The 202,759-nt window shown below is 41.7% G+C and overlaps 2 protein-coding genes and 1 long non-coding RNA gene across 4 annotated transcripts; 2 read left to right on the top strand and 1 right to left on the bottom strand.

The window, feature by feature from the left end:
- Nucleotides 1-40,555: 40,555 nt before the first annotated feature.
- Nucleotides 40,556-41,205, bottom strand: LOC310756525. The gene is made up of 2 exons (XR_014544917.1): nucleotides 41,091-41,205; nucleotides 40,556-40,660 (listed from the first exon to the last, which is right to left on the bottom strand). It is a non-coding gene; the product is annotated as an uncharacterized lncRNA (long non-coding RNA).
- PRMT3 (protein arginine methyltransferase 3) lies at nucleotides 40,834-101,485 on the top strand. 2 transcript variants are annotated; one of them, XR_014544456.1, is made up of 17 exons: nucleotides 41,328-41,627; nucleotides 41,716-41,845; nucleotides 43,264-43,346; nucleotides 44,171-44,220; nucleotides 45,256-45,358; nucleotides 45,676-45,829; nucleotides 49,534-49,663; nucleotides 55,402-55,467; nucleotides 59,068-59,189; nucleotides 60,848-60,947; nucleotides 67,557-67,635; nucleotides 76,413-76,600; nucleotides 80,722-80,808; nucleotides 89,372-89,422; nucleotides 89,600-89,687; nucleotides 100,659-101,073; nucleotides 101,104-101,485. XR_014544456.1 is itself a non-coding variant. In XM_083598904.1 (16 exons), exons 1-16 carry the CDS (start codon nucleotides 41,600-41,602, stop codon nucleotides 100,766-100,768), a joined length of 1,569 nt encoding a protein of 522 aa, XP_083455030.1. In that variant the 5' UTR covers nucleotides 40,834-41,599; the 3' UTR covers nucleotides 100,769-101,485. The 2 variants fall into 2 exon arrangements, 1 of the variants encoding a protein (XP_083455030.1); XM_083598904.1 differs by having other exon boundaries at nucleotides 40,834-41,627; nucleotides 100,659-101,485.
- Nucleotides 101,486-109,899: 8,414 nt separating this feature from the next.
- Nucleotides 109,900-201,533, top strand: SLC6A5 (solute carrier family 6 member 5). The gene is made up of 16 exons (XM_083598417.1): nucleotides 109,900-110,087; nucleotides 126,638-127,144; nucleotides 131,712-131,856; nucleotides 135,652-135,783; nucleotides 137,295-137,468; nucleotides 147,498-147,639; nucleotides 149,087-149,219; nucleotides 151,642-151,776; nucleotides 153,130-153,233; nucleotides 170,105-170,229; nucleotides 171,867-171,979; nucleotides 173,915-174,046; nucleotides 174,647-174,746; nucleotides 188,561-188,661; nucleotides 195,321-195,488; nucleotides 197,483-201,533. Exons 1-16 carry the CDS (start codon nucleotides 110,013-110,015, stop codon nucleotides 197,636-197,638), a joined length of 2,442 nt encoding a protein of 813 aa, XP_083454543.1. The 5' UTR covers nucleotides 109,900-110,012; the 3' UTR covers nucleotides 197,639-201,533.
- Nucleotides 201,534-202,759: the final 1,226 nt, after the last annotated feature.

Here is a 202,759-nt window from a genome sequence, read left to right as displayed (position 1 = left end):
GGATGGTTCCCATGTGTACCACCATCTCTCATTGCTTGATTACTCAGTGGTTCTAAGTTGAATGAACTAAAGTATTGGTCTTAAGCTGATATGAAATCTGAATTTGATCTGTGACAACTTTTTAACATATGTCCAGACCCTAGGTGGGCAGTGGGGGTTGGAATAAGGAAAGGGGAGGACGAAGAATATGGTGCTTTCACTCACGGAATAGTTCATATTATTTATTTCATAAAATTTATGCACTTCCTGATTGTAAAACAACAACAACAGTCAAAGCAGTCCAAGACAGAAGTTGAGAAGAGAGAGAGGGAGAGGTTGCATTATCTAGTATTCAGTTATACTATTTCAATATTGAGTGTCATCTTTGATACAAACTTGAGACTATAAATGAAGTGGCAGTGCAAAGCATAAACCCTAGAAGAATAACCACACCTTTCTTACCAGATGGACCTCCTAAACCCACCCCTTCTGTGTCATATTGGAGGTGCATCAATGGGTGCTGATGCCAAGCCTCCATGACTGTGGGACGCTGCTCTCATTAATTCCAGATGTTCACACTCCTGCCTTTGAAGGATCTTCCAGCCACAATGTTGGTAAGGATACATTTTATTTGATTACCTAGATTCAAATCCCCAACCATAGACAGACACTAAGTGACAACTATGTTTCCTACTATTCAGACATGCAAGAGGGTGGGGACATAGGACTGTATTGACTGTACTTTGCCTTAGCTATTGATCCAGAGCCCCACATATATTCCAGTGAGCTTTTAAGCATTAAAAATAAGAAATCCAGTAACTCAAACAGCGTGTAAACCTGCTACCTTCATTAAAATGAGTACAGCTGTCTTAGTAAATGAGAAAGCTCCAGGTATGCATATCGGGTGGATGGATACTTAGGTCTGTAATGTATTGTCAATTATCATAAATATTTTAATGTTATTAGCTACATTTGTAGCTTGTGATGTACATGGTTCTCTGCCTCCACACATATAGTGGGAAAGCATAATCCAGCGTTTGAGGGACATCAAATAAGTGTTTTTATCATTCACGATAGATTTAGGATGATTAGGAGGGAAAATACATTAACAGTTTTCTGTGCTGTGCAAGAAGTCAGCACAGTAATATTAAAAGAAACTTTGCTTTTTAATTTATAAAACCTAAAATAATTTGATAAAGATCAAGTGACAACATTTCTCTTGTTTTCTTTCTGTGTAACTACCCTGTCATCTTCACTGTGCATTAGGAAGACTATTTTGTTTTGTTTTACTGAGATATAAACATACATGAGCACTCTATAATTCCTTTCAAAATTCTTTTCAATCTCCATAAGAATTGCGACTTCTGCAGTCAGATCCAAGTAACATCTGCTCAGAGCAACCAGTCAATATTGTGGAAAAGTTCAAAGAATGAAGATCATTAGTAGTGTCAGCTTTACAAGCAGAAGGTAATGGCGTTAAAGTGAGCAAGGATAATACCCACAAACAGTGGCTTCATTAACCAGTGATTTATCATGATGAAAGACCTGTTTAACCTTTTGATCTCCACATGCTTTCTGATTTTAACAAAAATCCCTATTATTTTGTGTTGTCAAGTGATAATTTGTGGATTGTTAAAGGGTTGTATTGAATTATTCTGAAAGCAATTTATGCACATTTTAATTTGCAATGGGATAATCAGAAAACTATATTGTATATGTATTCGGTAAGTATTATTGATTTTATTTTTTAAAAAAATCTCCTTTTGGCCAGTACAACAAGTGAAACTGGTGTCCAATTAAATTTATCAGTTTGATGAAATTATAAGGGGATATGTTGATAGTGTATACTATTGTAATTGTCAGCCTAGCTTTAAGCGCAAACCCTGAGAACCACATTTAAGTTTTCACCATATAATAGTTCAGCTTTCCTTCTTCCATGCTTAACTATAGTTCAGTTTGATGAGAAGCAACTGCTGCAAGCCTTAGGCCCTAGCACTCCCCCCTGGTCCTCTGGTGCAGTCACAAGGAGGTTTTTGAAATTTTTCCTTCTGGTTTCGATTAACCACAGCTTGTTGCCTCTAGGAAAAGCTGTGATTCATTTTACGTATGGTTCCTTTGAAACAAGCCAGCTTCAAACTATTGGTTATGAAGCTGAGTTGTTTAAACCAACCATTGGTTAACATTAACCAAAGTTTAGGGTTCAGAGCTGCTGAGCACCAACACCCTGCACATTAACCTATCCCTCCTTCCTGACCCCCCCCCATTTCCCCCCATGCTATGGCAGCATGGGCATAGTGAGGCTTTTCAGGGTCTTACACTTGGCGATGTTTCACTCTGACAAAGGACCATAGGGAACATAGGATCCTTCCAGGGCAAGGCATTGTGGGTGAGGTGGCCCTGAAGAGTGCTCGGCTGCTGCTTTGCAACAGCACTAGAAAACACAATCAAATACTACTTAACTACCGTTTACTGTTTCACTACAGTTAAACTTTAAGCAATATTTGCCACAGCAAAGTGGCAGTGACATAGGCACTCTCCAGGGCCAGCCCTTCTAATACGCCTTGCTCCGAGGAAGGATCTCAGAGCCTGGTGTGTGTCACCGAGTTCCACTGGAGCGCTCTGTAGAGGCACTACTGACCATTTTGCTGAAGTGGCAAAGCAGTGGTAGTACTCCTAACACTGCCCTTCCCAGCGGCAAACATCACAGTGTGGCTAATAGACAGACCAACTCTGCAGATGGCACTCTAAACCAGGCATAGGCAAACTCGGCCCTCCAGATGTTTTGGGACTACAACTCCCATCATCCCTGACCACTGGTCCTGTTAGCTAGGGATGATGGGTGTTGTAGTCCCAAAACATCTGGAGGGCCGAGTTTGCCTATGCCTGCTCTAAACTGTGTCTAACCAGAATGGCCATGGCCAACCAGGAAGAGTACAGGACTGCCTGAGGCTTGCTGCGACTTGTTCTCATCACACTAAACTATGATTTAGTGTGGCATCCGAATGTGGCCACTCTTTTCTGTCTTTTCTTTCTCTTCATTTTAAAACAAAATCAAGAAATGATATACGCGAAATGTTAAAAAGCAGGGTTTGTCAGAATGCTAGGATTTTCTTTTCTTGAGACTTACCAGTATCAGAAAGTATAGGTCCTGAACCAAATTCCTCATGAATGACAGCACTGTGTGTTCAGGGAATCAGTCATTTGTTTATGATGTCTCTAAATTGCAATCACTGGTAAATAATGTAAGTAAATATCTACCTAAAAGGGGCTGGCCCCTGAGATTGGCAGACATTATAACATTTCTAAATTAACCAGGTCTGGTATGACTATTTACCTTTGCTCCTTTAGATTTTAAAGTTTTAGCTTCAATTTTTGTCACTTGGTGGTGTTCAGTTTCATTTTGTTTGTTTATGGCAACTGCTCTGGGGGCCCTTGTTATGGCCAACAATCAGTATAAAACTATCTTTATAACAATACCAGATGGCATGATAGAGTAGAGATGTTCACCTGATCTCCGGGACATTGAGTTGCTGCTGTTTATGCTATTGATTGATTGATTTTATTACATTTATACACCACTTTTTCCTCAGTGAAGCTCAGAGTGGTGTATATGGTTCTCTGCTCCATGATTTATCCTGACAACAACTTTGTGAGGTACATTAGGCTGAGAGACAGTGACTGGCCCAGGACACCCACTGAGCTTCATGGCTGAGTGGGCATTTAACCTGGTCTATTGGGAGGGATAAGGCCATGGTGCGGTACAAACACACTAGCAGAGGCAGTCCAGTGCTCTTGCCCATGTGTTTGCACCATGTTGCCCTCCCTGTCTCCATGTCCCTCCCCCTCCCAGAAAGCAGACCATCCGCTCCATGATGCCATCTGCTACTGCTGTAGAAATAACAAAATGAAAAATGGTATCACAAAAATTAATTCAAAACTGGGAAACCGCAGTCTTGCTCTGGATATAATGCACTGTCCAAACATTCACACCATTCTGAACTGAACAGCCTACACATTCTCTTGTCATGGCTGGCTTTTGGAATCTCTGCTTTGCAAACTCACAGGTGATATTTAGGAAGACAAGACGCGCACTCCAGCCATTGGCATGTCGGAACACATTTAATTACTTACGACTAGGTTCCCCCCCACAAAATAACTATAGCTAGCTATACATGTGTCCTGGATATAGATCATGGCGTGTGAGAAGGGGGCTTTAACACTTCCCCACTATTGTTCCAAGAAAAATCCCTTCACCTAAAGGTGTTATTCACCCTGGGAGAGGAACACTAACAGAAGCTTCCCTCCAGGAGTGAATAACAGCTTTAGGTCTTTGGGGGATTTTCAAGACAGGGGGAGAATAAGGACCCTCCCCACACACATGGTTCCAGTCCTGATCAGCTCCCCTTCCCCATGCAACCCAGACACTTGTATTTTCGTATCATCTAACTTGGCCCTGTTTAGGTGCTGTTCTACTGGGCTTCTGGGAGAGATCTTTCCCAACAGCTGGAGGTGCCAGAAATTGAACTTCTAAGCATGTGTTCTATATGATCCCACCAGAAAAGTATCAGCAGTTTTCCAAGCAAAACACTTCCTCCAATTCCTTATCCTTAGCATTCATTGAAAGAGAATAAATGTTATTAGCATGGGTCTGTTTCTTAATCTTCTCTCAGACTACGCCACAGATGTTTGATTGTTGCCTCATTAAAAAAGAAGAATGAAAGAGAACAGGGTTGTAGCTTAAACAAGAATAATACTTCTGTTTGCCCCTTGTCTGTGATGATGTCACTGATGTGCATTGGAATCTGTCTCTCCCATTCATGCCATTTGAAATATTTCAAAATTATATATGTGTGTGTTGTGAGCTGACTACTCAAACAGCACTCTGTGCAGTGTGCTGCTTCATGGTGTATTCACAGAGCCTTTTAATATATTTGGTGAACATCAGCAAGACTACCATCTTCCCTGCATCAACCCTTGATTATTTCATGTACCCTTTTCTTTTTCTTTTCTTCTCTGATTTCCCCTTTCCAATGCTAGAAAACATATCTTGTTGATTAAAAAAAAACAACCAGTGAAGGAGGTTTCCCTTTGCAGCAAGGCTGCTACCATATAATTCTATTGGTTTTTTTTTCATCATATTGAATGGCTCTGCAGAAAAGCACCAGATAATGCTGCAAAGAGATTTTAAATTCATGTACTTTTTTTACTTTTTTAATGCAGCATCAGTAAAACAAGGTTATGAAATAAACAGCAATCTACACACACGTTCAATTCACTCAGTCTGGAGGCCAGCTTTTGCCGCTGCCTCCTCCTTCTCCTTCGCTCTCCCCCCTCCTCTGCAGCCTAACAAAAGCTTCTCCACAAAAGAAATTCTTCCTGGTCTGTAAAACAGTTGTGTAAAACTTGAACTGTAAAAGCCACAGTTGACTGCGTTAATGCAGAACAGTTGGGAGGGTGGGGAAATCAGTGGCAGGTTGGGGCAGGCTACAGCAGTGGTGTCCCTATTCTGCTGAGGGGCTACTTAGTCACACCACCTGCTCCCCCTATTATTTCAAAGGCAAACCAGTCATGGCAATATGGACAGACGGGTGTTTAGCTTCAATACCATAGACACAGGACACCAGACGGTTCGAGGGGAAGTTAAGAAAAGATAAATTAAGTGATCAATAAAGATAAGGGGAGCAGTAAAATGGTAGGGACAGATCAGACAAAACAAGGGGGGGGGACGTGAGTTTAATAATGCAAACAGTAGCTGAATTCAGCTTTCCAAATCCATATTATATTTAACAGAACTATTTCTTTCTACCACTGATTACTTCTGTTCTTCTATAATGATAACTGTGAAGCAAGCGTGGAAACAGACAAATGTGTGATTCTTACCAGACTGCTCAGTTGGCAGGCATAAAGGGGAGAATCGTATGTTTGGAGCCAGCCAGCTTAGCTCCCGAGTCCCAATAAATACAAATGTTTCAGTGTGGAGAAGTGGAGTTGAGGTTTTGATAAAGAAGGGTGTTTGCCTTTAGAGCAACTGAGTTCTCCTAGAACTGACAATGCACCAGTGAACTGCAGAATTTGCAGGCTCCTGAAATTCATCTAATTACGTCCACTGCCTGTATGTGTGCAATGTCAGACCCTCCAAGTGTCCCTATTTTCCAGGGATGTCCCTGATTTGGAGAAGTTGTCCCAGTTTCTGATTTGAACCCAGAATGTTCCACTTTTCCTTAGGACGTCCCTATGTTCATCGGGAAGATGTTAGTGGGTATATGGTAGGATGTCCCTATTTTCATTTGAGAAATGTTGGAGGGTATGGAGTTATTTGACTCCTGAGCCATCTGAAGGCAATCCTGTATAGGAAAGGTTGTTTTTTTAATGTTTAATGTCTTATTATATTTTTATATATGTTGGAAGCTGCCCAGAGTGGCTGCCGCAACCCAGTAAGATGTGTGGGGTATAAACAGTAAAATTATCATTATGGAATGGGACGTCCCTCTTTTCATCACAGAAATGTTGGAGGGTATGCAATATTATGTTTTATAAGTGTATACCTAAAATTATATGAAAGTGCAAGTATCTTAGATGTACTTATAGAAAAGGAAGGGGGTGGACTTTATCTCACACAGGCTATGTATACAGAACAAGAGGAACCTTTTTCATTTCAAGGGCAACCTTCTGGTGGCTGCATGCCAATGGTGGTTGGAGCCCAGAAGCAAAAAGTGGGTGCCGCAATATCTGCAACTCGCATTACATTTGTACAGTAGGCTACATCCCAGACACTTAAAAGCCAGAAATTTCTACACACACAGCTCTCTGTCTAGTTAAGTGACAGGCATTATCACACTTCAAGGACACATTCCAGCCAGGCAAAAACACTCAAGGAGGGGATAGAGCAGGCAGGGAAAGGGGTGGGGTCTGAGGAGAGTCTAGATGGCCACATTTAGGCCCCGGGCCTGACATTCTTTTCCTTTGATGTATAAGGTCTAGACAAGCCTACCCAGATGCTTAGAAAGTTGAAGTAATTTTAACCTGTTTTAGTATTTTAAATTATATATGTTTAAAAGTACTGTTGCAAATTGCTCTTCATTTTATTATTTTATCTACACTGTACTGGATGCTCCCTCAACACTCTATAACAGATTTTGGTTGTGTGTGTGTGTAGGTGGCTGCAGTGGGACGGCAGAATCTACCAAAATCCTCTGCTCTCCTCTTACATTAATGAAGGCATCTGCTGGATCAAGAGCCATTATGTGGCATTGGATTTCGCCAAGAAAACCAGGATAGCTGATTTGCTTGGGCTGAAAAGTATCTTTTTACCTAGAGGATCTATACAGAAACAACTACATTTCTGATAATAAAAGAAGATGTAATACTACGCTCCAGATTAAAATTGCAATTACTAGGTAGAATGCACATTAATAAAGCAGAGGCTTTGTCTAAAGCCACTTTATATTTCTAAGATCCTATTAGACAAAACATTAAATGAGTGGCAGAATGTAATTTCTGTATTTGTCTGAAATAACAGAAAAGCAAGGGTGACATTTAAACAGGTCAGAGTGGATAGAAGAGGGATGGAATTGGAACTGGAATTCTTAGGCTAGAATCTCATTAACGTGTAAGCAAGACAAAATGGGTGTTACAAGAAATTCGTTGTTGTTGTTTATTACCTACCCTTCACTATGAGGTCCAGCTTAATAAAATCTCACTGAAAGCTCTAGGGTTTATTTAAATAAGAGAATGGTTTTGATCTTGAATTTGATCTAGTAAGCAGGAGTTCTAAGTTCTGCTCCTCCCTCACAGAGGAGAAAACCTTTGCCAATTTCTCCTTGCCTCTGCACTTGTTGCATTGTGCAAAAACAAAGAAACAAAAAACACCTGATCCAGAAGGTGGGAGAGAGGAGGGAAATCAACAAAAAATCTCTACCCCTACCCCATCAAATCAAATACATTCCATGACTAGAAGCAACACTTCCATTCATGGAAGGCTAACTTAGCACCCAAGTCATTGTTTGGGACCAGCAGTTAGGAAAGAATTGTAGCTGGGAACACTGCATTGGTTTAAATGCTGATGGTCCTGTCCCAGCATATGATGAAATTATTGTGGAAATGTGTGGAAATCACCTAATTTTCTCACAGCATTTACAACTAGGAGTTGTTTTTTCCCTATGCAAAGTGACTAACCATATTGGGCAGAGCACTCCTCTGGAGATCTTTGGAGAAGAGGGTCCGTGGCAGGTGAACAGCTACCTAAGCCTTGTGTCAGGAACTACTGACCTCTGTTTCATGTGCACAATTGTAGTTTCCCAGGGAAAAGGCTACCCATTGGCTCTTCTGGGGCAGGAGGAGTAGAAGAGGGCATCCTGTTTCAATGGTACTTTGCCTGAGCAACAAGGTCTTCCTGAGCTCTAGTGTATCTTGGGTCATCTCTCTTGGCTCGTCCTCTCATCCTGCCTTCTGGTTTGTCCTCTGTTTGCTCTTCAGACTTCTGATCCCAGCTCCTGACTCACTCCACTTTTAATGCTCTATCTGATGCCAACCGAAGTAAAAGATGGTGGCAGGAGACAACTTTTTATTTTTGCTATACTGTAGTTCTCCCTGCCCTGCAAATTGATCAAAATTGGGGGAAATTAACTAGGCCTGCTGCATGCTGCAATAGTTTTGCTGAGTCCCAGGGGAATGAGAGGGCTTTGGATCCTGTGGTTCCCCCATTATGACACTTCTCATCCCCTGCTGACAGTGGAGTAGCAAGGGTAAAAGAGGCTGGGGTCTCGCTGTATTGAGGAGGCCTCTGGTGGTAGACCTCCTTCTTCAAACACAGTCCTCCTTCTCTGACCATGGAAATGGAATCCTGCAATCCCCTATGGCCCCTAAACCACCCTTCTTGGGGCCTTAGTCCTCTGAAGGACTCAACTGAATGAAGGAAAAAATATTCAAAGGGAAAAGGGAATTTCGTTGGTGTTTTTTCTTATAAGTCACTACCCAACATCTTTGTGAAAAGTATGGTAAGCCTTCAAATGAGTGTTTCCATTTCTAAACTAAAGATGGCACAGCTCAGGAGGTCTATTGAGGAATCCTTACCCTAATTTCAGATGTACCGAAGGATTGGTTATGGTGACTAATTGGAAATGCAGTCTGTATGTATTCTAAGTTAATAATCCTATGCACACTTTCCAAGAGAGGAAGTCCTGAACACACTGCGATTTAGCTCCAAATAAAGATGCAAAGGATTGTGCTGTAAAGCACTGAGGGTTTTTTTCTTACTACTTTACATGTCCTAGGGTTAGGCTTTGCCATAGCTGAATAGCTAAGCTCTGGTGAACCCTGTCTCAAAGTAAGCCCAAAGCAAATTGCACTCTTCACCCCCATGTGATCTATGAACTGGTCTGTTGATTGTCAAGGCCAATTCCTGCAAGCTATTGACAGCTCTGAACTCAATATTCACTTCATCCGCAGAATTTGGATCAATCCCTGCATGCATTCTTCAGCTTATCAATTTACAGAACCCAATTTAGTAATTGCCTGAATAAATCCTCTAGTGTAATAAATCTGAGAAATTGTCATTCATAGCTCAGCAATAAAACTGTTTGCTTTGATGAGATATTATACAATTCTAACTCTGAGTAAGGCATGGTACATTAGCATTAGTACATCAGCTTAATGGGCATGTAGAGTCATAAAATGAATCAAACAAACAACGGGGGCATTAGAATGTGTTAGGGAATTTGCCACAGTGCAGCCATAACATGATTCATTGAGCAGATTTCTTTTAAAGCTTATTAGCGTCTTGGTAGAACAAGGATTTATACAAGTATTTATTTAACTGCCAAGAGGGTGAGAAGCAGTCTTCCAATGTAGCATAATAATTATCACTACAGTGATATTACAACAGAAACAGACAAACTGAGTGATAACACAGCTTAATCTCACATCGGAGTTTATTGTGTCCTTTGTGAGAGGACTTATTAATGTATTGTTGCAGGAATAGCATAGGTCAGTGGCACCAGTCAGCAGCAAGCCTAAAAACTGCTTCCCTGTGGGGTGGAAGGGAATTATATTTTTACACAGCTGCCAATGATGGTGTTTGACTCCCAGCATATTACTACTGAGGAAGGAAAATGTATGGAGAAACTGGCCAATCTGTTCAATGGAATTAGTACCCTACAAGGCAACTATAGTGACATGCTTGGATTTAGGCTTGGATTTTGTGCAGGGTAGCAGCACAAAAATAAACCAACAAAACACCCTAGACTAGGGGTTCCTAAACTGTGGTTCATGGACCACCAGTAGTCCACAAATATCATTCAGGTGGTCCATTGAGTGTATGTGTAGAACACTTATATTCTGAATTAGATGGAATTCAAATTGTAATAACATAAAAGAAAAGAAGCAATAAAAATACAATTAAAAAAACACACAGCATCAAGCACAGCACATTACAATTGCTACAACAGGCAGAAAAATAATTAAGTGGTTTTTCAAGACCCCGGGGCCATTTTCACCTGGTCCAATGGGGGGGGGGAAACGTTTGGGAATCACTTAGAATGAAGAGCTGGCTAGTTCACATGAGGCATTGTTTGGGGCTCACATGCTGATTTTAGGGTTGCCATATGTCAAAAAGTGAAAATCCAGACACAAAAGTTGTTGAGCTTTATTGGCAAAAAAATTGAGGTTTTTGAGCTATTTTTAAGGGAAATTGCCAAAACCGACACTTCTGACATGGATTGTCATACGTCTGGATTATCCCAGATATTTTTGCGATTTTCACCCAGACACTGCTTCTGACTGCAGTATTCCGGCTATGTCCAGGAAATTCTGGACGTATGGCAACCCTAGATTCATACTGTCCCTACAAGGACAAGGCTACAGTACTGTCTCTACTTATATCTGCGGAGGGCATTGAGAAAATTGTGGCTGAGAGAGTCTTCAACATGGCAATCTTCCTCACATAATATGTAGCGATGAGCCAACGGAAAAAAATCTGCATTACAGGATGGGACTAAAGATTCTGAGTGGGTTTTTGTGGACAAATCCATATTAATCCTTAAAAATCCACACATAATCATTTAACATAAATATTAAGGTGGGGAAGCACAAGGTGACCTGGGTTGTGAGTCCAAAGGCTGACTGTCTCTCTTCTTTTTGTTGGTTTTTAAAAGTAATTTCAGCCACCTAAAAGAGGCTAGCCAGTAGTACCACTGCACCCCATAAACTTCCCTGGGAGTGACAGGTCTTGATACTCAAGAAAAAATTTATGTATTCTATTTTCAAGACCTCCTTAAGATTCTCAGGCAAAATCAAACACAAAACACGGTGTCAAATGGCTGCAGCTTCCGGCACCATCTTGTGAGATGTCTGTGAGAACTTGCCAGAACCTGGAAGCTTCACCCACTTCTCCTTGCTTTGGAAGTCATGGCAGGTGGGCAGGGCACACACACACCCCTCCACAGGAGAAATGGCAGCAGAGGCAAGTTATTGTGAGAGCGCCACAAGATCTCATAAGGTCTCACCAAAAGCCGCTGCTGCTCCTCACTTCTCCAGCGGCAGTGACAGCATTGTCTGATACTCCACTGCAGCCCCTATGGACATAGCCTTTCCGTATTCATGACTGGTACAATCCAGACTTGATCGCTGCTGTAGGCTGTCTGTGGATTTGCCCTTCCAACTATTCAGAAACCTCTGGTGGTTCAGAATATGGCAGTCAGATTATTGAGTGTCAGTGACTGCTGGCTAGGACCGGTGGGAGCTCTCACCCACAACATATGGAGGGCAGCACGTTAGGTAACTCTGTGCTAGCTCCTGTTCTAAACACACATATAACCAGGATAAAAGCCATTGAACTCCAGGGGGCGGGGGCGGGTCCAAACCAAAGTATTGGATACTAAACACACAGCTGAGGGCAAACAACACATTTAAAACACATCCAATGCACATTTACAGCACACAACTTCTCCCCAAAAGTTATGATAACTGTAGTTTTTTAAGGATGCTGGGAATTTGTAACTTTCTGAAGGGGAAACTGTGGTTCCCGGGATTCTTTAGGGGAAATCATGTGCTTTAAATGTCTGTTGGATGTGCTTTAAATGTATGGAGTGGGGGGGAAATGAACAAAAGTGAAAGTAGGATAAAGTGTATAAAGTTTAAAACATTTTTCTTGCTTTTTCTTGGGGTTTATTTAATCTTACCTTTAGCTATAAAAGGCAGAAAATGAAGTAGTATTCCTAGTGCAATGCAGTCGTGCTAATTAGAATTATAAAGTACAGAGCAAACTATGTCCACAAGCTTACAGTCAAAATTTTGCTGAAATGTATGCTCTAACTCTTTACATTAAGAACTTTATGTTTAAACTCGGTAAGTTTTGTATATCACAGTACCATAAATAGTCAGATTTGGCTTTGGGTTTTCTGACTGACCAAGTTTTACTACCAACATTACTGGAGTTGTATTGTTGATTGTAAGGGGGAAACAATGTTGTAATTTTTTCAATCATTAAGTCTTACAGCTGTACAAATAGCATAGGAATGTGTATTCTTTTCCCTCTTGGCCTTAAAATTATGCATGCCCAGCAAATGCTCGTAACAATTGCTTCTTAAGTCACTGAAATTTAAAACCATTCAGTTTCCCTGTAAAGAGCTCCCGGCGCCTTTTGATGTGAAACTTGGATAAGCTTAAATGTGGAGAACTAATAAAATAATAAAAAGACCCCAGAGGTGTTTATAGATTTCAATTATCTCTTGCTTTTCTATCCCAGGCCTGGACTAGGTCGGAATGTGTTGCTCTCTCAAGTACTACTTGAGTCTAGGCTGCATTTTTATGCTGGCTGGTTTCACATTCTCCTAGGCTGCTTCTTTGTAGCTGAATCGCCTTAGTGGGGTTAGTGTACAGAGGTGCTAAGGACTCCCCTAGACAAAGCAGGCATGCTTCACAAAAGCAAAGGAGCAAAAGGAAACAAAATTGAATCTCTAGCACCCAGCTCCTGAGCAAACAGACAAAACTAATGGATCCCCTCTTGCTCCTCCCATCCAATTACTGTGATCCAGTAGAGAGAATATGGCAACATCAGTTCACACAAATTCTAATGCTCTTAATCCCTTCCATACATATAAACCTCACATTCACCAACATTACTTCATTACCAAGCCACCCAGGCAGACTGAGTGTCGGAATGGACCCACCAGCTGCAAAAACCTGCCTCCTTCAGGTTTTAATCAGCTAATGAGGGATATGCAAATGACAAGCTTATGGGATTATGGCTTGTCTAACAGCAGTCCTCCCCACAGTGATACAGTACTAATACAGGTGTTAGTAAACTGGTTATTCGGCCCCAACTAATTTAGGTCCATTCATGCTGCGATTGTGCTTGCGGCCTTGTCATTTGTACCAATGTTTGCAGGCCCAGTGGGAGCTCTGTTACTACTGTGGTGGGTCCGACATGAACTCCTGGTTGTCAGATATGATGTTAATAAATCCTATTGGTTTGGTATTTATGATGTTTCTTTATGGCCCCCTGCCTCCTTTGCTTTGCCTGAACCAGTCCATGGGAAATAGCCATGGATCAGCCAAAGGGGAATTTAATTAAATGTTACTTACCATTTATATGGACTTTTCACATACTTCGTTGGGTAAAGGGTGAACCTTAGCAATAACTCATTTAACCTCCATTTTCTCTTGGCCACAAGGAGCCAGTTGTCTGAGAAGGGGAATATAGTTAAAGTGGCAACACTAAGGAGAAGAAATGTAAAGCAGCATTGGGTTAAAGAGGAATAACTAATTTTAAAAATGAGCAGCACTTTTGTAATACAACTTGGGCTGTTGATTTCAATTGCAGAGCACAGCTATCATTCATTTTGTTTCCTTAAAAAAGCTGGTGGCAGTGCTTTATGGCACAGCTGTTTAAAAAACAACAACACTGGGAAATCATTGTGGAAAACACCAAAAAATTAGATGTCAGAGGAAGAAATCTAGAAAGGCATACAATATAGTATGAAAGTATGGACTGTTGTCCTTCAAGTCTCATATATCACAACTTGGACAAAATAGAATGAGGTGAAAGAGGGATGTTTGGTGATCAGTAGGCTAACTGCTTAAGTCTGCAACCTTCAGTGTAAGTCCACTGAAACATTAGCCTGTTGAAATATTTGTTCATTTGCTTATTTTTTAAGATTACTTAAACCCTGCACTTCAACCATAGAGGTCTTTAGAATCAATAAAAATAAAATAAAAGCAATTACAAAAAAGACTTTTCCATCATTAAAAATAAAAGTAGCATCAAGAAAACCAGCACAAATTACAGATTAAACAGAATAACTAAAGAAACAGCAGATATCAAACTAGAAAAGGGTACTCATATTAGTGCAACACATTTTCATATCTGATATTGGAAACAGCTGATAATCCCCTACAAACTGGCAAAAAACTGAGGTAATTTCCTGGTGTATACAATTAATACATGTAACAGTATAGATGACTCTCAGAAGGGTTAGTGTTTGAAATCTATGGTGAGGAGAGGTAAAAACACAAGGGTATGTGAACAAGAAAACTTGTATATTTTATAAAATAGAATACTTGGTCCCTTCAAATGTTAATCACTTAAAGGCCTCCACCATATCACAGGGACAGTGAAGCATCACCTCTATTGCTAACTGAGTGGCTCCTAACTATGTCCCAACCAATGTCCACATGAAGCCTATGTATGTGGACCTCTATCAGAGCCGGAACTCTTTGTTCATAACTGGGAAAATTAGTACTTCACATTATTTTCCAGTGCAGAAAATAATTCCAATGAAAACCATAGAACCTTTGGTTCTGCAGTTGCAGGACACCTCAATACATCCAAATGTTGACTTCGAACGCCGTTGCTGATTTTGTCTCATTGAACTCAAGAGGAATTATTTCCAAGTAGGCATGCATAAGATCGCACCATCAGGCATCTAACTTGCTTAGGTATAGTTGAGAAGAACAATTGTTATTGTTGTAGAAAGTAAAAAGCATGTGTTCTAAGCTACAGTTTAAGCAATGAGTTGAAGCAGCAGAAAGGGAGAGTTACCTTTAGAAAACCTTGAGGTCAAATCAGACAACTAGCATACTTATTGTATGCCTTTCCCTAACAGAATCCCACATGCTGGTATAAAGGGTCAAAGGTTAACTACTGGCTAACTCTGAGGGCAAGGTATTATTCAAAATTAGGTCCTTAAAACATTTGCTGGAGGACTTATCTGTTAGCCTTGTTTGGAGTCAGTATGTTTGCCAACAGGGAAAGTATTTAGAAAGGGTAGGGGATGGGAGGAATTTGTAGAAGAGCATTCTACAGTCTCTTGTCACTGTAACAACTGAAAGGCACCAGTAGTATAGGATCTTCTTCCTAAAAAAACAAACAAAAACCATCACAGCAGTGCAATCCTAGACATGCCAACTCAGAAATGAATTGCATTAGGTTCAATGAAACTTGCTCCCAGGTAAGTTCATATACAGTTGCAGTCTTAAGGAGTAGGATTCCCTGTAAACAAAGTTTTAAAGGAAGTTTTCAGTTCTGCTTAATATTTTCTGGGCTTTAATAAAATAAGGGGTGGAAGGCACCTTCCATTAATAAAATGAGGAACTGAGAAGCAAGACCCAGAGCCGACAGGGATGCTGCACCCTGGCTGTGAAGGGACCATTGCTGCCCAAGAGTCTGAACAACTAAAAGGATGTAGGCAGTAGGATCTTGCCTAATAGCCTTATGCTTGGCTATTAAGCTTGGCTATAGAAGCCAGATCAAGGAAATGGGCTTCCTACCAGTTACCATGAATTGGGCACCCCAGCTGGAGTACTTAACTTTACCCAATTAGCCTTTATGTTTCTTGCATACCTGCAAATGGTAACCAGACTACACTAATTAGCTTTTTTGTAAGCTTATTGTGCAATTTATGCTTTAGTATGCTTTATGCAGCTTAGTCCTGTGCTTTATGCTATGAGCTGGCTATGTGCATTTTGTGCTAATTCCTGCTGTACATGAAAAAAAGTGTGTGAATAAAGCCGAAGACAATTTGCCGCCTGAGGCAAACTATAGAATGCACCCCACTACCCTGCCTCACTCCTTCAAAAAAACAGGGGCTTGTCACATGCACCCAAGCGGATGGGAAGAAAAGTCAGTGGCGTCCTACTGTGCATGCACTTACTTGGCTTATTTATTTGTCGTTTAGGACATGGGTAGGCAAACTAAAGCCTGGTGGCCGGATCCAACCCAATCACCTTCTAAATCCGGCCCGTGGACGGTCTGGAAATCAGCGTGTTTTTGTTAAATTCCTGCTCCATGATTGCAGTCATGGGATTGTTGTCTTTCACATGACGGTATATGTTTTGACTCCACAAAGTGGGAAGTGATGGAGACAGGATGTTTGTGTTACTGTGTTCCCTGAAGTGGGACTATTGTCCTTTGTTCTTTTTCTCTTTGCTGTCTGATGCTAGAGAGAGAGGGAACCATGTTGCAGTGCTCCATGTGTTTTTATATGTAAATAAAGTAGATTAGCCAAAATGCTGAGTTGCTGAGGTCTGTCATGCAAGTTGCGAAGACTCTGTGGATCCCTAAGTGTGCCGGTGTCTGTTGGCATCAGTCGCTGTGATGTTCAGGCTGAAGAAAGCTTTTGAAGCTCCCAAAGGATCAACCAGGGGGGAGAGAACATGCCAGTCATGCATGTGTCTGTGCCAGGGTCCTACTCAAGTGTAGGCTGAGCTCCTAACAGTTTTCACTTGAGTAGAATGTGTCCTTTTATTTAAAATGCATCTCTGGGTTATTTGTGGGGCACAAGAATTCATTCTTTTTTCTCTTTCAAAATATAGTCCTGCCCCCCACAAGGTCTGAGGGACAGTGGACTGACCCCCTGCTGAAAAAGTTTGCTGACCCCTGGTTTAGGAGAATGCACCACCAGCTCCACACACACACACATACACCCATAGCCAAAAATGCCCTCTCAGTTTACTGACCTAAATGCAATGCACCACACAATCGTGAGAAAGGGAGGGCAAGCGAGCACGAAAGCAAGACTAAGACACACAAAGCGAAGCTGTTCACCTCCACTCCATACATTCTGAGCAACAGTAACAGCAAAAAGTGGGGAAACCTGCTTATTCCCCCCTCTTTCTGGAACGTGTCACTTCCTTTAACCCCTAAGGAGAACCAAGACTGCAACCACACATTTACAACTAGGTTTCTCACTGTCCCCCAGTGAGAAGGTCTTACTTCTACATCAGTGTGTGCAGCCAAACCTGGAAGCAAAACTCACTTTCTAAATAAATTCATACAGCACGATTAGCCCTCAGGAACTGCTTAGCCCCACTTCTCTAGCCCATTTGCAAAGAGCGCTGCTTTGTTTTCCTGGCAGAGGCAAAGGTGGTGTATGTGTGTGATGGGGCAGAGAACTGGAGAAGAAACATAAAGGGCAGCCCAAGTGGAATCTCTGCAGCACTCCTCCAAGGTACTGTGGAAAATTAAGAATGTTGCCTCATAGCTGCCTACTCCTGCCATTAGGGAAGAGAGGCAGAACCAAGGGCACTTTGTCAAGGGCTCTCTCAGACCTGGAGCCAGCCCTGACTAGGCCTCAAAAACATCCTCTAGTGCAGCATGAGTAGCTTACTTTCCAAGGAACAAAGGTGAGAAAGCCAGTGTGTGCACGCATTCACTTGTGTGAGCCTAAATGGGGTCTTTGGACTGGAGCCACAGAGTGCCAGTCAGGAATGCTTTTAACGTAACGTTGTAAGCATATGAAAAGTTTTGGAATTCTAACCTAAGCAGTCAGTGAAGTCTCTGAACAGAAGATAATAGGAAGCTTTTAAAAGGCAAACAGGATTCGAGGACTGACTAAACAGAGATAAATTGATCTGATCTTAACAAATAATTTAAGCTTTTCATCCTTCTTCTTTTTGCTATTATATTTTGCTTCCTAGAAAACAACTTCTATGGCACCAAGAGATCCTCTAAAGTACTTATTTCTGAAGAATCAAAACAAAGCTAGAACATAGAAAATGGAGTTTTAAAAAGTACACTTGAGGTTGGGATATACAAACCAATGCGCAAATGTTTCTTACTAGTGAACACTGGGATAGGGTTGTTCATACATAAGTAACATATATTTGCGATCAGTGTTATGTCCTATATTTCACATGAGCAGTACACAGCATAATTAGGAAAGGCCTGTCAAATTTTTGATTTATTGATCTTGCTGTCAGCTGCATGGCAACCATTCCTTACTCCTGATCACATATTAAATTGGTGAATAAACGAAACACTAAGGCTGCAATCTTTTGCTCACTTACATGGAAGTAAGTTGTGTTTAATTTAGGGGGATGTACTTCTGTGTAAACCTGCTTAGGATTGTGCTGTAAGCTTTACTCAGTTTGCTGCTTCCAGAATGTACCTTCTTTTCCCCAAATTTTGAAATAAAATATGTTTAGATTTGCTTTTTAATCTTTTACAGTCATTTTGATGGGTTTAACAACTATAACCAACCATCTTTCAGTCAGGGACGGGAGTGAGAATATAGAATTACACTTGCTCTATTGGGGGGGGGGGGAATCCAAAAATCTCTTTCAAAGTGACACCTCATTATAAAGAAAAGTATAACTATTCAGCCTAATCCTCAGCATCAACACTCAGAAGGAAATCCCAATGAGTTAAATGAAATTTGCTCTGCAGTAAGTGTGCTTATGATTGCAGCCTTACCTAAAAATGACTCCAAAAAATCCACTAGTTCAGGAGCCTCTTTAATTTGCCAAAATGAATAAATCAGGGTGTGTTTGTTTCTGACAGAATCCGATCTCTGCCAATCACCATAAAAACACGAACTGGAGGATTTCTAATATTTTTTCAGTAATGAACAATTCTTCAACCTTTATATACACTGCCTTGTCAAAGCCAAATTACTATGTTAAGTAAGCAAATATATACCCATGTAATATTTTATAGTTTATTAATATCCCATGGTCTCTAGTGCACCTTTGGTCATATATGGAGGAAGATGGGTTTGAAATGAAAGGAAATAAATAAAAAATATCCAAATGGAAATACTGTTGCTCCTCAGAACGAACATTTAAATAACAATTTATGCCATGTGCAGGAGTTGTAAACCGTCTCTCATTTCTCCCCACCTCTCCCCATAAACAAGAAGCTGGAAAATCTCTTCTCCCAATTCCCTTCTCTAAGTCCTAAGCTACTCAAATTGGGCATTTGTGACTACCTTCTAAGAAGATTATCAAGCCAGATGACCTCAAACAGCAGTGGCACCAATTAGCCACCATTCAATATTAATAAACAGTATGATGATAACAAATAAAAAGATTGATTCTTCAGATGCAGGAATCATTTTAATTAATTTAATCCTTGCTGAAATATCAGCTGTGCACAGTGCTGCTTGCCAGCGGGCGCCATTTGTCCCTACCTCTCCCCATCACCTAAAGCCAGCGAATATGATCAGTAGCCAGCACTTAGGGAACAATCAGAAACAGATTGTACTGTCAGGCTTCATTAAAGATCATCATTAGTATTCCAATTTGGAAACAGTCAATCTATCCCAACCTTTTAGCCATTCTTTGGGGTTGCTTTTGTGGAGTTTGGTTCAGCTGCTGAACGTAAAAGGTGGCGGGGGCGGGGAATACCACCAGCCCGAGATTTAGAGAGAAGGATGGATCTCCTTGATGCCTGTCAGTCAAAAGCTTAAAGGTAAAACTCTGGGGATAGAAATATTATGCAAGTGTTTTTTAAACAATATCATGTGCAGCTGCTTGTCACTATGAGAGATTGTATGGGCAATGAAATTTTTCTTAAACAAATCCTTTAATGATTACGTGTGGGAATGGAATTGACATGGGCGATGCTTTCTTTTATTCCACTGCTGAGTTCTTTCAGGGCTGGATTGTCCGAGGTGGGCTGTGTGTATTTCATTTTGGTCTCGCAGCAACTGGCATTTTGAGCAAACTGTGAGAGGGAAAGAGAGAGAGCACAACTTGTGGTCAGAGGCAGTGCATGAAAAATGGGATGGCAAATCCTGATCCAATCGAAAATCTGTGGAGGGTTCTGAAGGTTCGAGTAGCTACATATCAGCCTCAAAATCTTACTGACTTGGAGAGGATCTGCAAAGAGGAGTGGGACAAAATACCTCCTGAGATGTGTGCAAACCTGGTGGCCACCTACAAGAAACGTCTGACCTCTGTAATTGCCAACAAGGGTTTTGCCACCAAGTACTAAGTCATCTTTTGCAAAGGGATCAAATACTTCTTTCACTCATTATAATGCACATCAGTCTCTGACTTTTCTCTTCTGGGTTTCTGGGGGTTTTCCTGTTGTTATTCTGTCTCTCACAGCTACAATAAACCTACCATTAAAATTATGGACTGGTCATTTCTTCGTCAGAGGGCAAAGGGGATCAAATACTTTTCTCCCTCACTGTAACTATTCTCAAGGACAACAATAAATATTAGATGAAAGGTAAATACTGGAAGCAAAGAAGCAATCCTGAGCTGTGTGCACCCCAAATATCTAAATTAAGGTGGCAATGCTAAACATACTTACTTTGAACACAGACTTCTGAGTAAATATCTATAAGATTGTGCTGTAAGGGTAACACTCTGGGAAGCGAATGAAGGTTTGTTTCCTCCATGATTCACAAATTAGACCAGGGCAAGGTGGAGAAAATGTGTTGGATACAAATGGGACAAGTTAGTTATACTTAGATCCCATTGATTTCACTGAAAATTTAGTGCAACTATCTTAGCCTTGATCCAACCCAATATTAAGTATAAACCCACTTTTTATTCTTAAAAAAAGAGAAATGTATATGTATTGGTGGGACTCAGAGAAATACCAGTGGAATAAATTCTGGTGGAAGTGCTATTCTGTGAACTGTTATAGAAGATCTATTGAAAGACTTAGTGCAAGTGTGCATCACAAAATGTTTTGTAAGAGATTGTGCAAGGCCTTGTACTAACAGAAGATTCGAGGGATTTTCTTCCCTCGAATAAGGAACCTGCAGTAATTCAGCAAAGAGTCTTTCTGCTCATGGAAGATATGTTCTGCTTATAGGACAGATAAGGAGTCAACTCATATATAGTCCATATGTAAACACACACACAAGTATGCAAAACATACTTGTCATTACCACTTTACAATTTGATTTTAATATTTTCACTGTTGTGCTAACATTATTGTAAGTCGTCTTGGAATTGTTAACAGAATGCATTTTAAATGATAATGATAATAATAATAATAATAATAATAATAATAATAATAATAATAATAATACAAAGTATATAAGCAGTTTAGGCAGCTTTCTTCTTCTTATTTTTTATCTTTTGCTATTTGCATTGATAACTGACTTTGAATATAAGGAGATCATTGCTTACTGTAGTTTAAAGGCACTTGTGATGAAAATTAACCTGAGTTGGAAAAGTTGTTCTATATTTGAATTCTGGAAGGAGCTCCAGCTCATAGTTGTCAACATTTCCCTTTTTTAAAGGGAAATTCCCTTTAGGATTCCTCACAAGAAAAGGGAAAAGTTGACAGCTATGCTCCAGCTGACGATAGCCAGCTGTAAGGCCAAAGCTGGATAAGGCCTCACTGAAATCTGCAATGATGCCATCTGCAGTAGAAGTAATCTCTCTCTCTGGCTCAATTAAGGAGGTGCATGTCAACACAAATCTGGATTTTGCCTGGTTGCATAGCCTTTGGACCATTACTGTTGGGGAGAACCAAGTATAGGACCTTCTACTTGCTCAACAATTCCAAGCTCTTCTTGATACAGTGGTACCTTGGTTTAATCCATTCCGGAAGTCCATTCTTAAACCAAAGCATTCTTAAACCAAGGCATGCTTTACTATAGCAGTGGGGGACTCAATTTACACTCAACAGGAAGCGGAACATGTTCTGCTTCCAAGGCAAAGTTCACAAACCAAAACACCTGCTTCCGGGTTTGCAGTGTTCTTAATCCAAGTTGTTCATAAACCAAGCTGTTCTTAAACCAAGGTACCACTGTATTTTAATTCTTCTTTGATTTTCTGATGTGGATGGGAATATGTCTGGGTGGTAGGCTCACTGGCTTAACAGTGTCAACAATGTGAAGTTTAAATTGCTTCTGCTTTTTTTTTTTAAGAAAAGGCTTTTCAATTCCTTGACACATTTTCCTTCATGAGTTCAGAGAGTTTGAGTCATCTGTCAACAGTCTGCTTAGGCCAGGGCATTCTGGAATCCTGGTCTGGATAAAGGAATGGATCTGCCATACACATTAGAACAGGGCTGCTCAGCTACAAAAGAGGACTGATTTTCTTCCATTGGCTTCTGTGAAAAACATGCTTGTTTGCAAATAAACATGACTGGGATCAGACTATGTGGCTAATAAACACAATTAGCCACATTGCCTGAACCTAGGTATGTTTATTGCAATTCTTTTTTCTTTCTTCTTTCTTTGGCTATCACTCCTAGCCGAGTAAGATTGTCTTCCATAAACATGGTTTTAACTATGAATCCATGACTGTGGAGGCCAATTCTGGACCCACACGTCCTTCCACAGTGGGGACATTGGTTTCTGGGTAGGAGTTGATCATGGTGTGGATTTACCAAGCGTGCCTTCCTCTTAGCACATTTCTCCCTTGCATTCTGAGTTCGAGTCTCTTCAAAGTCCATGACACCTTAGGTAAAGGCTGTTCTCCAACTGGAGCGCTCAGCCAGCGGTTCCCAGTTGTCGGTATTTATACTACATTTTTTTTAAGATTTGCCTTGAGACAGTCTTTAAACCTCTTTTGTTGACCACCAGCATTACGCTTTCCATTTTTAAGTTCGGAATAAAGTAGTTGCTTTGGAAGACAATAATCAGGCATCCACACTTCATGACCAGTCCAAGGAAGTTGATGTTGAAGAATCATTGCTTCCACACTGATGATCTTTGCTTCTTCCAGTACACTGATATTAGTTTGCCTGTCTTCCCAAGTGATGTGTAAGATTTTTTCAGAGACACTGTTGATGGAATCTTTCGAGAAGTTATTGCAATTAGCCCCACTGGCTTCAATGGTACTTAAGCTGCAGTCCTATGTACACTTACCTGGGATGCACATAAGCTCCACTGAAGTCTCTCTTCCAAGTAAACGTGCATAGAATTGCACTGTTACTTCTTAATATGTTCACATAACTTTGAAGTCAAACTCAGACTACTTCTTCATTACTTGCTGTATGAAAAGGGTTTCATTAGGAGGCAGGAATTCTGCACAGCTACTCAGAAAGTTCATTTAAGTAAAAAAAAGGGGGGATATAAATTTTCCTGTGTGTGAAATTGTGCTTTTCTGCCCTTCTAAGAGACGTTTTAAATTTTTGTTTTTGTAAAAAGCAGCAGGGATGCATTGGGAAGATCAGACAAAAGTTCAGCAGAATATTAGTGAGCTGAAAAGACAATGTAAAGTTTCAAGTCAGTAATTTCAAGACGCCTTATACACAATATTTTTTTCTCTTTAGAAAAGGTTTGTCAGTTTCACTCAATGTAACTAAGACTGATGCCCTAATCCTAAATATGTTTACTCAGAAGTAAGTACCATTGGTTTGGTGGGACTTACTTTTGAGTTGGAGCAATGAAAGCTGTATTCTGAGACTTTTCTGAGAAAGAGTCCTTCCAGTTATAGTTGAAAATATATTTTCTCAGGTTAGAACCGCACTGCCCTCTTGTGCTTCTAATTGGAAATTACAGGCAAACAATACTAAAGTGGGGTGCTACCGTTTAAGAAGCGCAGGACTGCATCTGACTAAATTCTACTCAGAGCTCAGCAGACCCATTAAAATTCAGTAAGTTATGTCCAATAATTTTAGTTGGACTACCATGAGTATGCCTAACGTTGGACACAACCCATGGCTTTGGAGCAGAGGGTGGTTCAAGACTGAAGTTCATTGTTGAATCTGTGCTGCTCATGCAAGCATGTTTCTCATGGCATGCACATGATGACATCATCATCAAAACGTCAGCTTGTTTTTTTTTTAACATATAAATATGCAATAAGTAGAAATAATCAATGGCACTTCCACAGTCACTGCTGGTGAGGAAGCTGATTTTTTGGCCATGGATGCTTTAGTTGAGATTCCTGCATTGCAGGGAGTTGGGCTAGATGACCCTCAGGGTCCCTTCCAACTCTAGAATTCTATGATTCTATGGTGGGCAGTTTGTCATGTATTTAGTAATGTTTTGGTGGGTGGTCTCTATTGCTAAACCCCTACCTGCATTTGCTCCTCACCTGAGCAGAAGATGGCCGTTTCCCCCTCCTAGCAGCTCAAGAAATATGAGCATATCTATTTCCACCAATTCCTGCATGCTGAAGGCATATCAGAATCTCAGCAACCCAGTTTGGAAGAACTGCGCTCTCAAGATTTCCCCACAGTACATGCAAGAGATTACCTTGAAGGTGGTAATTACAGTACGTAGATCAAATTTTTTTTTAAAAAAATAATAATTAGGAAACTTGTGCAAGACCTTTTTATTAATCTTGTGCAAGTCTTATACAAGTAAATATTCCTATTGCACAAGAATTCAGTTTTTAAAAAATAAAAATAGATTTGGATATGTGCATGCGTGCCCAGAATGGAAATAGAGAGAGGGAAGGAAGAATGGCCGAGGAAAAGGACAAAAGAACATAACGCAGATACTTTTCATCAAGTTCTGCCCACTGGTGTTTACAGCAAGCAGTAGAAGATCAACAACTATCTATGACTGGACAAAAAAAGGGGGGATGGGGAGAAGCTAATGTGCCAAATGTGCACACAGAAAAATCAGAGCAGAATGACCATTTGTGTTTTTAGGCCCCCATCTGGAAGCACCCACACAATGCTAAGTTTCTAAGTAGAGAGGTGCTGCGGCTGAAGCCATGCCAGGAATCTTAAATATGATGAAACAGGCTGTGGCACAGGCTTAGATTCTATTCCAGCTACTCATCTCTAGAGTTGAAACAATTCTGGAATTAAGTCCCAGGTTCCTGAACACTGGAACAAATTAAGTCTTTGGGATATCCATCCTTGTAACAGGATCACAATCTTTGGAAAGCAATCTATTTCTATTTGGTCGGGTTTTTGTGGTTGCTGGATGAATCATTCCTAAGTTTCAGAGAACTAAAAAGGACCTTCCTCTTAAATCATGAGCAAGACTCTACAAGAAAAGTATTAGGATCCATGTAATTCAAGAGCTTTATAGGTTATTTGCAACACCTTGAATTCAGACCGGAAGCACATTGGAAGCCAGTACAGTGGTACTTCGGTTTACGAACTTAATCTGTTCCGGAACTCCGTTCTTAAACCAAAACAGTTCTTAGACCAAGGCACGCTTTCCCTAACTGAGGCCTCCAGCCTCTGGTGCCCTTCCACTGTTCAGCTTCTGTTCTTAGGTCAAGGTAAAGTTTGCTAACCGGAACACTACTTCTGGTTTTGTGGAGTTCTTAAACTGACTAATTCGTAAACAGGGCTGTTCTTAAACCGAGGTACCACTGTACAGTTCTTTCAGAGGAGGTTTAGTATGGTACCAACCAGTGACTCCTCTCAAGGACAGAGTAAGGATGGGGAAGAAGTTCGATACACAGGCATTGTCCTGGCCATCCCACTCAGAATGTCTGCCTCTGAAGGATCCCAGCAGCCCTTATTGAAAAAGGTGACACAAGGAGGGAGGAGGTAGAGAAGCTGCTGCTAGTGCTGACACTGCTAATGCGATAGTGAGGCACATGGCCAATGGAGCTCATTTCGTTGAGGGAGCTGAGGTGGTTTCAATCCAGCGCCTCATGGGCCTGGACCTGATTCAGCTTGTTCCTTTCTCCGCTTTTCAACATCACAATGTATCACTATATTGTGGTGTTTGGCTGGTGATACATCGTGATGTTGAAAAACTGGTATTTCCCAGCCCTAGTAAAGGTAAAGGTGACCCCTCACCATTAGGTCCAGTCATGACCGACTCTGGGGTTGCGGCGCTCATCTCGCTTTATTGGCCGAGGGAGCCGGCGTACAGCTTCCAGGTCATGTGGCCAGCATGACTAAGACGCTTCTGGCGAACCAAAGCAGTGCACGGAAATGCTGTTTACCTTCCCGCCAGAGCGGTACCTATTTATCTACTTGCACTTTGACGTGCTTTCAAACTGCTAGGTTGGCAGGAGCAGGGACCGAGCAACGGGAGCTCACCCCATCGCAGGGATTCGAACTGCCGACCTTCTGATCAGCAAGTCCTAGGTTCTGTGGTTTAACCCACAGCACCACCCGTGTCCCCTTTTCCCAGCCCTAGTCCTTTTCAAAATATTATATGACTGTGATCCTATAGACACTAATTTGGATCTTAAGCTGCTTCTGTGTGATGACTAGAATTGGGGGCAACTTCCACTACGTGAGTATCTTATGTCAAATTCCCAACAAAATGGAGCTGGGTGTCGTCTGCATAACAGTGGCACTATGTTACAAAAACAAGTTCAGGTATCTTAGTTTCTTATTTTCCCCAACACAAACACAACTTTTCTGTTAGAGCAATTTTTTAAATGTGAAATCAACATATTAACTTTATTTGACCTATTTATACCTATTGCTGTCCATGGAATGCAGATCAGTTCTGTGTCCAGGGCAGCTGTTTACCAGCTCCACTTGCTACGCTGGCTGAGACCCTACCTGCCCACAGATTGTCTCACCAGAGTGGTGCATGCTCTGGTTATCTCCTGCTTGGACAACTGCAGTGTTCTCTATGTGGGGCTACCTTAGAAGGTGACCCGGAAACTGCAACTAATCCAGAATGAGGCAGCTAGAATGGTGACTGGGAGTGGCCGCCTGGACCATATAACACTGGTCCTAAAGGATATTCATTGGCTCCTAGTGTGTTTTCAAGCACAATTCAAAGTGCTGGTGCTGACCATTAAAGCCCTAAATGACCTCAGTTCAGTATACCTGAAAGAACATCTCCACCACCATGACTCAGCCCAGACACTGAGCTCCTCCAAGGGTCTTCTGTTGGTTCCCTCACTGCAATAAGCGAAGTAACAGGAAACCAAGCAGAGGGCCTTCTCGGTAGTGGCACCCTCCCTGTGGAATGCCCTCCCTTCAGATGTCAAGGAGATAAAGAATTACACAACTTTTAGAAGACATCGGAAGGCAGCCCTGTATTGGGAAGTTTTTAATGTTTGATGCTTTATTATGTTTTATATATTCTGTAAGCCACCCAAAGTGGCTTAGGACACCCAGCCAGATGGGTGGGCTAGAAATAATAAAATTGTTGTTGTTGTTGCTGCTGCTGCTGCTGCTGTTGTTGCTGCTGGTGGTGGTTGGCTTGAAAACCAGTTGTGCCTTGTGCAGCTCTAACTGCTTTGCATTTAACATTTGCCTCAGAGCACAAGGAAGCAGGTGGAAAGAATGGAAAGAGCTGTGCTGTGCAGGGACTGGCCACAAATTGCAGGGAAGTGTGCCTAAAAGAAGCTGCCAGTGGATAAGCTGCATCTCTACTAGAAGTACTCATAGCACTGGATAGATACCCATGTTCCCATAAGACCACAGACTTGAAAAAGGATTATTTAGGCTGCAATTCAAACCTCCCGCTACCCACTGCTAGTGGGGCTTTGTGGAATAGAGGGGTCACCACCACATCTGCAGTCCTGCTGTGAACAGTGGCCAGGGAAGAAAGTTGAGTGCAGTAAGACTGTAGCACCAACCAGGCCTAATGCTGTCACACAACAGCAGTGACACCAGCTTGAGATCCAAAGTACCCTGGGCTCACCCAGCCCTGCCTCCAGAATGCCCCGTGTTTGGGATTTCCACTGTCTACCAAGAAGCTCAGTGGGTGGAAACAGGAGTGCCACACTGATGAGAAGCCAGCCTAGCAGAGAGAGCTGTGTGGAAGGACATCTCCACCCAGTTCAACCCCCCTCCAGTCCAGGACAAGGGGGTTTGGATTTCTCTACCTGGCTGCAATCCAAGACTCACTTGTTTCAGAGAAAGCCCCAATGAAGTCAATGGGAGTTACTTCTGAGCAGACATGTACAGGATTGCACCACTGGCACAAGTATCTGGCCTAAACTAGTTTTGGATTATATCCTGTTTGGTTATACAGCTTCCTGTTACAATGTACATGAGCTCAGGTTTTATGCACTGCTCAACTTTGCCTTAGTGTTTCTCCTTCTAACATTGAAAAAGAACTACGGTAGTAGCCAGGTAATTTGCTGCCCCTGAAAACTGTCCTGAAGTAAGCAACATACGAAATTGCCTCATACTACCCAGCTCATCATGTTTCTAAAAGGTTTTGGACCCTTCCAACCCATTCCAAACCCTACCTGGAGACCTTTTGTTTTCAGAGCATGTGCTCCACCACTGAGCTATGGACCACCCCTGGCCATTGATGATGCCGTCATTCTAAATCTCTTTTTTTTACATAATTTACCCTGTGACATTGAAGAGTTCTGGAGTAATCTCTCATGTTCACCTTGTTCCATTTATTGGTTTGTGCATTGGTTAAGTATAGCCAATATTTGAATATAGTTGATGTTTGAGTTCACTGTTTCTAACTATGTATTTTTTTACACCTGCACATATAAAACTTGTTTTCAAAATGAATCTATAGTATAACAGACTTGCCATTTGCATTAATGGTAAGGATCATTTTGATGCTTCAGACCCCTTTAAGATAAATATGGAACTTTTCTCCTATTAGAAAGCCTTGCAGATAGAATCCTACTGTGCTGGCACTTGAAAAGACGGCGAGTTTGTATCTTTAACAGCAACAATAACAAAAGCCCTCCTTGCATTTGTTAAATCTTTGCTCCCATATCATGATATTCTATCTTCAAAAAGTTACTTTTTCTGGTGCTCATTGGCAAAATGCAGCAATAAAGGGCAGCCTACCTTTCGTATTTGAAGCTTTCCTTTCCAGCTACAATGATCTGGGCATCGCATGGTGAGGAAAGAGAACAGAGGAAATAAACCAGCAGAAATTTAGCATCTTAAAAGAACAAATGTTTATAATCAGTTTGAGTGCTCAGTGGATTTGTGAAATTGTTTGGGATTAACAGGCTATTGATAGCTCATAAAACAATATTTAGCTTTGTCTGGGGAACAGCAGTGGAGAAAGGTGTGGGCACCTTGTCAAACAGGACCCATTGAGGAAGGATGATGGGTTAAGTGTGGGGGTCGACGTGGCAGCGTGGGTGCCCATTCTTCAAGGAGAGCTTGTCAGTTGTTAGTAAGACTAATGAAAAGAAGGACGCCAGCATCTGATGGCTGGGGTAGTATTGATGCAAGTTAGCTGACTAATCAGATTGAAAAAGTCCCATGGTATTTATGTCACTTTAATTTGCCTCAAACAATCAAAGACGACAGCACTCTATTAAGGAAAGCTTGATCCAGAACTAAAACTAAATAAATTAGGGTCTCAGTTTAATCAAATTATCCTTTTACTGGCCTTGGATTAACCCAGAAAGACAGCGTCGGTCTAGGGACTTTTGATTGGCTGGCTAATTTTTAAGAAGCCAATATGAAGAATGAGAGATTTTACACACAACTACTACATATAATACTTCAAACAGTCCCCTCCTTTTTCTTTTAAAAACTGGAAATAATGCATGTGTAAAGAGAATTAGTATTTTTGTAAGGAAGAGAGAGGCTTCAGCTTTTTCTAAAGTATAATTTGCTTGAATTAATTCAATTTAGTTGAATTAAATAAGCTTAAGCTATAGCTTTCCCCACTTTTTGTAAGGAGCTGTTGCTTTCCCATTAAGGCAACAGGAATTCATCAAAGCAATATAAAATGTATCCAGACTGCCACAATCCCAAGACTGTAACAAAAGTCTGGTGAAACTTTCTCTTCTCTTTACAGAAGGCTTTTTTACATTTAAAATGTAGTATGATTAAGAAAACAAAAAGTAACCACAAGAGATCGAAACTAAATGTTGTCAGTGTTTTCATAGTTCCTTTTACTGTAAGTTTTGCTTTAAGATGATCAATTCATTCTGGGTTTTAAGAGCCATGCTTGCTAGATACTACAGTGACAGTGCAATCCTATACATCTCTAGTCAGAACTACGCTCCACTGAGATCCATGGGTCTTACACTCATTTAAATTTATATAGGCTTGCAGTTCAATCCATCATTTATATACAGTTCTCTATCTGAGATATTCTTTCTATGCCCATATGCCTATATAACACACTACAATATTCAGGAGATTGGGAAGAAAAGTCTCAAAGTAGCAATTAAATGTTAGATGTCAATTGCTCCACAGTCAACCCCAGGGCAATGGATAGCACCTATAATTAGACATTAAAACTAACTCAAAATGCTAAAACAAGTTAATAATTGCACACCTCCAAACATATATATTACACCATGAATATGAATTTGGAATAATATAGCAAACAATAAAACATTTGGCACAACTAATCAACTGCAAAAGAAAACCCAATCAATCTACACAAATCAACAGGCAGATAATTAACACTTGTCTTCCCAGCACTACAGGACCAGTATCCACTAGGAACTTGATTATCACTGTTGTAACTAGTGCTGCACTCCCACCCCCAGCAAGTAATGGAAGAAAAATTATTGGCTAGCAGGGGTGAGTGACATTTCAGAATAGGATCCAGGCACCTTCTCCATTCTTCCTTCAACCTCTCCCTTCCCAAAGAGATGGGAGTGCAATGTACTCAAATGCACACAACTATCGTGATTCTCCCATTTCCTCTCTGTGATTAATATGAACTCTGTGCTGGTTTGAAATGTAGGTAAATTCCTAGAATGTAATTGTGTATGGGGTGTTAGGGGAGGGGTAGTACGTCTAGCAGGGGACATGTCATGCTCCTTCTGAGGTAGTTTGCCCGCCTTTGGTCCCCACCCTGCACTCAGCTCTCACCTGTGACTCCTAGAATCTGTCAGCATGCAACAGCGGCCACCCTGAGAACAGCTTTGACTGGTCAGTTAAACCAGGTGAAAGTGTGGAGTTTGGAACTGACAGGGTCAGAACTCCGAAGTGTCCTGTATCTAGGGGGAGGAGGGGGAGTAGAAGGAGGAGCTTGTCGCAGAGCAGTGACTCACAGTGTGTGACGACTTCCAGACTTCCTTTCACTTCTCGCTGAGCAGCAGCTTGGCACAGAAGCTGCGAGTGTGTGCTTTTGGAAGCACGGCTGAGAATGCCTCCAAGTTCCGATGGAGGAGACTGATTTATGGCTTGTAAATAAACGCTTCTAGAGATAAGAACTGAACTGTCTCTGGACTTGATTTATCCCTCATCTCTCACGGACAGGACCGCTGCGACTCTGCTCCCCTGCCAGGTCAGCTTCTGAACAGAGCTGCGCAATGGAAGCGTGACTGGACGCAGGGGTTTGATTTATCCAAAGGTTATGGAAGTATCGCGTTTCCTGATAAGTGTGAGAAGGGAGAAGGCTGCCAGCGACGTGTTGCTGTAATCCTGCCAGGCAAGGGCAGTGGGAGACGCCGGAGAGCGGAGCCAAGAGCCAGAAGGAACGGCTGCTTCAAAGGTCCGGCTTGCTGGCAAACTTGTGAGTACGCTGAAGCCCCGGGGGGGAGAATGGCTGCTGCACAGGAGCAGCAGAGCCAAGAGAGCTACCCCGGTGAGAGGCTGAATGGGGCCAACTGGGAGGCCTGGTCAAGAAGAGCAAGGGGGTGGTTTGTGGCCACAGGGCTCTGGAGTCCAGTCCAGGAGGAGCCGGCCCCACCCATACAAGCTACTGCTCTGCTGAGTGAGAGAGAGCAGAGAGAGCTTTGCCTGCTGAAAGCAAGCGTGGACGCTTTGCTGTTGCCCCACCTGGAGGGCGTTAAATCGGCTGAGGCCGCGTGGCAGGTGCTGAGGAGTTTGTGTGAAAGCTCAGCAGGAGCCAAGGGCCGGGAGAAAGCCGAGGGCCAAGGGAGCAAGCCCCAGGCTGAAGGGAGAGCCAGACCAGAGGGGGCTGTTCCGGGAAGCTTTTGTGGTACCAGAGCTTGCCCACTCTCTTTTAAGTGTGCCAGCCCTTATGGCTGCTGGGTTTGATGTTTTGTTTTCTAACAATGTGTGTTCCTTCTACAGGAATGGGAAGAAGATTCACAGTGTCCAGAGAAGAGGCACGCTCTTTCTGGTCGAGATGCCCATTGAAGATGGGGCTGGTGGGAAAATGGGGCTGGTGGAAAATGGGGCTGGTGGAAAATGGGGCTAGTGGAGAGTCCATTGACGATGCCCAAGGGCAGTGTGCAAATGTCCCACCACACCATGATTGTTTACACTTATGGCATCGCAGGTTTGGGCACGTAGGGTGGTCGTATGTGAGGAAGGCCACAGACAACACTATTGGGTGCAGGTTCAAGGCATGTGACAAATACCTAGATTGTCAAGCCTGTAAGCAATCAAAGGTCACAACATGCTCATACCCCAGGTCTGAGAGGAAAACCAGTAAACCCTTTGAACTTGTGCATGCAGATTTGTCGGGCCCCATGCCGACACCTTCGTTAGCTGGTTCTAAGTGGGTTTTGCTTTTGGTTGATGATTTTACAAAACATGCGTGGCTGTTTGCTCTGAAACAGAAGTCAGAGGCAGCTGCACTGATCAGGGATTGGATCACAGCAGTAGAGCTACGGTTCTCTACCAAAGTAGTTTCCTTTCAGTCCGATCGTGGGGGGGAGTTTACAGGTTCTGCGCTGCAATCGTTCTTCAGGCAGAAGGGTATCAGTCATCGACTGACGGCCCCCCACTCTCCGCAGCAGAATGGGGTTGCAGAGAGGAAGTTTCGCACGCTACAGGAGTCAGCGAATGCTATGCTGGCAGACTCAGGTCTGCCACAGCACTTTTGGGCTGAGAGTTATAGGACAGCATGTTTCCTGCAGAATAGAGTGTTCAATTCCAGTGTAGGAGACACACCATATTTTCTGCTGCATCGGAAAAAGCCCAAAGTACATTTTCTGCGCACTTTTGGGTCCACAGCTTGGGTTCTGATTCCAAAGGCTATGCGCAGAAAAGGTGAGCCAAGATCCAGGAAAATGATCTTTGTAGGCTATGAGCCGGGTTCAAAGGCGTGGCGCTTCGCATACCCTACTGGCAACCAGTCCAAGCTGCTTATTAGCGGCAGTGCTGAGTTTTGCGAGCAGAGTGGGTGGAAGCGGCTTCACGGAAATCCGGATGTTCTGGTAGAATCAGATGAGGAAGAGGAAGAGGGTGAGGCTGAACCTGTTGCTGGTGAGCACAGTCCACAGCCACAGAGTCCAGAGCCGGGATCTCCAAGGGAGAGGCTCCGTATCTCTCCAAAAGGGAGTCCCAGGACCCCTCCGCAGGTCTCTGTCAAGTCTGAGCCAAGGAGTGAACCATCCCCGCCGGCAGAACCAGCTGTTCGCCCTAAACGGCGCAGCAGGTCAGAGGGGGATGATGCTGACATGGAAGATAGGGGGGTTGATCCAGGTGAATCAGGCGCAGTTCCAGAATTCACGCTGAGGAGGTCAGCAAGATCAACCAAAGGGAAGCCACCTGAAAGGTATGAAGCCACAAGTGTCTGGGTTGGTGTGGCTAGGTGTGAACCTGAATCCTTTGAGGATGTTCAGAAGCTGCCTCGGGAAGAAGCCAGCAAATGGCATGAGGCGATGCAGAAGGAAATGAACTCAATGGAGTCTCTAGGAGTGTTCTCACTCACACAGCTGCCGGCTAACCAGCAAGCTGTTGGCTGCAGATGGGTTTACCGTCTTAAACCCACAGAAGCAGGAGAGCCACAGTACAAAGCGAGGTTAGTGGTGCGTGGATTTACACAGAGACGCGGAGTCCACTTCACAGAGGTCTATTCGCCGACTTCAAGGGCGGAGACTTTGAGAATGCTTTTGGCAATAGCAGCACAGAGAGGTTGGAAGGTGAACCATTTTGATGTAGATGTCGCCTACCTGAACTCAGATCTCCAGGAGGAGTTGTACATGCGTCCTCCTCCAGGGTTCGAAGTCAGTGAGCCAGGCATCGTGTGGCGGTTGCACAAATCCATCTATGGATTACGCCAATCTGCCAGGAATTGGAATATGTGCCTACATGAAGCCTTAGAAAAGCTAGGTTTTAAGAGGTCTCTTGCAGACAGTTGTCTTTACGTTAGAGATTCAGGCTTGCAACAGCAAGTGGCACAGGTGTTTGTCGATGACATCTTGCTGATGACAAGGACAAGTGAACAGGTAAAGAAGTTTGCTAAGGAGCTTGGTAAGCGGTTCAAGCTGAAGCAACTTGGAGATGTCAAGTCCTATCTAGGCGTAGAGATCACAAGAGCAAGTGATGGAAGCTTTTTGCTTCGCCAGAAAGGTAAGATTGAACAGTTGCTTGAGAAGTTCAGGATGTCTGATTGTGCAGGTGCCAGATCACCCATGGAGACTGGGTACGTGAAGGAGTGTCAGCAAGTAGAACGCGTGGTGTTCGAAAACACTGAACTCTTTCAGTCAGCTCTGGGTAGTCTGTTGTATCTGTCACAGTGGAGCAGACCAGACATAGCGTTTGCTGTCAATCTGCTCAGTAGAGAGGCTTCAAGTCCTAGTGTGCAGGCCTGGAATGGTGTTAAGCGGGTGCTACGTTACCTGCAAGATACCAAAGACTTTTGCCTCAAGATGTCAGCTGAGGGTGATGTCAAGCTGACTGCCTGGGTGGATTCGGATTGGGCTAACCTTGAGGACCGCAAATCAGTGTCAGGCCTAGTGGTGAAGTTTGGGGACTCAGTGATTGGGTGGAGGTCCCGAAAGCAAAGTCTCATAGCGCTTTCATCTACTGAAGCTGAGTTCAGTGCGCTATCAGAGGTTTGCAGAGAACTGGAGTTCTATGTGTGTTTGGTCGAGGAAATCTGTGAAGAGGATTGTCAGCCTGTTGTGGTGCATGAGGACAATCAACCATGCCTTAAATTAGCTGAGACAGGGCAATTCAAAGCGAGGACCAAACATTTGGACATACGCTTCCGAAATGTGTGTCAGAGCGTTCATGAGGGGCTAGTTGCTCTGAAATACTGTCCCTCAACAAAGAACCTCGCTGATGGTTTCACAAAACCATTGACCTTCCAGAAGCACGAGGAGTTCTGTGAGGGTCTGTGTATGGGGAAAGCATTGTTGGCTATTGTCCCCAGATCCAGGACAAGAGAGGGTGTGGAGTTTGGAACTGACAGGGTCAGAACTCCGAAGTGTCCTGTATCTAGGGGGAGGAGGGGGAGTAGAAGGAGGAGCTTGTCGCAGAGCAGTGACTCACAGTGTGTGACGACTTCCAGACTTCCTTTCACTTCTCGCTGAGCAGCAGCTTGGCACAGAAGCTGCGAGTGTGTGCTTTTGGAAGCACGGCTGAGAATGCCTCCAAGTTCCGATGGAGGAGACTGATTTATGGCTTGTAAATAAACGCTTCTAGAGATAAGAACTGAACTGTCTCTGGACTTGATTTATCCCTCATCTCTCACGGACAGGACCGCTGCGACTCTGCTCCCCTGCCAGGTCAGCTTCTGAACAGAGCTGCGCAATGGAAGCGTGACTGGACGCAGGGGTTTGATTTATCCAAAGAAAGTAGCCGATGGGTCTCAAACCCTTGGTGTGTTAGGGACTTCCCCTGCATGTGAAGACAGGCTCCAGAGGATTGAGAGGATGAGACCAATAGTGGACCCAACAGTCAAGAAGGCGGTTTCTGCACATGCTGTAGAGAGGGAAGTGAGGGGCAGATGGGACTCGTCAACCTGGGAAGGTAGCCCATCTAAGAGAAGGAAAACTCTGATCCTATACCTCTGTTGCTTTCTGGGATATCTTTGAGAGAAGAAAAGGCTACAGAGTAAACCCTACAAAAATCTGGAGTGGACTCCCTAAGATGGTTGGATGGCGTATTGAACACCTCCTTTCTACAACTCCTGAAGCCTAGCTGGTGCCAAACATATTGCTCTGCTTTCCTTTGGACCATACCAGTAAGGTTGAGAGTGGGATCTTAGCAGCCCAGAACCTCCACACTCACTGCCCAGGCTTGCACCCAGGGAGGTCACTTCGGTACTGCTAACACAGTGGTTTGGCTTCACCCCTGGAGATGTACTCCATTGTCTCTTGAGACATAAGGATACTGTCAACAACAAACCCTGTGATGACAATGGCACGATAATCACATTCTTGCATACTTGCAACACAATCCTCAACTGGACAGGCCACCACTGTGGCAGGAAAGTTTATTTTCTAACACAGACATCCGAACCACTAACACCACTATTAAAAACAAAAAAATTTTTTTCCTTCCAGTAGCACCTTAAAGACCAACTAAGTTAGTTCTTGGTATGAGCTTTCGTGTGCATGCACACTTCTTCAGATACACTGAAACAGAAGTTGCCAGATCCTTCTATATAGTGAGAAGGTGGGGAGGGGTATTACTCAGAAGGGTGGTGGGAATGGGTGGTTGGCAGATAGATAGAATGGGTGGTTGGACTATGACAGACCAATACGGCTACCTATCTGTAACCACTATTAAAAACCTAGTTACAGGAACCATCTGTAAGTACTATCCCTGTTTCCTTTGTCTCTCCACAGATAAGCAGATAGGCATTCAATAAACACAGGAGAAAAGATTCTTTCTGCCCACCACCAACGGAGCCTACATAAATACCAAATCAACACATTAACAATAGTGTTATAGAAATCTACAGCTGTTACTTCATTATATGTCATGCAGCTTTCCCAATCACACCCAGAACAAGAAAGTTGCCTACTCCATTCCCTTGTGTTTTCAAAATTCATTCCACTACTGCAGCATCTTTATAAATGTTGATAATTTCACCTGTCTTTTTGTTCTAATTAAGATTTAACACAAATGACCCCTGCTTCTCACCTGTAACTCACCTCAGAAGTCTTTACAATGGGCACTCCAAAGGGATGGACCTCACCGCAGCACATTAAACTAGGGTTAAGAATCTGCATCTTTTCCACAGTTGTACCTCTGGAGCTCTAACAAATAAAAAGGAAAGATACAGGAGTGTGTTCTAAGCTACATTCTCAGTTCATGTGGGGGTAACAATGTGGTCCAGCACTAATTCAGGCTCTACATCCTGGAACTTGACCCAACATTTTCTAGAGTTTCATACATCCTATATTTTAAAGCACTTTTGAAGCACATTGTTTCCTCAAAGAATTATGGGCACTGCAATTAGTTATGGGTTGCTGGGAACTGTAACTCCTTAACCACAGTACCTGGAATTCTTTGAAGGGGGGATGTGTTTTAAAGGAATCTTTGGCAGACAACACATGTGCAAAACAATTTTGAAACCCTGACCAACAGAATTTCCAAACTTCAGTCAGTAAATCTGAGAGGCCAAACAGATAAGTGGACCAAGCCTCAGACAGATCAAAAGCACACCGTCTTACAGCCTGCAAGAGAAAGATACAGTACCTATTCTTATACATACAAACACAAATGACCCTGGGTTTGGGGTTCATTTCTACTTGGTTCTGAGTTAACCGAAGTGTGTTTGCTACACTGTGTTGTCTGATCTACTTTATATTCTTTCTGTACTTTAGTATTTGTTACCAGAACCAGTGATGTCATAGATTCATATCCATCATCTTTGTCTTTCTCAGTAGCTTTTGCTTTGCATGTTGGCTAGATTTTTAACACTTTCTAGTCTTATCAGTAGTGCTTGTCACTTCTATTATATTTGCTTCTTTCCAGGTCCTGAACACTTTCATTTTTTTGTTTCTATTTTCTTTTGCAAAGGCCCTGAAATAAAAAACACAAAATGTGTTTTAATAGTATACGCTTGTGAAAAAGCTAATGGAAAGGCTTGATCCAAATTTAATTTAGAAATAATTAATTCAGCGTGTTTGCTGTTTTCTCAGATTGGAAATGACCCCAACACTTCTTTTGAAAGTGATGCCAAGTTATAACAGAATTGTCTTGAGTTTAAAACTGAGAAGATAAGATTTATCCCAAATAATTGGGGTGTGGACTGTAGGTTAAGGGGACCAGTGTATTAAAAGGGGATCCCAACTGAATCAATGAAAAAAATAAAATAATTGGATAACATTTTTATTATATTATTATACTACCGCAATTTATTTTTTCTGGAAGAGCACTCTCCAGAGTTCACTCAGCCACTGAGCCTATGTTTCAGCAAAAACTAAACCTTGTTCAGAGCAAAGGTTGAAAGGAGTCATTATGATGTGAGGAAGCAAGAATGACTGGCTAAGTTCATTTGAAAAACCTGTAGATGCCAGCCCAAACATAGTGTCACCTCGTGGCCCTTTTGGGAAATGTCAGATTTCCAGGTACTCCTTATTGGTCTGTGATCCGTAGCGGCTGAAAAGCCCTGGCTACAACTCTGCCTACACAACAGCAAGCCTGGGAAGCTCCAAGGGAACAGTCGGAGATAGACTGGCTCCATTTGAGATATCTTAATATGTATATCATTTCCCAGAATGCTTTTAGAACCTTACAGGTCTACCACATATGATAGAAGGTGCCTTCCTTTTGCTTCCATTTCCAGCAGATATTTGCACTTGTCTTATACATTTTTGCAAGCTTACTAGGAGTCAAATACCACCGGTACATCATTTCTATATAATTTTCTTACAGCATACAACATGCTGAGAATTTCACCACCACCCAAGCCTCCATTACCTGGATTGTGCAGCAGTGCCTGGCAGCAATAATGGCAGATTCTGGTGAGATCTTGTGAGATCTCACTGAGCTCTTGCAAGATCTTACAGAGCTCAGGAGATCTTGTGAGATTTCAGGAAGATCTCACAAGACCTTGCTAGCCTAATACTGCTATTAAACCAACTAGATTTAGTAGGATTATGCGTAGGGTTTCCATGTTGGGTTGCAGCTAGCATTGTCGGCAGGGTAAGGTCCTGGCACTTACATGACCTCCCACTACTGACATTGCTGGTGCTGGCAGGGCTGAGTAAGGTTGGCACAGTGCAAACACACCGGTGCAGCCAAACTGGTGCTCATGCCAGTGTGTTCACACCACATCAACCTCACCTCCTTCCTCCTCTACCTTCTTGTAAGCCACAGTGATGTCAACATTAGGAGATATGCTAAGTGCCTCCCCTCACCAAATGCTACTGGTTGTGGGTGGCCTATGATTTTAAAAGATTCTATCTTCTGCCCAAGTAGTGTTTTCAAGTGGCCATTGTAGCTGTGCTTTTAACAGCAGCTCAACATGCAGACATAGGGTGATATTTCAATCACCTTGGCGTTGGAGTCTGGGGAAGAGCCGCTGACAGTCAAGCGGAGCGGAGCCCGTCAGAGCGCTGCAGGCAGCTCTTCCCCGGACTCCAACGCTCGCCCCCGAACTCGCACCAAGCCGCAACAGCAGAAGAGCCCACGGTACTCCAACAGGCATGGCAGCTAACTGTTTTGGTGCCATGCCCAGAGCACTGTGTAATGTTGTGGTGGGATCCGCCATGCGCCGACAGCACCGAAGGCAGCAACAAAACCCGACGAATAGGAGCACACGGATCCTGTCCGGAGATGTTGCCTCTGATGCAGCTTGCATTCCCCATCGTTCTGCACTGGCACCCCACGTTGGATGGCGCTGGGAGCTTGCACTGACAGCGGAAAAGCCAGCAAAGGAACCCGCAGCTTGGTGCATGCAACAGGATGCGTTGCACAGTGCCCACAACATTACACGGCGCTCTGGGTGCTGTGTGCACAGCCGAAACAGTTAACCGCCATGTGGGGGGATGCAGCGGTGGACAGCACGGCAACTGTGCGTGCTGCCCGACATTTTGTCCCCCCCCCCTGCATGGAACCCGCACCCTTTGTACAACCCTGTGCATGGGACGCTGGCACCCCTTTTGGTTGACGCTGTGAGTCCCTGTGTCCCACAACCGTTCTAAAGGTAAACAACTATTTCCTTTTTAAAAAGCCAACAACTTTGGGGTCCCCCCTAAAGAAAGGTCAACAACTCTGGGCAACCTAGGGGTGCCGGGTGGATCTTTGCACCCCAGCGCCACATATGATTAAGACAGTCCTGTGAATGAGCTCAGTAGAAGGCAGTTCTCTCCTCCTGTTCTTTTTAGAATGTCTCCTTCTTTCCTCTTTACAGACTGTAGTTTCAAGGAAGGGACTGGGGCAATGACAAGAAGATCGTCACCTTCACTTGAGTTGACTGTGTGCTATAAGACTGGTCTCATACTGCAGGGTCTTCCATTTTACAGAGTGTACATTCAAGAAGGGGGGGGAGAGAAAGTGCCCTGCTTCAGGAATTCCTTTCCTCTTCTTAGATTACATTTTTGAGGGATGGGCAAGGACAGTGCCATCCTGTTTTGTCCCCCGATATGAATGGGAAGGTGCCGCCCCAACTCAAGCCTACCTTTTTTACATATATAATTATTTTTTATTATTTTACAAATACAGAATTATAACAATCCAAATTACATATCCCTATTTAGAGATTTCTCCAGATCTCTGGACTTCCCACCTTCTCCTCCATGGATCCTATTGTCCACCTTCTCAAGTGCATATTATTTCATAGTCCATATTTTATATCTTTCCATATTATCCATAATATTTGCTACATTACAAGTGTTATTAAAATCCTACTAAGGTTTTCATCTGCTTACAGTAGTCTCCTAGATAAATTATATTTTTTTCTCATTCTTCGTTGAAGTTTTGGTCTTCTTGGTTTCTGAGCCTTCCGGTCAGTTTTGTCATTTTGGCATAGTCCAACAGCTTGGTTTGCCAGGCCTCTCTGGTATGGACTTTTGTCTTCTTTCCATCTCTGGGCTAGTAGCATCTGCATTGCTGTTGTCACATACATGAAGTCTTTTCTGTTCCTTTGGAATAATAATAATTCCTAATAGTTCCTAATAAAAGGCTTCTGGGTTTGTTTGTTTGTTTTTACAAAAGTTATTTTAAACATTTTCTTTCAATTCATTATGTTTCTAGTTTTGCTGTACGCCACAAACCAATCATAAAGCACCAAACAAGTCACACGAACCAGCACTGCAGATTAACACTGATTTATTAACCATAGCTGTCAACGTTTCCCTTTTTTTAAGGGAAATTCCCTTATTTCGAATAGGATTCCTCGCAAGAAAAGGGAAAAGTTGACAGCTATGTTATTAACAGCAACAGAAAACCCTAAGGTATTTGTTTCTGCCACACGGTTTTAAAATGAAGTCGTAGCATATTTATATAGAGTATATAAAGGATTTTGTTTTGTCATGTTTACCAGACGAAAAGCCGACGTCGTTCATTGGACGAGCTCTTTCAAGCCGCTGTTTGCGGTTCAATGTTATTTAACCGCAAGCTAGTTAAAGGCTTGGAGCGGGGAAATCGTTTATTAAACCGCTAAATTTTAGCAATTTATGCGTGAGATTGGCCGCCTCAGGCCTTCAACGGTCATCTCTCTCGTCGTGGACTTAAACCATGGAAACAGCCCCCTCCGCTGCCCGCCTGACTTCATAATCCTCAAGAGTTAGGGATGCAGGGCAGTTTATCGGCTCCTCCCCTCAAATCCCGCCGCGGGTACAAAAACAAAGCAAACACTCGCGCACTTATCAAGTTTGGCTCACTAGGCCCGCCGTAGACTCCCCGTTTCCTCCCTCCCTTCGCACACTCCCCGCCTTCTAGCTGCCGGAAGCGCCAACTCGGAAGTTTGGGTGCTTTCTGTAGCCGCACGTGCTCCAGTCCGCCTCGCAGGGAAGAGGGGCAGAGTTCCAAGGACCCTCCCGGCCGGCCATGAGCTGCCGGGCAGCTGTGGTGATTGGTAGGTTCCTTCTTTCCTCCGTCCGAAGGTTCCGGCGGGGCTGAACCTCCAAGCCCCGCCGCTCATCCCTCTTCTCGTTTCATCGCAGGCGAGATGCAGGCAGGGGATGGTCCGGACAGCGAGCCTTGCTCGTCTGACGACGGCGGCAGCGACGGCGCCTGGGAGGAAGACGACGAGTCGAAGGCGCCCGCGCTGGCCTCGTGCCTCTTCTGCGACAGGTTCGGTTCCATTTGCCTCGTGCCCCCGGGTCGGAGGGGAGTCTCCACCCCGACAAGCCTCTCAGCTCTTGCTTTGATCTCAGCAGTGGCTCCATCAGCTCCCGTCGCCTAGTATATCTGCATCTTTTTCTCATTCCCTTCCCCTGCATTAGTGGAGCCCGCCCGCCCGCAGCAGCAGCTTCCAACAACAGTAATTATATAAAAACAAAAACAAAAAATTTTCCTTCCAGTAGCACCTTAAAGACCAACTAAGTTAGTTCTTGGTATGAGCTTTCGTGTGCATGCACACTTCTTCAGATTCTTCAGATGCATGCACACGGAAGCTCATACCAAGAACTAACTTAGTTGGTCTTTAAGGTGCTACTGGAAGGAAAAAAAAATTTTTGTTTTGACTATGGCAGACCAACACGGCTACCTATCTGTAACAGTAATTATATAGGATGCGGAGCAATCTGCCCTTACACTGACTCGGACCATTGGCCCATCCAGCTTTGTCCGCACTGATTGGCAGCAGCTCTCCAGGGGTTTCGTGCAGGAGTCGTTCCCCCAGCCCTGCCTGGAGATCCATTGGGCGGAATCCGGGATCTTGTGCATGCAAAGCAGGTGCTCTGCCACGGAGCAACATCGCTTGCAAATCCAAATAGTTGTTAAACTGGCAAGCAAGACGACATCTTACAAAATGCCTTCAGCTCCGAAAGATATAATAGATGTCAAAGCATCCTGTTGCATTTTTTTAAGCCCCCCCCCCCCTTTTTAGTAGAGAGGCGCTGGTGCTGTCTAAGTCAGTACAAAAGAATCCAAGGAGTGCAAAGTTCTAAGTTATATAGTTGTTGCTATAATGTGGATGGGAGGCTGAAGTTGTTGGGGATGGTGGGAGGTACACTGCAGTAACATCTGAAGGGGCACAGGTACCTCCATCCCTGATATAAAGGCAAACTGGTCAGCTTCTCTGTTCACTTTCATGGTAACTGCCACCATTATAACTCTCTAATGACTTCCACAAAGTTGGATGGGTTTGTGCAGGGGAATAGCTGTTTAACAGTAAAAATGGGAATAATGATTACTCTGGGAAGGGTTTGTCAAGCAAGAGAGGAGCACAGGCAGCAGCCACCTGCTGAACTGTATTCTTAAATGCCGCTAGTTTCCATCCATCTCTCCTTGCTTTTTTCCTGTTAATTTTTGAAGTTTTTACTGCAATACAATAATATGTTTCCAGTTTCTATTCAACATTTATTATTCACTTTTATACTCCTGGGCGCAATCTACTGATAATTGCCCAAACCACTATCTACTCAGCTAGATTTTTTTTCACTTTTTGGGAGCTTGTAGTTTGTTTTCTATTGCTGTCAAAGTCATATTTTAAAAGCTTAACATAGCATATGAACAATTTCTGCAACATTTGAACTGTGTTTTCCAAGATTTTTCAGTTCAGCTGAAGATGCTTTTTGCCATTGTACATCGGATCATGGGTTCAATATTGGAAATCTGGCTCATAAACACAGTAAGTTTATTTCTGCATTTTGCTGCAAGTTTACATTTTACAAATTGATGAATGGGTCTTAACCTGTGAAATAAAACCCAGATTTCAGAGCACTGGGAAACGATTTTACGTATACTTTAAGTGTCTTTAGTTAAACTGTTTTAAGTGCTTGTATGAATGTCTTATTGTGTTCTGTTTCAGTATGATTTAAATAATTCTATCCAGTGAAGCAGAAGGAGAGAATAAGCGAAGCTGAATAGCATTATTTGAAGCTTCTTAATCTATATAAAAGATTGGTTCATTAGCACTACAGTATAAGTTGCCAAACACAGAAACATGCAAAATCTACCATGTTGGGTGTGACAAGCAAGATGGTTGGTGTTAGACACTCAACAGATCTTGGAGGCTAAAGATAAGCAGTCTACAGTTCCATGTACACGAATGGGTGTGTCATCAAGTATATGTGGATTAGCTCTGTATACATACTGGAACTTTTGAGCCTGAGAGAGATGTCTGGATCTGGACTACAAGAAAATTGCTTAATACTATAGTAAATGGTATCTGTGAGCTATGAAATACCTTTTGTGTGGTGGCAAACTGCCTGCTATTACAACAGAAAGCACTCAAATGTATTGTAAGTGTGAGCCAGTAAGAGAGATGGCATATTCTTGGCAGTCTTCTATAGGGTGATATTAAAAAAAACAGACTAGAGGTCATAATATGGAATAAAATAGTTCAGCAGAAAGAAACAAGCATGTCTGAATTCCAGTGGTAAATAGATTAAAATGTTGACTGACTTTTCAGCTTGACCAAACACGCTACTTGTTTTCCTCTCTCTTTTCTAGAACTCGATTTCTATGGTTACATCAAGCTAGTGAACTTTATTAGGCTGGAAGTAAGTTACCAAGTATTATCTGACTAAAGTTAAGTTATACTATGCTATGTCTCTTCAAGGGGACACGGGTGGCGCTGTGGGTTAAACCACAGAGCCTAGGACTTCCCGATCAGAAGGTTGGCGGTTCAAATCCCCACGATGGGGTGAGCTCCTGTTGCTCGGTCCCTGCTCCTGCCAACCTAGCAGTTCGAAAGCACGGCAAAGTGCAAGTAGATAAATAGGTACCACTCCGGTGGGAAGGTAAACGGTGTTTCTGTGCGCTGCTCTGGTTTGCCAGAAGCGGCTTAGTCATGCTGGCCACATGACCCGGAAGCTGTACGCCGGCTCCCTCAGCCAATAAAGCGAGATGAGCGCCGCAACCCCAGAGTCGTTCACGACTGGACCTAATGGTCAGGGGCCTCTTTACCTTTACCTTTATGTCTCTTCAAAGCCATGCTAGTCAGCATTAGTTTAAAGTTTAGTAATAGGTTTATGAACATAAACATGCAATTGCTATCCATTGTTTTCATTCTTACAATTTGTCTAGTTAAATTTGTACATGTAAAATATATTGAGGCTGCAGATTTGGGTATGGTAAGATGTGCAATTGGGAGAGAGAAAGGTTCTGTTCAGATGTAGAATGTATGGCAAATGTGTATCATATATACTGTTTTTTTGTCATTTTATGCTACTGGTAGGGCTTGAATACAATTTTAAGAACCCTCAAGGACAGCAGATTCTGATGTCAATTTCCACATATCCCCTTATTCCTGCTGTAGGTCTTCCCTCACCAAAATGGGGGGCACCATTTTGGGATCCACTTCAGGTGGGTGCCAAAATGGATTGGGCTGGTCTAGCGTACAAATAGCAAGAAAGATTCAGCATTTTGGAACACAACAGTTACTTGCCCAAGCTTTCAGTTAATACTTGTTAGAGTTAAGGTTTGATACCAGGCTTTTTCATTATTTTCCTTCTGCGGTGACTATATTTTTACAACAATAAGCATAGTTTAAACATGTTAAGAACGTTGTAGAGAATATTCATTTTTTATTTCAGAAACCAACTGTAGAGTATTTTAGTTCTATCAGTACCCCATTTCCTTGGGAGGAAGAGAAATATCTGAAGCCTGTCCTGGAAGATGACCTCTTACTCCAGTTTGGTAGGGTTCTTTTTAATTTTAAATTTGTATTCTTATAGATGATGAAAATGTGCAACTTTATATATTGATGGTTTAAAGGGCAGATATATTCTAGGCCAAGAAAAACCTCTCATATCTTCAGATGAACACAGATGGCATTCTATGTTTAGATTGAGCACCTTAGAGGAAAGATGGGATATAAATAGACTTACAAAATGTAGTAATAAATATAGCCTTATTGGCGTACAGAACAAGCCATGCAGTTATTTGGATCCCAAACACTCAGTAACTCTTAATATTTGCCCACTGTGTGATAAATTCTCTTGGTTCATTTCCAGATATAGAAGATCTCCTTGACTCCACTGACATCTTTTGTTCTAATGGACTAACTGAGACTTCATCTCCCATTGAGCGTTTGAAACATGCAGAGCACAAAGCAGAGCTGGCAGAAGCAGCATTGGCCAGAGCCCAAGAAGATCTTCAAAAAATGAGGTATTGGCCAGAGAGCCTTTTACTCTAGTATCTATTAGACTGAAGCATCTTTTAGTGCTTAGGCCACTAGAAACTCAGCAGGATGATGCTTCATCTGAATGGATTAGAAAGAGGTTAGTACGTTCCTTATGAAATTCAGATATATGTGTTGACAGAGAGACCAAGTCTCCGGCTAAGTTGTTGGGAAGCAGGATTCTGCAAACAAATAATACAGCTGCCATTCCTATTCCACCGTGTAGGGATGTCACAGACGTGGCAGTTCCTGCAGTACTCTTTCTATTTTGAAAGTTAAAAATTCTTTAAATGGGGGATTTGGAAGTAACGTTTGGCGCTTGCTGTTAGAGAAGAAGGCGAGTGAAAGCGCTTGCGCGAAATTAAAAATAAAATCAAATATAAATAAATAAATGGAGGATTTGCACATCATGTTTCCTGAGGTGTTAATGTGGAGGGGAAAGATGCATTTTACTTTATTTTTAGTTTTTAAAAGATCTACCTCTCCTGTTTATCCAAGGAGAGCCAAGACAGCTAAGATAAAGTAGAAGAAATGGAGCAACAGGTATAATCCCTAAAAGCCGATTCAGCAAAATTAACACAAGTAGGGAAATAGATTTTTTGTAGAAAAAGACCAGGCCTTCACCCGCTGCCTGAAGCAGTATAGTGATGGGGCCTGATGGATTTCCTTGGCAAGGTGTTCCATAGGGTAGGAGCCACAACAGTCCCTACCTTTAGCTGGCCTATCAGCCTTGTCTTCCAAGTTTGAGGGATTTGCAGCAGGACCCCAATGACAATTGGAACATGCGGGAAAGAGCATACAGGAGGTAGTTCCCAAGTTGTTAAGGGGTTTAAATATTTAGACCAGTGCTTTTAGCTAAGCCTGTAGAAATGGCATGATAGAATCAAAACACCTAGCTCATGCCAGCATTTTGACTTTTGTGATTTTGCAGTAATTGAGGTGTCCAAACGCTTTTTCAAGAGTAGCCCCGCCGCATAGACTGTCAGAGTTACATGTGTCTAAGCTGCTGGTCACTAGAGCATGAATGAAGGCAAAGCCTGTTTTGTCTGGAAGCACTGTACCTGGCACAGCAGCCAAAGCTTGAAAAAGGACACCCTTAGTAACCAACACCACGTATAACAAATGTGAGATCTGGATTGAGGAATACCTCCCTATCTTCCAACTATGCATACCTGGTCATTCAGAGAAAAAACTTCATGCAGAATTGGCTGTGAACTCAGTCCTGAGTCACACAGTCAACCTACAAATAGTTCTGTTTTGTCTGCATTAAGTTTCAGCTTCTTTGCAGCCTATCCATCCTTCAGAGTTACAGCACAATTCAGCATTTCAGCTCCCTCCCTAGGATCAGATGAAAATGAGAGGGAGAGTTGGGTGTATGTTGAGGACTTTTCAACCCAAATCTCTGGATTTGCAACACCAGGCCTGCCTGACAGATTCCTTACTCTGCTGGCAAGCTGGAGTCCAAGTCAAAATGGATCTGAACAATTTTATCTGCAAAGTTCTTCACAAGCAGATCACAGTGGGCTTCCATGGCTTCTTGTAACTTTCTGAGGACCATGATGTGAAAGGCTCTGCTAGATGGCACTGAGCAACATCAGCCAGGCACCATAAACATAGCTCGTCAGTAATTCAAACAACTTTTGGGAATCATTCATGGGGGGGGGGGAGGCCTTAGGAGTGCCTGCATTAATCTGCGGAGCACAGAAGTGATCAGGCCATCAGCAGAATAGCCAGCTCTGTGAGTTAGAAAATCCCTCAGAGGCATCAGAAATCCCTTTCAATCCATCAGTCTCTAGGGGTTGACCATTTTAATTGGCCTCCCACCTCTGTGGTTAACCAGATTCTAAACCAGCATATCTGCTTTACACCACAGGAAGAACCTGTTTAAAACCATTCTACTTGAAACTCCAAAATCAAGTGTTTTGATGAGGTATTTCCTAGTTAAAGGTGTAGTTGCTGTTCCTACAGTCCATGGTTTCAATTCATAATGCACTGATCACAGCTACTCTAGTCTCTTCTTCAACTTATTGCCCCCTTCTCTTAATTTCTCTTAATGGAGAAATTAATTCTACAAAATAATTACCGTATTTTTTGTTCTATAAGACTCACTTTTTCCCTCCTAAAAAGTAAGGGGAAATGTGTGTGCGTCTTATGGAGCGAATGCAGGCTGCGCAGCTATCACAGAAGCCAGAACAGCAAGAGGGATCGCTGCTTTCACTGCATAGCTATCCCTCTTGCTGTTCTGGCTTCTGAGATTCAGAATATTTTTTTTCTTATTTTCCTCCTCCAAAAACTAGGTGCGTCTTGTGGTCTGGTGCGCCTTATAGAGCGAAAAATACGGTATATTCACCAACACAGAGGAATTGTTGGAGATTTAGAGCTCCACTGGCAGACTTACACATACATAGGGAATATCTGATCATTTAGAAGACATCCCAGAATCTAATCAGGAAAAGTAGTAGATATTTATTATTTCCATAACCTAAAAAAGTGCTATTTAAAACCTTTCATTTTAGGCATTGATTTGGAAGTGGTAGCAGATCTTCTCACTGCTTTCAGATTTGTTCAGCAAATAAATTAGGGGGCAAGGGGAGTATTGCTTCATCAGGTTCAGAATGGCTTTCCAGAATCTGGACTGCTATAGTAATGTCTAAATTAACATATTATAGAAAAATGAGCAATGAAAAACCAAATAAGCATTTGGAGTGATGCACTGTCCATCCCTAAAATGTGGACCTTCTCTCTCTCTACAGAGAGGGAGGTCCAAGGATGGTGAATGAGATTCACTTTTACATGCCTTCACGTGATGGGCATGGAAATGGCCACCATACTGTCATTACTTCTCCAGTGGTGGTGACAGCAAAAAGGTGTTTTGGAGCAGCTCATGGGGGCATTGGGGACCCCCAGCCCTCCCGTGTTCTTTGGATCCAAAGGCCTCAGGCAACATTCTCTTGAGGTGGGGGTATGCCAGTTCAGCCCCCTTGCCATCATCTGCCGTAGCTGCATAAAAGCAGCAGGGCTTTGAATTTGGCACTTTTTCTGCCGCAGATCCTTTGTCCCCTGCTGCTGTAGGATTGCGCTGTTAAAGTGAGTGAGCTCTTCTTCCAGCTGCATACTACATTCACTTTGAAAACATGGTACTTTTTATGGCTGCCTTTCCTTTTTCCATAGCCGATGGCTTGTCCTTGAAAGATCATTTTCTGTTTTATTGCTAATTATTTTCAATTATACGTAATAAGGACATCTTGTACTATACCATTTGGGTAATTGGGGGATCTGTATCCCTGGCTTCTCCACTTGTTTGCCTGCCTTTTAAGAACACCTTCAAAAGTGTGTCCTCCTTGGTATAGTTGTGGCTTTTAAGGTTAACAATAGCATCTACTTTAAATGGCTTGATGTGGAAGGCTTTTTATCTTGAAGGTATCTTGTGAAAATAGCAAGTCAGGATTCCAAATCATGAGTTCTAGGGAATCTGAAATGTGGAAAAATACTGAGGCTAGCATGCAAAGAGAATACAAATTTTGTACGTTGCAGCGTCCTGCACAGCAGCCAGCAGGGGGAGCTTCAGCATGCTTCAGATCCACGATAGCCCCTTGAAACTTACATGCTTTCTTTCTTCACACACCCTCCCTGCATTCCTTTTTATGGTCTCCTTAACGTGTCTCAAGGGTCTGTTCCAAATTGATTACAGACAATTTGCCCAGGATTTCGTGATGAACACAGAAGTCAGAAGTGGCACCATTGCGGACCTAAAAGAGGATGAGGAAGATGGTTACTTCAGCTCATATGGCCACTACGGGATCCATGAAGAGATGATAAAGGTCAGCAAACCAGTAGAAGCATGTCTTTCTCGCTGTAAAGATGGAAGCCATGGGGGTTTGTCCATAAGTACACTGCAGCACAGCTAGCTGCATTTTTAACCCTGACTGTACTTCCTGGTTGTTGCTCTGTTCAAAGCAAAGGTAAAAAATAAAATAAAAAACCCACAATAAAAGCACGAAGGGGGAAACACTACAGAAGAATAAGCACCCAGGCTCAATATGCAAAGGGGCAGGCACAGTCTAGTCTTCCTTTACACTGTCCAGGAAGCCAGTCGTAAAGGTTTGTGGATTCCCTGCAGAGGGATGCAGTGCAGCACCAAAACAATTTGGCCAGGAATGAAAACGGTCAACTCTGTTTATCTCCATAATGGAAGATACTTTGGATATAATTACTTTCGGCTCATTTGGATATGGTAGATCCTGGTGGCTATAAAAGTAGATTGTTGAAACGGAAAGATGAAAGTACTGATGGCCTGAAATGTACTTTGTTCATGAGAACAATCCATAACTTTATCAGAAATGTTTTTGTTCAAGAGATAAAAAAAAACCCTGTGTGTGTGTTATGCTATCCCGTTATCAGAATTTTATTTCGTGAGGGTTTTACAGTAAGATACAGCAACATATCTATTCTATATAATTGTAATATAGAAAAATCCACGTAGGATTAGGCAGCAGGTGAAACTTGTGGGACGTAATCCCCTGAGACCAGTCAAGTACAACATTCCTTGTTTTCCTAGAATGGACATGCAAGGGAATTTTTGGTCCAGCCAGTCAAAACTTCCTCTTCCTCCCGGCCTGGAACATCCTTCTTTGCATGTGACTAGTGGGTAGCTGTGACCTTTCCAGACCGGGTAAAAGGCCAAGGCATGCTGCCAGTCTCTCTCCTCTTTTCCATCTTCCTTTTGTCCTGCAAACTTCCTGGACTGCTAACTGCAGTCATTAGGTCAACCCACATATGGGGTAAACCTCTTTGTATATGCTTGTAACTTTAAGCCTTAAGCCTGCCTTCAGGGATCACACTGCTCTGCCTGATCGTGAGTAAACTTTCTTTTTATTGCTTATGAACAAGACTGTGGTGTCTTTATTCTTTTAGGAGGGATTCAAGGGGTCTTACCAGGAAAATATTAGAATACATTTCGATCTGGACAAGCCAGATTGAATTGCGTATTGTCTTAAGAAACTTGCGCGAGTTTGCAACTAGTTTTCTGCTCTTTAAAGGGGAGTGCACTCTGCTGAGTAAAGGAACTTGCTAGTGCAAGTTAGGAAGGATATTAATAAACAATATATCCTCTCCTGCCACCCTGAAGATTCCCACAAAACTGAAAGCACTTAACATGCTAGGTTCTGTTAAGTCACTGGAACTCTAGATTCTGATCTATGTTATTCTTTGCTCTTATACTACTCAGTTGTTATAATGGAAAATATTCCACCTCTTCCTTCTGGGTCTTGTAGATCCCTGCTTACACAATTCATTTATGTGCAGGGCCTATTGTAGGTTTAGATCTTCAATATATACGAAAAAGATTGGGGGAGTGGAACCTGTCACTTACTAGGTGCTGTTGAACTCAATCTTCCATCACTCCCAGTCAGCATTGCCTGTGGTCAGGGGTGATGAGGAGTGCAGAGCAGCAACATCTGGAGGACCCAGGTTCCCGGCTTATTGTTATTGTAGATCAGGGAATGCTTGAAGGCAATTTAGCATAGGATCAACATTCCAGAAGTCTGAGCTGAGGTTGTCATCTGTATGTGGATGACATGCAGCTCTTTTGCATTTGTCAGTTCCAAGACAGTGGAAGAAGCCCTGATCAGATGTTTTGGGCACCTTGGAGATAGATGGTGGTAAACAAATGTACAAGACAAAGACATCGTGGGTCAAGAAATCTGCTGATCTGGGTGGTAGAACAGAAGTGATCCTGGACAGCGTGTGTTCCTCCTAAAGGGCTAACTTACATAACCTGGAAAGCTATTGGATAGACCACCTACACTCACATACCTGCCCAAGCCTTAAGGCTAGCATCAGAGGCCCCAATATCAGATCTATCGGCGAGAGCTGCTAGGCTGGCCCTGCAACTCTGGAATATCCTTCCTGAGAAACATGTTCAGTACCCTTGCTTGCAAGTCTTTGGAAGAGCTCTGAAGTCCTACAGTGGTACCTCGGGTTAAGAACTTAATTCATTCCGGAGGTCCGTTCTTAACCTTAAACTGTTCTTAACCTGAGGTACCACTTTAGCTAATGGGGCCTCCTGCCACTGCTGCACTGCCGCCGTGCAATTTCTGTTCTCATCCTGAAGCAAAGTTATTAACCTGGGGTACTATTTCTAAGTTAGCGGAGTCTGTAACCTGAAGTGTCTGTAACCTGAGGTACCACTGTATTTATTACAGTCTGCATATAGATAACTTTATGTTGCCATCTTTTAAAAACTGTTCAGTTTGGTGTTGAAGTATTAATCTGTTGGTTTATCTGATAGTTATTTTTGCTACTTCTGTTTTGTTTATTATGTTTTAGTGTTTTGCAATCTTACTGGATTTTAAAAAAAATTGGCTATATATAATACCTCAAGAACCGCCTCTCCCCATATAAACCTGCTTAGACTCTGTGTTCATCCTCTGAGGCCGTTCTTCATGTGCCTCCTCCACGTGAGGTCCAATAACACAGGAACTGGCCTTTTCTGCAGTGCTCCCCATTTTTGGAATGCTGTTCCCAAGGAGGTTCACCTGGTGCTTTCATTATATATCGTTATGTGCCAGGCAAAAATGTTCCTCCTCAACCAGGCCTTTGGCTGATTAATATTCTACAGTCTTTTTACATGTGTGTGGGAAGGGGAAGTTATTGTTTTTGTTTTAATTACTTGTGTTTTTTTCTTGTGAACAACCCTGAGATCTTTTGATAAAATGCAGTATATAAATCTAATAAATAATATGTAAACCGCCTTAGGAAGATGACTTAGCCTGAAAGGCGATTCAAAATATCCATTCTATATAGCCCTTTATATAGCTTCTGAGGACTGAACATAAGACCTTTTTCATGCAAAGCATGTGGTCTGCCATTGAGCTACAGCCTTTCATGTGCAATTAAGGGGTGATTAAGCTCCACATGGTCTCAGATGTGTTAATTTAGATGTGTTAACTCAGTGTTAATTTTATATATATATATGTATCTTGGAGGGGAAAGCAGGATTAAATGTTTATACATGCCTTTTCCATTGTTGGGGAGGGCGGACTTGTTAACACTGGATTTGTCAGACTATCGTTTATATGTTTGAAATGGAAAATACTGCTTATGTTTTAAGCACTTCCCTATTTGTTCTGCACAAGGACCCAGGTTTGCCAGTTTTTTTTTGCTGTTGCAGCATTGCAAATAGTCTGTTTTTCTACTTGAATTTGGGCTTTAACATATATAATGGATTCCCTGTCTTTCCCCCTCCTGCTTTTTACTGTGTAGGAATATTATTCCTACACAGAAGCAGAGAGGGCGCAGTGGTTGATGGTGGGGGGAAAGAGGAGTTAACAGTGCCCCAAAATAAATGACTAGAGGTTTCCTGAGCAGCCGTGCATGTAGTGAAGACAGCAGTTGGAAATCTATTGATTAAGTTCAGGTAGCAAAAAGTAGTGAGGGTGGAAGTCTGAGAGATTCACAGTTGACCGCTCTTGTGACAGACAAAGAGAATTTTAATCTTAGGCAGTCTCACGTAATAGAGTGTCAAAGTAGTGGACGCAAATAAATAAATAGCTCCTAATCCTCAAAAATGAGCATTTAAAGAGACCCAAATGAATCACTTCATTTCAGATGTTTGCAGCAAGCAATACTGAAATGCTCTTTTATTTTATTTTATTTTATTTTATTTATAACTTGCACTTTCCACCCAAGTTGAATCCTCAAGATGTCTTGCAACCAGTGATGCGAAACAATAATTAAACAACAATTTGAAATTGGCAAGGACCATAACTAAGTGGCATAGCTTAGTTGTGGGACTGTTTGCACACAGTACCTGGCTTCTGCAGGTCGGACTGGGAAAATGTCTTGCCCGGTCCTTGGGGAGCTGCTGCCAGGCAGCATAGACTCTTGAACTAGATTGCCTTATACCAGGTCAGGCAACTGGTCAGTTTTCCAGCAATAGTATAAATAGCATGAAGAACACCACAAAGTGCTATAAAATGCACATTCAACCAAGGTTCTTTTTACTTGCTCTCTGCATATGCCCAGTGAGATAGATATCATAGGGCAGCAAGTTCCATAAACCTTGCACTGCTGATGGGAAGGACCTGTCCCACGTTTCCATTCTCTGCATCTCACATGGCACAGAGATGTATAGCATGGCCTTTCCTGATGGCTTCAGCTCTTGACAACACCTGGGTTCATGCAAGAGGTGGTCCTTTTAGATATCTAAAGCTCTGTATAGGGTGTTGGGAACCTGTGGCTCTCCAGATGTTGCGGAACTACAACTTCCATGAGCTCTAGCAACCCTGGCCAATGGTCAGTGATGATGGGAGTTGTAGTTCAGCAACTTTTGGAAGGACAAGAGTTCTCCACACCTGCCATAGAAGATTTGGAACCTAAAGGTTGCTTGTTTTTTCAATATGTTAAAATCTTTATAAACAACCATTTCATGTTGCATTCTCAAATTCTTATTTATAAATTTACAGAAGCTTACAGATATGGTAGTCTAGCTCTAGTTGTTATTTTGCTTTTACAAACTCAAGCTCTGGAATATTGGTTGCTGCAGAGAATTGTACTTTCAGCGTTTTAGCATTGCATCCAGTGCTGCAGTGTCCAATTTGTATGCAAGCAAAGGTTCTTGCCTTTTTTTAGCTGTTCTCTGCGCACTTCATACTCCCTTCTCTTCTTTTTTTGACCGCTGTCATAAGGAGCTAAAAATAAAAACCTTTGCTTGGCTGATTGGTTCTCTAGCCATTTGCAGGAATAGTAAAGCATATGGCTTGCTGGCAGTCTTTCTCCCTGCCTACGCATATTAAAAGGAGTGATGTTAGTTGGTTGCAGAGACAAGCTACATAGCCAGATCACGTACTGATGTACTACATCAATTCAGGTGCGCGAACTGGAAAAACACCAGTATATCTCTAGTCACGCTGAGTGGGCACTGGAGGCTTTTTCTGAGCTTGGCATTTTGTAGAGTGACTTGCGCAGCTTCTGAGATTCACTTGGCTATGTACCTTTCTTGGTTTATATGCATTTGCTGAAAATAAGATTTCTCCTAGAACAGCATGCTTTGCTACCTAGAGCTGACCAGTGGCCTTATTTACAAATAGAAGCAGTATATTACTTTTCTCATTTAATATGACTTCAATCATTCATACCCCAGGTACTAATATTCAATAAGATTTGTGTTGGACTGCACTCAAGAAGCAATGTGCTTGATTCCTGGTACGGTGCTTTAAAAACAGGGGGAAGATATGTATGAACCATACATTAAATATTTCCTTATGAGTAAAAGGGACGGGTTATATCTTGGAAGAACAAAACTTCAGTATTTCATTTATACCCACTAACTTTGCCAATGTTGCCATAACAGGCTAGACATGAATTTGCTACTTCCTGATTATTATTTTTTTAAAAAGGACCGTTAAACATGTCTCTGCTTAGAAAATTCCAAAACTTGGTTTGTTTGTTTTTAAAAAATGGAATACGGTAGGGAACACTGGAAAGGTGACAAAAGCATTTTATTCCACTGTAATAAACTGTAAGTGTGCTCTGAACACATCTTTTTTATTTTAAACAGGATAAAGTACGCACAGAAAGCTATCGTGACTTCATATATCAAAACGCCCACATCTTTAGAGATAAGGTAAGTGGGCCAGCTTTAAAGCTCTTAATGTTCTTGCGGTATGGGACTCTCTGTGGTAATAAAAGCCTCTTGGATTGCTTTCTTTCTAGAATTGGGAGACTGATGCTTTGACAGGGCTTTGATTCAATGTACTTGGGTTCTATTACACAGAGAGTATTATTATACTGCTGGAGGGTGCAGAGCACTGATAAGAGAAATTGCTGATCAGCATTGTCATTGTTCAGTGTGCTGTCTTTGAGTGTTCATTAATTATGATGGCATCGTTTTGTTAAACCTATCCTCGTCTACTGTTCGTTAAGTGGCATCTGAAATAGGCCACATATACACTTATTTACAGTAATTCAAGGTAATTTCTAACCTGTATCTTGCATGATAAAGGCGTCATGGCCATCCCTAAGGAATTGGGTTCTGGAAATAGTTCAGATTCCATTGTTTTCTTGTGACTGATACCCACATAAATTAGGCTTTCCTGGGCAGTGTATAAAAATCTATTGTCGCTGTTATCTGTCTTTGCTGGGGACTGTATTCTGCTGTTATATGGTGCTACCAAGGAACAAGGATAAGTGCATGAAAGAGAAGAATGCTCTAAATACGTGGCACAATCTGTTCCCCCTAAACACATACAGCAGGGACCCACTGCTGGGCCTTTTCCATTGTCTCCTTCATTGGCCCTTGGCAGAGCATATATAATGTCAGTGCATTGTGACGTGCCCTCATTGAAAGGCCTGTCCATATATTCCATACAGATACATGTTGGCACTACACTTCTATGCCCCAGTTAAAATACGTTAAAGAACAGATTTCTGATTTTTTTTTTTATAATGCAAGTTAATTTATTTGGGAACATTTCAACAACATATTTATTCTGCATTCACAGTTTTTGCCTGCCTTGTTAAGCAACCAGAGTCCTTGAATGGGGAGCAGTGTGTTGTCCCCAGTCTTGTGCTTTGCCTCTTTGAGAAGTCCGCTCCTGTCCTCTGCCTTGGAGCTGGAGAGGGAGCAAGGTTCATCCCCATAGTTGTGTGAATTTCTAGGGACCATCTGTGTTTACTTCTCCAACTACAAGCATTTTAATTTTGCCAATGTTGGAAAACTGGCAGAAGGAAGTAAGCAGACCAGTTCCAGCACCCACCCATTCTACTTTATCTGCCACTTCCATAGTTAAAAAAAATATACTGAGTAAGTTTCAAGTGAATTAAGAAACATAGAAGTAGCAGTGCCAGCTATCTTGGGGCTGACCAAAGATGTGAAGAACAGCTTGCCTACCCATTGGTTTAAAGACTGTCCTTTTTTTTTTTGTTGAGAGGGGTTTTTTTGATACCTGTCAGAACAAAAACCTGGAACACCAGTTTCTCTATCAAGACCCTGTTGATGTTTTGTCACTGACCCTACGTAAAAAATCATTAACATTACCATATTTGAGGGTAGCCTTGCATTCAGAAATGTGACGCTAAATGTTCAGGGATTTCATGCATTTAACAGGATGAAATTGAATGTAATTTTGAACCTTTCAACAATGGTCTCCCTTTATTCTCCCCAAAGCCAGTCTTTATATACTTGACTGACAGATGACAAGGTGAAATGGGTTGCTTTACCTTTTACATGGTGATGCATCCAGCTGCAGTATCATTCTCATGATTCTTGATGCAGTGTATCATCAGCTACCATTAGCTGTTGTAAAAAAACAAACATAAAGGATTGAATGAGATACCGTGCTATGCAGTGGTACCTCAGGGTAAGAACTTAATTCGTTCCAGAGGTCCATTCTTAACCTGAAACTGTTCTTAAACTGAAGCACCACTTTAGCTAATGGGACCTCCCGCTGCTGCCACACCGCCAGAGCACGTTTTCTGTTCTCATCCTGAAGCAAAGTTCTTAACCCGAGGTACTATTTCTGGGTTAGTGGAGTCTGTAACCTGAAGCGTATGTAACCTGAGGTACCACTGTATTTATATTTATAATGGAGTGTGTAAAGAACAAAGCAGTATGTAAGCAGGAAGATAAACTAGCCAGACAGTTAAGAGTGCTGCGGTCATAATGCCTAACCTAAATATCTAGGTACTTCTTCAGATCTTTAATCTACACTTGGAAGTTCACTTCTGTAAGCAAACTGCTGCTTTATTCCTAAGCCAAATGATCTTCCTCTCTGATTTTTTGTGATTATTTAAAAAAACAAAAACAAAACACCTCATCATAGTGTTTGCTATTCAGCTTGGAAATCTCTCTGGTGAAAAATCACTGAAGGGTCTATAATGAAAAAAAGCTGACAGGCCTTTAATTACAGACCTGTAAATGGCACCACTGGAATACAGTCAGAGCCCTCCATCAGATGTTGGCAGTCTGAATAATTATCTGGTGGCTGAACACTTGTGTGTCCAGTTATCTGGGCATCTGTCTTGTATCCCCACCCCCCATGCTCACCAGCTCAGCTTATTTTCAAATGAATATAGGTGGGTGTTCTGTAGGAGGAATTCAGTGATGCACTCTTCTAATCGTTTCATCAGCGCAAGCATTTCTCTTTTGCCAGGCAGAACAATCCTCCCTCTCCTACATGTTATTCTGGGGGTTCTTCTGGCTCTCCAGAGCATATTTGGGGGAGGCACATGGGAGGGAGTAAATCCCATTGCACTAGCAGGAGCCCTTACATTGGTTTCTCCTAATGTGCCAGGTTAGTTGAATTTAGGCCTGTGTGTGCACATGCACATACATATGTATGATACACAGACATGTTAACTCAGTATTGGACTACATATTCTACATAGATGGCTTGAATTTGTCATAGGAATGATATGCTTTATTGTACTGTCCCAGTATGTTGGACAAGTAACATTCTTACCTAGCTGCACTGTGGTGCTGGTATTGCTGATTTTGAATGTTTTGGAATTGCAACGAGATTTCAGAGGCACCATAAGTATATTATTTGCCTGAGGGTTGTGTGGGTTCAACCTGTGAGACATTGAGATGTGTTTTTTGAATATTGTTTTATGCCAAGTTGTTCAGATTTCTCAGTATAGCTTGCGACACTCTGCAAAAATTGTTTCAATAGCTGCATGCGACCTGTGTGGCAGGAAGTGAAGAACCTGTAGATGTCTGAATGTTGCTACACTAAAATTCCCATTATCCCTGACTGCTGTCCGTGCTGGTTGGGGCTAATGGGAGTTGGGAGTCGACTTGGAGGAGGACAGCTTCTCTATCTCTGTTATGAGGTGCACAGTGGATGCTCGGGTTGCGAATGTAATCCGGGCGGGAGGCACGTTCGCAACCTGCAGCGCATGTCTACGCGTGCACAGGTCACAATTCGGCGTTTCTGCACATGCGCAAAGGGCAATTTAGCGCTTCTGCGTGAGCGCCAAAACCCAGAAGTAACCCATTCTGGTACTTCCGGGTTCAGCGCGGTGCGCAACCCAAAAACACACAACCTAGAGTATCTGTAATCCAAGGTATGACTGTATTTTTTGCTCTCCTGAGAATTTAATCCATTGTGTTTCTTACTTACTTTTTACTGGAAACTTGCAAACTTTCACAAATAGGTTTTGCGGCTGCATTATAATGGCTTTGTAGCATTGCCACACTAATTCTTTCTTTCTTTTTTTCTGTTAGATTGTCCTGGATGTTGGTTGTGGAACTGGAATCCTTTCCATGTTTGCTGCCAAAGCAGGTGCAAAGAAGGTGATAGGAGTAGACCAGTCTGAAATTATCTATCAAGCTATGGACATCATTAGGTAAGAGAATTTTAGAAACTTGAATTCCCTGCGTTAATATTCTTCACTATGTACGCACCCATTTTTGGGTGCCCATCTGCATTTAAGAGTGTGGCACTTTATATTTTTAAGTAACAGTAGTTGTCCCCTGTACATTGCCTGGCTTACTGGCAAGGGATGCTGTTGCATAGTTCACTTTCTGTACTGTCAGCAAAGCCTTTATTTAAATTCACCACAAAGTCACGGGCAGCAAATTATGGGATCCAGGGACATGGCCCAATGTTTAGGAGCCTCTAGCGCTCACTGTTAATGAGGACAGGAAAACAATATTTGCACCTAAAGTGGCAAAACAGCTGCCTTTCACAACATTGCAATTAGATTTCAACCCTGTTTTTATATTGCTTGTATTCTATACCCACTTTGGGATATTGTAAAGACCTTGGTAAATAAACTCATATCTGGACATCTGATTTGGTGTATTTCTAGCTCTTAAGGTGCAAGATGTAGAAAGTACTACCATTGCAGTTAAGGCAATTAATTTTTTCAGATCCTGCTCAAATTGGCGGGTTTGAGCACGTTACATGATGTGTGCAATACCTCTATCATGGAACTGCAGTTTCTACAAAGCGCAGTTATCTAGGCTTATCCTTTTTCTGAAGTGCTGCAGGCAGCTGTTGCATTAAGAAACTGCCATTTGGACTCATTTTTTATTCCTTCATTACGGAGTACAGGAAGACCTTGCTACACTTTGTATCTGAGATAATTATGAAAATACCTGTCAGCGTGACAGTTTTGGAGTTGTTTGATTTGCATGCCATGGTAGGGGCAAAAGTGGGTTTAAAAGAACTAATCTTATGACAGTGATGAATGATTTCTAGGAGTACCCAGTGAACAGTTGCTCTGAGGTTACATCTGCTGATCGTAAAATTGTTTCATTTGTCTCTAATTCACATTAAAACAATTTGTAAGAGTCTTGTTACATACCTTCAGAGTAGCTGTCACAACCACCCATTTTGAATACATAGTATGCATTCAGACGATCTTATCTTGGCTTAAGTTGAGATATATGAGTGCACCTTCCATGCCCCCATTGAATCACCACGCTTTCCCTATTGTGTTCGTGAGTGAACAAGCCCAGAAGTATTCAATCCATAGTGGGAAACTATGGTTAATGGCTTCAGAGCAAGCCACAATATGAAGCCATTGTTAAATTATTTTCATATCCTGGCTTGTTCCAGGGCTGTTGGCCATGATTTTCTTGTTCAAACTGAGGATTTCCTGGAATGTCTGCCTATGCTGAGAAGTGATTGGCAGTGAAGGTTGGTCAGTCCCCATTGATCAGTAATCGTCACCAGAGGCCAAAGTGTCTTGAGTGCCGCCATGAATGTACTTTAATTTACATGGCGGGCAGAGACTGGGTTCATAGTTCTGCATGTACAGTCCCCCTAGGTGCTGTATCATTGTTCATTTCTGCGATGCCCTATGTCATTGGCTATGTGTAAAATAAATCATTTTGATATCTCACGTAGTAAAAAGTCCATTGCTAAATTCCTGAGCATCATCACTGCCATTTCCCCCCCTCATCATTCTTTTGTGGGTCTGTTAGGGTAATGCTATTGTTGGAGCACTTGTGAATCTTGACTAGAAGGCGTGTAACATTCTTGACATTGTGCTTGCAGACTCAATGGACTGGGAGATACTATTTCTTTGATCAAAGGAAGAATTGAAGAAGTTGATTTGCCCGTTGACAAAGTGGATGTTGTCATATCCGAGTGGATGGTGAGTGCACAAATATGTTCTCTTAGATTTTATCAGCAATACTTGATCTGATTTTAGTGACCTTTGTCACTGTGTGTTTAAATTATATATATTGTCAGATGTTTTGGCATTATGTGTGGGTATGCCAAGGGGAGGGCATTACTGTGGAGGCAGTAATGCTTCTGAATGCCAGGAGGCAAGAGTACTCTTCTGCTCTTTTCCTGCCTGGTCACTGTGAAAATAGGATGCTGGACCAGATAAGCCACTGGCTTCATGCAGCAAAATAGTCTTATGTTCTTAATGAACAGCCAATATTTTAATTGTCTGTTCATACGTGTTCAGCTTCTACTTATACAAATTAGCCTGAGAAACTGATGCAAATTATGCGTGATTTTTTGTGTGTGCAAACAATCCAGGAAGTGTGGCTTTGTGGACCCACACACAAATTCATGTTCTAGAGCTTTCTATTAACATGACATGACAGTGTATCTTTCAAAATGCTGCATTTCCATAATACAACGGGTAATGCAGTATAAAAGGAACACTTGAAACCAGGACAGAAGCGCTGTGATTGGGGTGGGGTGGATACCAAATTGCATCATAGTTGTTCCGTATAACTTTCTTGTTTGAACAGCCTGATAATTATAATTGTGATGGCATATACATCTGGAAAAACTTCTCTGAAATAGAAATAGTCGGTGAGTGTTAGAAAAGAAGTCTTGCTATTTTTATAGATATGTTTGTGCATCAGATCAGCTTCTCTAATGGTATTGCAGCATGGACATTTGAGACTTGCATAAAGCCAAATATCCTTGGGGAAATAGAGAAGACTTGTGGTAGCAGGCAATGTTCTGATCCATTTATTTGAGGAAGATGTTCCTTCAAAACAGTGGAATGAAGTGGTGCATCATAATGAAAAGGTCAGAAGTATTTTTTTGTGGAGGTGTGTGGAGAAGATCTACTTGCTGCCTTCTTCAAACTTAAAAGTGAATGAATGAATAGTCACTTGCCAGCAAATGTATTTATGTTTCTTGGATGGCTAGCAGCCCCGTGATGATAAATATTGTAGGCTGATTCCATTTTTCATACCATACATAATTTATGGAAGTCTAATAAAAACGTACGTGACCTACTTTAAAACCTAACATCTTTTGAAGAAACTGTTGATATACTCCAGTAGAGCTTTCCTGCAGAAATTTAGGGAATAAGGCTGCTTTATGAACATAAGATTCTGTGTTGTAACAACATTGGACTGGAATAGACACCTGCTTATGTATTTTATTATTAACTGTTTCACTTCTGTGCTATTCTAGCTCTTCTGTTTTACTTAAATACTCCCGTTGCACACTTGTACTTGAATATACATCCTTTGTTTGCTGGCAAGATCTCAGTGATTGTGTTCAGATGTACTGCTAAATGTTGGTTTAGCGCTATCCTCCTCTCTAGTTCATGCACTCTCTCTACCCTCAGGGCCAAGAGGAGAAGTTTGGAAGCTTTTGCTATTTTAGCTAACTACAGCCTGTTACCTCCAAACCAGAAAACGTTTAACACTGTGATTGGTCTCATAACCCATGGTTTGAAGCAGGCTTCTTCAGAAATTGACCACAGTTGGTTTTGAACTTTGTTTTCTGGTTTGAAGGAAGCAACAAGCCATAGCTAAGCAAAATCTGAACTTTTCCGAACCGTACTGGCAAGAGTTCAGGAACCTTGAAAGGAGGAAAGACTTACATAGCACTAAACTATGGTATAGATTTTTTTCTATCTTGGTGCTAACAGAGGTACTTTAAATATCTTAAGTTACTTGTACTGTATGTGAGAATCTATACAACATGAACCTTGTTGGATGAAATCCTTTCCACAATTATTTGGGAATTAAAGGTAAAGAGACCCCTGACCATTGGGTCCAGTCGTGGCCAACTCTGGGGTTGCGGCACTCATCTTGCTTTATTGGCCAAGGGAGCCGGTGTACCACTTCCTGGTCATGTGGCCAGCATGACTAAGCCGCTTCTGGCGAACCAGAGCAGCACACGGAAACGCTATTTACCTTCCCGCCGGAGCAGTACCTATTTATCTACTTGCACTTTGACGTGCTTTCGAACTGCTAGGTTGGCAGGAGCAGGGACCGAGCAACGGGAGTTCACCCCGTCGCGGGGATTCAAACCGCCGACCTTCTGATCGGCAAGCCCTAGGCTCTGTGGTTTAACCCACAGCGCCACCGGCGTAATCCTATTTGGGAATTAGTCCTGTTGGAAATAGGACTTTTTACATGCAAAGGATTGTACTGTTAAGCAGCCATGTTAGCAAATGAAGAATAATGTTAAAAATCTGCTGCTTTTAGAATACACTGCAACAATACTGTTAGGAAGACAGATATGAAATGATTGGGGCTAATATTGTAGCAAGTTTCAAAGGCTTTACTCGTGCACTAGAATGGCATTTAGAAGCGCTTAGAAGCATGTGTCAGTGTTTACACACAATGCGTATATTTTTGTGCTAGTTGGAAGCTAAGAAATGTGTCTTGGGTATTGTTCATATTGCAGGAGCAGTGGACTATATATCTTAGGTGAGCAGGCTTTGTGAACAAGGCTGCTTTGCATGCAGTCAGAATTGTGCTTCTGTTCCCTCGAGGTACAGAATTTTAAGAGGTAATGCTGTTTTACAGTAATTAGGGTAATTCTACATTCAGTAGTTAACTGAAATGAGAACGGCTGTGCAATATGCTGGTGCTAGTTTTTCTGAACATTCATTTTATCAGTTGAGGGGGATGATTCCATGTGTATGTACACCTGGGAGGAAGCTTTTCAGCACAGGCTTCACATTTCACCCCATGTTTAGTTTCCTTAAATGTTCCTACTGGAAATAATGAGTGCAGATAGCAGAACAAGCAGAATGCCTTAGGGTTATGGGCTGATTTCCCCCCCCCCCCAATTATCATGCTAGTCTGGAAAGGGGAGACTTTACCTTTGGAAGCATGTTGTAGAATCTAGGACAGTTTGCACCTATGTTTGATGCATCTCTCAGGAGGGCATAGAGCTGGCAGTGTCCAGGACTATTGTCATATTTGAGGTAGACCTCCTCAAGCAAGTTTTCCAGTGGCAAAGGGGTAGGCAGTGCCAGGCAGCAACAGCGATGGGCAGTGGCACTTCTCCATCCTCTTGGTACACCTTCAGTCCAGCCTGACAACGAGAACTACTGTATAAGTCATAAGAACATAACCAAAGACCTGCTGGATCAGATGAAATGAAAGCTACCCATATGAATCAGCATAGCTACTCTATGCAGGGATTAACTGATTTTTGGGACATGGACTTGGGTCTGGAGGAGATTGGAGTTCTGGGGGCCTTTGGATTTCGAGGAATTTTGAAACATGTCATGAAACATCTTATAGACCTCAGCTTCAACCATGGAAATTTGGCTGACCTGCCTGGAAGGAATAAAAGCATTGTTAGGTTGGAGTCTTCCCGAGATCTGCTCTTTGGCATTAAAGAATATGAAGAAGACCTGCAGAAGGGACCTGGAAAAGAGTTAAGAGCCTCGGACATAAGATCTCCAGGTTGATGGACTATATGGAATTGACGGAAAGGACTGGCAGAATCCGAAACCAGGGAGAGGAGATGGTGGAAGAAGATTAGAGAATTTAAAGTTTATATATAGAAATACTTTAAAATTAATGAATGATAGAAAAATGGTGGAAAGAAATTTTCTGACCTTAGCAGAAATGTTATAAGGAGTTAAGCATATATAAGTATTTTAGTTTTAATGATAAAAATATGTCAAGATATTTATAATATGACAGAAAATAGAGAAAGATGGAAAGGATTTGCTGAAACAATTAATAGAAGTGGAATACAAAAAGGGAGGTGAGAGGAAGTCGAGGAAACAAGGGAATGAAAGATAGAGTATGGAAAAGGTGTGATGTATGTTTTTAAATGGTTTTTGTTTTGTTTAGGGTTAAGGTGGGTTAGGGTTTTGCTTAGTTTAGTTTAATGTGTTTAGGTTGTGTTTTGTATTGTTTATATATTGTATTGTATTGTTTTTTTCTTTATTTGTTTTTTCTCTTTTGTCTTTTTTCTTTTTCTTTTCCTTTTCTGTAAACTTTAAAAGTAATAAATATTATTTTTTTAAAAAAAAACAAAACAATTTTGCCTATTGTGTCTTTTATGACATGAGCTTTCATTTGAAGCAAGAGGCTTTCCTTCCTTGACAAAAAGTCAAATTGGGCACAGTAACCTTTTTTCCCACCAGCCAGGACAGTCTAATTTGATTTAAATTTTCCTGCTTCTTGATGTAGAACAATTTATAACTACAGGAATACGCCTCAAACAATCCTTTTTATTGCTTACAATAGTGTGCTTCTATAAAGAGAAAATGATTTCCTCCTTTTAGTTCATCTGATTGGATGATATTCTGCTAAGTCATACTTCATAACTTACATCCATAGATTTCATTGGCTCTACTGGAATAGGAATGAGTTGAATATCACCCAGAGTGAACATGTCAATTGCATGCCATGGTTTTGCTGCTCACCTAAGTCATTAATATTCTGCTCACATATCTGTGCAGTACAGAACCCTTTGCTGTAATTAATTTTGAAGGTGCTAATGCGAGGTTTTTATTTTTTAAAAAATCCTGAACCTTGTCAGTGTAGAAGAAGGAGAGTCCCTGAGTATCATAGGAGAAAATGTCAGGTATAATTCTCTTTCCAGATGGCACCCCTACAGGTGAGGCAGCAGCCTGTGAAATTACATTCTAAATTATACCAGAGATGAGCACCACACATAGAGCAATGCATTCAGAGATTAGTAATAAATGACTTGATTCAATATGAGGGATAGTTTGTTAGTGAGATGCAAGGATGTGATATTTCATGAGAAGTAAAACTTGCAGGACCAAATGCCAGTGAGAAAACACAATGTTTATTGAAAACCAGCATAGCAGTAGTTTGACTCACCTTTTCATACAGCACATGACAGCATAAAAACATTGTGTTGCAGCCAGTAGTGGTTTTAGGCTAGTGGGTAAAGAAGATCAGTAGGTGATCTGAGAGGCCAAAAATATATGTGGTGGGAGAGATGGCGGTTCATTACTCCTGCCATAGATTATAACAATAAAAGTCAGAATCAATTAAAAAAAAATGAGCAACAAAAGATCTCTCAATGCAATAGCCGCAAAACCTCAGTCATTTAACCAATTAAAGATCATTTGCGCTTGTGTACATTCTTGCTGGGTTGGATAAAGTGAAGCACATTTGGTCAAAAATCCTAATTTTGCATATATGCTCACATAGTCTGAACTGATGGTGACTGACCAGGAATGAGACCTTGGAAATGAAGAGGATAGCTTCATGAAGATGTAGATGTGGATCATTAGGAAATTCAATCATTAGGGATTGAAAATAAAATAGCCAAGACCAATGCCATTACACAAACCTATGGTGTAAATAAGTTCTGATCACCGCACCTGAAAATCATAGAATAATAGAGTTGGCAGGGATCCTGGGGGTCATCTAGTCCAACTCCCTGCAATGCAGGAATCTCAACATGCCGTCTCCCATCCAATATAATACCATACCAACCCCTGCTTAGCTTTGCCAATGTGCAAGCAGATTTATTGCTGCACCGAGTGAGTACTGTAGAGCTGAAAAGGGTTTAGAAAAGGACAACGAAAATGATCAAGGAATGGTTTGAATAACTCCCCTACAACATTCGGGGCTCTTTCGTTTAAAGAAAAAATGTTTTTTGTGGGGGAACACAGGAAACATGATCAGAGGGATTTAAGATGATGCCTGGCAAGTAGATAGGGATAACTTTTTCTTTCACTCCCATGATCCTGGAACTCTGGGACATTCAATGATGCTGATTATCTGAATATTCAGTGTGCAGTTAAACTATGGAATTTGCTTCCACGAGAGGCAGTGGTTGCCCAATGGCTTTAAAAGAGGATTAGATAAATTCATTCCTACTGATGGCTGTGTTCTATCTCCACTTTTAGAGCCGCTATGCCTCTGAATGCTAGCTCAGTTGTTGGGAAGAGCACCGTTGCACACAGGTCCTGCTTCCAGGCTTCCCACAGGCGATCTGGTTGGCCACTGTAAGAACAGAATGCTGGACTAGATGAGCCTTTGGTCTCATCCAGCAGGGCTGTTCTTACACTAGCTGAGGGCTAGTGTTGGCTCTATGCAGCAAGTAATTCTTTCTGACAGCATAAACATCGTGCACACTCACAGTCCTCTGACCTGCCACTTTGAAGGGAACAAGAGGGAACATATACTGAGCCTCTGTTCTGCAAAGGCAGGGATCTCTTCAGAGACCTACAATTTTACTGCAATTTGGATTGTGGATGGGGAAACCTACACTAACGGCAATAGTAGTGGGAATTTATTTCACAACACTGTGTATTGCACAGCACTAACTGTTAAAGTGCTTGTGGAAGTAATTGTTAAATTACAGCAGGCATCTGCAGTAGAGAGAGAACAGAATAACTTTTGAAGGATCCTCCAGTACTTGTGCTTTGAAAAACAAATTTTAAACTGAAAAATGTATTCAAACATGGAACCTGATTAAATTGATACGTAGCACTGTCTTCTTTTCATTGTGGTGCTTTTTTCTCTCCTTCCTCTCATTTTCCCAGGGTTATTTCCTTCTTTTTGAGTCAATGCTGGATTCTGTCATTTATGCAAGGGACAAGTACCTGGCAAAAGGAGGCTCAGGTTAGTTCTAGAATTCTAATAAATAATCAAGCTCTGGGGAAACCTAAAAGATTTAGATTCTGCTATGCATGACTAAGAAAGTTCTTACCTGCGATGAAAAATGTTTCCATTAGCGGAAGCTCCAAGGCATTCATTTCATAGTATGGGTAATACAAAAGCATTAATGGGATACTTGGGCCTTAAACGAAATAGCATTTTCAAGAGCACTTTGACTTCTTCAAGATATTGAAGTATAAACCTTGAAAGTTTATTTTTAAAAATCAGTAAATAGCATGGCAATAAGGTAGTCAGAAACTGAGCATTGAAATAGCTGCATTTATCTAACTCAGCTGGGTAGCTAACTAATCTGGCTAATTTCTAAAGGTTCATTAATATACTGGCTATTCTGAGCATGTAATGTTAAACCCTGGTTTAGCACTCCTCCCATACATTAGGGAGGAGGAGTTTGGCAGTGTTTGTTTCACTTTTACTGAAGCTTGGCTTGTGATTGACTGAACCAGTATACCTCTGAATACCAGTTGTGGGTAGGGAGAGCTCTGTTGCACAAAGTGCTGGACTAGAAGAAACTTTGGCCTGATCCAGCCTGGTTTTATTTCTAAAACCAACTCTAGTAATTTCAAACCATGGTTTATGAAGCTGCCATGTTAAATTTGCCAGAGTTCATTCTAAACTAGGATCCCTGGTTCAAGCATAACAAGTGAAACTAAACTCATACAAAGCCTAGTCTTCTGAACACGTGAGAGAGAGTGTCAGGAGTATAATGTATGCAATCTCTATACTTAGGTTTTGCTCATAGCAGCTCATCCACAGGACACTAAACTGTGCTTTTGGCATTGCATGTAGATGCAGCTACTGTATGACTACAGAAGCCCACTTTGCCTTTGAAAGGATGACACCATTTACCATGTTGACTAGTTGCCTGGGTTAAGAAAGAATTAGAGGAGTACTAGAGATCTCATGCTTGGTAATCTGCTTTGGTTATCTTTTCCATTCATAAAACAGTCTTGTGTGCCTTAAAAGTGCCACATAATACTCTTGTTGCTCTTGCTGTGAGAGGCTAACACTGTGACCCCTCTGGAAGTTCACTTGTTTGAATAAAGACCCGATTTTCCTTCTGTGGTGTATTCAAGGAAGTGGGAACCAGAGATGATTGTATGGTGTGGTGTTGCTGTTTTATGTATCTCTTTAATTCTGGGTTTGTGTTTACCTTTTTATGCCACCCTGGAAATGGAAAGATGAATTAATACATACATATGCAGGGTTTTTGTTCTAAATTGCACATTGCTACAGAATCACCTGCCATAGTCATATAATAAATTTGATAAATTATAGAAACCTAGGCATGCCACTCTGTAGCAGTGGTAATCTATGGGTGTTCAAATATATTTCTTCCCTTCTAGTTTTTAGAGTCCCATGCATTCATCACATTTTATTTTACACTAGTCTTTTTTTCATTGCCTAATATGCAGGCTTTTATGAAATTGAAATCTGAGTATATTTTACATTTTGTTCTTTTTTCCTGTACACTTCTCCAGAACTCCAAAAAACTGTTTCTTAGAAAACCAGTCTCTGTAGCAATGATAAAAAGTGATCAACATTGGCAGTGCTTGTTTCATGCTGCAAAACCACTGGCTAGCTTTCTCTTCCTAGTTTATCTATAGAAACTGTTCTAAACAAGCTGAAATTCTGACCTGTGAGTTTCTCCTTTGAAATGCCTACATTCTCTACTGCTGTTTCAACTGTTCTTCTCCATGACTAGGTCAAGGACTCAGGCAGAATTTTGTGCCCTTTCAAGTTGGAGCAAACACCTGTTTGAGTTGTTTCTTGGTGGGAAATTGGTTTCATATTAGAGACCTGATAAGCACTTAGATGAGACGCGGGTGGCGCTGTGGGTTAAACCACAGAGCCTAGGACTTGCTAATCAGAAAGTCGGCGGTTCGAATCCCCGCAACGGGATGAGCTGCCGTTGCTGTACCTGCTCCTGCAAACCTAGCAGTTCGAAAGCACGTCAAAGTGCAAGTAGATAAATAGGTACCGCTCCGGCGGGAAGGTAAACGGCGTTTCCCTGCGCTGCTCTGGTTCGCCAGAAGCGGCTTAGTCCTGCTGGCCACATGACCCAGAAGCTGTACGCCGGCTCCCTCAGCCAGTAAAGCGAGATGAGCGCCACAACCCCAGAGTCGGCCACAACTGAACCTAATGGTTTTACCTTTTTAAGCACTTGGATATAGTTTGGCCCAAACCAAAACCCGCTTCATATGTATTTTCATTCCTTCTTCCTGCTTATAGAGTTAGATTGTGGAACATCTAATTCTGACTTTCTGCAATAGAAATTGTTGAGTCATCTGTGCTCACTGATCCACCTACTAGCAATGTGCACAGCTGGATGGCTTAATTAAAAATAGTGCTTAGCCAGGGGAAATATTTTCAAGGCAGACTGCAGCATTTAAAGCATCCTGGGAATTTGGACCTTTGCCCATCTTGTAGTATTATAAAGCTGCCAAATATTGCTGCTTCATGTTTTATATTTGGCATGTCTCTGTCCAAAATAATAAGAGAGTTGCTCTTTTACTCTACTGTCAAACCATGGGAAATATTAGTGGGGAAAGCACTGTGTCTGTAACTAAGCGCAGAGGGGAAATAGTAATTTGAGTTGCTTGAGAGAAACGTGGATGGTACAACAGGTTGAGGTTCAATAAAATTGAATTATTTTCTACAGCCTGCTTGCTTTTCCTCTTGGGTGAATATATAGTTTGCATATATAGTTTCGCAGAACCTGAAGAAAACAATCCTTACTCGAGCTGCAAATGGTACAGCTGTGCATTTTTAAGCTTTTCCACCTCCAGTTCTTAGCACTAAGCACTAAGCCAGTGCAGCCAGGAAATTATCATATTGTCTAAGACAGGATTAGGCAACTGGCAGCTTAAGAAGCAAATCTGGCATTTTGTAGTGGTGGTGTCGTTTCACAGCCCCAATGGGTTGTTCCTGTTTGTCTGTCAGTGGAGCTGTAGGAGGAGGAGGTGGTAGACATCAAGTTGCATTCACAGAGGACTTAGATTGAGTGTGTGCTGCTGTTCTGTGTCCTCTCTCTGTTCTTCTACTTTCCAAGCAGGCAAGTGCTTTAGGGAGGGGAATGTTGCTGGGCCAGCATAATGAAGGTTATCTCTGTCCCCTTCTTCATAGTTAGCTGCCAATGCAGTGTAGAATGATGTAAATTGGTTGGTAAGAACTATGTTCCCTCTTCTAGTGAGCTGAAAAACTGTTTGTTTTTCTGTTCAGTAGAAATCTAAGAATAGTGGAATGGATGAGAATTCACTACCATGGATTCACTTGACACAGGAGCTGTCTCTTTTGAGTATAGTCTGGGTATTACTGATTGTCTGGCAGGATATTTGTGAGCTGTTATTGATATAGGTTAATTAGAAATGATATTGCCGATGTCTCTGTATTTGATGCAACAAATTTTATGACTGCATTTTTGGATTATACAGATGCTTGTGATGCATAGTGTGATATGAGTCAACAGAATTTCTATACAGGGAATTAATAGATTTAATAGAATTTGTTAGAGATGTCAAAAAAACAGGAAAGAAGGCCTGTTGGTTTATAGTAAAGCAGGACTTCCAAGAAATCCATTATCCTAAGTTACTAAGAAAGCGGTTGACTGGTTTTAGGAAGTCACTTGAGTTGAAGTAGTTTCCTGTAGCGAAGAGGGAAATGGTAGCAGATCTTTGGGAAAGGATAAGTAAATACACTATGGATTGATAATGTAATAGATGCGTAATATCCCATTACTTTTGAACCAGTGGCTTGTACTGAATACTAACGTTGACATAAAAAAAAATCAAATGACATTCAGGTATGGCTAGAAAACAGTTCTTCGCTGCCAGACCTTCAATTTTATTATGAGGCGGTTTGTTTGTGTTGGCTAAGGGAATGGATTGTATTGAAAAATGGTCACATTTTAGATTTGGAAGGCCATGATATTAAATTCAGCTGGCATGCATGTCTTTGGCATGGGAAAGCTAAAATCTATAAGAGTTATGTGAACCATATTATTAGGAGGAATTTGTACAGAGTGGGGGAAATATTAAAACCTTTTAGAAGGAAAAACACTCCTATGGTTATTGCCAACTGCAGCAATTACAATCAAGAGCATCAACATGGATAGACAGTGGGCATCCTATAGATACTTGCTAGATTTCACAGGGAATGAACCCAGATTGAAACCTATGGAAGAACTAAGGAGCCATGTTACTGATTGGTTACAGTATTATCAACTTTATATGTTTAAATTAGATAAGAAAAAAATTTTTAGACCAAAGCTCACAATTTGAAAGAGTTATTGCAGAATAAGGAAAAACTATTGTCTAAAATGTACAAACTTTTATTGGAATGGGAAACAAAAGACGAGCTGGTTAAAGCCTCAATGACCCACTGGGCAATTGATATAGGGTATAATATAGAACTAAACCTCTGGGAGAATCTTTGGCAGAAAGAGTTGAAATTCACAGCATGCTACATGTTGGAAGAGAACTACAAGAAAATGATTCATAGATGGTATCCAACCACAAGTAGACTAATATGTATAAATTGGAATTGGATGTGTGTTGGAAATGTAAAGAAATAGAAGGAACTTTTTTCATATGTGGTGGGCATGCAAAATAGTTAAAGAATATTGGGAAATGATATATAATGAGATCGGGGAAAATGTTTAAAACAAGGTTCCCCCCCCAAACCAGAGGCATTCTTGTTAGGAATGGTGCAGACAGAGGTGCCCAGGTCTCAGAAAAACTTAGTTATGTATGCAACAATGGCGGCTCAGATCTTGTTAGAACCAAAATGGAAGGTGAGGGAGGTGCCTAGTAAGAAAGATTGGCAACTTAAGATGTTAGAATATGTAGAGTTATCAAGTCTAACAAGTGAAATAAGAGAGCAAGAAGAACAGATATTTAAAGAGGAGTGGAATTTTTTGCTGAGTATGTAGAAAATACGTACACAGTTGAAAACGTTCACAGTATTATGGTAAATTCAACAGTATAATATATTGCAGTGGGAGATAAGATTGGAGAACTTAATTAGATGGATATACAATATATGCAGGAAAGGTGGTAAATTAAAAGAACCTTGGAAGGGGAGAGAGGGAAGTCATTGAATGTATGGTTATGATGAAAGATTTTCATTTTGAAATGCATAATCTGAAAATGTAATAAAAATTATTTTAGAAAGAAAACAGTTCTTCACTTTGGGGACAGAAAAGATTGATGAGTGAAAATAGATGTTAAGGGCTTAATATTTATACTCCTTTCTCACTCCCAATGCAATACATTAGCCTGATAGTCCAGTTCATTTAGCAGTATTTTAAACAGAGCTCTTACACCTTCAGGCACTTGTATCTGATGCTCTAATGCCAACTAGTTTAGAAGGTTAATGGAGGCTTTATAGATGGTTTCATTTGTTCCTCTATAAATCAGCCAGCAGGTGGGGTTGAAACAGCAGAACGTCCACAGTAGATGCAATTTACTTTTGCATCATGTGTAGCAACAGACCGATAATTCTGTCAGACACCATTGAGATAAAAATATGCTACATTAATTTTAGGGTGGAACTTTTTCAAGAGTTAGACTAGAGGTCCAGTAACCTCCTTGCCTGATGGAAGGAAAGATGGAGATTTATAAGGAATATGCTTTGATATAGTCTAGTGCAGGTTATTATAATCCATGGGATTTGACACGACAACAGTGTATGTGTGTGTGTAACCTGATTAATGGGAGTGGTACTGGCATGGCTTCTTTTTATTTTTGTTATTGTTAGTCATTAATGGCCTTCCATATATCTGGGGCATGTACAAAATATAATAAAAACTAAAAGCAAGTAAAACACAAAAAGGTGTATCACTTTTAAAAAATAAAAAGCTTTTCTTCATTGCCCTTTAATTTCTGTATCTCATTTCTGTTCTCCAAGACATAAGCATAGACTACCTTCAAACTGAAAAGAAAGGAAGAAATGCCTAGAAACTTCTCAAATGGTCAATGTGCCCAAAATGGTGAAAGTTCTGCCAAAACAGAATATGTTGGGGCTGGGGAACATGATACTCAAAATTACCTAGCTGTCAGATATACATGCATTTATCAACTTTCCTTGTTCAATACAATGCCACTAGCTTAACTGTACAGCTCATTTAGCTCATTTAAATAGGACACTTCCTCCTTTGGGCAGTTGTAGCTCGTGAGCTATTTTGCCAACTAGTTTAAAACAGTTGTTCACAGTACCTTTCATCATAGTGTTTCATATATTCCAGAGAAGTTAAAAGTTTACATTGCACCTTTGGGGTAAAATAGATACTGCAACCTTGAGTGTACAAGCTGTAAGAATATTTAGGTTTCATTTATGCTTGGAAGGTACAGCAGATGTGTGCAACTTTATTAAGGCCCCAGAACAAAGAAAAGTATCAATACTTACCACCTGTGTTTCTGTGATCATCTTTTTGTTACCGCTTTAACTTAGCCAAGTGCTAATCATTTATTCCAGCCATAGTTTCATTTGACTTAACTTTGTTGTCACAGTGTGGGCTAATGGTTGGTTGCTGTGTCATCTTCTACCTCAAGCTTTCCAAAAGCCTGATCCCTAAAATAGGGGGCTTTCAGGCTGGAGCTAAAAGTATTATATGAGAAAGGTGATTGGTTATATTTGCTTTTCCACCTTCAAATGATAATCATTTACAACTATGCCTCTAGCCCTGCAGTTACTACGATCGTACCCTTTTAATGTCCTTACATTTGTGAGGCATTGCTGAGGGATAAAAGATTTCCCATCTTGCTTTGCTCCCCGTGTGAGCTGTTACTAATGACAAATGATTTGGGAGCAGTGAGTCGAGAAGGACACAGATGACAAACCTATGAATTTCTAAAGTGCGCTTCTCTAAGAGATGTCTGATCAGCAGTTTAATATTACGTGTGGTGAGAAATAATTCAATCAGATTAAAAACTAAGTAATGGAATATGTATGAAATAAAAGGTTCTTGCATGGGAGTGGTTTTACTTTTGTAAGTAGCATGGGGTTTAAAGAAACCAAAAGGACCCATCACGGAAGTGGATTATTCAAAATATATTGGCTCCTTTTCCTATTGTGTTTTTAGATGGGTAAGATAAATAATAATTTTAATACTTCTTAGGCAGGAACTTTTCTGCTAAAGACAATTTTTTTAAAAGCAAGCTTTTCATGGAAGCATTGTAAAACCATAATGATCATCTAAATAATGGCCTGAATGCCATAAGCCACAAGCAGAGAAAGCTCCATGCCTACTGCTGAACTGAATTCTGAAAGTTGGCTGTCAAGTAAGACGTGAGTTGATGAATGGGTGGACCTAGTGGTAGTGTTAAAGCAGGATCACCAACCTCTTACAAAATGGGGCATACTGGGCTGCACTTAAAAGGGTGGGAATTGGGAAAAGGTGAGATATCTCCCATGTTGTGCTAATAGAACTGCCTCAGCTCACATAAATAAATGAAAACATCTAGTGTTTCTATTGGACGTTAATTTCATAGTGTTATGTTTTTCTTCACTTTATGCTTGCAAAGTACTTACTTTAAAAGAGTATTCTTTAATTTAATTTAATAAGCTTCACAATTCAAAACAAGAAGTGCTGGTGTAAGTTTTCTGTGACTAATGTGTTTCTTGGTCAGGAGCATTAAGGGCACAGGCCAGATCACAGCTTCTGAGCATGCTTATTGTGGTCTGATTCGTACCCTTAATGCTCTGTTTGGCTTTGTGACCCAGGGACGCGTTGGCCGCAGTGGGCATGTATTGGGGCAGAGTTTGGTTGCTTTACTTTTGAACAACTGCTATTTAAGTAGCCTTGCATCTGAATAAAATTGTTTAGTGTAGCTGCTGAACAAGAAACACAAAGAAATTCTGGCGCATATGTTTAATTGGTGCTTGCATACCTTTTGGTCCACTCCACTTGCCTGTTGCATTTTAATTTTTGTAACTAGCCTTCAGTTTCATGTCTCTTTTAAAAGCTGTATATACAAAGAACAACAGAAGTAAACTCATCCTAGTTCAGGTTTTTACACATACAAAGCAGCACATCATCTGATAGGCTTCATTTGTTTGGTCATTATGTTATCTAAAATATGAATGTTATAAAAGGGTGGTATATTTGTTAGACATTGCCCTGCTTTTTGGAATTTTTCATTGCTAGGAAGCTTACAATATAAATCAGATAAAATGCATCACTCCATTACCTTCCTCTGCTAATGTGGTGAGACATTTCTGGTGCTACTTAGCGAGTTTTCCTGCGTTCCCCTGCTTACCAAATACAGCACTGTCATTTTGGAAAGAGATTGTTGACTTAACAGTGCTTTGTCTACTGTAGCACAGAGATACTGCTGATATTCCAGGAACAAGCCTAATATATAGCAAGGGAAGACCTAAAATAAAAAATAAAAAAAAATCAGCAATATTGACTGAAACAGCAGTCAGTATACTCCGTGTGCCCATTTGTGTGTCAGCTGTCATGTATGCAGAGCCATTGATCTGTCTCAGGTTCTGCTTATCACCACTTCCCCCAGTTGTTGCCATGCCGTTGTTTCTACCAAGACAACGAATCCTATGAAATGGATTTTTTAAAAATAGGTTTTTCCTCAAAACAGTAGATTTGTCTGTTTCTGCTTGTGGTAAATTTCCTTGTATATTTCAAATTAAAGTCAATGCTAAGATAAAAGGGAACGTGTACCATTGTTTGTTGTCAATAAATTATTTGCAACATCTCTTTGCAGTGTATCCTGACATCTGCACCATCAGCCTGGTGGCTGTCAGTGACCTCAAGAAGCATGCAGACAGATTAGCTTTCTGGGATGATGTGTATGGCTTCAACATGTCCTGCATGAAGAAGGCTGTCATTCCAGAAGCTGTTGTGGAAGTGTTAGATCCAGGCACGCTTATATCTGAAGCTTGTGTCATCAAGGTACTGTACCAAATAATGTAAATTTCTAGAAAAGAATGTATAATTGTTAACACAGTGCAAGCTGTTCTTACATATAATATGTTTTGTTTCCCCCTAGCCATTCAGTGTTAATAAATTATGGAGTCCGTGATACTAATATTTTGGAATTTGTGCACATCTTTATGGATTTTGCAGCCTTCTCATGGTAGTTTTTCTCTCTTCTTTCCCACCACAAAACTAATAAAGAGAGAAATAAAATAAGGAGGTGTGATGGCTACCTGCCCATTGTTCATTCAACATCTATATGTCAAAAGTGATGTGCAGTTCTCTGTTGGTTCCATCTGGAACCTGTTAAATCTCTCAAGAGGCTGTCTTTAAAACTTAACTCCAATTTCTGCTTGTCTCCCCATCTTTTATTTTCTCCACCTGGCCATGCTCTGTCTCTGGTATGCTTAATTGTAGGCTTTGGAACTGCATTAATTATATTGTAATTAATTATGCTATAATTATTAGTTATATTGTTTGCTAAAATCCTTGAATATTTGCATATTCAGTGTTATGAACGAAGTCTGAGTGCTAAAGAGTATTTTCTTTCCATTTATTACACCTTTCCTCAAAGGACTTCAGAGTGACATACATAATTTTTCCTCACAATACCCTGAGAGTTGGACTGGGCTTAGAGGCAATGACTGACTGATCTGAACCCTGGTCTTCAGGTCCTAGTGCAACACTAACAAGTACACTACACCATTAATGGTAGAAGAAACGAGATGATTGGTTAAGAAGTATGTTGCTTTCCATGTAAACATATATTGTATCACCTCTGTAAAATATTAGAGAAAATCACACAAACATTGCTGCATGTACCACTTAGGTGTGCTTAACTGAAGCAATTGGGGGAAAGTTCCTTTCTAATCCCCTCCTCTTTCTAACTATTATCTGAAAAGGCAATCTTATATTTTCATAAGAACAGCATTGTTGCTGTGTGAAATTGAATGCATTCAATTCTCTGATAATGTACAACCCTAGACTAACGGCCTCAAGTTTCCCCCTCCCATCTAGAGCACAATAGGCTACGTTCCTCTTAAAAAGAGAGAATATTTATTACACAAAATTATTCAACCACAATTTTAATTTGTAACACCTCCCTCTAAATGTTGTACAGTGGTACCTTGGTTCTCAAACTTAATCCATTCTGGAAGTCCATTCCAAAACCAAGGTGCACTTTCCCACAGAAAGTAATGCAAAATGGATTAATCCGTTCCAGACTTTTAAAAACAACCCCTAAAACAGCAATTTAACATGAATTTTGCTATCTAACGACACAATTGATCCATAAAATGAAAGCAGTAAACAATGTACTGCAGTCACACAATCAATCAATCAGTAGCTGAACTGGGTTCCACACGGTCGCAAAAACGAAACAAAAAAGCTGCAAAAACAAAAATGCAAAATAAATAGGAAAAACAGACAGCGTAATACTAAAAACGTAATACTCAATACCTCAGCGTAATACTCAAAACGAAAGTGTGGCACTCAAAACAGAGCACATTCAGCTTCTGAAAAAAGTTCGCAAACCGGAACACTTACTTCCGGGTTTGCAGTGTTTGGGTTCCAAGTTGTTTGAGTACCAAGGTGTTTGAGAACCAAGGTACCACTGTATAGTAGCCCTCATTGCCTTAAATTTGTTCCTGGAGAAAAATAGGGATCCTGTAGTTCAGGCTCCCTGTGCATCTTTAACAGATTTAAAAGAGTGACAAGCCTGTTTTGGTTATGACTACTTTGAGATGCTGTTGTTGCTTAACAACCTACTTTTACAGGCTGGAAAATAATTGCTTGAGTGGAATTGATAGATAAAACTTCCAAATAAGACTTTAAATGTTGACTATCCATTTTTCTGTATAACATGTAGTAAAATTAATGAATTCACTAAGAATGTCATCCTGAGTAAACAACCAAAATCAATAATTGTTCCATAATGCTGATGATTTTCAGATATTGAGGAAATTATAAAAATGTACCTAGTTAATCATATGATGACTAAGAATGTATATGTTTCACCTCTGAATCTGGCATTTATTACCCTGAGTAATGGTTTTGTCATACTCCACTCAGCCTCATGAAAATCTGACAGCTTCTGTGTCAGATTTTGACTTTTGTGTATTTTAAAGGGATTTCTTTTCTGTAAGACGAGCAGTTACTAATAGTCCTATTCAGTAACCTCTTTGTTTAGAAAAATCACATCCCAGTTTCAAGAATTTCTCATAAGGCATCAAAAATAATATAAAGTTGAGCAAACATATAGCAGTAATGTATTAAATGTTCCAGAGTAACACAGAAAATCATGCAAAATAGTCATAGATGTAATAGTGTGAACCAGCAACTGATAAAACATACAGCTAGCCCAAAATGACTGAGGTAGTCAATAGTAGGAAACAAGCCCATATATGAGCCTTTCTTTTAAAAAATATGCAAGCCTTCAGACATTTCCAAGAACTCTGTAGTGTTGTGACCTGACAGTCCAGTTGGCAATGAATTCCATAGCCGTGGGGCTGCCACGGAGAATGCTGTCAGCTTTGTAGCCACTGGATTTCACCACTCCTGATGGTGGACAAACAAGAATGGCTGAGCAACAGAAGGTGTTTAAATGTCCCTCATTGGCTGACATGATTATGACACCATAGCTCTGCAGTATTCCTTTGTTTGCCATTTCCAAGGTTAGTAAAATGATGGAGTTGCCTTTCATATCCCTACCATTATCCAGGATATGGAACATACATTATATTTGCATATTATTCAGTTGGCCAAGAAGGGTTAAAGAAATTGCAGACAAATGTACCAATTTTGATTTTTAACAAAAGAAGGTGTGTGTGTGTGTGTGTGTGTGTGTGAGAGAGAGAGAGAGAGAGAGAGAGAGAGAGAGAGAGATAGATATGTCCAGTCATAAAAGGACTTGTGAGTCCTGCTGGGAGCCCAGCTGCTGTTCACGAGTCTTTTTCAAATAAAACAAGTATCCAAATAAAAGGATGGGTATCCAACAAATAGGGGACGAAGGTGGCGCTGTGGGTTAAACCACAGAGCCTAGGACTTGCTGATCAGAAGGTCGGTGGTTCAAATCCCCGCGATGGGGTGAGCTGCCGTTGCTCAGTCCCTGCTCCTGTCAACCTAGCAGTTCGAAAGCACATCAAAGTGCAAGTAGATAAATAGGTACCGCTCTGGTGGGAAGGTAAACGGCGTTTCCGTGCGCTGCTCTGGTTTGCCAGAAGCGGCTTAGTCATGCTGGCCACATGACCCGGAAGCTGTATGGCGGCTCCCTCGGCCAATAAAGTGAGATGAGCACCACAACCCCAGAGTCGGCCACAACTGGACCTGATGGTCAGGGGGGGGGTCCCTTTACCTTTACCTACCCAACAAATATGTGTGAAAACACTATGTGGGAATTTGTAGGGATTAAAGCTAGACTGCTGTAGTAAATCTGAGGATTGTGCCTCACCTTGATTTGATTTTCATGTGCCCTATTATTAGGACTCTGATGATGCCATATATAAGACTCATCAAGCCATGAAATATGCTAATCCACCTTCAGCTTAGAATTGGTTTACATGTGATATATCTTCAATAAATATCAGTTTTATGTAGGAACTTGTATGTACTTGACACAGAGAGCTCATTTTTCTGCCGCTTCACATATAAGCCCATTTTTTTCTGAATGGAAGCATTATCCCTATGAGAAACATATCTGTAAAAGAAAGCATCCTGACAATTTTAACTTTCTGGTCGTAGGCTGAAGAACATAGAGTCTAACTGCATCCCAGTGAGACTTCAGAGTCCTACCCCCAGTTCATCTTCTGCAAACAGCATTGCAAGCAACTTTTGAACCTTAAGAGTTTCATTTATCATGTGCTTTTAGAAGACTGCAGTTATAAAGCCAGTGGGAGTCCTGAGCTTGCACTTAGAGGCTAAACTTTCCAGTTTTTTGCCATATACACCTGGTAGGCAACTAGTTTCCATGTAGGTTGCTTTTGAGAATAAGCTTTATTTCAGGTCTATTATGCAGAGATGATTAAAACAGTCTCCATAGATTCCACTCAGATACTAGGATCCTGCTTTGTTCTCACACAAGACTTTGCACTTTTTTGCAGCGGATAGATTGCCATGTTGCATCTGTTTCAGAACTGAATTTTTCATCAGACTTCACTCTGAGAGTAACAAAGACTTCAGTGTGTACGGTAAATATTTTATTTCAGCATTTCTTGGGGTTTGATTGCTGTGTTTTTGAAACCTTCGGTCAAAGCCTTCATTTGCAAACTAGCTAGCTATCGACCATGGCTACGGGATTAAATGTTGGCATTACCTGGTAGCCGTTGGTGTGTTACAATCTTGTCAAGCTGTATAATGTGTTCCTTACACCAGCAGCTATGCCATTCCTCTTAAGTCCTCTCTCTTCGGGGCCAGCCATGTAGAACGTTATTCCCCCTTTATTCCTGATGTAGATCTTCACTCAACCCTTCTGCGCTGGCAGAAGAGGGGCACCAATTTGTGGTCGCCTCAGGTACCAAAGTGTCTTGGGTTGTCCCTGTTTCTCTTTCATCTTCCTTATTTTTTTTACATTCTAATACTTTTTTACTCTTTTCCTGTGTAAGCTTGTTTCACCATTCCTTCCTTTCCACTTGTCACAAGCTTATCTGCTATCTCCTTTTAACAATTTATCCTCCACCCACCTTCTGAACTCTTTGTGACCCTTTTCATATGGAGTTTCTCCCTTTCTCACTATGAATTGTAATTTTTACACCCACTTTTCCAGTAAAGCGGTTTCTGCATATTGCCTTCACATATATCATTGCTTGTGTCTTCCTGTTTATTTGTGTGGGTTTGGGGTATGGGTTGTAACTTCATTTTCGAACCAAAGCATGTATTTGTTGCTTTTTATATACACTTGCGTTCTCCAGCCTTAAAAATATAGTGATACAGGTGAAATGTTTGGTTTGGAAGTTTCTAGTTTTGGATCAGAGATTTGTGGTGTTGCGCAAAAAAACCAAAACACTTTGTCAAGTATTGCGTACTTCATCATATAAGATTATTGACATCTTATGACCAGAATTTCCACTCCTTTTGTGATGGAGTATAGCAGTTTAGTTAGAGGCTGACAGTCCATCCATCACATCAGGCTGCCTAACCTTGCAGTAAATGAACAATAAATCCATTATATGTATTGGAGATTTTGAAGATGCTTTAAAAGTGTATTTCTTCAGCTGGACAAATATTCACCCTTGATTTTCTGTATGTAGAATTTTAGTTTGGGTTAAGATACAAGAATAAAGGTTTAATGTCATAACATTTTTGGTCTTAAAACTAATGTGGCTGTTTTTCCCCTTTGAAGAAAGATGGGTTAGAGTCTCAGTTCAGAGTCAAACTACATCAACAGAAGTATAGTGTCCAGATCAAGCGAAGTAATAGTTCCACTCTATTATGCCTTGCTCAGTCCACACTTGGAATACTGTGTCTAGTTACTGACACCACAATGTGTGTTTTCTATTTGATTTAGTCCAGAAACTTAAGGGAAGAGGAAGTTGAGCGTTGTTCTTCAAGGCAATATTTCTATTTTTAGAACCATTTGGGGAGAGTTCCAATCAATTCATGTTGCAACTATAAATTCCTTAGCTTTACATTGGGATATTTATGGGTCAGGCACAGTCTACAACATTGGAAAGTAGACTTTGGCATATATCTAGAGATTCATGTTCAGCCACTCTTAGAACTTTAATATACAGTCACTGACCCAGGTTTGCAGGTCACTGTGAAATTCCTACCCATCTTGGAACAGGCAGCTATTAACATTTTAACACTCCCTCCCTCTTCATAAATCTGCCTGTTCTCCTCTACCCCCTGCTTTCTCATGACCCAAACACCTGCCATGTGCAGTGGAGCTCTAGGCCGCCATTATTGCGGGCCTGATCCTCTGTGCCATTCCCCAATCCTTATATGTCAACTTCCCATCTCTATCATAGATGCAAGCAAAGTGTAAGGTGTGTGTTTAGGCAAAGTGGGTTGTGAAGCCTGTGAACAATTTTACTCAAAATAACCATTTCAGATTTCCGTAAATAATTGTATTTTGGCTGTTCGAGCCATACAACCATTTTATTCTTCAGTGTCTTTTTGGCAGTTCATTTCGGACCAAGCTGACCATGTGTTTGCATGTTCTCACCATAGGCCAATTTGAAATTTCACATATATAAGGAAACGTGCAGCCCATCCCATTTCACCACCTGAGGTGAAACGGGAATGTGCCTCTCCCTGCCCCCCTGCCACACCACGCCTCACATGAGATGAGGAGCATTCCTCAATGCTTTAATACTCATCTTCTTTGCCCCGGGGCAGAGAAGATGAGCGGCACTGTCATGCGCTGGAATGCTCCCGGCAAGAGGGAGCATTCTGCAAGCGGTTGAACAGGCAGGGCACCGCCTCTTGTGCTTCCACCACTTTACCCAACCTCATGGGCTCTGTAAGCAAAGAGCAGAAATACAAGCACATCATGTGCATGGATATCTGGTTCCCCCCCCCAATAGGTACTCTTAAAATGTCTGATAATCAGCTTTAATATATTGCTACATTCACAGAGCTTTTGGGATTAAGCAGGCTCAAAAACTAAATTAAATTGCCCAAGTTTACTTGATTGAAATCACAGTATACATACTAAAATTAATGCGCTTGATAGATGGTTTCCTCCCTAGCACAAAACAGGTATTGTGAGAAGCTTTTAGTTAATATCAGTTATTAAGTTCAGTTAGGGACGCGGGTGGCGCTGTGGGTAAAACCTCAGCGCCTAGGACTTGCCGATCATCAGGTCAGCGGTTCGAATCCCCGTGGCAGGGTGCGCTCCCATCGTTCGGTCCCAACGCCTGCTAACCTAGCAGTTCGAAAGCACCCCCGGGTGCAAGTAGATAAATAGGGACCGCTTACTAGCGGGAAGGTAAACGCCGTTTCCGTGTGCTGTGCTGGCTCGTCAGATGCAGCTTGTCACGCTGGCCACGTGACCCAGAAGTGTCTTCGGACATCGCTGGCCCCCGGCCTCTTAAGTGAGATGGGCGCACAACCCCAGAGTCGGACACGACTGGCCCGTACGGGCAGGGGTACCTTTACCTTTATTAAGTTCAGTATCAATTGCTGTTGATAGGTTCTTGGTGGTGTTAGCGGTGATCTAAAATGTTACTTATTAAGTTTTGCTATATGGCTAAGACTTCAGTCCTCCACCCACTTACCTGGCAGTAAGCCTTGTTGAATATGATGAGACTTACTTCTGAGTGGACATGGGTTCGCCCTAAAAGCATGGAATCTGCCTTTGAGGGCCCTTTAAAGACTGCTGAGAGTTCTGCCACATGATTGACTGGTTTCGGGGTTGGGAGCAGTAAGAATAGGCAATGCAAATTTTAACCCTGCTTTCCCCCTTCTGATTCATACTCGGGTGCTTCCACACATAACTTCTGGCTCACCCACAGAGGAGGTGGTAGATTAGATAACTCCCCATATATGCAGGAACTTATTTGCTTGTAATTTTAAAAGCTAAGGACTGCCATGCTCATTGCTGTCTTGGATGCATTAAATGTTGTTGTGTTAGCTAGAGGGAAACGGTGGTGGTGGTGTGAAGAAAGCAGGATTAAGCATATATTGACCTCGTTCACTCCCTGACAACTTAACATTATCCTGGGGGTGGAGTGTTGGCATCAGGGGACGCATGGCACATACTTATGCTGACCCAATTTTGCACCCAAATTCTCATATACTCTCCAATGCGAGGAAAAATACCCTTCTACCTCAATCTGTATTGTTGAAATTGTGCGAGCCAGGCAGCTACTAATAGACCCAAATCTCAGGTATCACCACTATAGGTCAATTAAAGGTAAAGGGACCCCTGACCATTAGGTCCAGTCGTGGCCGACTCTGGGGTTGCGGCGCTCATCTCGCTTTATTGGCCGAGGGAGCCGGCATACAGCTTCCAGGTCATGTGGCCAGCATGACTAAGCCGCTTCTGGCGAACCAGAGCAGTGCACAGAAACACAGTTTACCTTCCCACTGGAGCGGTACCTATTTATCTACTTGCACTTTGACGCGCTTTCGAACTGCTAGGTGGGCAGGAGCAGGGACCGAGCAACGGGAGCTCGCCCCATTGCGGGGATGCGAACCGCCAACCTTCTGATTGGCAAGTCCTAGTTCTGAGGTTTAACCCACAGCACCACCCGTGTCCCTATAGGTCAATTAGGTTATAGCAATAGACTGCTGAGATTTAGAGCTAGGTGAGCAGGAATCTATTATCTGGCTGCAAAATTCAGCAATTCACTACTATAGTAGGGTGGAGAGAATTTCTCCGCCATTTATTTCCCCTCCATGATCTTTGCAGACCCCAACTTGGAAGTGATGAATGAAAGAGGAACTGCTTTCATCAAGGAATAAAAAGCTAACGCTTTGCCATATGAGAAGCAGTTTTACAAGGCTGAAGATGATTTAATTTTCAGACAGTATCAAACTTTGAATAGTATGGTACAAAGACTACTTGAATAATACCTAATGTGCTCAGTTATTCTACTTTTGAGATGGAATGAGGCTTTGTACAGGGTGCAATAAACGAAGTAAATTTTCTTCAGTACCCCCCTCCCCCTTTGAAGAGTAAGGATCATTCAGTAATCTTGAGGTACTGAGTTGTTTTCATTTAAGAAATATCATTTTAAAAACAAAAGTGGTATTTCTGCACCAAGAACATAGTGATTGTCTGTCTCCCTCTCCCTCTCTGCTTACAAGCATTTCATCTCCATGCTTGGATAAACTCCATCAAAAGCACATTATCCTCCTACTTCTGTGGCCAGCTGCCTAATTGTATCTGCTCTAGCTGCATGCTGTTGGAACACGATACTGACGAGGAACAAAAATGATAAATTACTCCCTGCAGCTGATAGCGATGATGGTAACTTTTAATTTCCTCTCTCCTAAGTGAATTGGTCAAATTGCTTTTAACTGGTTTCACAGGGGTTTGTATAAATCAGACAGGGATTTACAATTGGGAACAGAAGTGTTTTCCTAGAGAAGCGGCACAGGTAAATGAAGAAGCAGATTTGAGATTTGCTCAAATCTGCGCTTTGCTCTGTTCTTAAAAAAATAAAAATGAGCCTGAAATACAGGATAACGAATGAGTAAACTGTGGGTGTTTGACCATCTTCAACAGACACTGATTTTTTTTAGAGAGAGACTGCTTATTTTGTGGTTTCTGTGAATAAAATTGTGCCCCGCTGTGGCAACAGAACAAATAATTAAAGCACAGAGCTGCAATATATTTGATTTCTGTGAGAAACCATGCACACACAGAGAGAGACACACCTTGTACTTGCAGTTCCCAGATTGGTTACATTATGGCTACTGATGTATGATTATTTACATGTTCCCAGTAATATATTTGGAGAATTTCTACATTAAGGCAAACTAGCCTGGCTTATATTTCAATGTTAGCTTGGTCTGTGAATTGATTTCACAGGTCTGCATACAGGCTTAATGATCACATTTGCAGCTCTGGTGCTCCTCCTTTTCCCCTCTGCATAGCTGACTTGCTTTATGAGCAGGAGAAATTTGGTGTGGGGGTTTTTTTGGTGAATTTCTACATCTCATTAACCTCCTTGCTCTTTTTTGCTTGCCTACTTTTCAAAACAACCGCCTTCCCCTCAACATGCAGAGCGGTTCTGTCTGTTGATGGGATGTTGAGAACAGAAGGCAGAATAATTACTCTACTGCGGTGTATCTTTAACAAAAAGCATCCTTTCGCAGTGCTCAATAGGCCAGATCTTCAGTTATATACGACCAATCCCATTGTGTTTGCTTTCAATTTCCTACTGGTTACTGTTCAGAGAATAGTGTTTGAATGACTCTAGTGGAGATGCTGGAGTCTATTGTGATTATTTCTCTGGGGGCCTATATATCTGTTGTCAGACGAAGTGCTGTGGTGGGGAAGGAGGTAAAAGCAAGTACAAGTCACTTGCATGTAAAACAAAATAATACCTGAAGTAACTGTTTCTAAGAGCCAACACCATTTTCAGTTTTATTGCAGTTTTTATCTTTATATTCTATTTTCTACGCTGACCTTTCTGCTTTAACTTAAAAAATATATTTTGTATCTTGTCTCAAAGCTGTTCGTATAATGTTGGATAAAAGGTCAAATAAATAAAAATGATTGCTCCGCTAAATTACGAAGCTATCTAATCTCTCAAATGTATATAGCAAGTCTCAGTTAGAATGCTTCTGCAGAAGATGAACTGTGAGGAAGTACACTGGTCTTTCGTTCGACAGCCAGTCTGTAATATTAAGAGATAAAAGATATATGCAACTTTAAAGAAGGAAGACAGAAAACTAAAGTGGGAGGAATGGCGTAACATTAGTTGTTCAAGCAAGCCTTCCCCTTTAATAAAAAAACCCTGAAAAATATTTATGTCTCTGACTGTGGCTTTGACATACATCAGACAGTTCCACAACCGGGAAAGAAACAGAATATAAAATATCATAGAATCCAGCAATTTGCACAGAAAGGGGAAACATGAATAGCAGACATTCAACCAAGTTTTACTCAGAGTAGACCTGTTGAAATTAGTGGGCCTAACTTAGTCATGTTCATTAATTTCAGTGCGTCTACTCTAAGTAAAATATAGTTGAATAACTCTCAGTGTGTTTTAAAATTGCCCACTCATGTGGTAGGAAAATTAAAACACAGGAGTGTATGCAGCGTTTCATGAACAGAAGACAGCTTGCACAATGTATATTTTCCCCTAGAGTCCCCTCCCAGCCTTTCCAGAGACTTGGGAAGACCTAACAGACATTGTGGATGGTGATGTGAAAAGTGCAAGACCTCTGTGCCAGATTTGGGGGAATTCCCTTGCCCCCTGCAGCCCTGTGGAACATAGCCCACAATGTGGGGTGACTCTCTGGAGAGGCTTTTTAGGGGTGGTGGGGAGAGGGAAAGATCTGTTGCATGACTTGATATAAGGCAGCTTCCCAGCTTCCTGTATGACAGTGGAGAGCACTTTGCTAATAATGCAAAGGAGGGGAATGCATTTGTTCCATTGCCTGGGGTGATGAGGAAAGAAACCCAAATAGTTAAAAAACATAATTTGCTTATTCAGTATTTCTCCACTCACACGATGCTCCTGCTGGATGGAGAAAAGGGAGGAGTCTGCAGCCCTCTGAAAAACTGCAGTGCAAGGCTGAGGAACCCTCCAGGGCCATGAGATGGGTGGGGTAGGGAGATGGAAAGGGAAGGGGAAAACAGGTGAAAATTGTCTCCCCACCCTTTCTTCAGTGGGAGGCTCTGCTGAATCTGGGCCTCTTTCACTTCATGGGAATCCGGCCTGTGGAATATAGAAGCACTGCAGTTGCTTCGTTAGGGTTTAGCATTCTGTTAGGTAAGGTACTGGCTAAAGTCGAATAGAGTCTAAAGGGCAGGTTTTCGTCCCCTTGTGCTCTGAAATGGATGCATCATCCATTTGGATTGGGTAGTGCTAGAACATGACTGACACACTAGAACCATTCCAGATGGTTGTATTCACTTATTGATGTATTCTTGAAGGACCTTGTCACCGTTTGGTGCTTATCAATACCAATTGCAATTTAAAACTTCCCAGTTATTGAGGAAAACTCGTGAACGATGCTTCATTCTTGGTGGCGGTGGGGTGTTTGACAGATGTCCTTCATGAGCGGCCTTTCATCCATGTTCTTGTACAGAGAATGCTGCCCACATGCAGATGCAGATTTCTGTTTGAAAGTTGCATCAGTCAGCAGCAGACAGTGGGGAAAGGAACCATGTGGTGCTCACTAGCCATGGTTACTTGAGGGAACATTTTAGAGTTTGTATCTATTGAATCCATGCTTATTGGCTGGGGTGGGATTGAGAGCATAATTAGGCTTTGTGGGTGTTTAGCAATATGTAGGCCACTTTCCATTGTTCTTGCAACTGGAAGATGGTCTTAACTGGACTTGTATGTAGCATTTAGCTTCTTGTGGTTTAGGCATGTAGCAAAAACTAGGGAGTGTGCTGTCACAAGAGGTAGTGAGGCTTTTAGAAGAGGATTAGACCAATTCATGGAAGATAAGGCCATCAGTGACTACTAACCCTGATGGCTGTGTTCCACTTCCACTGTTGAAGGCAGTATGCCTCTCAAAGCCAGTTGCTGGGATCACAAGTGAGGAGATCTCTGTTGCACTCAGGTTCTGCCATGGGCATCTGGTTGTTGGACTAGAAGGGCCTTTGGCCTGATCTTATCCAGAAGCTCTTCTTACTTCCTTCTGATCTGATGCATTTTCTGCAACACAGTTTGATGCACCAGAGGCAAGAGCCCTCTTAAAGTAACCAGACAAATGAATGCATGCTTTGGACAGTTTTGGTTGGCTTTGGTAGTCTTTTCATTTGTACTTTGATTCTGAGCAGTGTATTTGCAGTAGCTCCCCATTCTCCATACCCTGGAAACACAACAATATTGCTTCTATTACAGTAATGAAAATGGAAGGACAAACCTTAACTGAATAAAGGCCACAGCTTTAACCCTTCATACTTGCTGGCCTTAAACAACATGTTAAGGAGCCATTGTATTTGCTGAATGACATCAAGGTGGTTGAGTTTTCAGTTTCTTTTGAATGCCCGTGCCCAAGCAAGAACTTGGTATTACTCAATATATTATTTCCAGCAATTATATTGATGATATCAATAAACACTTCAAGGATAATGAATGTGAAGATTGCTGATGTTTGTTTATTTCTAAATTGCAGGCAGTTGCTGGATATTTTGATATATATTTTGAGAAGAATTGCAGTAAAACAGTGAGTACATGTTCAAAATTAATTTAAAGATATATATTTTGTCAGCTTTTTGCCTTAAGGTGTTTTGGAATAAGTCTGTTTTGCTGTTTCAACCATTTAATGTATGTGTGCTAGATTAATGTAGCATGATATTAAGTCTTGTATGTCATCACAGATTTTTGAACTCTGTCACTGCAGGTATTGTTCTCAACTAGTCCCTGCTGTACCAAAACACACTGGAAGCAAACAGCATTTTTTTTGGAGAACCCAATTTCTGTGGTAGAAGGTACAGTATTTTTTTCTTAGCTAAATATAATTTCTATAATACTAGATTCTTCTTGACACGCTTTCAGATTTGTTTCAAAAGCTGAAAGTAAACACTTGGGAATTTCCTGCACAACATCCAATAATAATTTCCCTCCTGCCTTATTCTATATGTGAAAGTTCTTGCTTTTAGGTCACCAAAATAATGTGACTAGAGGCTTACAAGGACTTTGCCTCATGCAGTATTGCATTATGAATGCTCTTTCACTAGATAGATGAATACACATACTCTGCACATAGGCAAGTAGAACAAAAGAAAGAGGACTAGGTAAAAATATTTCTCCCCCATATACTAGCTTTCTACATGCAGGGACTTTTTACATGACAGCAATCAAAACTGCAACCCCTGTCATCTAGCCAGGAGTTGTAAGAGTCCAAGAAAGACTTTGGTACCTTATTTCCCCAGTGAGTAGTGATGTTTACATACCATGTCATAATGACTTGTTCGCACTACATGTGCAGAGCAAGTCACTGTTTGCTTAAATCAAATTTTACCAGCATATTACTTAACGTGTTTTAGGTTGAGCATACACTTCATGTACAAGTAGTGTATATTTACAGAATCTACCCGCATTCATATGCAGGGAAGAGTATGTTGGGCCATAACTTCCCAAGGGAGAGAAGGAAAATGCATTCATACGCAGTGGCTTCAGGGGTGGTGAAATACACAATATGCACACACAGTTGTTCTCCATGTGTAGCTTCTGCAGTGGAACTGTGCTTCTGGCCACGCTCCTGATGGTACTGGTTGCGTGGCTGGGAAAGCAGCGTAGGAGCAGCTGTTCATATGTAGACTGTCTGATTTTATTAAATTTCCCCTCCCTTCCTGCAGAGAGCACTGCAACCAAATGTGGCATGACCAGTGCAGTATTCAGGGTCAGGAGCAGGGCCAGCGGTAGACATCCACTGCCGACTTGTCCACATGTAGAAGCCGTGCATGAAGAAAGAATTAATAAGGCCACTGTACCCTCTTAGTGAAGCAGGCCTTAGTTGCTTTTGATCTATGTGTAGTCCAGGGGTAGACAACATGGTACCCTCCAGATACTCCTGGACCACAGTTCCCATGATGCCTGACCATTCACCATGCTGGTTGGGGCAAATGGGAATTGGAATCCAATGACACCTGGAGGGTACCTGATCTAACCTGAAGAATACAAGACTCCCTTTGAATGTAGTCTCTTGGGCTGCTGAAATGGAGTAAACAGTCCAGGAAGATGCACTTTCATGTATTGAGGCAGGCATACATGAAACTTTCTTTGCCCAGTGTCTCAACTCCAAATGTGTGTGCTTGAGTTGGATTTGACGGTCTTAGGCTTCTAATCAACCTTTTTCCACAGGTCATTTTAGCTGACGTTTCTTGCTTGTTCTACATTAATAAATGTGCAGTGGCATTTGTCAGAACACACTTAACATTAAAAAATAGGTGTCTGTCTAATCTACTATAAGAACTCTGTTAACTAAGGTCCAGTGACTTTAAGAACAATCTTAGACCCTGAGCATATGGACCTAATAAGTGCATGATCTTTCTATACCAGTGATCACAGTAAATCTGGTTATCAGTATTTCCTTGTCACGTGTTCCAGAATCCATACATAATTTACTCTCCACCAGAACTTCTGCTTTTGTTTAACCCTTCAGGGTGGAGTTGAAAAGGGAGTGAAGGGGAAAATGGGGGCACAAAGAGGGTTGCAAAAAAAGTGGGTGTAGGAGAAAGGGATTGAAGATGAAAGCAGCCATTTCCTCAAAGTCTAATTTCTTCTGATTCTTCTGATTTTCACATAAAAACATTCCCAAAAACTCACTAGCCAAACTTCCCTGATAACCTCCCCTTTTCCTTCTGCAAACAAGCAACTTCATTCACTTTTGCACTGTGATACCACTTTCACTCTTCAACCCAATGTCCTTACCCAATTAACCCAAAGCCTCTCTTTTTCACTGACCAACGTCCTAGTTTTCCTGTTGGTTCCTAGGAATGCTTCTAAGAACTGGTGTACTGGTTTTAGTGTTCCTAAGCTCAAACTGGTATTAGTGTGCTGTTTATAGATTTTCAGTAAACGTGCTAATTTCCTTTTGAGACAGTAAGCTAGTTTCAAATATTATAAAAAATTAATTCTGATTTATCTCTCTGATTTATCTCTCTGGTCCCTCTTGGGGTGCCAAACATGGGGATATGTCCAAATCTCAATGTCAAAAGCTCCCTCATATTGCAGGCTTGCATGTAAGCAGCACACTTCATTACCAGCCCATTCATCAGTAAAGTGTATATGTCTTTAAAATTTAAAAACCGTGGATGGCATTCATTAATTTCAGTGGGTCTACTCAGAGTAGGACTGAGTTGAACACAACCCATAGGGAAGAAGAGTGTCAAGGCTAATTCACATATGACTTTTGCAGTAGTTGCCCATTTGACAGAATAAATCACGTGACATATACATTAAAAATGTCCATCGGTGTGTACATATTTTCTCCTACCTAGAATATTAAACTACCAAGGCTGAACTGGTCTTCAGAAAAGTGTTTTCCTCTGACGAGTTTTGGCTGCACTGCTCTGCTGTGTACAACCTTTTAAATTGCTGTGGAAAACAACAAACATTTTATTTTCACTGCAAGGCATTATCAAGAACATAAAATGCAACCATGTGCTGTTTTATTGCTAATGGGTTTTGGGTGGTTTTCCCCCCTCTTTTTTTGGTTCAAGTTAATGGTTTTTCTCCCGTTCAGAGTAAGTCAGTACAAAATCTTTTTTTTTAAGATTTCAAGAAAAGTTATATTAAACATTAGGTTGAGATCGCAGCCTGGTAAGTCAGAGATGCTCTCAAGCATATCCTTTCTATTTTGGCGAGAAATAAAAAACTTTTAAGAGCTGGAAGACTTCTAATTTGTGGTAGGCTTCAAAGCTAAAGACAGTTCTTGCATAAAAACACCATTGAGCATTCATGAGGTAGCCTTGTGAAATCTATGGGGCATATCTATGTCAGTCAAGAATGTACTTCAAAAAATGCCCTTCAAAGTAGATAGCTCCCCTTGTCTATAACATATTAAGGCTGCCCTTTCTTCTGTCATTTAGCTATGCAGCAAGGTATTACGAACAAATGGAGCATGGTGACAGCATTCTGTTGTACCTCACTGTGAATTGCCATCATATTCTGGAACATCACTCATTCATATCAGTTCCTATCACTCTAGTTAGAAAAATCTTCCTTTGCAAATCTTACTTTGCACTATGCAGACCAAATCGTGGCTGCTTTAATGAAGTTCAGTGGGACATGCATCCTTTCTGGACAAAACTCCTCCCCCCTTTATGGTCATGGCCTCCGTAATGTGCAAGAGATGCCTTTTTAATTTAACACACACACCCCAGCAAAGATAATACGCAATATACAATACTAGAAGCTTCTCCTTTGCTTGTCAGCTCCCCTACCATTCCTCCATTAACCCCCTTCCCACCCCATGCCACCAGCTTTCCCAAACCCATTTCTGGAGCCACTTCTGTCTTCTGTTCTGCAGCCCCCCTTTGCACCCATTTTCACCTTCATCCTCATGTCCTTGCCACTGCCTCCCCCACCATTTGTGCCACCCCACCCCACCTTACTTACTAACCACCCCCTAGTAACCTCCTGTATCCTCTTCCTTCTCCTCCTGCACATTGCACCTAGTAAGCATACTTTTCACCTCCTATTTTGGGGTGAGACAACCATTTTGTTTATTTTTCTGGTCCTCATACATTTTGAAGTTCAAATTGGTTATAGTTTGTTTTTTGCAGTATTTGGATGTGCCTTTTTTCATTTGATTCTGCTTCACTGATAAGCTCCTTTGAAGATTTCTATAGCAGCTGTACTTAGAAGGGACACGGGTGGCACTGTGGGTTAAACCACAGAGCCTAGGGCTTGCTGATCAGAAGGTCGGCAGTGCGAATCCCCGCGACTGGGTGAGCTCCTGTTGCTCGGTCCCTGCACCTGCCAACCTAGCAGTTCGAAAGCACGTCAAAGTGCAAGTAGTTAAATAAGTACCGCTCCAGCGGGAAGGTAAACGGCGTTTCCGTGCGCTGCTCTGGTTCGCAGAAGTGGCTTAGCCATGACCCGGAAGCTGTATGTCGGCTCCCTCGGCCACTAAAGCGAGATGAGCGCCGCCACCCCAGAGTTGGCCACGACTGGACCTAATGGTCAGGGGTCCCTTTACCTTTACCTTACTGTTGTCCCATTGGTTTTTTGCTACTGCGTGCTTCACGTTGGGGCCGTTTCCATGATCCCTTGGATTTCACAGGCCATAACATTTGAAAAGGCGACTATAACCAATCTTTTCTGCTCAAGGCAGAGGAGCTCCTCTGGATCCCCAATGGCATTTTCTAGCCTTTTATTGTTGGGTACAGTGAAATGTAGTCATTCCAATCTATTTTCTCCATTTGAGCACTGTTTCTGTACTTGCATGATAATCCCACAAACTTTCTGGACTTCCGGGTTAGCGCAAACGGCTAATGGCGGATTCCCTCCGAGCTCCGGAGGGAATCGGCTCCTCAGGAGTTGGGTCTTGCCGCTGCGGTGACGCGGGGACCCTTAGAAATCACAGGCGCGGAAGCCTGTGAACTTGGTGACTCGGCGGGCACCATTTGCGCCCCCCCGACCTGTGAAGAAGCCTTTTTAAAGGCTGCGGAACGGGGGACGGGGTGAGTGGCGCGGTGCTGAGAGTCGACTGCTTCTCCTGGGGAGTGAAGCCGCGAGCCATGGTCGGAGGGCGCTGACTTTTTCCTGTGAACAATCGGACCCTAAAAGTAACAACCCGTGAGTAGTACGGAAATTGGACTTTTTAAGGAAATTTTCTTTGGAATTTGGCACGATCGGGGAAGGCGCAAACAGGAAGTCCGCCTCCCCACCTTGTAAAAAATCTAAAGCAAGGACTAGTTAACTAAGGTTGAGAGAATTGTTTCTTCGATAAAAGATATTAACTTCACGATTTGGCGATATAAGTATAAGTAATTGTGCTGGAGGATAAGAGTTAATTTTGAGAGTTGAAGTGCCACCCCCCTGGACCCGGGAGTGATTCGCGAGAGAGCCTGCTGAGGAGATATAGAGGAGTTTGACAGCTGTCAAAATTAGCTGTCAAACAGGAAAAAGAGAACTTTGTTTCTGCTGTCTCTGCTGGATACAGTTGCTGCAACCTGGTTATATTTTGTTGAAAATAAGTAAGAACTGATACAATTTAACCTGACTTTTGGATTTTAACTGGAAAGAATACTAAGTTACCAAAATCCCTCTAGAGGGGATTTGGGACATTACAAGAATGGCTGGAAGAGGGAAAATTCGGGCTGGGCTGGACAGAGTATTTGTTCTTCTGGGAAAGTTACAAGGCCAAATTGATGTTTTGGCTACAAATGTAAAAACCTTGAGCTTAACAGTAAATAACATTACGGAATTTGATAAGGACTTGACTCAGGAAGCCCATGCAGCTGGACAAAAAGAGAACTTTGAGAATCTTGAAAGTGTGGAGAAAGAGATATATGTTGCTTCTGAGGAGAAGGAAGGAGGAGCTGTAATTTTGCAAACGACAAAGGAGAGCCAGAGGCCTGATACCATGCTCACAAAGGGAAACAAGAAATCAAACCAAAGGCCTGACAGGATGACTACAAAGGAGAATAAGTATTGGATGATGAAATTCTGGTTTAAATTGGCGACTGAAGAATGGAGAGATCTTGTGTGGAGACCTGAAGACCTATGGATTACAAATCTGATTAAAGTGGAAGCTGGAGTTTTTGGGACAATTGGACTTTTGGACCTTGCTTTTAAGTATGGAGGTCTGGCTGGAAGAAATATGGACTTTATTGGGACAGAGCTCCTCCGAGATTTGGAGTCTAATATTAAGGACTATCAAAAAAACCGGCAGAGAGGAACTGAGAGAGAATTAAGAGCCTCGGACGTGAGATCTCCAGGCTGATAGAAGATTAAGACTGTTGGATATTTGTTGGGGATCGAAACCGGGAAAGGGGGTGGTGGGGTTTGAGAATTCAAAGGGTGTATAATTATGATCTGTTTTACTTTTCTTTGTTTGGTTATTAATATGAAAATTGGGAAATTCGTGGAATGGAATTTGGGTCGACTTTAGAAAAAGGTTTGTGTATTGAGGTACAAATATTGATGTCTATAAGTTAAAATTGGTTTTTCTTTTTTTAAAAAAAATGAATTAAATATTAAAAGGTTAAAAATTGGGGATAGGAACTTGTTGAACAAACAATTTGAATAGGAATACAAGAAGGGGAGGTGTGGGGAAGTCTGGGAAATATGGTAATGAAAATATGGAATTGTAAATTTCATGTGTTTTTAAATCTTTTTTCTTTCTTGCATTTTTTTTGTTCTTTTTGATTTTTTTTGTATTGAATTTGAAAAATCTTAATAAATATTTCATAAAAAAAGATAATCCCACAAACTTTCTGTCTTGTCTGAGAGCTATAATTGAGTCCTAATTGTTGTAATTGGAGCTGGTCTTCTCTTTTCCCCCTTTGTTTGCACTGGGAATGGTTGAATCATCTTGTGCATCCCCAGAGAGTCTGTTAATTAGGTGTCTAATAAATATTATAAACAAATAATATCACATCATATGAATAGTTTGTCCCATAAGTATGTTGTAGTGTCACTGAGTAGCCCTTCGGTTTAAGCAAGAGGCTCAATGATACATGAGCAGAAATGCTAAAACATACTCAGCCATAGAGCAGTGCCTTTTTAAGAGGGAAAAAAACCTACTAATTTTGTATGCTGCAGAAACAGCACACTTCTTGTTCCGTTCCTGTTTGCTGTACTTTTTACTATGCAAAGCCAACTTAAGTGTTCTCCAAGGGAAGAATGACAGTACTGCAGTAGAAAGATAATGCATTCAGTCTTGATCAAACCATGACATGACTTGTGCCTTCCTTGCATCTTATTGAGCATAGGTGATGCAGCTCAGTCTCTGGAAGCGTTTTCTGCAGGGCATAGAGCAGTAGAGCTGTTGAAAGCACATCAGTCATTTTATATCTATATGGCATTGATTAATTGGTCTGATCTTCCTCTCTGTTATGATTACACAGCCATTGCTTTAGTTTAGCAACGGAAATGGCTGGGCACAAAAGATTTAACGTGGCCTGTTGGGGCGAGGAAAAGGAGAAGATCTTCCTCATGACAATGAATTAAACTGATTGTCTGGGTTGCTTAATGCAATTAACATGGTTATAAATAACTGGGGGCTGCCTTTAATGAAAGCTGTGGTAGGTTGTTATAGAAATGTTGCCTCTTACAGCTTGCCTCAAGGTATGCATCACTAGAGCTGCTTAAATAGCAAATTTAATTCATTTTTATGCAATTAAACTTAGACTGTGTGTTCTGATAAAACCCCCCAGGGGGTAGAATTATAACTCTACAGTAGGATCTGGTTGTCCACCTTTTTAGGGACATTTTGGCTGGCTTTTGTCTGCTGCTGTCAGACATAGGATATTTTTGTGAGCAGATTGGCGCATATTGGGCATATTAATCAATTCTATACATGTGTGTGTGTGTTTTAGACCAGCCTCTTTTATGTATACGCCAAATGATTGTGAAATCTTGTCTATACTGTCAAAATTATTTTGAGTTAGATTTTGCATCATTCAAATTAATTTTTTATGAACTAGTACACCTTCAGTTCTCAGCTACCATTAGTTTTCTGCTGCCTTGGGGTGTGGGGGATAGAAAGGGTTGGTTTTTTTAGGGCCTCAATTCTTCTGCTGCTCTTTTCTTTTGGAATTGTTTTTTTAAAAGGCCTCAGTTCTTCACTGTTGCATAACTGGTCATACACAACAATGAATAAGATTAATCCCATCAGCTCAATGGGTTCAGATGTGCCTTGCATTCCGACGCATGTATGGTCTTGCTGTTCTTGAATGCTTATGATGACTTCACAAAAGGCCCCTGTCAGCAATATTAACTAGCACAGAGATTTAATTCTGTATTTATGCAGTTATTGAATGTGCTTCTCAGAGCTTCTGACAAAGGAAACAATGGTGCTCCATAGAGCTAAAAAGGTCAGATTAGTTATATTCTTGAATTTATGAAGACTCCAAGTACAAAGAGTGTCTGCTACTCAAGATAATACTATAATAAAGCAATCCTGCAACTTTAAAGGCAATTATTTTAAAAGGCGGGGGAGGGGGGCTGGAAAACATCACATGTGGTACCAAATAGGCTTTTCCCCTTCTTCTTACTTTTTCTCATCAAACCAATCTCTAGTCCTGTTCACATGACATTAATAGAAGATTCTTACTTAGGAGCTGATATTTTAATACATGAAAGAGTCACCCGGTTCCAGAACAGGGATAGCTCTTCTAAGGAGATACTCCCACCCATTACATGTATGCATATTTTTGTTTTACACTAACAATTGAGATCAAATCATGATTTACGTAGGCTTTCTCCAGCCACTCAAAAATGTAGAACACATACCGTATGTTTTTATGCCAAATGTACATTACCTGTTTTCATAACAAATTACTGGACTATTTGTGAACAGAATTAAAAAATCAAACCATGTCTGCTGCGTTAGTTAATCTGGCATAAATTATGAAACTATTGATTATACTTTGCCAACATGCTGATTTTTTTCATGCATCTGTCCCTTATGAAGACGCATGAGGCATCTGGATGGGATATTTTAAGGTCTGTTTATTTAAAATAGCCATCAGTAATCATTCCCCCTGCAGTGATTTTAGTAAAGCTTCACCTTTCCTAAGGATTCATGCATTCATGAAGTTTTGAACTACATACAAATAGCAATGTTATAAAGGTAACAGAGTATGTATGAATGTATTCCCAAAATCTCCAGGCTCAATTTGCAAAATTATGTTTTGTGACATAAGGAGACACAAAGATTCATTTCTCTACCTGCTCTCTCAGAAGATGGAAAGAGTTATGAGAAAGGGTTGGATTGGCTGCAGAAGGAAAAGACAGGATTTCCTGTGGACCAAATGTTTTGGAGTAAAAGTTCTAGAATACGTTCTTTTATTGCATTTATATTTCAAATTTTAAAAAAAGATACAAGGAGGGGTGTTGCTTTATATAAAGGGAACAGATCGAACTGCTACACTGTTAGAAGAAAAATAAATAGGACAAATAAATTAGTCATTGCTAACAGTCTTCAGTGCCTGAGCACAGATAAGACTTTCCTAATTTTTCTATACAAGGAGAGGCATAAAATATGCAGGAAGTTGCACTTCCTGGTTTGAAGAGTGAATAGGAAAACCACTTTGGGGGAAAGCCAATATGTGCCTTAATTCAGGCTGCTTTAAGCTTAGTGCCACCATTCCATAGAATATATCTATACAATCCCATACATATGTCATTTCAGAATTAATTTCTACTGAGTTGAATGGAACTTACTCCCAGTTAAGTTACAGCCCAAGGCTTCAAAATTCTCTTAATGCTATCGTGTTCATCAGATAAAACCTTTCATTTCCTTGCTCATCTAGACTTCTGTCATACATGTTGGAGAATTAATGTGTTTGGTTATAAAAACAAGTTTCCCTCATCCCTTGAAGGTACAGTGGCTCTCCATTTTGTACAGTCTGCTATAGTTCTTCTAACGCCAAGTAAACACTTGCTCTTACATAAAATGTGCTGGTGCTGTCTTCAAAATTTATACCAAACTTCTTCTCTTTCTTTTTTATACTAGCAGCTTTATGTTCATCCCCTAAATTAATAAAACAATTGAAAACCTCTAAAGATACATAAAAGGTGGTAATGATGATTTTGCTCGCTGCTGAAGCACATTTGTCTCTGGGGTGGAATATAAGCAACTGCTTAATAGCAAATTAAACACACTTCGAAGGATTGGGACAAACAAATTCGGCTGAAACATCCAGGGATAATATTTAAATAAGCAGGATCTTTTTGGTACATTGCCAAAATATCTGCACTAAACACCTACCGAAAGAGCTGGCAAATCTTAAACAAAAACAGTCAACAATTTACTTTGTAATATAAAATAAATACATTGGGTTCTTTCTTAAATACAGGCAGTTCTTCAAAATACCCTTTAGCCAAATCCTTTAAAGTTCATTTCCACGTACTCATGCAATTACAAAGCATAGGACAGACTACTGCAAACAGATGGATTACATATCTAATGCTGTGATGTTTTGGCTGTGGTTTTTTTGTTTTGTTTTGTTTTTTAAAGCATGGTTGTTAAAATCTTCAGTTTATTAAAGTACCTGTGCCTCCATCTCCCATTAGATAACCTGACAGAGACTTCACAGAAGGTTATCAAGTGTGATTGCTTTTTATCTCCTTGACAAAGGTTTTAGGATGGTTGCTAGGTGCCAATTTGGATATCATGCGTTTATGTTTTAAAGGTCAAAGGCAGCACAAAAGTATGTAGCCACTTAGCTGCCTTCCTACCTGCTGTCTCTGCCCATCCCTTAGCCCTGTCTCTGTTTTAAAATCATTAGAAAGCTGTCAAACAACATATGTCATTGTTTCCAACAACTGAAGGGATATCAAAGCAATGGTGTTGCATTAAGTAGATTCCCTAAACCTATCTCTGAGCAGGAGAGAACCAACTTTATGGTTTTATGTGAGTGTGTGCAGAATTCTCATTAGGGAAATCTTTTGGAAGTGGTGGGTTTCAGTCTGGTAAACAAAAGGCAGAAGGACTTTTCCAGAGTCACTGGGGGCAGAATTCAGTGCTCTAGTGTTTTAAGGGTGACTCTTTTCTTCCTACTGTTGCATTAATAGGATGGTGAAGTTTTCAAAAATATGCCACCCATATATTCAAAAACATGCCACCCAAATGTGATCTCAATTGTCATGACTTTTTACCATATTACAACAAGTGCCTTCAATGAAGCAGGTGCCACTGTGCGTGCAAATTTAGTAACACTGTGTGTAACCATTTCCTTGGTAAACTAATAAAGTTGCTTCATTTGTGCATTGTTTTGTAGGTGAAGAACTGAAAGGAAAGATAACAGTCCACAAAAACAGAAAAGATCCACGTTCCCTCATCATAACACTTTCACTGAAAAATGTGAAGCAGACATACAGTCTTCAGTGAGGACTACTCCACAGCTGGCTTTGAAATGTATAAAATGAATAAAAACAATGGTTGTTTGGATCAACAACTTCGAAATACGTTTTTCTGGAAATGATAGTGCTAGAAAGTGTGTTCCCATAGACTGTTGGTTCTTCTCTGCAGGCCATTTCATACAATCCAAAGCAGTTAGTAGAAGAAACCACGAGGGAATTAAGTTTATTGCAAGTCTGCTATCGTGGACATGAGCAGCGCAATTTTTAAAAAATACTTTTGACCTGTTAATGAAATCATACTAAGTTGTACTCAGAGTAGATTCAATGAAATAAGTGAATTGAAGATATGCATGACTAAGTCAGTTGATTTCAATGGGTCTACTCTGAACATGGCATTCTTGGATACCGTTCTTGGATAGTTAAGTATTTAGAAACATACCCAAGGTTCTTGACAAGGAATCTTATGGGATTTACTTATTGCAATTCCCCCCCCCCCCAGTTTTGGCCTCCTTTAGATGGGCAAAACATTATTTTTCCTCAAGTATTTTTATATTACAACTCAAAAAATAAAGTTTTTTGTATTGACACTGTAAATTTATTATGTGTCTTGACTATGAGATTTTTGTATTGAGCCACCTGTTGAGACTTTGAGGTATCAGTCTTGTCAATTCTTTGTTTTGCTAACTTGTCACACTTGATATTATATGCCCTTCTACATACAGAATAATATCCCATCACCCATTAAGATTGTCATACTTTAAACCTGGAAACTATAACAAGACATGCACAATACATCATGACATACTATTGCCTATCTGCTGACACTCCAACTGATTCAGAATACGGCAATTGTCATTCATAATCAGTGCTGCTGCTTACAGTACATTGATTTGAGTTAAAGACCAATCTGGTTTTAACATGCACCTGGATTCTTTGGCTACCTGAAATAAAGAATAGCAAAAATGGGCACATAGTTTTTTTTAAAAAGTCATGTGCAATCTGCTGCAATACCATGAAAGATAGATGAGCATTCTGCAACTCTTTAGAAAAATACTCTCTTCCCCATCGCTACTAGATGTTTGAGGCTATGTGCGTGTCTTTACAACAAATGGTGCAGAGGGCAAGATGGCAGCATGAAACAGTAGGCACCGAAATAGGTTTATTGTGAATTTATCTAATGCATTTCCTGCCCTCCAGCATGCAGTCAGAAGGAGTGACTGCCCCTAGCCTTTTGGTAATTATCCTTGTCACCTCAAGGACACTCTGCTATCCATTTAGTCACTTTCTCCTTCATTCTCTATGTATTGCAGAGAATTCAAGTGAGGTACTTGAGTGTGTTTTGAGATGAACTTTAGAGCAGGCTGGAGGTTCTGCCTATTTCAAAGATCTGCATGTGACCTGCCCTCCACCTTGACATGTACACAGAAGTGGGGAGCGGGGAAATGCTAGTCGTAGCCAAAGGGGTAAAGGTACCCCTGACCATTAGGTCCAGTCACGGACGACTCGGGTTGCGGCACTCATCTCGCTTTATTGGCTGAGGGAGCCGGTGTACAGCTTCTGGGTCATGTGGCCAGCATGACTAAGTCGCTTCTGGCGAACCAGAGCAGCGCACGGAAACGCCGTTTACATTCCCACCGGAGCGGTACCTGTTTATCTACTTGCACTTTGATGTGCTTTCGAACTGCTAGGTTGGCAGGAGCAGGGACCGAACAACGGGAGCTCACCCCGCCACAGGGATTCGAACTGCCAGCCTTCTGATCGGCAAGCCCTAGGCTCTGTGGTTAAATCCACAGCGCCACCCCTGTTCTAGCCAAAGGGGTACACACCCTCATTTAAAGTGTTCTTGTCTGTGATGGAGGGAACTGCAAAGGTCATCTTATTTAGCAGAAAATCCACTGCTGCAGCACACCCAACAGGAGAAAATCCACTGCTGCAGCACACCCAACAGAGTCTGCTGCATGCCCACTTAGAAATGAGAGACCACCACTGCCATCTTCAGAGATAGTCTTCTCCACTGTTAACACAGCCAATGCAGTTGGGAACATTCTTACTAATGTTTAATCTAAATCATTTTCTGTTTTAATGTGAATCCGTTGGTTTAGGTCCTACCCTCTGGAGCAAAAGAAAACCAGTTTTGCCCATTTATGTAATAGCCCTTCAAATATTGGAAGAAAACTGTCATGTTGCCTTTTAAATATGGTAATCTCTTTTCCAGGCTAAACAGCTCCAGCTCTTCACATCCTTGTTCTCTATCCCCAAACCATCTGTGTTGTCATCCTCTAAATATATTCCAGTTTGCGGATCGTCTCTATGCATTTGCAGTCATTGGCTGGAAATATGAAAGGTGGTTAAATCTGCTTTCAACGAACAGCTGTATAGAACACTTCTTTTCCTCCTGTCTCCATAAGGCTATGGCCCAGGCCATATTGGGAATTAACATTGCAAACTGATTCTGCATTAAGTTTCAGTCACCAGGGATAATTTCGTGATGTTCCACCAAGAGTGCTTAACTGCCCTTTCATTTCCCTCAAAGATGGTTCTGTCAAGGGTGTGGGCCCAATACATTTTTGGCTAACAAATTGTCACTAACTCTCCCATTTTTAGAACTTGCTTTTGCATCCAAAATCTTTGCCCCTTAATTTACCAACCTCTTTTTCATCAGTGCATTACTAAAGAAAATAGTTCTTTTAATAAATTCTTACAAGTGGTGCTAATACTTAAAAATAAGATCTCAAATTAATCACATCACTAAATAGTTTATTAATGATGCAAAGCCACATGGGCTATTAAAGCTAAGAGGTTTGTCATTAGCTGATGTAACTACAGTTTGTGCAGACTGTTTTTATATTTAATGATTCCTTTAACTATTTAAGGCAATGATATGACTAGCCATTTAAGATGGAACGTTTGCTATATATAGGCACCAGGTCTGGTAATCATGAAGAGTGCTATAGGGTAAACTCCTGTAGCTAATAATTAAAAGTTACTCAGAATGGGCAAATGCTCCTGTATAATCATCATAAATCCCATTATTATTTGCATCTACTACCATTTTGCAATGGGCTATACCAAAATAATTTTCAAAGCTGCTTTTGGAGACATTTTCCAAAAGCTAGCTATGTTACACTGGGGAGAACACAGGAGCCCTATCACAGATAAGAAGCAAGAAAAAACTCTTGGACTGTGAGGTAAGCTATTACTCATCAGATGCCTTTTTAGTTCCTGGATAAATTAGAATTGATTGTATACATGTGGAGTTTCCAGAAATTCAGAAGTATGATCCAGAACAGTTTGACCCAACCTTTCCTGGTTATTTTTGCTAAAGTATAAAATAGGTTTTATCTCTGGGTGTCAAGTGTATATAAAGAAATAAAACGCTTCTATGGAACTGGAAAACAGTATTATCCCCACAAGGGAACTTTTCCATTTATAATACGCCACTAGATTATTTCGGAGTGTGTCAGCAACTGAGCTGCAAAACTGAGCATAGCTTTGTCATTGGACAAGGGAAAGCCATTAATATGGCGGCTGCTCTGGGTCTTTTCTTAAGAAATGAGCCACCTATTGGGGCCTTTAATAGATTTGGGGTTTTCCCCCCATCTCACACTTTCTTGGTTGTCCTTTGTTTTTAATTCTCTAGGACATAGTGTGTTTACTTTAATGAGATGCAGGGCCTGTGATCCAGCAGGAAGAGTGCTTAATCTTAAACTCGACAATGTTCTAATGGGTAAAGGAATGCAGAGAAGCATGACAGATCGTTTCATACAATCGCTGCAGCCGCCTGATTCAGGTCCTTTAAAAAGAGAGGGTTCTCCTTATTCCCAGACAATGTCAAAGTGGCATGATTATATAAGAGTGCTTACTGATGGAGAAGTTGGACTGCATGGTGGTGGGGGGCATACTGAAGAACACAAGGCTACCTGGGCAATCCTAAAATGTGGGGAGAGGGGAAATCTCACAGCTGAAGAACTTCCTAATCGTTGCTGCCTCACTCTGGCTAGCATGGAAGGTGATGGAATTTTCTTGTTTGCTCTGTCCACCACCCCTGATTTATTTATTTCTGTTGCTAATGTTCCCTTTGATATTAACATAATGGATAGAAAATCACTACACTCTTTCCAGGATTGGTGTAGGATTCTGCCCCCCTATTCAGAATTGTTTCATGGGAAGAAGGGTTTGGGATCCCGCAGATTGAAGTTGTTTGCCACATCCACCCTTTCTTAACACTGTGAAAAACTGATGATGGTACAATTACACCTGATGAGCTTTCTGGGGCCTCCTTAAGAGCGCAAGTGCTGCCTCCACCTGCAGTGTAATACTTACACCATCTCCCAATACATATTCCTTAGGCAGACTTTGACCTGCTTTAGAAGTGCAGCCTCTAGTATCATTCATAAACAAGGGACACTTGAAATACATAGAGCCTACAGATGCTACCAAATGAGAAAATTGGGATCAAGTGTGAGAAGTCATGTCATCTTGGCCTACTTTCCTTGCTACAGGAAGTATCGAGCAAAACAGGGAAGCAGAAAAGGAAGTTGATAAACTCCCATGGTCCGGTCAGTGTCTTGGACTAGGTCAAATCCCAGCAAAAGCAATAGTCACCAAACATTGTCCTTCGCTCACATGTGAGTACTGCAAGGCTGCCTCTGCAAATAGGCAGAGTGATCAGCTGCTTCAGGCAGCAAACCCTACTTTGTGTGTGCTGCTGCTTCCTGCCATTCTTCCTGAGCACCCTAGTTTGCATTGCACCACTTGAGCTGAAATGCTGCTGTCACAGAATCATAGAACTGTAGAGTTGGAAGGGGCCACAAGGGTCTAGCCCAACCCCTTGCAATGCAGGAATCTTTTTGCCCAACCTGGTGCTCAAACCAACAGCCCTGAGATTAAGAGTCTCATGTGCTACCAATTGAGCTATTGTCTTCTGTCAGTTTTGAAGCAAGAGGCAACTTCTACCCCAGTCTGCTTCTGTATGTGAAATAGAAGACAAACCAACTTGCCCTTCATCTTGGGCAACAAAGGGTTGTATCCAATGTAGTGCTAAGCTGAAATCACTTAGCAATATACTCTTTCTGATACCAAAACATTTTGCACCATCAGGACATTGTTGCACAAAAGAATGCATAGGCAAGTAGCTGCTAACTATGTTGCACAATAGATTGTGCAATCTGTTACACAATTCATTTCTGCTAACAGAAATGTTGTGTTGGATTCCTTGGTTGTGCAACATTAAAGAACCTTTGCACTAGCAGAGAACATTGGATGCAGCCCAAAATGTCCTCAGCTGGTCCTAGGGAAAATAGCAATAAATTAAGTTCCAGATTTGGGGACTTTATTCAAGATAATCTGCACCATGGGTTGGAAAACCTAATGGCATTCTGCCATGCTAAGATAAACTTGCCTAAGCAGCTGGGAAAAGTGAAGGAGATGCTGTTAAGGTTTTTACTAAACACTTCCAACCATCTCAGATAGGTGCTGGTAACAGTGGCAGCACATGAAATGATCCATTATAGCAACTAAATGCAAGTACCATGGAATGAGCTCAGTGCTGCTTTTGACTTTCCACTGCTGCTGTTCCTACGGCTGTTGGCAGTGGGTAACCAAAGCAAAACACACACAAAAAACCACTTAATGGGGCCCATACAAATTAAAGAGGAATAAAAATTACTCAACAAGTTAATTTGATTTTCCACTTGGGTACGACTCAAACTCCCATGGAAATGTGTATAATGTAGTGGAATAAAGCTCTAGAGAACAAAATAGGGTTGGTGCACCCAGATAGTTGTCTAATATATCCAAAAATGGTTTCCATTGTGTTTTATAGTAGCGTCACCAATATTCAGACACTGACATTTGTTTTAAGATGCTTTACACTGATCATTTTTATGTGGTTGGTGCAACTGAGCATTAAGGATACTGTTCTGTCAGCACAAGCATTTCTGCATGTCTGGTGGAATGATCACTATTCTCTCATCCCTCCAGAGCAGATTTGAGAAGGGGCAGGAGGTGTGAAAAGGGGAAGTCCCATTGCACTGATTTCCTCTAGCTCAACTATCTAGAAGAAATTGGCCAATTATTGAAATATACATTTGTTAAAAAACCAGAAGCTTTTCTACTAGGTATTGTAGGTACGGACATTAATAGACAAGATAACAAGTTATTTTTATAACGGCTGCAAGAATATTGTTGGCACAGAAATGGAAACAAGAAGAGTTGCTGACAAAGGAGGACTGGCAGATAAAACTGATGGACTATGCAGAATTGGATAAGGTGACAGGAAGGATTCGTAACCAGCGGGACCAGAAGTTCTTGAAAGACTGGAGTAAATATGCGGAATATTTGAAAGACAATTGTAGTAATTTGACTACACTTGTAGGACTACAAGAAGTTGTGTAAGGAGAATAAAATGAAATATTACAAAAAGGGATTTAGGAAATAGCTTTTATTCAAGATTTGAACTGTTAAAGTAATATGGACAATAACAAAATGCAGAATTAAGACGTAAAGTTTGAAAATCATTGGTTGTGGTTGATGGAAGTAGTAGGCTAAAACATAGCCAAATGGGCATACAAATTGAGAAGACATGTTGTGTTTTTATCTTTTGTTTGTTAATGTAAAAATCAATAAAAATATTAAAAAAGAAAAAAGAAATTGGCCAATTGTATTTTTTACTAAGGATTACACCTATAGTAAACTCACAACGTGGCTACTAAATTGTAAAGGTGTTCAAAAACTGAAGAGCTGGCAACCAGGACAGGGGGTAGAAAGAAAGGTTAAGTCTACTGGTTCTTGGGTTAACAATGATATTTCACTCTGCATTTAAATGGATTTTCCCCTGTTGCTGCCCCCAGACAGACTGGCAGTTTGGAAGCACACTCACTCTGAAATGCCAAACCAAATTTCTTAACTTCTTCTCCATCTCGGCTTTCTGATGTTCTGTGGCACTGATTCTCTTTAGGAGAGGGGGTGGACAGACTCACATGGACTGTAAGGTATGATGATGTGGGGCAAGCCAATTATGGGTCTCTCCTGGCATCTGGGAATAACTGGGGGAAGGCTAATGTTGCATCATGGTTATTGAACTTAACAAAGTTCAGTTGTATATACAATTGAGCTTTTATTGAACCTCTCGATGAAGTGTGCAATGAACTAGTAATGAGCAACTTAGGTGGGGGAGGATCTCTTAATAGCATTGACCTTTGTCACATTACTGGATAGCCTTAACCCACTGTCCATTCAGCTGGAAAATTGGATTTGGGGAGTGCATGTGGTGGAACTTCTCTGCTATTCAGGAACTGTAGTAAAGCTATGCTTTCCCCATGTGAGTGAATTGATTCCTGCATTGGAAACAGAAACATAAGGCAACTACTAGTGGTGGTTCACTCCTTTTGTCTGTAAGCCACCTAACCAAAATTTTAAAAGAGAGATTTTCTAAGGTATTCATAGCTCCTAATTTTTCTGAAACAACTGTAAAACCTCAGATTCATTACCTTTTAAGATGAGCTTTCTTTAAGCAGCAGTGAGGAACTGATCTGGAGCAACCAATGCCCCCTTCCCCAGTGAAACAAGTTGTGGGTTAAGCATCCACCATCCCTATTCCCTTGCTCCCCACCATACCTTATGATGCTGCTTTTCAAACATAAATCAGTGTTTTTCATTCAAACCAGTTAAGCACCTTAAAAAAGGTAAAGGACCCCTGACAGTTAAGTCCAGTCGCAAACGACTCTGCAATTGCTGTGCTCAACTCGCTTTACTGGCCAAGGGAGCCAACGTTTGTCCGCAGACAGTTTTTCCAGGTCATGTGGCGAGCATGACTAAGCCGCTTCTGGCACAACGGAACACCGAAACCAAAGCAGCGCATGGAAACAGCGTTTACCTTCCTGCCGGAGCGGTACCTATTTATCCACTTGCACTTTTTTGGCATGCTTTCGAACTGCTAGGTTGGCAGGAGCAGGGACCGAGCAATGGGAGCTCACCCCATCACGGGGATTTGAACCGCTGACCTTCTGATTAGCAAGCCCTAGGCTCAGTGATTCAGACCACAGCACAACCCGCCATCAATATATATGTGGGATATGTACAAAAAGGAATAAATATATAACCTTTAAGAGTATTTCATAATCAATTATCAAATTGAAATCAAAGGTGATGGAATTGATTATTTCATCAGTAGACTATTAAAATATGGTGTTGTTTTTCTCAGTGTTCTTCAGTGATGCTCCTGCTAGGCAAAAATTCTTAGACAGCACAATTCTTACAGCACAATTCTAACCATTTCTAACCATGTGGAGTTCAGTAGGACTTAATTCCACATAAGTGGGGTTGGGATTGCAGCCTTGATCATATAAATCAGATGCTTACTTAGAAAATCCAAATCTGCTGGTTGGAACCACCTTATTCCCAGTGGCATAGTGTGGGTTGTATCCTTGGCACTGTCCACCGATAGGCTAGAACGAAGGGGCAATAGCTCAGCAACCTAACTGAGTGGCAACTGCAGTGCTCCATGAGTGGCGAGTGCAGCAGAGAGTGGGATGGGGGATTGGTTAGGAGTGGGTATCTTTCTAAAGCCCTGCAGAGGGTGCCCTAGCAACTAGCCATCTCCCAAATCCACTCCGCAGTCCACCCAGGCAAATATTGGGAGATTTTCTATGTGAGGGGGAGACTGTGCTATTTTTAAAATTTAATATTACTACTTTACTCATTTTTCTATTGAAATTTTGCACCCCTAAGAATTTTGCCTCCAGGGCAACTGGCCCTGGGGCCCCGCCCAAACTCCACCAATGCTTCTTCCTGTTCCCCCATATTTTAAACCCCAGGTATTATGCTGGCGTTCATATGGCCCTGTTGTTACGTTCCATTGTTTAGAAATGTGTTCCATTATTATACCACAACGTCAGTTTTCCAGGGTAAGCAGAGACATAAGGCTAATTTACCTTCTTTCCTGCTTCTGAATCAAACTGCTAGCACTTTTCTCCCTGCTATCGCTATTTGATAAAGGTTGCCCTGATCACCTCTTGAAGTTCAAATTTTAAAAGCCTTGGTGTGGCAGGCTGTTTCCTTTCAGCATTTCAAACCACTAAAGTGTGATACAATTCAACAGTTAATATTAAACCCGCCTGAGAGAAGGTTGTTTTAGAAGTCTCTCTGAGCAGATCCAGCGCTTTCGGCAGGGCAGAGGACAGTATCCCTTGCATCTGGCTGCCCAAACATCAATCCTGCTATTGCTGCTGAAATGATTCTCTGCTACTGCCCGATTGTGCAGGCATGAATCAATGGACAGACAAGAAGATAGTCTTGCCAGACAGACTGTATCTAGGATTGGTAGCAGATACACAGGACTGTCTCAGGTAAATCCAGATGTGTGGAGAGCGAGCATGCTCATGAAATAATCTTGTTGGCTTTTTTATATTTAAGGGGGTTAAAGCAAGCATCTAGATAACCGAAAAGGATATGTGCTATTGTAGCCAATGATCTCTTAATCAATTTCACCATCATTGCAATCCTGTGAACCATCTGCCCCTTGGGAATCTGCCAGCATATTAAGCATTATGTCAGACTGACTTATCTGGATGGCCAAGCAGTAGAAGAGCAGAATGAGAGAACCAAGATAAGAGGCTTTAACAGCCTATGTATTGTAGATGCAATGGAGGAGAAATATTCTGTTTTCTTTCACTAGGCCTGTGCTGTGCTGTTTGCATCTCTAGAGGGGAGAATAACTGAAGAGCATGTGTCCAGATTTTTTCCTGCATTTTCTCTACCTTTGCAAGTAGCTTCCATTTTTTAAGAAGGTTCCCCCCGCTTATGGTTTACACTTCCGCTTTTGTACTAAGATGCATGGAAATTAATTTAGCCAAGGACATGGGAGTGCAAGTCCAGGTATATCTCACTAGATAGCCTTCATCAAGAGATACCTAAATGTCAGAACATACACACAGAAATATATAATTAACATTCTGATTAATTAACATTTTATTGTTTTAACCATAGTATGTTATTTGATCAGTATCTTGAATGTTGGGCTACTGAGGTATCTGCACAATAGATAAAGAAGTTGGTTTTAATATTTATAATTCTGATATACCGTACTTCCTTTCAAAATGTTGTAGTATATTTCTGTATGTATATTCTTCATTTTATATCTCCCATGATAAAGGACATATTTTATATTATGCCTTTTTCCCTGATGGGACTCAAGGTGGCTGACAGATAAAAACAAGAATCAATAAAAACATAGAAAAACAACAACATTAAAAAAACTATTAAACATTGATAGAATTCAACCTCTCTCTCTCTCTCTCTCTCTCTCTCTCTCTCTCTCTCTCTCTCTCTCTCTCTCTCTCTTGTGTGTGTGTGTGTGTGTGTGTGTGTGTGAAATATCTATTTAAAACATACAGATAATTACAATAAAAGCAGCCTGGGACCAGCCCCTCCATTAAAAGCAGCTCCCAAAAGCCTGGTTGCAACAAGAGTGTCTTTGTCTGCTGGTGGAAGCACAGGAAGGAGGGAGCCAGTGTAGCTTCTCTAGGGAGGAAATTGCAGAGTCTGGGAGCAGCCACCAAGAAGGCCCTCTCCCACATCCCCTGTGAGAGTGGTGGGACCAAGAAAATGTCCTATTTTAACTTGAAAAACATTGCAGTTCAATCAATTACCTCCAAGATTTTGCATTTATTGCTTAACTCTTTGGGCCCATTGTTGATTGGGTGCTGCCCTCTTACTGTGCTTTTTCACATATGTGAGAAGCAACTATTAAGGTGGCAGTCCTGTTCCCACTTACTTGGGTATATATAAGCCCCATTCAACTCAATGGGACTTAACTTCTCAGTAGACATGCTTAGGATTGCACAGAAACTAACCAGACCCACCGAGAAGTGGCTTCTCTGAATTCATCCCTTGCTCTTTCTTCATCTAAATGCCGCTGTCCTCCTCACTCCTACTTGGGAAATGGTCCATTGTGGAGACATTCCAGAATTATACCTTTAATGTCCTGCTGCTGTCTGAGAAATATGCTAGTGAAGTGGGTGGCAGTTGCAGGATCTGTATTCAGTTGCTTTAACTTCAGAATAATGGGTCCTTTGTCCTTTGTGTTCGCTTTTTCAAAAATTGCACTTGCACAATGGAGGAAAAAATCCTGCCCAAAATAAATTTGACAGTAGCCAAAAAGCTCAGCACTACAAATTATTTGCCATTGTTGAGAAATCAAACTCCTTTCTGTTGGAAAATGTGTGTGTGTGTCCCCTACTGAATTTCAGTCTTAAGGACTTATTTCTTTCACGTTCCACATATTGAGGAATGAAACCTGTCAGTGTAAAATAGGTCAGCACTTGTTCTGCTGCAAGATAAACCACACTTCAAAGTGAACCAAGCAAACCATTTTCCTCAGGAGGACCAGGCTGAACTTATTGGTACTTGGAGATAGCTTCGTTCTCAGTAAATTTCTGGGGCACATATTGCTTGTCAAGGCGAATCTGGATTTTAGTAGTCATATAGCTGGTCAAGAAAACTGCAGGTGAGGCTTGTTTCCAAGGGTTCACCTTGTTTTACAGCAGCGGTGAGCAATCTTTGGCCCACCAACTGTTGTTGGACTCCATGTCCCATCAGTCTCAGTCAGCACGGCCAATGGTCAGGGATGTTGTGAGTTGCAGTCCAGTAACACCTAAGGGAGAGTTACAGCTCCTGCTGTGGCTGTAGAGACCAATATAGGAGAGACATGTTTTGTTGCAGCTGGGGCAGATGAAGGCGTCTGGTTGTGCTGATGTAGGTGTGTCATGGCATTTATTCTTTCTGCACTTCTCCCAGCGGTCATTCCTCCTCTGGTCACTGCTATGGATGCACAACTGGACTGATTGTCTCCAGGTGCTGCAGTTATCTGCAAGGAATTCCCATACAGTGGGTTGATGTTGCCAGCCTTCATGTCACGTAGCCTTCATGTAGGGTAAAAAAAACCCTTGTACAGTGGTACCTCAGGTTAAGAAATTAATTCGTTCTGGAATTCTTAACCTGAGGTACCACTTTAGCTAATGGGGCCTCCCGCTGTTGCCGCACCGCCACTGTGCGATTTCTGTTCTCATCCTGAAGCAAAGTTCTTAACCTGAGGTACTATTTCTGGGTTAGCGGAGTCTGTAACCTGAAGTGTTTGTAACCTGAAGCGTCTGTAACCCGAGGTACCACTGTATTCTACTGCCCCACAGTTCAGTGTACCAGTACACCATCATTACTGTTTATTTGTTTATTTAGATAAACCCTTATTCTGAGCTTTTACTTGAACTTAGATTCTGTTTCAGCCTTGAGGGGAGAGGTGGAATAAGGGTTCCGTTTAGTTTGACACCCTGACTGACATTTTTTGCTGAAACTACAGATGTCTATAGGGCGTGTATTCTAGAAATATGATATAGTGGCCAGCAGAAATCCTTGGTGGCATAGAGGGTACATGGTCAGGGGACAATAGATGTTAGCAGTGTGACTGCCTGGCCAGTGATGCAGAAACGTCCTCCAGATGCGTCTGTCCCTCTCACAACTGTGCACCTGATCCCCTTGAGCTCCCAACTTCCAATATTATTAAATGAAACTTCCCTGACAGAAGCCAAGTCCACAATCTTCTTACTGTCTAGATTCATAGCTGTGTCAGAATTCAGAATGTGTATTTGAAGATTCCAGCAGCTGCTGTGTAAATAAATGAAAGCAACTGGAGACAAGAACACAAGGCTAGGTGCACATCCTGCTTCCATTGCTTGATGAGTTAACACAAGCTGCCACAGAGAAGCCTAACCACACAAGCAATTAATGCTTTAAAGATTTACCAGACCCTTCATTACCTGGGGATAATTTCAACTGAAATGAGAGAGAACTTTTATCAGAGAGCTCTTATAAAGCTAATGATTTGCCTGTCCAAGAGACTTGGCTCTTTATTAACTGAAAGTACCCATGCTAGGAAATTCTGTGCAGTTACGGAAGAAGGGGGCACTCATATTCAAGCCAGCCAGCCATATTTAAAACCACGATTAGAACACCACCACCAGCAAATCAAAATTAATTTCAACCAATCTAACCCGCAGCTCACTGTGGCAGACAACACAATCATGTGCTATATACTTTATATCACATATAATAAATTGCAGAAAGTCAATTTTAACAGGAAATTGGTAGGTCATAATAATCTGATGTAATTCAGGAAAAAAGATTAAATTAATGGACTTTCATAAGCCAGCGTGCATTATTTCTTAATATGAGCATTACATTAAAAACAGGTTAATGATTTGTTTCCATATCTAAGAAAAGTTCAAAAATATAGCTTTTCATTTAAAAAACAGGAGAGAGCAGGGAAAGTACAAAGAAATGTGTCACCTTTAGCAAAGTCTGTTTTATCTCTCCATGCTTTGATGGCTTTGTTCTGCAGTAAAAGGAGCTACTGAAATTCAAGAAACAGCCTTGCGTGACTGATTGCATGCTAGCCTTATTTCCCTTTTCATAATCCAAATGGTAAAACAAGCCAGTCATTTAAAAAATGCAAGAGGAGGAATGTTCATGCACCTCTGTTTGTTTATTATTTTATTTATTCAATTTATTGCTCATCAGAAGTAGATTTTGCTTAAGATATAATTGGCTGAGATTAGTCCTGAAAATGATCAGCCAGAATGAGAGAGAGAATGCAAGAGATGAGCTGTAACCTCAGCCATGCAATATTTCCTAATTCCTGGGATGTGCAGTATTGAAATCATCTGATGGCCCAGCTGTATGACTGGCAGGTGCCATTGCTGGACCTTGTTCACAGCCGCCATCTGTGGTGCGGCAGCACCTGCCATTGGCATGGCTGGTTCCATTGTCTGCCCTTCACTCCAGTCAAGCTTGTTAAGAGCCGTGCAATGACACTTGTGTGGCATTGGAGAGAGATGGCGCCATTGCATTCTGAAGGGCCATTAACAAAACCGTAGGAAAACCACGCACTTGGTATTTTCAGGGGGGGGGGAATTATGCTGCAGCTGAAGCTATGTGGTCAATGTGGCATGCAGGGCAAAGTGATTCAACTAGCTAGCAACCCATCTTCCTTGAAAATGAAGTTATATGGTAGCAGGCACCGTTTGTGGGCTTTTCTAACTATTCTGGCTCCATTCACAACAGAACCATGCAAGACCCTGGTGTGTTAAGAGCTGCAGTTCATTCTCTTGCTTGCGCTGAAAAGTTTGATTCTTTAGAACAGGTGTGGGTGGTAATCTGTCATTGGACTCCAACTTCTATCAATCTTAGTGAGCATAGTTGTGGGAATGTTGAGGAAGGCAGGAGAAGATATATTGATTAAATATTATCCCTCCTCACTTATGCTAGTGAGCAAGCAGCAGGGCACATTCCCTTGCAGATTGCTGGAAGCAAGTTGATGATTCGTTAGAATCCTTTAAATTAAGCAATCCAGTCTGGATTGTCCAGTCTGGATTGTTCCTAGTAAATTTCCCCTTTATTTCCCTCTTAAAATAAGAATTACACGGCAGTCTTCTTTAAAAGTAAGAGTAAAGTTTACTTACATTCAGTTCACAGCAGTAATCTGAAGGCAGGCTTTATCTTGTGGTCACAGTTACTTTTGTAGAGAAAAGAAGTCTGAGCTATGCCTCAGACTTTCCACCTTGTGGCTTCCATCATCCGTAAGGATGAGCCATGTGCTGGCTAAGAGCAAGAAGAGGAGGTCCAAGAGAGAAGTCCGAAATGAGAAAATGGAAAAAGGGAAGATGGTTGCGTGGCTAGCCCTTTTACATGGTCAGCTAAGGTCATGTCCATCTACCTGGTCACACACAGGGGGAGGAGGCACCAGAATAGGTATGACAGGAAGTCCTCCCTGTCTGGGGCCACATCCCCCTGTGTGTCCACTCTAGGCAACAGGAAAATGTTGTACTTGACTGCTCCAATGATGATACTTCCCACAATAGTCAATGGCCAAGGGCTATGGGAGTCCTGCAACATCTGAAGGCCCACAGGTTCCCTATCTCTGCGCTCGCGCTCTCGTTCTCACTGTAGTCTGCCCTTCGAGAATGCTCAGGAATGAAGAAAATGAGAGCACTAAGAAGAGAGCGAGAGAAAGAGGAGAAAGAACTGTAGAAAATAAGCTAACAAATAATGTTGTGTTTGTTTAATCCAATATCAGATATTTCCGGAAGCAAAGAAAAGCTGCTTTTCAAGAGAAAAGAAAACGTTTCCAGGAGAACTTACCTGTTACTGCCCAATGTTTCAGAAATCCTGCCTAATGGGTCACTATCAAAAGCACCTTATGGTGTTCATGTGTAGTATGCTAAATACTGACAAAGTGAGTCAGATGGTGGGACCTGAAACAAGCAGTGAGGCACATGGTTTTCACTAAGTAACTGAGGCTGATCAATCTGCACTAGTTTTTGAACACCAGATTTGTAGATCTCAGCATTGTGATAGTTAGAATGCGGCTTCAGCATCTACAAAGGGCGTTTAGGTTTGGGCTATACAAATATTTAAAATGCCCTTATGCATGTTTGACTTGCCATTCTAAATGCACACACACAATTGATGCAGTCAATCCATTAAATCATTTCTGGGTTATTTGATTTAGTACATCATCATCATCATTATTAAAATGTCTATACAGTGGTGCTTCGGGTTACAAACACTGTGTTACAAACTCCTCTAACCCAGAAGTAGTACCTTGGGTTGTGAACTTGCCCCAGGATGAGAACGGAAATTATGCACCGGCATCCCGCCAGCAGTGGAAGGCCCAAGTTAAGAGCGGTTTCAAGTTAAGAGTGGACCTCTGGAACGAATTACAGTAAGTTCATAATCCAAGGTACCACTGTACTTCTCTTCATCTGAGGATCGCAGGGTAGTATACATTTTAAAAATCTGTTGAAGCTTACGCACATCACTTTTTATACATATGTGTTATTATCAGTGTACATTTTTATATGTCCTCTTAATTTCAGTTGGAGACAGCTACGCATGTACAATCCTTGATCTTATTAGCATTTAAACATGTTTAATTCTGGTTGGATAATGCCCTGTTTTTGCTTCTGCCTTTTCAGCAGTTCTCTCGTATCATCATAAAACTTGAAGGAATCAAAACACCAGCTAGTTTTAGAATTCCATTTTCTACTTTTCACTCCCAAATGCCATTCAGTCCAGATTACAGCATGCCAACATCACAGAGCAGGTGTGCTGCCATACAGCGCCAAAACAGTGAGCCAAGCCAAATGCTAAAGCAGTGAGGGGGAGGAGAATGTGTGGTCCTCCAGGGTGACTTGACTGCATCAGCTCTTGACCATGGGCCATGGGCATGGGGCTGACAGGAGTTGGAATTGACTGGGACTGACACCAGGAGGGTCAGTTCCCCACCCTTGAGATAAAGTGAAGTTTGTGAGAGTGTGAGTTATAGGGTTACTTTTCACCCTCCCAGTATCTCAAGGCTGTTGATCAATGATTCTCCCTGTTTACCTCCACTCCTGAACTATTAGGCCTCCCCCTGCAGTTTTGCATTTTGAAACCTGAGCTTTCCTTTCCATAACTCCAACATTCATACGATTAGGATTCTTTCCCCCTGCATTTATTTATTTATTTGCTTATCTGCAAGGACTTGGAGTGGGGGGCAAGGTACCGATGGGAGAGGAGGGGGAGATGCGAGCTGATTCAGGACAAGATCAATTACTATTTTTCATCTTTGACAAAGTAATTAAGGCTGTAGTGACTTGTTAATTCAATCCGAATGGCTGCTGTGGTGATAGATGCAGATTTACAATCAGTTCTGCTTCAGCGTAGGGAAATGATTATCCACTGCAAACAGGAGGCCTGAGAGCAGGGAATCACTCCAGGGGGACGTGTTTCCTTTTTTAAAGAGACTGCAGGCTGCGCTACAGAGGCAGAAAAAAGCACATATGAAGGGAGGGGTGAGAGTGAGATTCCCTCATCTTCTCTAACACTCACATTCACATTCACACTTACATGTACAGTGGTTGGAAACCATGTATGCAAAGGATTACTGTGCATATAGCTCTCACAACTGGATCCCTGAAGCCAATATGTGAAGTGATGTGTGTGCAGCGCCCAATGCTGGATTGGGGCCATATGTGCCATGCCAGACAGATGGTCAGCGCTATCAGCTTTGACAGGACTTGTTCCTGTATCCTTTCATCCCCTCCCCATCCCAATCACAGCCAATAGCACTAGCCTTCTGACTGGTGGGGCTCAGTGTGCAGAGATACAGAAATTTCCTTATAGAATGAAAGCTTGATCCATTTACTACAGAGAGCAAATCCATATGGGCAATCTGGCAAGTTGAGGCTTGAGGGCAGATTGAGTTTGTCTGTGCAGCATTCTACCCAAGGGTAAAATGGTGATGTTATTTGCTGCTTCTTGAACACAACACACATTTAAGCTTTATTCACACTATAAATGTATATTGGCTTTAGATCACTTAATTGTCATGGCTTCCCCAAAGGAACCCTAGGAATCATAGTATGGTAAGGGTGCTGATTACTCTGTTCTCATTCTGATTCCCTAGCCCTGCCCCTTTCATGATACAATTCTCAGGACTGTCTTATAAAAGGAGTGATTTTTCAACCAGGATAAGTTCATAACATATATTCTGAATGTTTAGCTAGATTTGGGGCAGATTTACTTCAGTAACTATTCACCTGTGCCATGAGCTGGAAATATTCTGAACTCACTACAGGTCCAGCAACCTCAATACCACAGAGAGCATGCAAATCCTTCAGAGATCTACTCAGCCTATATGTCAAGCATGTGAATTTACACTGTGACACAAAGTCATGCAAATCTACACAAAGTTTGTCAAATACAAACAGCTGTTTCTTAAAAGGGCATTTTCCCATTACTTCATCAAAAGCATGATAGTATGGGTGCCTGTTTCCAATTTTTACTTCTTACATAATCTCTGTAGAATAAAATAGACCATGGCACCCTGTTTTAATCGCCTTTTGACCAGGCAGCTTTCTATGTACCACACACTTAGGAAAACACAGCAGATTTCTGTGCAACCGGTTTGAGGAACATCAGTGACCGAGTGCACTGCATGGGCTGCCTCAAAGATGGAACTTCTCAAAGCTAACTGATGTCAAGGTAGCCCCAAGGTCAAATTTGTGATGCAATAATAAGAAATGCTTTCATACATTTTTGATGGGAATGTCAGAAGTCTCAGGATTTCTGGTGGGTTGTGTATGCTACATGCTCAAGTAAGCTGTGCCAAGAGGCCAACATGGTAACATGGATCCAGCGTTAGCCTTTTAAATCTTTGTTTCATGGGAGGAATAAGGCTATTTGGTTTGAAACTTTGACAACTCACCTCCTTGTTGCAGTTCTCATGGAAGTTGCACACTTTGGGGGAAGTGACAGGCAGTTTGATAAAGGGAGGCGGTGTGGCAGGATATGGCAGCTAGCATTGGCTGACAAATTAACACAGCAATGCAAACTGTCTGGGGGTGAAATTGAGTGGGACACTTATTCTGAAGGCTGGATGCGCCTACATTAATTCTAACCCTAGGGAATCCAGATCCAGCCAGCCTGCCAGCCAGCTCAGTGTTCCTTATGGACAGACACCTTGGTATAGCTGGGAATTTATGCCCTTGGTCAATGTTGTATTGTTTATTCTTTCTGCTTATTTGAAGAAAAAAATGATGTTTGCTTACATGGTAGTCATGGGTCTTTTCTTCTACAACTGGATGGGATGGGCATGTTTGTGATCTTATTCTTACTGTTGAGGTTGCAATTGTTACTGTCTTTCAATTCAAGAGAAAAAAGGCGTGGAGATGTTCAGGGTGTCAAGAGAGGATATATTGTTTATTAATATCCTTCCTAACTTGCGATAGAGTTTACATCATAAGCAGAGTTTACATTCCCCTTCTCACATACAGCAGAAAGCTGGTTGCAGGCTCGTTAGAACCTCTTACTATCATGCAGTTTAATCTGCCTCAGATTGAATTGTATATTCCTGGTAAAATCCCCTGTAAAAATCCCTCCTAAAAGAATAAAGACAATGCCATCTTATTCATAAGCAATAAAAAGAAAGTTTACTCATGATCAGGCAGAGCACAGTGTGATCCCTGCAGGCAGGCTTTAGGCTTAAAGATACAAATTTATACTAACAGGTTTATCCCATAAGGGAGATGATCTGGGCGACTGCTTGGCTGGCAGCCAGCAGTTCATTCCAGGAAGTTCGCAGGATGGAAGGAAAATGGAAAAGAGAGAGAGTGGCAGCATGCCTTGGCCTTTTACCCACCCACTAGTCACATGCAAGGAAGGATGCTGCAGGCCAGGAGGAACAGGAAGTTTCGACTGGCTGGACCAAACATTCTCTTGCATGTCCACTCTAGGAAAACAAGGAATGTTGTATCTGACTGCTCCCAGTGGATTACATCCCACAAAAAAGAAGGACCCTTTAGTCTGCAACTTATTTTGCCAGGAAACATGTTTCTGATGGAGTGGGGGGGGGCTGGCACATGGGCACTCATGTGATTGTTTCCAGGGAGGGCAAAGGAAACAAACAAATATAACTAGCATCAACTAACAGATGTGCCATTTATGGGAAATCTGGTGATTCAGTGGTAGAGAGGCCTGGGTAGATCTGGCCTCTGACCAGCTTGCAATCCAGATTCATCCTTCCACTGTTTTGCAATAGGTAGAACTGCTGTATATCTGTGGGTAGCCCTAGTATCCAGACAATATTTAACACTTATTGCATTTATATCCTTTTTTATTATTCAATGAGTTTAAGATGTTATACTGGAGATGGTTCTCCTCTCCCTCATTTAATCCTCGCAACCTTGTGACGACTGAAACCCTCAGTCCATTCTCTGGCATCCTTCACTCCCTCCCCCCTTAATTAATTGCAGATATCTGAAATTTTAACATAAAAACAAAAGGTAGATTCAAAGGAAGGAGTGCTTTCTAACAAGGGTATATGGAAAAGGGTCTTCCTGAATGCTGGAGAAGAACTGTATATTTAACCTTAGGAAGTGTGATGTCTGAGTTCCATGAATTTCAAGTCTCCAGGTCAAATTCTTACTCTTATTTCAAATATGTTCTCTTAAGTAGGCCTCCCAGTGTGGTTTCCCATCCAGGTATATTATCATATTCACCCAGTTTCAGGAAGGCTGCAGCATCAAGGTTCCAATTCTGGGCCCAAATTCTGGGAATTCTAAAGGCACAAAGAAATGAAAACATTGAACATCAGCCAAATAGACACTGAAGGCAGGGATTGAATTTTTTTTTTTTTTTTTTTTTGCTGCCTCTTTTCTTCTAAGGAGGATCTCTGACCCTCTTCATGTCATCAAAACAGAAGCAGCGCCCATCGCTTCCAGGAACCTACCTCCCATGGTGGCCAACTTTCAGCCAGAATTTCTATAAGCAGTCTGTACAGGGTTGCCTTCACAGCACAAAGCCACTGCTGCTTCATTGGCCAACTTCCCATGCTCTTTCTAGCTCCCTGTTAACAAAGAGGAAAGAAATGCCAGCAGTGTTGGTGCAGATCTCCCATAAGTTTATGGAGGGATTTTTTAAAGCGACGTAGACTATGTGGAGGGGTAGTTCACCTGCCCCCCCCACTCATTTCCAGGCCAGGACCCTTTCAAGCTGGCACAGTGATCTATCTAGCCCTGCAATAAAAAAAGAAAACCGTCCATCCCACGAGGGTTAAAAAAGAAAAGAAAAAAAGCCCCCCCTCCACCTCTTTCCCCCTTTTCTTCCTAATGTCTCAACAAATGAAACTGATTTGTAAAAATGTTACATGGGGGAAAAATACGAGAGAGACATTGCACACACTTCTGTGAATCAAGAAAATCTTTAATAAAACAAAAAAGATGGAAATTGACACTTTGTAGCTGGGACGCAGAGTTTACTAGAAATTGGCCCTCTAGCTGCCGTCTCCCCTTCTTCCACTTCTACCCGCCTCTACTGCACCAAAGAGCATGTACAGATTGCTCTCTCCTCTTCGAGGCGCGGCTGCGGCTGGGGTGCAAGGGGAAAGGCTCCAGTCCTCGTTTTGCTGCTCCCCTGTGTATCGGATGGGGTCGTGCAGACGTAGACGCCTCCATCGGTGGTAGCAAAACGGCACGACTTTGACTCGCTTTTGTTTGCAGGAATTTACGCCGTGCGCTTCAAACTTCAAGTGCTTCGGTTTAAATCCGCAGGATTCTGAGTCACTGATGCGCCAGTCCCTAAATCTCTGCTGCTGCTCCTCCTCCTCCTCTAACTCCCGTTGCGGACAGTCCCGCTCGTGAACTTGACTGGAAAGAGGCAAATCCCAGATAGGCAGCCCTCTTCGCTCTGCAGCAACGCGGAAACAAAAGGCTCCCTGGACGCAGGAGGCGCTTTGAGCACAGACCAAGCGCTGAGAGTCCTTCTTGCCGCGGTCTTTGCTCTGAAACTCCTCTCTGCAGCGGGCTGGGATGACGCGAGTTCCAGGCCCCCCTCGGCAACGCAGTTGCCCGCCCTTCTTGCCCTCAAAAGGAAGAAAGGTTTAAATAAAGAGGGAGGGGGAAGCTGATGAGCAACGGGCAAAGGTTGTGGAGAGTTAAAGAAGGGGAAGGGCGCTTACCAGGTTTAGCTATTTATAACATCCCTTCAAATCAAGAAGATCAATGAGTACGAAATTGTTGGCTCCTGATGTCCGCTTTATTAAATATGACGCCAGTAGACGCGCATTGGACCACCTTAGAGAGTGCGGAGAAAGGGGCTTGGGCTACTCCCCGTTAACTCTTCCTCGTGTAGAAAATAATCTGATGAATAATACACCGGATGTCTCCGCACAAATGAAAGCTAATTAGATTACATTGGAGACAAAATGAATCTATTTCCATTTACCGGTACATTTCTTTAAGCGCTACAACCATTCCTTGCTTTGGTTCTCTTGTGGAACCAGCGCATTGCAGTTGGGTGAGTTTGGGCGCTGCGAAGATTAGTTTTGAGAATACTGAGAAAGGGGAGGCTCGGGGGGGGGTGTAATTTAACCACTACCGAGATCTTATTGCATAGGAAAACTAGCTCTATATTATTCTTCAGCCAACTTCTAATGACGTTAATGGACTTGTTTGACTTCGGTAAAAGTGTGTGAGAGGGGGGCGGGAGGAAGCTCTGAAAAGTGAAATGTTATGAGCTTGGAAAGCACCCTGTAACTGTCTTCCTAGTTCACTTAGTTAATCACCCATTTGCAGTTATGTGAATTTCCACTTCCAATTCATCGACGTGGCTAACAAAATTCTGCTAGTGTGTTTTTCACTGGAGACAAAGATGGCCGGTTGTTGTTACTACTTTATTGTTCCACTTTCAAATTTAATAAATTAACAGTGCGCTAAAATGGCCAGAAATTTATGAGCGGATTCCTGTAGTTCGAACCCTACCTTATTTGTTGAAGTCTCCTGCTCCGGACAGTGGAACTGTGACAAACAACACTAGTCCTTTAAGATGGATGGTTTGTCTCTTTTAATTTAGTTCATGTATTTTAAAGGGATTACTCTAATTTGGGGGGTCGGGTCTGGGTGACACCAAGAGTAAAAAACAACTCTGTTCTGTAACCCACAGCTGTATCTGCAATTGAATTGAAACCTTGGCCACGATTCAGCTACAGTTTGGTGCTTTTAAATGGCGTTTATTTAAATAGGATAGTAGTTAAGCTATCAACAGCGTGACTCTGTCATGTCTACTCAAATAACATTGGATTCAATGGGACCTACTATACACTCTTACCTAGAAGTAAGCCCCACTGAACGCACTTCTGAGTGAGTACAAGACTGCGCTGTAAGAAACACTGTAAGGAAAACATTTCAAAGCAAGATACAAATTATTTTATTTATGTTCTGATAAATAGTACCACCACCACCGGTGTATATGCGTGAGCGGGCCACATTTTTCTTTTTCTTTTTTAATCGTATGTTTTGATTCACGATTTTTATTTTCTTTTAAGCACACAGCAGTGCCTTCGGAAATAAGTCCTACTGTGTTCAGTGCGGTTGAGTCCCAAGTGTGCCCGACTCCTAAAAGGCCAAGAGAGCTGCCGGCCCAACTTTTTGGTAGTATACCTGATGCTGCAGCTCTGAGATAATGTGGGTTAATAGAAGTTTGCTAATGTCTTCAGTTGGAATCCGTGCTAGACATCTGAAGGGCATCGAACGAAGCAGGACATTGCTTGTATTCTTAAATTGCAAGTGTGCATTTCATAATTTTATACACAGAGATACATAAAAGGCGGGTGAAATATTCTTTTCCACAATGTGCACAAGGCCACTATACGTGCGTACATATATGTTCAAAACTCACGCTGATCCTAAATGCGTTTGCTTGAAATAATGCTGCATTGATTATAAGGGAAATTGTTTCCTCATAAGAGTGACTGGTTAGGATCGCAGCATGTATCCTGTACTGTCCAGTTTGGGAAGCGTGCAAAAATTATAATCGTGTTCTTTTTACGGCTGCTTTTCTGTAACTAAAGCTTTTACTTACACATCGAAGCTACATGGGAAACAATGAGCCAGAGCTGCTTAGAGAATCTCGGGAATTCTCTAGGATGCGCAGAGTTGTCCAAAGGGCGCTTCAACTTTGCGCTCGATGATTGGATCCAACAGTTCCTCCTTACCTGCTCAACCTCAACCATTTTTTAAACACATCAAATATGCTCAGCATGTCTTTTTCTCTTCACCCCACTGCCCTAAAGATGACCTCGATGGATATTAACACATTGCTGAACTGCTTGGGTTGATTTCGTCTGTGTTATGTCTCCCGTTGCGTTTTGTGGAAAGAAGTCGGGAGAGGGGAGATTCCTCCCCTTTCCTGAAGATCTGTTACATTAAATCAAAACGCTGCCGTGGCCAGCCTGCAGCTGAAAGGCAGAGAGAAGAAGGCGCACGGGCTGAAGCGTCTAAAAAAAAAAAGTCGAAAGACGTGGTGGAATGGGGTGTGTCCATTGCAGAGGTTCTGGCTTGAAGCGTAAGGAGACGTAGAGCGGTGCTCGCAGGAGGGAGGCGGAGGCGGGGAGGTCTTTCGCGGCTCGCGTTTGTGCTTTGGGTGCAATAGGACGTGTTCCTCACATGTTCTTTTTCTAATTACCAGCAAGAAAGTTCTGCTTTCGTTGGGCTTGGCTTATTCAGCATATCCCCCCCTCCCCAATGAGTCACACCGAACACGTAATCCCAACCGCTGCCTGAGTGACAGCGAGCCGGCGCGCAGGCTTCCTGTTGTCCCTTTAAAATCCGAATCCAAGGGTAATGATTTATCAAGCTCGTATTATCAAGAAAATGTCATACGAAGGGCACCTTGCTATGCACTGACGCAAACCCAGTCTTTCCCACGGAGGTATAGAAAGCTTTGGTCTTGCCGGAGCAAAACCCAGTCTACCCATTTTGCCTGTGCTGCTGTTTTTACCTCTGCGGGTTCTATCTGATGCTACTTTAGACATGGTAAGTGATGGTGCTCTGGGTTTCCCACTCTCTTTTCTGTTTCTTTTGGGAATGTTTAGGCTGGGGGGAAAATGTATTTTACTCTTAAAATGAAAAGTGGCTGCAAATTAAGTTTGGGGATGTGGTTCAGCCTGCAGCCCTGAATACACTAACTTGAAAGTGAGCCCCACTGTACAAAGTGGAAGATGCTTCTCAGTGGAACATACAGTACATAAGCAGCGCACTGTTAGACTTGGGAAAGTGTCGACTGCAGTGGGGAGGGGACGAGTGGAGGCGTTGGTACTGTCCAGGGTCCTGAACGTCCACATTCCTGTGTAGAGAGCGTTCCGCATTCCTCTATATACTAAAGTGGCAGTGGGAAGGAAAAGTGGGGAGGACGTGCAAAAATGTGGGTGTATTTCAATGCAAGAGTAAAATTTGCTTTCATTAGTGAAGTTCTGAAGCTGCAGATATTAATTATGCGCGTTTTGAGGATTCTCGACCCTGAAATCCAAATGCGGACAGGAAACTGCCTACGTGTTTGCTTTTCAGCGTCGTAAAGGGTTATTCTCTTAAGGGCAGCAAAATGTGACTTTCTAAAGTGTGATTTTAGTTAGCACCGTTGTTTATTATAACACAAACCTTCAAAAGGATTAAGAGATGTAAAAAGAGATGTAAAAAGTTAAAACACAGGCTGGAAGAATGTGGCCAATATTTAATACTGGTACAGTACAGACGTCTTAAATATTAGCAATGCAATACTATACATGCCGACTCAGCCATTTTGTACTAACTGAGACTTACTCCCAAGTATAGTATAGTATAGTATAGTATAGTATAGTATAGTATAGTATTGCGGCCTAAAAAACAAACCTCTGGATTTTCCTGTGCTGAATGAGAAATAAATCCCATTTACTTCTGAGTAACATGCTGAGGATTGGAATTTCAGAAAATACAGTTTAGCATTTGTTGTAATAGATAATGTGCCTTTAACGCTTCTTGCAGACCTTTTCTTTTTTCTACCATTAGACTAAAATATTGAGAAAAATCATTACTGGGGGAATATAGGAACCAATATTATTGAGTTTCGCTATGTCTCGCTAGCTGCATCGAAGGCAGAATGCCGACCCCCCCCCCCAATCCAAAGCTAGTGTGCATTGCTGAATGACAGAAAGGAAATGGGGCGTAAAATTAAAGAATCTTTCTACAATGGTGCTAGGAGAAAAGAGCATCCGACAGTCGTGATGAGAAAATCAAGGAGGTTTGCAAGCAGAGAGCTGGAAGCGATATTGCATCTATCTAATACTGGAATCTGAGGGCGCCGATGCGGTTCTAGCTTACAGTATGAAGATTAGCGAGGGGAGGGCTGCCTAAACCGAATCTGCTGCGACGCCTTCGCGATTATCTTTAGCAGTGCAACCACAATACAAACACTTTATGTCAGGGACGGGCCCCTTGTCCTGTAGCAGGTCCGCTTTTGCTTCCGTCTTTTCAATGTGCCTCTGCTCTTTCAGGATTACGCCAGTCAAAAGGAGATGAGCAAACAGCTGGTGAACAGCCCCGAGTCAGCCGCCTCTGGGCCACTGGAAAGCGCCGGGATGATAAGGAACAGCCCCGAGACGGAGCACCCGCAGAACCTGCCGTCCCAAGTCCCGTCCCAGCTGGCCAAAGTCGCCACCGCTCTCTCCAGCGACAACAAAACTTTGCCACCCGACGAGGCCAAGGCAAATGATTCCGAGAGGACCAAAGTTGGCATCTGCAAACTCGCCCCAGTGCAAGACTCTATAGACCCTTTCCCTCTCAAGAACGCCCCCAGCGCAGGGAACACCCTCCAGGCCCACATTGCCCCTTGCAAAATCCCCCCGTTGCAAAGCACAGACGGGGAAGCTAATCAAAGTATTGGTAAGAGCACACTGGAGCAAAACAATGCCAAGGGCGCTTGGGTGAACATGAGCCAGAGCACCGTGGTCTTGGGCACAGATGGGATCACGTCTGTTCTCCCTGGCCGTACGGTCACTGAGGTAAGTCGTTTCCCCCTGTTACTGCCTTGTCTTTCTCTCTCTCTCTCTCTCTCTCTCTCTCTCTCTCTCTCTCTCTCTCTCTCTCCCCTCTCTCTCTCTTCCCCACCCCACGCCTTTTCGGATCTAACACAAGTGGTTTGAACATAGGCGGATGTCCACCAATGCCACTTCCCACGCAAAATGCATCCCCAGTAGAAACTTCGGGTATACTAAATCAGATTTAGGCTTGGCTGTGAGCGATCTTGAAAGCAGTCCTCCTCCTGCGTGCAGCAGAAAGAAGAAAAACGAGGGTCTGGAAATGATGACAATGATGAACTAGTTATTCTTCTCTCTTAAGCACACAGACTCGAAATAACTCTTCTCTCTCCTTCCTGGGGCTCAGGCACCAATTAGGAGAAGGGAAGTGGATCTCCTCCAACAGATCATAAAATGTGGCCATTATTGGACACTGGAGCACGAAAAGGGAAGTCGATCTATAAGGCAAAATAGAAATTAGCTAAAATGTTTCCCTGTTGCTTACTTGGGAGTAAGTCTATTGAACAAGCTGGACTTACTTTCAAGTAAACATCCTGAGACTGACTCTGCGTAACTACCCTGTTCAACGCACACATATTTCCTTCCACTCAACTGCGCAAAAAGTCATTCAGTGTTCGCCTGAGTCTGGGAGGGAAACTGACACGCAAAAGCAAACAAATATGAGTATTTATTAATTTCTTAGCCGACCCGTTCCTAAGGTTTTGGTGGGCAATGACAATTGTAATACACACGGGCGTATGTATATTTCCACCTACTTCTGTGATTATGTATCTCTAGCTAGCTTGGCAGAGAGAAACCATAACAAAAAAGGATTAAGTCCCATTGGCCTCTTGTCGTTTGCTGCGGCGGGACCTGCCACCTCCAATCGAAAAATACTCATTACCTCGCACCGCTTTGTCTGAGCGCTATTCATAGCTGATTAACCTAATTAACCCGATCTCTTTCTCTCTCTCTGGCACGTGCGCGAGAAGAGTCCCCCTCCCCCTCAGAGGAGCATTTGTAGCTGCGACTCCAGTTTGCCAAAGTTCACTCTTCCTTCCCGGCTCTGAGCGTCCCCAGCGCCGCTGTCCAAAAGGGACCCTTGGGGAGCGCTCTTGCCTGTCGAGCAAACGCGGAAGGCAATCAAAGCGAACAACAAAAAACCACCCAAGCAAAGAGCCAACCGTAGCAGGCCCTCTGCTCGAAGCCCCACCGGGCCCGGGCTCTGTGATCAATCACTCCATCTCAGACAGTTCAATCGTCACTCGGGGTCAGTGAGCAAGTCCCGGGCACTGCGGTGTGATGTAGAAATGGGGCCGGGCTGGTGAAAGCGCGCACCTGGTACCCTGGCAAGACAGTGGCCTCTGCTAAGAAACAGAGGCGTCCACGGCTAGAGGCAGCGCTGTCTTTCTCCGCTCTGAAGGGGTTGGTGTGAAGTAGAGCATGCTGCGCCCTCCCGTCCGCATTCACACAATCCGCAGCAGCGCATCTATAGTCTCGGTTAAGGTGTCAGTTTGACTGCTTTTCTGGTCGTGAGGACAGCATCCTACTGCTCCCTCGTGAGCAGTACAAGTGCAAAGACATCAGATTATGTGGTTGGCTCCCCGTGGGCTTAAGATGTGCAGTTAAGACCATGTACATTATTGTGGTTTGCAAAACCGGATTTGACTGTACATTATAACCAGTGAAGGTTACGACTGAAGTTTCGCGTGAGAAGCTATCAAACGCAAATGTGTTCACTTTTCAAAATGCTGTTATCACATGCTCTCGAGTGAAGTACAGATATATCCGCCCACTTAGCACAATTAAGTTTCATCACTACGATTTAAAACGATCCAAGTGTCAGTACTCAGAGGAACTACATGGGGTTACGTTTCAGAAATTCCGCTGAGTTAGATCGAGATGGTTCATTTGTGGGCTCAGCTGCATGTGGTGGACCACGTTGCCTAAGTAGCGGGCAAATGTGAAGATTCAGTCCCCGCGGTGCATTTTTTGTTTATTCTTGCGATTTGATTCCTGCTACCCACGAGAAACTGGGTATTTTAATCCGTTTCCGGATAATCTACAGTTTGACACAGTGTCCTCTTTGCCCTCCCTACAATGTAAACTGGTGTCCATCTAAAGAAAAAAGGAACTGAGTTCGTACACTTTTAAAATTAAATTTATCTTCCGCTTTTCCTCCAAGCACCTCAAGTTGGCGTATTTGCTTCTTCCTCTCTCCATTTTCTCCTCACACAGCAACCCTGTGAGGTCAGTTTGGAGCGATAATGTTCGACCCAAGGTGAGGGATTGGAAGCCTAGTCTTCCAGATCGAAGTCGGACGCTCTAACCCCGTGGTTCCCAACATGGGGCACACGCTCCACAGGGGGGCAATTTGATGTTTAAGGGGGGCAACGAGAAAGGGGGGCAACCAAGTTAATGGCTTCCTCCACCTGAATAGTTCACTTTTTGAATAATAAGAATTATATGGGGGGGGCAATCAAGATTTTAGAGATGCTTAGGTGGGGCATGGCCAAAAAAGGTTGGGAACCACTGCTCTAACCACTACACCACACCACACTGGCTCCAGTTAAGCTCAAGCCAAGGAATCATTCGCCCTCAGTCGCGGCGGAGTGAGTTTACATTTCAGGGCCGCAACTTTTATTACATCTGATCTATTTTATTTCGACAATCGGCGCACCGCTTGATCACACTGCATCTGCCAAGCCGCGCGCGGGTGTTGTGTTCGTGGGAGGGAGCAGGATCGGGTCCGTGGGGAAGAGAACCATCATCCTTTTCCCCCGCAGTCCCGATGAACCGCTGGGCTCAAGGGCGCCAGTTTGAAAAAAATATTGGCGAGGGGGGAGGTAATCGATCACATGACACGGTGCGCGCACAGCATTTGAATGGCAAATGCCCCTCAACTTAGGGAAGCAGCCCCACCCCCTAATATTTAATGGGGGCGAAGATCCCTCGCCTCGGCCCTGAGGAGTTGCCTATTCGTCCAGAAAGGGAAACTTTCAGCCCTTCAGTGACAGAGGGCTTATGCCTTGCGGACAGAGGACATCCAAGGCCCTGGGGCGGCGTAGGCCTGGAAAAAGACAATGGCGGCCACTCAGCCCTGGCGGGTAGAACCAAAGGCCAGCGCGCAGGTCGTGCGTCATGACGCGGTTGCTGCTGTATGCCAGCGAAGCTGAGGAAGCCTAAATCTCCTCCTCCTTCTCCTCAGGACAGACTTTTCTTAGGACTTCGGGACCCTCCTCAGCGGCGCGCGCGCGCGTGTGTGGCGAGTTTACTTAGGCTGAACTTCCATCACCTTGCGCGCTCCCGTTGGGGTTCACCAAGGCCCGAGTTGGGTCTGGTAGCGTCGCCAGTGCCTTCAAGTGGTCTTCAGGAGGACATTCCCCCCCGAAAAATGCTTTGCCTCCTCCCCTCGGCCGAGCCCCTCCACCGAAGCGTCGCCCCTGTGTATTTCTGAAGCTGTGTGGCCCCAGCCCAGCTCTAAACCGGCGCTTCTCCTCGCCAGAGGCCTCTTTCCCCGCTTTCTTTAGCTCTTCAGTAAGTTCAAGCGCCCCCCCCCCCTCTCTCTCTCTCTCTCTCACACACACACACAGCCCCATCCCGCCTCGCTGCTCTTCTTTCTCTAAGCAGTGACTGGAGGGAGAATGGACCGTGTGGTAACTGGGGGTTGAGGGATGGCAAACGACCAGGGGGACAGTTCACGCGCCCCGGGCAAATGCTCCCAAAAGCGCTGTGCGCAGCAGACAGCCGGCGCGAGTCATTACGGCGCCAGCTCGCCTCTCCCAATCGCTTACTGCTTAACTCAGCCACATGAAGCCTTGAAGTGGGTCTCTCGGCGCAACTCGGTCTCGCCTTAGGCACTGTCAGGTTTTCCGCTTTTGTTCTAAACTTCTTCCCATTCCTGCCCCGATTAAAAGGGTGATGATGCGCGCCAGGCCCAGGGCAGGTTTGCTCCAAATGCCATTGGAGTTTGCCTTCCACATTCACACGTGGGGGGTGCAGGCAGGGAAGCTGGCCAGGGATCTTCTTATGACCTAACACTCGGAGGAGGACGTGATCAGAAGTCACGTCGATTAAGCTCTCGTCGATTTCGACAAGGAGGGATTTAAACACATGCATAACTCTGCCAATGGGACTTAAAAGTGCCTGGGGCTTTCTCTTGCTTTGTGACAGAGCCAACTGCAATCAGCGAGTCCTAAGATTCCCAGCGAAGTACCTGTGTGAGTGAATCACCTCTAACTTTCCTAGAGGACATTTTCAGTTCATTCTTTCCCCACGCCACGATTAAATGCTGTAGCTCTCAAGGGTCCCCTAAACTCAAGACCTGTATTTTCTTGCTCCAATTGCAATTTGTGTTTATGGTATGGACTGATGAATAATAATAATAATAATAATAATAATCTATTATTATTTATATAATTATCAAACCAATTACTACTGCAACTACTGCGGTACAGTTTGCCTAGGGATGGCAGCTCAGACATTCCGCATCTGAACTCGTTGTGTGCTATCGCGTCGATGTAATTGTGTTTTTGTTTCTGTCTCCCTCCAGCCGGAGGAGGAGGATGAAGGGGACGAAAATAAAGCCCGGGGAAACTGGTCTAGCAAGCTGGACTTCATCCTCTCCATGGTGGGTTATGCAGTAGGGCTGGGCAATGTCTGGAGGTTCCCGTACCTGGCCTTTAAGAATGGGGGAGGTATGGATTTTCCTCTCTTTTTACACCCTGCAGTTCAGAAAGGGGTAGCGCTGGGGCCTTTGATCCACCAGCCGGGTTAAACGGAGCGCTGAGCTTGAACGTAAACTGCTTCCTCAGTCAGCTTAAATTCGAGCTTCCCCACTCCCTCTGGTTTCTGGATCGGGCTTTCAGCCAGCGCCTTAGAAGCAAAGGGGTGGGTGCTCCTGATGGCGAGGGGGAAAGGGGCGGGGTCAGAAGCTGTCCATAGTCGGAAACCCGCAAGCCCTGTTCTAGAAAACCGGGGCAGCCAGAGAAATCGATGCCCCTGGGTTAAAAAGCGAGATTATCTCTTGATCTTGGTGTTCATAGGAAAGGTTACTTCACCTTATGTTAGAAGTACCCATTAAGCACCCCATATCACGCCCCTATCCTATAATCTGCGTTGCGTGAAGAATGAACAAAATAGACTTCAAGGCATGCTTGCGGGTGAAGTAAATTCTAATCCGCATTAGTGACCCGGAGTAAGGTCTTTATTCCACCCGATGCGGACGACAAGTGTGCGATAACAAATGTTATCAGTTAAAAGCAAATCGTTTGGTTTCAGGTCTGCAGTGAAGCTCCGCCACTGCGGAAACTGACCTTGGCGAAACCTAATAGAATGTACAGTATACATAAACAAAACATAGAAAGGACTGAATGAGTCCTGGATGGATCTCTTTTGAAACGATGACATCTGCTTCCAAATATGCATGCTTAGGATCGCCTGCGATCTCCAAGCTGTGCACCCAGCTGAGCTCAGCGAGACTTGCTTCTGAGCAAAGAAGCGTTGGAGATCTCCCAACCTTTTATTCTTCCAAATGTTTCGGGGTGACTACCTCGAAGTAAAGGGAGCGAGGCAATCATTTCAAAGAGCAAATCTAGCGAGAGCAGATTTTCGCAGCAAATCCTTCGGAAAGAGTTTGCATGCAGATGATCATGGCTGCAATTCGACGCAGTCATTAAGAAACCAGCCCTCTTGAGCTAATGGGACCCTTTGGGGCCCAAACTGCATGCTAGAGGTGCAAGGTCTCCCAACGCCCCCTTTAAACTGAAATGCATCAAGGGGGGGCTGCCAATTTGAGCGGAGGGGGCGGAGAAGTGTCTGCTGCCTTAGCCCTTTCCCTTCCGACTATTTGTCCGCTCCAAATTGCCCTCCCCAAACACCTTTTCTTCCTTCTTTTGGGAACTTCAAAATACCGTAAACAGGCAATGGATTAGGGACTAGAGTCTGGAAAGTGAAGAGACAGTAAAGCTTTCTACCGATCTCTCTGAAAAATAAAATAAAATATAGTTGATACGGCAATCAAGCCCTGAAAAACTGCGTGAGAATTGTTACCAGTCCCGTCCACCGAACCTTCTTGCTTTATGGAAAACAAACAAACCCTAATTTGGAAATATTTTCCCACCAGTTTTGACTACAGTAAGGGGGGGCAACATCCAAACTGGGAAACCACAAAGATAAAACTATTTTCATTTATTAGAATTAGACAATGCCTAAAACAAAATGATTCCCCCCCCCGTTCACAAATGAAAGAGATGTAACATACCTATCACAATCACAAACGAAAATAGTAGAATGTGCATTTAAAACAATCCGGCTTTCTCATAGTGCATTATTGCCATTAATCTCGACGTTCCTTTAATTACTATTGGAGTTTGGCGATTTCCTTTCCAACCCGTATATTACATACAGAGAAAACAAGACCAGCCTTACAGATATTAGAATTTCATGAGCGAAAAAGTGCATATATTTTCCCCGGTCTGATTAATTGGACTAAGCCTAAACGGCAATTCCTCACCTTCTGCTGAACGCTGCATGTTAACATATTTTTCTCGTTTGTATGTCTCTGTGTATATATAGCCCCCTATCACTGTTTAGCTTACGCATTGTCATTCATGTAGTCAGTACACCCAACACCACAAAAGTCACCTTTCTTAGGAAGATAGGAAGCTGCCACATACTGAGGCTAAACCATTGGCCCATCTAACTCAGTACTGTCTACACTGACTGGCAGCAGCAACCCAGGACTTCAGGCGGGGTTTCCTCCCAGCCCCACCTGGAGATGCCGAGGCGTGAACGTGGGACCTCTGCATACGAAGCAGATGCTCCAACCGCTGAGCTTTTTCTGTTGTTTTGAGTGAAATCACAGGATTTTGCAGTTTTGGAGAAAACTTTCAACTTCACATAAAACAAAAACATGTGGTTGTCTCAAAATCTACAAGAAGTGGTTGTTTATTATGATTCAATTTCAAACTGTGGTGGTGGGGGACTCAACCCTGGTTATTCTAAACCTCAAGGTTTCCAGGGTGTATTTTTTATCAATACCCGATATATTTATTAATTAATCACCATTATTCCATACACGTGATTTACCCAATATGCCATTTAGCCAAACTGTTGCTGAATTCGGGTTAGGGCTGAAATCCTGAACACATTTGCTTTGGGATCTCAGTAAATTTACTCCCAATTCAGTGGGATCGAAAGAAACCACACAGACACACTTATTGTACCTAATCCGAAGCCAGTAGACCTAGAAATATATTCTACCGAGTTCATTGAGGATCTCTCCCAAATATGGGTAACAGAACAGGCAGATTAAGGAGCTGCGTCTCAAGTTTGCGCAGGCGCAGTCCTTGGTCCAGTGCAAATGATTTGTCTTTTTGGCATTATTGCAAAGCTCTCCTGATTTCGATTTCACAACAGAATTCTGAACGGCAGTCTCAGCGTGGGGAGTCCAGGTTTGCTGAGCTTCCCTCCTAATGTGAGTCTACCACACCACAGCAGCGGCTGCGGGCTATATTTTATACAAGTAACGAACACAGTTGCTGGGAAGACTTCATTGTCAAATGCATAAATGCCACCCCAACGTGATTTATTTTAAAATTTGAAATTAGGAGCCGGCTGTTTCCAGCGCAATCCCCACCCCCGTCACCCGCCCCTCTTAAAAACAACGCTGACTTTCCTCTCCAGGACACACTCCAGGAAGCCCTGAGACGCAGTTGTAGGTGATGATGAGAGAAATTATGAGTAGTAATTAAATTAGCTGCACCACCTGCAGCAAGTCTGGCAGCCATTTCCACTCCGAACAGTCAGCCTTGTTTGACACGGTGCAGAAGCAAATCCATAATATGCCCCAAGGAGAAGGCGGGTCAGAAGCGGTTGAACTGAACAAGGCAGGTTTTGTCGAGGTGGCTAGAAGGGGGAACAGCCCTGCACAGGCTGAGATCTGGCACGTATTTGCCAGGAAATTAAGTTCCACTAAATCTAATAGGATTTACAACCATCTGTATACACAGGATTGCCCCTTGAACTGGAAGTCTCGTGGATGCAGTCTTAGTAACCCTTACAGAGTTCAGTGGGGCTGCTTCTGGGTAGATATTAGGAGTGGCCACCAATGTGTTTTCTTTAGCCTGCTTTCTTTACCTTCAAAATAAGGATTGTTAGGATCAGCTTAATTTTGTTTTAATATGCCCTGGTAATTATAACTGTGGGTTTTATGGGACATGAAAATACCTTCTGCCAATCTGACCAACATGCAAAGCTTTCCCAAGGGAGAGAGCCCTGCTTTCTGCCGACAAAGCATCTCTGCGAAGGGTTTCTAAACAGGAAATACATTAGTTTCAAAAAGTTTGGTATTGCTCTGCAGGGGTTTTGGGTGGGGGGAAGGGTCGTAAAGTGCTTTTGCAATGCACAAAATAGAACAGCTACAAAATGTCAGGGCTGTGCCCTTTCCCACCTATGCTGTCCCTGAGATCTGTATTCTTTTCTTCCATTAGGTGCATTTCTTATTCCCTATTTGACAATGTTGGCTCTGGCTGGGATCCCCATCTTCTTCCTGGAGGTTTCTCTGGGGCAGTTTGCTAGTCAGGGACCTGTGTCTGTTTGGAAAGCCATCCCTGCCTTACAAGGTGAGCTGAGCAGAAACAATGCCTTGTCCTGTGGCATTTTGTGTGCATGGTGTGTGTGTGTGTGTGTCTTTTTAACTCGGAGATCATGGTTTTCCTTCAGTTCAAAGCAAGAGAGATAGCATGGGCTCTCCTCTGTGTGGCACTGCTATGAGAACAGTGGCTGATGCGCTGCAGTCTGACTTTGACCTTGAGGTGACCTTGCAATGACTGATGTAGTAGTAATGCAGCACTTTTCTGCTTTAGTGGATCCATGCTGCACTTCCCAGCAGGAGGAGAGCATTCCACGGCTGCATCACTTTTATGGTGTCACGTACGTCTCATAAGAAAATAGCACTTCCCTTCAGTGCTAAATATCTCGCACATACCATGCCGCATGGTACTTTCCCACTCCCTTGTATAGGCAGCACTGGGGAGAGCTGTTTCAAGGTTCATGTTGGCTGGTGTGGTGGTGACAAATGTACTGACATGAAATGAGAAGAAGCTTTGAAATTGGACAAATTGGTGGAGGGTATTAGGCTATCAATGGTTACTTGCCTGATGGCTCTGCTCGGCTTCCATGGTCAGAGGCAGTATGTTTTTTTCTGAATACCAGTTGCTGGAAAATGCAGGATGGAGTGCTCTGGTGTACAGATCCTGCTTGTAGGTATGCATCTTATGCATCTGATTGTCCCCTGTGAAAACAGGATTCTGAGCTAGATGGGTCATTGGCTTGAGCCAGCAGGCTCTTCTGACACTCTTAGGAAATTGCAACAGAACAGTATTTTAAAAGCATTAAAAAAGAGACTTTATTGAGTAATCAAAGCATTATACAATCCAGCATACCAAAGAACTACCGTAAGTGACGACTTATCATTATAATCCCATGATGCAGAATTAGATATTACTTTGGAACATAGAAAGATTCAATCCAAGATCAATCAAGATAATGGAAATATTATTTTTGTGGAAGCAAGAGTGCTGATATTAATGTAGAAAGCATTTATTTTTGATCCTTTAAATGTAGATCCCATAAAGTAATAAATCACATGTGGTCTTCAAGAATGGGGTGACAGCTCCACTGCCCTCTTATATGGCAGCCCTAGATGGATTTTGTGCCAAGACAAAAATATTCTGTTAACCACTATGAATTACATTCCAGCACAACATTTACTTGGGAGAAAGCCAAGCTGAATTCAGTCGGACTTAAAAATAGATAGGATTGAGCTGCATGGCGTGTTGAACTATTTTCAGTAAAAGAAAACGCCTGAAAAATAAGATGCTATTTAAACTAAAATGTGTTCATGTTGTATATGACTAGGCAGCCTGAATGTTATCCTTTAGTTCACTCTGGATTATATTCAATGTTAGCCCTACTCAGAGTAAACCCATACAAATTATGGGATGTGGCAAGTTTAGGTCCATTAATTTCTTTCGCTCTACTCTGTGTATGAACTAGTTGGATACAAGCCTATGTCTTTTTAGTAGTTTAAATTGTGATCCTCCCTGATCCTTGATCCTCTTTTTTTTCCCAGGCTGTGGCATTGCTATGCTGATTATCTCTGTCCTAATAGCCATATATTATAATATTATATTGTGCTACACACTTTTCTACCTTTTTGCATCCCTTGTACAAGTGTTACCTTGGGCTTCGTGTAACAATCCATGGAACACACCGGATTGTAGAGATAAAAACAAACTTTTATTAGGTAAGTTAGAGTATGCTTTTCCTTCAAATCTGTATATATGACCATTCTGTACACTCAAATCTGTATATCTGACCATTCTGCCTTAAAATATAGAGCAGTGAGTATTCTCAAGTATGTCTCTATGGTAAATGTTTGTAGTAAAAATGAATTCTGCAATTACACCAACTTTTCACACCTTCATTTAGACTTCCTTATCTGCTTATTGATTCTGCCAACATAGTGCCATAGTAAGTTCACAATATACTGCAAACTATAGAAGAAAGGAATCCAAAGGGCCAATTGAGTCCAACTCAAGGCAAAATCATATTTACATCAGTTTTCCACAATTCAACTCACCCAGTCAGGACTACAGTGCTCCACAAACGGAGAATGTAGTGATATTACCCAGCACATGCCTGTCAATTTTACTGCTTTTTTGGAAAACTGATTTGGGAGTACAGTATTTCTGGGAAGCAGGATTATCCTTTTAAAAAATAATAATTGCAGAACTAATTTATTGGAAGCAGCAGCAGCACTAAATAGATCTAACTAGTGGTGCATTCCAATGCTTACTCAGAAATTAGTCTCACTTTGTTCAGTGTGTATTACTCACAGGAAAGTATGTCAAGAATTCCAGCCTCCTTGACACAGCTGAAATTGAATCAGTAAGATTTATTGCACGCATCTTCCACTTCTATAGATCAGGCCATGGTTTACCAGAGATTGTTCTGGTAAACACTTCTTACTTTCAGTCTTCTCTTGGGGTGACATTAATACTTGCAAACAAGGCTAACTAGATTTCATGCAAAGCCTCAAACAGGATATACCACTGTGCACTGGGGACATGAGGGATTCACTCACAAATAGGAATAAAACGGACGCAGCATATATATGCATCTTTATCATTTAAGTCAGGTACAGTATCAAACTACCAGTGATGCCACACTGTATTCCGCAGGGTGCATTGTGTTTTTGAGGAAACAGTAAGTGGAAACTGGCTGAAATATGTATGACATTTATGAAATTTGCACAATGAAAAGTGGGGGGACATTTTGGCCCCCAACAATTTGGATTAAGGTTCAAGATTCCAAAGTGTGGCTTTGGTCACATAGTCTGACATATTTCCATATGACTTCCATATTTCCATTTAGTTGTTTATGAAAACTTTACTATCCTGTCTTTCTTTCTTTGGGAAAGATACCCAGGATTGCTCAGAAGCCTCACTAAATCTTACTAAAAACATGACAACTTTTTTCTTTCTTTTTACTTTAGGAGTCCAGGTTAGATCAGATGTTAGTTGGCACTTTAAAAAGGAGGGTTTTTCCTTTGGTGGCAATGTCAACTTTCTGTTACTCCTGAATCAGTGCTAGCTGTTGACCACAACAGCTAAATCTTCATGTAATGAAAGAGAACGCAATCCCCTACAAAAGAAAAGTTTGGTTATAGGGGGAGAGAACATTAAAAAAACAACAGAAAGAGTTGTGTACTGAAGATGGTGATGTTCAATTTCTAATGCAAAGAAATAAAATGGAAGAAAATTGTTTTCAGATGACTGTTCAAAATAACATATATTGTGGAAAGTGACTTGCAGCGATGTCACAGGCACCTCTAAACTCAGGGGAAGGAAACATGTGGCTCTGCAGGTGCTTCTGAACCACAACCTATGGCCCTCCAGATGTTATTGACCTATAGTTCCTATCAATCCCAACCAGCATGGAGATGAGGGATGATGGCTGAGACTCATAGGAACTATAGCCCAACATCTGGAGGGCCACAGATGCCCCTTTCCTATCTAACTCCTATGTAGTATGTGAGCCAAGACACTTTCTCCACACCAAATGATACAACAGTCTCACTTGGAAGGGAAAGAATAGGGTTTCATTATGTTATTTTATAACCAGCAGCTCTAGCTAGCAGTTTGAGTGCTGATAAGTAGCAGTTCCCACTCAATGAAGCCAAGGCAATGTCATTCGGTCAGTCCAGTCATGGTTGCACAGTCCTTCCCAGAACAACTTCAGCCTCTGTCTTGTCAATGACTCTTGTTGTGGGAAGGTGTCCTTTGATGTAGGGCATTATTATGATCGCACATGGGTGTTAAGGGCTTTGCCCACAATTCATCTGAAGTTTCATTCTTATCAGTGAACTAATTTTTTAAGCATGCTGCTTAAATGGCAAGAGATCTAGGAAGAGGAGCGACAGGATAAGAACCTCATTAATAATGTTGTCATGAATATTGACTCCAGTGCCAGATAGGCAAACACAGAATAAGATTTCAAAGATAAGATAGGGAATAGGTGGTGATGTTTTCAGTGAACATTCCAGGAGCAAAGGATGCCAGAGTTTGGCAGTGCATATTTACTTGCAAGTTAGTGGGGATTTCAGTACAACAGTGTATTGAGGATTGCAGTCTGAGTGACTGAATAGTGATCTGTGGCAGATTTTATATTCAATATGGATTTTTCTTACAATTAAAATAACTACAATATCAACACACTGCTGTGTCATCAGTACTGGTAGAGAGGATTTTAGCAGGTAGGCAGCTATTGGCATAATGAGATGTAAGTTTTAAATGTCTTTTTATATAACTTTTAATGATGCAGCTATTCTGCATCTCCATCTAGTAGAAGGACCAGCTCTTCCATTAAGCAGAGTGAGATAGTTGACTCTGGCAGCAGATGCTGGCTGGTAGTTGTGAGGTGTTGGAGAACAGAGCTGTGTGTATTACAGGTGCTGTTCTGTGCCCCAAAGCTAGCTTGCAGACCTCAGGAATGGTGGAGGACACTGTCCTGTAATCAGGATTAAAGTAAGTTTCTACTGCCAGTCCACTTGACTTAAGTACAGTGGTACCTCGGGTTAAGAACTTAATTCATTCCGGAGTTCCATTCTTAACCTGAAACTGTTCTTAACCTTAAGCACCACTTTAGCTAATCTGGCTTCCCGCTGCTGCTGTGCCGCTGCCGCACAATTTCTGTTCTCATCCTGAAGCAAAGTTCTTAGCCCGAGGTACTATTTCTGGGTTAGTAGAGTCTGTAACCTGAAGCGTCTGTAACCCGAGGTACCACTGTACATCGAAGCGGCAGGAGGGGATGCACAATCTTGTTTGCCACAGGCAGAAAAAAATATTGTCAGGTCAATCCTGTATGGTGGTTATCTTAAGCACAGGCTGGCAATCAATAGCACTCAACATCTTGTTTTTGTGTATAGCAGGGATAGAAACTCAGCAGTCCTCCAGATGTTGTGGGACCCATCATTCCTCACCACTGGCATCCTCATCAATGGCAGCAATACTGGCTGGAGTTGATGGGAGTTGAAAATTCAGTAACATCTGGAGGGACAATGGTTCCCCATCCCTGGGGTATGGCAGGACCCATCACTTCACTGGAATAAAACTTGTGAATCAGAACTGGAATTCTAAGATAGCATTCTTAACTCCTGAACTAATCAACGTACTATACCATACTATACCGTAAAAACTTCTTTGCTAGTACGAAGCGTCTGAGGTTGTGATCCTAAGACTATTTACTTGGAAGTAAATTCCAGTTATATTGATGGCTTGTTTAAAACAGCAGCAGGGTGGGGTGGCTAATCCCCAGTTTGTGATCCCTGATCTCCCCCTGCCATTCAAATGCTTCTAGGTTACTGGTGTGAATAAGGCCATCTTATAGCTAGCCTATTTATCTAGTGTTTATTTTTTATTTTTTTCAAAGTCACACATTTCAACATATCTATTATAAACACATAAAATGAATATTTTCTTGGGGAAAGCGACATATCAAAAATAATGGTTGATATGCTCCACAAATACACAGTGGCGTAGCGTGGGTTGTCAGCACCCGGGGCAAGGCAAGTAATTTGCGCCCCCTAACCCGTGGATTTGTGCCCCCTAACCCGTGGATTTGCGCCCCCTAACCCTAACCCCCAGATGTTGCGCCCGGTGCGACCGGCCCCCCCTGCATCCCCATGCTACGCCACTGCAAATACACAGACCTGTATCTACCTGAGCTTTTATTATATCTTCCTTTAAAATATGCCATGGGAGCCAACTTATTGAAGATGGACTTGTCAGTCCATTTGATATTTCTGTTGCCTTTCCTTTTGTTGTATGTATATATCTTCTTCACATTTATTTCCCACCACAGGAATGATAATTAGAAATGGGGACCTTTGCATGGCTGCTTATGAAAGCTAGTTTCAAATGTATCCCTGCCGCTAGTCACCACTGATGCCCAGGGTGGCGTTTGTTTGGCCTCTTTCAATATAATTTGTGGGTGTCAGCTACATAAAATAGATGCACAATGGGAATGAATGTGCATGAGACGGGCTTTTACCACACCCTTAAAGTAAGTTTTTACTGTGTACTTTCTGCAAAATACAAAGTGGAGGGGGGGAGCACAAGCTATCTGAGCACCCAAGATTCACACCTTCCAAATAAGTAAGTGCAGCAAGAGGCAACACATCTCACTTGTGCATCTTCTCCCATCACTGCTTCTTCAAAATATGTCAACTACGCACAGCTAATTCCTCAGAGCCTGAGAACAGTCACCAGGGGAATGCTGTTGAAAATGGTTTCCCCATGGAGAGTTGCTCTTGGCCAAGCTGTAAAGCATAAGGATTTGACATGGTGTAACCCCTAGAATGTTTTGGTTGACTATTCCCATCAGCCCCAGTCAGAATGACCAATGGTCAGGGGTGATGGGTGTTATAGTCTGACAGCAACTGAAGGCTCCCCCTGCCACACAGTATAGAACTACTTACTATGTGCATCTTCCTCCTCATGCACTTCATAGTACAGTGGTACCTCAGGTTACATACACTTCAGGTTACATACGCTTCAGGTTACAGACTCCGCTAACCCAGAAATAGTGCTTCAGGTTAAAAACTTTGCTTCAGGATGAGAACAGAAATCGTGCTCTGGTGACAGCAGGAGGCCCCATTAGCTAAAGTGGTGCTTCAGGTTAAGAACAGTTTCAGGTTAAGAACGGACCTCCGGAACAAATTAAGTACTTAAACCGAGGTACCACTGTACTGTTTAAAGTGGACAGTAGGGTTCCTGTCCCTCCCTTGTTTCTCCATTGTCCACACAACCTCCTTGCCAAATCACAGCCTTCACACACACTCCCTTCACTCAGCCATGCTTGTATCATACCAGAGATACTCTGAAAAGGAGAGGGTACAAGAAAATCTGGAGGGAGGGGGAAATGTGGGAATGCAGTGATTTTAAGGAGAAAGCCATATGGACAATGAAGAATTAAAGGAGGTACAGGAAGTTTACTGTTCACTTTAAGTGTATGGATGAGCCATCTGTCTGCATAGCTGATTTCGTAACATTTGCAGAGCATGCAATTGAATCGTTGCTTTGCAATTCACTGTGCAGTTTTTCACTTCATCTTCAAAAACCAATGCTGACCACTATCAGGGACAGGACACTGGGTTAGATTGGCCATAGGATATTTTCAAGCTCTTCAGTGGTGTGATGTCTGCAGGCTTGCACAGGCATCCATTTAAAGAGTCTCTATCAGTGCGGACAAGATGCGTAAGTTATAGGTGATTACCCATCCTTCAGCATGCTTGGCTTTCTCTAACAAAAGAAACACGAGTTCCTTAATAATCAGGCAAAAGAAAAAAGAGAGAAAAGCTGATTTGGCTGCCTTTTTCATTTTTAGCAATTTGGGCATTTCTAGAAATATGCAGGGAGTTGAAACACACCCACACACCCCTCTGTACTATGCCTGAAACCAAGAGTGATCAAGCAGTGCCCAAAGGGAATAAAGGTTGTCTGGTTTTGTGCAGAGCACATCGAGTTTTCTGGATTCTCTTATATTTATTGCAGAGGCAAAAGAATATCTCATAGGGCAAAGATGTAAAGCTATAGATGGAGATCTGTGCTAGTGAAATGAGATGCTGCTCAACTTGTTCTGTTTTTCAGATTTGCTCTCCTGTCCTGAACATGCTTACTCAGAAATATTTTGTCATCCACTGATTTCGATGGGACACATGAGATTGCAGTCTTGTTAACGTTTTGATTTTCCCCGGAGTCTTCATAAATATCTGAAGGCTAGAATGATGTGTGTAAACATTTCCCCCCTTCAAAACAAGCACAGTTGGGCCGTCCTTTCCCCTAGATTACAAATGGATGCTTTTGCTTATTAGCAATTGTCCATGTAAATGTAATTTCATGCTAGCACCTTCTGGTTCGGTGTTGTTATTATTTTCTGCCTAGCGTCCAAGGTTTGATGGATAGCACTGCATGCGAGGATTTGTTTGTCCTCTGCTGCAAAGTGATTGCGCCCTCTGCTGATCAGGATTGTCTGGTGCAGGGAAACCAACAGCTCTACAAAGCGAAGCTGTTAAAAAAAGAAAAAAGCTTGCTGCAGTGCAGCAAAAGTGACCTTACGTGTCATCCTCTGATCTCACTCATGCCTCTATACACTTTAAACAAGGCAAAACCAACCCAGCATATACAGGTGAACATGTTCTGTTCTACTGATGTCAGAACTGCCTATTTCTTAAATGCACTCTCAGAAATACAATATTGTTAAGGCTGCAGTCCTGTATCCAAGATTCTCCGTGCAGGTTATCTCCGAATAGACATGCGTAGGATTGCACTATAAGCAGGTTTTATTTTTTCAGCAGAGAAGATGTGCGATAATATTTTTGCACAATTCAGTCTTCCAAGAGTGTTCTTCTGAATACATTTGGAATATTACTACCCTTATGTAAATATGATTTTGTGTGTGTTCTGTCTTTGCAGCAGCACAGTATAGGAGCATTTGGGAAGCAAAACGGCGGGGGGGAGTCTCAATCTAACATATTTGTAACATATATTTATTCATTTGGAAGGTCACAAAGACTTTTGTAGGAGAAATAACATTTTTTTGGGGGGGATGCCTTTTATTTCAGTAGCTTTCATAACTAGCTACGCAGTATTGAAAAGGGTATTTAAAAAGCAGCAGTTATTCCAAATTTGGGGTATGTCCCACTTTTTTTAAAAAAACCAACAACAGCCCCAAGCTATTTTCTTATATCTATATTTACTAGTGTGGAATCCTTATTGCAAACCCTGCAACACAGAGTTAGCAACACACTAAAACCATTTTCAATGGGCTTTACAACTAATTCTGTATTGGATTGTGATGGCCTTAGAATTTGTGTATTATTTTCCATAAGCATTTGATTGAAAGGACCAGACAGTGAGACACAGGGTTCCAGGCACACAAATACAGTACCAACAGTAATATTCAACTAAATCTAGAGATGTGCAGAAAATGAGAGAATGGGTGGATAACATACCACTACACCCTCTGCTGGCCGACGTAGGGCATAATGCTTTCCTTTCCAAAAATACTGGGGTTGCACGAAGTTGGAAGCTTGCAATAGCACAGTTTAATAGAACACTGATAGAACATTAAAAGATTAATAGAACAAGGGGACATACAAAGGGATCGTTTGACAGCAATTATTTCTTTTCCTGTTTTATGCTTCTTGCATCACTAGTAGCCTTCACTGACTTTTAAGAGAGAATTTCAAAAGCAACAATGTGCTTTTGTCAATTAACAGAATGAGGATTGTCCTAGTGCACCTAAAATGCACCTTGTAACCAGAAAACTTCTGTTCAGGATGAATATTGCTGCAAGTCATAGCTGATGTATTATTCATAAATCAGTAGCTTTGGATCAAGCCTAATCACAGTCCGGCCTCCACATACAACCAAGGCTCGAGCTGAAACAAACTTCTGAACTCAAAAGTCAATTCTCCTCATTAGAACTTGATTTCAGAGCTGCGAATTTAAGTTCTTCCTGGGAATGTGAATAGTGTTCTCCATATGGATATTGCTGGGTGTAGTAGTTTTACTGAAAATATCAACAATTTAATATTTAACTCCCATGCTTGAAATACATCTGACAAGGCTTGGCTTGCAGTAAACCCAATCAATTTCTGTAGAACTGACTTCTCAGTAGACATCTACAATATTATACTGCTCAGACTTTCAGAAGTATGTCCTGAAGTGACATTTCAATAGAAAAATCTAATACAGTGCTACCTCCGGTTACGAACTTAATTCGTTCCAGAGGTCCGTTCATAACCAGAAATCATTCATAACCTGAGGCATGCTTTTGCTAATGGCGCCTCCCACTGCTGCTGTGCCACTGGAGTGTGACTTCCACTCACATCCCGGGGCAAAGTTGGCATCCGGGAACATCTACTTCTGGGTTAGCGAAGCTCGTAACCCAAAGCATTAGTAAGGAGGACGGTACGCAACACGAGGTTCCACTGTAAAGTTTGAAATGTAACAAGTGACTGGCACATTTAAATGTTTAATCCCTCCTCTAAATGCCTGTTGGCTCTAGTAAAAAAACCAAAATTCATTATCTCATTTTACATTCAGAGTACTGTGCCAGTTTTCTATGCCTTATTTTTCTTAGACTGTGTGGTTGCTTTATATGTGTACAGTCTTCCTGCCTTAGGACACCTCTACCTTAGCTTTCTCTGACATATTATACTTGCTGAAACGCACAACTGTTAAAGTTCATGAGTCCTTAATGCCAGGAAATTGGCTGTTCCTGCCTAAAGATGGCCCAATGGGGAGAACAAATCTACTGTATGATCCTTGCATAAGGCTTCAGACATGGGGTTTTCAGTTTTGCTCTGGGTCAACTATGCCGCTGATCCACAAGACAGATCAAGTCAGTACTGATGGGTTAAGACCTTACGGCAGGATATTAGTTTGTTCTTTCTTTCAAACTGTGTTCTGTACACTTCCAGTTTAGTGCTGAACCAATAGCATGGAAAATGTCCACCTACATTTGCCCATTCCTCCCATTAGACACTGCTTCACAGCATTGCACATAGTTCATACTGGCTTGGCTTTGGAAATATCCTGGATATATATTTTTAAGTGTTCCTTAATAGAAAACAGCTTATATCTTATCGTTACCTGCCTTGGGCATCTTCAGATGGAAAATTGGGGTATACATTTATTAAAATCAAATAATAGCTTTAAAACCAGAATTTCAGTTCAAATGCACAAATCTGCAGCAGTCAAATATAAGTTACAAATTGGCTTCGGATTTACAAGCCTTGCAAGCAACATGTATAAAAGCAATGTTTCACTTAGTGAACTTGTATTTATTTTGCTGTTCACTGTTTTTAAATGTCTAGAGAAACTGAGTAAGAGGAAAACAGCTCCTTAAATGCACAGTATGAAATAACCACTCAGGGAGCCACAAATGAGTAGCTAATAGTCTACAGATCACAGTAGACTGCAAGCAGAGGTTGCATCGTAGCAATGATCACACAAGCCTGAGTGTGGGCAATACTTGCAAGCCCCATTTACTTGTCTCTAAAACTGAGATTTGCACCCACATTTGGAGCTATGAGCTCATTCTGTGGGTTTGGGGCTTTTGCATGGGCACAACAAATTGCCAGAAGTCCTGCTCAACAAAAGGCCTCAAACTTGGCCCTCCAGATGTTTTTGGCCTACAACTCCCATGATCCCTAGCTAGCAGGACCAGTGGTCTGGGATGATGGGAATTGTAGTCTCAAAACATCTGGCGGGCCAAGTTTGAGGATGCCTGGACTAGACTCATCAATGAAAAGGAAAGCTCAAATGTGATTAATGTTGAAAGGAAGATAGTATGCCTTTGTTCAACCAGGTAGAGGAACCTAATTACCGTATTTTTCGCTCTATAAGACGCACCAGACCACAAGACGCACCTAGTTTTTAGAGGAGGAAAACAAGAAAAAAAATATTCTGAATCTCAGAAGCCAGAACAGCAAGAGGGATCGCTGCGCAGCGAAAGCAGCAATCCCCTTGCTGTTCTGGCTTCTGGGATAGCTGCGCAGCCTGCATTTGCTCCATAAGATGCACACACATTTCCCCTTACTTTTTAGAAGGGAAAAAGTGAGTCTTATAGAGCAAAAAATACGGTAATTTTCAGTGCTCAAATGAAATGTACTTCAATACAAGCTGTTATTTGCTAATTGTTTTTCCCCAAGTCTTTAGATGAATTTTAACTCAGTAATTTCTCTTCTGACTTGTGTTTTTTTCAGATTCCTGCATCATTGGTGACCACCCCAAATTACAAATAAAGAACTCTACTTTCTGTATGAGTGCCTATCCAAACTTGACAATGGTAAACTATACCAGCCATGTCAACAAAACTTTTGTCAGTGGCAGTGAAGAGTACTTCAAGTAAGATTTAAAAAAACAAAAACAAAACACACACACACAGACACGTTTTGGAACAATTTTAAAACAAATCTCTGTCTGAAAGTCACAGGGTAATGCATGAAATTATTAACGGAATGAAAAAATTGTAATTACATTGTCTGTAGGTTCTTTCTCTCCTGTTCATTAGTTGAGTGTTTATGCCAGTCATTTAGATATGTCTTTCATATATTGGGACTTGACTAATGAGTTAATTGCTCCTGCTACAGAGACAGATGCAATTTGATGGCATTTCAAAACAAGTGCCAGGAAAATAGTACATTGTTTTGGCATTCAGGAGGTAGATGTCCTGAGGTTTGAATGTGATTTGCATCTGGGTTCAAGTCCCACCACATAATCTTTTGGTATCTCTTCCCTAAAGCTGCCATCATGTCAAGTCCTCGTAGACTTGCCTCATATGATAGTGGTCAGAGTGAAAGCACCACAAAACTTATGGCAGTCTCTCTCTCTTTTATCTTCGTAAACTCAATTCTTGTTTTATAAACCCTGTGTTGTCTCAGATTATTTCAACTACTCTCACACCTATAGTTTTAACCACACAGTACCTAAGGAAACTTCAGAGAGACCCTAGGGAACTTTTTGAGGCTATTTGATAAGCGTCAGCCTGTTAAATAATTAATCTCTTATTTGATGCTGGCACATACCTCAAACAGGGAAAGGGAGGGCACAAGAGAGGGGTACACTCTGTTGTGACCAGGTCTTCCTTCCCTAGATAGGCTGGGGAGGGCTGGGATGTGGTTATCACAACTACAGTTATATTTGACAGAGGTTTTGGGATGCTGCCCTCAGTGATTTACGATCTTGCTCATATGTGACCTGTGGCCCATCTGTGTTAGGAATCCAATATCTGCAGGTTTTCGTTTTTTTATCAGCTCCCTACTTTAAGAAACTGACTGTACCAAACTATCACTGTCTATTTTATAAAGCCAGATTAAAAGTTTTCCCATCCAAAGTGTTGAGTGGAAGATTGGCTGGCATCCCATACCAAAATAGGCTGTGCCCAAGTTCCCAGGATGCTGAATGTATGGAACACATTTTATTACACTGTAGTCTGTATAAACAGGTTAGATAGCATCTAATCAAACCAATATTAACAGAACAACCTGGAATTGCTTATTCCTTTTATGTTACGGTTCTCCTTGAGGATAAGACATACTATTACACCGGGTGTAGCAAAATTTCTCTCGGAGGCAGTAAGTATCAGAAATCAGTATGTATGGCCTAAGGCTCCTCTGTTGGCTAGCAAGGACACTCTTATGCCTTAATAACTATTGATATTTATACCATTGTTAGACTGTGTAATTTGGGTCTATGGACCACAATAAAGCTCTGTGTGTGTGTTTAACATTACAAAAGTAAACGCCGGAGGGACTGGGCCTGCAATGACTCACATTGGCATTTTGATTCTCAGGTACTTTGTATTGAAGATTTCTGCAGGAATCGAATATCCTGGTGAAATCAGGTGGCCTTTGGCACTCTCTCTCTTTCTGGCTTGGGCAATTGTCTATGCTTCCCTGGCTAAAGGAATAAAGACATCAGGAAAAGTAAGAAAGCATCTTTCTTTAGACTGTTCAGAGCCAGAACTCAGTGATATATTGTATGACGGAAGAACTAAGTATTACCAAACTACTGAATAGTTTGTTGATAAATGTGAAAGCAGCGTAGCACATATCCTCTTGCATGGTAGCTGAAGAAAAGTTTCATTGATAGGAGTATTTGCTCTATTTTTCAAATTTGGGATCCTCATGGCATGCTGCCTACATTCCTTGTGCTTTCGGTATTGATGTTGGGTTGCATCCTAAAAGATGAACGGAAAGAGGCCTGTAAAGTATGATTAATTCATTTTATCAAAATATGCATTCTAAAGACAAGGGATGCAGCAGCTGGCTGCATTACCCAACAAAGTGCTTACACTGGGGCAAGGACATTTAGCTGCATAATGGAACTTCCCTTCCTTCTCTCTCTGAATGTCTCCCCTGGGGCATGCATGGAGAAGAGAAGGAAGTTCTGTTGTGCAAGTGGAAATCCTTGTGCTAGCAGAAGTACTTCACTGGATACCTCAGAGAGTGAATATAATACAACAGAAGCATCATTGCCCAGCCTGTTTACACTTGCTCAACTATCCCCTCTTCATAGGATGGTTTTCAGGTTTTTACAATGTTCTGTGAGGCTAAAAATAGCAATGGAATAAAATTAATGTTTGTACAGTATGGAAAACAAGACAAAATATATCATACCGCCTTCAAGTTTAGTTCTCTTAAACACTATTAGCTTTCTTCAGTTCAGGAAGATAGATAATATCTTTTTTCAACATTGTCCTAAAGGTAATAAAAATATTAGTGTTTCCCCCTCTACAAACTTTATAAAGATTAATTCTCTAATAAAATGACTTCTGCTTAAGCATGCATGAGGCTGAGCAGCTTGATTATAAAACTGCTCTATTTTAAAATGTGAGGGCACATAACAAATGAGTTGGGAACATCATTAAATGAAAAAAGTAAATAGATTTCAAAGATATCCAAACTGTACTGAAAAGAGAGTCCTAGAATGGTAGAACTAGCCTTGTTTAGGGCTCAGCCTCTTTACTCTCAGCCTCAGCTCCCTCTCCCTCTTCTCTTTGTATCTCCCCACACATTAGTTCTTTTCAAGCTCACTTGACTGCTCCCTCTGCAGGGAAGCTCTGTTCCCAATGCACAAGAAGCAAGATTCTGTAGTTAGCTGCTGGGTCATAAAGAAAGGTCTATCTATACACCTCTCCCTCTCCTTTCTCAATCCCCCTTTACTTCAACAGCGGACTTACCATGCTGGGCTCAGAACACCTTGGCCAATCTTTGGTAAGCTCTAGTTCCCTCTGTCTAGGGTCCCTGCTTCAGGCTTAGATCCCTCCCTTTTTTCACAAGCATGCAGGTAATGCCCACCTCACCTGCATGAGTGCTAACCACAATGTAACAGCAGCTAACGTGGATGAAATACTGTATTTTTCACTCTAAAGACGTACCAGACCACAAGACGCACCTAGTTTTTGGAGGAGGAAAACAAGAAAAAAAATATTCTGAATCTCAGACGCCAGAACAGCAAGAGGGATCGCTACACAGTGAAAGCAGCGATCCCTCTTGCTGTTCTGGTTTCTGGGATAGCTGTGCAGCCTGTATTTGCTCCATAAGATGCACACACATTTCCCCTTACTTTTTAGGAGGGAAAAAGTGAGTCTTACAGAGCAAAAAATACGGTACTTTAGATCAGAGGGAAAAGAAACATTTTTCAGCCCAACTGCAACATTCACTTCTGGGCAACCGCAATTTGCTGGAGCAATTAGTGTCGTTTTGATCTTTGTAGATCAGGCTAGTTTTCACACATGCTCAAACACCCTTTCCTGTCCTCCACTGAGCCAGGCGTTCAAGGACAAAATCTAGCCAGGCAAAACCACTCAAGGTCAGAGAGCAGTGTGGCCTGGAGAAAGTTACAAGGGCTGGAGGGAGAGGCCTGGAGGGTTCCTTTTGGCCCCTGGATCTGAGTGAGGCTCCCCTCCATTGCTTTAGATGGTCCTTTTACCAAAGGGCAGCAACTGGGGAAGCAGAATCAAGCACAACCATCAGTATACATAGAGAGAGATGGGATCTTAAATAAATGGCTGCTGTGCCTGCTGACAGAGTACTGCATTTTATGAAAAACTACCTTGATTTTCATTGGTTTGAAGGGTCACATATAGTAATAAGATGCATGAATAGGAAAAACATCAGCTACACATAAATACTGTTATTGTTATCTCAGAACCTTGCTATTTTATTAGCTTGTGGTTTTTCATAGATAGCAACATTTTAACAATCCTGTTATCTTTGTAGGTTGCTCACATTCCCATGAGCCTGTGTACTAACTCTGCCTGGGTAATGAATTGTCATGGACAGCAAGCCTACTTATAGGATCCACCCAAATGAGTAATTCTTTGTCTATGTGTGGTCTCTTTAGGTGGTGTACTTTACTGCTACATTCCCTTATGTAGTGCTCATCATCTTACTCATCAGAGGAGTAACTCTGCCAGGAGCTGGGAATGGAATATTGTACTTCATCACACCTAAGTGGGAGAAACTGATTGATGCTATGGTGGGCTTATTATTCCAGTTATAACACTCTAATAGGGTGAATAATTCATACAGATTTATTATTTGCTGTGTATTAAGAAAGCATACAGAGATATGCTATGCTGTGCTGAATCAATTACATGCAAGCTGATCTGGCTAAATCTATTGCACCCATTACATTAGGCGTTCTAATAAGGTTACGTTTGCGCGCCCTTCAGTACATTGCTCCATTTGTTTTGGTGGGTCACACTTTTTCTGTTTGTGAGGAAGTGAAACATGGCTATCAGCAAGGTGAGCTAGCTCTGCACATCCACAGCCATGCTGCATGTGTTATGTGGAATGAAATAACACACTCCCAGAGAACAGCTCACCTGGTCACTTATCAGATTACAGTGCAAATTGTTCCTTATCTAGTGATGTTTAGAGTACATTTGGGTTGCCTTGTTGGATCAGTCCGAGGCATATCTGCTCCAGTGTAATGGTCCCAACAGCAATAGGAATTCCATAAATTTAGCTAATCCGTTTGTGTGTGTGTGTCCCCATCATCACATTTTGCGGTAGTAATTTGTATTACAATATTTCCCATAAATTCTACCGCTTGGAGCAGCCTGCTTCTTCTTGTGCCGTGAGCTGTGCCACTTTTGTATGGACTCTTTTACAATCAGTTTGAATTGTAGGGAGCAATCCTGTACACAAGAAACTGGTGTAAAGCCAAGCCAGTGTGAGTTTAGCTGGTGTCATGTTACACCAGATCCAGACTCCATTCAGCAACAAGGCTACTGCTGCCTAAGCTGGCCTGTACCTGCAGAGGGAAACAAAGCCTTTAAAACAAAGTTCAAGTTACACCATCCTTTTTGCCAGTTTAACCTACACTAGGTTGCCAAGCAAGGGCATAGCTGGGGGGGGGGCAGCTGCTCCCCCTCCAAATCAATACAAATCAATGCAAATCTGAGGTTCTTTTCTCCCTAATAAAAATCCTGGCTATGCCCAAGTTGCCAGGTCATGTGACTAAACAGAATGGGTTTAGAATCCAGCCTAAATAACCCCAGCCCTCTGGTCCCATCCCAACATACTCCTTTGTGGGGGTTTATGTCAATTTAAGATCCTTCATGGTTTGCTCAGCTGGTTGGAAAATATACTAATGTCTCTCCAGCAGAGTCGAAGATGAGGGAATTAAGCCTCCATAACCCAACTGTGACAGGAACCTCCTGACTCAGCTGGAGATCTCTGGATCCTAATCCACTCATCCTGGTGTATCTTGAGATAGGATTGCTCCCATAGTCGACAGCACTATTGCTTTTTAAAATAACTTGCTGAAAAAATGTTTGTTGAAGTTGATGCTCATTTTCTTCATGGGACTTTTTTTTTTTTAAAGGTGTGGAAAGATGCTGCCACTCAAATATTTTTCTCTTTGTCTGCTGCATGGGGTGGCCTGATTACTTTGTCTTCCTATAACAAATTTCATAACAACCTGTACAGGTAAGTAGAATGATTCCATGAACCCAATGGCTTTATGGTGACCGAGTGGCATTGTTAATTCCAGAAACTTATGGATATAATTTAGATCCTTACAAATTAGCTGGGCGTTGTTTATGAATTTTAAAACGTAATTAGGATCACCAGTGGTTCCTAATTATTTGACACAGCCAGACCACTGAAAGAAGAAAATTGGGTGATTTGGATATACCCAATCAGTAATAAAACCAGTCTATGCATTCAAAACTGTCACATAGCAGAACTATATCAAATGGTTGGAGAGAATTGCACGCTACCTCATGTGGGGGCAGGTCAAGGAGGGAACTTCCTGTACATAAGAAATTAGAATGCCAGGGAGAGCCCTGCTTCCTGATATGCCACCCTCCATTAGGGAGGGAATTTTGGAAGTTGCAAGGCATTCAGTATGTGGTCCCTCTCCCTTCAGTACAGTTCAGGAAGGCCAGCAACACACAATACTTCTGGACCTTGCAGGACCCAGAAGTTCTGTTGTTTGGCTAAATTGTGCCTGATTCTGTGGCCATGAAAGCTATGACATTGTTTGTAAAGCACAATTTCTTTCAAGAATGGAAGCACTCCATCACCTGTGATGCAGGTCCTCAAAACCCACTGGGCTCCTTCTGAGGTTGGTGTGCCCTACTTTCTATTGAAAGCTTGCTCTGATTAAAAATAGGCCAGGTTGAAAAGCAACCTCGGGAATTGCCAGGAAGAACCTGGGCTGGCAGCATGAAATACAACACAAGCATAATCTCTACCGGAGAAAGCATGGAGATTTAGAAATAGGTCAGAATCCAGCTGTGCTCTGAGCACTCTGCATTAGAAAGGGTAATCTGCAGTTTCCAAAAGGGCAATGGCTGTATCACCTCTGCTGTTGTTATATCACTGAGCACAGTGATTATTCCTGAAATTGTATTAGCACCTAGTTAAGACTAAGAAAAGCTCTCTAAATTCAAACTACAGATGGAACCTTTGATTAAAGGTAATGGGTAACTTCCTACAGAGCGGAGAAGTTTGCTCTCTTATAAATGCAGGCCTATTCCATATTTGGTTTTGATTGATTGCTTTATTTATTCAACACATTCCTACTCCAAGTGTTCCACTATTTGAAGCAGCTTCAAAATGCAAGAGGAAGGAACAGTAGAAACCAGCAACCCCAACAATAGCTCATGGAGTTTTGGAGGCACAGCTGAACATTTGGTTGCTTGGGTTGCATTTTCTCTGAACAACAGGCAGCAGTAGTCAGAAAAGTGTGACATTAGGAAGGTGACAAAAACGTAATGCTGGGAATGTTGCAGTCAAATGTCAGTGCTGCTGATAGAACTGAAAGGCTTCAGAAAATATGTGAGCAAATAAGGTAGGCAACAGGTCCCCAGAATGCATAGAATAACTGGTACTAGATTCCAGGGCAGAGAAATGTGTCTAAAGCGAATTTAAAACACTTTAACAGCTACTGTGCTGGGTTTGGCTATAAAAATGCGCTCAAGAATGAAGGAATGTTGGGACTCATAGTTCAAGAAAGCTTGTCGCATAGGCTGCATTCACATGGCAGTGCATTCTGTTTTCCCAGCATTTCATTTCCCATTTCCCTGACCTCATCAAGAAAAGAAGGTCGGCAGTTTTTGCAGATTCTCTTAGCCCCTGTGCCACCTCTCAAGCTGCTCTGAAGGGTCTGGTTCGGGGCAGAGAAAGCACAAGGATGTAGGGGAGAGTGGCTTATTATCCAAGTGACCAATTGGGCCTGGATGCCTATATTCTGCACATTATGTGCTTCCAAATAATTGATAAGGGAGGCACAACTCTTGGTGCTATGCTTCTTTAACCATCAAAATGGTTAAAGAATTAATATACAGTACATGCATGTTCAAGCAGAACTGACAAGCCCTTTTGTGTGCTTTTTTAGCCCAGGGGCCAGCCTGCACCATCTGATTTTCTTGCACTCTTCTTTAACACATGCCCTAGTTCTGTCATCTTTTGCAGAGGATTTTAAAGAGAAGAGTAGTGATCTCTCTGCAAAAGCTTATGATTTCCCTTCCTAACCAGCTACCTCTCTCTCCTTCCTTGAAGCATTTACTTTTAAAGTGACATTTACTTTTGTGTATGCAGATTCTAGCTTCATAGCTGTTAGAAGGAATCACTATAATTAGTCTGGTCTTTCAGAATCACTTTTATGACAACCTGGATTTTATGGAATGACTGTCTCCCTATCATTTGATAACATGATTTCTTTTTGGGTCTCACTGTCAGTCAGCATTTTTCTGTCAAGGGAATTGTAAATTATGTTTTCTTAGACATTATTCCCTATGCCCAAAAGAAGTCTCAGACATCAAATTAATCTTCATAAGTAAGATACTTTAAATACCCATCATCTTTAAATGAAATAGAAAAATAACACAGCCATAGCAAAGGCAGCATAACAATATAAAAAACAATTTTGACCAGCAGCCAACGCAGCAATTTAAAACCCACCCACTCCAAAATGCTATGATTTTCTTGAAAACTGCAATGGAACTGGCTGTATGAGCTTCCCTGGGGAGTAAGTAATTAATGCTGTACTTAAGAGTTCTTGAAGTCTCATTAGATTTGCTTTCTAATGACTGTTAGAACCATTTTCTTTTCTGTTTTTTGGGGAGTCATGATCAATGGTATCTTGGCTGCTGCTTGCATGTTGATGAAATAATCACTGAGAGTTTTATTGCCAGCAAAATCTAAATCTTTGAGCCTTCTAAATTTGAGGCTCTGCTATTTCCACTCATGATACAGCCGTGCATTCCTATGCATATCAACACCAGAGAAAACCCGATTGAGTTCATTTACTTATCAGTAAGTGAAATTAGGATTACAGCCCCCAAATGACATTTTAGCATCTCTTGTGACTGTTTTTGCCACTGCTCTCAATGCAAGACTAGCATGCAGACAATGATATATTCCAGGCTGAAGGTTTCATTGTAGATTAATTTAAGCATCAACTAGTTTAAGTCTCACTGGTGTGAAGCTCCAGGGTATATATATGGGGGTTATCCTATTTCATTTTATAACAAGCCTGTGGGGGAGGTTGGGCAGAGAGACAGTGACTCGTCTGAGGCATCTCAAGTCTCCCTAGTCTAAGCAGACCAATTTATCTATACTGAATGCTCTCATTTCTATATATATATAAAATACCAAACCCATATTGAAGAGAATCTGAGTGAAGAGTGTCAGCCATGCATACAGTCCACAATATGACTGGGACATTCAGGTGTAGGGGAACCATAGTGCATTATGTCTTGGGTGCACCCTGTCTATATTTTGATCCTGAGCCTATGTTTTATTTAACTAGACATTTGCACACACTTCTTGCTTTTTACACTTACTAGAACCCATGCCATATAAGTCCTTCTGATGTCTAAGGATGGAACTTGATGTCATAGCAGCTGACCTGTGTGTAAGAGCCAGGTTGTGGAGCACGTGTGGGTGCAAGAAGAGAGCCAAGCTATTCCCCTGCCTTTGTTTCCCCATAAAATTGCTCTGCTGCAGACATCCCCCCTGAACATGAGGTTCCCAGACAAGAAGTAACCCCTGCCAGGGAGAAGCCATTTCAAGGGGGAAAGCATGGCTGTTGGAAAGGCTCATGCCACATTATAAACAGTCTCTACTTACCTGCTCTCATATGAATCGGCAGTCATCACTTTCAATCTACCTACCAGTATCATGGTGCTGAAGACCTATAGCTGGTGGTGGGAACCTGTGGATGTCCTTGTGGTTGAATTCTGACTCTCATCACCCCCAACCAGTATGGTCAGCAGTCAGGGATTTTGGGAGTTATAGTTCAACAACATATAAAGGGACACAGACTCCCCAATCTTGACCTAGAGTTGAACGTGAAACATTTTTTCTCTTCTCCCCCTTCTGGAAAGTCACTGGCAGACCTTCCAAGTGTTCCTATTTTCCAGGGATGTCCCTGATTTAGAGAAGCTATCCTGGTTTCTGATTTTATCCCAGAATGTCTCACTTTTTCTTAGGATGTCCCTATTTTCAATGGGGAAATGTTAGAGGGTATGGAGTTATCCGATCCCTCAGCTGTCTGGAGGCAATCCTGCATAGGGAAGGTTTTTAAAAATGTTTTAGTATGTTTTTTTATATATGGTGGAAGCTGCACAGAGTGGCTGGGGCAACCCAGTAAGATGTGTGGGGTATAAATAGTAAAATTCTCATTATGGAATGGGACATCCCTATTTCATGGGAGAAATGTTGGAGGGTGTGCACTGGTGCCTAGAATTAGGTAAATATATTACAATTATCCATTGATTTTGGAAAGCCCAGAGCATTAATTAGCAGTATCAGAAACAGAAATGTGTTGCTGTGTACTAGAAGAGACCTAAAGAACACTAACGGAATCATCTTTATATGCCATGTTTTTTTTTTTTTAAGATATTTTTATTAAACAATTTTTTATATAACAGAAACAAGACGTACATAAACAAACATTCAACAATAATAAAACAAAAAACACGTACCACTTCATAACCCAATTTCTAAACCTTTCTTCCTCGACCTCCTCTTACTTCCCGTTTCTGTATTCCAAATTCTTACAGTTTTTCAGCGAAATCTTACCTTATTTTATTATAAATTTATGCTAATCACCCTTATTCTCTTTGTCATAATCATTACTAATAGTAACCATTTATTTTAGTCCAACATCATTCTAACTGTCTCCAATTTTATAATATTTCTTTAAATAGTCCTTAAACTTTTTCCATTCTTCTTCCGCCGCTTCTCTTCCCTGGTCTCGGATTCTGCTCGTCATCTCTGCCAGGCTCATATAGTCCATCACCTTCATCTGCCATTCTTCCAGTGTGGGTAGATCCTGTGTCTTCCAGTACTTTGCGATGAGTATTCTAGCTGCTGTTGTAGCATACATAAAGAAGGTTGTATCTGTCTTTAGCACCCCCTGGCCGACAATACCCAAGAGAAAGGCCTCTGGTTTCTTGGGGAAAGTATATTTAAATACCTTTTTCAGTTCATTATAAATCATTTCCCAGAATGCCTTAATCTTCGGGCATGTCCACCAGAGGTGAAAGAATGTGCCTTCCTTTTCCTTACATTTCCAACATTTATTATCAGGCAAATGGTAGATCTTTGCAAGTTTGACTGGGGTTATGTACCACCTATAAATCATTTTCATTATGTTTTCTCTTAAGGCGTTACACGCCGTAAACTTCAACCCAGTGGTCCACAACTTTTCCCAGTCAACAAACATGATGTTATGACCAATGTCCTGAGCCCATGTAATCATAGTTGATTTAACCGTTTCATCTTGTGTGTTCCATTTCAGCAGCAGATTATACATTTTTGACAAATTCTTAGTGCTGGATTCTAACAGTTCAGTCTCTAGTTTTGACTTTTCCACCTGGAAACCTATTTTTCTGTCTAATTTAAACACTTCATTTATTTGATGGTAATGTAACCAATCTCTCACCTTCTCTTTTAGTTTTTCAAAACTCTGCAATCTCAGTTTATCCCCTTCCTTTTCCAAGATTTCCCAATATCTTGGCCATTTCGACTCCATATTTAGCTTTTTAACTGCCTTAGCTTCCATTGGTGATAACCATCTTGGAGTCTTATTTTCCAACAAGTCCTTATACCTAACCCAGACATTCAGCAGTGCTTTTCTGACAATATGGTTTTTGAAACTTTTATGCGCTTTAACCTTGTCATACCACAAATATGCATGCCACCCAAAAATGTTGTTAAATCCTTCCAAATCCAAAATGTCTGTGTTTTCAAGAAGCAGCCATTCTTTAAGCCAGCAGAAAGCTGCCGCTTCATAGTACAATTTAAGGTCTGGCAGGGCAAACCCCCCTCTTTCCTTTGAATCCGTTAATATCTTAAATTTTATTCTGGGCTTCTTGCCCTGCCAGACAAATTTAGATATATCTTTCTGCCACTTCTTGAAACAGTCCATTTTATCCATTATCTGCAATGCTTGAAACAAAAACAACATTCTTGGCAATACATTCATTTTTATAACTGCAATTCGACCTAACAAGGAAAGCTTCAAGTTTGACCATGTCTCTAGGTCTTTTTTCACTTCTGTCCAAGTTTTTTCATAATTGTCTTTAAATAAATTCACATTCTTGGCTGTCATATTCACACCCAAATATTTCACTTTTTTAACCACAGTCAACCCCGTCTCATTCTGAAACCTTTCTTTTTCAGTCTGTGTTAAATTTTTCTCCAATACCTTAGTCTTTAACTTATTCAATTTAAATCCTGCCAATTGACCAAACTCTTGGATTATTTCCAAAACTCTTTTCGTGCTAGCTTCTGGCTCCTGTAATGTAAGTACCAGGTCATCTGCAAATGCTCTCAATTTGTATTGTTTAACTCCGACCTGAATCCCTTTAACCAACTGGTCCCTCCTGATCATATTAAGCAAAACCTCCAGGACCGATATAAAAAGTAATGGGGAAATAGGGCACCCCTGTCGTGTCCCTTTTTCAATCTTAAACTCTTCTGTTACCACATTATTTACAATTAATTTTGCTTTCTGTTCAGAATATATTGCACCTATACCATTTTCAAACCCTTGGCCTACCCCCATCCCCCGGAGGTTCTTCAACATAAAACTCCAAGAAATGTTGTCAAAGGCTTTCTCAGCATCCACAAATATCAAAACAGCCTTAGTATTTATATTCACTTCCAACTTCTCCAAAATGTCAATTATATTCCTTACATTATCCGACAAATGCCTTTTCGGGAGAAAGCCCGCTTGGTCCCCATGAATCTCCTCCATCAAAACTCTTTTCAGTCTCTTTGCTAAAACATCAGCAAAGATTTTGTAATCCACATTTAGTAAGGAGATGGGTCGGTAGTTCTTAAGTTGGGTCTTTTCAGTCTCTGTCTTTGGTATAAGTGTAATGTAGGCCTCTCTCCACGTATCGGGTGCCCTTTTCCCCTTCATAATCTCGTTGCAGACTTCCTTCAAAGGTTGTATAAGCCCTTCCTTCAAGACTTTGTAATATTTGGAAGTCAGTCCATCTGGTCCAGGTGATCTGCCCAACGTCATGTTTTGAATGGCATCTTCTATTTCCTGTGTTGATATCTCCTGATTCAAAATTGTCTTGCTTTCCTGCGAAATCTTTTTCAGCCCATTTTTCTCGAGGAATTGTTGTATATCTGTTTCATTCTGCGGCCCTTGTGTATACAATTGTCTAAAGTAGCTCTGGAAACAATTCCTAATTTCCACTGGGTTACATATGTTCTTTCCATCCACTTCTAAGTTTATTACCGTGTTGAGTTTTTGTCTCTTCTTTATTTGCCAAGCCAATAACTTGCCACATTTATCTGCAGATTCAAAAGTCTTTTGTCTCATTTGTTTAATTTTCCATTCTATTTCTTGATTCATCAGTTCCGTATATTGTGTTTGGTACAATTTGATTTCTCTTAGAATCTCTTGCGACTTTGGCTTCAATCTTAATTTCCTTTCCCCTTCTTTTATCTTATCCAAGATTTTCTCTTTCCTCTCATTTTGCTTTCTTCTCTTTAATGTATTTTGTTGTATCAAAAACCCTCTCATCACGGCTTTGCTTGCGTCCCATACTATTCTTTTTTCTACTTTAGACCTTAGATTAATTTCAAAATAATCTTTCAAAGTTCTTTGGGCCTTTTTACAGATCTCCTCGTCTCTAAATAGAGTGTCATTCATTCTCCATCTAAAAGAGCCAGTTGTTGTTTGCTTCATCACCATCTTTACTGCATTATGGTCGGAGAGAGTTTTTGGGCAGATTTCCACTTTCTTTATATTCGACGCCACACCGCTAGTCACCCAAATTTGGTCAATCCTAGTCCATGTCATTTTGGCTTCAGAAAAGAAGGTTCCCTCTCTCTCTAATGGGTGTTTTGTTCTCCAAATGTCAATCAAATCCATATTGTCAGTCATTTCAAAAAAGGTTTTTGGTAGTCTTCCATCTTTTGTGACTACCTGTCTTTGTGCTTTGTCCATATTTGTTGAAACTACTCCATTCATGTCTCCCATCATGATCAATTTATAGTCCATATAGTCCGTTAAAGTCTCATGCAACTTCTTAAAAAATTCTGTTTTCCCTTCATTTGGTGCATATACCCCAACTATCAAAAATTTTTCTCCTTGAAATTGAATTTCAATTGCCAAATATCTTCCTTGGTCATCTTTAAAGATTTGTTTCGGCTGCAAATTTTCCTTTACATAGATCACCACTCCTCTCTTTTTCACTTTGTCTGAAGATATAAATTCTTGTCCCAGTCTCTTGTTTATTAGCAATTTTCTATGTGCTCTTGTCACATGGGTCTCTTGTAAACAAATCAAGTCCAAATTATCTTTCTTTAAAGCATGAAATATATTTTTTCTTTTTCGAGGGTTATTTAAGCCATTACAATTCCAAGTTAGAAGTTGCAAAGCCATGATGGGGTTATTTAATTCCTCCTACAGCTCCCAATTGTTGTTCGTCCTTTGTCGATGGTTCTGTGTCTTTATCTAATCTTGAAGGATGTCCTTCTCCTGGATGGGTCTCTTTCTGTAGGTCTTCCTCGTGTTCTCCCAAGAACTTGTCTTTATCACTCACTGTTTTTATTCTTCTTTTCTTTCCTTTGTACTTAAAAGACAAGCCTTGGGGAAACTCCCACCTGAATAGTATGTAGTTCCTCTTCAGTAGTGTCACCAAATCCTTGTAAGGGCCTCTTGCATCCAAGATACTTTTAGGGATGTCTTTAAAAATCTCAATATAAAAATCCTCAATCCGAAGGGTTGTTTGATAATGCAGGTTCAATATTTTATCCCTCTCTTCTTTGGATCTTAGAGTTATCAAGCAATCTCTGGGTCTATTCTTCTTCTGCCTTGTTCCCAGCCTGAATGCGCTCTCTATTTTAAATTCTTCTTCTTTCAAATCTTGCTTCCAAAAGTCAGAAAACTCTTTTGTCAAATAATCCCCCAAGTTGTCTCCTTCTTTTTCCGGCACAAGTCTAATCCTTAGGTTTTTCTCCTTACGTTGCATATCCTGCATCGAGAGTGTCAGTTCATACTCATCCAGTTTCCTGTACACCGGTGGAAGTTTCCCTTCCACAGCCGTAGCAATTTCCTTCGCTTCTTCAGCTATCTTTCGCGTTGTAGATGAGTCTTCCAATAGTTTCCCAATTGCTTCTGCATTAGAGTTCACTTTATTTCCAAGGTCAGTTATACTTTTTGTATTCAGATCAATTTTCCCAGAGATTTCTTCAATTTTCTTATTTGTTTCCGCACCTTGCTTCTTTAATTCCTCTAAAGAGTCACTTATTTTTCCCAAGGCCTTTGTAAACGCATCTTCTGAAGACATTGTTTTCACTCTTGCCTTTGTCGCAGCTGCAGTTCCTGAGGCCCCTGATACAGAGGCCCTTCTTTGCAAAGAAGAGTCCACTTTGTATTGTCTACCAGATCTCAGAGTTGTTTCTTGTGGATCTTCTCTCTGTTTACCATCTGCCATAACAAAGTCTTTCATTCAAGGTCATTCCCACACTCTTAAGCTGTCAACAATAAAGAGTTCTCAGGTTTTAACTTCCACTTAGTTGCTGAAACAACCAAATCCTCTAGAGGGCGCAAAATCAGTTTCTGAACTTTAAGTTGTTCCCACACTTCCAAAAAGCAAAAGCCCTCCAAGTCCCTTACTTTGTAAAAGATCCAAATTGAAAGTGTCCTGCAAGTGACTTACTATGTAACCAAATACGATGTTTCAAGTTGAGAGTAACCAAAGTTTATATATCAGTTACTTTTTAACCTTATTTGTAACAGCCGTCTTTAGTCGGTGTCTTTCCTCTTTTTGGCAGTCCGACCCCCAGGTAGATAAACAGCGGTAATCAGTTCAATCTCCTTTAATTTAGGCAGGAAATCCCTTTAAAGTCTTCTTCCCCCCCTCCCCTGCCTTTTTGGGGGGGAGTTCTTTGCTTGGTGTTGGGTTTCTTAGCTCGTAAAAAGCTCCTGTCAAAAGTTACAGCTTCACTGTCTTCCGCTTTAATCTTGCTGCAGGACGGTAAGCAGACTTCCTTTTTAGTACTTATCCGTCTGGGTGCCCAAATTCGTAAATTTTAACGTCCAATTTATGATGCAAACTCAATCCTACTCACGGAAAGTTGCTCTTTTTTAATCCAAAATCTTCGGAAGAAGTCAGCGCTCTCCGCTGTTGGCGACGCGGCTTCGCTTCGCAGGCTGGGTGTGAGCGACTCTCAGCACCGCTCCCCGCACCCTCGGCTGATCTGTAGCCTTTAAAAAGGCTATTTCACGACGTCGGGAGGGGGGCAAAGGTGCCCGCCGAGTCTCCGGTTCACAGGCTACGCGCCTGTGACTTTTAAGGGTCCTTGCTCCGCCGTGAGCAACAAGACCCGAACCCGCGAAGCAGATCTCTCCCGGAGCTCCGGGAGAAATCCGCCATTCAGCGATTGCGCTAACCCGGAAGTCCCATCTTTATATGCCATGTTTAAGGCCCAGTGAATGCATTCCTATAGAAGCATGGAAACAGTTACTAGTGTTGTGTATGAACTTGGCAATAATTGATAAACTATGGACTGCAACCTTTTTGGGCCCATGGGCACTTTTGGAATATTGGGAATGTATTTGACACGATAATAATGGCTGCCACAGAGGTACGCCCACTCACAAATTAGCTGCTGTGGTGGGTGTGAGAAGTCAGAACTACCCATTCCACAGATGTCAAAGTACAGTAATGAAATTGAGATCAAGTAACTTGCCCATGAAACTGAGTACAGATGCGTAGTCTGAGCCCCCAAATACAAAATTGTCCCCTTTGACCCACAGTTTTCTACTCTCTAACACACTTTTTACAGAAAGCAAACCACCAATTTCAGAGAAGTCGAGATTTCTTCCCCCCCTCTCACTTTACCCTTACCCCATATGTTTTTCTCTATGTGTCCTAATCACCTATACACACATGGACACCTTCCTCCACCCCCAACCCCTGGTGCTCTGGGTTTTTTTTTAGTCTTCTCTCAGCACCTATGTTTCCTTTTTGCACTCAGCTATAGGAAAAATCCCACCTTCTTGCTGTCTCTTTTCCTTAGAGTCAAAAAGCCCCCTGCAGGTAGCATCCTATTAGAACCGTTCTCCCTCTTCTAATTGGATGCTACCTGCAGAGAAAGGGAGAGTCAACAGTTGTAATTGGATGCCACCAGCAGTGAGCTATTTTCTCTCCTCTTTTCCAAGTGTGCTAAGTAATCAAAATGGTAGCAGGGCCTCCATAGACAACATGGGAGAGAGTGAAGAGAAACTTGGACTGTGTGGCCATTATAATTTATAATTGGTCCAGAGGGGGGGCTAAAGAGCTTGATGGGCAACCTGGTAGGTCTCTGCGGCTGCAATTGTGTCCAAAGGTGCCACATTAAGGCCCCCAGAAATAGAGACATTAGTGGAAAAGAAAGCCTCCAACCCCCATTATCCCTGTTTGTGAAGTAAACATCTTGAAGTAAAAGGAGAAGGAGAGCTGTAGAGTGGCTTTTATGTCATAATTTACCTCAGTACAGCTAAATTTTATTTTAAACATTTCCCCCTTCAGTGCATTTCAGTGCAGAGTGAAAAATTATCTTGGATTTGTAACAATCTGCTACAGCACATACCCCAGCTTAAAATTCTGTGAGAGTGATAAGCTTTCTTAGTGAGCCGTATTTCCGTCTGATGCTGATCCAGAGCCAGGGGGGGAAAAGTTTCCTTTAGAACAAAGTTAGAACACAGCAATCTGTTTCTATAGTTAACATTATCAAGTCTCAGCAAGAAGGAAAAAATGATTACTTAAGGGAAGTCTTCCTTAGAGGTCTGCAGGAACTGCAGGGAGCTTTTTATGGCAGGTTTCTAGATTTCTTTTCATCATCTGATAAACAAATGACATTGAAACTGAAAACTATTTGATATTATTTTGGAAGAAATCACTCCATTTATGTTTTTGAGCTATGAATTTATTGACGTATGCATATATCTGCCTGAAAACGAGCCTTCCCATGTCCAAAGCTTACAAGTGCCTGTAGCACCTTTCATCTCCGGTTGCTGCAGGCATCCATGGAGCAATTCCTCCAGCCCTCTCTGTATCAACACTGATGAGGCTATTGAACACATGGCTGTAATATAAATTGGCCCCAAGTTCCCTGGAAATATTCATTGCAATAGTGAAAGGGAAGGGAGGAAATCTACTACCCTAAATTTTGTAAGGGACACTAGAACATTGACTTTGCTCATTAGTCAGGGTAAGTAAATGTTTTTATAAGTGTCAATCTCTTGCAAGTGTTAGCCTTAAAAGAAGGGCCAAGGACTTAAAAGTGAAGTGTAGATGGGTTCTCAGGATGCAAGACACAGTGATAACAGCAATAACCTTTATTGGACTAACAGAACTAAATAAACAGGGGCAAAGCAACTGCTTATATACATTTCTGAAGGCCTGGGCCACTCCCAACGTGATTGGCTGTCTAAACCTCCAAGCTGCGAGTCATAACTCAGAGTTTAAGGGCCAATGGCAGAGGCCCAAATCCTGAAGTGTTCTGTGATTGGATATCATGTATCGAATCAGAACACAGGGGCTCAGAATCCTTAGTTCAGACTCAAGCTCAGGCAACACAGACCACTGGTTACATAACAGTATAACTTTGGTTGCTTAGTGGTTATTCCAGGATAGCTCACTGTCTTGTTCTAATGTAAAATTCTTTCCAGATATATTTTCCCCAGTGCTTTTTTTCTGGGGGGACGCAGGGGTACGCATACCCCTAAATATTTTGTGAATCTAAGTTTGGCCTCATTGAGGGGCAGTATTTCAATATGAGTAGGAAAATGAGAATATCCCTAAACATTTTTTTTTTAGGAAAAAGCACTGATTTTCCCCATTCCTAAAACAGTGTGCAAACTGTATAAACATGCCATATTTCTTGCAACTTTTATTACCTTGTTTGTCTTTCACTCTTCCTGCTCAGAGGAACACTTTGTTTTTGAATCTAGCTTATGAAAGAGACAGTGACTTCATCAAAACTGTCAGGGAGGTTGATAGGTATTCAACTACGCCTTCAAACCTGGGCCTCAAACATTCAAAAATAGTTATTACACCACACTGTTCCACCCACATATAAGCCACACATTTAGGCATATGTGCCCAAATGCTGAAATATGATCTTGGTCTGATATGGTAATAATACAGGGTGATTCATAATGAAGTATACAGTTTCAACGCACTATAAAGAAGAAGATGAAGAATGTAATATATCTTATGTTACCTGTAACAGAATTGTAGGGGAATGTTTAAAGTTTTTTCAGAAACAGTCACAGATGTTCTATGTGTGCACCCTTTGTCACACGACACACATCAAACTGGTAATCCATTTCTGCTCAAATGCGAGTTAAGATATCTGAATTAAGTGCAGTGGTAGTGGCTGTGATACACTGTTTCAGCTCCGCTAAATCAAACAGGAAGGGGAGGGGTGAATACGTTGTCCTTTACGTACCCCCACGGATAAAGTTTCAAATTTTTCATGCCAATTGTAGGTACATTTTCTGCTTGGAGAAAATGCCGTCACTCAATAATAATAATAGTAATAATTTATTATTTATACCCCACCCATCTGGCTGGGCCTCCCCAGCCACTCTGGGCGGCTTCCATAGAAACCAAAAACACAGTAAAATATCACACGTTAAAAACTTCCCTGAACAGGGCTGCTTTAAGATGTCTTCTGAATGTCAGGTAGTTATTTATCGCTTTGACATCTGCTGGAAGGGCGTTCCACAGGGCGGGCGCCACTACCGAGAAGGCCCTCTGCCTGGTTCCCTGTAGCTTTGCTTCTCGCAATGAGGGAACCGCCAGAAGGCCCTCGGCGCTGGACCTCAGCGTCCGGGCAGAATGATGGGGGTGGAGACGCTCCTTCAGGTATACTGGACCGAGGCCGTTTAGGGCTTTAAAGGTCAGCACCAACACTTTGAATTGTGCTCGGAAACGTACTGGGAGCCAATGTAGGTCTTTCAAGACCGGTGTTATATGGTCTCGGCGGCCGCCCCCAGTCACCAGTCTAGCTGCCGCATTCTGGATTAGTTGTAGTTTCCGAGTCACCTTCAAAGGTAGCCCCACATAGAGTGCATTGCAGTAGTCCAAGCGGGAGATAACCAGAGCATGCACCACTCTGGCGAGACAGTCCGCAGGCAGATAGGGTCTCCGCCTACGTACCAGATGGAGCTGGTAAACAGCTGCCCTGGACACAGATTTGACCTGTGCCTCCATGGACAGCTGTGAGTCCAAAATGACTCCCAGGCTGCGCACCTGGTCCTTCAGGGGCACAGTTACCCCATTCAGGACCAGGGAATCCTCCACACCTGCCCGCCTCCTGTCCCCCAAAAACAGTACTTCTGTCTTGTCAGGATTCAACCTCAATCTGTTAGCCGCCATCCATCCTCCAACCGCCTCCAGACACTCACACAGGACCTTCACCGCCCTCACTGGTTCTGATTTAAAAGAGAGGTAGAGCTGGGTATCATCCGCATACTGATGAACACCCAGGCCAAACCTCCTGATGATCTCTCCCAGCGGCTGCATGTAAATGTTGAAAAGCATGGGGGAGAGGACAGAACCCTGAGGCACCCCACAAGTGAGAGCCCACGGGTCTGAACACTCATCCCCCACCACCACTTTCTGAACACGGCCCAGGAGGAAGGAGCGGAACCACTGTATGACAGTGCCCCCAGCTCCCAGCCCCTCAAGACGGTCCAGAAGGATGTTATGGTCGATGGTATCAAACGCCGCTGAGAGATCCAGCAGAACTAGGAAACAGCTCTCACCTTTGTCCCTAGCCCGCCGGAGATCATCAACCAGTGCGACCAAGGCAGTTTCAGTCCCATGATGAGGCCTGAATCCCGACTGGAAGGGATCCAAATGGTCCGCTTCTTCCAGGCGTGCCTGGAGTTGTTCGGCAACCGCCCGCTCAATCACCTTGCCCAAGAATGGAAGATTTGAGACTGGGCGATAGTTGGCCATCGTGGCCGCATCTAAAGATGGTTTTTTAAGAAGCGGTTTAATAACCGCCTCTTTCAGTGGGTCTGGGAAGGCTCCCTCACGGAGGGAAGCATTCACCACCCCACGAAGCCCATCGCCCAGTCCTTCCCGGCTAGCTTTTATAAGCCAGGATGGGCAAGGATCCAGGAGACAGGTGGTTGGTTTCACTCGTCCAAGCAGCCTGTCCACATCCTCGGAGGTAACAGATTGGAATTGATCCCACTCAACTTGACTAGACAGAACTCTAGCACTCTCCCGCCCCGGCCCTGCTCCCATGGTGAAGTCTACTTCTTCCCGAATCTGAGCGATTTTATCTGCAAAAAACTTTGCAAAATCATTGCAGGAGAACATGTGGCCCGTACTGGGCCCTGATGTTGCAGGTGGTTCCGCTAAATTGTGAACCACCTGAAAAAGTCTCCTGCTGCTGTTTTCTGCAGATGCAATAGAGGCGGTGAAGAAATTCTTCTTCGCCGTCGCTATCGCCACTTGGTAGGCTCGACGTTGAGCTCTAACCTGTGTCCGGTCAGATTCGGAATGAGTTGTCCACCACCGGCGCTCTAGCCGTCTCAACGATTGTTTCATTGCCCTCAGATCCGTGGAAAACCACGGGGCTGTCCGGGCTCCATGCAATCGGAGAGGGCGCTTTGGAGCCAAACAGTCAATAGCCCTGGTTAACTCCACATTCCAGCGGGCCACCAGGGAATCAGCTGAAAGGCCATCAACATGGGATAAAGCATCCCCTACCACTCTCTGGAAACCATTTGGATCCATTAAGTGGCGGGGGCGGACCATCCGAATTGGTCCCACCTCCCTGCAGAGGGGATGGGTCGCAGAGAAGTCCAGTTGCACCAGGAAGTAATCTGACCATGGCACTTCTTTCGTTTCGCTTTTACTTAGTGTCAGATCACCAACATCCATAGAGGTAAACACCAGGTCCAAGGCATGTCCACGGCTATGGGTTGGGCCAGACTTATGCAGGGACAGCCCCATGGAGGCCATGCTTTCCACGAAGTCCCGAGCGGCCCCTTGTAAGGTCGTGTCGGCATGGATGTTAAAATCCCCTAGGACGACCAAGCTAGGTGTCTCCAGGAGAACATCCGCCACGACCTGAAGCAGCTCGGGCAGGGAATCCTTGGAGCAGCGGGGAGGTCGGTACACCAAAAGGAATCCTGTACTGCCCCTATTGCCCAACTTCCAGAACAGTTCCAACAGTTACAGATTCCGTTTTGCAAAATTCAAGAACACAAAACACCTTCTCCACTGCAGACACAGCCATTTTGCCTGGCTAGTCACATGACATGCTTGCTATTGCCTACGTCATTTCCCTCAGTAGCAGAACACAAACTTTATGAGTACATCTACCTCACGGTTCGCAATTGTGGTCCGTGTCGTCGCCTGTTACTGTCTTACATCATCTGGAAACTGTATACTTCATTATGAATCACCCTGTATTATCTCTCCTTCAAAAAGATGACATGAAGTTTGCATCCTAAGAATATGTATGTGTGAGAGGAAGAGCAACTCAATTTGTTCAACCAATAGGTATTTTAGAGTGTGGTGGGATCACAGTTATCATTTCCCATAGTTTTTGAAATATCATATTTTTGTGGTGGAATCAGTTAATTATTGCCGCTAACCACTTTGTAAGTTTTTATTTTCATATTAGTAGAATGTCTTTTAATCAGTAGTAAGCTTTCGGATGTTGTTGTTTCACTTAAAATATGTATTATTATTTTTTGTATTGTGTCTACTAAGAGTTGGTGTTCCACAAAGGATAAATTATTATCTATGTATCCACTGTCACTTCTACTGTGCATATTTTCTTTCATCTTTTTCTTTCTTCAGGGACACCTTGATAGTAACTTGTACCAACAGTGCCACAAGTATATTTGCAGGCTTTGTCATCTTCTCCGTTATTGGTTTCATGGCAAATGAGCTCAAAGTAGACATTGAAGATGTTGCCGACCAAGGTATGAGAGTTTGTTTCAATTTATGAATGGTATAGCATGGCGTAATGGTGTCCCCCCCCCCCCCGGTTTGCAAGTCAGCCTGCAAATGTACATTATTCAGAATACTGGGGTGGGGGCACTACCACAGGCTCCCAGTCTGGATTGGGTTTGCTGTGCCCCCATTTGTATATTGGGGAAAATAACTCCTATTGGAGTAACTAGGAGATTTTTCTGCAATGCAAATCCCCAGTCTGGATCAAGACCCTGGCCTAGGAGGTAGGACAGTTTTAATAATTTGCTCCCCTCTGTGATCCCATTCTGGACTGGGCATACAATTTGCATGAGTGAAAAAAGCTCTCAACATGAGGTTATTTTCAGATGTAAATTGCAGGTGTGGGCCAAGGAGAACGTGCCCTGAAGGGCCATATGGAAATTCTCCAAGGGCCACATCTAGCCCACAGGCCAGAGGTTTCCTATCTAGCCACAGAGGTTCTGAATTGGGCTCTGGAGCCAGTGATGAGCTAGATGAGGGTAAGGAAACTAAACTTAAATCCAGATGAGGTGCTATTAGTCAAAGGCTTACCTGTCCAGGGACAGAGTATCAGCTTGTTAAGGATGGGGTTACACTCCCCTTAAAACAGGACTGGGGAACTTGTAGCCCTCCAGATGCTGTGTTGGCACTTCTACCACCCTGATTGTTGGCCATGCTGGCTGAGACTGATGGAATCCAGAGCCCAACAAGACTGGAGAGCCCTGTATTTACTTAAACAATTTGTATACTTCTTAATCACAGTTGTCTCTAAGCAGTGTAGAAAAGACCCAATATAATAAGACTAAAAATGAGTTAAAGTTATAAAATCCTTTATAACTTTAATTGAATCCTAATTAAAGTCTGCTGGAATAAAAAGGATTCAGTAAGTACAGGGAGGGGACCTGTCTGACCTCATCTGGAAGCGAGTTCTACTTCTGAAACTCAGCAGTTGTTCTCATGTGTGCCCAACTCTTAGTGGCCATAACTCTTGCCTGACATTAATTTAGGGGGTCCAAATCAAGGGGGATCTGAAATTTCATTTTCTGCAATTAAATTTTCCCAGAGGGCATGATGAATTTTAGAAACTCATTATTTTGATTCCTTAATTTACTTTCCACATGTAAGAAGCTAGTGCAAACAGACGCCTTATCTATAGTAGTCAAGAAGAAATCTTTAATCAAGAGATGAAAGAGCATGCTTATGAATATATAAGGTCCCTTAAGCCTTCTTGCCCAGAAAAGCTGGCAGTTAGCAGCAGGTTTTAAAGAGAGTTGCTTGCATGACATCACAGAAATAAAAATAATCTTCAACCAACAATTCTTTTAATGCTTGTCATAGTTCCCAAACATTCTGTGAAGTACCTATTTAAATTAACCCTCTTGATGCTGAATTATACCAGCCCTACTGCATTACAATGTAGTGCAAAAAAAAAAAACTGATGGGGAAGGGGAATCTGTCTACTGTAAATAAAACACAAAGTGGCAATGAAGAAGGCTTTTCACTGAAAAAGGAATTGTGTTTGTGCCTCAATTAAAACCAGTAGGATTAATGAGGGACAGTAGATGTCTTTCATAATAATTTTTATTATTATCAATCAACAGATAAATATTAGTTTCTTGTGTTCTAGGTCCTGGGATTGCCTTTGTAGTATATCCTGAAGCTTTAACCAGGCTTCCTCTTTCACCTTTCTGGGCTATAATTTTCTTCTTGATGCTTCTAACACTTGGCTTGGACACCATGGTAAACTTGCCTTCTTTCACCTACCTTGCTGTTGACTGTTACAGGACCAAATAGTACATCTTTGATTAATTTTTAACGTAACTGGTTACAAGCAGGAGCCTAGCACATACCCAAGGTTTTCAGGCAAAATAAACATACAGGCAGTACACTTGTATGCATGTCTGCTCAGAAATAAATCCGACTGAGTTCAGAGGGACTTAGTCCCAGGTAAGTGTGTGTAGGATTAGAGCCAAAACTGATTTTGAGGTTAAACCCCAGTACTAGAATTGACCTCAGTGAAAATATGTCACAGCAGGAGCCATACAGAAGTTAATTACCACATTCAAGTTGCCTTTGGGATCGAAGAAGAAACAGAAAGGTGTTAATCAGGCAGACCTGTAGAGAGAGTGACCCACATACTGCAACCAAACTTGAGCAAAAGTGGAGGTTTTCACTTCATGGAAGGGGCTAGACAGCGGTTCCCAAACCCCCTTCGTTCCATGGACCACCTGAAAATTGTTGAGGGTCTTAATTATTTTCCCCCTGTTGTGTTGGTTTTACCCATCCTTACTTGCTATATGCTGTATTGGTTTTACCCATCCTTACTTGGTGTCTCTCAATGATACCACTCATATTGAGAGTATCTAGGCTGCTGAGGAGGAAAGAAAACTTCTGTTTCAAGGGAGGGGGAGAGAGGTGTCATGCAGCTGATTCCATGCATACTTACTCAGAAGTAAGCCTCACCAATATTAATGATAAAAATGCATAGGACTGCAGCCTTAGAAGGTTGATCTCATGCACCTCTGCTCAAAAGTGTTCTCTGTGGTGCTTACTTGAAAGTAAGGATCGTGGTTTACAGCCTAGAAAACTTAATTAGTATTACTCCTCCTTACTGGTGTCTCTCAACAATACCAGTCATATTGAGAAGGTCTAGGCTGTTGAGCAGGAAAGAACATCTGCTTCAAAGAGGGGGAATAAGAGGGGTGTACAAAATGGAAGGAGAAGGGAAGGAAACATGGTGTTTGGGAACTTGTGGGCTAGAGGGCAGTTGGCTCAAACTTGGCTGTGTCAGGCAAAGCAGGGGCAGGTAAGTCTACTGGCATGAAGTAAACTATTGTCCTAGCAGGAGGCTGATGTTTCCAAGTATGCAGAGCCACCAGGGGTCAAGGAGAACCAATTTTGTAGAGTTGTGGAGTTGGTGATGAAGCTGGAGGAAGTGATGATGTCTGGAAACAAGACTGCTTGGGGTGTATTTGGAAAGGCAGGGTAGGTGTTGGAAGTAGGCACCCTTTTCAGCATACTTCAAGATGTCTGATGTCTCCGTTGGAGATCAATTCAATCATCAAGTATTGCCATTTTAAGGCATATGGTGCAAGAGGGCCAGAAACATTATGTGGAATGCGTGTTGCTTCACTGTTTTGCATCTCCGTTGCCACAAATGTATGAGTAAAATTGCTCCAGTGGATCATTTGAACTGATCAACCCTTCACTCAGAGCTATCTGAGTAGTTTTGTATGTTTTAAAGATTATTTAGATTGTGCAGGCCAGCATAGAACCATAGAATTGTAGAGTTGGAAGGGACTCCACTGGTCATCTAGTCTAACACCCTGCAATGCAGGAATCCTGCCCACAGCTCTCCCTGATTAGGCTTGAACCACCAACCTTCTGGTTAACAGCCAGATACGTTGTCCCATCTGCACCTTCTTATTCATGCTTGCTATTTAACCCACAGTTAATGCAGATTATTGTGTGCAATCTTACAGGAATAGCTTGGTGTAGGGATCTACATTTTGCTGAGTAGAAGAGTCAACTAGATGATCTTCAAAGAGTTTACATACCAGTTTCTGTTTCATAGAGTGGTTTTAGCAGCAATATTACATACGCCATGTTAAACAAAATGTGTTATTGTGTGTATGATTACTATTGTCCTACTTGTTCTTTTTTGATATTCCTTAGTTTGCCACTATTGAGACGATAGTGACATCCGTTTCAGATGAGTTCCCAAAGTACTTACGTACTCACAAGCCTCTGTTTACTCTTGGATGCTGTGTCTCCTTTTTCATCATGGGCTTTCCTATGATCACTCAGGTAAAAGTGTTGCCATAATATGTACACATTACATCCCATGATTTCTCCTATTGCAACAAGGTAGGAAGAAGTCCATGGGATTATTAGGTTTTCAAACAAAATGCATGGATCAAAGTGAAATTTTATGTGTGACATGTGATACTGTGGGATTTAACAAGATTACAAAATACGATTTGGCATAAAGGTAATATCTGCATTCTTGCAGTATCTTATTATCATAAATATTACCTTTTATACCACAGGCCACTTAATTTTTAAAAATTTCATCTTAATTGAGAACAGATCTGTTCTGTGATGCAATGCATTCCAGTATGTATCAGGTGGGAAGAAGGAATTGGACCATGCATCTGCCAATGTATGAGACAGAATGCATAAAATGGTCTTGCATGTGGGCTCAGATTCCATATGGAACTGAAATACAATGGAATTTCTTAGTTCATGGAATTCAGAGAGTGTTTCCAGAGTGGGTGGGCTACATGATGTTAAGCAGCAGTAATCTAAACATTTTCCTGTCTGAAAATACTTAGTTAGTTGAGTTGCCATACATTATCTCCTAATATCTTTTGACATTTCTGTTACTAATTACCTGTTTACTTTTAGGGTGGAATGTACATGTTGCAGCTTGTGGACACCTATGCAGCATCCTACTCTCTTGTTATAATAGCCATTTTTGAACTTGTTGGCATTTCATACATTTATGGTAAGAAAACAATGTGCTATATATCTAGATCACACAGTGATAAGTACATGTGAAAATGTGTTGAGTTGCACACAACTCGTCCCACTTTTAGAAACAAAAGACTTTTATCATTTAATGGTTTGAAAATCAAACATTTCTCTGGAATTTCACTCAGAGTAAGAAAACTGTAATCTTTTTTATATTACTGCAGCTGGACTGCTTAGATAAGCAAGTCATTTGTTATAGATAGCACTTTGTTAAAATTAAAGTGGATGTTCAGTTAATAGCAATATAGGCTATATAAAAGTAATGGTGAGGCATACCAGCCAGATCAATTTGTGTGGTACAAAAATAAGAATATAGGTTCACAGTAGCCAAGGTTCAGGTTCTAATAATGGCTTAATAACGATGGTACACTCATGCACTTTTAGTTTGTATAAATACAATTAGTAAGTCATATTATGTTTGTAAGCAATACAAATGCAAAGTGTGTTTGTATGGAAAGGCACAAGTAATATAAAGAATTTGTTCTTAGTAGATAGCACCCACTGCTTTTGTCTGAATGCCTGCTTTAAACAATTTGAATAACTTAATTAGGACAATGACCTGTAATAATAGCCTATCAGGAGCACACACCTTCTCCCCACCAGTTATCTTGCAATACACTGTGAATTGCAAGAAAATAATATGTCTTGGATGTATGGAAATTTCTGCCTCCAGTTTTCAGAGAGTGGCATGAAGTATGATTTTTTAACAGTATAATATCCAGGTTTATGTTGTCAGAGGACTCTGAAGAATTCAAGTTTTGAAGGCTGCAATCTTCAAATCAGCTACCTTAGAAATCATTCCACCATAGGCACTAAGAATGCTATTCATATATAATCTGGGAATTGCAGTCCCTTCATGTGTCTGAGTCTTGCTTGCACATCTCCAGTACCTTATGATTGTACATGTGAAATATGACATGACCACAACCATTTCGCTCATATCTGAGATTAGCATTTTCATAGTTGATGGCTGTGCAGGCATGATGTTGCCTACCATATTTAATGTTAGAAATTAAGCACTGTCGTTAGCCCTGCTCTTCCTTTTCTGAAAATGTACATGTCTTATCTCTCATTGTTGGAAGATTAGAGAATACACGAAAGAAGTTATTTTATATTTTCATTTATGAACCTTGCAAGGAGGCTAAGAATACAGCACTCTGCTGTCACGCCAGTCTGTTCAAGGCTATCTGGTTTCTTCTACAATATATACTGATATTGCAGTTAAGACATTCCTTTGTGCAATTAAGAAATATTTTGTGACAGATCTTGTAGGGAAACTAGAGTTTCTGAGTGTGTGATATGTTTGGTAGATTGTAGGCGCAGATTGTCTGATTAACTGGGGGGGGGGGGAATCTGTCAGTCAGTTGAGCTTATTCATTTAATTTTCACCTCCACAAAGTCATTTCTAGAAATACACCAGTTCCTGAAATTTTAAGAAAATAGGAAAAATAAAAGCTCATGACTTTAGAAGTGGAGTATGAAAAGTTTTGACGTGAATATAAAGGATATTTACTATCATCTTGGCATGGTGGGGTTTAAACAAAAGTCAACTATCTTGATAAGCTGATCAGAGATTTGGTAGTTGAGGTTTTGGTAGGTGAACCAGCAAATCCATTAAAAAGTAGCACAAATCTCTGCACAAAACTAAGTGGTAACCAAGAGCCTTACAGGTAAGGAAGTGGCTGCTTTTGAATAATTCTTTTTCAGCTTCTTTCACATTATGCCACCAGATGTCCCCAAGACCATCCGTGCTGCCTGTGATTCCTTTCTCACTGACTCATTGTCTATATCAGAGAGGATCTCATGCTCAGTTCCCATAAACTCTCGGCTAATGACAGCTGCTTTATTCAGCATGAGAAATAAGCAGGATGGCCAGCGGAGAAATAACCTATGAATTGTCTCTTTGTGCACTTCTATGTTATGGATGTGGAGAACAGGGGCTATGACTCTTGGATTCCCAAATGGGTCCTGCTGTCACTTTCCCCACTCCTCTTCATAAAACATGCTTGCACTATAAGTCTGCAATGGCACCTCTGTTCATTTAGTCACGCTAACAACTGCAACTGAATTCTTTTGTGTATGTGCATCTGCTGCCTACATTGGAATCAATGTGTATCTTCATGTGCCTATTTGAACCCAGATGGATTTCTAGAGAAGGGCAGAGTCCTGCACATTCATGAAGTTCCCACTATTGTAAGAATAGGTATGCTGGATCAGACCAAAGGTAGCTATCCCAGTGTCCTGCTTGCTACAGTAGCCAACCCTATGTATTTTGGAAGTCTGCGAGCAAAGCTTGAAGGCAATACTCCATTGCTTCCCAGTGACTGATATTCATTGGCATACTGCTTCTGATTTGAAAGGCTCTATATAACCTTTACAGCTTGTAACCATTGATTGATCTATTGTTTCCACAGGCCCTTTTATTTTCACTCCTTCTTAAGGATTTGCAGCATAGCATTTTCACTGATACTGTACACTACGTTTTTTACTGACAAGAGCACTTTTCTAGCTAGTCACTACCTGTTCATTTGGGATCTTTTGTCTCAGTGTGCATCATTTCACACACACATGAAGTCCCATTTGCCATTTTTGTTCCTTTCCGTTTTGGTTACACCCTTTTTTTGGAGCTCTTTGCAGCCTAAAAGAGTTTTCATAACTCTGAATAATTTGATGTCAATTATGGCAGATGGTGATCTATGAGCGCTTTGGGTTATTTTCCAGTCCAAAGCCAGCAGTGAGAAAGTCCTGGGTTTACACAGGCAGTGTTGACTGGATTACAGGCAATCTAGGAAATTGCTGGGAATGTAAAATGATTCCCGAAGGCAAGCTAGTAACTGAACTGTGACAAGCAGGGAGAGGCAGTCTGAGAGCAGCTCAGCCAATGCCTGAGTGATAAGTTGTTGTGATTGAGTAGCCCAAGCTAATGTTTATAGTACTTTTGATGCCTTTCATCAAATGAACCCTACTGGGTTGGTAGCTGGCCACCCACAGCAGTGGTGCTGAAGAGTATGAGATAGCAGGGCAACAACCCTTCCTTTAGCAAGATGCTATATGCACAGGGAGAATAAGCCTTTGAGTCTCACTGCCATAATCCAGGCACTGGGTCTCGTAAGAAGAAATGAGAGATCTGGATAACTGAAGCTGTACCATGTATGACAAATATGGTTTCACCATTTAAGACAGCTTTTCCCAACCTGGTGCTCTTCAGATGTTGTTGGTCTACAGCCCCAGCCAGCATGGCCAATGATCAGGCATATCAATGTAAGAAGAGGATCAGGCCAATGGCCTATCTAGTCCAGCTTCCTGTACTTACAGTGGCTAACCAGTTGTCTGTGGGAAACCCCAAAGCAGGACCTGAGTGCAGCCACACTGTCCCCACTTGAGATTCCCAGAAGCATACTGCCTCTGACAGTGGAGGTGGAACATAGCCATTGCTGCAAGTAGCCATGGATAGCCTTATCCTCCATGATAGGAATTGTAGTCCAGGACATCTGGAGAACATTAGTTTGGGGAAGTCTGTTCTAAGAAATTGCCAGTTTCTCACAATCAACTATTCCTATTGGTAAAGGAACCAAGTCATGTTTGGAAACCAATTGATGCTCGCAGCCTGTTTCCATGGAAACCAACGGAAGCCATATGTGTCCTCATCCAATAAAATTTGGAACAAAATAAGCTGCTGACAGATCTCTGAGTCAGAAGTGGGGAATATCCATAAAAGGATTGTATAGTCTGTAGATTTGTGATGAAGTGAGGTTCTTCTCTCTCTCTGCCTGTACCTTTTAACAACAGCAACTGCAACACCCCAAATCGCTGCACCAGATGTTGTTTATGAAATGGGTGATTGCGTACTGCTGTATGTCTCAAGAAGGAAGCATTAAAGTGTCAGGCATCTCTCTTTACATCTTCCAGTTTGACTTACTGTAAATGAATTGAATACTCGCTGGATATATTGCGAGGCATTTCAACTTTAAGACCCGCTTATAAGATTTGTATTGCCCCTTTGTGCTATTTTATTGTAATAGAAACACATTACAGACCTAGCTGGAAGTGGAAAGAATTCTCATAAAACAGCATCCTTACAAGCTATAAGAAACTCGCACTTAGAGAGAATACAAACTGGGTGCTATTCCTGCCTCTAGCAGAGCATTCCTGGCTAGCCATTTCCTCCAGCTCTGCTGAGGGATTGTTGAGAGTCAGCTAAGCTGGTTTGCTTACATGTTTAACTGGTAAATTGGAAACTGAAAGTTTCAAAAGATCAAGAGTTCAGAAGAGTCAGGAGCTCCTGACTCTTCTCTCTTTCATCCTGAGACAGATTATCAAGCAAGATTCAGGGATGAGTTGGTGGATTTCACAGCTCTGTTAAGCATAAGCATAAGAGAGCTGAGCTGAGCGACCCAAAATAATCTGAGAGACTTGGTAGTGCATCCTTCCTTTCTCTAAAAAATATCGACCCATCCTTACCCTGGAAAAAACTGACCAGTCTTGCTTCTTCCCTTTGTCTCACTCTTGCTCTTCACTCTTCACTTTCTTTTTCCAAACCCCACTCTTCTCCTCTCTCATTGTCCTCCACTTAAACTGTCCAGCCAACATTACAAGTGGTTTTCTTGTTATCAGATTCAAAAGTCTATATTCTAACCTTGTCCCAGTTGATCTTTCTGCTACCTTCTATACATCTGACCTTCACCCTGACTACTTTCATACCTTAGGAACGTAGAATTAAATAGCTCAGCATTGTCTACAGTGGTTCTCCTGAGCCTTGGGTGAGAGGGTTTTTCCTAGATGCTAGGGACTGACTATGGACTTTTTGCATGCAACAACATGTGCTCTACCACTGAGCTATCACCCTTCCTTTCGGCTTTCACAGTTTTGTTCTCTTCCTGTCAGTTTGCTTACTCAATAATGCCACTTGTGGGGTGCTCATCTGCTTCACCCCACTCTGTCTGGCTACTTCAGGGGTCTGCTCTTGGTCTTCACTGTGCCCCCTATACACTGCCTTGAGTCATCACAGCAAATGTCATGGATTTTACAACCACCAGTATAACGATGACACCTAATTATACCTCTCTGCCCCAGAACTGTCCCTCTGTCCAGTCCTGTATACCCAATCCATCTGATAAGTCTGCTTCCATATCTTCTCGTCATGACATACTCAACGTGTCCTTCGAATCCCTTTCCCACTTAATCACTCTTCATTTCCATCAGCAACATCACTGTTCTCCATTGACAGTGCCTTGAGGGTAGGAATCTCTCTATTTTTGTCTATGCAACTCAACCCAGCACAGGGGTTACTGATGGTACCATAATACAAAATCCCTGAAATATATTGACTCTCCTTGTGTTGACAGGAATTCCTGCAGGATAACAGCTTTTTTTCTGGGGGTACTCAAGGGTATGCAGTACTGGCACCTTTTTTTCTAGAAGAAAAGCACAGAAGAGAAGTCTGCTTGAGGCCGGTATGGCTGGGTGGAGAGGAAATGGATGAAAGCAGCATTGGTGTTTGAATGGTGCAGCAGCACTTGTAATGATTCTAGGCCATTTGGCCCCCATTTAGGCTGCAAAATGCCTTGAACCAGAACTGCCTCTGAATCTTGACTGTATGTCAAACCCCTTACTTTCCCTCACATACACATTATTACAACTTGGCACATTTAATTGGTAAAGTGCTTACAAATTATTACTCCACAACATTTGGTCTCCTAGTGATAGGATCAGACAGTTCTGTTCTTTTCTAGCTCTCAGTATGTCCTTTCAGAGTCTGTGCTGATGTTATGTTTTCCAGCATGAGATTAATAACTATGATGGGAAAACATGCACAAAGTGGCATTCAACAGTTCGTGTGAGTGTAGATTATCTACCTTGCTGCCCTTCCTCCTCCACCTCAATGGATCAGCCGATAGCTTTGCAAGTGCATTCAGGGTTGTGCATGTGCATGTGCATGTGAGGTAGAATAAGACACTTCTTGTAGCACTTCAGTCACTGGTCTTCACATATGATTTCTATCATAATTGTACCTATATTAGGAAAACCTAGCCTAATTTTAGTTTTACCGAGCATTTGCCATAGTTTGCCATATATAAGGATTTGTCTAAATTTGAAATTTGAAGGACAACCCATCTTTAAACATATTCCTCTCTGTGTTGATGCCATTGGGTGACCTGCTGTGCTATCACACCAGTCTGCAAGTCACCTGCCAGCCTTTGACTTGCAATGCCTTCTGTGCTATCCAGCCCTGGCCTTTTCCAAGTGCCATTACCATATCTGCATTAACCCTAATACCTTGCAATCTTAAGATGACTAATTATTAGTAACAAGTGTATCTGAATTCTCCATCCCCTGACAGCTTTGGACTAAATTCACAGCACTTCAGGTTATTTACATCATAGGCTTTTGAATAACAGTCCAAGACATTTTGGGGCTTGAGGCAACAGGGACAGATAGTGTATCCCCATGGTGGTAAAAATATTGTAATAAACTAAATACTTTTACTGCCCTTTAATGTCTGGGAACATAAGAAACCTAGAGCAGGGATGGGGAACCTGTGTCCTTCCAGATGATGATGGGTTCCAACTCCCATCAGCCCCAGCCAGCATGGTCCATGATTAGGGATGGTGGGAGTTGTCATCTAGCAACACGTGGAGGGCATTAGGTTCCCCATCTCTATTCTAGAGCATCAGACTAAAGGTTTATTTAGTTCAGCAGCCTCTTTTCCACTGATAATTCTGGGAGACTCATACATAGGATATGATGCAACAGCACGTGTTGTTTGGCCCCTCCAATTTTGTCTCACAAGGAAGCTTATAGAACAATATTGTATTGTGAGGTCTGTCCACAAGTTACACTTAACACAGGTACAAGCTGTCTTGACATATGTACAAGTGTTTGTGTGTGTAAAAGTGTACACTTGTTGCTTTGTAAAACAACCAGGTGTTCTTCCACCCTTTAAAAAGTGATGCTTTAAGCAAGTGTTGCTCTCTTAGTGTAATGTGTTTACATGCCTCTAAGCAGATAAAACAGCATGTCTGTAGGGGGAAGAAAGCCTTTCTAAAACATCTTTAAAATGCTTACAATTCCTATTCTGTATCTGTAATATGAAACTGCTAAGAAACATTTCTGTGCTATTCATGTCTTGACCACTGAGTGGCGCGAGTGAAATGTCAATCCTTACATTTGTTGCTTACTCTTACTCTCTCCACATTGACTGTTGTTACTGTGAAACACTTAATATTTACAGAAAGAAAACCCATGCCTTCATATTTTTCTCATATCCATTTAAGCCCATGCTCTAAACTTTGAGACTGAGTTAAAACCATGAACTAAGCAAATGTATTTGGATTTCTATTCAGTATTTATTCCCAAGCCTTTATGGCAGTTATCTTTTCTAAGTATCCAAAAGGGCTTGAAATGTGTATTTTTGAAGGAAAGCTGGCACGCCTACTGCTTTATTGTCAGTGATACAAGTTTAGGAAATAACAATAGCTCTAAAAGTTGTGAGTTGTGATAAAATACCTGGCAACCTTGGACTGTAAATATATTTGAAACAGAAGTCTGTTCCTTGTTTATTTCTCTTCTGCTGAGATCCCCAAGTAGCCCTTTTCTTTGTAAATAAATTTATACTTCATGCTTATGTTGCTTGCCTTTACAACTCAGCCACATTTAACCATCAGAAAGGCTTTTGAAACTGTATAGAAACCTGCACCACCTGCTTAACTGGAGGTGAAACTGGGATGTGTTTACACCCCGTGAACAGCAGCAATCATTATTTCAAATGTCTGTCAGTTCTCAGTGAAATCTATCACCTGGCTCCTGCCTGTGTGACAGTCCGTCACAATAATAGGTGATGCTCAGACTGATCATTGTAGCAGTAAATTAAGATGGGTAGGATGTATGCCCTATCCTGCTTTCTTCTTCCATACAAATAGGCCTTTTCAGCTATTTAGCTGAATTAGAGTTTCTCAGTTCCGTGCTGCCTATGGAAGCTGATATGTCTGGATGCTAATTCTGCCCTTGTGCATGCCCAGGTTTTTTAGCGGTACAAAAGAAGCTGCGTCTTGCGCAAGCTCAGACACACACACACAGCCCCTATATAACTGGTGTCCTGCTTGAAACAAGCTGCCTCAGTTTTGTGGCATATCTGTACTTCAAAGTATAAACCTTAAACTAGTAAAGCCATGATATCAATTTAGACTTGAATAAATGTATTCCCCTGGTCACCCATAGGAGAGCTGTTAGTTGTCCCCTGTGTTACAGAAGCCCAGGCATTTAGTGTCACCAGTCCTACTCTCTTCCAGCAGAGATTTGACAGGCAGCCTCAATTTTGACTTTCAGCCATTTCTTGAAGTCATTTTTATTTCACCAGGGCTTTGCAGCTATTTAATTAATACCTTGATTATTCAGTCACCTTAATCGGCATTGCATAGTTGTTGTTGTTGTTGTTGTTGTTGTTGTTGTTGTTGTTGTTGTTATTCTAAACTTTAAAAAGCAGCCATAGGTGATCAGTGTTTTGGACCAAGTCAAATAGCAGCTTTGGGGTAGAGAGAGAGAGAGAGATGATTTTTATTAGAATTTTGACATGGGAGAAAGGGTCATTGTGGTCCCAGTTCTGACCAGACACACCCACTCCCTACTGGCGACTGTAATTTAAAACTTCCAAGTAAGAACCATACAACGTCAAATTACACATTTAACTTATGGTAAAAATTTAACTTAGCATGTTTACTTATCCAGGATATGGTCTTGAAGGCACATAAGACTACAACCTTGCTGAAGCTAAGCAGGCCTGAGTCTGGTCTGTGCCTTGACAGGAGACCTCCTGGAAACCACAATTATGCCACCTTGGATTCCACAACTGAAGCAAGGTGGAATATAAATCAAAACAAAAACACCAAAATGTAGTATGGTACCAATACATTTCTTCTGAATTTACTTTGGGGGGGGGGTGTTGGCTAAGCGTTCTTGTACAGGTCACAAAGGATTTTTTTTTGTTTTAAATCTCCCACATTGCTTAGTTGAAAATCAATTTTTCACCAGCTTGCTTCTCTTCTCTTTTTAATAGTGCATAAACAACTTCTGAAAGTGATACATTCCAGGTTAAAAGGCATTCTTAGAGCAACTGGTAGAAGCATCCTTAACACTGCATTCTGAGCCATGTCTACTCAGGAGTAGCTTCTACTGGATTCAGTGAGGTTCACCCCCAGGAAAATGCAGTTAGGATTGTAGCCTTCAGAGGTGCTACCTAAACTTGCAGTACCATTTCTCTTTTTCTCTCCAAATACGCTTTCAGCTTGATGTGTTATGTCTCTTAACACAATCACTAGTTTACCACTTGAGTAACATATTTCTCTGTGTATTTACTATTTTTAAAATAACAACAATAAGCAGGTAGTCTTTGGGTATTTAGTTCTAGTTACATGTTCTATTCACTGAGCGCTCCAGTTTTTAAATTAGAAAAGAGGGGGGAAAACCTTTTCTAAGGCTTGTTTCATTAGTTCTGTATTGTAATCCTACCCCAAACTGGCAAGCATTCCACATGCATACACAAAAAACATTAATTTGCCATTTTCTCAGATTAAGAGTGAATGATTAGTAAGGCGCTATTAGGGCTTCACACTGCATGTCATAAATCGCATGCATAATCCTCATTTACTTTATTGTGAAATGCAAGGCAATGCACAAAGAACTATAAGCCAGTGGAAAAAAAGAATCATTTTTAAACTAAATTGCTTTCATCCACTTCTCTCTGCACCCTTGCCAGAATAATCAAAACTATCTTTATTTTTATTCTTCCTTAAGGACACAATGAATGCTCAGTTAGTTTCTTTCTGCAAGAATAGCCTCAGGAGAGAGAAGTAAAATTGCACTGTTGCTCATTTCTGCTCTTATATCTGTATTTTGTACTTTTATTTAGTTTAAATTATGAACCGTTGCATGCCAAGGCAGTTCATTATAGACAAGATGGATCCTGTCTACCAAAAGTCATTCCTCACCAAGTCATTCCTCACAAATACTCCTTGTTCCTATGTCTATTGTTTATCTGCAATTAACCAACACTCATATTGTGTAGTGCTGTTTGTAAGCCAGTCACATAACTGCTCCTACAAAAACGCCAATCATTGTCATCCTTCCAACTCCATGGATGGAAGGAGATTGATTTCTTCACCTCCTACCTTTGGCCTTCACTTTTTTGTGGACTTGTACTCTTTCCCATGCTGAGAAGGAAAACAAAGCGTTCTAGGAAGCAAAGATGGGGAATGACACGTTTAGATATTTAGATATGGCCCTAAAAAATCCAGTGTTGGAAATGGAATTGGTCACAATGTCTTGTTCCCAAGGTGGAATTTTGATCTACTGGAAATTGGAAATGACATATTCTCATCCATTTTATATGTCCTTTGTGGCAATGTCTAAAGGTGTTTCACAAGTGATTCTATCTCTCTTTGGACATTCTATTCCTTCTTGTGATTAGAAAAGAAAGGGGGAGACGAGAGAAATATGCTAGCTCAGCCCCTTACTGCTGTCCTCACCACCCTCCTTTAATTCAGAGCATATATCTGCAGCAGGGAGTCTGTTCTGCCCAGAATTTATACCCTCCCCCCCCAAAATCTGGGGTTCCTACAGGGTGGAAAATGCTCCTTGCTTCAAAGGTTATCTCTCCAATGCATGGAAGGTGATGGGGATGGTGTGTGTGTGTGTGTGTGTGTGTGTGTGTGAGAGAGAGAGAGAGAGAGAGAGAGAGAGAGAGAGAGAAGCTAGCATGAACAGAATGCCTGGATAGAATGGTACAATCCTATACATTTCTAATCAAAAGAAAGCCCTACTGAGTTCTTGGATTGCAACCTGCTAGTTTGGTGTTATGCAGAAGTAAATCCCACTATATTCAGTGTGTCTAGCTAAAGCTTTGTGTTCTGTTTTTACTTGAAGGGGACCTAAACACCAAAATAGAGAAGTTACACATTTCATTTTGTTTCAAGGTGGGAGGGTGGGGGTTCCTTAACGAGTGAATATTTCATGACAGTGGCAGTTTTTCAATGTTTTGTGGGGGGTTTTATGAGACAAACATGTTACCAGGCAGTAGTAAGGAACAGCAGTGTGAGGAATAGCTATGAAAAGTCAAGGGGGGGGGGGGGAATCACGCTGTCCAATTGTTATCTAGTGCAAAATAGTGCTGCGCTGCTGTATTGCACGTTTGAAAAGAAAGCTGCACCAAATCAATATTAGTCCCTTTTTATTAAGACAGAAGGCACCTGCTGTGTGCATAGAACTGGTGCAACAAACTAGATAATGTGGCAATCTTGTGAAGGCATAGCAAACAAAAGAGGCAATGGACTGAAATAATGTGAGAATTACAGTCCTGACTTTATTACCTACGTCAAGGGAAACAGTTCTATTGATACTGGGGAATATTTTTCTGGATGAATTTGTTGTTGGTGTTTTATCTAGTAATTTTTGTTGGCATTTTAGTTAATATTCAACTAAATTTCAGTCCTTGACACCCACTTTTTAATAGTGAAGTCAATATGTTATATCCAAGATAGTGTTACAAGGGGTTTTTTTTGGGGGGGGGGAGGGAGGAAGTAGAGTATGCCTTGAATTCCTTCTAACTCCTGGATCCAGCAAGTGTTAAAATATAAGCCAGGCTAACTTCCTGATGAGGTGTTCGCCTGCGTGATGGGCCATTATGGGCAACAAAGGAAAGGGGCCCTGTGTGAGATGATAAATTCCCCAACTTGTGGATAGTTAGAAGGGCAAAGCCAGAATTTGCAGGGATGTGGGTAAGAAGAAAAGCAGCAATCCAGAGAGAGAGAGAGAGAGAGAGAGAGAGAGAGAGAGAGAGAGAGAGAGAAGCGGAGCAATATTTGTTTTCTGTTTGAATTCAAGGCTGCAACTATGGGAGAAACAAGACCCTTTTGGGGTGTTAATGCTGTGAACGCCTCCACCATAGGCTCAGTGTGTATAAATTTGTAAACCATATATCATAAAGCCACCCGGGGTGCCAATTTGAATGAAATTTTTTGGGGGGTGGGGCAGGTAAACCCCGCCTTGCATAATTGATCACAAGATGTGGTGCATGCACATTATTTGAATGGCAATGCGTACCAACTTGGGGGGCAGCTCAAACATTTTATGGGGGGGGGGGCTGATGTGACCTCGGCCCCTAGGAGTTGGCTCCTATGAAGACACCACTGTGCCTCATCCCAAAAGGAATCTCACACAGTTTGGAGATGGGGGGGACATGCAACAATATTCATTCATTCATTCATTCATTTTTTAATTTCTATACTGCCCTATACCCAAGGGTCTCAGGGCGGTTCACATAAAATATCAAATACATAAAATCAAAACAACAACATCAGTAACACTCTGCCCAAAGAGCCAGCATTTTAAAAAGAGTATAGGATGTAGATCAAGTCAGGCAATGGCCTTGTTAAAAATGAAAGTTTTTGATGGGTGCCTAAAGGTGTATAATGAAGGCACCAGGTGAACCTCCCTGGGGAGAACATTCCACAGACAGGGAGCCACTGCAGAGAAGGCCCGTTCTCATGTTGCCACCCTCCTGACCTCTCGAGGAGGAATTTCACGAAGAAGGGCCTCAGAAGATGATCTCAGGGTCCGGGTAGGTTCATATGGGAAGAGGCGGTCCTTGAGGTACTGTGGTCCTGAGCCATTTATGGCTTTATAGGTCAAAGCCAGCACTTTGAATTGGGCCTGAAAACTAATCGGTAGCCAGTGCAGTCGGACCAGGATTGGTGTAATTTGCTCAAACTGTCTTGCTCCAGTGAGCAACCTGGCCGCTGAATTCTGCACCGGCTGAAGTTTCTAAACCGTCTTCAAAGGCAGCCCTACGTATAACGCATTGCAGTAATCTAACCTTGAGGTTACCAGAGCATAGATGACAGTGGTTAGGCTATCCCTGTCCAGATAGGGGCATAGCTCAGCCACCAGCCGAAGCTGATGGAAGGCACTTCGGGACACTGGGGTGATCTGAGCCTCAAGCGACAGCAAAGGATCCAGGAGTACCTCCAAGCTACGAACCTGCTCCTTCAGGGTCACTGTAACCCCATCCAGAACAGGAACTTTGATAGGATTTGCATTGTGTTAAATAAATACATTAAATATTATTTTGCACATCCTGAACTTTGTTTTAGAAGCCTTTCTCTCAACTTCTACCCCACCTATTTGTCTGTAGAGGGGATGTTAACAACCACGAACAACAAACAAAATCTGGCCACAACTATTATTCTGATTTCACCAGTTACAGCAGAATCATTACCAGCCTGACTAATAGAGCTATGTGTTTTCAGGGACTGGGAGGAGGAATGATTGTGTTTTTTTAAAGTTTGCTTTCAAGGGAGCAATTCCACAAACATTGCTGTTGTGTGTAATTTCCATTCATTTCAATTAAGTTTTCATGAATCTTCATTGCCACAACAAGGAACACCACATTTTCTTTAGGGAGAAAATGAGAAAAATAAATATATGATCCTGCAGAACTGTAGCAAGTAAAATGGCATAGGCTTTATCTTTTGTGTTTCAAAATATGGGAGGAAAAGCCAGAAGTATATTTAATATTTATTACAGTACCAATTTTGTGAGTGTAAATAATTTATTAGGATGGCTATCCATATAATAACCCACATTATACCATATGGTTAGAATGCCTCTTGAAGAGTTGGGCTGACAAGTCAGAGTGTCTGTTCCCATAATTAGACACAAGGGAGATCACAATAGCTATTTTGTAAGCTGCAGCCTAGTCTCTTTTGCATTTTGGATTTACATTTGTTTGTTTTACAGGCTTGCAAAGATTTTGTGAAGACATTGAGATGATGATTGGATTCCAGCCAAGCAAATTCTGGAGAGTCTGTTGGGCTTTTGTGACCCCGACTATTTTAACAGTAAGCATCAGGAAAAGGGGGTTTCGATTGAGAAGGGAAGACTATCCTGCAACATCTGTTTCTTTCTGACACTTTTTCTTCTTCCTCACTGCTAATCATGCAATAATAGCCGCAACATCTGTTAGTTAAACCTGCTACTTTCAAATGAAACAAAAAGAGATTTCTACAATGTATTTAGAGAACAATCATACCCACATTCACCAATGTTGATGGGGGTAGGATTGCATGTATTTAGCTCTCTTCCAGCCTGCATAGGTGGAGACAAGTGCCACCAGGTGGGTTTTTACTGGGGAGGGGGGAGCTCCACCATAGCAGGGTGGGGAAGATGTCCTTGTTTTATTTAGTCAGATGGAAAACTACTTCCAGCTGTAGCCAATGGGAAAGCCCTGACACTGGGTGTGGTGGAGCAGGGTGTTGTAGCTTTGAACACACTGGATCCATAACCCATGGATCCCTGTGTTTGGGGCCTCTCTGCTACACAAGCTTGGAATTACAGGAAACACCACCACAATCTTCCACTCTGGCGAGTGCAAGCTAGAGGGCTTTGGAGCTGATGGATCCATCATTCTGCTCCTCCCTAAGGATTGTTCTGCCAAATACTGCAGTGTAACTTATCCAAGCTTTTAGTATCACGGAATAATCTTTATTCATTAGATGGCTGCTTTCCCTTTATTTGTGATCCTTGTGTTCTGTTATTCCATACTGTGTGTGTGTGTAAACAACTTGTCTAGATGGGGATGATGAGGCACCAATAAATTCTCCAAAACAAGCCCTATTGAAATGCACTGAAATGAAGTAACTTGCTCTTGCATAGCTCCTGTTTTGAAATAAATTTCAGTGGTTGTGCTCGATGTTCTCACTCATGCATTAATGAAATTATACTGTGTGCAAGTATGAACCAAACAAGGATGCAAAGTATATATATAAATATAGGGCTGTTGTTTTTCTATTGTAAGCTTCAGTTTCATCATAGGTTAAATGACAGGTGCTTCATATTGCAGTAGCTGCAGTCCTGCCTGTAGTTAATGACTTACTTTAACTTAATAAGTTAGGCAGCATGACAGCTGCTTTGTAGTGAGCTATCATGCTGAAATGGCAAGTATATGTATATCAGAATCATCTGGGTGAGGAAGCAAAGAGGCCCAGGCAGTTGACCTCGCCCAGGTGGCTCCAGTCAGTAGCAGCCAGTTTGCTGGGTCAGAGCTGTCATCCCAACACTGGTGATGCTGCAGCTTACCTGAGTGGTGCAAGGTAGAGCCAGGTCAAGGCTGTGTTGATGCCCTGGCAGGAGCACCAGATTGGCTCTGATGGTTCATCCATGCAGCCTTGACTTGGCATCACGCTGTCCTGCCGTGCGGCATCCCATCAAGGAAAGCTGCAGCTTTGCTGGTGTTAGGACAGCTCCACCGTACCATGCCAGCCCTAGCTGTTTCCAGTGTACAGAATCTCACCATGAATAAGCACCTTGCACCATCACCTGCTCACATAATATAGGGGGAGCCCTAAGTCCTAAATATTTCCCACAGTATTAGCACAGGAAAAACAGCTGTGTGGCACTGGGAGGAATGAACACATGCAGCCTAACCAATGTGAAACGCTGAAGCTAATTGTATTTGTCAGTTTGGAAAGGGCTAAAATCTCAAGCTCCAGTTTTGCCAAGGCGCTCACAGACGGAAATGAGCCTCATGGCAGTTGATAGGAGGAGTGCATTTGAGTAAGCCATATGCTTAAATGCTCTGTTGAACAGAGATGCCATCTTTCTAAGAAGTGAGCTCGTTTTTGAGGCTGGGTGGAGTAATGTGTTGCCAAGTGTTCATTTCTCTCTAGAACAATGGCTGCTCTCTTAATCAAGTTCACTTACTGAAATTGAGTCATTGTGACAAACCTTTCTAAGTAAACATGGCTTTGCTTTCTGTGCACAGCTAATGTATTCCAATGCAAAGCACAAGATACAATTTTTTTTAAAAAAATGTTTGTGCAATTTAGCAGCAAATGATTCCTAGTGCCACTAGGTGCCACTCTGTATCAGGAGCTTCAATTTTCCAGTGCTAGATATATTCTCTCTCTCTCTCTCTCTCTCTCTCTCTCTCTGTGTGTGTGTGTGTGTGTGTGTTGTGAGGTGCTAACAGAAAAAGGGAGGGGAAATCCATTAATATTTCTGTAGTCGTCAAGGTCAATCTGCAAACTGCTAAACAGTGTGGCACTCACATTATCATCACTGGGGTGAGGGAATTGAACAAAGGCATTTATTATATAAGCAGCCATAATCACATATGCTTCCTGACATCTCTCCTATTTTATTGCAGTTTATTCTTTGAAGCATTATGGGGATACCTTTGTATTTTAGAACAGATTAATGACCAATTTCAGAATTCTAAAGATAGAAGGGAAGAGCCGTTTGTTCACATTGCCTGTAATCTGAATCCCTGAGGAAGGAACACCCTACACTTCCTTCTGAACATGACCCTATACTATTATATTCTCTTAGCACCTGTTATTTGCACTGAGATAAAAGAATCCTTCATCACCATTCTCCACATCTGAACAGCTTATTGAAGGTAGAACGTTTTAAACCCTTTATGTCCAAGTGTTAGAACCTAAAGCAGTCTGTTTCTTCCCAGACTGAAAGCCTAACTACAACAATTAATCCAATAGTTTAAAAAATCAGTACATTTAAGCATTTCTACTGTAGATTAAAGTTAGTGGTACAAATCAGAGATACAATGGGCAAGGATATTCACACATGCATACAACTGCTGTGAATTTTGTCTCTCACCTCTTCCTTCCCCCCCTACCTCATCAGCTCTTTGCTTTCTCTTATGAATTGGGAACGGCATGTCTCTGTCAATAGGTGATTATTATTTTTATGAGAAAGAAAAAGTGTGATGGAGGTAAATGAGTTGGTTAATTTAAGACCAGTTAAAGTAATAAGATGCTATCTTTGAAAAATCCCACTAAAATCCAGGATATATTAATGCATGTTAGCAGACAGAAAGGTAAGCAACGTGTGTGTTCAGATGCTACATTTAAATAGCTAACATAAAGGAACACCCTGACCCAGAAATGGTTAAAATTTGTATAGTATTGTTGCATAGTTTTATTCACTTCCTTTTGGAAAAGCAGAGATGATTTAGAGGTACAAAAAGACTTTACTATTCCCACTAAACATAGATGACATGTTGACCTGATTACCCAGACTCCAGGCACAGGACTGCGAGATCACAACATGGAAATCTTGCCTGTTTTTTATTTTTTAAAAACTAACTAAAACTAAATATTTACTTTAAAAAAATGGTGTCGTCGATTGCAGAATTGCATCAATATTGTTCTTCAAATTTATTGCCACCTGGACAGCAGCAAGCAATGCTCCCAGAGTTCATCCGTTTGCTATTTACAGATTGTGTTCTATAAATGAAAAACTTTCGGACAAAAAAATTCCACAAAATCTATTTCCTTCTCCTCCTCATTATTGGGATGCTCTTTTGTTCTAGCTAATGGGGGTGGGGTGAGAGGCCCTGTGTGATTTATCAGACATAAACCAATCCAGGAGAGAAGAGGTAAGTGCCCTTTTTATGTCACAACGCACATAGTTTTGTTTTGAGAGATTTTACCACTCCAAGACTGGCTTGGAGTAGAATAATACCCCACAAAACTATGGTATATATTTCAGTTTTAGGCTACCCTGTGTTACCACACATCACTTGCCCAGTCATTTTAGATTATATATGATATATTGGTAGGCAGATGGGGTTGAAAACTACCCAGCAAAACTCAGCAAGGTCAAGGGATGCCATTGTTCAGTACTTCAGCATGATGTGGTGAAGGTCACTGTGATTATCACCAGATGAATTCTGGAAATTTTGGCAGATTCCAGCTGCAGAAATCCACATCTGCCAGGGGTTCTTCCCATCTCTAAGTCCAGGCATGTTATTGGCCTGTGAGGGAATAAAGCAAAAGAGTAAGCTAGCTGGTCATGGCAATGTATCTTCCCTAAGCAAGGTGATTCAGGTGAACTGTGGTTCAAGATTAGGAACCTAGGAAACTGGCTTATTCTGAATCAAACCATTCATGGTTCCCATTACTAATCTCATCAACTGTAATATGTTATTCTCAGCTGTACCATATCTCTGCAACATGTCTCCAATAAGCAAAGTTTCTATCACACATACAGAAAAGGAGTGCAGCTGTTTGAAGCATGGTCTGTCAACCTGCTTTTAGTCCTATCAGATGTGACTGTGTAAGGTCCAAATCTGATGTTGCATTAACCTCTTACTGAAAAAAGACAAAATTCTGGTACCTTGCTATGGTCCACGGGGTGGAGCCTAAGAGTTCAGGGATGAAACTTCATTAGGAAAAGATCTTCCCACTTGCCCAGGCATTTTATATTATATGTGGTTTTTGCAATTGAGTTCTATTTGGTTTGTAGCTATGTTTGTTTGTTTTTGTTCGTTTTGCCTTCTTGTATTTTGTTATGCTTATTTGTTTGCTTTAAATTGTATGTTGTATAGCTGAATTTCATTCATGCTTTAGTACACCAGCCTGAAATCTTTTGATGCGTGGCTCAGAAATCTGATAAACAATAACAACAAAAAAAGGTGCAGATCCTTTTAAAATGTTCTGCTCATATAAGGGGCTCAGCTATTGTATATGCTTACGCTAAGCAGTACCAGCCACACAGATTTTCAGATCACAATCCATATTTCAACTGGGTTACATTCTCTGGAAAGCTGCGAATGGCCTACACAAAGAACAGATTTATCCACAAAGTTAGCTATATCACAGTTCAAGTTGTGTGTGCGCATCATATGATCCAGGATTTATGTGTGATGTAGGAAACACACACACACACACACACACACAGAGAGAGAGAGAGAGAGAGAGAGAGAGATGAACATAGCTGTCAACTTTCCCCTTTTCTTGCGAGGAATCCTATTCAGAATAAGGGAATCCCTTAAAAAAAGGGAAAAGTTGACAGCTATGGCTATGAATTATACCAGGAGTGGTTGGTGTCCTAGTTGCTCCTTTGTAACTGGTTGATGAATGCTTCTTGCTCCAACCTCTTCTATTCCTGAGTAGGTGCTGAGTCCTGTTCTGGTGGCAGAGATAGGTTGCATTGCAGCCAGACTGGCAGCAAACTGAAAACTACAAGCAGGTTGGATTTGCTTTATCAAAGGGCTGCCCCCTCTATCTAGCCCTGTGAGGGGTCTGCCATTTGACTCAGTTGCTGCCTGCCACATGTCCGCTAGGCACTGACCTCTCCTCCTCCTCCTCCTCCTCCTCCTCCTCCTCCTCCTCCTCCTCCCTGCCACCATTGCCTCTTGTGGGTGCAAGTGAATGAGGCTACCAGCAGAGGCAGCTTGTCTTCTCCACTGCCTACCTTCTTGTCCTTACCTCCTGGCCTGCTCACCATCTGCAGTCCTCAGCACTAATAGCATCAGTTTAAGTGAATAACAACATCAGAAAAAGAAATAATACTATGGGGGTAGAGGGGATTACATAGGAAACAAAATAGCCTTTTCCACCTTGTCCAACAGCAGGGAAAGATCCCCAGATCCCCTAATGTGCCTCGTTCATTTTTGTTGACATGAAGCTGCATGTATCTCCCCACCCCCCACCTTTAAAAAACAACAACCAAACAGCAAAGAGAGGCTGTGTCTTTAAGCTGAGGAAATGTTGGAGAAGGCACTGCCCAACTCTTTCTCTTCCAGCCAAAATCTACCCCTTTTCTGCTCAGAATCACCCTAGGTGACATTCAGAAGACATCTTAAGGCAGCCCTGTTCAGGGAAATTTTTAATGTGTGATATTTTAGTGTATTTTTGGTTTCTATGGAAGCCGCCCAGAGTGGCTGGGGAAACCCAGCCAGATGGGCGGGGTACAAATAATAAATTATTATTATTATTATTATTATTATTATTATTATTATTATTAGGTCACTGTCCTACATAAGGGAAGAAAGATACAGTATGCAACAGTAACATGTGTAGAGTTCTGTTCATAACAGAGGAAGTTTTTCACACTGATAAACATGCATATAGTGCTGTACATAAGACTGGGAGAAAGCCAACCTGCGTATTTCTTGTCTTTGTCTTTGTTCAGACTAATATTAGATGTAACTAACATTTGCTGTATAGGAATAGTTAAGGTTGCTTTTAAATGGATCTACATCTCACGAGTTGTCATTTTTTATATATGCATTAATGGCAACAGTGTTATAAACCTTCTGTGTTAAATTATGGTAAATGTAGGCAGTTCATAGATGTTACTGAATTATGCACCAGCAGAAGCAGATGCATTGCTCTATATACAGTAAGTGCAATGAAATAATAATACAATTACATTCAGTTACACTGCCAATAGATTGCATAATAAAGTTTTTTACTGTAGGTACAAAGTTTTGCTCTCATTCCCACATGTAAATATAACTTGATTCCATTGATGTCTGTGGAATTATGCTAGGTTTACACTGGTACAACAGAGGCTCTGATCTGATTATAGAAGTATATTTATTGTAGTATAATGATATGGTCTATTTATGTGCACTCATACTGTTTCAAATGAATCAAATTGTGTGTGTATATATAATGTACTCATACATTTCGTACAGTTTGTATCCAAATGTGTTTGCTGATTGTTTTTTTTTTGTGTGTTTGTTTACCAGTTCATCCTTTGCTTCAGCTTCTACCAGTGGGAACCCATGACTTATGGCAGCTACCACTACCCAGGCTGGTCTATGGTACTCGGATGGTTGATGCTAGCTTGTTCTGTTATCTGGATTCCCGTTATGTTTGTGATAAAAATGCACATAGCTCCTGGCAGATTTATTGAGGTAAGTCTTACACCTTCTCTTCCATTTTTAAGGATATAGGATAAGGTTGGCATCTCACATGTTTACACCAGTTTCAAAAACAGTGCTTAGAAAAGGAAAAGAATCACATCCCATTAAAATAATAATGATTCAGCACTGATGGAGTGGGGATGGTCCACATTGACTTAGAATATATTGTTGCACATGAATCTTCAAGTGGTGTGTGATTCCTGGAGTTCCAGGCCCTTACCCAAGGGTTTGGTTTCCATGGAATGAGGGACAGTGGAGATTATGATGTCTTTATGAGATCTGGTTTATTTACACATATAGACAACGTGAGCCTACGATGGAGAGGGTCACAACATTAACACCCCAGAAGGCCTTGCTTCTCGCATAGGCACAGCCTTGGATTCAAATAGAAACCAAGCATGTCTCTGTCTCTCCAGTTTCTGCCTGCTTCTAGCCCCCTCACACACATGAACACCCACTTCAACTCAGGTCCATGTCCTTTTTTCTTACAGCCAGGTGAGGTAGGGGCACAGCTGTTGGTCCTCTGGCACAAAGCCACTTCCTTTTTTACCCTAACAGCCCATACTTAGAGGGGCATGAGCTCACCAAGCAGCTGGTCTGGCTATTCCAACAATTGAATCTTGGCTGGACCCAGGAATTAGAAAGGGTTTAGGCATATAGCCTAACCGCCCAACTCACAACAATATTTAAGGGCCTGTTCTATTGACAAAATGGAGTCAAGTTGAAAGATTTTAGGCCTAGTGGATGAGGCAAGACACTCCACAGTCTGAACTGTTGTTGAAATGTTGTATGTAAACTGCTTTGAATACTTGAAAGTACTATGTGTTCAATAATACATAAAATTGCAAGTAATAATTGCACTAATAAATAAAATTGCAAATTATATTTAGGGGACAAGGCCCGGTTTCTGGGAATTATCATTTCTTTTCTTTCAAAATAAGCATATAACAAACATAGCTTCTGAGTTATCAAGTAGTGACACAGCAAAGCAATAAAAACAATAGTTTTTTGTTTTGTTTTGATTCTTCTGAACTACCTGTAAAGTGAGTTAAGACCTATACTAAAACCTATTGAATTTTTCAGGCTGCCACCCCTTCTTTCTCAAGTCAGTAACTTTGTTCATCGAATTCTAACCTTAAGAGGACTGGCTTGCGTATTCAAAAAACCTGCCATCACTTCTTTTAAATGATATTATCCAAAGTAGTGCCAAAACATTGCATCTTGTCTGAAAGGAAATTATTTCGCTGAAGCAGTTATTTCATTTTCAGCACAGTATCTGGAGTTACCCAGTTCATTACAGTCAATTTGGGAGGCAAAGGTTGCAAGCTGGTAATTAAGCAGAAATTAAAATAACTGATATGGAGGCTTGATTCCCTTTAATAGGCAATAAACATATAATTGTTCCCTTTCAAACCATCATAAATATGTTTTCTTTGCTTTTTTCTATATAAAATTCACCAATCAAATTATTTATCTTTAACAATGACTTCAGTTTTTAATTGTCTGCATCTCTGCAGAATTAACTCATTGTTTCCCCTCCACACATAGTACTAAAATAATTTGTGATCTGATAATTAAAATATTTGCATAGTCCTGGCACTGTATTACTTTTTGGTCATCTGTATACTTTGGGGAAATTTGCTAAACAAAAATCCAATTATTTTCATGCAGCAACCTACTGCTTAGATGATTGGGCTACATAGTTGAGCACATGTCCTTTGGTGTGTGAATTTGGTGAAGGGTGTCTGTGATTGTGAATTGTTTTCATGTGCCTGATTTTGGGGAAACAGGAGAGAAAGAAGATGCAGAAGGCCGGATAATTAAAACCTGAATGCTTTTTTTCTACTAGCCTTGTGGAAAACAAACACTGAATGGCAGGGTATTGTGATATTACTGTGCAGTGTAATTAACATATCATTAATTTCACCTGATCCTGATCTGCTTTCTGTAACTTTTTTAATTCTCCTCCCTCCTGCAAATTCTAGAGGCTCAAGTTGGTCTGCTCTCCACAGCCAGATTGGGGACCATTTTTGGCTAAACACCGTGGTGAACGATACCAGAATATGATAGACCCACTGGGAACGTCTTCCCTTGGACTTAAACTGCCACCGAAAGATTTTGAACTGGAGACCCAGTGCTAGTAATTCCCCCACTTGTGTTGTACAGCCCATTCCTTCCTTCCTTCCTTCCTTCCTTCCTTCCTTCCTTCCTTCCTTCCTTCCTTCTTTCTTTCTTTCTTTCTTTCTTTCTTTCTTTCTTTCTTTCTTTCTCATTGTCCCCTTTCCTCCTCACAGTGCCTGAAAGTGGTTGCTTAGAAAGTAAGATATACCGTTGCATGCTTGTAGTAAAGAACTAGATAGACCACTTTAAGTACTGGGTTGGGTTTTTACACACAGTGGTGCCCAGGAAGAAATACATTCATTGTGAAACAGTTGACAATCAGTCAGTTGCTTTGGGAAATTGCTTCTGTGAGCGCTGGGCCAATCCTGCTCTTTCATACAAATAGTTTTTGTTCTGTTGCAGTCATATGAGTGGGATACAGGTTGCTGTCACCATCTGGGAACACCATGAGCACTGCCTGTGGTTTAGTTTTGCTGACAGACAAGTGGGTTGGCAACTATATGTTGTGCTAGGCAGATACATCCATGGTTACCATCTTACTGTTGGTTTTCACAAAAAAAGTGAATGTGTTACCAAAACAACCATCTAGTACAGAAGTACCCATAGCCTACTTTCATGACCTGCAAAACCCTGGTAAATATAGGGGCTAAAATGGCGGGGCAAATTTACTAGGTTTGCCTGAGTGTGGCAGAGTCACAACAATTTGTTTTCCTGCTCTGTGGTTATTGATTTTAAAGGACATTAAATTAGGCCTGGGAACCATCTCTGGACCAAGTGTCTTAATATGTAAAATTATTGGAATACTACAACTAAATGGTTGGGTTGCCATTTTGGCAAATCCTTTTCATATCTATTTGCCCCAGCCTACAACCACCCTAATATCTTAATGGAATGTGTGGCCATAACTGGATATATAGCTAGGACAAGAGTCAGGCCTAGTGGCCTATTGATCCTGTTCCTTACCAAACCTAACATGCGGGCAGCCCTGAAACTTGCTATCTTAGACCCAGTCGGGCCAAAGTCTTTCTCAACCTGAGATCTCTTTTCATGAGCATTCTGAGGTTTGTACCTGGAATATCATACACAAAAACATGTGCTCTCTAAATTATGGCCCTCTTTTCCCTCATCCTGCAGTTATTCTGCTTCACACACAAGCTGGAATTGGTTGTATGAAACAATTTAAAATTGCAGGATGCAGCTGAGAGTTAGTATGCAATATATGGGACTAGATTCCTACCTCGGTGATGCCAGATACGAAAGTGGAAAGACTTCCCTGAGTTTGAATTGAATCTTCCAGCATTTACACCATAGGAGCTGAATATGGCCCACTGATTCTGCCAACATGTCTTCCATTCAGTGGCTGCTAGTTACATTGGCACTAGCAGAGCTGCTTTGTAACGCATACAAGGAGACAGCCTTTCAATATAGTGCACTAATATAATATGATACTTGGCATTGGTGTGGAGAGAGATTAATGAGCCTTTCAGGCTCTTTTAAAGGTGTGTGTGTGTGTGTGTGTGGAGAAAAATAAAATAAGAGCATGATGTTGAATACTGTGGGAGACAAAGCTGTATCTCTGTTTTGAAATCTGATGCAAGAGAGTGCCAGGCTGAGGCAGATGGGCACCCCTGTCTTAATTTCATGCATTTCAATTAATACTCTACTAGGTTTTTATTTCTGTTTCATCAAAATGCCTCAGTTCTCAGTATTTTGAAATATCTTAATCATTTTGGCAAACTGAAGAGAGGGAAGAAAACGCAAGTCCTCATTTTAGGTTTGTCTCAAACATGTTTTCCTTGCTTTCCACTCTTCCGTTCACACTCTCTCCTTCTCAAGAAGCCATCATATAATTTGTGCCTAATTTTATATTCTTACAATAGTATGTATATCGTAGCTTCTACATAGAAAACAGTTGTTAGCGTTTAGCTCTGTAGATCATCTGTGTCTTTTGCCCCTGCTATTTTCTTACAAAGTTCTTTATACAGCCTTTCGATGTATTCTTCTCTTTCAGCCAGCAGGGTGAGTGAAGTACCTGAACCCTGAATTTAGTCTATAAAATTGTTGCTATTATTAATTGTAAAATAATTATTACTATATACAATGCATAACTTTTCAAAGACAAATTATTCCGCAAAACAACCACCTTGAGGTGTACATACTTTGCTTTTATACCCCTCCTCCCAATCCACAGTTATTCCAAACTCATATGCCATTAACCACCGCCACAAGTTGCAGTGGTATAGGGACAGTCTAAAACGAGAAAGAGCGAGAATTGTGTTTCTTGGACATGCCACCCATAAGTGTGTTACTGCACACAGTACACCCCATAGCATTACGCTGCAACATGTGCAGCGATGTACAAGTATTAATCTTAAAGTAGTTTTAAACCTAACAACTAGATTGAAAATAGAGCTTGTAAGAATACATTCAACAAATGCCATAGAAATAACCCTTGTTTGTATTGTATATGCACTATACATGAGGGAGAAAAATACGTCTTAAATAATTGGCAAAACTGTAACCTTTAGTATCCTCTTGTATCCTATACATGCATATATGAGGTTTTTAAAAGTGATTGGTGTTCCTGTAGTGTGTACTAGTGCTGTTATATGTCCCTATAAAATATCTTAGCAACCAGTGTAGAGATGGTGAGTTTTAGAGTAGTTTTGCCCGTTTCTTTCCCCCTCCTAGTGTTTGTAGTAGCCAATCTAATTGTACTTTCTTTCAGGGGACTGTTTGTATCATATCTTTCCTTTTGCCTGTCTTCACATTACAGGGTCTCAGGTAAATCTTGAGTTAAAAGCTGTGTTTTGTAGTTGTGCCATTTTCATCCTGTCGGGTGGGTGGGGAAGTTTTTAAAATGGAAACTAAAATGACATAAACCTTAACGTGTGTTTTAAAATATTTAAGTGCAATCCTATGTGTGTCTACGCAGAAGCAAGCCTCATGGAGTTCAATGGGCCTTGCTCAAAAGTTAAAAATGTTTCAGATTGTAGCATGCATATATAAACAAAACTTTGGGCATGATCCAGCCACAGTTAAGTACTTCCCATTGATTTCAATGGAACAGTTTAAAATCATGCTTAAACGGTTTCCACAGAAATAACCAGTTATAACAGTGTGCTTAATGGTGGCTGGATTGTTGCCTAGAATCATTTTGCTGAACTTTCTCTTCCATGGGGCAAATAGTGTTGCCAGTTCTTTGCTGCTGAAAGACGACTATGAGTCCTTGGGCAGCCAACATGAAGCACAAATTGCCATCAATTGGAATGGAAAATAGTTTTTTAAATATTCTGTCTGCCCCATCCCTTTATTAGTTAGATAAGCACAATCTGCTGAAAACCTCTTCAAATGCTCCTATGAAATAATAGGGCATGTGTGAAGTCTCTTTAATTCCAAAGGGTGATGTTTCAAGATGTTGTGTGGGCCCTTAGAGAGGTCTTCATTGGTTCCCTTCTGTCTTGAAAAGCTGACTGTGAACCTTCCACAAGTTTACCTGGCTTATTTCAGTGCTGGTGGAACCATTTGCCAGATGATTCAGTGGGCAACTGCTACATTCTGGCATTCATTTCTTGTCTGAGCTGTGTTTTGGAGACCTACCTGTTGCTCTTGGCAAAAATAAATTTCATAAACATGAGTTAGAAATTAGCCTTTTACAAACAAAATAGTTTGAAACAGAATGGTAGGTAAAATGAAACAAAATCAACCAGTACTGTCTTGAAGAAACCAGTTTATATCAGGATAATTTTATATGGTGTTATGTTTACCTTCCTGTTAACTTTGTTTTTGTAAGCCAGTCCAAATCCATATACTGAATGTTGGTGCACAGATTTTATTTCTGCAACATTTTATTAGTATTTTAAAAACTTGCTAATCATGAACTCTTCTAAAATAGCATTCAAGGCAACATACAAAGTAAAATAATGATCAAATGAAAACATCAGCTGAAAACCTTCAGTAAGCCTTCTGTAGGGGGAAACTGAAGATTTCTGGAGTAAAGTATGTACTACTTTACATTTTATTAAACATATGTACAACTGCGATAGTAGTCAAAAGACTAATAGGATACGTAATTTAGATATAGAAGCCCAAATATACAAGTTCTTCCCATTTTCTCCTGCAAGTGGGAAACATGCCCTATATGTCCAAGCCTTTTGGGATGGGTTATTTCACATGCTTTGAATACAGGAAGTCCCTTGCTGCATCCTTGACAGACAGGGGATCCTCTTGGACAGCCACTGCCTGAGCAGGCAACAGAAAGCTAGATGGACCATGATCTGACTCAGTATAAGGCAGCTTTGCATCTTCATATATTTTCTATTGAATTGCCCAAGTATTACTCTTTTCATGGATAAAAGTAGGTAATCCTTCTTGCCTAATACTTTGGGTTCATAAACTGAACCACAGCAGTCAATGTGGAAAGTAACCACGGTTTCCTACAATTTAGAATGAATAGGGCACAGCCCTGCTAAAGTTAACCCCCCTTTTTTTTGCATCCCATTGATTACACTGAAAAACCTAATCACGTGATTACATTTTTTCCAGATTCAATTAATAACTGAACTGTGTCTTAATATTCCACGTTTCTTTAAAAGTTCATTTTCAAAAGAAAACCTGTTGCAGCCCTCGCTTAAGAGCAAGCACCTGGAGGTTTGTAGCCTTACCAAGCCCTTTCACATGTCCCTTTGCTAAGATATGTTTGGCTGAACTGAAATAAACTGGTGACCTCAAAACATGGCTGGTAGAGTTAGGGCTGAATCATGTAACCACCTGAGCACTCGCCACTTGAAAAGCTTTTGTGAGCTGTGCACAACCAGAACCACATACACAGGATCCAGCATTTGGCAATCACTATAAAAATATGTATGTGCAGGTGTGTGTGAGAGAGAATCTTGCTGGCTGTAAAAGCTTATAGGCCACAAGCAGCTAGCCAATATGTGCAAACATTTCAGATGATTTTGAAGGGCCACTATGACGCTGATAAGTCATATAAATTGGCACTTAATGCTGTAGAAATTCATACAGCTATTCTGAAATACTCAGCTGGTCTGGAGAACTGCAGTGTGTGTAATCTGGAGCACATGTATGCCGAAGGATACAAATATTACTTGCTTGCTTTGTACTGGTTTGTGGGAAATGAC

The sequence above is a fragment of the Podarcis filfolensis genome (genome assembly GCF_964270895.1).
Source record: "Podarcis filfolensis genome assembly, chromosome: 1".
NCBI lineage: Eukaryota > Metazoa > Chordata > Lepidosauria > Squamata > Lacertidae > Podarcis > Podarcis filfolensis.
Note: the sequence above shows the minus strand (reverse complement) of the source record. Positions and strands in the feature narration are given on the sequence as shown.

What these genes read in the sequence shown, in the direction of transcription:
- PRMT3 (XM_083598904.1), top strand. Translation starts at nt 41,600, where the DNA reads ATGAGCTGCCGGGCAGCTGTGGTGATTG. An exon ending in TGACCTCTTACTCCAGTTTG is followed by an intron (nt 45,359 to 45,675) that starts GTAGGGTTCTTT and finishes GTTCATTTCCAG; the next exon opens with ATATAGAAGATCTCCTTGAC. An exon ending in CAAGCTATGGACATCATTAG is followed by an intron (nt 59,190 to 60,847) that starts GTAAGAGAATTT and finishes TTGTGCTTGCAG; the next exon opens with ACTCAATGGACTGGGAGATA.
- SLC6A5 (XM_083598417.1), top strand. Translation starts at nt 110,013, where the DNA reads ATGGACAGACAAGAAGATAGTCTTGCCAGACAGACTGTATCTAGGATT. An exon ending in GGCCTTTAAGAATGGGGGAG is followed by an intron (nt 131,857 to 135,651) that starts GTATGGATTTTC and finishes TTCTTCCATTAG; the next exon opens with GTGCATTTCTTATTCCCTAT. An exon ending in GCTTTCCTATGATCACTCAG is followed by an intron (nt 174,047 to 174,646) that starts GTAAAAGTGTTG and finishes GTTTACTTTTAG; the next exon opens with GGTGGAATGTACATGTTGCA.